The 288,358-nt window shown below is 34.6% G+C and overlaps 3 protein-coding genes and 1 pseudogene across 6 annotated transcripts; 3 read left to right on the top strand and 1 right to left on the bottom strand.

The window, feature by feature from the left end:
- The first annotated feature begins 68,739 nt into the window (after window positions 1-68,739).
- On the top strand, window positions 68,740-70,219 carry LOC100928108 (resistin-like beta). Its single transcript, XM_023498983.2, is given in 4 exon segments — window positions 68,740-68,884; window positions 69,144-69,215; window positions 69,844-69,929; window positions 69,931-70,219. Coding segments are annotated over 4 exon segments (387 nt in total). The 5' UTR covers window positions 68,740-68,748; the 3' UTR covers window positions 70,024-70,219.
- A 19,959-nt stretch (window positions 70,220-90,178) lies between these two features.
- Window positions 90,179-91,770, top strand: LOC116422368 (annotated as a pseudogene).
- Window positions 91,771-93,218: 1,448 nt separating this feature from the next.
- Window positions 93,219-209,350, bottom strand: DZIP3 (DAZ interacting zinc finger protein 3). 4 transcript variants are annotated; one of them, XM_031959638.1, is made up of 31 exons: window positions 209,125-209,350; window positions 199,473-199,564; window positions 191,738-191,884; window positions 179,374-179,493; window positions 177,923-178,003; window positions 175,027-175,151; window positions 163,814-163,928; window positions 162,737-162,856; window positions 159,468-159,569; window positions 157,836-157,928; window positions 153,875-153,909; window positions 152,094-152,167; window positions 143,609-143,641; window positions 142,160-142,332; window positions 141,339-141,392; window positions 138,965-138,990; window positions 129,343-129,511; window positions 127,460-127,645; window positions 126,996-127,123; window positions 119,558-119,626; window positions 118,005-118,101; window positions 114,510-114,613; window positions 112,939-113,026; window positions 111,483-111,584; window positions 106,782-106,907; window positions 105,671-105,810; window positions 103,004-103,124; window positions 102,199-102,342; window positions 100,374-100,466; window positions 96,972-97,023; window positions 96,453-96,538 (listed from the first exon to the last, which is right to left on the bottom strand). In XM_031959638.1, the coding sequence occupies exons 2-30, from the start codon at window positions 199,530-199,532 to the stop codon at window positions 96,994-96,996; spliced, it is 2,955 nt and encodes a 984-aa protein (XP_031815498.1). In that variant the 5' UTR covers window positions 199,533-199,564; window positions 209,125-209,350; the 3' UTR covers window positions 96,453-96,538; window positions 96,972-96,993. The 4 variants fall into 4 exon arrangements, with proteins under 4 accessions (XP_012399960.2, XP_012399963.2, XP_012399962.2 ...); XM_012544506.3 differs by lacking the exon at window positions 96,972-97,023 and having other exon boundaries at window positions 93,219-96,538; window positions 209,125-209,349; XM_012544509.3 differs by lacking the exons at window positions 96,972-97,023; window positions 106,782-106,907 and having other exon boundaries at window positions 93,219-96,538; window positions 209,125-209,349.
- A 27,696-nt stretch (window positions 209,351-237,046) lies between these two features.
- Window positions 237,047-284,765, top strand: CIP2A (cellular inhibitor of PP2A). Its single transcript, XM_003763560.4, has 21 exons — window positions 237,047-237,492; window positions 241,218-241,365; window positions 242,479-242,591; window positions 245,064-245,158; window positions 246,295-246,391; window positions 254,519-254,641; window positions 254,809-254,954; window positions 256,577-256,652; window positions 256,882-257,100; window positions 258,409-258,568; window positions 259,886-260,027; window positions 261,497-261,596; window positions 263,064-263,182; window positions 263,730-263,928; window positions 264,933-265,007; window positions 265,143-265,253; window positions 272,714-272,910; window positions 276,285-276,398; window positions 276,695-276,777; window positions 279,102-279,241; window positions 280,658-284,765. The coding sequence occupies exons 1-21, from the start codon at window positions 237,391-237,393 to the stop codon at window positions 280,826-280,828; spliced, it is 2,730 nt and encodes a 909-aa protein (XP_003763608.1). The 5' UTR covers window positions 237,047-237,390; the 3' UTR covers window positions 280,829-284,765.
- The last annotated feature ends 3,593 nt before the right edge of the window (window positions 284,766-288,358 follow it).

The raw sequence follows: 288,358 nt of genomic DNA, 5'->3' as shown, positions 1-288,358 counted from the left end.
TTTTCCTGTCATTTTAGCCAATCTGAGAGGTGTGTAGTTGTATCTCAGAGTTGCCTTAATTTGCATTTCTCTGATTAGTAGTGATTTAGAGCACCTTCTCATATAATTAGAAATAGTTTTAATTTTTTCATCTGAAAATTGTCTGTTCGTGTCTTTTGACCATTTATCAATTGGAGAATGGCTTGGACTCATAAATTTGAGTCAATTCTCTATATATTTTAGAAATGAGGCCTTTATCAGAACTTTAAATGTAAAAATAATTTCCCAATTTATTGCTTCCCTTCTGGATCTTGTCTGCATTAGTTTTGTTTGTACAAAAACTTTTTAACTTAATATAATCAAAATTATCTATTTGGTATGCAATTATGAGTTCCAGTTCTTCTTTGGACACAAATTCCTTCCTTCTCCACAGATCTGAGAGGTAAACTATCCTTTGTTTCTCCAATTTGGTTACAATATCACTTTTTATGTCTAAATCATGAATCTATTTAGATCTTATCTTGGTATGTGGTGTTAGGTGTGTATTGAGCCCTAATTTCTTCCATACTAGTTTCCAATTTTCCCAGCACTTTTTGTCAAATAGTGAGTTCTTATCCCAAAAGCTAGGGTCTTTGGGTTTGTCAAACACTAAATTGCTATAGTTAATGCCTATTTTGTCCTTTGATCCTAACCTATTCCACTTATCAACTAGTCTGTTTCTTTGCCAGTACCAGATGATTTTGATTACTGCTGCTTTATCAAATAGTTTAGGTTTGGCTCAGCTAGGCTACATTCATTAGTTTTTTTTTTTTTCATTAATTCCCTTGAATTCTTGACCTTTTGTTCTTCCAGATGAACTTTGTTACTATTTTTTGTAAATCTGTAAAATAAGTTCTTGGGAATTTGATTGGTATGGCACTAAATAAGTAGATTAATTTAGGTAGTATTGTCATTTTTATTATATTCACTTGGCCTACCCAGGAGCACTTGATATTTTCCCATCTGATTAGGTCTGACTTTATTTGGGTGGAAAGTTTTTTGGCTTGTGTTTGTATAATTTCTGACTTTCCCTGAGCAGATAGATTCCCAAATATTTTATACTATCAACAGTTATTTTGTATAGAATTTTTTTGTATCTTTTGTTGCTGGACTTTGTTGGTAATATATAAAAAATGCTGATGATTTATGTGGATTTATTTTGTATCCTGCAACTTTGCTAAAGTTGTGAGTTGTATCTAGTAGTTTTTTAGTTGATTCTCTGCAGTTCTCTAAGTATACCATCATATCATCCGCAAAGAGTGATAACTTGGTTTCCTCATTACCCACTCTAATTCCTTTAATTTCTTTTTCTTCTCTTATTGCGAAAGCTAACATTCCTAATACAGTATTGAATAGTAATAGTGATAGTGGGCAGTCTTGTGTCACTCCTGATCTTATTAGGAATGGTTCTACTTTGTCCCCATGACATATGATGCTTGCTGATGGTTTTAAATAGATGCTACTGATCATTTTAAGGAAAAGGTGGCCCTCATTTCTCTTCAAGGTGGACACCTTTGAGTGGTTAAATGATCTACCCAGGGTCCCATGGAACTTAAACAATGATATTCATGACTCCACTATATCATGTATCTTTTCTGTGCCAAAACTATTTTCTAGAGAAAAAAATGGGAATTTACTTTCAAAAGACTCTCATGATACCTTCTTTATAAGTTACAAGAATATTTTTTTCCTTTCCTGAATCTTTAAACATAGTAGAAATTGAACCTGACAAAAGAAAGCCAGTATCTGCCTTTTTTTAAAAAATCAACTTTTTTGTTTGTTTGGGGTTTTGTTTTGTTTTTTGTCACAGTCATTTATGTACATATCTTATCTCCATGCAAGAAAATAATGAAAGCTCTTTGAGTGCACAATCTATATTGTTTTTCATTTCTGTGCATTTGTTGCTCAGTCATTTCAGTCATGTCTGACTCTTCACAATCACACTTGAGGTTTTCTTCTTCTCCAAAGATATTGGAGTGGATTGCCATTTTTTATTCCAACTCATTTTGCAGATGAGGAAACGGAGGCAAATAGGATTAATTAACTTGCCAGGGTCATATAGTGTGTCTGAGGCCAGATTTAAACTCAGAATGATGAGTTTTCCTGACCCAAACCTGCTCTATCCACTGTGCTACCTAACTACCCACAGTGTTGGTATCATGTACATAGTATGAACTTCCTGAATGCTTGCAAAATTAAAAATGAGCAGTAATTATGATTGAGTGCTTAGAAATTTCTACTAAAAGCCAAGTCAATAACTATTTGTTATTCCTACTATGTACAGGCACAGTACTAAGAATTTGGAATAAAAACAAAGACAAAAACACAGTCTCCTTCCTAACAGCACTTATAATCCAATGATTATAAATACAATATAAATTATATATGGAGTAGGCAGGAGACAAACTGAGAGATAAAGGAATTAACATGTGGGAGAACCAGGAAGAGTATTTCAATATAACCCATTATCTTTGTTACATAAATGTGAGACAATGCCCTGCTGCTAAACTTGAAGAATCAAAGAACTTTTTATGGGACTAATCAATTCAGGAGAAGAGTTGTAGCTACATTAGGTTCCTGTTCAATAACCTTACTCTTTATCAGTATTGCTTAACCACAGATGCATCAGGTTCCCATGATGTTTAACTTTTCCAAAGTAATATTTAGTTGTCTAAATTGTTTCTTGTATTTTGTTTTGTTGTTGTTGTTACATCTGAAAGAGATATTTATCTCTTCCTATATTTCATTTAGTTTTTTCTTTTTCTTTCTTCTTAGGGGTGGGGGATGACAAGAAAATTGGTTAAAAATAACAACATTCTCATGATGCCAGACTATGATACACAACTTCAGTGGGGAGAAATGGGAACTCCTCGAAGTACAATTTATGACCAGTAATGGTAGTACTAAGACATTCTCTTCAGAAAAAAGAAACCTTGCAAGACATATACCAAATAGTCTGGAATAGCTTAACTCAAATCTCGGGATCCTTTCAGCGATATTTGAAATTTCTTCTCTTGAATTTTCAAGAATTTCAAGAGCATTATTGTTAAAAAAAAAAAAAGAAAAGAAAAGAAAAGAAAAGAAAAAAAGAAAAGAAAGGAAAAAAGGGGGCATCCCCCTGAAATCTTTCTATCAGTAACCATTTTTCTCCAAACCCATGATTGAAAAGTGTAGACCAAAAATGAATTTTAGATGCATCATTTTATTTTCTAAGAATTTTAAGAACTGTTAAGGTATTTTTAACGTCCAGTATGTTTCTTTTCTCAAATGCATTGGGGGAGAGAGGGAGATTCTCCATTTAATATCTGAATTTTCTATTATTTTTAGAGTACCTCTTCTGCATTCAGAATAAAGCTTTACATTTTTCTATTGTTTTTGCCTCATTAAACTTTTACTGCACATACATTATGGAAAAAAGTGTCTCCACTCAAAAGGTTGCACACTCTGAGTGGCTTGCATTCTTGCCCCCAAATGAGTGGTAGCAGGTATTCATTTTTAAAAGTGACACATTTTCCTTTGCCTCCCACTAATGTTGATGGAGGGAAAGTGTCCATAAGGAAAAGCAGAAATCCCATTTGGCAATAGGGTTGACACTTCAGATGGAATTATTAAGCACATGTGCCCACACCAAACAGCAAATTTCAAATAGTCTTCCTGGAAAAGGTATGTGGTAGGAATTTTAATAGCATCATTTTCCCACTAAATCTGTATAGGATCTCTAAAGGAACAATGATAGAACATGCTATCCATGTCTAAGAGAGAGAGGGGTGACTTGAGGTGCAGAATGAGGCATACATTTTCAGACATCAACAATGTGTGGAATTGTCTCCCTTGACTACTTATCTGTTATAAGCTTGCTGGTTTTGAACAGTTGATGGGGGCTCATCTGGGATCTGTGGCTTCCCAGAGAGATGGCTGGGATCCTGATTCAAGGCAGGGTCCAGGTTGGGTTTTCAGCTGACCATCCTTGAGATAAGACTCTCAGTCTCCCTCTCTGTGAAGATTAGGCCTAGGAGAGGCGCTCAGATAATCCACAGGAGCACTGTCTTTTAATGTGTCCTTGGTCTGTCCTTAGGCAGTGTAGGTCCTGGGATCTTCAAGGCTTGGATGATCCGGGTTAAGGGGTGAGTGCCAGGGAAAAGGTTCTGTTAACAATACAAGGCAAGGGCACTCTGGTGGGCCAGGAAGGTAGGCAACTCCTTCTGAGCCTGGCCTGCCAGTCACCAGTGGGGTTGGCTCTGTGTATTACAGAAGGTCAGGCTGTGAGATTGGATACGCTGAGAAGGGGAAGTCCAACTTAAATCTTCAGAGAAGGAATGGTTTTCTTCCATGTAATTTTTGTCTGTGTTTGTGTCTATGTACAGAATGTCTTTGTCATGCCTGTTCTGTGAGCTAGAATTTGTTTAAAAAAAAAAAAAAAAAAAAAACAATTTTCCTGTAGACTACAACTCAAAGTTAACTGCAGGAAAGTCTGTTGAGAGTAATGATTAGGGAATTTGGCAATCGGTCATTTCAAGATTCAAAAGCAATTCAATTAAATTGCGGCCTCCTGGAGGAGGGTAGTGCAAGGAGTAAAAATGGTCTCTTCCCCTTTAACCTGTTTCATGACTACAGCAGGGACATGTGGGGCCAGAGGGAGAGAAAGAAACTATGTTCAATCAGTTTAATAAAATTTGTTATTTGAGATATGATAGTAAAAGCAGTTTTATATTATTGAAAATTTAAAGCTGTATTTGATTTGATTTTAAATTAAAATATAGCTCATTAAATATTAATAACTGAATGTTTTATTTGTATTTTTCAAGTCTATAGATGCTCTAATAGGTTTGTTGGAACCATAAGTTTTCTAAAAGCGATTTTTCTACTAAGATGTTCATCGGTCTTCAGCAATTACTTAATGTTTATCTAAGTGCATAATGGTCTCCTTGTTTAAGGAATATGATAACAAAAACCTAGAGCAGAATTTTAACCTCATTTGATAAGTTGATAGGGCTATTTCCAAAAAGTTTATAGGGATCCCTCAATTGGAGGAAGTTGAGTTAACATTTTTTTTAAGAATAAAGAAATTGTTAATTCCAATAAAGTTCTTTTGTGTGAAATTAAAACATTTTATATTATATATGAGTTTTAATTGATTGTGTTGAATCATCTTAAAGTTATACTCATTATTTAAAGGGACTCTGAGAATAATAATTTTTGCCTTTGTCTCTTTGAATATGTTTCTGTTATATACAATATGCAGTTTAAAATTTTTCTATGTATTGGGCATTTTAAAAGCAAAATGACCTGTGTAATGTTGCCTTAAAACCATCTACTTAGATATGAAAGATAAGCTGTGAACTTTCTAGGATCAATCTCTTATTGTGATCCTTGAGCTAGATTAATCTGAAGCTTTGATTAATGAGAATTGCTAATGGAGATTAAAAAAAAAAAAATCTCTTGGGGACTGCAGCTGATAACTATTTGATCATCAAGCCAGTGATCTACACATCTGAAGGGAATAGCCACAAGCTACTCAGAAGAAATTGTTACAGGTGGAAGTTAATATTTGGGAATGAATTGGAAAGACAATCTTGGTCTCTGCTTAAGCTAAGATCTTTCTATCTCAGTTTCCCAGTGGTGTTTTTTGGATAAGAATCTACCTGATTATTCCTGAGTCTGGCTTAAAGATTAAAACTTAGGATGGTTATCTGAAGTAAAACTGAGTTAAGGATGCTTTATCCTGTATGGACTCTCAGGTCAAGACCTGAAGGACCAGGTTTGATACTATTTAAATCATGTCCTTGATTTTTCCTCTTATAACAAATTTCTGTAATCAAAGCAAGTGGCCAGTGGAAGACACTGTATGTTGATGTAAGGTGGGGCTAGGTCTTAGGAGTCCTCTAGAACCCTATACCAGACCTGCTTACTTATCAAAGATCTATACTGCATTTTTCATGTTTTGCATTATCATGGGAGCTATATGGAAAAGAAAAGGGATTTTTGACAGCCAAACAATTCCCCATTCAGTACGCAAGGAAAACAATTACTGCTAGCTATCCATAGATCTAAAGAAGTTTCTGTTATTTCCTAAAATAAGGGGAATTCATTTCAGATGAAAGGAAGCAGGCTTACAGATCAGCTGCCTGTTTGCCCCTGACCATGGCACTTTTAATTCCCCAACTTCTGATTCCTGAATTTCCTCATATAGTTCTCAAGCAAGTAAATTCTGAAAGGACTGTTAAAAGGGCCTGCACATGTGCCCCTGGCAGGGGCTTCAAACTGCTTTCGGTTTTGTTAACACCTGTACTAATTGGGTAAAAACCTTTCCCTGTAAGGCTCTAGGGTTTTTGCTGGGAGAGATCATACTCACTAAAGGGCACAATGTTCTACCCAATGCATCTACTCCTTTGAGGGAATAAAAGCGAGAATTTGGGGAAACATCCTAAGAAAAGCTGTTTATTTGAATGAGAGGTATTTATAATAGCCTCTTCTCCCCGCCCCAGCCTTCCTCTGGGTGGGGTTCCTGGTTCCTGTCCCTAGTAACCCCCATATTAACTCCACTTTTGTTTATTCTTTCTCTTTTGCTCATATTTAGTCCTTGTATTTTTAATCTATTTGTGAGAGTTGTTTCTTCCAGACTCCAAGTCATGAAATTCCAACCACTTGGTCAACCTGAAATCACCTGAGACCTGATTCTGACACTCTGCACCGGGCGCTGCTGCCACCTACAAGTCACTTATCTCCCCTCCTCAGTCTGGACCCACTGGGCAGGACCATTGCTACGTCCCTTGTCAGCCTGAAGCAGCTCCAGAAGATGAGACCTTCGTCCCTTTGTCCCAATGAGTCTGGGTCTGGACTGCTTGAGATATAAGCATGTGACATGACCCTGAGGCCCCAGGGCCTCCACAGTGCTGGAGTTCTACAGCTGCCACATGAATCTGTTCTGTGATGACTGGGTTTCCAAGACAAATAGTGGGAGTTGATGGAAGCAGGGTCTGATTCTTGCTCATTGTTTTAGGCAGCAATATCCCATCACCCACCTGCTTATACACTTAATAATTAGAGTAATTCAAGATTTAGCCGAGTTCAGGAGTAGCTAAAGTGGTTCCTGAAAGCTTCCAATGATGTGGGGGCATTGGTTCTAAATGGTAGAGGGTGGTACAGTTAGTACTGAAGAGGGACCCACCTGAGGGCCCAGGTCACAGAGATGCCCTAGTGGGAGATGTATATACCTCAGGACTGGAGTGAGAAATCTTCAAACGGATGAAAGAGGGACTGAATGGGACTGATGGGATGAAGTTTTCTCAGTTTGAGACTAAGTCACATGATCCCCATTCCCAGAGCCAGGTCAGACCCTCAGTCAGTGAAGTTACAAGAAGTGGCGTGACCCACAGAAAGCAGACAACATTGGTGACCATTGGTCAAGGATGATTATATCCTTTTAGTTTATGAAATGAAAAGGCTCAGGTCTTTTGCTTTTAAATCCTGGACGAGCTGGAAGCTGACCAGGTTCCAGGAGCACGTGGCAAGGGGTTGGGATGGCTCCCAAGTGTGTCTGGGCCTCTCCCTGCAGGGACTAAATAATTGCTTTCTCTTTATACCTGAAGATGTCTCTGATTAGTTAATTTGGGAAGGGGGTCTACCACCCATCCCACAAAGGGGAATGGGTTCTTGGGATAAAGAAGGTGGACACAGAAGGGGGAAAGAAGTATCTAGAAGAGGAAGTGAGAAAGGAGAAATTATATAGAGTAGTGATCAATTGTCTATGCAGCATGAGCCTAATAAATTAAAATGTTTAAAAGATCATTATGAAGCTCTTGAATATATTTCCTTTTTTAAAATAGACCTGGCATAAAGTCTAAAGGAAAGGTGTCATATGCTGGTCCACTGTTCTCAGATATGGAAGAATAGGACTAAAATGTAATTAAGAAATATTCAAAATAAATAAAAGATGTTATAGATAACATAGATAATGTTAATGTGGTATTTTTCTAAACACTTCCTAGGGATCCTTAAATATGGTTGGATCATGGGTCCAATGTCTATTTTAACTTGACAACAAAGTCTAGAGGTTTGAAGGAAAAAATGACTGAAGATGCTCTAAGGAGAGACTTGTCTTTCTTAGCCCAGAAAGAAAGTGAAGCTTTAGTTATTGAGTAGGAAGAAGATAATTTGATATATGGAAGAAAAAAATATCATTCTCTTAGGTCTTTTCCAACTCTGAAATTGTGTTCAGTTCTAAAAGAAGGACTCACAATGTTGGTTTTCAGGCATGATGCTAGTAAGGGATGTGAAGTCATCACCACAACTAAATGGTTAGTTTCAGAAACAATCAGTGATCTAAATCCCACTCTTCCTTACATTCTTGTTAGTCTCACCCTCTACAGTGGAGGTAGAAAAGAAGGGAAAGGACCTTGGACAGCCAATAAACTTAGACTCCTTCTCTTCCACATATGCCTTTGGGCTTCTTTTTCTCTATAGATCTGATTTTGAATCCAAGACTGTACAACACAGGTCAAGTCTCCTATTAACTTTGTATTCTGAGCAAGGCTCATGGACAGTGCTTAGCATCTCATAAACATAATAATAACTCATGATTGCTGAAGAGCATGTGTATAGCATCAGTGATGGACATGCTATGGGGAAATGAATCAGGAAAGACTGAATATTGAAACTAGTGGCTGTCAAGATTTCTTTTCCCCAATCACCACAGGTTTCTGTTTAGTTTTTATAATAAATATCAATTACCCAGTAGGAGAGAGAAAAGTCTATATCTATCTCTAGACATCTGGTTTAAAAAGCAGCTTTTACTGAGGAGGACAAAGACTATTAACCAAATCTGTGACAGCCATCCTTCTCTAGTGTCTTTGTATAGTTCTTTATACCAAGAAAAATGATTCAAATTTTATTTTCTGTTGCATTTATGAAAATTTATAATTGGATTTTAGAGACCACGTTGTGAATAGCTAATGAAGCTGCTGAGATGCAGACTATACCTAAATTGATAAATTTGCCCTATCTTCTTGATTTTATGTGGATTTATGGAGTGGACACAGACATCATAATGGAAAACACAGGAAGATCAGGAAAGATGGTAGAATAGTAGGAAGAAGTGCAATTCAGCTCCTCCCCAAATATATGAACAAAGATCTGAGACGAAGTGTCAGACCAAATAATATCCAGAAATTTAAGAAGAAACTACAGTGGTGGTAATCTTTCCAACATAAGATCTAATATTTGACCTATAGGCAAGTGACCATGGCAGGAACTCTGAAACTTGGGTGGGCGAGGATCATGGAGTCAAATTCCAGGAGTAGACCAAGGGAGAGGAATTTCTGATTCAGCACATAATCTCTCAGCCCTGTTGCTGTGATCTCCCGATTCCCTGAAAGATTTGAGAATCAGGATTCAGCCTCCAAGTTTGAGGCATATCTCTGTCGCTCTACTTTGGGAAAGGGTACCTAGCACAGAGCTAAATAACTGGGGAAATAATAATTGCTCATAAGTTGGCCAAGTCAATGTAATAAGAAATGATCATACGTCTAAATTAATAATACTAATCATGGTATTGATGAGATCCTGGATTACTAGGTGACGTTGGCAGAGAAAGTCTGAAGTACTGATAAAATTATTTCCTGAGGCAAATAGAGAAGGGCACTGATGGAGATCAGTTCAATCTTATAGTCCCATCCTCTGTGGATGTCATGGGTAGCCCCACTTACTGTGTTAGGCCAGAAATCCAAGTAATATCAAGCATGAAGTTAAATTCCCCCTATAAATCTGCCCACGGCCCTTTTTTGCTAAATCCCTTTTGGGGTTATAACCTCCCAGGGCACTTTGCCTCTTAGTATCTTTCCCATCACCCTTTCCCCATGCCATATGGTGTCTTTGCCTCATGGTGTCTTTCTTCTTCTTATGGCTAACTCTTTTTGGATACTAAATCTCTCTAAGAATGTATCCTGCTAGTAACAGGCACGCTCCCACCTGTCATGGAGTATTTCCTTTCTCCTGGTTAATTGTGAGTTCCACTAGGGTACCTGCCTTTTCCATTGTTAATTGTTCTAAACCTCAAACACATCATTTGGAACTAAAAACTAAAAATCTCATCAATATGAAATCAAACTACAAACTATTACAGTTAACTAAATTTTGTAAAAGTTAAGTCTTATAACTGACCTTTTAAGTTTGTCATATACTACATAGAAGCAAAACATTATTCTCATGGACTTGGGTTGGAGTCTATAAGGCATTTTTTCTTTTATCTCCCTAGAGCTAAGGGACCCATGCTTTTGCACAGTCGGCCATTATCTATAAAAGCTGAAGTTTTTAGGAGTTTGGACAAGGACTTTCCACTGCCCAGGTACACAAATGTAATAAATAGCAAAAAAGAAAAGAAAAAACCTCAAAGGTATCTCCAAGTCTAAAAAGGTAACATCTTTTAAGAGCAAGCTTCCACATTCTTAAGCCTACTTTTAGCATGTAGTAAACAGATTATTGTTTGATTAATGTTTTAGTTCAGTTCAATGTGTGATTAAAAACCAATTTCTGGGTAATTTAATCATTTTATTAATAATGCCAGCATTTTAACAAAAAGATTGGTCATTGGATGTATCTCTCAAATAGGCTAAATATAATCATGGCAGCAAGCTCACAAATTATATAGTTTTTTGGAAGAAGGTGGTAATCAACTTTGGTTAACAATTAATGAGAGAATAAGGTGCTGGATTTGAACTTTGTGTCATTTACCTCTAAAGTAGTCCCAGTCTTGGGCCATCTATTTATCCCCACCAAACCAGAGTGGAACACAATGGCTGCTCCACTGGATGAGGTTTAGATAGAGGAGAAGGATAACTCAACCTATGGAGACTAAGTTCTTGAAAAAAGGATAAAAGAAAAAGGGAGAAATATGAATCTCTCCAAATCATTAGTTTTTAATAATCTTTTCTCTCAACTTCATATTTTGGGTCTCTCGATTCCATATATCTTGTATCTATGAGATGAATGTAAAGGAAACTTACAAAGGCTCCCATGATAGCTTCTCAAAATAGGTTTCTCAGCCTAGATGAGAATAAGAAAGATTGGGGAAGAGTAGGGGGTGGAAGGCGGGAGATTCCCCAGAGGTGATTCTGATTTAAAGCTCCAAGTGAGTATGCAACAATGTTCCTCTATTTCTCTTCATTTTCTGGATATCTCCCTCTTGCTCCAGAAATCTCTTCATCCTGGAACATCACTTCAATTCTGGTACAACTCAGAAGTACTCTTTGCTCTTCTGGCTTCTCCCAGAACTTCCATTTAAAGACAACAGCCAGACCAGCCATCTTTTCATTTCCCATCAGGTTATATTACTCTCCATTTCTTATGCCATGTGCCTTCTTATTCCCCATCTTTCTCCCCATATTTTTTGTTTCCTTTTATTTGTTGTCTTTTGCATTAGAATATAAGTCTTTGAGAGTAAGGAATGTCTTTTCTTTTTGCTCATATTCCCAGAACTTAGCATAGTGCTTGATATAGTAAACTCTTAATAATGATATCGGTTGTCAGAGAGTTTAATTGACTTCTCTAAATCATCTATCAGACATCTCCAGGTCATGCATTTTAGTCACTGAAGGAGATTGTGGACTAAATTAGAACCAAAAGCCTAGAGTAAAATTCACACAAAAGGCTCATTACCCATTTGCTGACCCATTCAATATTACTACTGCCTCCTCCTCATCACTCATATTGCAAAACATAAACTTTGTTCCAAAGAAGCTTCAGGGTTTACATTTAACCTTCTAAGGAAATCACTGGTGGAGAGATGACAGTTCTCCAGTTATAAGATTGACAGCCATGCTTGGCTACAACACTCCACAGGCAAGGTTCTGACTTTTTAGAGATTCATTTGCTTGGATGCTGAGAGGATCATTTTGACCTAGTAAAGAAGACAGTTTTTTCTGTTCCTCTACAAAGTCATAAAAAATAAAAATCACCTTATGCTTCAGAAAAGCAGGAGTAGGAAATATAAAGGAGATGTAAGTCCTCTCTAGCCCCTGCTCCTTCACCAAGTATGACACATATGCAGTTCGAATAGCACAGCCCATTCTCTCTAATTATAAAAATTATAAAAATCTCTCAGCTTCTTCAAGATAAAATGGGCTGCCTTCACTTTATTATGCCATTAATAAATGTTATTAATTTATAATATCTTAATATCTCCCATTAAGTATTTTTATTCAGAAGGGAAAGTTTTAGATAACAAAAAAAGGACAATTGTAATGAAATTCCTAGAAAATGCAAGAAATTCATGACAACAATATCAATTTAAACATGGTTTTTTCCCTAAAAAAATCCTTTGCAAACTACTTTATTCAATTTAGGATTTAGAGTGCAGGAGGCAGCAGACAGCTGCAGGGAAGGTTTTGGCGGGGAGGGAGAAATGCCTGAAAAGATGAAGCATGTTACAGAAATAAGCACTCCCTTTGGAGTTTGCAAGACCTGGGCTAACACCCTAATTCCATAACTTACTAGTTGTGTGACTTTGAACAAATCATTTCAGAACCTCAGCTCCATGGTGATGATGAGACTTATTTGGCCATGTGGGAATGAGGAAAGGGTTTTATAGAGCTTAAAACATAAGCAATGTACAGTTATTATCATGACCTTGATCACAGGACAGTCAAATGAAACATGCATTATATTCTGGAGGAAAACAGACTTCTTATGGGCCACTTAATGACTTCTTGGATTCTAGAACTAAGCTGAGTAAGTCTAAAACCCTTTCTGTGAGACAGAACTTCAAATACTTCGAGGTAATTACTGTGTCTCTCCTAAATTCTCATTTCCTTAACTTCAGTGTAAAGTGCCCCATTTTTTAAAAGCCCATTTCATAAGAAGTGAATGATGAAAAATCGGGGGGAAAAGTTTTTTTGCAAAGGAAGAGACATTAAATATCAAACATAAGCATTTTTATACAGAATACAAATGGGAGAAAAAAAATCTTTCTTTTAATATAAACTGCTAAAATATGTATATGTAGGTACAGCTTTCAGATGGAGTTTTGGACAATTTTTTTGGGAAGAAAATGTCTGTGATGTAGGTTTGAGTACTTGGATCTCATTATTAACATTGTAGTGATGGTTCACTTGCATTGGAACAGGGAAAGTTTTTTTTATTAAAAATAGAGAAATGTGAGTGTGAAACAATGGTTTCAAAGGCACTAAAGGAACAATGTGCATTGTAAGAAATTTCAAGATCTGGGTACCTCATCTAATTTTCATATACATGTTTTCTCACTAAAGAGAATAAAAATTGAACAGCTGTTACTTATGGGAGTGGGGAAGTGTCAATTCCCTATTAATCATTTGTCTTTCTTTCCAGGATAAATATCATTTTTCTTGGTAGATAAAACATAGTTAAATGAGTTCAAGCCACTAGGCCAAAATGGACCTTATCCCTCGGCACTGCAAATACTTGGAAGTGTCACGTTTGAAAAATTGTGTAAAATGGAAGAGATATTTGCAGGACTAGACATGAGCAAATATCTTAATTTTTAAAAAATGGATTCCTTAACCTACAGGCCAATAAACTTCACTTTGATTCCCAGGAAAATTATAAAGCATATTATTAAAGGAAAGAAAGTAAAGCAGTGATCACTAGGAAACCAGCATCATTTTATCAAGCAAAGGTCATGCTAGATCAAATTCATTTCTTTTTGTGACAGAACTGACAGACTAATAGATTAGAGAAATACCATACAATGACTTAAACAAGACATGGGACTAAAGTCTTCCATGACATTTTTGTGGACAGGATAGAAAGATATCCATTACTATAAATACTATAAATAGATGTCTTGGGAACTGATTGGCCAAATCCATATAGTAAAAATTAAAGGATTCAGTCAACTTGGAGGGAACTCTCTGGTGATATATCCCAGGTTTCCTATAGTTTACAAACTCTTTTTTTTTTTTTTTGATAGTCAGGATAAAATTTCTAGTCCTAAAATGCCTCTGGTACTCATCACAATTTGTTTTCTTTTTATATTATTAAAAACTTGATCATTATCAACAAATATAAACATTTCCTTATGCAAAAAAATAGGGAAAAAAAGGACTATGACTATATACTATGTGGGGCAGTTAGGTGACCCAGGGGATAAAGGGCTGAACCTGAAGTCAAAAAGACTCATCATCCCGAGTTCAAATCTGGCTTCAAATACTTATTAGCTGTGTGATCCTGGGTGAGTCACTTAACCCACTTTGCCTCAGTTTTCTCATCTGTAGGATGAGCTGGAGAAGGAAATGGCAAACCACTGCAGTATCTCTGCCAAGAAAACCCCAATGGGTCGTGAAAAGTTAGACATGACTGAAAAATGACTGAACAACAATATACTATGTGAAAACATGAATCTATATTGCTCACATTTTTAAGGTACATATAAAATTTAATATGACAAATTTCAATATATTCCTTCTGAACTTCCTCCTACTCTTTTACCTATGGTTTTTAAATATCATACTGATACTTTTTTGGTATTTCTATCACTATTCCTTTTACTCTTTCTCTCAAAGAATGTTAAAACTTCCTTTATAGGAGCTACTAGATGGCTGAGTGGATAGAGCACTGATCCTGAAGTCAGGGGGCTCTAATCTGAGCTTAGACACTTAATACTTCCTAAGTGTGTGACCCTGGGCAAGTCACTTAACCCAATTGCCTCAAGGAAAACAATCTTTCCTTTATTTTATATATAAATTGACTTTATATTTATATATTATGTACACATTGACTTTATTTGAAAATGTATTGCATTCTGCATTTCTAGTCTATTTCATCTCTACACAGAGAAGCATGATTAATCATTGGTCTTCTAGAGTCATGAGTTAAGGTATTGATCATTGTTCTTGTCTTTCATAGTTGCTTTTCCATTTTCCTTTATAATGCTGTAATTTTTCTAGAGATTATTCTGTTCATTTTTCTCTGCATCATTTCATAGAAGTACCTTGAAGTTTCTCCGAATTCATCCTTTTCACCATCTTTCAGAGGTCATGGATAGTTACTCAAGCATCACAACTGCCAGTTCTTTGAGTAGAATAGTTCATCCGGGGTAGAGAATTTGGATTCTATTTTTGATATTATTACATTAAATATTTTTATTTTATTTATTACTTGAATGAAGACATAGATGGAATTATTGTTAAATTTTTAGTTTACAAAAAGTGGGGAAAGCTAGCTAATATGTTGTACAGTAGAATTGAAATCCAAAGTGATCTTACTAGGCTAGAAAATTGGGCCAAGTCTAAAAAGATGAAACATAATAAGTGTCAGTTGAGTTAAAAAATTAACCAGGGGCAGCTAAGTGGCACAGTAGATAGAGCACTAACTCTTAAGTCAGGAGGACCTGAGTTCAAATCTGGCCTCAGACACTTAATACTTCCTAGCTATGTGACCCTGGGCAAGTCACTTAGCCCCAATTGCCTCAGGGGAAAAAAAATAACCACATAGCCTTTTTCTTACTTCCTGCATTTAGAAGGTCCAGGATTCTAGTGACTTCCTATGACATCACTACTTATCTGGTTCCAAACTATAATTCTAATTCAGGAATGCTATTTTAATAAATTTATACTAGTCTATAAAAGGATATTTTTCATATAATTGTGGCATTTTAAAAGTTTGAGAGATATAATTTCTGGATAATTTAATCATTTTATTATAAATTCCAATATTTTAATTAAAAGGTGGTCATTTAGCTATCTCTCTCTCTTAAAGAAGCAATTCATGGCAGTGGACTCAGGGCTTATATGCTCATTGGAAGAGCGATGTCCCAAGGATGAGAATCAGCTCTGATTAATTAACAATGAGAAATGAATTCTCATATTTAAATTCTCAATATTTTTAATGAATATTACAATGAGACTTGGAGGAAAAAGAATCCAGACTTAGCAGTTGTTTATGCCCATTTGGTAGACAGTAGCAAGGCTGAAAAAGGAAGAGTATGGATAATAAGTGGAAAGAAGAAGAAAACCGAGATTGAGTTAATAGAAATCAGAAGTAGAAAGAGGAAAATGTATAATTTGGAGATAATATAAAGGTAAGATAGCTGCAGAGAGCTAATTTAGGAAGTTGTTGAAAAAATGAGGACTGATGAAAAGAAGCATTATCAGATGTCTGAAACCTATCCACTAAGTGCAGCCTAAAACATTGCCTCAGAGAACCAAGCACAAAAAGACCTTGTGTCCTGAGTATCCAAGGGAAATATTTAGATAAAGGTTTCATAAAAAGTTCAGAGTCAGGTCCCAAGGTTTTTCAGTTTTAGGACTCTAGTTCATTAGTTTGTTCAAAAGTAAACTGGTTCCCAGGTCAGCTAGATAAAACAGTAGGTAGAGTGCCTAGACTGGAGTCAGAAAGACTCCTCTTCCTGAATTCAAATTCAGCCTAGTTGTGTGGCCCTGGACAAATCATTTACCTCAGTTTCCTCCTCGGTAAAATGAGCTGGAGAAGGAAATAACAAAACACTCCAGTGTCCTTGCCAAGGAAACTTCAAACGGGATCAAGAAAAATCAGAAACGATTGAAAAACAACTAAACAACAACAAAATGTAACTCATACCATCCAAGCTCAAAAAAGCCTGACACAAAAAGAATGCCAATTTACTAATTTACACTGAGAAATATATCTAATAGACCGAGTTATTCATTTCAGCTGGCCAGTGCACTCACTTCCAAAAAAATGTCTTTTAGAAAAATTCAAAAAGTTTTTTGGTGCACACAGAATCTAAGCAAGGCAACTGGTTGACACTTATTAAAGTGAATGCATTACAGCTTGGATTCTCAGAGAATCCCCCAAACACACAATATATGTACATGCTGGCACATTGTACAAAGCCCAACGGCTTCATCCTAGTTACAACTCTGACACCAGCTAATGATTTTCCTGCCTCAGTAGAATTGTAGTTGAGCAAACTGTCGGTAACAGTCATCTGCTACTGAATCTACTGTTATAAAACCAATCAGTTATTACTGCCCCTCAAAGTATTTTTCTTATGTGCCAATCACTTATAGTTATTATAATTTAGTCTACTTAATGATATTTGAGAGACACATTGTCCTTTCAGGTCATTGAAACGTCTTTTGGACGTTGCTCCCAAATCCTGTGGATAGACCCTCTCTGAGGCACATATCTGCTATCCAATAACTATTGTTCCTAGTTATCAGACACTGTATGTAGTATGTGAGAATTCTGACCACCTGATACTGAAATAAAGAGATTATAGCTGACTATAGACCCCCTGAAATTTCACAATTAATTCAAAATTAACAGAAAAAAGGGCTTATGGGGAGGAGGTGAAGATGTCACAAAAAAAGTAATAGGTATTCTGTAAGGTGTGTTTGTGTGACAGCAAGCAAAGAGACTGTTGCTAAGCAACTAGTCCTATTGCCACCTTGACAGTATGCCTGTAAGAATCTCTGGTGATTTTTAGCAACAACTTTTCCCTTTCCCTCTTGCCCCAAGTCACCAAATCATGCCTGCTGTGAAACTCTCCAGTTAATAAATCACAAGATATTCCAAAATGTAAAGAACTGCTATGAATCCTATATCATTTGGGAAGAAGGATGCCTAGCAAACAGTAGCATGTTTTAATATGTTTAAAAGCCCTCTGGAATGAGGCTGCTAGATGGCACAGTGGATAAAATATCTGAGTTCAAATCCAGGTTCAAACACTTAGCACTTACTAGCTGTGTGTCCCTGGGCAGGTCATTTAACCCCAATTGCCTGGCCAAAAAAAAAAAAAGGCTACTTAAGGTGAGGGATGGGGAGAGGATGAATATGCAAGACATGCTTTTAAAATTATTCTACATGATTAACATTTTCAGCATCACTTTCCTAAATCTAAAATAAATTTTTAAACAACAAATCAAGTTCTGATTTGTATAGCATTTCAATTTCTGGGATGTGATAAAAATTTAACAATTAACTCGGAGCTGGTTTAAACTGTTACATAATCATAAAGGCCAGCACGGGGGTCCTAATAGTGAAGAAATGTAAAGGTCTGTGAAGTTGATTCCCAAACTGAAGTAATGGGGAAAGGACTAAGTAACCAAAGAGCAGGAGTTTTGTGTTCTTTCTAAGCCTAGGATAAGAACTGGGGAACATTCAAGCACTGGCTTATGTATTTTCTCCAATGAGAAATAGAAATATACAACCAGACAAGGGTGTATTAGCAGGATTAGGAGTTCCTGGTATGAAACTAGCTTCAGCCTGAAAGTGATAATAATCTGTGAACAAGAGCCACCTTTAATTCTATGGCCAACACTGTGCCTTCTAGCAGAAGGTACTTAGCAAATATTTGTCAGATTGAGTGGTATCCAAGGGAGGTGACAAGGTCTCTTTAGGTCAGAAAAAGTGAAAGGCAAGAATTGAGAAAAAAAAGATGTAAGCCCATCTTCTGGATTCTTATTAAAAACATCTTTGAGACAATTTTAATAACAAAATCTAGTGATGGGATGATGTATCAGCCTGTTTCTAGATAATTTTTATTTTTTTCTGCTAGTTCTCTGTTTTGAAAGTTTTTTGTTGTTTTTTACTATATCTAATTTAGAGATGATATTTTGGTTTAGCAACATCAATTCATATTTTAAATTAAATATTTAGCAATAGCGACCTAATTGCCTCCGAGTAAAGCAAAAAAATGCCTCCCAAAGACCTTTCCCACTTGCACTACAGAGAATGCCATTAGGGGCAGAGAACAAAAAGGAGGCACAATGACCTGGCCTAAAGTTGCCAACATCTGAAACACTGGAACTTCATAGACCGCTGATGATGCAATGGACTAGCATCATGAAGACACTAGTTCAAATCTGAGGCATCCTTTCAATGCTATTATTATTATTATTTCAATATTGCTTACTGGATATCAGATAGAAATAGTGCAAGGAGAAGTCACTAACTTACTATTAATCTTTTGTATTTAATTCTTCTGTTCTGCTACACAGATAAATAAAACAATTGGTTTTTGTAATTCAATCATGAATTAAGATGTAAGCTCATTATCTGAAGGCTTACTGAAAGCATCTTTGGAACAATTCCAGTAACAAAATGTAGTGATGGGGTAGATGTATCAGCCTGTATCTAGATAATTTTGATTATTTCTGCTAGTTCTCTGTTCTGAAAGTTTTTTTGTTTTGTTTTGTTTTGCTGTAACTAATTTGGAGATGATATTTTGATATAGCAGCATCAATTAATATTTTAAATTAAGTTTTTATTGATCAATTTTTTCTAGGTGATTATGGGTAACAATTTAGTCTATGATTAACAATCCTGTTTCAGTACATTTTATTTGTTGAATTCTCAATGGATATTTTGATGCTCATATTTGTGATACAGCAATTTATTGTCCAAAAAATGAAAATCCACATTCAATTCCTGAGTTCCTCAGACTGGGAGGAGAGCCTTCATCTTATCCTGTTGGGATTTCTAGCTATTTATAACCCATCTCATCACCATACTATCTCTACTTTGACCATCAATTTCACCTTTTCTCCACAACCAGGTACTCAATAAACATTTATTAAACATATCTTAGGCATTCTGTCAAGTGCAAAAGCTACAAAGAAAAACAAAAGAAAATTCCTTTCTCTTTTTAAAATAGTATTTTATTTATCCAAATATATGCAAAGATAATTTTCAACATTCACCTTTGCAAAACCTGATATTCCAAATTTTTCTCCACTCCTTTCTCCTCCCCCCTTTCATAGACACCCATCTGATATAGATTAAACGTGTGCATTTCTTCTAAATATATTTCCATATTCATAATTCTGCGCAAGACAAATCAGGGGGAAAACTACGAGAAAGAAAAACAAACAAACAACATCAAAAAATAGTACATTACTCTGATCCACATTCAGGCTCCATAGTTCTCTCTCTGGATGTAGACGGTACTTTTCATTCCTAGTCTAATGGAATTGTCTTGAATCATCTCATTATTGAAAAGAGCCAATCCAATAGATGATCCCATAATCTTGTTATTGTGTACAATGTTCTCTTGGTTCTGCTCACTTCACTCAGTATCAGTTCATGTAAGTCTTTCCAGGCTTAAGAAAATTCTTTTCTGGGAGGAGGATTTTGGGAAGAAGATGAAATAGGTCATAAGCTCTTCAGAGAACAAATTTGTACTTCATGGAGAACAGAGACTGGTGAAAAACAAAGAAATCTTAGGACAGAACAGGAGTCCTGGGAAAACCCAAGAAGACCAGAAGATCCCAGGGCAGGGATTAACCATCCAGGCTACCTCTACAGAAACACCAAGTGGGGACCCCCTGGCTATCTGGGTTTGGCTGGAGCCTCACAGGAAACCACTGGAACTCTCACCTTCAGGACTGACTGTGTGGGGACTTGAGGGTCTGAGTGCCAGAAGACTGAGGTAACTTCTGCTGATTAGGAATGCCAGGCTCAGCTGTGCTGCTGAGACACAGCCCTGGGTGAGAAGGGAGCAGCACACCTGGTGAGTGCAGAAGCCATGGGGCAGAGATGCTGCTGGCTGTGGACATTTGCAGGAGGAGAGAGTTTTTGATTTGAGATTCCATGTCAGAGGAAAGAACTGAAATGAAGCTAGAGGCACAATCCCCACCCACCCACTCCAAGATCAGGGGTCTTTACACTAATAGTTCTTATTTAAAAAAAAAATATTAACAAGCAAAGAAAGAACCCAACCATATGCTGGAGCAACAATTAGAATTGTGCAGGACTTATCAACAGCCACAAAAAATTATCACATATCCTGAAATAATGTATATCAGCAATCAAAAGAACTAGGCCTGCAACCAAAAATATCATATCCAACAAAATTATCCATAATATTGAACCAAAAAAAGGACATTCAATGAACTTGCAGATTTTCAGGTTTTTGTCTCAACCAAACCTGAGCTTAATAGAAAATTTAACACATAAAAACCAAGATCAAAAATTAGTTTTAAGGAATTCAACATGGACAAATAATTTATGTGTTATGCACGGAAATAAATACCATATATTTAGGATTGAAATTAGTAATTAGGTAGCTCAAAAGAAAGATGGGGCAGAATTAAATATGATCTGATTATAAAAAGTAATACTATTTAGAAAAAGGTAAAAAGAATAATTATATTATACAAATGAGTTGCAGAGGCAGAACCGATATAGAGACATTAGAGGGGGAGGAAGGCTCCTAGTTCCTAGTTCATATTGGGATACATACCAAGCTACATACATAGCACCCTCCAAAATCTATAAGGAAATGAGTTGGGGAGAGATGGGCAGAGGGATGAGCAAAGGGTAGGGGAAGAAGACAAGAAAGGGATTCATGGGTGTAGGAAGGTTAAGTAATAGCAAGGTAAATTAAGGAGAAGAATTAAAGTAGAAGAGTTAGCGAGGATAGGAATAAGAGATAACACAAACATTACAACAAGGATCTGCAGCAGAATTTATTAGAAATAAAAAGTAGGGTTAGTAATCATTGATTTTACACAAAGATTCAAAAAAGAGACAAATCTACATTATAAGGTAGCCATATAGGGCAGCTGGGGGGTGCAGTGGATAGAGCACTAGTCCTGAAGTCAGGAGGACTTGAGTTCAAATTTGGTCTCAGACACTTAACACTTCCTAGCTGTGTGACTCTGGGCAAGTCACTTAACCCCAATTGCCTTAGGGGGAAATTTTTTTTAAAAAAGGTATATATAAGTATACACATATTTATATATACATTAGCCATATTAATTTAGATGCATGTTTACATATAAATAAATGTGTGTGTATATATATGTGTATGTGTGTGTGTTTGAATATATATAGGTATGTATGCCTGTAACTATGTTTGTGTATAAATATAAATATATGAGTATGGATCTGTGAATGTATCTATGTGCATGTTTGTATGTGTATATATATATATACACATGTATGTATAAATACATCTGTCCTTAACTATAACATGCTTGGGGAAGTGGGGAGGGAGGGAATGAAAGGGAAAAAAAGAATAATTTAAAAAGTACACATCAGAGAATAAAAGAATAACCTACAAGGAAGGAAGCAGAAAAAAGATGGGCACTCATAAATATAATTTCTTCTATTATTATATATGCTTTCTTGAAATGGAAATTTATTGTTTTATATTTTGAATCCTCCTTGATGTTCTCTGCTGGCCACATGATCATATTGTGTTTTGTTTTGTTGAGGGTTTTTTAATTTTCCTTTTCTATCTTTTTTTCTATTCTGTTTTTTTTATTTTGTATTTAATGAAATAAATTAAAAATAAAAAAAATTTTTAAATGATTGGGAAATCTTGACAATAACCAGACACTCAGGACATTTCCTGGTAATTTGTTCACCTGGCTATTAACCTCATTTCCCAGCCTCCAATATCTCCGTCTCATATGGATCACTTCATCTTGTACTCACCCCTGAATTTCCTGGCTGTAATCACTAAGCTTTTGCCTTCTCTTATATAGAAGCAGAAATCCATATCCATACCTGACAGCCTTTTTACCATGTCACTGTGCACCTATGCTTCTTAATCCAGCTCACCACTTTCAACCTCACTTCTAGAGTTTCCTGTATTAGAATATAAAACTCTTGGAGGACAGAGATCATATTTTATTTGTTTTCTTGTTTATTTGTTTGTGCTTGGTGTAGTGTTTGTCAAATAGTGAGCATTTAATAAATAATTTTTCTTCCTTCCTTCCTCCCCCTCTCCTTCCATTACTTCCTTCCTTTCTTCCTTCCTTCTTTTCCTTTCCTTCCTTCTTTCCTTTCCCCTTCCTTTCTGCCCTTTCATTCCTTCTTCATTTATTCTTTCCCTCCTTCCTTTTTTCCTTCCTCCTCTCCTTCCTCCTCTTCTTCCTCTCTCTATATCTATATTTTAGTATGCAATGTAATCATGTCAGGTCACATCATTCTATTAAGAGAGTCACAAACGAGAGAAAGTAAGATATAAAGGGCTGGATAAACAAAGAACGTGCAGATCTTCTTTCTCTCTGTTTTAGGATATCAGCCTGTAGCTAAGAGCAACCTTTTTTGTATAACTGTGCTCATGGGGGCACATTGGCTTCCTGGACAGAACTTGAGTGACTAGAGTGAAGATACACATCCCAAGCTATTATCTTCCTCCAATGAACTTCCTACAATTTTGCCAGTGAATTGAGTCTGAAGCTTTAGTTTTCCCCCTACTAATAACCTTGAATCCCTTTGTTCTTGCTTCCATTTTCTCTTGAATGGTGCTGGGGGATATCTAGTTTCCATTTGCCCTTTTCCTCTCCTCTTATTCCTCCCTATGCCCATTATTTTCTTTTTCAAATCCTTTCCTGATCATTTCATGTCATTTGTTCATTCCTTTCCTCTAACCTCTCTCTCTCTCTCCCATTCCCTCAGCCATTTGTTTTAGCTCAGCAATCTGGAGAAAAAGGCAAGTGGGGCAATAGGACTGAAGCACAATGGGAGTTCTCTGTCTCCCTGGAATCAAGCTGTTCCTGTGGCTATGGCCGTGGCTCCTGGAATTTTCAAGATGAGAATACATGTCAGTGCAATCCTGTTGGCAGGACCAGTGCCCATGCTGTCTGGTAGACTACTAAATGAACAACTGACCCCAATTACAGAGAATCAGTACTCAAATCACACTGGCATTGACTCCATCCCTGACCTCTGATCTTACCCTAAATTTTCCTTGGCTCGTAATCCTTCTGCTTCTCAGGTTTATAATCACGGTCCCTGTGCATCTCTCTGTGTTCTCAAAAATTGGCATTGTCTAATATATGCCTTCCCCTCACTCCCTGCATATAAAATTACTATCCCTGACCACATGGGCAGGGATTCCAAGGCAGAACTCATGTTGGATGAGAAAGATAGAGCAATTAAGAATAAAGCTCAAGAACTGAAGATTTTTTTTTTATTATAGAAGAGGGAACTATGAGTGTGTATGGGATGGGGATAAGGGTGGAATATACTAAACCACCAAATTTCCTCCTTCCAACTAGAAGATATCTCATACTTGTTTCTAGTAATTTTCATTGCTCACTACTTGAAGAAACCACTAGTGTTTTTTATCTCCTCTTTAAGCTATTATTTTAGGACTATTTGTAACCGAATCATACACACTCTCAAACTCTTTTTAATATACTTCTATTTTGCTACAATGTTAGGAATTTGAATATATAAAGTATAAATATAAATGTATATATGTATATACTAAATATATAATTATATATATAAATAAATATAAATATTCAAACAGAAAAGGGACTAACTCTTGATACCTACCCTATGTGAGACTTCCCCTTTGCTGTCTAAAGCAAACTCCCTTTCCCTTGGAAGCAGAAAACATGTATGAGTTAGAAGTTTGAGCACGGAAAGTTGGATCCTGTCCAATCCACTAATGAAAAATGGTAACTGGCTTTGTAATAAAGAGAAGAAAGAAGCTATCCTAGGAAACTGTATTTTCATCTGTGACCTAAATTAAGATTACTTTAGAGTAGGATTTGAATTCTATGTTTTGTAATTTATCAGTTCTGTATTCTGGAATCATTTTTGTTTTACCTTTGTTCTATTTTCTAATAACGTTGTCTTAAGAAAAGCTTCCTCTCCTTCTAAAGTAAATTAAGGAAAATAAAAGGAGTAAACATTTGAGTTGTGTCCAACATTTTGTGACTCCATTTGGCAAAAAAAAAAGGCAGTTTAATTTTCCTTCTTCAGCTCATTTTATAAATGAGGAAACTGAGACAAATAAGATTGTAACTTGTCCAGAGTCATATGTGTCAGAAGCTAGAGTTAAACTCAAGATGAATCTTGCTGTCTCCAGACTTAGGATTCTATACATTGTGCCACCTAGTTGCCCCTCCAAGCCAACTTCTTTATTCTCATAGCAAAAGTCCTTAGAAAGATTGGGTCCCTTCTAGGGAAAGAATTTCCTTTGGAATCACATTAATTCTAGATCCTATAAACTGGCCTAAGATCTGGCTACAAAAATGGCTCCTCTCCAGGCTCTCAGAAGATTCCTTTCTTAATGTTGTTCCAAGAATTGATTCTTCTTCTTCTTTAACTCTCAAAGTGCCTATTCATAGTCCCTGATTTATCTGTAAGTCACTTGGGGGTCATTATAAATTAGTATTCCAAATCCTACATTTGAATAATGCATTCATAAGATTAAGTTTTGAATACCCCAGAAATGATTATTTTTGACTACTCATATAAAAGGGAAGATAGCATTTCATCTGGGATATAGAATTTGATTCCTAGCTAGGGGCAAAAACAATGGTTGCAATAATGTATTTGAGTAAATATGAGTCAGCCTTGTGTTATCAACGCAGAAAAAGTCCAGGGGGAACTCTTGGGAAAAAAAAAACAGCAATGGGCATTTTACTTGTGACTTTTTCTTTAAACTCAGAAATATTTGCAAAAGGGGCTGAAAAGCTAGAAGATTGGGATCCTCCTTAAGATGCTCTTATCAACCTTTTCTTTAGTTCCTATTCTCTGCAGTTTCTAAGGTTTGAAAGGGTTGAACCACATTTCCATCAAGCCCACATTGTTGTTTCCAGAAGGGTTCTGTGTTCACTGCCAATTATTAGCGGGGCTGCTGGAATACATTCGGAAGGAAAGTAGTTTTGGGATTTATCCAAGATGACTCCCTTCACCAGTATGCATTGACTGCTATAGAATGTTAATACTAATCTGCCTGGTCTCTCTCCTTTTAAGGGAAATGGGGCTGGGATTTCAAATGGCTAGAGAGGCAATTTTCAAAGTCTGTTTCTTTTTTGTTTTATAAGTATCTCTACCTATAATATTTTCCCAATAACCTTCTCAACTTAAACAAAAAAAAAAAAACTAATTCAATCCTCAAATGCAACCAGAGAAGTATAATTTGCAGAATAACAGAAGTGATAGTTCTCCTGAGGTCTGTCCTAGTCAGATTAGTTGAGTACCATGTTCAGTTCTGAACCACTTTTAGGAAAGATATTGATATGCTGAATGAAGCATGTCCAGTGTAGGGTAAACATAATGGTGAGAGTACTGGAGACTATGCCATAGAAATTTCAGTTAGGGAAATTGGGGATATTTGAGAAGTTATGATAGAATAACTGTCTTCAAGTTTCTGTAGTGTTGTTATGTAGAATCTCAACATAAGGAGAATGTCCCTAACAATTAGAATTGTCCATTTGTGGAATGGAGGTCTTCCACTAAATGGTGGATTTCCTTTTTTCAAATACATTGTAGAGATTATTTGTTCAGCTTGAACTCTGAGGTTTCTTACAATTCTCAGATTCTAGAATTATATGATCTGACTTAATGCAAAATATCAACTGTCATCAAGATAATAATAACTCATATTTTAATAGCACTTTAGAGCTTTGAAAAATAAACCTTTCCAAAAAAAAGTTCATATGCTCAAAAAGTTATCAAACTGTGCATACCCTTTGATCCAGCAGTGTTACTACTGGGCTTATATCCCAAAGAGAGCTTAAAGGAGGGAAAGGGACCTGTATGTGCAAGAATGTTTGTGGCAGCCTTCTATGTAGTGGCTAGAAACTGGAAACTGAGTGGATGCCCATCAATTGGAGAATGGCTGAATAAATTGTGGTATATGAATATTATGGAGTATTATTGTTCGGTAAGAAATGACCAACAGGACGATTTCAGAAAGGCCTGGAGAGACTTACATGAACTGATGCTGAGTGAAATGAGCAGGACCGGAGATCATTATATACTTCAACAACAATACTATATGATGATCAATTCTGATTGACCTGGCCATCTTCAGCAATGAGATGAACCGAATCAGTTCCAATAGAGCAGTAATGAACTAAATCAGCTACACCCAACAAAAGAATTCTGGGAGATGACTATGAACCACTACATAGAATTCCCAATCCCTCTATTTTTGTCCGCCTGCATTTTTTATTTCCTTCACAGGCTAATTGTACATTATTTCAAAGTCCAATTCTTTTTGTACGGCAATATAACTGTATGGACTTGTATACATATATTGTATTTAATTTATACTTTAACATATTTAACATGTATTAGTCAACCTGCCTGGGGGAGGGAGCGGGGGAAAGGAGGGGAAAAGTTGGAACAAAAGGTTTTGCAATTGCCAATGCTGAAAAATTACCCCTGCATATATCTTGTAATATATATGCTATAATAATAATATATAATAAAGCTATAATAAGCTATAATTATAATATTATATAATAAATATAGCTATAATAAAAAAAGCTATAATAAAAGCTATAATAAAAAAAATCAGAGAAGGAAGTAAATTGCTTGAGATCACACAGCAAAATCCTGTGCTTGGATGTTCAGTGTTCTTTCAATAGCACCACACACTGTTTGACTAAGCCATCTAATCAGAAATGACACAGGAATTATGGAGAACAAGGAGAACATCCTCCTCTCTTCTCACCCCAATATCTTTTCTGTTCAATCTGAGGATAAAGTCATGATTAGAAATCTACAGACATAAAGTGCACATTGCTTCCCCAGGAATGCTGGAGTAGCCAGGGATGCTGGCTGAAATTTCAGATTGATTCTCTGACTCCCTGTTCATCTTATGGCCTCATTTGAGGCCCTGACCTCATTTCTGTATAGTCATTCCCTCTTAGCCCAGTTGAAATATTCTTTCTACACTCACAATATGTTTGACTCAATAGCTTCCCTTAATTCTGCCCATAGACTTTTCCTGAATTAATTCGTTTCATTCTTGAGCACACTTAGGCATAATTAGACATCTTCCCTTTTAGTCACTGTTAGCAATATTATAGTTAAAAATTGACAGCTACTTTTCCTTTTGAGAAAAAATAAAATTTTATTTTTATCTTTTGTTTTTATCTTACATATATTTCCTCTTTTATCTTTTTCCTTATTCCCACCCTGGAGTCATCCTTATAATAAAGAATCAAGAAAAGAAAGGAAAAACAGTTCAGCAAAACTAAAAAACATATAACAGAACTCTGACATTAAAGAGTGTTCATCATCCAGGATCTCTTACTCTTCTTACTTCTGCAAAGAATTAGGGCAGGGTATGTTCTCATATGTTTTTTTAGAACAAGCTTGGTCATTATAATTTTACAGCATTCATTTTGATTTTTTTGTTTGATTATTGTGATTGATTGATTTTCAAATTATTTGAAATTGTGATTGAGGGGCCTGAATACCTCATAGTACCTTCATCCAGGACTCAAAAAAATGATCCTTAATGAATTATTGATTGAAGGTATGGTTTTCTATTATGAATTGGCTAGGAGCTTCTTGAGTCATATGAACTGGTCTAAGAAAGTGTCCCTCAAGTCAAAATTGACTTCTTCCTTATGAAGTTTCCACACATTTCCTTAAATATTATCATGTTTCTTTCTTTAAAAAGGAAAAACTGCCATCGACTTTCTTATCTAGCAGAGCTTGGAATATAGAAGGTACAATTCAACTTAAATCTCAAGGGAGAAGATGAAGAGCAAGACTGGAAGCAAGAAAGAATAGGATTCATGCTACTTATCAATACTACTTACCAATAAGGTCTTTCCACCTTATTTTGTTTTCTTCTTGTTTCCCTCAGATTGAGCAGATAGCAGAGAAAATGAGTCTGTTTTCATGTTGCGTGTATGATGTGTGTATGTGTTTGTTTGAATCTCTCTCTCTCTCTCTCTCTCTCTCTCTCTCTCTCCCTCTCTCCCTCCTTCCTTCCCCTCCCTCCCTCCCATATCATGATCAGTAGGGTGGAAACTTTTTGTTTTGCCCTTCATTTTGTTTCTCTTTCTTCATTATTGACACAAAATCAGCAGATTCTTGACTCTGCTTCTTCATCTCTGCCTCTATCCTCTCTCACTATTGTCCCAAAACATGCTATGATTTCCTCTAGCCTTAAGAATCTTTGGCTTGACTTCAGCATTTCCTCAAGGTATTCTCTAATATCTTTTGGGCCATTACTGCTCATCCTTTTGCAATTTGGTCTCTGACTTGAACAATGTATTAAAATTGCTCTGTCAGTAGTCACCAGGGAACTCTGAATCGTTCAGTTCAGTGGTCTTTCCTAGCCCCTAACTTCCTTAGTCTTTATGTAGCATTCAACATTGTTGATCATTTTCTCTCCTGGAATATCTGTTCTCCTTTGGCTTTTTTGACAATCTTCTCTTTTAAGTTTTCTCCTACCTCCCTGATCATTCCTTCACGGGGTATACAAAGATACAAAGTTTTGTCTTTACTCTTTATTAATTCATTTGTTTCCTCTCCATGCTATCTCTCTACTGGTAATCTCATCCATTGCCATAGCTTAAATTATTATCTCTAAGTAAATGGTTCTCAGACATACACATTTATCCTTAATCTCTCCTGAACTCCAGGCTTACATTTCCAGTTGTCTGCCATATATCCATTTGGTTTTCTACAAGCTCCTTAAACTCACCATGCCCAAATTAAACTCATTTCCCCCTAAAATCTGGCCTACTATCTACCATCCTGGTACATAGTACATAGTACATAGTACATAGTACATAGTACATAGTAGATAAAACTTACATTTCATTATTCCCTCTCTCTTGTTTTATATCATAAAATCTAAGTTGTCAGATCCAAGAGATATATTGGATAGAATGCTAGACTTGTAGCCAGAAGGACCGGAATTCAAATTTTGTGTATATTATCTGTTTGATCTTGGGAAAGTGACTTCATTTCTCTAGACATCAGATTCCTCATCTGCAATATAAGATCTGCAAATAAGATAAAGTATTCAGTTATCTTTGAGGTCCTTTTTAGATTTAAATTTATGACTCTATGATTGTTTCACACACATACACACACACACACACACACACACACACACACACATATCATTTACACACGTTCCCTTCTTTCCACTCATGAGAGCCTGAAAACGTCTTCACTGAACTATTGGAGTTTCCTACACTTAATAGCTTCCTAACTGATCTTACTTATTAACTTTCCCTCTGCAAGACATCCTTCACATGATAACCAAAAATTACCATAATACTATGGTCAGATCAGCATAACACTATCATGTTCATAAACCTTCAATATCTCCCTATTACCTACAGTATAAGATGACAAGTTCTTAATCCAATATTTTTCTACAGTCTACAAGCACACAGTTATTATTCTCTTTCATACATTCTAATTCTGACTCAAATGGAGATCTAAATGTACCCTGAATTCATCATTCTATTTTCTAACTTCATGATCACTATATAAACTATCCTCTAAATCTGAAATGCAGTCCTTCTCAAAAATCTCCCTTCCCTCAGCTCTACTCGGTTCCACCTTCTCCTTGAAGCCTTTTCTATTCCTCTCCACTGAAAGTGTTCTCTCCTTCCTTAATGTGCCCTATAGCATTTTGTCTGGATCTTCCTTTTGTCCCTATCATATTTTATCCTTCCTTGTATTTTTTGATGTATATGTTATGGTCCAAATGATAGACTATAAGTCCTTTGAGATCAGGAAGTTTTTTACCTAGTTCATCTAACTATCAACACCCTGTTGAGTGTTTGCCTAAAGCACAATGATCACATAATCTTAGCTGAATCAATATTGTATGTAGCAGAAAAGACAATGGAAAGAATTCTGCAGATGAATGTAAATATTTGCTAAATGATTTCTAACAATATCAATGGGAGTAAAATACATAAAAGACATCAAGGACATATATGATTAGAAAAGATTTTGGCCAATTACAAAGCAGAATTGCTAAATTGCTAAAATAGATGACTACCCCCAGTGATGTATTGGTGCCCACAAATATTAATGAAACTAGACTTAGACCTCCAGGATAGAAGATAAATGAAAGGTTATAGGTAGGATCACAAATAATGAGAAAATGTGGATGAGTTTAATCTATATAGTGGAAAGAGTACCAATTTAGATGACATCAATAATTAATCAAAATCCCAAAGTACCACATTTTTTAAAATAATGAAAATTAGTTCTAGAAATGCTGGCATACAGGGTGGCCCCTCCTTTTCCCTAATTAATGGAATAAAATCAATGTAAGGACATAATGAAGCTTTAAATGTATAAATTTGATATTTCATACCCTTTGATGTATTTAATCAAGTGTAAATGTTTCTTACTGGGTGAAAAATGGATAGCTTACTGGGTGACCAGACAATATCCATCTGTGGAGTCTTTAAATAGCTGAAGCAATTACAGGCAAAGTCTAGAAGAAAAGCAGTCAAATTTTAGGAAATTCTAAGCTCATTCAGGATTCTTGAGAAGGAACAAATTTGTGCTTATAGGAAAGGACAGCTTGGAGGGACCCCAGAAAGAGTATTATATTACCCTCATATCACTGATCAAGGTATCAGAGAGAACAGATCCATGTATAGGAGACAACACATAGAACCAGGACCAGATAATGATATGTGAAGACATGAGCATAGATAGGGAAAAGATAGTCACTCAATGGAGGAAGCAACTTCAAGAAGCTTGATTCCTTGAACCAGAAAATAATACCTGCTATGAACTCAAGAAAAGATTTCCAATCTCTAGGAGTTTGCATTTACCTTTTAGCCACACTTGGATTTTTTGTGTGTCTCATGACCATCTTATTCTAAGTTTAAATTTATTCTTCCTTTGAATCCTGTATAAACTGATAGGAGTGTTCCCTAAATTTTGTGGTTTTTGCTTGGGGTTTTTTGTTTGTTTGTTTTAAACAATTATTCTTACTATAATAAATAATTTACTAAAGGCTAACCAAGACTAATAATCAGTGAAAAACACATTAGTGGAGGACCAGTGACCTTGTTATTAGAAAGCCTAGGTAAGAAACTAAACAGTTAACACCATTCCAGGCCGTAGAAGGGAGACTATGAGAAGGCTGGAGACTAGCTAGGTGGCACAGTGGATTGTGATTGTTTGTCCTTCATTTTAAAAAAAAAAAACCCTATTATTATGGGTTATGTCTTGACTTGGGCATAAATTGGAATTAAGTAAAGCAGAGCTTTGCAAATCTCTCTCTCTCTTCCAGAGTCATGGAAATCCAATGGTGGAACAAAAGTCAAGATGACTGGCAATGGCTCAGGAAGCCATGGATAACCTTGACATCTTTGATGTTTAACCAAATTCTAAGCAGTCCTCACCTCCTCCTGGACTGCCAGACCTGAAATCAGGGAGACTATCTTCTGGAATTCAAATCTGGCCTCAAATACTTACTTGCTGTGTGACCTTGTCCAAGTCACTTAACTTAGTTTGCCTCAGTTCCTCTTCTGTAAAATGAACTGGACGAAGAAATGGCAAATCACTTCAGAATCTTTACCAAGAAAACCTCCAATGGGGTCATGAAGAGTCAGACCAACTGAAATGACTGAACAACAATGACAAAAGGACCAGAAAAGCAGGTTAAGCTAGGATTCCTACTTGTGGGACCTAGGTCCTTATTCCCTAAGTCAACATATTGTTGACTCCTTGATATAGGCAGATCAGCAGAAAGAGGTTTACTAGTGGTATTGGTTCCAGCTGCCCCATGCATTATAGGAAGAATGTTCACAGTAGGAGGACAATATAGGGTTTCCTCATAAATCATGTACATCATAGCTAGTCTTACAAGTTCTAATGATTCACAGTGCAGAACATTTCAAAAAATAACTCTATTTCATTTCCTCTCTCTTTGTATCTCATAGCACAATAATAAGTAAAAGAAGAAAGACCTCTCTTGTGGAAACATAAATAGGATTTGTCCCAAGAGTGCTAGAAACTCTAGTGACATCAGAATTCTTAAGAAGTCGTGGGTTATCCTCTGAAGACCCAAACTGCCAGAATAAGAATTGTGTTTATGCATGTGGGGGGAATGGAAAGGGAAGGGGAAATATACTAAAATTATCAGGAAATATAAAAAAAGAGAAAATAATACAAGGCATAAAGATAAACAAAACAGATAGTGTTATCTATATTTGCCAGTAATATGATGGTTTGTTTAGAAAAGCATAGAGAACCAACAAAGAAACTGACAAATAGCAATTTCACTAACGTAGCAGAATAAACAATAAATCTATAAAATAAATGTATTTCTACAAATAATAACAACATCCAAGATGAAATAATAGAAATGACAGTTCATTCACAATAACTACAAAATCCAAAAAAGGCTGAGTCAATTTACAAAGATATACATTCAAAACCTGTATAAATCCAACTACAATATATACCTTAAAAAAAGAGAAAAAGAATAATGAAAATAATTGGTGAAAGATGACAATATAATAAAAAGAAAACATTACTATAATTAATTTACAAATCTATAAAAATATCAATCAAACCACGAAGGGAATATTTTACAGAATGACAAAATAATAACAAAATATACTTGAGCAAGAGTTCTTGGTCTTTTTTATGTTATTGTGCCACAGTTCCCTTTTATTGTCCTGCCTCAGTTTCCCTAATTGTTCTGCCTCAGTTTCCCTAAATTGCCCTATCTCAGTTTCCCTAAATGGTCTGCCTCAGTTTCCCTAAATTGTCCTGTCTCAGTTTCCCTGAATTGTTCTGCCTCAGTTCCTTAAATTGTTCCACCTCAATCTCCCTGGTTGCAACCCCCCCACACCTTTTCTTGACCATTAGGACTGATATAACTTAGAGCTGATTACTCTAAGGCTATAAATTGTAATTGTATAATCTCAAAATAAGGAGGAGTTCCGACTTCCTGGTTCTTAAATCCTTCTAAATTATCAGAATTTATGGTCCTACCCCCAATCTGCCAGAACCAGATTGATGATCCGTTTCTTGAAATTTCTGCTCTCAGTGGACTCCTTGTTTTACCCTGGTTGCTTAGAGCCATGTGTATATATTTCATGGGAAACTCACATTTACTGATGGATTCCTTTGAGACAAAAGTTTGATTCAGCCCTGAAACCAAAAAATGGATCCTTTTGGTCCCAGAAAATCTCTCCCTCTCAGAAATCCAAATAAAATATTAAAAAACTCTGTAATCTCTATCTTGCCTAGTTTCTCCAGCATTACAGTATCAGGATCACTTTTTGGAAATCAGGTAAAGTCTATGGACAAATTGTGGTATACGAATGTAATGGAACACTATTGTGCCATGAAAAATGGAGGAAAAGGATGTTTTCAAGGAAACCTGAGAAGATCTTCATGAACTAGTACAGAAGGAAAGTTAGTAGAACCAGGAGAACAATTTATAAAATAACAACATTAAGGATTCAATTTCAAATTCCGAAACACTTAAACTCTCTGGTCAATGAATGACTGCAGATGATCTACACTACCAATCTTTTAACACAAAAGCAATAGGCTCAAGACGAAAAATTATACACACACACACACACACACACACACACATCCATGTATATATGTGTGTATGTGTATATATATATATATGTATTATTTATGGACAATATGGTAATTTGTTTTATTTAACTTAATATTTTGTACAAGGTTTTTTTTTTTAATTGAGAAAAAGAGAGAAATAAAAAGAAATGTAATGATCAAATAGATGGCCCCAAAGATGGCCATAAAGATGACTTTACACTTCCTAGTTTCCTTTGAATGAATCTGGGAAGACCCTTAATGTTTCTGACCAAAGCAAAAATGATTACTATTTACATTCAATCTGGATCAATTAGGACCCAAATAATGACCAAATGTATCTTGGCCTAGGGCCTGTTGGTGGTCAGTTAAAGTTAGTTTGGTTTTGGTTTAAGGACTGGTTCCTTAGGAAAGAAAACTAAGTGAAAAAGGAGATTATCTGCCTCAGTTGCTATTTATCCTTAATCACCAAATGGACGCCAGCTCAATCAAACTGAGACCAGCTGAGGACTTTAAGCTTAAAAAAGCCATGGTCTCTCATTTCATCCAGGGCCATCTCCTCATCCTGATCTGTATCTTGTCACTGGGCCCAGATACCTCTGGAGGGGAAAGTGAGGCAGGTGACTTTGCCCAGCCCTCCCTCCCTTCAATACAATTCAGTTACATGTCATGGTATCATTTCCCATCATGCTCCTCTTCAAGAAAGGGGGACAAGCAACAACCCTGTGAGTTTTCTTTACAGAGATGAAAGTTATGAATGTTTAAAACTGAATATAAAATCAGACTTTTATGTATTAGTTACTTTAACTGAATTTTTTTCCAAATTTTTATTCTTAATCATACGAGAAGGGTTTAGGGGATGGAAGAGAGAGGAGGACATGTTAGGGTATAAATGGTCCAAACATAAAAGTTACTGCTTAAAATACTTTGTAAAATGGGGGTAATAACACTATCTTTTTCATAAGGTTATTGTGAGTATCAAAAAAGACAGTCTTATAAAAAGTGCTTATTATAGTACCTGGCACATTATAGTCATTATATAAATACTTATTCCTTTTTGTTTTTGTATCAGCTACACCCCCCCCACTACTGCTTTCAGCCATCTCTTATAACAAAGAAAATTATTTTAAAAGATAAAAGAAAAAAGAAATTCAGCAAAGCAGACTTTGCTGCCAGTGGTTTTCAATGGACTTAAATAATAGCTATTACCAAATTCTTAAGAATGAGAAAAATAAGAAAATAGCTTTCAACTTCCCAGATCTTTTCAGTTGAGAGAATGCCTTAAGGTATCTCAGTGTTACTTTTAAGTGACTGACAGAGAAAAAGTTGGAGACATGAATTACCTGGAAGCATCACTGTGCCTTGCTGACTTCATGAGCACCTAGGAAAAATGTGAGCAGACAGTGATAAAGTGTTTTAATTGGCTAGTAGAAAATGATCTGATGATTATTACTAACACATACCAGTTTTGCAAAACTTTTGTCAAATATGAGTCATATACTATCTCAACAAAGATACATATACTCCTGAGTTGGTTATATCCACGGATCATAGTTATTGCTATGAATTGCTGGGTTCTAATGGGCAGAAATGACTCTATTTTTGACCACTGATTCACCTGGAATGGACAGATCACAGACCTTCAAAATCAGCACAACTCCAAAAGATTAAAAGAAGCTTACCATCCTAGCTAGGATATTAGCTTTGAAGAACTCTGATAGAAATGAAATAATGATTGTATTGTCTTGATGTCAAGTTCTTCAATAAGATGACAGAATTTTGTTGAGAAATATTTTTGTTCAGTCAACAGATAACATAAAGTTAGACGAAAAGTCATTTGGAACCTAGTTGTGATGTGACTGGTCAACTTGTTTATTTACAGAATAGTGCCTGAGACTTTTGGGAGCCCTATAAAGGCAATCCACCACATCTTATTGCCTGTGGAAGAATTAGTTAGTTGGACCTCTTGATGAGAAGTTAGAGACCTAAGTAGACCATAAGCAAGCCATCTACTAATTATACATAGACTCTGAATAAGAAAATGAATTCACAAACAGATATCTCTAATCAAGGAAAGACTAACTTGACAAGCAGTTCAAATAGTGGGGAGAAGTTCTGATTCGCAAGAGGTAACAGCTGTCATATCTACAACTTCAGATGCAGAGAAACCCCACAGAATGTCATAACACTGACAGCCAGTGTGAGACCTTTACAAATTCACAACCATAGTCTGATGAGGATTATATTTAGCCAATGTCATCAACTAGCTCAGGTAGAGGAATAGATTGGTCAAAAGGCAGCTAGGTCTATTCAATCTGTGATCAGAATAACTTTTGACATTACAGGGAAAATCAGAGATGTGTTTAAATATGTAGCCAGAAGACAATATTAATATTTAATGTTTACCCATGTAACATATACCTTGTATAAACTTATTGCTGGATATGTTAACCACTGCTTTACATATATTCATGCTTTGTTATTTTGTTGTTCTAATATTATTCTCTTTGCTGTTAAGCTTTTTGCTTATGGTCTATGGGTAGGTATGTATTACTGGGATCTAAATAACATGCTTTTTCATGCATGTGAGTTCTTGTAGTCATTGAAGCAGACTGCAAAGTGATGCTTTATATTGTGCTATATCTATTGCATGGATTATTGATAGTTTTGGCTGTGAATAGTACCCTGAGATTATTATCTGGGATAATGGATTAATAATTCTTCTTTTGTTCACAGTTGAAATTTATTTTGATATGTGTGAGGCATAAACATACTGTGGTTGACTGATAAAAACTGAAAAATTTCTTCCTCCGAGTAGGAATATATTGCTAGCTTAGCCACATCTACTGTTGTTGCTAAGGTTATTGATTAGTCATTTCAGTCAAGTCCATCTCCTTGTGACCCCATTCATGGTTTTCTTGCTTACTGGAATGGTTTGCCTTTTCCTTATCCAGCTTATTTTATAGATGAGGAAACCGAGTTAAGTGATTTGTCCAGTGTCACACAGCTAGTAAATATCTGATACTATATTTCAGCTCAGGAAGGTGAGTCTTCCTGATACCCAGCCTGGCACTCATCTGCTGCACTACCTAGCAGCCTATTGTATATGTCTGCTGTAGACATTCCCAAAGAGATCAGGATGCTAGAAAAAAATTCTGCTGCTTGGGCAGAGATTTCTCAACATCTTCCCTCACCTTTGATTCTCCATCCACGCCCCCAAGGGTTTTTACACGACTTTGAGACTGATTGCAGATAGGTGATATAATGCATAAGTATGCCCTTGACTTTTGTATTGTTGGTAGAGAAGAAGCTACAAGAATTTGGAGAATAAAAGCAATGGAAGATGCAACAGCTAGTAAGTCCTTAATAAGCTTAATATACTTGTTGGTTAATTCATTGATTGTAATGAGCCCAGATTACTGTCCAACTGCAGAAATTATTCAAGAAGTGTGTGTGTGTGTGTGTGTGTGTGTGTGTGTGTGTGTGTGTGTGTGTTAGAAAGAGAGGGAGGGAGGAAGAGAGAGAGAGAGAGAGAGAGAGAGAGAGAGAGACAGAGACAGAGACAGAGACAGAGACAGAGACAGAGACAGACACAGAAGGCTCTGGGTAAGGAACTTCATTTACCAACGTTATGCTGGCACCTTCTCTACAATTTACCAATTCAGAGTTACCTGGGAGGTTAGGAGAGGCACTGAGAGATTAGTGACTTTCCAGGGACACAGCCAATATGAATTAGAGAAAACTCAAATCTCCCTGACTCTGAAGTCTCCTTTTTATTATGCTACTTTCTCAGTTTAACACATAGCCAATTGCTAAGGGACTAAACATTTTCTAATCCCTTGAAAGATAGTAGTGAACCCTCGGGGAAGGGTAAAAATCTAAGCTACCTCCAGCATGGCCAGTGTTACTTAAGTAGATTTGTTTGTAACTGTATATGTAAAGAATTTATAGGAGGAAAAGATTAGATTATCTAAAAGATTAGGCTGGCTCATATTTGATAAATAGTGTAAAGCTTTCAATGATCCTCAGGTGCTTACCATCACACACACAAAAAAAATCCATCTTTTTATGGCCAATATTTTCCTATATAGCTGTGAATCATAGAACACTGTGTTCTCAGAGAAGAAGAAATTGCATATAAACAATGCCCTAAAAAGCCTTACTTAAAAGCTTTATAAAGTTCTTCCAATTTAATGTTATTAAGCTTGAGATATCATAATACATTTTTCTCTAATAGTATCTCTTTAAGCTTAATAGCTTAAAACTGCATTAAAATTTTGGAGCACTCTATGTATATATGTATATGTGTGTGAGTGTTTTTGTGTCCATATATGAATAAATGTGTGTATACCTATGAAAAGAGACACTGAGGAAATGTATTTCAAACTGCCTTATTGTTCACTTAAAATTGACATAAGTCCATAAATTTCTGTTACATTAGTCTGCTTAAAGTAAATGTGTATATTTTTTCCACCTGAAAATGACGAGTTAGCTTGGAATATACTAATGAATGCAGGAATCCATAAGGTAGTTGGTGTAGCTCCATAAGACTATATGTAATAGGTATGTTATGAATCTACTAGAATTGATTTTAACTTCACAAGTTCTATAGGCTTAATATCTTTAAGATTCCCATCAGTATACAACAATCTATAACTGTGTCCCTTTGATATTGCAACAAAATCTGTTGGGTTTCTGAGGAGAAAAGTAGAGTCTTTTCCAAAGGTAAATGGGGATGAATAGGCTGGCTCTTGCCTCCATTCTGCTTTCTCAATGGGCTTAAAAATTCCTGAAGAACACACACATTCTCTTTTTATATTATTATTATAGTTTTTTATTTACAAAACATATGCATGAGTAATTTTTCAATATTGACCCTTGCCAAACCTTCTGTTCCAACTTTTCCCCCCTTCCTCTCATCCCCTCCCTTAGATGGCAAGTAGTCCAATATATGTTAAATATGTTAAAAGTATTTTAAAATCCAATATATGTATACATATTTATACAATTGTCTTGCTGCACAAGAAAAATCGGATCTAGAAAGAAAGAAAAAAACATGAGAAGGAAAACAAAAATACAAGCAAATAATAATAGAAAAAGTAGAAATGCTATGTTGTGGTTGACACTCATTTCCCACAGTTCTCTCTCTGGGTATAATTGATTCTCTTCATCACTGAACAATTGGAATTGGTTGGAAACATCTCATTGCTGAGGAGAGCCATATTCATCAGAGTTGATCAATGTATAATCTTATTGTTGCCCTGTATAATGATCTCCTGGTTCTGCTCATTTCACTCAGCATAAGTTCATGTAAGTCTCTCCAGGCCTCTCTGAAATCATCCTGCTGATCAAGGGAACAATAATATTGCATACATTCATATGCCATAATTTATTACACAATTCTCCAATTGATGGTCATCCATTCAGTTTCCAGTTTCTTGCCACCTCAAAAAGGGCTGCCACAAACATTTTTGCACATGTGGGTCCCCTTTCTCTTTTTTAAGGTCCCTTTGGGATATAAGCCCGGTAGTAACACTGTTGGATCAAAGGGTATGCACAGTCTGATAAACTTTTTGAGCATAGTTCCAAATTGTTCTCCAGAATGGTTGGATCCTTCACAGTTCCACCAACAATGTATTAGTGTCCCAGTTTTCCCACATCCCCCCAAACATTCATCATTATCTTTTCCTGTCATCTTAGCCAATCTTGAGAGGTGTGTAGTGCTATCTCAAAGTTGTCTTAATTTGCATTTCTCTGATCAATACTGATTTGGAGCACCTTTTCATATGATTAGAAATTGTTTCAATTTCTTCATCTGAAAATTGTCTTTTCATATCCTTTGACCATTTCACTGATCAACTAGTCTACTTCTTAGCCAGTATCAAATGGTTTTGATGACCACTATTTTATAATATAGTTATAGATCTGGTACAGCTAGGCCACCTTCACTTGATTTTTTTTTTTCATTAGTTCCCTTGAAATTCTTGACCTTTTGTTCTTCTACCTAAATTTTATTGTTATTTTTTTTAGGTCAGTAAAATAGTTTCTTGGGAGTTTGATTGGTATAGCACTAAATAAATAGATTACTTTATGTAGTATTGTCATCTTTATTATGTTTACTCAATCTACCCAAGAGCACTTAATATTTTTCCAATTGTTTAGATCTGATTTTATTTGTGTGGAAAGTGTTTTATAGTTTTGCTCATATAGTTTCTGACTTTCCCTTGGCAGATAAATTCCCAAATATTTTATACTAACTACAATTATTATAAATGGAATTTCTCTTTATATCTCTTGCTGTTGGATTTTGTTAGTGATGTATTAAAATACTGATGATTTATGTGGATTTATTTTGTTTCCTACAACTTAGCTAAAGTTGTGAATTATTTCTAATAGCTTTATAGTAGATTCTCTGGGATTCTCTAAGTATACCATCATTTCATCTGCAAAGAGTCATAATTTGATTTCCTCATTACTTACTCTAATTACTTTAGTCTCTTTTTCATCTCTTATTGCCAAAGCTATCATTTCTAATACAATATTAAGTAGTAATGGTGATAATGGGCAACCTTGTTTCACTCCTGATATTCTTGGAAATGGTTCCAGTTTATCCCCATTATATGTGATGCTTACTAATGGTTTTAAATAGATGCTACTGACTATTTTATGGAAAAGTTCATTTATTCCTATACTCTCTAGTATTTTAATAGGAATGAGTGTTGTATTTTATCAAATGCTTTTACTACATCTATTGAGATTATCATATGGTTTTTATTAATTTGGTTATTCATATAATCAATTATGCTAATAGTTTTCCTAATATTGAACCAGCCCTGCATTCCTGGTATAAATCCTACTTGGTCATGGTGTATTATACTGGGGGTGATTTTATGTAATCTCTTTGCTAATATTTTATTTAAGATTTTTGCTCAATATCTATTAGGAATATTGGTCTATATTTTCTCTTTGAGCCAAATCTGATGAGAGTAAGATTCACACAATGTTCATCCCCCTCCCTTCTTTCCCTCAGATACAATAGGTTTCCTGTGCCTCTTTGTAAGATATTACAAGTTCCTTTGCTTTTCAGAATATCAGATTCTAGGCCCTTCAATCCTTTAATGTGGAAGTTGCTAGATGCTGAGTAATCCTTATTGTGGCTCCTCGGTATTTGAATTGTTTTTTTCTGGCTACTTGCAATATCTTTTCCTTGGTCCGATAGTTCTGAAATTTAGCCACAATATTCCTGGGAGTTATAATTTTGGTGTCTCTTTCAGGAGGTGTTTGATGAATTCTTTCAATGGCTATTTTACCTTCTGATTCTATGACATCTGGACAGTTCTCGTTGATGATTTCCTGAAAAATTATGTCTATGTTCTTTTTTTTCACCATGATTTTCATGAAGTCCAATAATCCTCAGATTATCTCTCTTAGATCTATTTTCCAGGTCTATTGTTTTCTCAAATAGGTATTTAACATTTTTTTTCTATTTTTTCTTTTCTTTCTTTTTTTTTTTTTTTTTTTTTTTTTTTTTTTTTTTTTTTTTTTTTTTTTTTTTTTTTTTTTTTTTTTTTTTTTTTTTTTTTTGGTTTTGCTTGACTGATTCTTGATGTCTCATCAGTCATTCATTTCCATTTGTTCAATTCTGATTTTTAATGAATTATTTTCTTTATTTACTTTTTTTTAAACTTCTTTTTGTATTTGTCCAATTGTGTTTTTAAATGAATTGTTTTGTTCTATGGAATTTTTTTCTATTTCACAAATTTTTTTAAGGAGTTATTTTCTTTTCCAATTCACAAATTCTGTTTTCCAGGGAGTTCTTTACCTTTTCCAATTCACAAATTCTGTTTTTCAGGGAGTTGTTTTCTTTTTCCACTTCATCAAATCTACCTTTTAATGAGTTATATCCCTTTTCCAAACCCTCTTGCAGAGTTTTCCTTTCCTTTCCCCATTTTTCTTCCAGCTCTCTTTTAAGATCCTTTTTAATTTCTTCTAGAAGAGCCTTGTGTGATGGGGATCAGATTATATCACCTTTTGGGTTTCATCTGTAGACAATCTGCTTTTAGTTTCCTCGGGGTTTGAAATCTGTTCTCTTTCACTATAGAAGCTGTCTCTAGTTAGAGCTCGCTTTGCCTTTTTACTCATTTTTTTTAAATTGGTATCTGCTTTTAGGGCAAGGGGTTCCAAGCTTCATCTACAGACACCCAGAAACAGTAACAGCTGTGCTGGGATCGTGCTGAATCTCTCCAAGTGCTGGGTGGGGGTAACTAGGTCCTATGAGACTTAGGCACTTTGGGGTTCATTCTTTACCTTTTGTGTTTATATTGGAAGTTTTATAACTTCTCTGCTGATCTACTGGCTTGCAACCAGGGCAGAGTGGCCAACACTGTGGTAGATTTATCCCTGTAGATTCTCTGCCGTGTAGAGACCGCACCCTGCCCCTGGTCTGCTCAGCAAGCGCAGGCCTCCTCCTGTGCCCCAAAACAGACCTTTTCTGGCAATCTTCCAGGTTATCTTCTGCTGGTAATTTGCTGCACTTCCAATATTCAGGATTTCTGTCAGTCCAGCACTATTTCATGGGCTGAATTTCATAATTAGTGTGAGGGTAGCAGGAGAGCTCAGAAAGAAGCATGTGTCCTCTCTGCCATCTTGGCTCTGCCCCTGATCATACATATTCTCACATCACATGCTTGATTAGATAAACCTGAGTCCAAATTTACATTTATGCTTATTTTCCTGAACATAGGTGACTAAAGAATAATCCTAAAATGGATGTTTCTAGCTTTTCCAAAAACCTCATAAGCTCCAAAGGCTAAGAGATGCTGGTTCCGGTGCCTATTTGCCAGCAGGAAGTGATATTTACAACAACTTCTCAAAGGAGAAGATAATTATATGCTACAGATGAAATTACACAGAAAGATAAAAATATGTTCTGACTTGCTAAAGAGATCAGAATTTAGGAAATATATAGACACTATAGGTCAGCAGTGCAAATGAAACATCTGCTTAGTAATATCACAGATCTCTTAGGTTATTGGTTGCTATATCATGTTTAAGGTTTTGCCAATGCATACTTACATAAGGGTTATTTTTTTCATGTTTTAAGCATTTCTTTTGTGGTGGAAAAAATAAAAAGCCATTTTATACCTTATCTACTTTGTACACTGAGCAACTTTCTAGAGCTCCTTGAGCTTTTCGCATTAATCCCCTTAGGGAGACCCTAGAAGAGACCCATTCCCAAGTTTTGCTTTAGAGATTTTCATAATAGTTACAGAAAAATCTGATTCAGAGAGTAAAATAAAGCCTTATACTTATCATTAGATAATAGGATCCCCAGGTTTGCACTTGATCTGACTGAGTCCAGAGTGAGGTGCCATTGGAAGGTTTATCCTATGTCCTTTAGCTGTAGGTATTTTATACCTACAAGAAAATTAAATTTCTGAAGAATATTATTCTTGCTCAGTTGTATCCAACTCTTTGTGACCTCATTTGGGGTTTTCTTGTCAAAGATACTAGTTTGTCATTTATTTTCCCAGCCCATTTTCCTGATGAGGAAATGGGGGCAAAAAGGATTAAATGACTTGTCCAGGGTCACATAGTCAGTAGTGTCTGAAGTCAAATTTGAATCCAGGTCTCCCTGATTCTAAGCCCAAAGCTCTATCAGCTAAGCCACCTAGTAGCCCTTTGCCAATCACAGATTTGGAGCTAGAAGGAAACTTACAGGTCATCTAGTAAAATCCCCTCATTTTACAGGTGAGGATTTAAAGAGAGATAAAATATTATCTCCTAAGTATCTTTGTTTTCCTAACCCTTACCTTCCTGCCTAACGTATCATAGAAACATAAATGTTTGTGAGATTTCAGTGTTTGTTTTTCTAATCCTCTAAGACTTCCTGTTTCCTTGCTTTATGTCAGGATAAGCTACAGAGCAACCACGTTAGACAAAATAGACCTCATACTCAAGGGGCTCCAAGAGCTTAATTAAGTAGAACTCTGCTTCAACAAAATGATCCATTAAGGTGATGATAATTGCTGTACCAAATATGATTGGAATACAAAATCCTATTTCTTGATGAATTATCAGTTATTAAACATGTCCTTATTTGTCATAGAATTTCATTGTCAACTTCAAAGTAAAAAAATATTGTTGCATACACACATATAATACATGAAGTTTTATACATTTTCATCCTCTTTTCTCTCCCATAGATGGCAAAATGCCCTTTGTAGTCCTATTAAAAAGTCCTTGTGAAAAAGAGCCTATTTTTTCACAGAAGGGACAGAAAAACATCAGTACATCTGACACAAAATTGACATATTATGTGATAGTGTTTCAAGTAGAATCAAGAACCCCATTCATCAAAAAAAGATATTCCTTGTCTAGGTTCTCATGTTATGTGTTAATGAAACCATCAGACAAGAGACATCGCAGAATGTCAATCCTCATCAGTCCTGCAATCTAAAAAGCATAGGGAAAGAGGAGATTACTTTTTTAAAGTGAATTTCAAGTTCTTAATTGTTTCAATTAATTTTTAGTTGACCCTCTAAGGGTCTTTGAATCAGGGCTTCTTAAACTTTTTCCACTAATAACTCCCTTTCATGCAAGAAACTTTTATGTGACCTTGAGTATATAGGCATATAAAAAGGTTTACAAATCAAACATTTATTGATCATCAATAATAATTTTGTGATCCCAACACTCAGTCACAACCCATAATTTAAGAAGCTGGGCTTTAGGCTATGTCTTTCAGAATTAAGCCCACTGTGAGGTTTCTATCTCTTCCTTATAACATAACACCTTCTCTCTAATGGCATCTTTTTCCTTACTCTGCCTAACTCTGGTTAGTCTAACTATCTGCTCTCTCAACTCTATTTCATATTTGCCACTTCTGGTGCCTATTTTACCTCTTCATTTTGTCTGTAGCCTCTTCTCCTAATTAACTCTATCTTTTACCAAAGAGAAAAAAAAAAAAAAAGAAACTAGGCTTTATGCATTGTTGGCAAAATCTAATAATAATAATACTTTTATTTCCTCTTGGGCTTTATGAAACAAAATATCCTGTGAAACCATATGTATCTGTGGGCAGGGGACAGACAGTAATGAAGCTAATGCCACAGGAATTAAAATTGATTTTTTTGGCTTTTTATGTTAGGTATAAATTTTTCTACTTTTTGTTTTTCTTCTCACCTCTCCATATCTTAGAAGAAGCTAGGATCACAGAACATTAAAACAGGAATACAGAATTTGGGAATTGAAAGATATCTTTAAAATTACCTAGTTGAAAAAATAAAAATAAAATTATCTGGTTGATGATCCTCATTTTACAGATGAAGTTTAAATGATTTCCTTTGGTCATACAACCTGTATATGTCAATATCTCCTGACTAATATTCTCTGTCCATCATAGCATACTTCTAAAACATACCCAGAAGAAAACGCACTCTAAAAAGAGGGAAGGGGAATATCAAGTATTCCACCAAAAATTTGTGATTCTTCTAATTAAACTGACTGTAGCCTAAGAGTGAGATCCAAGATTTAATGGGCCATCAATCAAACGAATCACCTCACCTAATTTCCCTCACCTAATTTCAATATCTAATTAGATTAGTCCACCAAAAATAAGAGTCAGAGGCCAGATTTGAAGACCCTCAGTTTCTTATTTGTTTTTTTAAAAAACATCTGAAGAAGGAAATAGCAAACCACTCCATTATCTTTGCAAACAAAAACCCCAAGTGGTATCACACAACTGAAGAGTCAAAAACAGCTGAAAATTGACTCAACAGCAATCAAAAATAATTGACAAATGACTACTTTGATCTAAGGCCTTGCTTGTTTTATGTTACTAGGTTGAGGTCATATATTTCTCAGAGAGAGCAACATATTGTAGTAGAAAGGACTTATCTGAAGATCAAAGTTCAGATCCACTTATGCTGTGTCCCTTTTCTCATCTATAAAATGAAGATGATGTTTGCACTACCAACCTAACAATTTTCTTTAGTGAAAGCATTTTGTAAATTGTGAAGATCATGTAAACAAAAAAAAAAAGGAAGCTACTATTATTATTACAGCATCCTCATTTCTGTTATTTTTGATGTTGGTTTCTTCTTAAAGGGAGAACTTAGTGAAGTCATAGCTAATGAATGGAGGTTGAATAGTATGAAAAATTAAGCAGGCCCTGAGTGGGACTCCTTACCGCTGGAAAATCAGGATTAACTTTCAATTACAACAGAATGCTGAACATAGAGGTAAAGCACCTACATTTAAATCAGCACCTATGCTACTTATTATCTGTGTGATGACAGGGCCCCTTTCCTAAAAGTGAGAGTTCATCTAGCTGACCCCACTTAAATCTGGAATAATTGACACAACTCAACCTCTAAATGCATTTTCTGTCCTTGAAATTCTGTACCAAATTTTAAATTTTAATTTAATTTTACAGTCAGGTTCTTAATTTTGTTGTTGTTGTTGTTGTTGTTTTGCTGAGGCAATTGGGGATAAGTGACTTGCCCAGGGTCACACAGCTTAGAAGTTCTAAGTGTCTGAGGTCAGATTTGAACTCAGGTCCTCCTGACTTCAGGGCTAGTGCTCTATCCACTGCACCACCTAGCTGCCCCAAAATTGTTTTTGTTCGTTTGTTTGTTTTTAAATTAATTTTAAAAACTTATAAGGGGAATTATTTTTCTATTGCTTTCATATTCCATGATTCCCCAATCGATGGGCACTCCCTCAATTTCTGATAGAAAAGTGATGGATTCAAGAAGCATAATGAGAATTTTTGGATATGGATAGTGTAGTAATTTGTTTTACCTTGTTATGCATGTATTGCCTTTTTTCTTTTATGTTTGAAGGAGGGGTAGATATAAAGATAATGGAGGTTTATTAGTTGAAAAATGAAATTGGGGAAAAAAAGAAGTAGTGGTTACAAAAAGACAACATGATTTCATCAAAACCAAATTATATGTTAGATCAAATTTATTTACCTTTTTCATAATTTTTTAAACTAATGAATATAATACTGTTCATGGAGTTTACTTAAATTTTGACATAGCACTTGATAAAATATCTCAGATTCTTGTAAAGAGGATGGAGAGATCTGAGCTAGATAACTATACATTTAGGTAAATCGAGAATCAGTTGGATGGCTCAGCTGAGAGATTAGTCACTAATGTTTCCAGGGCATTTGGCAAAAAGTCTCAATAGAGTGCTCCAGGAATCTGTACTTCAAGATCTTATTTCATGTAACATTTTTATCAATTACTTAGATAAAGGAATAGAAGGTAAATTCATAAAATTTTCAGATGATGCAAAAATAGGAGCCAACAGTCTGGAAAAGATGGAATGACAGTTAGGAATCAAAAAGATCTTTACCAGGCTATAGCACTGAGCTGAATCTAAGAAGAAGAAATTCATAAAGTCTTACATTTCTGTTCAAATAATCAACTTCCCAAGTTTAAGATGGGTTGGGAATTTTTCAACAACAGTTTATCCTGACTATTTTAGGGGACTTTAAACGCAAAGTGTCAGCAGCATGCTGTACCAGACAGAAGAAGCTAATGTGATCTTAGGACATTATAAGAGAATCATAATTTCCAGGAATAAGGGCAAGATAGATTTCTTGTACTAGAGTACTAGAGTACTGTGTTCACTGCTAGCTGCCACAATATGATGTTGATAAGTTGGAGAGAAGCAGAATGATGAAGGACCTTGAATCAATATCATATAAGAAGCAATTGAAAGAGCTATGAATCTTTGTCCTGAAGAAAAGAGATATCTTGGGGGAATAGGGGAGACAAGATACCTATTTTCAAGTATTTGAAATTCTGTCATATGGGAAATTGTTCTTTTGGGACCAGAGGACAGAACCAAGATAACAGAACAGGTAAAGAGTCTAATTTATGCTTATTGTCAGGACAAAGTTTCAATGGGGAAAGTTGTCAGGTGGTCATTAACTGTAGCATCTAATTCATAAAGGAAAGAAACAACCACATTTAGAATTGGAATTAGTGTCCATCTAGTCCAATCTTTACTTACAAATACACAGAAAGCCATCATCTAACTTCTCCTTGAAGACCTATAATGAGGTCAAACCCAACACTTCTTGAAGAATCTTATTTAACTTTTGGATGACATTAATTATTAGTGAACCTTTTCCTGACAATGAGCATTAAATTAGCATCTTTTTATTTTCTGCTGTCCCGGTGTTATCCTCTGGAACCAAATTCAAAAAGTCACTTAGCAGAGATTCTACAAACCACAAGAAGCAGTTTCAGGACAATATAGGGTACTAGTCAACCCAAATTCACCAAAAAAAAAATATATATATATATATATATGTATATATATACACATATATATGTTGCATTAGCTACATGTGCTCCTTATGTATATTTCTCTCTATTTGTGAACTCCATAAGAGTATAATCTTCCCACTGATACCATATATACATTTGTAGGAAAATACATTTTAGCTTTATGGGGGAAATACTTTGCCAATGCTTTTTTACTATGCCATTTCAGTAAATACCTTTGTTTTGAGTTAATTGTATTTTCTGATTGTTGAAAGATACATCATTAGGTGCTTATGAATTATAGCTTTAGTAGTTTTAATCCACAGATTACTTCAAACTTTTAAAAAATTTTCAATACTACTCATATCAATTCTAGATTCACCTGTACAATCCCTACCTAGATTGTTCTTAATTCTGCCCTCAGGAACTAATTCTAATCCCATGTTCATATGATAGTTTTTGAAATATTTAAAGATAAATTATACGCTTATGAATCATCTTCTCTACATGAAAAACATTCTCAATTCTTTTCACTAATCGCCCAAGGACATGTCTATAACCATTATAATATCTAGATTGCCCTCTTCTGCAGACAGGTCAGTTTCTCAATGTTCTTTCTAAAGTAAGACAAGAAGAATTGGAGACAATATTTACTAATAGATAAAACATTCTGAATTTTCACATTTATAGCAAAGTTCTTCAAAATCAGGTACTAGTGATGTACTAGTGATGATAATGATCTTCACAATTTTTTTAGCCAGTAACCAAGATAATTATTTAGCATTTGTAATCATAGTAGAAAACTCCATTTATGAAATTAAAATGTTACATATATGTATACATATATACAGACATTTGTGGATATGTGTAAAAATACATATCTAAGTATATGTGCATATATAAAATACCAAGTAATTGTATTCACCAGTAGTAAAAGCACAAGATTTTCAGCACCAAATGTATTATCAGAAGACAAATCTATTAACTGTTATTCAGATGGAATCAGATTACAACAATCATTTTTTCCATTGCAAATGGGTTCCCTATATATTCACATTTAGAAATATGTAGGTCAAAAATGAGAATTAATTCCTTAAACTGATCTTTATTAAGCTATGATTAATAACAAATTTTTATTCTATTTCATTCATAGTACATGCATTTCTATATTGGAAAATGCATTAAAATATTGACTTTAAACAATTTATTTATCCACACATCTACTTTTCATAAATGAAGACATATTTCATGTATCAGGATATGACTTTAAGGATTTTACATTAGTTAATTTAGAGTACTCAGGTTTGTTTTTTTTTAATATCCACCAAATACTCAAGGTTCAGGAGAAAATTGTTTTGAAATGAATTTGCTTCTCCTTACCATTATCTTTCAGAAAAAGGGTAGTGTCTTCTCACAGCTTAAATACTCTTTGAAAGTCTCTGGAATAAGAAAGCTGATTTGTTATTAAATAATATAGAGGTATGTTATGTCTAGTTTTATATTACACAATTTTGCAAAGAATTTTCATTTTAATGTACTTTTCCATATTTAATATTGAAACCATTTAATAACTCTGTGGAACCCATCACTTATATTTCTTGATATAAATTTCTGCCTGCTAAGCATGCAATGTGTTGGATAAAACAAGGGGTCATATTTATGACAAGTGCTTGTGGGCTTGTATTTTTTTTTAACATTACATGAACTGCAGCAATAAAGAATTCAAAACAATGCTCCCACATTATATCATTTTCATTATTAAAATGTCAAATAATTGCACATGTTTAGGCTATTGTTTGCTATCAAGAAGAAAGAAAGGGAGAAAAAATTGGAATATAAGGTTTTGCAAGGGTGAATGTTGAAAAGTATCTTTGCATTTATTTGGGAAAAAAAATTTAAATAAAATCTTTCAAATATATTAAATTTTTTCTTGATGTGGCCCTGCCATCAATAGATATTCCAAGTAACAAATTGTCACTGACATTTACTTCAGAAACTATAGAAATGGCATTTTTGTTTGTTTATTAGCTTCATTCTCTTGTAATACAGAACACAAAGATTTTAGTTTCTCAATTATTTGATACAGAAAGTATATAGACATATGGACAGAAAATGGAGAAGCAAGAAAGTTGCTTGAGCTCTTTCCAGATCCCCATCAAGCCCCTAAAAAGATTCTGGAGTTACAGAACATACAAAAAGATGGAGTGAATCATTGTTTCAGCTTAAAATAAGCTTCAGGAAAGATGTCTCACTTGGGTTAAAGGGGAGTGCAGGTCAGCACAAGCAAGGTAAAGGCAAGCACAGGTAAAAGTAAGGTAAAAGCAAGTCAGCACAATTCTCTGGGTTGCAGCACAGAAAAGCAATCAAAGCCCCTCAGTCTTGGTGCAGCACCCCAGTGCCACAGCAGGCAAGATGTGAGACCTCTAGGTCCAGCACAGAAGGCAAATTGCAGGCCCTCAGCACAACAGGTCCACCTAGGCTGAGCCAACCCCAGCATAGCGGGCAAGCTGCCAGATCCTCCAGCCCCAGAGCAGAAAGCTATTGACTAAGCCACTGGTCCCCAGCACAAGAAACGTGGGACAGTGCTCTGTGCCCTAGAAAAAGAGCTCAATTTTTAAAATGGGCAAAAATCAAAAAGAACCCTGACCATAGAAAGCTACTACTACAACAAGAAAGATCAGAATACAAACTCAGAAGACATCACCAGTGCCAAAATGCCCACTTTGTGAAGCCCCAAAGAGAAATAGGAATTGGTCTCAAGCCCAAAAAGTGTCCTTAGAAGAACTCAAAAAGAATTTTAAAGATCAAATAAAAGAAGTAGAAGAAAACTTGGGGAAAGAAATGACAGTTATGCAGGAGAATTATGAGAAAAAAAGTCAATAGCATCAAAAGGAAGTAGAAAAATTGACTGAAGAAGACAACTCCTTTAAAAAATATAATTGGACAAATGGAAAACAAAAGCTAGTTGAAGAAAACAACTGATTAAAAATTAGAATTGGGCTAGGAGAAGCCAATAATTCTATGAGACATCAAGAATTAATCAAACAAAATACAAAAGCTAACTGAAGAAAATAATTGATTAAAAATTAGAATTGGGCAAAGAGAACCCAATAATATTTTATTGTAGAAAAAAATGAGCTTGGATTACAACCAAAAATCAATTACTCTGCAAAATTAAATATAATCTTTCAAGGAAAAAAGATGGCTATTCAATGAAATAGGGGATTTTCAAATTTTCCTGATGAAAAGACCAGAACTGAACAGAAAATTTGATCTTGAAGAGAGTCAAGAGAAGCATAAGAAGGTAAAAAGTCAAGAAAAAATATTTTTAAAAATTAAATTGTTTACATTCATACATGGGAAAATAATACTTATAATTATTAGAGAACTATTTCTATTAGAACAGTTAGAAGTATACATAGACAGAGAATGTGAGTATAAGTTGACTTTGATGTGATGATATAAAAAAAAAATTAGAGTGAAAAAAAAAGAATTGTACTAGGAAAAGAGGAAAGGTTAGGAAGCTGAAAAGGGTAAATTATACCACATGAAGAGTTACCAAAGACCTATTACAATAGAGGGAAAGAAGAGAGTGAGTGAGCATTGTTTGATATATGAGCAATACTTTCATCAGAGTATCTGCAAAGGGAATATCCAAATTGCTACTTTGTATACAATTCCCTAAGCAGTGTTCTTATCATAGTTATCTACCACATGACATGTTTTATTTTTAAAAATTCTATAAGGAGTCTTTCATAATGCAAAAATTTTTGATAACACAGATATTATTTCAAAAATTTGATTTTGCTTATCAAAATCACCTATTTTTTGGGGGGGGAAAAAAAAAACTTGGCTTACCAATCTACTTTTTAAACGTCGGTTGGATTTTTTTGGTTTTGATTTTTCTACAGTTAAAATACAGTCCCTTTCATTATGTACTTCAACATCTCAGTAATGAACAGTGGATTGTGTTTTCTCATTTGGAGCTTTGATTTTTAACTTTGCTTTTCTGTATTTCCCCTATATTGGATTGTGTCTATTGCTTGTACAGTTTCTAGCTGCTTCCCCAAACTTTCTCCTCAAATTGGTTATTTATCCATCACAAAAGAACATCATTTTACTTTAGGGACAATGGAGAGCACATTTAAGGTGACAGCAGACAGCATCAAACATAGTTGTCATCCATCCTGCAAACAGCTCTGGGACAAAGGTTGCTTCTGGGTAGCGCAGGTGTTTCAGGTCTGGATAATTCAGAGCATCCTGCAGAGGGCAGCAATGTCCTGGACAAGACAAAAATGACCTGACCATGGACTAGAACTGCTTATTTTAGCAGGAGATTGCTATTCACAAAAGAGATAACCAAGAATCTCTATGGATAAGCCTTTTCTAATAATCTAACCAAAAGGTTTGAAGTCAGGAGAACTGTCACCTTGTCCAAAAGTCACCAAAAAGCCTAGAAGAGAACTAATGCTAAAAGGAAGAGGAAGGGAAGGGGAAAATAGAAGTGTAAAATGTGGTTAAGAAAGTCAGAAAATCGGAGTCCGATTCTTTTTGTACAGCAAAATAATGGTTTGGACATGTATACTTATTTTGTATTTAATTTATACTCTAATATATTTAACATGTATTGGTCATCCTACTATCTAGGGAGAGGGGTGGAGGGAAGGAGGGGAAAAATTGGAACAAAAGGTTTGGCAATTGTCAATGCTGTAAAATTACCCATACATATAATTTGTAAATAAAAAAAAAAACTTAAAAAAAAAGAAAGTCAGAAAATCTGTCAAAAATTAATTAGAAAACAAGAAAGTAGGAGGCTGGGTATAAATTGCAACTCGCACCAATCCTCGTTTGAAAAGATATAAATAGACATTGAATCCCTCTTTCCCCATCAGAAAGACATACTTGTAATCTTGCATGCAATAGATTAAAGTACAAGAGTCCCAGAAGTCCTAGGACTTAAAAATAATGGCTTCATAAAATGAGATGGAACCATGAGGTTTCCTCTTTAAATTCTATCCTGGTTTTTACTTCCAAATGCACAGAAGAAAGAAAATCTTCCTTTGTTCCTGAGCCCATACAATGCATACTCTCTGCTTCAATAAAGAACCAATCATAGTTATTTGTTGTTGTTGTACAGTGTGGGTAAATCTGAACTGGTCTTGTTTTGTATGGCTATTTCTAGGGTTGACTATATTCACAAATTAAGGTCTTTTCTGGGGTCACAGACAAAAGCTAGGTTGGCCTTCCATATGGTTACCTCCAGTAAAAGCTTTGAAAAGTCTCTAAAGCCTCCATGGTATATCTTTTAAAGTTTCACTTTTGCCCAAGTGGGAGGTATTTTATATGATGCTACAGATCTGGGAGGCTTTGCATTTGTCAGGTGTTTGTCATGGACCCATTTGGCAGTCTGGTGAAAACTATGGACCTCTTCTCAGAATAATATTTTTAAATAATTGAAATAAATATTTGATTTCAGTTAAAAGTTTGTAAAATTTAAAATGTAATTTTCTGATAAGAGTTCAAAAATCCCTTAAAATCTATCAAATGGCTCCACAAAGGTCCATGGACTCCAGATTAAGAATCTCTGCCATAGATGGTGCCCACATGAAAGAGGAAAAAATATATATATCCATACTCTACATGTAACAAGGCTGAATGAGGTTATAAGGACCATTCCAGGGAACATGTTTCAGAGCTACATCCTACTCCCACCCTCACTGAAATTTATTGAGTCTCCAAGGACATATTGATTAATTTATTAGAACTTTAGATACGATGGATTTTTGTTGTATGTTTCTGATCATGCAGTGTCCTGGCTCTAAAAGGATTTGGTGTTTTGGAATAACATGGAGGATGCTGAATGGTGCCTTGATCTTTGCTCCCCTTCCCTCTACTCATGACAGACTGCCGTGTAGACAGGATCCTGTACTGGGAAAGAGAAAGGCACTCCTCAGCAGAGTCTCAACTTGCTAAATAGCCTCAGAAAACTTAATTGAATCCTGTTTCTTCTCCTGTTTAATTCAATCAAAGCACTGACATTTCAATAGTTTGAAGATCTCATTAATAAGAATATACCCTCTATTGATTCAGATTATAATCCATCCATATCTGCCTATCTTAGGCAATTTTTGCCCATCTCTTCCCAATAGTTCTCCATGAGAAAGGCCTTTCTTGAATCCCTTAATATTCTACGGACATGAAGAATAAATCAAGCAAGATGATAAGCCCAGTTTATTTCTTTTTTTTTTATTTATTTAATAGCCTTTTATTTACAGGATATATGCATGGGTAACTTTACAGCATTAACAATTGCCAAACCTCTTGTTCCAATTTTTCACCTCTTACCCCCCACCAGCTCCCCCAGATGGCAGGATGACCAGTAGATGTTAAGTACATTAAAATATAAATTAGATACACAATAAGTATACATGACCAAAACGTTATTTTGCTGTACAAAAAGAATCAGACTCTGAAATATTGTACAATTAGCTTGTGAAGGAAATAAAAAATGCAGGTGGGCATAAATATAGGGATTGGGAATTCAATGTAATGGTTTTTAGTCATCTCCCAGAGTTCTTTTTCTGGACATAGCTGGTTCAGTTCATTACTGCTCCATTGGAAATGATTTGGTTGATCTCGTTGCTGAGGATGGCCAGGTCTCAGAACTATGCCCAGTTTATTTCAAGAAAAAATTTAACTACCCTGAATCTGAACCCTCTGAACTTCTAATTCTCATTTATAATATATGAAGATAACAAAATATCTAGCACATCTTAGGGAACTCTAATATGGAAACTTCTTACACTACCATAAACTAAAATTAATTTATATTTAAGAAAGTCCTGGGGTGTTATTGGAAGCAAGTGGAAGAAATCAGGTGAGTTGACTAATTTCAGACCATTAGTACATCTCAGAGACAGGCTTGAACCTAAGTCTTCCTTGCATCAAGTCCAGCAACTCTGCTATGCAACACCACCTGTGATAGTTCATATTTATGTAATGCTTTTCTTCACCATCTCAGAAGAAGCAATTTCTTCACCACTATACAGAAATGGAAGTTGATAAGGGCTTAGCTGTTATGCTAACGATCCCATTCTGGGGCTCTTGGAAGGCTGAAACTGAGCTGATGCCAAATGGGAAATCCCTTACAGCTCCCCAAGGTCAGGTCACCCCAAACTACATGGGGGTTCCTATTAAGCTGTAGGACCCAGCCAGAACTGGTACCAAGCAGGATGACCTGCTTTTCTACCCAGGCTGCCCCAGAATCTTTCCCTAGCCCTTCCTTCCTGAAAATTCGCCTTTGTCCTCTTCCTTTCTGACTAGATTCTCTCTATTCTTATCTGAGGGAAACCAGAATCCTACTCTATTCCAACCCTTAGCCCTAGTCTCCATTTTCCAGCGGCATTGGTCCACTCTGTTTCCTTCCCTTTGGGCAGCTTCCTCATTGTTTCATAACTCTGCTAGACTTTACTATTTACCCTGTTGCTACACATCAGGTTCCCTGAGCCTTCCCGCTTGCCTTTCAAGTAGGGAGTAGGGATAACGAAAGGGGACTATCGGAAAAACAAATCTATAATATTCATGAAGATTAAAGCATGTTGTTTTCTAAATATAGTACACATTCTACTATTTCACTCAAAATACAGGAAGCAAAAGCTATTAATTCCATTTTTAAAAATTCTTCATAAAAGCAGCAGCAGCAGAGAAGGGGGACAGGAGAGCAGGGAAGAAAGGGATGCTTCTGTCCCGTGGCAGCTCCCTTCCATAACACTGTTGCTCAATGGAGCTGAACCTGAAAGAAGATGGGGATAACCTAGAGGCCTTCAGTACAGAGACCTTCCTGATGGACATGAACTATATTAGTCTTTTGACACTAACATCCCCCTTGTACATGCTAACCAATGCCAGTTTGAAGATGAGCCAGACTGAAGATGTTTCATTATAATCAATGATCCCAAAAGTCATACTACTGCAATCAAAACATGTCTGCTAAAACCTAACAGAATAAATTTGATTCTAGCCAACTTGAGGTTCTTATCAATTCCTTACGGGAATGTTTGATGTTACAGTGCATAGAGTTCTGAGTTCAAATCTAACCTTAAATGACTTGCCTAAGGTTAGATTTGAACTCAGAACTATCAAATCTAACCTTAGGCAAGTCACTTAGCCCTATTTGCTTCAGTTTCTTCATCTGTAAAATGAGCTGGAAAAGGAAATGGCAAACCACTCCAATATCTTTGCAAAGAAAACCCCAAAATAGGGTCACAGTCAGATATGACTGAAAACAACTGAACAAACTTGAAGTTCAATTTTTCAAGATTTCCTTTAATTAAAGGAAAAACTTGAAGAAGCATGTGTCAGTCTCATTATTCCTCCTCCACCGGAAAAGTTCATAATGAAAGGAATGGTAGGCTAAGGAAAAGAAAGGGCTTTTATTTGTTAGCATACAGAATTCTCAGAGGAAGAAACCCTTCTACCAATGCAAATCAGCACCTTCTCTGCAACTTGAAGGTTTAGAGTTGCTTCCAGCACTTAGAGGTTAAATGATTTAACCAGGGCTACACAGCCAGTATGGGTCAGAGATAGGACCTGAACTCAAATATTCCCAGATCTGAGGCTGGTTCTCTATCCTCAACACTACACAACCTTTCAGAGGCATGCAGAAAGAATTTAATAACTACTTCCTTGAGAATGAAACACAGATGCTGCAGAAATTCTTAAGTCAGATTATCACTCCGCTTTAACATTGAATGAAGACTTCAAAGTTTTTTCAAATTGCACAAATCTGATATTTGAAGAAATGAAGGAATAGGGTCTAATTTCCACTATGTCCTCTGCATCAGATGATCTACTTGGCTCCCTAAAATCTGTTGCAAGTTGCTTTGGCAAATGTTATTTGTATAATGAGGGAAGGTATATGTGTATGTGTATGCATACATAAATGTGTGTATGTATGTATACATGTGTATTATTTATATTTGTATTATACTTTATTGTTTATTGTATTATAAATATACATGTGTAAGTGCAGATACATGTATATTGTTTTGTGTGTGTGCATTGCATTGTGAATATGTGTGTGTATGTATGGTATATATGCATGTATAAATGTATTATGTATATATGAGCATACATATGTGTACATGAAATCATGTTCTTGAAAGTAAAACATTAATAACTACATTATATAGTGGATAAGCTGAAGATTTGGAATCTGGAAAACCTGAGTTCAAATCTGGCTTCAGACATTTACTAATTGCTCAGTAATGTAAAATGGGCTGTAAAATCATCTGCAAAATGGGCCTAATAATAGCACCTCCTTTGCAGGATTGTTGTAAAGATAAAAGAAAATAATACATATAAAGTACTTTGAAAACCTTAAAGAGCTATATAAATGTTAGTGATGATGATGGTGGTGGCGATAGTGGAAAGAAGAGATCAACAATTCTGATGGACGTAGCACTTTCCAAAAATGACATGATTCAGATCATTTCCAATGATTTTGTGATGAAGTGAGCCATCTACACCCAGAGAGAGGACTGTAGGGACTGAGTGTGGATCACAACCGAGTATTTTCACTTCTTTTGTTATTGTTTGCTTGCATTTTGTTTTCTTTCTCAATTTTTTTTCCTTCTTGATCTGATTTTTCTTATGCAGCAAGATAACTATAAATATGTATACATATATTGCATTTAACATGTATTTTAACATATTTAACATGTATTGGACTACCTGCCATCTAGGGGAGAAGGTAGGGGAAAATTTGAAACACAATGTTTTCCAAGGGTCAGTGTTGAAAAATTACCCATGTATGTTTTTTAAATAAAAAGGTATACTAAAAAATGAAAAAAATAGATCAAATACAAGCAGAACTAGATTCCAAAGTTAAAACTTTGATCTATTAAAAAAAAAAACTAAAGGGAATTACTTATAGAAGAGATTGAAAATCTTTTCTGAAAGCTAACCAAAAAGATGGAAGCCTTGTTATCTTTCCCATTAGAATGTAATTATCTTGAGAACAAGGGCTGTTTTATTGTTTGTATTTGTGTCCCTGGTATCTGGCAAATAGTAAATGATTGATTAATTTTTGTGCATCAATTAAAAGAAAACAGGAAAAATAATTTCAAGCTAGCATTTACTGACACAGCTAGAAAGCCTACCCTAAATAGCATCTTACCACATGAGAGCCCTTCCTTAAAGCTCAACAGAACCTTCAATTCAGTTGGCTTGAGCTATTCCAGAACCTCTGTTCCCTTCCCCACCATAGGCAAGCAAGGTCAGTCCCTTCTTAGATTGCCTGACTATTAAAGATATGAGCATATGAGCATAAATGATAGAGCAGCATCTACTCAATCCCTTCAGCACAATGAAAAATAGCAAGTTTTATCATATACCTCAGTACTATCTTCTAAAATCTCCATGCAATGTCCTGCAATGCCCTAGCACTGCTATCTTAACTATGTCGGCAACCTAAGGACCGCTGAGTTCTGGCAAAAATCTCCACCACTGTACATTTCCTGCCACTGAAACTTTTTTTCATGTGCTTTCCCCCTTCAGAGTATGAACTCCTCGAGAATAGAGACTATTTTTTTCTATTTATATTCCCAGTATTTAGCACAAGCCTTGGCACACGGTAAACTCTTAATAAATTGCTTTTTTCCTTTATTCATTTAAAATAAGCCAAAATGACTCTTGGATGAGACAGTGACTATCAACCAAAGACCTTCTTTATGAGGTGAATTACATTCAATATAACTGGGTAAAAATGTAATCATTTTATGTGGGACACCAATAATTTGAAAAAGCAGCTGTTCCTGCTGATTGCTTGAATGCAATAACATTTTGATCATAGTATTCATATTGCTTAGTTTTAATTCTACTATTCTGACATTTTTGCCTGTAAGTACTTGCATGTGATGATGGTTTTATTAAACATTATGCAGTTGAAATGTGACATTCTTAAATATGTTGTAAAAGCTTCATTTTAATAAATAGTGCAATAAGAAAAAAAAATTACCTCATTAGGGGAAGCACACTATACTTATATAATCACTCGTTTTGGAGCCAGAAATCCTGGGTTTATCTCCCAGCTCCATAAAGTTACTAGCTATGTGATTCTGGACACATCACCTGAGTTCCCTGAATCTTGATTTCTTCACTTATAAATGAGGATGATAAATTTTCTCCTTCTCTTATAAGGGTGTAATGAGGAAAACATTTTATAAAAATCTGTGAAATTATATTTTTAAAACCTCTTTTTTAATTAAACTTAAATATTAAGAAATAACATTTTTCTCTAGAGCCCTTTCCAAAATCCTTGGGAAAGTCCCTTGAAAATGTAATGATTGATAGATTGGGCAAACAAAAAAAGATATTTTTAAAATTCAATTTTATTTTATTTTCAGTTTCTAATCTTCATTCTCCCCCTTCCCATTCCCCTATCTATTGAATAGGTTAAAAAATATATGTATAGTCATTTAAAACAAATTCTCACATTAGTCAAAAAGAAAAAAAAATGAGGAGGGGTTAAGGGAAGGAAGGAAGAAAGGAGGAAGGAAAGAAGGGCTTCCCAAATTGATGAACATCCCTTGAATCTCCAATTTTTTGTCACCACAGAAACATCTATCATAAACATTGTGTGTGTGTGTGTGTGTGTGTGTGTGTGTGTGTGTTAAGGCTCCTTTTTCTCTTTGATTTCTTTGGGGTACAGTCCTAATGGTAATATTGTGGATCAAATGGTATAATCATATTAATAGCTGTGGTCATAGAGTTCAAAATTTTTTCTAGACTTTTTAAACTAATTTCATAGCTCCACACAGGGCATTAGTGTACCTGTTTTCCCACAAGTCTACCATTTGTGATCTTTGCCAATCTGATGGATATAAGGTAGTATCTCAGAGTTATTTTAATGATTATTTCTCTAATTATCCATAAATTAAAATTTTTTTTCGTGTGGCTATTGATAGTTTGATTTTTTCCTGGCCATTTATCAAATGAGGAAAATAAGGCTTTTTCTTTGGTAAAGGGATTAAAAATAACTCCTACCCTTTTAACAATGAATAATTCTTGTCTTGCTTATACCATCGTGTTTACATAATTGTCTTTTCACTCATTTGATGCTGATTAGTTCCATGATTCAAGTTTCTTCATTGAAAAAGAATACTGATATATATCAATGAGTTTCCTTTATTTATGGAGTCCAGGAGGGAATGGAATAATTGGTCAACCATCCTGGTATATTAGCCAAAGCTGAATATTACATATTATGATCTTTTCTTCATTCAGAATTCCTATAAATACTACCCAAAATTAATTATCTTAAGCCAGACTCGTGTCAGAAGACATGGGGAAACTATGCCAGTTTGAACATCTTTCAGAGAGCAAAAAATATTTAGGTATTAGGTTAACATTAAGTAAAAATGTTTCTGACGGACTCTCCCAAAGATAGAGCTACATAGAAATATTTAAGTTCATGTGTACATACATAAACACACATACATTTTAAAATCAACATTAAAACCCAGCATAGAAACGAGTTATGGTTATGATTTTGTAGATTCTTGAAGAATAATTTCCTGAAGACATCAGTGCTTTTTAAATAATCCTCCATAGTAAAACTTTTGGGGGTTCCAGGATTTGACAGAATAAGTTTTCACATGCTTGGACACTGCCCCCCGCCCCAATTCACCAACATGTTTGAAACTTTTACCTTCAACCTGGTTTAGTCTGTCTGATAACAGACTGATAGCTTATCAAACTATGCTGCTCTGCATGCTCCAGCTTCTTGGAGCCACAGGTGGGAGTTGGGTGAGAGGTGGACGCCAAAGCTGGAGGAGCAGCTCTGAAAAGGGCTTGATAGCTCTCACACCTGAGTTACTAGTCCTCCTGAACACCTCATACATATATAAGGTATACTGAATGAAACACAGAGAGTAAATTCCAGATCTTGATTGAATCTGAGAATATCATGAAAGATATGGTCAAATGCTTTGCTGAAAGATAAAGTAAATTGTTTTTATGTGTTTATGATATTCCATCAGATTAGTAATAATCTGTATAATTATAATTATAATAATTAGTATAAAAGGGGAAATAAGATTAATTGAACAAAACTTATTTTTGATCAAGCCAAACTAGAACTTAGAGATCCTTTGTTAATACTTACAAACTATCCCAATAACATTCTAACTATGACCATAGAGATTATAAATACCTGAGGCAAAATTCAAATTTGAGTTCAAAACTTCATCTACCTCACCATCTTTCCCCAGGTTGAAGTTAAACACAATGGCTAATAGTCTGAAGATTCTACTCTCTTTCTCCAGCTCCCCGTTTTGTTTGACAAATTAGGGGAAATGTGTCCTTCTTGAGTCTGGTTATATCTTAGAGCCTTCTTTCTGTTGTTTATTTCCTATTTATCCTATATATAAAACATATTTTATGTCACCAACAATTAGCATTCAGTATCTGATTTATATAATTTGTTGAATGTTTTTTGACTGTTTTAACAACCATTCAAAAATTTCCTTGCTCTCTGCCAACATTATTTTCCCTTTCCTTGCCCTTACCCAATTATTTTGTGGCCAATGGGGACCATGACCCCATTCCTACTCTGCAGAAGAGATAGAAATAAAAGAGAGAAGAAATGTGTTCTGTCTTGGGTGGTAGCCCTGTAGCAACCTGTGCTGGAGTAGTACTCTGCTAAAAAAGGGAGTAAAGGTAGTATGCTAGTGTGTGGGAGGCTTGAACAAGCCTGAGGGAATGGGGATTGTCATCTAGTTGGGGCCAGCTCTATTCCCACCAGAAGTCATTTGAGGAAGACACCAAGAGTGAAAAATAAATTTGTCAGCATAGCAGAAGTCTGAGTTAGCTTTGAAGTCCAGCCTTTGGGGAAACTTTCAAAAGGGAAGGTGTCAGAAAGTGAACATTGAAAATAAGGAGGGAAAAAACCTGAAATTACCAAAGATCTGAGGAGGAAGAAAATTCACTTAAAAATCTAGAGAACAAGCAAATAAATCAACAAGGATGACTTTACTAAAAAAAGGTAAGGTAGTCCCCAGGTAATCTAAATGATTACAAATTTTTTCTAAATAAATATTTCAAGACAAAGAAAAATGAACCAACATCTGATGAAACAGAGATCCTTTTGGCTTTCCAGTAATGCATGGAACTATATCATGATAACTGTAAATGACTCAAAAGATAAATAAGAATCATGAAGGCAGAATATATGAACAGTCCAACAGAAATAATTGCTCAAAAAGAAACATAAATCCACAATCTTGAGTCTCCAAAGAAACAAAACAAATTATTAGAAATACATAGTCACAGATGTAAAAGACAATATAAAAGATAAACAATAGCTGAAAAGTAACATCTATATGAGGATAAGGTGGTACAGGGGATAGAGTGCTGGTTTTGGAGTTAAGATGAGTCTATCTATGAGTTTAAATTCGGTCTCAGACACTGACTAGCTGTGTGATTCTGGGCAAGTCACTTAACTCTGTCTCAGTTTCCTCACATGTAAAATGAGCTGGAGAAGAAAACTGTAAACCTTTCCAATATCTTTGCCAAGAAAATCCCAAATGAATCACAAAAAGTTGGACACAAGAAGAGGACTGAACAATACAATTCGGTTTCTAATCCTAATCCTAATTCCATTTCTACCTTTCCTTCCTGTAAAATAAGGGCTATTATTATACCAATTTTAAAGTTAAGGAAACTGAGGGGGATAGAATTTAGCTGACTTGCTCAGGGTCACACAGCTGGTCACCATTGTCTGAGGCTGGGTTTGAAATGAAGTCTTTCTGACTCCAGGCCACTCCTACCAAGTACCAAACACAAAAATCTAAATAAGCAAAGTATGTTGAACTTGAAGAGAGATGCATAGAAACAATTTAAAGATTATAGATCTCCCAGTACACTCTAATTCAATAAATATTACAAGAACACTGAACAGAACTGCTAAACACAGAAAACAAAATAAAAGTTGAAAGAATCCATCTGTTGCCTCAAGGAGGGAAAAAAGAACCTATCCTGCAAACTCCAAAACACATAAGTTACAAGAGGCTACATTTAACAATTCCAATGATAAATAGCAAGGCCCTTTAAGCAATCAGCAAAAATATCTTCAAGTATAAAAGAAAAGAAATTAAAAAAAAAACAAATACAAGACACAAGGGAAAGAGGAGGAGAGGGAGGAAAGAACGTAGGCAGGGAGAGAGGAAGACAGAGAGAGAAAGAGAAACTAGAGAGACAAAGACAAAGTGAGGCACAGGCTAGAGAATAAGAGACCCTCCTATTGACATACCTATTTGACCTAGGGAAAGGAGAATAATTTATAAATAAACAAGAGATAGAAAACATGATGAAATATGAAGTGAATAATTTTAAACACATTAAATTAGAAAGGCTTTGTACAAAAAAATGTAGCCAAGATTTGTAGGAAAGCAAAAAAATGAGAAATAAGTTTATAGACAAAGATATAGATAGATAAAAGTCTCAGCTCAAATATATAGAGAACTTTGTCAACTCTATAAAAATGTTAATCACTCTCCAAATAATAAATGGTCAAAAGTTATGAACATGCAGTTCATGGATGAAAAAATCAAGACTACAGCTATATGGGGGGAAATATTCTAAATTATTATTGATTAAAGAAATGCATATCAAAGCAATTTTGAAATATCTCATAACCATCAGACTGGATAGAAGGGTGAAATAACAAATGTTGAAGAGGATGTGAAAAAATTGGGACACTAATACATAATCCGGGTTTAGAGTCAGCAACTCTTATGGGGAATCCTATTTTTGACAACAAATTGTTAGGGCAATTCTCACCCTGGGTCTTGGGGGAAAAAACTCATCTACCAGTGGTTCCACTAGACTGGAAGTCAAATAACATCAGTAGTCACAAAGAAAACAAAAAGATTTATTTGAATGCTAAGAAAAACCATGTGCAAATACAAATTCCTACTTCCTAATATACAGATTAAATTTGCATTCTTTTTTTTTAAACCCAATTTTACAGTCAATGAGAAACATTCTAAACTAGGCAAATGAGGCTAACTAATCAAGGAAGTAAAAGGTTCCCATATTAGAATTTTTGCTGGAATCTATAGTACCTCCCTTATATAGTGGTAACAGGGAGATTGAGGAAGAATGAAAAAATTTCGGATTGCAGACCTGAATTATTTGAGTTGCATGAAAGGCATCATTAATCTATCACAAAATGGAGCTTCTTAGTCAAATAAAACATTTCTAGAATGGCATTATTCTCCCTCCTTAGAGGTGCTCCATGAGTGTGATACTTTGCACATATTTTCAGAAATTTTCAACATATTGATAAATTTTGTTGGTTTTCTTTTTTTACTTCTTTTTTTTCCTTTAAAATATGTTATTTGTTCTATAAAATCATGAATTCTAGATACTGTAGCCTAAGCTCTGAGTTCTCCGTGTTTGACCTACCTCTGTCCTAGAAAGTTCTGCTACAAAAAATATAGCAAGTCCCAATTATTCAATATATGCAAGGATTAACCTCAACTTTTCTAACATAAACATATTTTCTTCATACTCTCCCTATACTATAACCGGTTTAAAGAGTAGATGAGACCCTTTATTTGGAAACAGAAAAATTATAATTGTCCCCCCAATTGTTTATTTGCTATAATTTCCCAATGAAGAATACCCCTTTAGTCTGCTCAGAAACTTCAAGTATAATAATGGCCTTGCCCCAAGATCAGGAACTCTTTATTTTTTCTAAATTCCTAGCTATTTGTTATTATATTAGCAACATTTTTATTACATCATTTAATTTTCAAAACGTATGCATGGATAATTTTTCAACATTGATTCTTGAACAAACCTTGTGTTCTAAATTTTTCCTTCCCTTCCCTCCACCCCCTCCTCTAAATGGCAAGTAATCCAATATATGTTAAACATGTTAAAAATGTAATTAAATCCAATGTTTGTGTACATATTTATATAATTATTATACTGCACAAGAAAAATCAGATCAAAAAGGAAAAAAAAATGAGAAAGAAAACAAAATGCAAGCAAACAACAAAAAGAGTGAAAATGCTGTGAATGTGATCCACACTCAGTTCCCACAATGTTCCCTCTGGGTGTAGATGGTTCTCTTCATCACAAGATCATTGGAATATGTGTCACCATGGATGCTATCTATAGGACTGGGGACAGGAGAACCACATACTTGCGAGTGGTAAAGCTATTAGTCTTGTCGAATATGGAATGCTGTCTCTGTCTCACAGTACTCTTTTCTTTGACAGGTGTCCTACGATCTCAGTGAGATAGTGGGATTCACTTATGTCTCAGTGAAACAAGAAAACAATAAACAAACCCTCCTCAGGTCTTCCCCAATATGTCAAGCACTGACCCTACTCCATCAGCCCTAGTTGGACAATCAGTGAAGGAAGTTCTGTACCCTAATTTGGCCCAGTCTAAGAATTTCTTCTGAACTTCTAAAGGAGTGAAAAAATGGGACGAAAAGGTATGGAAAAGGACTTTGAGAAGGATGTATATATTAGGAGGATGAAGTGAATAGTTAAAGGAGGAACTTTTAGAAGGGTTAGGTTAAAAAAAAAAAGAAGAGGGAAAGGGAGCAAGATAAAGTTACAGGAATAGAGTTAAACTAGCCTGAAAAGGAAAATAGTAAAAATAAGATGGAGGGAAATTTACAAATAGTAATTAATACTTTGAGTGTGAATTAGAAAAAAATAATAACAAAATCCATTTGGAAAAACAAAAAGTTAGGATATCAAAATAAATATTGAAAAAAAGCTTAAAGGAAGAAGATTTAGCATTACCAGATGTTAAACTGTTTTATAAGGCAATAATTATCAAAATTACCTAATATTGACTAATCAATGGAATAGAGTAGACATAAAAATTTAATAGAAGTAAGTAAACATAATGATGCTGTATTTGGCAAGTGTAAGGGGATAGTGTAAGATTGTAAGATAGTATAAGGGATAAGTGTAAGATTTGGGGATAAGAATTCATTATTTGGTTAAAAAAAGTTGGAAAAACTGGAAAGATGTGTGGCAAAAACTGGGCATAAACCAATATCTTACATCATTTACTACAATAAAGTAAAGTTGGGTACATGACCCAGAAATAAAGATTTTACAAAAAAATTAGAACACAAAACATGTTACTTATCAGATTTATGAATGTGGGAACAATTTATGAATAAAGAGATAGAGAACAAAGTTAGGTATAAAATGGATCAATTTAATTACCTTAAATTTAAAAAGTTTTGTACAAATAAAACCTATATAGCCAAGATAAGAAGAAAAATAGAAAATAGAGGAATGGGGGAGATTTAAAGGTCTCATATCTAAAGAACTTTGTCAAATAAATAAGAATAAAAGTCATTTCCCAATTGACAAATGGTAAAAGGATTTGAATAGGCAGTTTTTCGATGAAGAAATAGAAACAATATATAATTATGTGAAAAATGCTCTAAATTATTATTGAATAGAGAAATGCAAACCTGGGTACATATAAAATGATATCTTAAAGTTTTAATTTGCATCTCTCTATTCAGTAATAATTTAGAGCACTGTCTCACCCATTGGATTTAGTACAAAATAAAACTAGCCACAAGCTAAATTATTATTGAATAGAGATATACAAATTAAAACTTTGAGATATCATTTTATATCTACAAAATTGGCTAAAATGATAGAAAGGGAAAGAAGCAAATGTTGAAAGGGGTGTGGAAAAATTGGGGACACTAATTCCTTGTTGCTGAATTTGTGAACTAATCCAACCATTTTGGAGAACAATATAGATTTGTGCCTAAAGAGGTGTTAAATTACCAATCTATGTATGCTCTTTGATCTAGCAATTCCACTATTTGGTCTATTTCTGAAGATAATTAGGGGAAAAGGAAAATAACTTATATGTTCTAAAATGTTTATTACTAACTCTCTTTTCTTTGTGGTGACAAAAAACTGGAAATTGCAGGGATGCCCATCAATTGGGGAATGGCTAAACAAGTTGTGGTATATGATTGTGATGAAATACTACTGTGCAATAAGAAATGATGAGCTCTATGAACTTAAAAAATTAGGGAAAGACTTGTCTGAAAGGAGGATGAGAGAAATCAGCAGAATCAAGAGAGTATTCTATGGTAGCAGCCATATTGTTGCAAGAACAACTTTGAGTAAATAAGTTGTTTTATTATAAATATCCAAATTAATCATAAAATACATATGAAGAAAGATACTATCTGTATCCAGAGAAACAACTGAAAAATAGATGTATGTTTAGACTAATTTACATATATATGTGTTTGTGTTTGTGTGTGTGTAATCTATACATGATAATTTTGTTGTATATATGAAAGTAATAGCAAGTTGTGCATAGCGGATCTTCAGTTTTATGTGCAATCAACTTTTTTAAGGAAATGAAACTCCTGAACTTCTTGGTCATAAGGTATCCCAAAACATGGCAAATTTTTCCAAGACCTAAACCATGAGCTGAATGAACAAACAAAGGTTCTTTGAATCAAAAGTGTTAAGATCTGTGGACCCATTTCTCTTACCTGTGTTAAGAAGGAAAAATTTATGAAGACAAAAGTAAGAGTTTTGTTCCCATTCTTGTCCCCTGTACAGTGATAATGGCTGCTTCCTGTCCTAGAACCAGACACTCCCCATATGATTTCCTGTGTTCTTGCCCCTGAGTGGTTTACCAGAATTGATTGAGTGTTCCTTTGAAATAAGAAGTGAGAAAAGGGAAGGGACCATTATTGATCTGACCTTGAAGCAACATTCTGGACACTCCTTCAATATTTACTCTGGTTTTGTCCCTAGTATGGCATATCACAGCTGCCATAGCAGCTTTTGAAATAACATTTGAGTAAACAGGAGTAAAAGGGGCTATTATTTCCTTGGCCCTGAAACAACATATCCCATTGTACACTTACTTTAGCTAGGATGGACCTAACAGAAAAGTCCCCAGATATATATTAACCCCCTACCCTGAAGACTCTGCCCAACTTTTCTTAGGTGAGTGAGATGATTCTACAATCTTTCTCCATTTGTCTTCTCGGAGGACTGACATTCTGGAATCAAGATCATTTATTCCCCAGCTTACAGTCTTTTCAGGAAATAAGAAGACAATTTCTTTACTTTTAACCAGCTTTTTTTCTCCCTTTAGGATACAACCTTGTAACAAGATGAAACCTGCTCTCCTTTTCCTGCTCATTCTCATGCACCTTCTAGCACAACTATCTCCTGGCCATGCTGAATGCTGCTTAAAAGAAATAGAATTCATTGTGGAGAAGAAAGTACAAGATGCTCTTTCCACATTAGGTAATAGAACTCAAGTATCAAATCTAAATTCTTTATTGTAAACCCCAATCCCATTTCCAAATCTCAAATCCAAATATTTCTCCTTCAGTATAGGACAATCTTACTGTTGGTCCCAAGAAACAATCCAAAACCTTGAGTGTCCATAGGGTTGAGATTCAGTGTCCCACTTGGGGACCAGGAGGGGTGCAGGAGAAGGAAGGACTTTTGTAGAGTTGGGTTAAGCAAGAAATACCCCATCTTCTTGTTTCCTGCCTTTCAGAGATCGGAACTAAGAGACCCCTTTCCTGTACAAGTGTGACAAATCGAGGCACCCTAGCCACTTGTCCTGCAGGTAAGTGATCAAAGATACTCCCTAACCTCACTTCCAAGATATCACCTCCTCCCTACCCCAGTCCTTTCTCTAGTCCAGTTATTCTACTCCATTGGACTCCTGGATTTATTTATTTTTTTTTAATTTAATAGCCTTTTATTTACAGGATATATACATGGGTAACTTTACAGCATTAACAATTGCCAAACCTCTTGTTCCAATTTTTCACCTCTTACCCCCCCCACCCCCTCCCCTAAATGGCAGGATAACCAGTAGATGTTAAATATATTAAAATATAACTTAGATACACTCCTGGATTTATTAACCCACTTCTCCAAGATATCTTTGCTTTCTGACTCCATTTTCTCTTGGAGTTTGATGTTGTATTGTATTGCATTTGCTTTCTCATTCTTTTTTATTTCTCCTCTTATCTCCTTAAGACTTTTTTTTCTTCTCAAACCCTCTCTCCTAGCTTCTTCACTTCCTCTGGCCCAGTCTTCCTACTCTGTCTCCTCTCCTATTTCTTCACCCACTTTTTCAGTTTCAACACTGATAGAGGAGAAGGGTAGGAGAGATCTATCCAAGGATATGAGGGAGTTGTCCCTTTCCCTGGAATCTTGGGGCTCATAATGTTTCTTCCTCCTTGTAGGGTTTATAGTTACTGGCTGTGCCTGTGGCTATGGCTGTGGCTCCTGGGATGTTCGAGGAGACAACACATGTCACTGTCAGTGTCAGGGCATGGATTGGACCAGTGCTCGATGCTGCACGAATTCCTAAGGAGGGGAAGATGGGAACATTGATCTTGCATAAAATCATGATCTTCAATTGAGCTCTGACATTGATTCCACTCCTGACCACATAGCCCCATGCTCTCCTTAGCCAAAGCATTTCTCCTTCCCTAGCTTAGAGTTATAGTTTCTACTTTGATCTACTTCACTTGTGTCATCTCTTCTTCCTTTCAGACCATCATTATTTACTACTCATGTGATCCTGCCTAGGGTAGGATTTATGAATGTAATAAAGAATCTGAAATTGGAACACAGAAATCCATGTTGTCTTATTATGCTAGAGGGAAGCATGTGATGGGGAAAACTGAATGCAAACTGAATAGAAGACAATCCAAATTTCTCTCTGGTTACTTCTAGGGCTATCATCTCAGCAACCCAGTAGTGGTTTCTTACAGCCTTCCTTTCTCTCTTTTGACTATTATCATAGAACTAATCCTACATTCCCATAGTGTAACCAAGGTGATGCAAGACATTTTTGATAGAAGTTCATTTTGCTACAAATGAAGATTTTGGTTATACAAATAAAAAATAAAAAGGAACTAGCTCTTGAAAACCCTCTCCTACTTTGGAACCTTCCCTTTCTCTGCCCCGCTTTTAAGTAAAAAGGATCTTCAAATTGCACTGGAGATTTAAGAGGGAATTGTGCAGTACAGTCTATCCTCTGAGGAAGGAGGAAGCATGGCAGTTGGCCAACTTGTGACCAGATAGCTATATAGTAAGGACAATAGTTAGCCCAGGAAGTTATACCACCCCAGTGACTGGAGTAAGGTTATTTTAGAACGTTTTATTTTACCTCCTCTTTCTTGGTTTCTAATATAAATCATCTTGTGAAAATCTTGCTTTTGTCTCAGGTGAACTAAGGGGAAAATTAAGGAACAAGTGGTTAGAATTTTGGGGGAGAACTGGGGGGATGTCTGGGGATACAGTTATTGGGATTGCCAGAAGCCAGTTATAGAAGAAACAGAGGACAAGAATTAGAAAAATCATCACCTCAATGACTCTGGGCTATGTTGTAAATTAGAAAATGAGAAAAGGAGAAACCCTAAGTGGGATTAAGGATGGCTATAAAAGCTTGAAATGGTTCTGCCCTGGGTGATTTCTTTACACAAAGTATAGACATTTATGAAAAGCTATGAAATACTATAAGATAGGTAAAATAGAGATACTCAGATAAATTAACAGTCCGATTGGCCCAGGTGAACATTTAAATGTGACTTTCAATCCCAACCCATTTTTTTTTCTCAGGCCCCTGATCCTTGGGAATACAGATTCATTTCTTGAGGGAAGGGAGGTGTCCAGCTACAAATCCAAGGTCCTTCTTGGAAGCCACTCAAACCCTAAGCAAATTATTGTGCCATTCAGTCATTTTATTGTGGCCAACTCTTCATGAACCTATGCAATGTTTTCTTGGTGCAGTTTTGCCATTTTCTTTTCCAGCTCATTTTACAAATGAGAAACTGAGACAAACAGGGTTAAGTGACTTGGCCAGGATCATATAGCTAGTAAATATCTGATAAGTCTTTCTGACTTCAGGCTCAGTACTGTCTCCACTTCACCACCTAATTGACCTAAGTAAGTTAGACATTTCTTTAAACTCCATAACTGCATTTCTTTGGACTCCTTTCACAGCCCCCTCTAAAGGACTTCTTTTTTAAAATCCTGTCTCAAAAAATGTTTCTTTGATAGAAGTTAACACTTAAGAAACCAATTAGTTGTCCTATAATCTGTAAATCACTTGAAATCAATATAACTTAATATTCCAAATTTCACACTTGGACGATACATCCATAATATTAAATTTTGCCTAGCTCAGAAATGAATATATAATTATTATATAAAGGAGGGATGATATTTAATACAAGATAAAGATATGGTGTTAGACTATTGGGCAAAGTAGAGGGTCATGGACTAAAATAGCACTTTGAATTTAACATGAATTAATAGTACAATTTACCAACCATCAAAGCTAAAACAAATGTATAAGAATAAAATGAGAGTCTCCTTGGTCAAAATATGAGTTTTGTGTTCATTTATGGGTCACTTTAGGAGAGACATTTACAAGCTGAAGCATGTCTAAAGTGAGATGACCAGGATGGTGAGATGATTGAATACCACATAGAAATTTCTCATAAAAGAATTTTCAGAGAGAAGGGGTCAACCTAAGAGACAACACCTTTCCTGCATAGAAATCATCAATAGAAACTCTGAGACTACAGATAACCCCTAGAGTAAAGTAACCAATCTAGACTCTCCATAAGATTTTGGAAATGAAGAAATCTAATTCTTATGAGGACTTAATTAGCCCATATTATTAACCAATTCAGGAAACAAGGAAGTTAAGTCAGCAGGTCATAAGAGAACTAGGGATATTTGATATGTCATGATATTAATTTTTGAAGTTCCACAGGAAACTGAGAAAGTTACATATTTAGCTAGACAATATTAATGTGTATCTATCATTTATTCCTTAAATTTAATTGCTTATGTCCACAGATGAATGTGTTAAGTACTAGATATTTTATCTATTTTATTATTGTCTTGTCATTCATTATTATTGTTCATGTTTATCAGCTTCTGTGCCTGCATTATTTATGTGGAATCAGGAAGGCCTAAGTTTGAATCCTTCCTCATTTACTTTCAGCATAACATTGAACAAGTAACTTCCTCATTTGTTAAATGGGCATAATAAAAGTCCCAACCTCTCAAAATTGTTATGAAGATCAAATAAGATTAACATATGCAAAGTGTTTTACAAACCATAAAACACTATATTAATTCTAGTTATTATTATTATTATTATTGGTAAAAAAATCTATGAATAGTTTTACCACTTACATACATGTATGTAGCTATTTATTCAGGTTTCATTATTATTATATAGGTCAGTGCTATTTTATTGCTTTTCAGTATATGTTAAGTTTGTTTGTATTCTATGTATATTTATGAATTATCTCAAGATATATGTAATATGTTGTACATGTAGTTCAAACATATAGTTACATTCTGTGGAAGTATTGATTGATTGATTGATTGAGTCAACCTCCACCCTTCCATTGGCATTATTTGCACATGTATTCTGTTCCCATATTATTTACCAAATTATAAAATCAATAAGGGCAAAGATCTTCTCTTGTCTAATATTCATACTTTTTGCAATAAATCAATGAAAAAAATGAATGAATGAAAAAATAGAAGAGAATGTGAAACATAAGAAAAAAGAACAGATCTGGAGAACAAATCAAGAAAATAAAACATAAGAATAGTTTGCCTTTGTGAAAGCTATCACCAAAAAAAAAAAAAAAAAAAAGAATCTTGACAATAATATAAGAAATAATTAAAGAAAATTGCCTTGAAGTTATAAAAACAAGAGGGAAAAGTAGAAATAGAAAAAAAAATCTATCAGTCGCCATCTCAAAGAGATGCTATATGGAAAATACATAGAAATATTGCTAACTTTTGAAACCCCTAGATCAAAGGAAACATTCTGCAAGAAACAAAATAAAATTTATATATGCTAGAACTACAATTAGAATTGTCTAGGATTTATCAGCAGCTACAATAAAAGACCACAGGTTATGGAATAACATCTATATCAACAATCAAAATACCTAAGCCTATAGCCAAAAATATCATATCCAGCCAAACTAACCATAATATTAAATGAAAAAAAGGACATTCTATGAACTTGCAGATTTTCAGGACTTTGTCAACTAAACTGATCAAGATCAAAATCAAGATCAAAGATTATTTACTCCACAAGGACAAATTATTTATGTTTTTCACACAGAAATGGACTGATATCAGTAATTAGTAGCTCAAAAGAAAGATTGGGAGAGCACTGAATATGATCTGACTGAAAAGCAAAACTAGGACAAAAAATAAAATTAGTAATTATGCTATACGAATGAGATGCAGAGGAAGAACCAACACAAAGGCATTAGAGGACTTAGAATGTTCTCCAAATAAAATGAAAGTCACAGAGAGTTGGATATGACTGGAAAATGACTGAACAAAAATAATATATAGGTTTTCATTTAATCATTGCCACTGGCAAGTAAACAGAAGCAGCTGGCTGGTACCACAGGGCTGCCATAATTGCACACTGGCTTCTTGGGCTAGTCAATCCTTGCATTGTTTCATATATATAGGGATTTATATAGGGATTTCCACTTCTCCATTTCTCAGCCAAGAACTTTCCATCTTAGCACTCTGTTTGCTGTTATGCCAATATGAGCATATGGCATCCTTGCCCCTTATAAAAACTCAGAAAAATTTGAGCTAAATGGGACCTTAAAAACTAATTAATTCAATGTCCTCATTTCACAGATGATGGAACTGAGGACCAGGAAAAGGAAGTAACTTCACCAATGTCATCAAACTCTTTCCTGACTTTGGACAAGTATCCAGCCAAGTATGAAACTGGTTGAGAGAGAAATACTGATTTTTTTTTTCTATGACCATATTTATTTTTGGAGCATTTATGACAATGATCATTGTCCAGAAAACAAATCCAAAGGTCATTTAAATAGGTGAACAAAGTTTGTTCATACAATGTTAGATAATAAAAATGAGTAGACAAACATTATTCAAAGAGTTGTAGTTTAAAGGGGCAGAAAGATAAGAAGATAAACTAATAATAATAAAAGCACCAATAATATTACAAGTAAGATTCTAGAATACAGTTCAAAGAAGTCAAACACTCTGAAGCTGCCTCCTGAGTGCATAGAAACCAGATTAAAATATAATTGGCAAATATTTAACAAAATAAATAAAAATGAAATAAAATGGACATTACATTACAGGGATAATTTGTGTAAGAATTAGTCACCCCACCCTATCTATGTGGATTTGTCACCATTGGTGTAAAGAACTAAAGGGCCATTTGGGCCATTCTATGTACTCAACACAATATATACATTATAGTATAAGATAAGAAGCAAAGGACCAATCCAATATCCCCACTGCCTGTCAGACAGTTCATTAGCTGTTGGTGCTTTATAAATCTTAAAGAAGTGATATATTAATTTTTTGAATAGTTACAAATAGACTCATGGTCTTATAACTTCTCCCCCCGGGTCAAATCAATACTATGTAAGCCACAGGCAATAGATTCTGACCATCTTATAAATATTCAGAATATTCAGAATGTTAATGAGCTGAGGCAAACAAAGTAAAGTGACTTGCACTGCTAGTAAGTGTCTGAGGATGGATTTGAACTTAGAAAGATGAGTTTTCCTGACTTCAGGCCTGAAACTCAATCTATTGAGCCACCACCTGTTCAATTTCAATTCCATCTATAAAACTCAGTTTAAAAATTTGTAAGACCCAGTTGAACCTACTCTATTAGAAGTGATTTCTCTTTTATCAGATTCTCATAGCACATTGTCACTCTCATCTGTTCAATTTGATGTCCATCCATAAGCTCTGAGATAGGCATAGAAGCAAAAATTCAGAGCTGAGATTTTAAAGGTTGTCTTAGTCTAACATTTTCACTTTATAGGTGAGTCAAGTGATGGCAAGAAAGGAACAAGATACCGTGTCATAACTGTCTTTGTCAAATTGAATTGAATTAAATGGAACCGAGGTCAGAACGAAATTAGTTATTATGGGCCATACTGGTAACAAAAAGTCTCGTTTTCTTTTGCAGTTTAGCTGGTATCCTAACCTGCATTGCTCACCTTGAATCATCACTTTTCATGCTCTCCTCCATTATCTTCCTCAATAACTCCTGCCCAACATTTCTACTTCCTTTACTACTTATCAGAGCAGCCACGTTGACCACGTATTGAGACATATGCTTAAAGTGTTTCAAGAACTTCATTAAGTAGGTCTCTCATTCAATAGATTGGTCCATTGAGGAGATGATAATTGCTTCACTGGTATTGACTAGAATATTAATTCATATCTATTTCCTGATAAATGGCCGCTCCTTGAACACATACTGCTTTTTCAAAGAATTCCACTGGCAATTTTCAAAGTAAGAAACACTGCTGATTTACATATATGTGTGTGCAATACATGAAGTGAGTTTTATAAGGCACTGTTATCCTTTCCCAGTTCCCCTCCAAAATATCTTCCAACTCTAATTAAAAGTCCTTGTGACAAAGGGCCTATTATTGTGAAGGCAAAGATCATAAAAACATCAGTACTTCTGACACAAAACTGATATATTATCCAATAGTGTCTCACATAGAATTCAGGATCCCATTCATTAAAAAGGATGTTCCTTTGCTAGATTCCATTCTTTGTTAGATTAGAAGGGCAGCTAGATAGTACAGTAGTTAGAGCACTGGCCCTGAATTAAGAGGATATGAATTCAAATCTGGCCTCAGACACCTAATGGTTACTAGCTATGTGACCTTTAACTCCAATTGCTTCACCAAAACAAAATAAAAATCATTAAACTAAAGATATATCACATATCATTACTCCTCATCAGTCCCAGAACTTTAAAACTATAGAACAAATTTTGCTCTTGTTGATCCCAAGAAACCATCTACATCTGTAGGCAGGAGGAAAACAAGTGGTAGAGGAGGGGAACACTGCAAGTAATGGAAATTGAAACTGAATGGTTAACATGTTTTTCATTATTATTTATAAATTATTTGTAAGCTTTTATCTTTTTTATGATCATATCACCTTCTTCTCTTAAAAGAATTTAGCAAAATCAAAGAACGTAAGGGTTATGATAAAATGAAATTGTCATCCCTTGTCAAATGTGGAACTTTAAACCTTTAGGGAAAAATTTGCCATTTGAAAGTGAATTGATTCAACAGTGTCTCTATTGGGCTGTATCCCAAAGAGATCATAAAAAGGGGAAAGGATCCACATGTGCGAAAATGTGGTAGTCTTTTTGTAGAGTCAAGGAACTGGAAACTGAGTGGGTGCCCATCAGTTGGAGAATGGCTGAATAAATTGTGGTATATGAATGTTATGGAATAGTATTGTTCTATAGGAAATGGCCAGCAGGATGATTTCACAGAGGCCTGGAGAGACTTACATGAACTGATACAAAGTGAAGTGGTAAAAACCAAGAGAACACTATACACAGCAACGCCAAGATTATGTGATGATCAACTCTTATGGACTTGGCTCTTTTCAACAATGAGGTGATTCAGGTCAGGTCTGATGAACTTGTGATGGAGAGAGCCATCTACACCCAAAAAATAATTGTGGAAATATGTCTAGAAGAATTGCCCATGTTTAACATATATTGGATTACTTGCTGTCCAGGAAAGAGGGTAGAGGTAAGGGAGAGAGAAAAAAATTGAAACATAAGGTTTTGAAAGGGTGAATGTTGAAAACTATCTTTGCATATGTTTGAAAATAAAAGCTATTATTTTTCAAAAAATGAAAGAGAGGCAAGTTAAACCAAGATGGTAGAGTAGAAGATGGTATACTGGTACAGTCCAGTTTCCCCAAAAATTACTCTGACAATGATTTTTTTTTTTTTGCTGAGGCAATTGGAGTTAAGTAAGTGACTTGCCCAGGGTCACAAGCTAGGAAGTGTTAAGTTTCTGAGACCAGATGTGAACACAGGTCCTCCTGACTTTAGGGATGGTACTCTATCCACTGTGGCACCTGGCTACCCCTCGACAATGATTTAAGAAGATTACAAGATTGAATAGTGATTTTTTTCAGTAATTGAAAGAAATAACGGTCATCTTCCCAGCATAGCATAAGGGTCCAAAACTATACCAAGTAACAGATATGCTAAAAATTAGAGTGTACTATATAGAATTTAATGACTTCATGTGGCAATAAGAAATATTAAAACAAAGTCAGAAGATTTTTAAAAATATATATAAAATGTAAAGTGTCATATCAAAAACAAGTAACCTGGAAAACAGATCAAGAAGAAAAATTCAAGAATTACTGAATAATCTTAAAGACATGGCCAAATGAAAAATACTATATAATTGCATTTCAAGAAATCACAAAAGAAAACTGCCTACATCATTGAAACCAAGATAGAATGTAATGATCACCTCTTAAACCCCAAAATGAAGATTCCCAGGAACATTATAGCCAAAATCCAGTGTTTTCAGGTTAAAAAATATATATTGCAAGGGTGTAGAAAGATTTGAAGTATGTCAGTATCACAGTCAGTATGACACAATATTTGGCTGCCACCATTTCAAAGAAGTGAAGAGGATGAAATTCTATATTCAAAAAGGTAAAAATATATAGGATTAAAGACAAAAATAACTTACCGAACAAAACTAAGTAATTTATGTGTTAAGGGAGAGAAAGAGGAGAAAAGAATGGAAATAGACCTTGAATGAAATAGAAGATTTGAAAAATACATGATGAAAAGTTTGTAGTTGAGTGGAAAGTTTTAAATGCAAATAAGGGAATAAAGAGGAACATAAAAAGGTCAGTATATATGAGCAAGTACTGAGACTTTTTCTTAAACATTTTTATTTAAAGTTTTGAGTTCCAAGTTCTATCCCTCCATCCTCTCCCTTCTCTCTGAGATTATAAGCAATTAGATATAAGTTAAATATTTACAATTGTGTAAAATATTTTCATATTAATAATTTTGCACAAGACAAATAAAAGAAAAGGAAAGAAAGTGAAAATAGCATGCCTTTGTATTCAAACGATATCAGTTCTTTCTCTGAAAATGAGTAATATATGTCATCATTAGTATTTTGGGATTGTCTTGGATCATTGTATTGCTGAAAATAGCTAAGTCCTACACAATTGCTACTGTGTACAACATCCTCTTGGTTCTGTTCTCTTCACTATGTATCATTTTATGTAAGATTTTCCAGATTTTTCTGAACTCATCTTGTTAGTTCTTCAAGCTAATAATATTCCATTACAATATGGCTTGTTTAGCCATCCCCCAATTGATAGAAATCCCCTTCATTTCCAATTCTTTGCCACTACAAAAAGAGCTACTATAAATATTTTTAAACATATAAGTCATTTTCCTTATTTTAAAATCTCTTTGGGAATCAGAAATAGTATTTCTGAATTAAAGGCTATACCCAGTTTTATATCCATTTGCATATAGTGTCAGTCTCCAGTCTCCGGAATGGCTGAATCAATTCACAACTCCATCAATAGTGCAGTAGTGTCTCAGGTTTTCCCCACACACTCCATCATTTTCTTAGCCAGTCTGATACATGTGAGCTATTATATCAAAGTTGTTTTAATTTGCGTTTTTCTAATCATTAGTGACAGAGCATTTTTCATATGATTATAGAGATTTTAATTTCTTCATCTGAAAACTGTTTATATCTTTTGATCAATTAGCCAATTGGGGAATGATTTATATTCTTATAAATTTGACTCAGTTCTCTATATATTTTAGAAATAAGGCTTTGTGCAGAAATTTTTTGATTTAATGTAATCAAAATTATCCATTTTGTATTTCATAATGTTCTCTAATTATTCTTTGGCCACAAATTCCTCACTTCTGCAAAGATCTGATAGGTAAATTATTCTTTGCTCTCCTAATTTACATTCAGTTTCACTATGTCTAAATCATGAACCCATTTCAGCATTATCTTGATATGGGATGTCAAATATTGGTCTATGCCTAGTTTCTGCCATACTATTTTCCATTTTCCCAGCAGTTTCTGTTAAATAGGGAGTTCTTATCTTAGAAGCGGAAGCCTTTGGGTTTATCAAACAGTAGATTACTATAGTCATTGATTATTGTGTTTTGTGTATCTACCCTATTTCACTATTGGGTTTTGTGTACCTAACCTCTTCCACTAATCCACCAATCTATTTCCTAGCCAGTACCAAATGGTTTTGATGATTGCCACTTTTATAATATGATTTTAGATATGGTACCTAAAGTAGCTAGGCTAATTTGCTTTGCATTTTTTCCATTAATTCCCTTGATCTTCTTGACTTTCTTCCTTCCAAATGAATTTTGCTATTATTTTTCTAGCTTTATAAAATAAAAATTTTGGTAGTTTGATTGTTATAGCAATTAACAAGTAGATTAATTTGTGTAGAATTATCATTTTTATTATATTAATTTGGCCTATCCATGAAAATTGATATTTTTTCCAGTTGTTTAGATATATTTCTGTAAAAAAAAAATTGTTTGTAGTTGTATTCATATAGTTCCTGGGTTTGTCTTGGCAGGCAGTTTCCCAAATATTTTATATGTCTGCAGTTATTTTAAATGGAATTTCTCTTTCTATCTCTTGCTGCTGGGCTTTATGAAAATATATAGAAATGCTGATGATTTATATGGAATTATTTTATATCCTACAATTCTGCTAAAGTTGTGGATTGTTTCAAGTAGTTATAATAGGATTCAAATTCCTTTCCAAGAATAAACAAGCAAAAGTGAATGCTGAAAAATTATAAAGAACAAATATGGCTCCACATAAGAGATATATTCCCATGCTACTCCTTTGTAGAGATGAGTAGGCCATGGTAATAATAAATTGTAAATATTTTCAATTTTTCTCATGTTTTGATCATTTAAAATTTTTCCCTTTTTTTTCCTTTAAAATATTCTGAAATGGTTTTTTGATAGGAAGCAGAGAATTATGATGGGAAAAATGATGGTGGTGTAAAAAGAAAATGATATCAAAAAATCTATTTTTTAAAAGAGAGTAGATTTCAAGAGTAGAGGAATGGGAAGAAAATATCTTTAAGTAGGAATTAAGAACATCTGCTAACCTCAAACTTCTCTATTTGGATTCATTTTAAGTTGACCTAATTTTGCAGGAATACAATCTTAACTAACCATAGTAGCTCATATTTTATTAGTAGAAAAGTTCTCAAAAAAGATGGCAGGTCTCCAGCAAGCCTGGATTGACTTTCTTCACATACTATTTGAATAAAATAAAGGTCTTCCTTAAGCTAAAACAACAACAACAAAAGTATCTAGTTTTGGAAAGAAAAAAAAAACCCACAATCTTATATTAATCTTTTTCTTGCTTTATATTCTGTAGTTCAAAGTGAAGTAACCAGGATGTAAACATTTCCTGTGAAGAAACATTTCATTCCATTTCAAACACACAGCCTTGTCAGAAAGATAATATTCACACTATAAAAGGGTGTTATTGCAATGCTGCAATCCTAATGGTGATTGTAAAATTTCATGGTTTTTAAAATGATACAGCCCTAGAGACATATTCTAAATGAACCTGAACAAAATGATGTTTAGAAATGAAAAGCTGTCAACATCTATACTTTGCCCTTTGGAAAATATTGATCAGCTGCCATAAACTTTGATGTAACAGGAGAACACTGCAATTTTGACTGTATTCTGAGTAAATGCCTTCCTATTCCAAATGTTTAGCTTCTACATCTTCCAAGGAACAAACTGGAAATTAGCCAAGTTGCAACCACAGTTTCTCTCAAAAGAAACCAGTCCTAAAGCCGAGCTCCTAGACAATGTAGCCCCTTGTATATTATCCAGCCAATCAAAGCTATGGTAGGATACCATTTGCAACATCCTTTTTAGTTCCTGGGAATCTATTCCAAGCTTATTTTTAATGTATTTATTTATTTAAAACTTCAATGAAAAATAAGAAAAAAATAAAATAAAAAAAGGAATAAAAACAGAAAAAGAAAAAAAAAAATGTAGTGCCTAACAGAACATCAGGGAGGATTCAAAATGTCTAACAATAAATTTCCATTTTAAGAAAGCATATATAATATTATATTCATTATACTCATTACTATCCATCTTTTCTTTGTTCCCTTGTAGACTTTCTTTTGTTCTCTGCTGTGCACTTTTTACTTTATTCTTTTTTTTTCCCTTTCCTCTTCCCCATCTCCCCAAAGCAGGCTGCAGTTAAGCATACACATACATACACATATATACATATACATACATAAATATATCCACATACATACATGCATATACACACATGTGTGTATACACACACACACACACACACACACACACACATATATATATATAAAATATATATATATATATATATATATACATATAGGGAAAACTGGGGTTCATCTTCAGAGGAAGACATTGAAATAAAAAAAAAAAGATTCTTCTATACCAAAGACTAATTTTAAATGGTTACTGCTCAGATATAATTTGTAGAAGTCAAAAGACATTAATATGGCTGACATAATATAGATTTCTCTTTTGACTGAATCTTTGTCTGAGATCAGTAATTACTACCCCTACTTTTTTTTTCTAATAAATTCTACTCCTGATAATTGTTATCTTAGTATATATCTCTTATTTCATATATTTGCTAACTCTTCTAATTTAGTTCTCTTCCTTAATTTGCCTTGCTATTTGCCTCTCTGCTTCCTCTATGGATCTCTTCCTTTTCTTCTCCCACCCTTTCCTTCCCTCTTTATCCCACTGCCATTAATCTAAAGACTTCTCTATACCTCACTTTGTCCTTATTGAGTCCCTTGAAATTAGTCTTTGGTGTTTGATGAAATTTGATTAATTTTTTTTTTATGAAATTAGGTCTTATATATTTTCTACTACTGAGTTCAGGTTTATATGATACAAAATCCTAAAAATCTGAGAGTTAATTGAATATCCTTTTTTTTCCATTAAATATTATATGTAATTTTGCTAGATATACTATTTTCAAAATAGAACCCTAGTTCTTTTGATTGTTGATATATAGTATTGCAGGACCTGTGTTTTATTATTATTATTATTATTATTATTATTATTATTACTTTAGCTGCTGATAAATCCTGTACAATTCTAATTGTAAATACAGCGTATCTGAATTTATTTTTTTGTTTTTCTTGTAAAATGTTCTCTTCGATCTGAGGATTTCAAAATTTAGCATACACACACAGAGTATGTGTGTGTGTGTGTTTTCCTGGGAGGACCTTTTTGTGGTGGTGATAGTGGATTTTTTCTATTTCTACTTTCCCCTTTTGTCTTCAATGTGATGACCGCGTTAGCACCCAGGACACCCCAGAATCAGCAAGAGTCAGGATAAGCAAAAGTTCTTAGTCTTTTTTCTTGGTCTTTAGAGGCAGGATTGAACAGGATGGAAGCAGAATATCCATAATCGCCTTCTCCCTCATCTATGGCCCAAGTGTGACTCTGGTTCGTCTTACTCCACCTCCTAGTCCTTCCTACAATCCTCTGTATACACCAATCATTGAAGCAGCACAGGATAGTGGGAAGGGCCATTTTCCAAGCACATGCCCATAGAGTATTGTCCAATCAGTAATTAGCCCTAAGTCCTCGAACTAACCTCAGTGCCACGACTGAAGAGTTTCAGTCCTCTACACTTCAGGACAATTTTCTTTAACTATTTCTTGTATTATTGTGTCAGATTTCATTTGGTCATAGTTTTTAGGTAGTCCAATTATTCTTAGGTTTTCTCTTCTTCATCTAGTCTGCAGATGTTATTTTTCTTAGAAGATGTTTCACATTCTTTTCTATTTTTCATTCTTTAATATTTTGTTTTGCTATCACTTGGTCTCTCATAACTTCCCTTGCCCAATTCTAATTTACAAAGAGTGACTTTTCATAATCATTTTGTTTTTCTTGATTTTTTGGTAAGTTTTTCTTCAATCTCTCTCATTTGATTTTTTAAAAATCTTTTCAAATTCTTCTATAAACTATCTTTGGGCAGGTAACCATTTAAAGTTATTCTTTGGGGTAAGAGAATCTTTATTTCAATGTCTTCCTCTGAAGATGAACTCCAGTCTTCCCTATTCCCATAGTAACTTTCTGCTTTACGAGCTCATTTAAAAATAAGAACTCATTAGGGTAATCACCTTTACTTGGCAGAAGTGATATCTCTGGCTTCACTTCAGTTGGCCCTGGAACCCAAAACCAAGAATCCCATTCTCCTCTAAGTGCCTGCAGTCAGCAGCATTCCTGCCCACGTTTCTGCACTCCCTTGGTACTCTGGTTCCTTCTTGCCTAAAGCTCTGTCTCAGTAGCATAGTTGGTACTGACATTCCAAATCAGCAGAAGTTCCCTCAGTCTTCCCTTAGACCCAGACTCCCCAATGGAGCTGGGAGGTGATTCCTGTGGTTCCATCTGAGGTTGCCTCCTTTCAGTAGAGCTAGCCTGGAGATTTTTACACTTCACACAGGTTAAACTCAGTCCTGACCTCTTTCTTCCAGTCTTCCAATCCCTATTCTGACCCAAGCCATGTTTTTCATTGCTCTACCTTCATCCTAAGATGCTAACTTGAGGTGCTAATTTGTCCTGTTTGTGGAGAAAATCTGGATTATTTGGAATTTTCTGACCTAATCTGTCATCTTCCTCAAATTCTCCTCCAAGCTTATTTATTCATTTATTCACTCTCCTGGGCCCTTGAAATTTATTTTGTATCACTTCTGTACACTATGTCCTCCCAGTACAATACAAACTTCTTGAAGGAGGGGACCTTTCTGTTTTTGTCTTTGGATCTCCTAGCAAAATGCCCTGCATCTTGTGGATGATGACTTAAAACTTGGTGAATTAAATTGAAAGTTGTTTTGCTGTAAGTTTATGATATCATTTTTAGAAAGAGAAGCACGAGTGATTATATAATACATACCAAAAGAAAGAGGCACTTGGGAGATTAGCATAGATGTCCTAGCAGAATAAATATTAATAAAAATAATAACTTTAATAATCACGACCAGCATTTATATAGCACTTGTGATGTGCCAAGCACCGTGCAAAGTGCTTTACAATTACCTCATTTGACCTTAACCCTGAGAGGGAGGTGCTACTGGCTGTTGGCTGTTGCCCTTGGGCCAGCAGAGGACCAAAATGACATCACTTAGGCCAGTGGGGAGCATCACTGTGGGCTTGGAGTGCTCCACCACTGGTTGGACACACGTAGTCCCTATGAAGCTAAGCCCATGGGCGCCATCATTGGTCCTGAAGCACACAGAAGTCCAATCACTTTCCCACAAGATGAGGGTCTCTACTAAGGATAGAGAGAAATGAGAGGTCGGGGGGCATAATGCTTTAACAAGACATGGGTGAAGGTAAGGGGAAAGGGACTACAGCATAGCACTGGACTGCTCAACTGTGGAGTCGACTTCAAAGGGAGGATTTGTGCTCACCCATCACAAATCATGGTTAGGACAAGGAATATGTTTATGAGGAGCAACGAAGACAGAGAGATGAAACTATAGGTGGTTTTGATCCACTACAAAAATTTCAGATTTGGGGTCATGGAGATGGAGCTCTTATGAGTGATGGTGAGATTCCAACGTGTGGCCAACATAGTGACGGTATTTGTTACTGGAGCTGAAGATGTTTGAGGGGACATCTGTATGTAGATTGAAATTCCCAAGTTGGTTGATCAGCTCATGTCCTTCCTTCATGAAAAAGAACAGAATGAGACCACTACGTCAGGGGCTGAGACACAAGGTAGAGTGTGTGTCTAGCTCAGAAGGCTCCCTCACATGTTGGCCACAAGCAGTCCATAGGGATATCTGAGAGGATTGCTTGATCTATCAGTATGTCTCAGTTCTCACATCTCACGTTTCCTTTGTGCTGCTGCAGCCCTGCTTTGCTCACAGAACCGTGGCTTCTTTGAAGCAGGCACGCCATGTGCAGAGTTCCTTCGCCAGCATCTCCCAAGTCACACAACTGATTCCACAATTCTTGAGAGGGACCTTGAGAGTGTCTGTATTGCTTCTTCTGTCCACCATGTGAACACCTCCCTTGTATGAGTTTGCCACAAAACAGTCTTTTAGGCAAAGCTATGTCCAACTGGCAGCTGGACAACATGCTCCAGAGGCTTCAGTGTCTCAGACCTTATCTTGCTATCTGATGATCTTCAGAATCTTCCCAAGTATGAGAACAGGAAAAGAGAGACAGTGAGCCAGATGCCAAACCCTTTAGCTACTGCTAGATAACTACAATCAACATTTAGATAAAATAATATCTATAGGACAGAATTTCAGAAAAAGAGATGTTCCTGAATGAAGCTTTAAGAGCTTAAAACTGTATTAGAATTTTTAGACTTGATAAAAGGATCTCTAGTGGCCTGAATGATTTAATATTCAATGCCAGTTCCTTGCCTCAAGATGGTAGGGAATGATGCAGTCAGATTTCCTGTTGTGTAACTATGTGCAGGCTTATCCCAGAGATATTGCAGGGTTGGTTCCAGACCACTGCAACAAAGGAAATATAACAAAGTGAGTCGTACAAAGTTTTTGGTTTTCCCATGCATATAAAAATTATGTTCATACTACACTATAATAGTCCATTGTATGTAATAGTTTTATGTCTAAAAATAAAATTCAAGGTATGTATCTTAACTTTAAAATAATTGCATTAAAAACTTGGTTGTTATTAATAGATGCTCCTTTGTCTCATACCCTTCCAGTCTCGTATTTGCTAGAACTTGATTCTCCCCTCTCCCCTACCCTCTAGAAGACATTGCATTTGGGAACACCCTTTTGGTTTTATTTTTTTCTCATGCTTCCCTAGACTAACATACTAACCATCATCTTAACCTTCAGTAAGTCACAATCTTTTTGCTGATGAGGATCTTGCCTCCATGTGGATAGCTGCTGAATGATCAGAGTGGTAGTTTGGTGAAATTTGGGGTAGCTATGGCAATTTCTTAAAATAAAACAATAAGGTTTGCCATGTCAATTGACTCTTCCTTTCACTTGAACATTTAAAGGCAAGTAGGATAATCAAGTGAAATGAGTGGACTCATTTCAACATTATGTCTCATGAAATAAAGACGCCTAAGGAGAGGCAGAGATATGGGATCAGTGAAGCAGCGCGCATTTTGTGGCACCCTCAAACAATTACAATGGTAGCATCAAAGATCACTGATCACAGATCACCATAACAAATATAATAATAATGAAAAATTTTGAAATATGAACAAAAGGTGAAACATAGACATGAGGTGAGCCCATACACTTAGAAAAATGGCACCACTAGACTCGATCAAGAGGATTGCCAAGCCCTCTTTGTAGTGACCAGAAACCGGAAACTGAGTGGATGCCTATCAATTGGAGAATGGCTGAATAGAAATATGAATATTATGGAATATTATTGTTCTGTAAAAAATGACCAGCAGGATGATTTCAATAAGGCCTGGAGAGACTTGCACAAACTAATGCTGAGTGAAACGAGCAAGGCCTGGAGATCATTATATACTTCAACAACAATACTGTATGATGATCAATTCTGATGGACCTGGCCATCCTCAGCAATGAGATGACCCAAATCAGTTCCAATGGAGCAGTAATGAACTGAACCAGCTACGCCCAGCGAAAGAACTCTGGGAGATGACTATGAACCCAATACATTGAATTCCCAATCCCTCTATTTTTGCCTGCCTGCATTTTTTATTTCCTTCACAGGCTAATTGTACAATATTTCAGAGTCTGATTCTTTTTGTACAGCAAAATAACGGTTTGGTCATGTATACTTATTGTGTATTTAATTTATACTTTATTATTTTTAACATGTATTGCTCATCCTGCCATCTAGAGGAGGGGGGGGGAAAGGAGGGTAAAAATTGGAAGAAAAGGTTTGGCAATTGTCAATGCTGTAAAATTATGCATGCATATAACTTTTAAATAAAAAGCTATTAAAAATAAAAATATTAACTGCTTATATTTTGTTTACCTAGTAAAGAGCTATATTCTTGAAACAGACTTTATAAATTCATGTCAAATCTCAATGACTAAGAAGGCAGGAAAAGATAATGATAAATGTTGAAGGTGATAAGGGAACATTGGGAAATTAATGCATTGTTGGTGGAATTGTGAACTGATCCAGCCATTCTGGAGAGCAATTTGGAACTATGCCCAAAGAGCTATCAAACTGCGCATATCCTTTGATCCAGAATTGCCAATATTGGGTTTGTATCCTAAAGAGATAAAAGAACCCCCCCTGTGAAGATCGTGTATTTTTAAATCAACAGGAGTCAGGAATTCAGGTTAGGGGAAAATCGTCAGTCTTTATTCTCAGTGAAGAAGGATGAGGTGGAGAATCCGGGAAGAATGTGTGCAGCTGGGTCAAGAAGTATCAACCAGCACCACACAACCAGAGCTTGAGTCTGAACCCAGCCCAATCTCTCCCCAGCTTGTCTTCCTCCCCCTCTCTGCCTCCACCCACCAAAATTGTTTTTTCCTATACAACACATCAGGATTAGGAGAGTGGAGGGACCATTCTTTTATCCAATCATGTATATTAATAGAGTATAGCCCAAATTATCTAGCCTCATGTACTTGGGACCCCATCAGCTCAAACCTCAGCCCATTACATTTCCCGCTTTTATTTAAACACCGGTGGTCATTATCCCTGACCTCAGGGAGTAGAGCCCCCAAGGGGGGTGATCACAGCCTCCTAACTTCTCAGGGAAGGAGGGAAAGCAAAAGGAGGTACACCCCCTGACTTCTCAGAAAAGGCGGTGAAAGCACTAAAAGGGGAGACACGCCCCTACCAATCTCAGGAAGGGAGAAAAGCACCAAAGGAAATGGGGGTTGTAGCGGGGTTTCTGGGCTAAGGGTCTTATTATGCACAAACCCATCAGCATGGGAGGTATGACACAAGCAAAGCAATAACGCAGAGGTTAAGGGATGACCCCCCTCAGTCAGTGCAGGCTCATGTGGTAACAAACATGAATTGTCCACGCAAGTAGCGGAATAGCAAACAATATAAACAACATGGTGTTGGAAAAGATCAAAAGTCCTAGAAGGTGGGTATGTAAACAACAGTCACACATACACCTTTCTTCAGCAGCCAAGAGATAGTCCAAAACCAATCTATTGTCCATTGCCATGTCAGGGAATCCAAGATCCTGAGTTTTTGAAGTCCTGCAAAAGTCTTTTTATATGTTAGGAATCCAATGATTCCAGCAGATTTTGAAGTCCTGTAACAGTCTTATCATTTCTCGAGAACCAATGATTCCTGAGAGTTTTCTGTCCTATGTCTCAGAGAATCCAATGATTCCTGAGGGGTCCATGGCTCAGAGAATACAATGATTCCAGGGTTTTAAGTCCAACAATCTTTGATGTCCATGAGTCAAAGCCATAACTGCCATGCTCTTCAATGGTGAGACAATCAGCAACAGCACCATGATATTTCTTTTTCTCCTTGTTTCAAAGGTCGCTGCCTTCGATGGAAAGGGTTATGGCCTGTTGGCACCATCTGATTCCTCCACCTGTAGAGAAAGCAAACCCTCTCCCAAAGCAGTTAGCCTATCTGGTCCTTTCCATTCACCCACTTTCTGGATCTCCCATCACCTCGATTATCTAAAGATAGTGGAGTTGTTTGACGGACACTGACCTTCCGTGGGTTATAAAACCTGCCGGAGCCAGTGCATCTTTGTCAAAAATCAAGGTTAATAGAAAAGAGCTAGATTTGAAGTTTTCCCTAGGGTTACCTGGGCCCCTTTCTTTTTGTTTTGGAGTAGTGTCTTAAATTCTGTTTCTCCTTCCACTATTGCCTGTCCTTGAGGATTAAAAGGTATGCCGTGGTGTGTAAATTATACTGTGAAAAAGTGTGCAAAATGTTTCGAAGATAAGAACCATTGTCTGTTTTTATTGCGGGACACCCATAATGCAAATGCTTTATGAGGAATTAGTGACCACTGGCTGTCTTTTTGCTGCTGGCATTGCAAAAGTGAACCTGAAAAGGTTCTAACAACATGGATGAAAGACAGACGACCAAAGGATTTATAATGGGTCAATCCATTTGCCAGATTTCATTGGGTCTCAAACCACGAGGGTTCTTCCCTGAGGCAGTGGGAGGTGGAAAGGAAGGCAAGTCGTACAGGCTTTTACTATGCTCCTAGCTTTCTTTGTTATTCCAATTTAAACGTAAAGCCAAGCAGCCTGAGATATTTAAATGAGATGCCTGAGCCTTGGAACAAAGGGGTATTGACCAAATAGTTGGGAAGGCTTCGCCTTGAATTTTCAAATATGGGACCTGGAAGTCCACTATGAGAATGGACATGTAATATATAGATCTTACCTGGATGCTTTCTGACTTGCTCTTGGGGGGAGGAAAGCAGAGATAGCTGCCTTCAGCTCTTCGGAGACAGAGCCCAGTTAAGTCGAGGTGAGCCTTGCCTTTCAGAGTGTAGATGCATTCCAGAGACTCACGGATCTTGTCCTCTGGGCAGCTTAGTGCCTAGGGCTAAAGGAGTCCAAACAAGAAGGAAGTTCGCCGAGGAAGGAGCAGAAGGCAGAGACTTCTCCTTTAGGAAACGGAGCCACCCCAGAAATCAGGAGCAAAGAGAAAGCCCAGGGAGGGAGAACGGGTTTGGATGAGACTAAGCTAACTTAGTCTCGGTTTTAGTTCCATGGCCCAATCTCAGCTTCCACGTCGAGTGGCCACTCTTGTGACGGGACTACTGGAATGTGTTGCCTTCTCTGGGCTGGTCTTTGGCTGGACCTCGCTGGTGTTCGTGCTCAAAAGTGATCACTACTTTGAGGATCTCTGTGACCAGCCCGTCAATCTGACAAGCAATGCCACTGGGCTTGCAGAATGCAACGCTCAGGATTCAAAATTCTCCCTTATCTTTACCCTGGCTTCTTTCTCCAACAACTTCGTGACATTTGGGACGGGCTACATCTTTGACCGCCTTGGAACCACCGTGGCTCGTCTCATTGCTATATCTCTCTATTGTGGAGCCACACTTCTTGTAGCTATCTCCTCTCCAGGTACGGGATTGTTGCTTTTTGCAGCTTTCCCAATGCTTGCTGTTGGAGGAATTTTGTTTCTGTTTACCAATTTGCAGGTGGGGAACCTATTTGGCAAACACCGATCCACCATAATCACCATGTACAATGGAGCGTTTGACTCTTCCTCGGCCATCTTTCTCATCATTAAGCTTCTCTATGAACGGGGCCTGAAACTCCAAGTCTCCTTCTTCATCCTCTGTGCCTTTAGCATTTGGCACCTCATCCGTACTTTCTTCCTCATGCCCAAGGGGCACATTCCCTTTCCATTGCCATCAAACTACACTTATGGCCTTAGTTGTTCAAGGAGACCCGAGGAATTCCAAGAAACAAAAGATGAAGTCAGCAAGGAAGAAGTAGAACTGAAGCAGGAAGCTAATCCCCCCTCCCAGAAAGCCAAGACTGACCAGAGTGATTCTCGCTCTTTCCGGAGCTGTGTGCTATCTTGGCAATTCTTTTGGCACTTGATCTGGCTCTCTGTGATGCAGCTGTGGCACTACTTCTTCATCAGAACCCTCAACCCCATGCTGAACCAGCTGGCCCAAGGGGACCAGAATCTAGTCAGCTCCTATACAAATGCCTTTGCCATCACTCAGCTTTTTGGGGTGTTCTGTGCCCCTTGGAATGGACTTTTCTTGGACCGCCTTAAGAAAAAATACCAGCAAGAAGCAAGAAAAAAAGGTTTTCCAGAGTCTATGGCAGACCTTCACTCTACTTTCCCATCCTTGACTGTGACATCCCTGTTGTGCCTCGGCTTCTCCATCTGTGCCTCCATTCCCATACTTCACCTTCAGTATTTAACCTTCATCCTACAAGTTATCAGTCGATCTTTTCTGTATGGAGGGAATGCTGCCTTCATCACTCTGGCCTTTCCTGCTGAGCACTTTGGGAAGATTTTCGGGACAGTGATGATGTTGTCAGGAGTGATCTCATTTCTGCAGTTCCCCATCTTCATCCTCATCAAAGGTCCCTTCCAGGGCAATCCTATCTATGTAAATGTCATGCTGATACTGGTCACTCTCCTCTCCCTTAGCCACCCCTTCCTCGTGTCCAGAGTGTGGCGACGCCAGGAAAAACAAGTGTGATGTCCCATGTCTCTTTATTCCCCTTCTTTCCAGCTCAGGGCTTCATAATCACGTAATCTGCTGCCTTCCTCTGCCCCCTCACTCTTCATGTGTTATCGAGCCCCACATTGGGCACCAAATGTGAAGATCGTGTATTTTTAAATCAACAGGAGTCAGGAATTCAGGTTAGGGGAAAATCATCAGTCTTTATTCTCAGTGAAGAAGGATCGGAGGTGGAAGAGAATCGGCGATAGCAATGTGTGCAGCTGAGTCAAGAAGCTAGCTCAACCAGCAGCCACACAACCAGCAGCTTGGAGTCTCGAACCCAGCCCAATCTCTCCCAGCTTGTCTTCCTCCCTCTCTCTCTGCCTCCACCCACCAAAATCGTCATTTCCTATACAACACATCAGGACTTACATGGAGAGTGGGCAGGGACCATTCTTTATCCAATCATGTATATTAATAGAGTATAGCCCAATTATTATCTAGCCTCATGTACTTGGGACCTCAGTGCATCAGCTCAAACCTCAGCCCATTACACCCCCCCCCAAAAAAAAAAATAGAGGATTGCCAAATACTTTCAATTTATAAAGAACACTATCTGTGAAATCCAATAAAGGGATGAGCAATAAACCAAGGTAAGCTTGTATTGTTCCCACTAAGGTTTGATATCAAATGCTCATCTCACATGAGGTCCTAATAGTTAGAGGTCTAGAAGTTGATATTTGGGCCTCAGAAATGATTATTGAAGGTAGTGAAAGATTTCTGGTGTTCGAGCTTCTTATTTTGGGTAAGCAACTAATAGTAACAAGTCTGGCATCTGGATATTTGATGGTTATGTAACATCAATGGATTTTCTCAAATGATCTGGTAAATTAAAGCTGAACAGGCTGTATGTTTCATTTGGCAATGAGGTCCAATTCAGCAATGAGGGAGCTCTGGAATACCACTGCAATGATTTGGGCAGAGCAATATATTGTTAGGTGAAGGAGCCTCCAAACCCAGCTATGCAGCACAGCAGGACCTAGAGCCTTCTTTCTCACTAGTTCTGGGATGAATGTCACAAACTAACAAATATTGGAGCATGGATTTGAATCCCAGTCTTAACATTAACCTTAGGAATAGTTCCTTAGAATATCTAGCTCAGGTTGGCAAACTTCATTTCTCAGGTTGGCAAACTTCATTTCTCACGTTAGCAAACTAAGGACCAGAAGGCTAAGAGACTTTCCAAAGTTACTTAAGTATTAAGTGACCATGCCAGGGCTTGATTCCAGATCCTCTGACTCCAAATTCTGTGCTCTTCCGATACCAAGCTTCCTACTCTCCCACCATGCTTCTTTGCACTCCCAACTCTGTTTTCATCAAGAAAAAGAGGAAAAACCTAGTACTCAAAGGATCATCAATTCCCTCACAGTTATTATTATAATGAAAGTGTTCAATCATGGAAGCACTACAAAAATGTCCGTTCATGTTATTATTACTTTGAAAGACCAGATGACTGTTCCTGTTTGAAACACTTTCTGGTTGCAAACACAATTATACCAGGGCTCTTAAAAGAAAGACTCAGAAATGATTTAAAAGTTTAATGACACATTTAGTCTAATGCATACAAGAAAAAATGTTAACTTAAGGTCTATAGCTAAGTGAAAACAAGACCATGACCATGGTCTGACAAACATTCATTTTATAGAGGAACTGAATTCTTACAATTCTGGAGCAAAGGAACAGTACTTATATAACACCATCTGTACTTTAATAATAACAGAGCTCTCATGTTACAATTGTTGCAGTTACAATTATAACAGTTCTTGGTGTTATGTGGGTGATAGGGCTTAACCTAAGCACTGTTATTTAAGTGTAACCATACAACACAAAAAATACACACAATCAATAAGTTCTTTAGATAGTGTCAAATGGGTAAAACTGGAGATTTTTTTAAGGGAGGAAAAAAAAGTACTTGGGTGAGACTCAGGTCTACAAGCGAACACATCAATTATTCAACAGTTCTCTATTTTATGGATCAAGCCCTGCTCCCATTTACTCTCCCTTCTCTGCCTCTTTCAACAGTCCATACCTATTTGTGAAGCTCTTAATTTTATGAAAGGTCCTCTTTTAGGTACTATAATTGATAACAAAGTGAAAAAAATATGTTGGCTGTTGTCAAAAACTAGACTTGCAAGATAATTTAATTGGAGAGCAGAATGGTTTAGAAATGGACCATTCCTGACTGCAGTTGAACAGAGGTCATGGGAGTTGAGGAAGTAAAGGAACTGAAAAGCTGTGATCTGGAGAAGGGAAAGTTATAAACCATGTACATAGTGAAAGAAGGATAGTGACCTGGAATGACAACAAACAAGCAGCAACAGGAATAACAACATCCACGACCTAGAGAGCTTAAGTTAAAGAGGAGTTAGATCCTGCATGAGATGGCCAAGAGAGGGTTCCGAAAGTGGCAGTGGAAAGCAAGAAATATACCAATTTCTCCTGGCCCAATGCATCAGGGAGTATTGGAAAAGAAGCCAACATTGGAGAAGGTGTCAAGAGAACTGAGGTCTTCAGAAGATAAGAAATTTAAGAAGATGAGATTGGAATGAAGGAATTTCATTGGACTGAGAAAAGGGCCTAGAGAGAGTTAGGGCTGACCTAGATAGGGGATGCTAAAGAGGAAAAGAATCTCAAAGAGAAGGAAAATGGGTCCAGTAGAAAGTGCCCTCCTCCCTTGAGTAGCCATGGGAGAAAAATGGGGCCATAATCTCCTTCGGTTTCAGTATTCCCTATTCCCTCATCCTTGGGGTCCCAGACTCTATGGACAAGTCAGTAGATGACTGAGAATAAGGGATGGAAAATTTCGTTTCCCTACTCCAGCAGAGAGGTATGCATACTCCCATGAAGGAAACATTGCCTGTCCCAGGGCTCTGTCAAAGAATTAAGAATTAAGTAGGCATAGAAGTTTATAAATATAATACAAAGTAGGCGCAACCATAATAAAGTAATAAAAAATACATTATAGGGTTTCAAACATGGAAGAAATCAAAATTGACTGGGAAGAGGACGAGAGAGGGCTTCATGAAGGGCATGGCTAGAACTGGGATTTGAAGAAAAAGAAAAATTTTGACAAGGTAGATAATGTGCCTAGTAGTAGGGCATTTCAGGTGAATGGGGTAACGTGAGCAGAAGTCTAGGTAGTGAGAAGCAAAAGGAATGATCAATGAACAGGGAAAGAGCAGAACAGTCTTACCAGAAAAATCAAGTAGCTTTGGTAGTAATCCAAGCAAGGGACAACAGGGACATGAACTGGGAGGTGGCAGTGGCAACATTAAGAGGATGGGGGGAAAGAGATATTGTGAAAATAAGATTGACAGGCAATTATGGTAATAGTAACTGATTGGATGTGGGGAAAGAAAAAGAGAAGATGGAAGACCAGGGATAATGGTAGACTCATTAACAGGAAAGTGATCTGCACTGGGGTAGAAAATGCATTTTTAATGTGGAGTTTGAAGAGCTAATGGGACAAACTAATAACCTGTCAATGACAGTTGTCAATATGGAAATGGGGTTTAGGAGAAAGATGCCGATTGGAGAAAGCCACAGATTTCAGTCATGCACACAGAATTAATTTTTGTGAGAGTGGATTAGGTTAAGCAAAGGTGAGAGTGTAGCATCATAAGTGTAAGATAAAAAACTTAAAACAAACACTGATAGGGAAGGAGGGAGGAGAGGAGAAAAAAAGATCATTTTATTCTACAACTCTATAGTCTACTTTTATAGTATTTTATATAATGATCTGTGCTTGTGTCATCCCCCTACTAAACTGTAAGTACTATGAAAGAAGGGGTAATGTCTTACCTAAACCATTTTTTAAAATCTCCACTAGAATCTGGCAAAGTGGCAGACAAATTATGGCACACAGCAGGAGCAAAAAAATTTTTTTTTTTTTTTGTAAAATGAAAAGTTAATGAATAGATGGAGAAAGGTTAAAGAACTAGATGGAAATCAAAGGGAGAAGAGTTTGGTGAATAGCGTCAAATGCTGGAGCAAGTTCAAAGATTATTGAGAGGAATTTGATAATAAGGAGAATATTGGTGGCCTTTGAGAGAGCAGTGTAGGATGAATAAAGCAGGTTACTAAGGCTTAAGGAATTAGAGGGTGATGAAGTGGCAGAATCTTTAAAAATAGTCTTACTTTTTACTTTGATCTTTAATGCCACTTAATTTAGAACTTAAGAGTATCTTCCTCAGAAGATAAAGCAAGGAAGGAAAGCAAAAACTCAATTAAATTATGTTTCTTGTTTATGTACTAATGACATAAGAGATCAAAGATAATGGAAGAGTAGAAATTTTTGGATAATGTGGGTTTCCTTCATTCACAGCTTGTGAATATGCCCACTTCTTCACTGCTCATCTTTACCTCTTGGACATATTTCTCTCCTCCATTTAAGTAGAAGATGGGTGTAACAGGAAGGAAGCCAGTGGAAAACTAAAAACAGGACTTTGAAAAGCTAGCACATTACTAGTTATTGTATTTGGAGTGTATGCCTATTGAGGAAAGGGAAAGTGGAAAGACATCAATTTTTCAAATCAAATTCTGTCTACATATTACAAATGCAGACTGCAAACCTTGAAGATTTATCATACCCTCACTTTGGTTAGCTAGTTTCTCAGTTATAGTAGAGTTAGGTGCATTACTTCACACTACCTCCCAATATTAGACAATAAGGCAAAACAGAATTCTCAAGTACAGAAAATGATCTCATTTGACACCATTCATCCCTCTTGCATCAGATTTTAGGGATGTGACGGGTGGGAAGACCTGGGAATTCTTCTGGCAGCACAACATAGAGTCTGCACGTAGGACACGTCCCCTGTTGTTTCAGCCACGGTTTAATGCACTAGAGATGAAAAAGAAGACAAGCCAATCAATGATATTCAAATACTTGCTGTTACCCTTTATACTAGCATTTTCCAAGTCTTACTTGACAAATCTCCCAGACAGTTGCCCCTTCACATCCCACTCTCTACTGCCGTGTGCCCCACTTCTGCAGCCACAGACCCCTCTAAGTAATAATTCCTCAGGAGAAAAGAATGTAGCTGGCACCAGAGGCCCTGCTCAGGAAAACATTTTCACAAACAGCGTGTTCCTACTTCTCCCCTGCCTCTAACTGCCAAGGTGATCTCAAAGCTACAACATGTTATTCCTCTCAAATCCAGTTCCCATTCTTTTAACCACTCTATTAGGTAGGAGCAGCTAGGTAGTGTCGTGGATAAAAGTGCTGTACCTAGAATCAGGAAGACCTGACTTCAAATCCAGTCTCAGACACTTACTAGCTTTGTGACAACAGGAGAGTCACTTAATTTTGTTTGCCCGTTTCCTCATCTGTAAAATAGGGAAAGGATAACAGAATCTACCTTTCAGGAATGTTATGAAGATCAAATGAAATAATATTTGTGAAGTGCTTTACCCAGTGCCCAATACATGCTACACATTATATACATATTATTTATCATCACCCATCTGTATTCATCACTTTGAAAACTTTTACATATACACCATCGGAACACAGGCACATATCTTCCCTGTGTTTTGTCTAAAAGATGCCTTGTAGACTTGTATAAAAGAAAAGAGCTCAATACCAGTCAACAAAAAGGGCTAATGTTCTCATTTAAAATCCCCCTCATGATGGAAGTGCTTCTGAGCCTGGTTTCCCATTGGCAACTATGATAGGATAGACAAATAGCTAAAAGCCTTAATTTCTGATGTCCCAGACACAAACTGATTATTTGTCAAGTCATCTTAATGGAATTACTGGCTATCCATCTTACAGTGTCAACAAGAGACAGAGAGAGAAGTAATGAATCAAATGACAAAGAAGAAAGGGGAGAATGGGAGAATCCAAAGTGGAAAATACAGGATCATTCACTCCATCTCTAAAAGGCAAACTGAATGAATGACCCATACTGTACTCACTAAGACAATGGCAACTAATAAACTAAGTTTGTATGAAAACTTATTTCCTAAGTTTTAAGTCTCTTTTAAAAATTCAAATGGGGAAGAAGAAATATCTTTCTCACTGATCTTTCAGGATTAGGCATGCTGTGTATCTCTCTTTATAGCAGTGTAGAGATGCAAAATGTAATTCCAGACTGTATCATATATCTTTGAAATAGTTTTCTATGGCTAGGGCTTGAAGGGACTGGCTATTGTTTACTTCCCCGAGAAACCTTCCTCATATAAGATTATCTTTTTCTGTGTCAAATTACATCTCTGCAACTGAAGGTCCAGATCACAAATAGTATATCGATATTACTTGTACAGCAGCAGAGTCGAGTTAGATTAATCTATATAAATGCCAAGAATCCACAAAAGACCTGCCTGCCTCATATTATTCTAACATCAAACACTCAGGTTCTGAACATCTTAAAAGACAAAAACAAGAAGCCTAGACAACATGCTTAGTTGCCTCTTGTGCTATGTAATCACAGGAGGCTGTCATTAAGCAAGGGATGTGATGCTCAGGATAAAGGATGATATGTAATATTTACAGCACATCTATTTTACCTTCTGCCACTGAAATGCTGCTTCAACATACTTTCAGGAGCTTGCCTACTCTGATTCTTATTATTGTAGCCTTCTTCATCATAATCTTAGTTTTTCCTCAAGATAAAGCATATGGGAATATGAAGAGAATGGTTGACAACTAGGACCTGAGAATAAGGAATAGGATGCTATCGTCAGAAAAGTTAATGAGTGGTACCACATGGCGCAGTACTATAAAACCAATGGAAATCAGAAGAATATTGATAGATAACAAGAAATAATCAAAAGGATTGTTAGGAAAAATAGAAGTGTGACAGAATGAGAACAAATCAAAAGGACTTCTGCCTCTAATACTAACTAGCTGTGTAACTAAGAGCAAGCCAGTTAACCTGAGGCTGTTTTCTTATCTGTAGCATGGAGACAATAGGGGCCGTTCATATGAGATAACATATATAAAGCATTTTGCAAAGTTTAAATCTCTATACAGATGTTTGCCACAATAATACCTATCTTTCTCCATCTATAATATAATTTAGGAGACCTAAAAGCAAATCTCTAGTCACCCATATTTTAGGAGCCAGGTAAAATCCAGCTGCCCATGGAATTGAGCCCTGAGAGCAGTTGTTGCCACAGAGAGTCCAAGATGATATGACTAGTCTTGTCCAAAGCTTCATGAAAATGATGTGAGGAAATGGTCATCTTAGTTGATGGTGCTGAACATTGAGAGTCTCTCAAGAAAGGCTTTTACAACCCTGCTGCAGAGATGTATAAAGGACAAGAAGATAATATAAGATCCAAGGTGGTGCTTCAAATGAACACGTGGATGTATCTATCTATAAAGAGACATAACATCTCAGAGTTGCAAAGGCTCTCAAAGATTATTTAACATGCCCTGCTTAAAATGAAAACTCTCTTTAGTTCATATCTGGCATGATTTTCTTGAATCTCTTAAAGACCTCCAATGCATGAGAACTCACTACCTCTAGAAGCAATGCATTATACTTTTGGATAATTCTAATTTTCAAAAGCTTTTTTACTTTTAAATATGTTTTTTTTGAAAAATCTTCCCTCTCCTTTCTTATGTCAGTCATATTTTTTCCCTTGTAGCAACTTAAAATTTGTCTCCAATTATTTAAGTCACCCTCAAAAAAGTGATAGTTGAAATGAGAAACTTGGACAAGATTACAAAGAGAGAAGGTATAGAAAGAGAAGGGTAAAAGACAACCTTAAGGGACACTGTGACATCTGAAATAAGTGAGAAGCTTCCAAGCATGTGCATTTATTAAGCAATGCCTGCCAATTAAGTAATAAATTGGGACCAGACTGCTCAGGTTAGCACTAAACTCCCAATACAGGGGAAACAGGCTTTTATGCATTTAAATAAAAAACAATTAATAGGATATAATCTACAATACAGGATTAGGTAATCTGATTTATAAGAAAAATTGAGGGCTTTCTGAGTTGAGAGATAGGAAAATGAGCAGGCTGAATTTTCCAAATGTGAAATGGAATGTCACTCAGTGCTCATAATTAGGAAGCACAAGACAGCAATGTCATGGAAGCCAAAGGAGAAGAGAATATCAAGGAGAGGGTGGCCAACAGTAATAAATGCTGCAGAGAGGCCAATTAAAATGGATATACAAGCTTCAAGAAGAGAGAATGTCTGCTTTATACTTTAATATTAGAGTTTTGGTCCACTAGAAGAACTGTAATCACTAGTTAATTTAAGAGTAAACCTCCCATATGCTTGTTATTATATAGGGGTCCTACAGAAGAGAAACGAGAACTGGTATAGGGAACTCTAGTGAAACAATTCCCTCTACCAATATGACTTGCCCAGGATCACCCAGTCAATAAATGTTAGAAATACTACTTGAACTCAGATCTTTCTGGTTATGAGGCCTGCTCTCTACATATACATATACCTATACTTTAACATAACTATATATACATTTGTGTTTCTAAAGAGATCTATATGTGTGTGGGTATATATATGAACAAGCACATTCTATATATACAAATACATAAACACACACACACACACACACACACACACACACACACACCCCTATATATACTTCTCTCTGTGTGTAGTTGGTTTTTCTTTTCTGGAAATTTCCTTGTGGCACACTGCAAACTACAGAGCTAATGGCAGCCTACCAGAAAACTGGAGAACATAAACAATTTACCTGAGAATGAAATTTATGAGCACAAGCCAGCACAGATAGGTTTTCTAGAGTGAGGTTATCATGGCAGATCACACAAGGCTCCTCTTCATCTCCCTATATGAAATACAAATCAGCACATCTTATCCTTGTCGAGTTATATATTACCCGGAACAATGTGTTCATTATCAATGGCTCTAGATACTATCCTTCTGTCTTTTCTGTGGACCTTGCTCCATTATCTCTTTCCTATTTCTCATCATGTTCAAATTCTTTTCTGCTGGTCCTTCCTCTCCACTGGACTACAAACAAACTTAGATCTCCGCTATACTAAGGTATTTTGTCCTGACCCTATCATCCTCTTAAGTTACATTCTCTTCTCTTTCGATGACACTTTTAGTAGAATATTATTATTATCTCAGCTTGCCCTCTGCCTGCTCTCTCCCGAATCCCTTGCAATCTAGTTTCCAGCTCTAACAAGATCAACAGTGACTTCATCACCAAAATCAATGACATTTTTTGATACTTATTCTCCTTGATCTCTTGAATCTAAGACTGCTGCCCATTCCCTCTCTGTTATGCTTTTGTTCCTTAACTTTTATGACACTGTACTCTCAATTTCTCCGCCAACCACTCTAACCATTTCTTTTCTGTCTTTCACTTTCTTCATTTTCCAATGATCTTGGCTCAATGGTATTCCCCAAGGCTTGGGTCTTATCTTTTCTCTCCCTAAATTTCTTTTCTCATATTCTATTTTCATTATTCCCTCTAAAATAATAACTTCTATGAGAACAACTTCTAAATCTTAACCTCTATTCTCAACCTTTACCTTTACTTTATAAATCTATCAATCAATCAACAATTCTTTATTAATTACATTCTCTGTTAGGCATGATCCCATAATAATTGCCTGCTAAATTAAATTCAGTTGGCTCATTGGCTCCTTATATTCACATATTTCAAAATTGTTTCAATGATGTTACCATCTGATAATTTATCCATTTTTTGTTAATGATACCAACATCCTCATATCACCATATTTAGAATAATCTTTGATTCTTTCATATTCCTCTCAAAATAACTGAGGCATGGATAGGTGCAATCCAATCAGGTGCCAAATCCTGTCAATCTTCCATCTCATTCTCTTCCCAGTAGTAGTACTCTAATTCAGGACCTCAACACTTCTTACCTGAAATAGCTTCAAGCTACTCCAAATTTTTCACATTGATACCTCTGAAATCTTCTTGCTCCCCCCCTTCTCTGATTATATCACTCCTATAATTTAAAAAAAAAAAAGCCTTCCCACCTTCTAATTAATATATAAACTCTTCAGTTTAGCATTCAGGGCCTGGCATGATTTGATCCCATCTTACTTTTCCAGTTTTAGCTCACATTGGTCTATATTCTGACTTAATTGGATTTGTCATGTTTATTCTTCCTGTCACTTGCTCTTATTCCTAAGCCTTTGCTCCTCTCAGCCTCCTTTCCCTCCCTCACTTCCTATCTCTGTGGATGCCAAGCTTTAAGTAGATCCTCTCTTCATGATGAATTCCCTTCCTTCCTTCAAAGTTTAAATCAGATTCTATCTCCCTGATGAAGTCTTTGCTTCTTCCTCTAGCTGAAAGTAATCCTTCTCACACCATATTTCACATGATACTTTAACTGAATGTCTTCTTTGAACTTATGGCACCTCACTTTGTTTTTACAATTATTTCTGTATTATCTTTAACCTTGCCTTTATACTGTAAGCCCCTGGAAGTTAGGAGCAGTCTTGTTTCATCTTTGAATTCCTAATGCCCAATGCAGAGTTAGTACTTTAATTAAAATCTGTGGAATTAAACTAAGTTACCAAATTTTTGGTCCCTTCCCATGCCACAGGGATCTGTGGATTGAGGGGTCTCCAGGCAGAACGTGGAGGTTGATCAATGCTAGATTTAGGTTGAGAATGGCTAGGAAGAATAGAATCAGCACTCTGCACTCCTTGTACTTGGTTCTGAAAATGAAAATATTACAATAAACATTCTGTGTTTAAGGCCCTAAAACATTTAGAACTTCTAGGGTAGAAAAAAGTTATACAACAGTATATAGAAAGTTAAGAAAAGAGGTATTTTCATTTTGGCCCACAGATTCCTGATAAATCTTTCCACAGCATAGGGTGCCTTTTACATCTTTAATGACAAGTTCCAAAGGACAGTAGAGAAAGCAGGAGAAAAAAAAAAATGAAATTGCAGCTACATATCTTATTCAAAACAAGTCTTCCAAGAAAATCAGCAATTTTTCCTTTTGAATAACATAAATTAAACTGAGGATGAACTGTTTTGACTTTTACCATGACCAATTGCCTGGATTTCTCAAGAATAATGCTAAACTTGCTGCTTTGTTGTTGTTGTTGTTATTGTTTTGCTGAGGCAATTGGGGTTAAGTGACTTGCCCAGGGTCACACAGCTAGGACATATTAAGTGTTTGAGGCCAGATTTGAACTCAGGTCCTCTTGACTTCAGGGCTGGTACTTTATCCACTGTGCCACCTAGCTGGCCCAACTTGCAAAATTTCTAAAACAAATGACTGATTTCCTAAATTTCTGAAGTTGACGTGATTAAGTTAGTTAATATTCCTAGAAGACATGCAAAAGGTCATAGTCAGGAGTTTCTTACCTGGGATCTTTTAGGTTCAATCATTTGGGAAACTCTGCGAACTATTTCATCAAATGTCAGCCCAGTCAAGGATCTACCATTGGCATCCTTTAATTTTCGTAAAAGGTCTGTGAGCTCCTTCCTGAAAGAGATCAAATATAACAAGCTCCAGGAATTCTTATTATCCTGTAAGCATGTGTCCTCTAATCTAGACATGAAAACATCTCACAGGCTTCAAATCCAGTGTCCTTGTTCGAAGAAATGATGATCACATAGATCTATGTGCAATCACTTGATACTCAGACCTCAAATGTCTCAAGGCTCCCTTGAGACTGCTGAGACTGCTAATATGTCAAGTATGCCTTCCCCAACCAAAGAGACTTTAATATTAAGTCATAGAAAGGATGGCAAAAGGGCACTGTGTGTAAAATCAATTTACCATTCACTTATTTATGTGATAAATTTATGCTTCTCAACTTGTTTCTCCCTAGGGCTGACATTTTCCTACTTAATCCTGCTGTTACTAGGCCCTCAGCTCCTCTGCAAGTAGAGTTTTCATCAGAAATACTGAAACATCCAAAAAGAACTAAGGAATCTGATCAAATGAAATCATAATTGTAAAGTAAACATAAGCCCTACATAAATGTTAGGTAATGGTAGTAAGTGGTGGTGGTAAAGTAGTAGTAGTAGTGTATGAAACATTCCTTTAATGATCTTACTCTCTCACATTTTTCAGTATCCTCCAGGACTAGATAAGACAAAGTATTTTCTCCATGTATTGAGATGCAGTGTAAATATCATGGAGAGCACCTGTAGAAAACAGTTAACACTGGATTTGGTAGCTGACAAACTTGGGTTCAAATTCTGGTTCTGCCAATTATTAATCTGCATAACCTTGGGAAAGATGTTTAACTTTTCTGAGTCTCGTTTTTCTCTATACAAACTGTGGGGGTTGGATTAGATTAGTCTGAAGGTTCCTATCAATTCTAAAATCCTACTAAAACAAATTTTGTTTTACTATTACTGAAATTAGCATTTTATACCAGGCCTCAGTGCTTTACTTTCATCATCAATTTTATTATTGTGAATTTATTAGATCTTAATTTAAACCTGAAACATGGCACAATGTATATTATATTTTATAGGTATATAAAATACAGGACTTCCCATGAAGAGATTCTCAAAGACGAGAATTGTGTAAAAAAGTAAGGGTAAAGGAAACTTCAGAGCCCTAGAGTGGAGGAATTAAAGAGCCTGTCACTGATGGGTCATAATGATGAAGGTCCAATTGAGAATGCCATTATTTCTTGCTCTCTGTCATATTCCTTAAGAAGAAACTAAGGTCCCTAAATAACATTTAAAATGTAACAAACTTAAACCGAAGAAAAAGAAGAAAAAGAATCACTGTCTATACAACAACCAATCAGAACATTTCAAGGAAATTGCTACAGCTAGATTCTAACAACTGGATAAGTTTAGATTCACAGGATCATAGAATTAGAGGTGGAAGGAACTTTACTGGTCATTAGGTACATTATGGTTAAGGGATTTGACCAGTTTCACAAAACTAATAAGTAATAGATGTAGGATTTGAATCCAAGGCTTCCTGACTTTGTTCAATTCCCTATCCCCTATATTTTGATGCATCTCAAAATATGTGAGCCCCAGAAAGGGGAAGTTCTCCAGAGTTATGCAGCTAGTAATTACCCGGGCCAGGATCTTGTCCTAGGATTTAGAGCTATAAAGGATCTTAGAGACCACCAAATCCAATCTCCTTCCTTTATAGATGCAGAAACTTAGACTGAGAAGGGTTTGGTTTCTTGCTCAGGGTCACACACCTAGTGTCTGAGGTAGGATGTACACTCAAGCCCTCCTGCATCCAGCACTCTTTCCACTCTCATTAGCTAGATGTCCACTTCATAGCTAGTCATTTCAAGATGGGCAGAGCTAATCTAGAATCGAAGTTTAGGATTAACACTTAAAAAAGCAAGAAAGGAAATGAAAGAAAATCGAGATTTCCAATTGGGTCCATGATACTACTTGACATTTCTATAGTGTTGCAGAGTTTTCAGATTCTTACAGCAGCCCCAGCATCAGGCAGGAGACTTATTCCCCTGCTCTTTTTAAAAAAGAAAGATCCTAAACTTCACAACAGAGACTCGCTGAAGTCACTGGCTCTGTAGGTACACAACTGGACCAGAACCCAGATCACTGTTGCTCCCACTATGCCACGCTGCTTCTCTTCTATCAATTTCTTAGCAAAACCTTTTCTTCTTCCTCTAATAGAAGCAGCTAGGAGGTGTGGTGGAAAGTGCTGGGCCTAGAATTATGCAGACCTTCGTTCAAATCTGGCCTCAGACACTTACTAGCTGTGCCCTCAGCAAGTTACTTAACCAGCATTTGCCTAAGTTTTCTTAATTGTTTTAAAGTCAGGAAAATAATAGAACCTACTTCCCAAGGCTATTATGATTAAATAAAATCATATTGGTAAAGCTCTTAGCACAGTATGTATCACATACTAGACATTTAATAAATGCTTTTCCCCCCCTTCTTTCCTTCTGAGAATATGATAAAATAATGGCCAGATTTGTGTAATAATAAAATAAACATTTTAAAACATGTCAGCAAAATAACTCTAACTGCAGTAGTAATCCATTTAACTTGTATCTATCATTAAAGCAATACTACCTGCTATATTCTGGAAAGGCAGTTTTCAGTTTATCCATAATTCTCTCCCAGCTGATTTTGATGCGCTCATTTCCAATGACTGAGTCAGAAATTCTGGTTTCCAAAACTGGCACTTGTGTAGGCTGGGCCATACCTGTCACCTGAAAGTGTGATAATATCACTCTCATAAGAAATCTTCTAATTCAACACAACAAACATTGTTTAAATACTCAAATATGTACATATGGGAAAAACTCAATGCCAAGGGTTGAGAGTTCAAAGAAAAATAGTCCCTACCCTTAAAATCTGACATTCTATTGGGGATGGAGAGGAAGAGAGCACATGATGCCACCTGGACTGAAGGAAGCAAAAGACTCTAAGGTATGGAGGCAGACATAAGAAAACCTGTGCAAAGGTGAGGGGATGGGAGATGAGTTGTTAAGTTGGGGAAAAGAAAATAAATGAGAAGTCAACTTAATATCAGAAAACAAATGATAATTAGCCTTTAGAGGGCTTCAATCAGAGGACGCAATTGGAGGAACTGTCAGGAAGTACTTTGTAAAGAATTTCTGTTCAGAACTAGGAGAGGCTGGATCAAAACAGGGATTCTTATCTTGGGGTCTATGGGTAAATTTAAGAGGATCTGTGAACTTAGAAAAGAAAAAAAATTACCTTTATTTCAATACATTGGTTTCCTTTTTATTTGTAGGTTAGTTCCTATATAGCTTTAAAAACATTTTTTTGAGAAGGGACTTAGAAGGTTTACTAAGACCACCAACAGGGTCTATGACACAAGAAAAAGTTAAGAACTCCTGGATCTCTGATCTCTGAGATCTTAAGATCTCTGAGATCCCTTTCACACTCTGCAATTCTGTGACTGAACTTTTCAACTGTCTTTTAGAATTGTATGGGGTCAATTGGTGAAAATAACAAATGGTTTCATGCTCTGGTGCAACCCTTATATCTACTCCTCCATCTCCCAATAGCTGAGAGATTAAAAAAGAAGGGGAAACAAAATGTGAGACCTAAAAATACCACTATAACAACCACTATCAAGGATTTCCCCAAAGCCCACCCTCAGCTACAAGAAAAAAGAAAATGTTCTATATCTTAAACAAATAATTTTATTTACCAAAGGTGGTCTAGACTGGCTACTAGTAGAGCCAACTCCAGAGTATGATGAAGCAAGTTGAGGAGAATTGGGAATAGTTCTCAAGGAATTTTCTTTCATGATATGCTTTCCCAAGAAATGCTGCATCTGTAATGAGAAAGAGAGTGTGGGGGAAGGGGCTTAAAGTGGCTATGTAGAGAATATTTGGGGCTGAATCTATTTGGCAGATTCAAAACATGAAGAATACTAGAAATATAATCTAAGTGTTTAAGTGCATAAGTAACACGAAAAGGCAGAAATATTCAATTCAATAATTTAAATACCTACTGTGTACTAAACAGTAGGCACTGTGCCAAGGGTTTAAGAATACCAAGACATCTGTAAAAGGTGTGTGCTTGTATATGTGTTGGGAATTAGACTAATCAATTTCTAAGATTTCTTCAGCTCTAACATCCTTTATGTAAAAAGGAAAACCTGATTGAATTATTATTTGTCCATGCTGAGTACAAATATTGACACTTTGGCAGTATATCTTAATTCCATTAAATAGTCATAGAATCACAGAATTTTAGAGCTGGAAGAGATTTGAGAGATAGTTTGGTCCAACTCTTTGGTTTCATAGTTGAATGCTGAGAATATGAGAAGGTACCCTTTTCTCTCCTATATTTTAGGGAGAAGTCACAAATACATGCTATCCCCAGTAGTATATGCTGACCTTTCAAAGTTGGAATGGGAGTGTCAAAGGCAGAGAGAGCATGGGAAAGAACACTTCTGAAACCTTCCTGCAGTGACTTCAAATGAAGAATATTCACTGATTTCACTGTTCTTCCCAGAGGTTAAATAAACTTTGAGGATACAAAATGAACTCTTTTGAGGCCCTGAGACTGGCTATACTCTAAAGAACAAAGAAGGGGCCTAAAAAAGGAAGTAAAACAAATACTTTGGCATTCAGGATGGTTAAATCTAGGTGGCTGCTAAATTAAGACAACTTTGAGGCTCTACCTCACATTTTTCAGACTGGCTAAGATGGCAGGAAAAGATAATGATAAATGTTGGAGGGGATGGGAGAAAACTGGGACACTAAGCCATTGTTGGTAGAATCATGAATTGATCCAACCATTCTGGAAAGCAAATTGGAACTATGCTTAAAGGGCTACCAAACTGTATACCCTTTGATCCAGCAATATCTCTACTGGGTCTGAATCCCAAAGAGATCATCAAAAATGGAAAAGGACCGACATGTGCAAAAAGGTTTGTAGTAGCCCTTTTTGTAGTGGCAAGGACCTAGAAATTGAATGGATGCCTATCAGTTGGAGAATGGCTGAAGAAGTTATGGTATATGAATGTTATAGAATATTATTGTTTTATAAGAAATCATCAGCAGGATGATTTCAGAGAGGCCTGGAGAGAGTTACACGAACTGACGCTAAGTGAAGTGATAAGAACCAAGAGAACATTGTACATAGCAACACCAAGATTATGTGATGATCAACTTTTATGGACTTGGCTCTTTTCAACAATGAGGTAATTCGGGTCAGGTCCAATGAACTTATAATGGAAAGAATCATCTGCATCCAGAAAGAGAATTATGGGAACTGAATGTGGATCACAACTTAGTATTTTCATCCTTTTTGTTGTTTACTTTTTTCTTGTTTTTTTCCTTTTTGATCTGATTTTTCTTGTGTAGAACAATAAATGTGGAAATACATTTAGAAGAGTAGTATGTGTTTAATCTAGAATGGATTACTTGCTGTGGGGAAGAGCAAAGAAGGAAAAAATGTGGAACACAAGGTTTTGCAAAGGCAAATGTTGAAAACTATCTCTGCATGTAGTTTGAAAATAAACAAGTATTATTTTTTAAAATTTAAAGTTCACTTTAAACTGCTGTAGAGGGAATTCCATCATTATATGAAGTTGGATTAGATGACTAAGAAGTTGTTATAGTTAAAAGATCCCCAAATATTAGACAGATAACATGTATTGAAAAAATACAATGAGATTAGATAACTTTAGGTGATTATGGGGTTAGAACTACCCCTATACATTATAGACTTTCCAGGTGCATTACAGTCTGCAATCTGGGCATTATTCACTGACAGTGCTGATCAACTACTCATCTATAATACAGAATCTTAAAAAATGTTTACAAGACAGAAAAATGAAGTATCTTAGCCCCAGTCACAGTGACAATGAGTATGGAAGTTAGAAGCAGGAATCAAAACTCTGGTCTTTTCAGTTCCAAAGTGCACCACACCACACTGCCCTGCAACAACAGCAATAACTCTTTATATTTGTCTAGTACTTTGTCACTTAGAAAGCATTTTCCACTAAATTAATTCAGTTGATCTTTACAACAGTCCTGTGAAGTGGATACAGCTGTTATCTGCATTGCTTTACAGATAATCAGAGGCACTAAGTGCTTTGCCTTTGTGATTCAAGGAGCAAATCTGTAATAGGACCAGACCTTGAACCCTAATCTTCTAACTCCTTCCACTCTGCCTTCCTCTGATGCCAGCACTGGCACTGATCTTTGTTACAGAGCACAGCTGTTAATTAGCAAGAACATCCTGAGCCTCAACGGAAGCACACAGTATCCCCTTTTTCAGATAACTGGCCTGTTAAGGATTCTCATTCCACTTGACTTTGCTCAGCTGTTTTGTTTTTTTTTTCCCTTATTCTCCATGGTTTGGTTTGGTTTTGCAACAGTCTGATCAGAGTTAGAAAGTTTTCTTGGAGTGGCTGCAGTAAAAGCTTTATCTGCACAGCTGTGAAATGATCACTGGCTTCAGATTTTGGGATCATGTGGCTAATGTCAAGAAACTCTAAGAGCAATTTTAAATCAGGGATATCCTGGAATCAGATTGAGTTGGACCGGAAGGTAACTCCTCTTCGGCCATCTTAAAACCAGAGAGTGGAATATCAAATTATCGCAGTACGCTTTGGGGTTACAAGTAACCAACTGGTCTACTCTAATGTTCAGCATCTGCTTGTCTTCTGTGACTCTGAGATCATATTAACAGTGTCATGGAAGAAGGTTAAGACAGTACACCTAAGGGCACATGGCTTAGGTTCCTCAGTAGTTTGAGGATATATCTCACTTTAAGTATAGAATTCTTTGTGAGTTTGAGCAGTCATATCAGAAAAGCTGTAATATTCAAACCTAGAATAGCACTGATGGGCTTACAATGTACATATATAAGATCTAAATTTATACAATTCTAAACAAGAAAGAGGGCTTGCATCAGCTTCTCTCTTGATCAACTCCAGATTCTGTGATTTCAGCACAGATTCTAGTTTATCTCTGTCTTGAAGTCTGCTTCCAGACAAACTATTCTAATTGTACTAGATAGTCTCCCTCTATATAAGAATAGAGAAAAAACTTGCAGGATTCTACTGGAGGTAGAGTAGACCTGACCCACAATACCTCTCTTCAGCACCCATATTTCTAGTCTGTCAATGAACGTGAATTCTAAATATAAGTTTCACTCTTTTAAGAACATTTTAGCAACATATACATTTGACTCAGTTAAGAAATTATGTAACCAGGAGAGCTAGCTCATGAGCTAAATTCAACATTAGTGAAGGTACTGCTCAGAAGAGAGGTTCATGGATGAGCCTTCAAGGACTTTGCAGGATAAGTATGACAAGTCTACACCTAGCTACACATATGCTATCTGGGGGCATAGTTTGGCTAAATCTAGAGAGGGTAGTTTCCAGGTTGACCATAGGGAAACGGCTTGAACATAGCTCTCCAAGGCCATCTTTTGTGCTCTAACGGACCTGCAATCAGCATTGGTAGAGGGATGATTCATTTCAGTGGAATCATGATGAACTAAAATATTGAAGTAAAAATAAAGTTTAAAAAGAAAAAAGGACTTCAGCTTGACATCATCCCCTAACAGAAAGTAAAACTACAATGGTAAGTGGCAAAAGGATAAGTAAGTGTTGATTAGAGTAATAGTGGTACAGGATTAAGGAATATAGATTAGAATTAATAAAGTGGGGAGTACAAGTTAATATCCAACCTTGTATTGGTAGGGCATCAAAAAGAGAGTGTTTGACAACTAAGAAACAAACACAAAAAATCTAGGTGGGCCTATTATCTTATTAGATATCTCAAGGTAGGTATCTAAGGAAAATTGATGGGGTTAAATCAATGATTAAATGAAAAAAGGATTTATTAAGTGCCTACTGTGTTCCAGTCACTATGATGAGTGCTTAGATTATAAATCCAAAACTGAGACGGTCTCTACCTTTAAAGAGTTTACACTCTAATGGGGAAACATCACATACAGAACAAGGAATGACCAGGGAAAGAAACTATGTTCTGGGAAACCTCAGGTATTGTGAATGGAGTCAAAAGGCAATCAATTTATTAATCTTTCTAGTATCAACAGTCTGACTATTATTCCAACAATAAAAGGTAGAAAGTTAGATAAGAGAGTAAGCAGCAGAATCTTTTGAGATTTTCTAAAAGATGAAGCTATCTTATACAGCTATTATGTTCTAATGTATTAGGATTAATTTAGTAACATAAGCTTACAGTCTTTGAGAGTAGAGACTTTTTAGCACGTGTATGAATGTAATTCTTACTAGTCACAATATGTTCATCTTTAATTCTGAAGTACACATTTCATATAGATTAGAAATTCCATATTTTATATTATAGCATTACTGTTTTATTAAGATAAAGATGACTTTCAAAAATTCAGTATTTTTTACCAATATGTCAGGACTGGGTGGTGGTGGAGGAATCTGTACTGGAGGCAAGCAGTTCAGAGGATAACCATTCTTCACCAGAGCAATTTGTTCATTGTATTGTGTCTAGTGAAAGAAAAAGTGTATAGTTTAGAATATAGTCTATTTTGAACAAAGAGAATTTGAAATTCATTTCAATTTAGTTTGCATCCTTTAATGTGGTGTAAGACTATAAATATTATATAGAGTGTGGCAGTCTATTTAAGAAACTGATTTCTGAAAGTAAATTCATGTATTTGTTAGTGAAAGAAAAAAAGATGTAATATTAATGCAAATATCTTTACTAATATAACACTCAAATCCATAGCTCTCACAATCTCTTTACCTCTAGATATTTATACTATAAGTCATTAATTCTTAGATATGACTCCAAGAGTCTAACATATTTTTGACTTCTTAGTGATCTTTCCACTGTCTTTGTTTACTCTGTATTATTCCTCATGTAACTGGGAAAATGTGATTTCTTAAAAGAAAACATGAGATTATTGATTCTGTCACATTGAAAAACCCATATAATATCTTACAATTATATAATACATTTGGATTTACAAAGAACATGGCTCACAAGAAAGGTTCACAGTAGAAAAAGGCAAAACAGTAATGAAAACCACTTGCCTATTGGTAACATAGATGTGAACTTGAAAGATATCAAGTTTGGGGAACAATTGAGGCAATCTTGCTTTGTTTGGTGCTTTGCATTATGTTAATATGATAATGTTGTCCATTCCCAGGATGGAATGAATAGGTTGCCAAATCATAAATGGATTGGGGGTGGGGTGGGTAGAAGAAAATACAACATGGGAAAACTGGACAAGTTCCTAACTCTTCCTAAGTCAATTCTTCAAACAAAATCACAAAATTTTACTATAAAGTATGATAAATTTCTACATGAGATGCATCTACCATTTCCTGGCCAAAATATATTTCAATCAACCATACCACAACTTTTCCCCTCTCTTAATCTCAATGATAAAGTTTTCTTTGAATTTTTACAAAATAAGAGTTTTATGATGTCATTCTATAACTGATGAACTTATTACTTGCTTTCACTTTATTCTCCCACCCCCATTCATACTAATTCACACTAAAAATTAAGTCAGATGTTTACTTTTACTTTATTATTTTGGAGTTATATTTTAAATTCTAAGAAACTGGATGTTAAACATGGTACATTACTCCATCATTTCCCAGAAGTTAGGAAAAGAGTGAAAATTTACGAAAATCTGACATAGCATTACTTTCACATATCAACTCCAAGTCCAAAAATAAAAAACTCACTTTTTCATTAAATGAAATATAAATATAATTTAACAATATACAATATCATTTGTATATATCCAGTAATTACTTCTAAAGAAACCAAGTTTTATTTTAAGACTATCAAGTATAAGTTTGATAATTTTCTTGAAAATGTCCTTACTCTGCTGAATGCAATTTTGTTCCTGACGTCTGTCACAATGGTATCCCAACTTTCTACAGCTGCTTTTAGCTGAGGCGATTCTGGATGACTGGTACAGAAAAAAAGTGACACATGATAAACCGCTGTCATTTCAAATACTATTTAAGTTTCCCTAAAACTCTCTAAAAGTTCTTAAGTGCAAATATCACCAAGTAAACCTAAGATCTTCTGATGATGATGATATGCAGGTAAGAATGCAAGACACTGAACTACATTGTACAGACTGCCAATCTTTTCATGTATTGCCCCTTTTAAACACTTCATCCTGAGCTCACAGGTGAAATGTCCTAGAGTAAGAAACTGTAAACCAGCAGTGAAAACAACCAGTCAAAAACTCTTTTCAAGCAGACAGAAAGTTACTCAGAAAGGGTTTTTGGTTTTTTTACATTTTAAGACTCTAAAATGTAATGCCTTTCCATCAGAAAAAAAAAATCTGCTAAATCAAGGGCTTTTTGTTTGTTTTTTTAATTCAGAAAGAATTTATTTAAGACAAATTAACCTAGTTACTTTCCCAACCAACAGTATTTCAACATGGTAGAATGGAAGAGATGGAGTGGGGTACAGTTTGGGGGAATAAGAAGAAGGGATATGGGGGGTGGGGTGGGAGAAGCCTGTCATAGAGGGAAAAATCCTTGCCAAATAGTGAATGAGCTGAGCAGATTGGAGGCACTGACTGATGGATGATGTGAGCAACAGGTTAAGTAAGAGTCCACTTCCATTGCATAGCCCAGGCCTCACAAGTATTAAAGCAGGAAGTGATTCAAATCTATCACTTCCCTTACAGATGTAAAAGCAGCCTTGGTGCCTGTGATCACCTGAGGAGAGCTTTCTTCTTATCTTTCAAAAGATTCCCAGGGATTAGTCAGATAACAATCCTCCTTCAAAACCACCCAGCTCCCAGGAGGCAGTGCAGAAGCCTGCTTCTCTCTTTGAGATGTGAGTCATTAATAAGAGCATCCACATAATGGAAACCAGCATGATCTCAATTTCAATAGTTTCTTTTTTCTTTCTATCCTATCTCAACTTTAGAGATTCCCCTTGAAGGGGAAGGAAACCATTCTCTACCCACCAAGGATGAAACTATCATATTTGAACCTGCCTTCCAAATATGACCTTAGGTATTGGAGTTACCCTCTAAATGACAAGAAGGGGGACAGAAGGCTTTCAAGCACAGGCTTAAAAGTGAGAATCTTTAGAAGAAAGATTTTCAATTAGCATGCATCCTATTCTGAAAATATGTAGTCGGCATGCACATCCAGTGCCTCTATCACAAGCTCTTGATTTATTTTGCTGTGGGAAAAGGAAGAGAACTCCTGGTCATCCTAAGTGAATCCCTATTGTTTCTGTCCATATCTCCATTTCCTGGCTGTCAGCTATCACTGCCCACCATCAGCCTGTGATTAAATGCCTTGCTGGCAAAAATCACTTCCTCAGAACAATTTCATCTACATAAAAATACATATATTAGACCTTACCCTCATTTTTTAGACATTGTCAGAACTTAAGATGCCCTGAAGGGAGGAAAGGGTTACCTTGATGCCAAAGTGGTTGCACGGATAAGCTGAAGCAGGCACTCCCTCTCAGTCTGTTCCAGCTGATGGAGGCCAAAATCTCTTCGGCTCTGTAGGAACCACACCTAAAATTTTTAACATTCAAAACAGCTGAAAAGAGCTTTTCAAATCTGACATGATATTTCCAATTCACCTGGAATGAAATGCTAATAATTTTTCTATCTCTGCTTCCAATACTCTAATATTGTAAATGAAGGGGGGGGGAACCTTCAAACTGTACTGATTTTGGGGTAAACACTTCGAGAAACTCTCCTGTGAGAGGCCTATCTCAGGAAATCAAGATAAAGTGGTTTCATTTTGTTATTTTGATGGGACTAGTTAAGTCCAGGACCATTCATTCCCTACGTAGCTCATATTTAAGTAATCTCATTTGCTGAAGATCTAGATTTCTATCAACCCCTATTGAGCTGAAGATTAGCTCAGGACCACTGCCAGTAAATGGTCCCATTTTACTAAAAATCTAGGTCAGGGGGCAGTAACCTCATTCAATTAAAACTTCAGTCTCAAATCTCTTTTAAAAGAGCAACTTTGGGGCTCATTTCTTTGCAGAGGACCTAAAAGCAGGACTATGCCATGCCAAGGAATCTCTCTCTCAGGCAGTCAGGCCTGTCAGGATCCTCTGCCTACTGAGAAGATATTCTCTTTTCAGCATTAATCCCTCTTTATGTCTCTCATTTATTTCTCTGTCAGGACCTGGCAGAAAGTCCAAAGCAACTTGCTCTGCTGCAAGGACGCTGCCTGCTGAGAAGGCAATTCTCTCTTCTCAGTGTCAGCCTCCATTTCCCTAATAGGACTTGGCAGAGGGCTAAAGCAGGAACATGCCAGGCCAAGGGACCTCTCCTTGGCATATCTGCCTGTGAGGAACCCCTGCCCGCTGAGAAGAAATGTCTTCTTTTGTCTTCTTTTTGTCTATTTTCAGCGTTAACCCCTCTTTATCTTTCTGCCAGTATTCTTTTACAACTCTTGTTTATCTCTCTGCCAGGACTTTGCAGAGGGTCCAAAGCAGCTTACTCTGCTTCTAGGACCCTGCCTGCTGAGAAGGAAGAGGCCCAAAGCAGGAACATGCAGGCCAAGGGATATCTCCTTGGCATAGCTGCCTTCGAGGGCCTCCTGCCCACTGAGAAGACACCCTCATCTCAACATTAACCCCTCTTTATCTTTCTGCCAGAATTTCTCTATACCCCTTGTTTATCTTTCTGCCAGGACTCCTCTACTAGACCTTTACTTCTCTGTCGGGACCTTACCACTGAGGAAGTCAGCCTCTTAGCAAAGGCTGACTTCTCAGTGACAATAACCTTCTTTTTGCCAGACTAACTTTTCAGGTTCATAATTTCTTTTATTAAGTGTTGGAATCCTTATAAGCTGTTAAGTCATTAGAGTTGATAGAGACAATAATTATCTAATTTAGCATGGTTCAGTATGATTGATTTGACCCTAGAAGAGATGTTATGGGCCAGAACTTGAAACAAGGTACTAAGTAGAACTGATAGAATCAATGCTTGTGTTCACACCTTTAGAGAGCTCATATAAGCAAGAAGCTCTTAGGGCCAGAGAGCACTCTGGGAGGAAACCCATAATCCCACTCTCGGATCCCACAATCCCACTCTCGGAGGAGCATAAATAGAGCGTCAGTGAGCCAGTCAAGTCAGTTCAGAAGAAGCCCACTCTCGGAGGCGCAGCCAGATTCATTCCAACTTTCACCATGGTGGCTGGGCTCCTGCACTTCCCCTACTGAGATCAAGGCTGGTCTGAAAGGCTCTCCAGAAAGCTGCCCAGCCCCAGGCAAAGAGACAAGAGATTCATTCCATTTTCCACCTTTGTGCAGGCTGGAGGCTGAAGGATAAATCTTTGGATTTGGAGACATTCAGAAGGAGCTCTTGGAACCAAGCAGAGAGAGAGGCCTCAAAGAAAACTAATTGGGGTATTATGGAGAATAAAAGATCTGAACTTTTAACTCCTGGCTGCATTTGGAGTGATTATTACTTTAACTGAAACTAAGGCTGCTTCCAGAAAACCTCCCCAAGAAACCTGCTCCCAGAGAAAACCATCATATATTAAAGAAGAAGAAAACACCACAATGAAGGACCTGAGAGGGTTCCCACAACTCTCTGCTCTGTGCCAAACCTCATCATTTGGTTCCCTGACTGGGAATCAAGGGGATCCGAACCTCATCATAAACACGAAGCAAACCATGGTTTCTTGTCCATCATGCACATCTGCCAGACACTCCATGATGGAATAAAACCATGCAGTTCTCTGGTAAAAGAAACTGGGCATAGTGGATAGAGTGGCCTTCAAAATCAGGAAGACCCCAGAGCTCAAGTCCTGCTTCTAATAAACACCATAAATATTAGTTACAGGACTCTGGGAATCATTTAAGTATTGTGCTCTTAGTACTCAGAGTTTTCAACTCTCGAAGACTAGCAGCTGCAGAGAAGATGAAGAACTACATTAGTAGAATGGATTTCTGCATCTGGGAGTTCTACCCATGAAATCAAAAGTCTAATCTCTGTTTCAAATCCTCTAACACGCTAGGTAATCTATAATAAAAATAATTAAATGAAAACTGGCCTAAGTGGAGAAATTTAACCTAGAAAAGAGTCAGAAAAGAAAATGAAACTTGTTTTTAAGTAAGATGCTTTCATAAGGAATAGGAAATAGATCTGTTTAGCCCGCAAAGTCACAAGAACAATTATGATATGTGTTGCAAAGAGGCAAACTTAGTTTGAGGTTAGGGAAAAATTCTCTAACAGAGCTGTCCAAAAGGGCTGCCTTGGGAGATGGCAAATAAATCTTATTGAAGTTATTCAAGTAGAAGACTCATTGGGTATGTTGTAGTAAGAATACCTTTTTTTGAATAAATATAGGACTAGACAGCTCTTGAGTCTTTCTCCAGTTCTGAAATTCTGTGATTCTGCAATATGTTTCCATTAAGAGTACTCTATTCTAGTACTATTATTAATAGCTCTTCTGCAAGATCAAGCTACCCCATGCCTTGTTCATTTCGGTGTGAAAAGCACTCTGGAAGATACAGCAGCTGGAAGTTAGCATTCAGGGAGGCATTGTCTAGTTGCTTGACATGGAAATATAAGACTACAGATACAAACAGGGAACACGTTGCATTACAGCAAGGATCAAGTGATGACAGAGAAATAACTTGGATTAATTTTAAAAGACATTTGTCAGGAGCATCACTACTAGGGATTTCTGCTTCATTTTTTGATAAAGAATAGGTCCTCAATAGCATTTACTAAAAAGGCAAAGAGCCTGCAACCACCCAGATCCATGAGCTGGAGTTATGATCCTCAAGTGGCTTTTTTTAAATTGTATTAAGGGCATTATGTATTGTATTACTGTATTTAATTGTATTAAGGGCAATATGAGTTTCATATTAAAGGTGTGGCAATAAGCAAAGCTCAGTTAAGCCTTTTATTTCCTTTCTATTTTTTTTTTTACCTCTGCTGTTATAGCTCTATTAGTTTCTCCATTCAGCTTGCTCAAGCACTTCTTTGCTTTAGCTTCCAGCTTATTTTTCTCCCTTTCCCATTGAGATCTAAAATTTGAAAAAACAAGAGTTTAAACCATAAGGAGAGTTTTCAGCACAGACTGCATGCCAACCATGGAATGGCCTCACAGAGGTAAAGGCAGAAGCTGTATAATGTCACTCCCCCATCTCCCCACTTCTGTGAAGCAGCAGCAACACCCAATTTTGTCAAGATTTTGGGAATTGTTTTCAAATAGCTTAATATCTTACTGAATTCCACAGGCTGTTTTCCCAGAAAGCAAACGATCTTCCACACAACCTAATTTCTAAAAGTATTTTTAATCTCAATGACAAGAGAAACAAAAGATTATCCCTCTTCTCAATTCCTTTAAGCCATAACTTAAAAGCCTATATTGATTATTTCAGTGATAGTAGGCCCTTATATGTGTGTATACATGTATAGACATGCATTGTGGAACTTAGTGGAACTGAATATCAGTCAGTTTAACTCATTCCACTGTATTTTCCCAAAAGAAGTCCAGCATTCTTTATCTAGTAAACCAAGCATGTCCCTATTGAAGACCTTAAGTGAAAAATGCTATAATTTTATCTCCTTTATCTTAAGATAAATCATTATTCCATATGATGGGTAAGAGTCCAATGCAATCAAATGAGTTCAATTTATCTTCTCTCTCTAGTTCTTTTTTATAATGATAGACTGAGATAGTTAAAGTTCTTATCACACAGTACAAATATTTTACATTTTATTTAACAAGCATCTAAAAATCATCTCCATGTTTTTTTAAGATTAACACATGAACTCAGGATGGCTCTCAATGAAAATCAAGATACAATCTGGAGTAAAGTGTGAAATAGTCATATATACCAAATACAGGCTAGAGGAATTAATTCATTATTGAATTAATTCATCTTGGGACACATACCAGTTGTGTGATGTTGGATAAATCACTTAACACCTCACTACTCCAGGCAATTCTAAGATTTTAAGTTGCCTGAAAGTTGCTACACTACACTGTTAAAGAATCTTCCCTCACCTAGAGTTCTCTACATTGCTGAAATCATAGCATATATCAAAACAAAAAGTAAAGATGTGTATGTGTACGTATACACACATAAATATATGCATATACACACATACAGGTGTGTGTTCATATTAACATATCATATACATACATATATAACACACACATATGTAAATATAAATGGCATGTTCAGTTGATGAAATTCCCCCAGGGACTTTAGAGCATGAGCATTCATTATGACCAGAAAACTAGAACCCAGTTACAGAATGTATGTACATCCTCCAAAGTCCATGTGGGGACATCAGTAGGGACTGCACATGCTCATAAGAGCTGGGCTCTCAATGGACAATCTTGGTCACCTCCCTTATAATGACTTCATCTATCTGTGTATCCGTGTTCTAATACAAGTCCTTGAGAGCTTGAATGAAATCTCAAATAATTTTATAATTATTTAAAGCAAAAAGTGAAGTAATAAAATATACCTTTCTGAAGCAAGTTTCTCTTTAAGCTTCCTGATTTCAGAATCTTTAGCTTGAATTTCCTGCTGTAATCTAGGGAAATGAAAGATAATATCACCAAAGTAAAAATGATCACTCATTATCAAAGTTGGAATGGCTTTGTATTTCATAAAAAAAATAAAAATAAAAAGTACATACACTTGAAACATCATTCTTAGTTTGAAATTTAAATGGATATGGTTTCTACCTGAAATAGTCCTTCTTACAAGGTTTTTTTACCCTTCCATTTTTCAAAACTCCCCAGGGGGAAAAAAAAAAGTAGTGTAAAAGCCAACAAGGTAGAAAAGTGTAGACTTGCTTTGTATTCCCAAATTAACAAATGGCTACCAGAGGGACCATGGGAGAATGACTGTCACCTTTCTGGGCTTCAGCTTGGGCATTAGTAAAATGGAAATAGCATCTTCAGATGCTCCAAAACTCCTTATGAAGATTGAGGATTTTAAGTCCCTCAGGAGAAAGACACTATGTCAAGCCATGTAAATTAGCCAAGATCTAGGATGTAGAGAAAATCAGGTTGGGCCTGCAAGGAAGTGCTGTAAACAAGTAAGAATTTTAATTAAAACTTAAAATACAACCGCAGGCACTGGTGTTGTACTAAGTCAATTCAATTGAGTAAATGTAAGAATGCTGGGTGAACATGCTGAAAAATCTGGCCAAACATAAATATGCTGGTAAGTTTTTTAAAGTTTATTTGCAAGAACAGAACATAAAACTATAGAGTGATTGTTGCCTGATACAAATCCCATCATCCATCCCACATGCTCTTCTCTCTTTACACTCTCTTATTTGGTGATCTCATCAACTCCCATAGGCTAACATCACTATGCAGCTTCCTCAATGCTATTGATCCAAGCCTTGTCTCTCTCCTTTCTCCTAGTCCCATATCACTCCCTATCTGCTGGATATTTCAAACTTGATATGCTACAACATATCAAGTTCTAGCTACAGCTAGAACTCAAAACACATGCAAAACAGGTAACTTTCTCCCAAACCAACTTAATTCCAAACTTCCCCATTTTGATAGATGGGACCACCATTTTTACAATCTCTTGTCACAACTTCAACTTTATCCTCAATTATTCTCTCTCCCTTACCTATATAACTAATCAGTTGCCAAACCTTACTGTTTCTACCTCCACAACATCTCCAGTATCCATTCCCTTTACATGGACACCACTCTGGTTCAGACCCTTATCATCTCTACTCCCTTCTCCAATATGATCTCCACAAAGCTGCAAACTCACAAAGTGAGTTTCTTAAAATGCAGGTCTGACCATGTCATCCCCCTACTGAATAAACTCTTATGGATCACTATTGCCTCCAGGATCAAATATAAAATTCTCTGACCTTTAAAGTCCTTCACAACACAGTCCCAACCTACCTTTCCAGATTTATTATTCATTGCTTCCTTTCTTCCACTCTACAGTCCAGCTAAGTTGGCCTTCTTACTCTCTCACACCAGATAATTATTTTCAGTCCTCATGCTACTGGGCATCCACAAAGCTTAAACACAGTTTGGTCTTGCCTTTTCCTCTAAAAAAATTTTTTATTTCCTTCAAAATTCAGCCCCAAATCACCTTCTACATGAAGACTTTTCCCCACAAGCATTAGTGCCTCCCTCCTCCAAAAAAATAACCTAGTATTTATTGTGTATGCACATCTTGCCTACTCTGGTTAAAATGTAAGCTTCTTTAGAGCAATGTATGATGGTTTCAATTTTTGTCTTTGTATCACCAGTGCCTAGCACTGTGCCAGGCACATAGTAAGTACTTAATATATATCTATTGTTTGATTCTTAAATTCCTTTTCCTTCTGCTACAATTCTATCCCTATTCATAAGTGTGTTTTTATCTTTGTCCTATTAAATTGACTAATAGGGAAATATAAAGACTATTTTTTCCTGAAAATCTGATACATGTGGGGCATCAAGATGCACAGAGTTTTGGTTAATAGAAATTATTGGAACTATAAAGTATGCTCTCAGAGCCTTATAACAAGAAACTCTAAATATCAGCAGGTTTGCCTCATCCTACATTTATGAATCTGTCAATCCACCTTTTCTTTAAGCTTTTCAGAAATGAAAAAGGAGGCTGTGATGGACTGAGATTGCAGAGAGGAAGAAAAGGGTCTCAGTAAGAATATCTTAATTAGAGAATTATAATGTTTTACCATTTTAAAGAGCTAAATAAATAGTAGGAAAGTAGAAAAGTCTCAAAAGTTATATTTATTTACCCTCTCTCTGGGGTGTTTCCATTATTTCACTATTGTATTTAATGGATTTTGGATTAGAGTAGGTAAATATATAGTACATAGCTGGAGTCTGAGAGTCAGAAGACTTGTGTTCCATGACTGTCTCTAATTAAACGAGTGACCTTTGACAAGTGACTTCACTCCCTCAGAGCTTCAACCTGTGATTTCCTTGTCTTGATAATTAGATTGTAAACTCCTTGAAGGAAGGAAATTTGTATTCTACTTCCTTTGCAGAGTCGTAATATGGGCATACATTATGAGTAGATGCTTAATAGATTATAAAAATTAAGAGAAAAAAAAACTTTACAAAAATCACCTAGTCCAATTTTTTTATTTTGCAGACAAGGAAACTGAGGCCCAAAAATATCAACTAATTTGTCAGAAAATAACCAGGCCAAAACTTTAGAGCTAGAATTTAAACCTAGATTCTTTGGTTCCAAATCTAGGGCTCTTTCCAGGGGAAAAAAAAAAAAGTAAAGCTATATCCCTATGTGGGATGGATGTATTCTTCTCAGAGAACTCATCCCTGACATAGTATGGGACTACAGTTCCAGGAAACCCCCTCCCTTGCTTGTACCCTTGCTTAATTTCACACAAACTGCTTTGTAATCTATAGTCCCCTTGTTCTTGTACCTTGAGAATGGAGTACTAAATCAGCGACATCTGAGGCACAAGATGATAAAGTTGTTTAAGGGTATAAAAAACCCTACTCCATTGTCTGTCCTTTGCCCTACTTCCCCAGATCAGGGGTGAAGTTAACATCCCTTTCCTGTAGGAATTGAATTAATTGCTTTCTACTCTGGTTCTGAAAAACTTCTATTTGAATTATTTTGGGTTAGTGGTCGTTGTCCCATACATCCCTAAGACTGTTTTGCCTTTCCTTTGGTTAAAATCCATTATTAGTCTTTGGGAAGTTTATTCTGATTCAGTGTACCTAACCTTATGTTTTACTAATATCTACATATAAATCTTCTATTCCAGACATTCCTAGAATTCAACTTCTATTTTCCTATAGTTGAAGTGTGAGAAATGAGGGTTGAGAGATCCCCTGGCTGGTTGCAGATTTTGCAAAAGAATTTGCAATCCCAAATGAACACAGGAGAGGTTTGTGGCAAAAAAAAAATAGGTTTATTACACTGAGAAAATTTTCTCAGCAGACCAAATCCTGAAAGAATTTGTAGCAAAGGTAGGTTTTTAGCAAAGATAGTTTTACACTGAGAAATAACTTCCTCAGTGGGCTTTCCTGATTAGGAATTTGTGAAGGTTTAAGGTTCAGCCTTTCATTATATTGGGTTGTAAGCCTTCTCTTGCTGTTGTCTATTCTATAGCTGGGACACCCAAATACTCAGGAAGGTTTGGATTGTTGGGAGCTCTACGCTAAAGCAGAATTCCTTGGTTGGGGATGCCCAGACTGGGAATTCCTACATTTTTAACAGAAACACCCCTTAATCAGGGAACTGATCACCTCTCTCCCTCTCCAGGGACACCTGGGAGGACAGGGCACTATGGAATCTGGGAAAAATCTAAGACTTGTGGCAAAAAAAAAAAAAAAATGGGTTTATTACACTGAGAAAATAACTCAGTGGACTTTTCCAAAAGGAATTTAGCAAAGCTAGGTTTTAGCAAAGGTGGTTTACACTGAGAAAATAATTTTCTCAGCAGGCCAAATCCTGAAAGGATTTGTAGCAAAGGTTTCAGGGTTTCAGACTTTGATTATATTGGTTTTTGTAGCCTGAAGCTAGGGAGCTATCTCCAGATGAGTTTGAGGGACTAATTTTCAATTCAGTAAAGGGTAGTGATGATGCCCCAGGCCAAGATCTCCAGTTGAATCATAGGTGAAGATGACTATGGGAGTTTCCCTTATGAAGAGGAGGGTGGGGACCTCCCAGAGGTCAGGAGGGGTTTGAGATTTTTAGGGTTTCTCTAACCCAGGTCTATCCTCCCTAAAAGATCAAGGGGGACACAGTTTACATCACTATCTTTTCCACTTTGTCTGTTCCTCTCTGCCTTCCAAAATTCATCCTCTAAGGCCTCACTCAAGACCCACCTCTTCCATGGATCTTTCCCTGAGCAGTCCAGCTCTAGATGGTCTCTCAGGCCTCCTCCATCTTTCTGCACACACTCATAATCAGGAGGATACCCTATGGGTTAGTACCTTGTTTTGCAATGATTTGTGTACCCTCTGAACCTGAATTGCAACTCTGTAAAACTGCACAAGCATTAAATCTGATTCATCTTTTTATCCCCTAGGAGCCTAGCATAGTGCCTCAATTATGAAAAGCAAAATAGAAATTTTTTAAATGAATCTGTTGGGTAAATGAGATACAATATATCCTCATACTGGATTCTGATGAATATTCCAACAGGGCTATATTATTAAGCTATCCTCTAGATCAGGATTCTTTAATCTAGATTTGTGAACTTGATTTTTTAATATTTTGGTCATTGTATTTCAATGTAATTGGTTTCCTTTCCAATCCTACATATTTCATTTTATGCATTAAAATACTGAGAAAGGATCTACAACTTTCATTAACTGCCAAAGGGGTCCATGAGACAAAAAAGTTTAAGAACTTCTGCTTTGAAGGATTTGACAGAATAAGGAATCATCCAGGTAGTAACCAACACATAAGAGCATCTCTCTCTCTCATGACTACAATTTCTAAGACCTTTAATGACCTTTCTAGATTTCTAAGATTTAAATAAGGATTCAGACTAAAAGATCAAGCCCCGAATTTTGGCCACTAGAACTTAACCTACCTAAAATACTAAGAATTTAACCAAATTAATGCTATCAATTCAGAGAATCCAAAATGAATTCTGCTATGTTCAACACTCCTCTCTTTTTAGCCTTGACTGGCATGGTCTACAGCATCTCTCTGGACTCAGAGAAGTAAACATTTCATTTAAGAGCTTACAACTATGACAAATTCCTTCTCTTCAAAACCCACCGTAACATTAATATGAAAGAAAAAATTTACAATTCAGATCCCTTTCCCAAGCTCTCTCCCAATAGCATAGAAGTTATGGAGATTTATATATATATATATATATATATATATATATATATATATATATATATATATATATATAGCATTACCTTATAAAGATGCAAAAAGGAGAAAAAATCAATGTTTGGAGTGCTGTCTTAAGACAAAAACACTAAATTCTATTGTTGGAGCTACAAATTATTCCAACTCTTTTGCAAAAAGATTTGGATTTCAGTAAGAAAACTCACTAAATATTTATGTTTACATCTTTTAATCCAGAGTTCCTATATAGCCCAAGCAGGTGGGCTACATTCATGGCAGTATTTTGCGTGAGAGCAAAAAGTTGGGAACAAAGTGAGTGCCTATCTATTAGAGAATGCTGAAAAGATATAAGCTGTGATGGAACATTATTGTAACATAAGAATATCAAAAAATATGAAAAAATCAGAGAAGCATGGAAAGAATTGTATGAATGAATACTGACTGAAATAAGAAAAACCAGGAAAACAATAAACATAAAGACTACACTGAGATAAATGAACAAAAAATAAATAACGCATAACTAATTGTAACAATCAGTATTAGTCCAGAGAAAAAATGAGAAAATGCATCTTTTTTGTTTTCCTGGGAGAGACCTTTGGATGCAAAACCTTACATACATTTCAGATATACTGAGTGGTTTGGTTTTGCTTTACTGGTTTGGTTTGATTTAAATTACAAAGAAGAGCTCACTTACATAACTCATCAAAGAAGCAGAGGTAGATCCAGAAATAATTATAATGGAAAAAACAAAAGGTATCCAATAAAAAGCTAATTTTTCTAAAGGTCTTGCTCCAGTTCTTTACTATATATACTGATGTAGCTCTAGAAGGGCAACTGTTCTCAAATTAACACCTATATACTAATATTTTGTGGTATTCTGTGGGCTGTAATTTAATTTGGGTGAAGTTCTTTGTTTCTAGATTTGTAAGTATGAAAGGATAATTCATTTTGCTTGCTGTAAAAAGCCACAGGTCTATTGCTGGAGAAATAAGACTGAGAAGAGTACGAATTCAAGGTAGGGCAAGGAAATGGGAAGTAACTGCTCTTCCTGGATTCAATTTTGATTCAATCTCTCAATCCAAGCCTTGTGAATCACAATGATGGATAAGATAGTGCTCAATTGACTCTTATCATATCTGTGAGGAAAGCATCCACCAAGAAAGACATGTACAGTGATTTTTATTATTCAGTTGTATATGACTCTGTGGAACACAGCACACTAGTACTGTCCAAAGGTTTTTCTCGGCAAAGATACCTGAAATAGTTTTATCATTTCCTTCTCCAGTGTATTAAGTGTAATGGGCTGAAGTTTGAATTGATGCACTGAGGTCCCAAGTGCGTGAGGCTAAATAGTAATTGACCATACTCTATTAATATACATGCTTGGAGAAAGAATGGCCCCCACCGACTCTTTGTGCATGTCCTGATGTGTTGTATAGGAAATGACGATTTTGGTGGGTGGAGGCAGAGGGGCAGGAAGAGAAGCGGAGAGATGGCTGGGTTCTTGTCGTGGCTGCACACATTACTATCACGATCCCCCTTCACCTCCAATCCCCCTTCATCTCTACTAAGAATAAAGATTGAAGATTTTAGCTTAACCTGAATTCCTGACTCCGACTGGAGTCAGGATATGCGGTCTTCACATTAAGGCAAACAGAGTTTTATGCTTCTTGCACAGGGCAAAGCAGCTGAGGCTGAATTTGAACTCAAGGCCCTGACTCCAAACCTAATGTTCTATTTACACTGAGCCACCTAACTGCCTCCATGTAAAATGATATAATCAATCTACAATCAGTCACATATAAGACAAAGAAGAGCCACGACTTGAAAACTAATTAACCCCCATAAATAAAACAATTATCGCTAGGCTTGCCCTGCACATAAAAAACCAGATGCACAGAGCAATCAGTGACTATGAGCTCCTCATCCAGCTGGCAAAGCAAATTCTGTGATTATTTTTGCTTTGAAGAGATCCCAAGTCTGGTGTAGAATAACGAACATGTGGAGCCACAGCGCCACCTACAGGGTACATGTGGTCTTCCTGTTTTAGAGCCTGTCTTGCATTGAACTATTAGAGCCAAGGCTTCCCTTCAGTTATTAGATCAAAGCTCTGAACTTACTTGCAAACCTTGTGGTTTCCAGAAGAAACTTGTTGGTTAAGACCAGAAATGATTTTATCTTTGTCTTTAATCTGTACTTGCTTCTGTTGCCACTGGAGAATCATGGCTTCCAACTGTTTTTTGAAGTCCTGTTAAAGGAAAAATAGCATATTTTAGATAATATTATTCAGGTCACCAAGAAAAGTAAGAAATGCCAAATGCTGTTGAAATACTAATAATCATAACTAATAAAAATATAATAACATATAATCAACTATAAATTATAACATATAATGAATAACAACTACCTTTGTTTATAAGAAAAGTTAACACACTTTATAGGCATTATCACATTTGAACCTCATATTAGGTCTTGTAAGCATTAGATACATTTTACAGAGAAGAAAAGGTTAAGTGACTTGATAGTGAAACACTCTGATTCTTCTCAGTATTAATGTGAATGGAGCAAAAGAAATTATGCTCACTGCACACTGCCTCCGTGCTTCCCAGAGTTGCTGTTGCTGCTGCTGCTGCTGCTGCTGCTGCTGTTGCTGTTGTTGCTGCTGCTGCTGCTGCTGCTGCTGTTGCTGTTGTTGTTGCTGCTGCTGCTGCTGCTCCCTGATTTCTTCTTGACTTTTTACAAGTTTTATGCTTGGTTTGTTCCTTGTGCCCTGAGAGGAGAAAGAAATGTATCTCTGAACTTTAGTTCACTGAAATGATGCTTTCTCCCCCTAGAAAAGGATTTTTACTTAAGGAAAATTTAAAGATGCAGTGAGACAATGCTGAGTCAACCAAAGGTGTTCTAATGCACCAATTTCCTTTTATGGTTGTTGTGACTGTTGAATGGGAAAGCATATCAATTTCATAGTGTTACTGAGAAAAGACAGTCACAATTTAATCCTCCAAGTGATAGCCAAGGCTGGCAATGATACTCTACTTTCAAGAGGTTTGTTCTGTTATCAAAACTGAAAAGGAAAGAAAAGAATGACCATTAGGTCAATGTACCACTATCAGTCGGGGAATCACTGTAGTTGTATCTACTAACTATAATCTTCTCAAAAATGTATTAATGTATCCACGTCTACAAATACCATTCCATTAATAACCAGTATTCTGGCTACTAACAGAATATCTTAAGTATATTCAATTCTCAATATACCGATTCCACAATTACCCATGGAAGGGATTCCAACATTGCCTTTGAGAAAAAAAATACCTACAATTATTTATTAATGTTGTCATTTACTCTACTTAATTAAGACATTTGTTAACATAAATCTTCTTCCCTGCTGAAGTGCCAAAAATACACCATCAGGTAATATCCTTAAATGCATAAACTGCTGCCAAGCCAGAGAAAGCATCTGTTGTATACTATACAAGATGTAGATTCCAAGCTGAAAAGGACCTCTGAGACTATCTAGTCCAACCCCTTCATTTTAGAGATGACAAAATCGAGCCCTTCTAGGTTACATGCCTTGCTTAGGTTACACAGGTAAGGTAGCCCACCTAGGAACTAAGCCAAGGACTTCCAACTCTGTCTAACTTTATTTATACTGCCCCTCCACATTTCTCTACAATGTGTTGTCTTTAGAGAATTTTTCTTAATCAAATCAAAAAGCACCATTACATTGGGTTACACCAAGGGAAATGGCCTCTTTCTTATAGCATCCTTTCTTTTAATGATATCTGCACTGATGGGATTTCACTTGTTTTTCCTTTTAATGAGCAAAAATCCTTTTATTTTTTAGCAATTAATTTCTAATTAATTCTTCCCAATAGTAATTTACAACCATTTGAAATAAAGAAATAATTTGTTTCTAAAATCCAAAAGGTTTGTTCCTTGTCTCTTCTATTGACACAGTATAGGTTTTTTGAGCTCAATGTTTCCCAGTGTACTTAGAATAACTAAGGATTGAGAAGTGAAGGTGTGGGAGAAAAGTAGAGGTTTCAATGTAGAATACATCCGTGTATGGCATGTAAATAAATACTTATTGAAATGGATTGGCCTGGATCACCCCAGGCCAGGATTAAAAATTGCAGTCCTCTGCAATTGTATCCCTTGTTTTATCATCTACCAGAAACTTTGAACCTTCATTAGAATACATGTGACTGACAATTCAAAATAAACATCTGTAAATCACAAAGGCTGGAATTTCCTGGCATCCAAAATATAATTTGTGGATTTTGAAAAGTAATATTAAGAAGTACGCCTCATAGGGTCCCCTGATAATGTCCCAGGGTTTATCTTCTAGCTTAAAGGGAGAAGTAACACAACTATTATAGACAGTGTTTTGAAACTGTCTTTTCAAGGAGAGAGGCAGAATCATGTCCTCCCATTAGCAAACATCCCTGGTCTAGCCAAGCTCACCTGATCAGGGAAGTCTAGAACTTCTGAATGAGCTGGATTATAGAGCTCTTTGTCAGCTACAGGATCATGCAGGAGATCACATGGGTTCTGTTTCTCTTGTCCATTACTCGACTGTTGATTTAGTTCTTGAATTTTTTCCAACTGTTCTTCCTTTCTGAGGATATTTGGACTATGGAAAAATAATTAAGATGATTTAAAAAATTGCATCAATACTTTTCATCCAAACATTCCTGCTCATATTACCATCCCACTATCTCTGATCAATGGGCTGGACAAGATAGGCACACCACTACTCTGCTGGGGAGCTGTGCATTGCTTTAGCTATTCTGAAAAATGAGACACAAGCACCTTCTAAAACATCAATACCCAAATTCTGTTTCAAAAACCATTTGTAGGTAATTGTGTACAAATCCTCTAACATCTAAAATCTAATCATAGCACAAAATCTACCTCCCAATACAGTAATTACCAGTTGGTAACTTTTTAACTGTCCTCTCACCTTAACTGAAACTTGGCTCTTTCTTTTAACCCTCTCCAGTGGAGGCTGCATTTCTTTCCTGATTCAATTCATAAAGCCAGGAGGAAGAACATCCATATATATTCCTCACTCCCCATTATTTATACTCTATCATCAATAAGTTTTCTTTTTAAGTATAGGTAATGAGCCTCTAGCACAAACACACCCCCATCCTTAGGGTTGTCATCTACCATCTTCCTTTAAGCAGCTTTCTAAATTTCTAAAATTGAATGTGAAACAGAAATTCAAAAGTAGAAGTTTGATTTTGATTATGACAAGATATTACACCAAGAGAAAAAGCTAAGAAATATACCTAGAATGGAATCCATTCAATGATCAAAAAATTATATCTACAATGATGGCATTATCAGAAGCATCTTCTAAATATGTGATATAAACCTTGTTGGCTTAAATAATGTTTGAAAATACTAAAACTGCTTCTTAGAATTCTTTCTACTCTAAATTTAAAATGTTATATAATGTAAGGGATTTTACAGATGTGATCATATAATTAATAATTTTTTAAAACTAAATAAGATGTTTGCTATCTTTTTAATTAAAGTACCACAGTAGAGGACAGAACTAAGAAGCAACACTACCTTTATTTGGGAATTTCTGGTAAATTCAAATATATTTTAGTCTTATATGAGTCTCTCTTTCTCCAGTTCAGTGTCTGCTATCATTCTAGGGGTTTTGATGTAGAACCCCTCCAACAACCTGACCATTGTCACTAAACTTCCTCAATTCCAAAAAAGGATTTTATGTCTTCCCAACTTCAGCCATTTACTGTCATAGTTATCTCCTTAAACTTCATTATCTTTCTGATCCAGAATACTGAAATTTGGATGTATCTTCTTAACAATATTCCCTCTGCTACCACTTTTGTACAAGTCCTTATTACTAAACCATATGTTGTGTCACTGCTATCTTGCTTAAGTTTTAATAGCAAGATCTGCTTTTGCATACCAAGTCAAAAGAAATGTTCTTGGAAAAAAAAAGTTCGTCATTCCCTTAAGAATATTTTTACTGTTCTATAATGAAAAGGAAGAAATAGTTTCTTGAAAGGTCTTACATTTTCTCTGCTCTCTCCCCATACTAATCCACCCTTGATACTCCTGTGAGAATAATTTTCTTTTTTCACAGATCTGATCACCCATATACCCACTAAAGATATCTGCAGTGGTTTCCTACTACCTATTAAGTAAAATTTAAACTCCCTTGTCTAGTATTTAAGACCATTTACAATCCCAAACTACCCTATTCATTTCTATGCACTCTATACATTTGTACCAACTGGACTAATTTCTGTCCTCCTGACATACTTAATTCTTTTCAGCTTTTCCATTTTTGCTGAAACTATTTCCAGGGCCTGGAATGTTCTCTCCCTTCCTATTTTTAGTGGCTAAATTCCTACTCATTCTTTAAAATCCATCTCAAATGCCACTTTCTCCATGAAAACTTCCTTGATGCCCCTGTCATTAATTTCCTTTTTTCTCATATATCAAATAGAACTTTATTTTGTAACTCCAATACACTTCTAGGTAAAATTGTTGATTATAGTTATCTGTGTTAGTTGCCAAAGCCTGTTCTCAATACTCATCTTTCCAGATCTCTCTGCAGCCTTTGGCAATCACCATCTCCTATTCTCTTCTCTCTAGATGTTTGTGACATTACTCTCTCCTGATTCTCTTCTTATGTACCTGACCAATATTTGTCAGCCTCTTTTGCTGTAACTTCATCCAGCACATATCCTTTAACAGTGGGTGTCCTCCCACATTGTCCTGAGCCCTCTTCTTTTCTACTATCTAACCCAGGAGTCCTCAAACTTTTTAAAAAGGGGGCCAGTTCACTGTCCCTCAGACTGTTGGAGGGGCGGACTATAGTAAAAACAAAAACTTTGTTTTGTGGATCTTTAAATAAAGAAACTTCATAGCCCTGGGTGAGGGGGATAAATGTCCTCAGCTGCTGCATCTGGCCCACGGCCATATTTTGAGGACCCCTGAAGCCAGTTGGAGATCCAGCCAGTTATCCTTCTGTTAATAATAACTGTCAAATCTGCTGGTATTGCCCCAACTTCTGCTATTTCCAACTTCTTAATGGACATCTTCAACTGGATGTCTCACAGACATCTTAAACTCAATATGTTTAAAACCAAATTCATTATCTTTCCCCCAAGTTCCCACATTTTCCTAAATTCCCTGTTATTGAAAAGGGCCCCACCACCCTTCCAGTCACCCAGACTCAAAATCTAGATATCATCTTTGACTTTTCACTCTCTTACTTTCCCACATCCAATCAGTCAATAAGTTCTGTTATATCTGCATGTTAACATCCTTCTGACAGCCCCCTCCCATTCCTCTGACACTTCCACTACCTTGGGCCAAGCCCTCATTACCTCATAACTGGACTACTGCATTAATTTTTTGGTTGGTGTCCCTACCCTAAGTCTCTCCCCATTTTAGAATATTCTCCAACTCAAAAGTCAAACTGAGCTGCTTAAATTTCATGTCTGATTATTTTACCGCCAGCTCTCTCACACCTTTCTACTCTTCTTATATTTTACTCATGCCCACATAGTCTGAAATCCAGGGACACTGACTTCCTTCCTGTTCTTTTTACAAGATAAACCATTTCCCAACTCCAGGCATTTTTCACTGGCTGCACCCCATGCCTGAAATGCTCTCTCTCCTGATGCCCTTCAATAACCAGCTAAATCTCACCTACAAGAAGTATTTCCCAAACTTCCTTAATGTTAGTAACTTCCCTATTGTTGATTATCTTCAATTTATTCCATATCTATATTCTTTGTACCTAATTATTTGCATGTACTCTTCTCCATTCGACTGTGAATTCCTTGAATATAGGGATTATCTTTCTTTGGATCCTTAGTGTTTACTTCTGTGCCTGGCACATAATAGGTGCTTAATACATGCTTGTTGACTGGCTGTATTTTGTCTTATTCCCTATATTGCTACATGTTTCAATGAGATCAGGAAATGTTTTAACTAAACTTGTTATGTTCCCCCACAACCTAATAATGCTTAATAAATGCTTAATGAAAGACATAGAAAGAAGGAAGGGAGAGAGAAAACTCAAAGGAGGGAAAAGGGGAGAAAAAGAAGGACAAAGAAAATGTAAAAGAAAAGTAAGGGAGGAAAAAAGAAAGGAATAGAAAGAAAAGAGGAAGAAGAGAAGGCGGCACGAAGAAAATAAGTCAGGTAGGGAGGGAAAGTAATTTTACTTCCTACATAGCTAGTTAATAGAAGAGCTAAGAGTTGAAAGCACAATTCCTAATTATTAATTTCAGTGGTCTACACACTATATCACACTGAATCCTATTATTATTTTTAAATGAATTATTAATTTAATTGTGCCTCTACTAGTCATCAAAATAAGATTTTGCTTACATTTAAAATTAAAGGCAACTTCATTAGGAATAACATAAATTTTTAAATGAATAAATTTTAAAGTTATCCCTTAGAATAAAAAAATACAAAAATAGAAACTGCATCTTATTGCTACAATTTCACTATTAGGGTCCTAGTTAACGTTACTGAGAATTCAAAACAGTTATAAGATAGGTCTTTTTAGATAAGACCTTTAAAAATTCTTGATAACATCTAAAATTCCAGTGATAGAAATCACTGAGAAACCAATGAAATATGACTATAGTTACAATAATAACAAACCAAACAGGAATTCCCAATTCAACATTAAAGGAAAAAAACTACAAACCTAATATCTCAAGCATAAATGTTTTATTACTTTTCTTTCAGTCTAAGTGACATCAGTTCTCTTATTTCTCTACAACATTCAGTAGTTTGGTTTGAGGGTTTTTTTTTAAAGCTACAATATGGGAGATTCCCCTACTATTAATTAACGTGATCCTGCTAACAAACAGGAAGAAAAGCTAAGAGAAAGGAACATGCACAAACTCACATGATCTCAAGAGTGAAAAGGATCTCAAGGAGTGAAAAGGACATGATAAAAGTCCAACCCATATCTGATATACTCATTAGAGAATTCTCATGTTAAATTACATTTTAAGGTAAACTGCTTACTGATTGAGGGAGGAAGGAGGGAGAAAATTTTAGAACTCAAAATTTTATAAAAAAGAGTCTTACCAGAAAAATAGGATACAGAAGATGAGAAATAGCTGCATCTTTAGTGACCAGAAGAACAGGAAGCATGAAGCAGAAATGAGGGGAACAACAGTGACAAGAGTCCAAAGCAGTGCTAAGACATAGTAAGAAATCATACCTCCAGAAACAGCCCAGTGATAATGTACTATGTCACAGACTTGCCTGCCACCAAATACCTTGATTGGCCTGCCTAAGTTGGTCTCCACAGCTTCTACACACAAATTCTATTTCTGCTTCCAAGACCAACCAGAGTAAGTCTGACTTTTCTTCCACAGAACATAACAACACTTCATATATTTGAAGACAGTAAATCATATTCTCCCTAAATCTTCTCTCTTCTAGTCTCTCAGGCAACAGAGAACTAATATAATCATGCTATTTACTTGTATGGTATTTTATAATTTTAAGCATGTTCCCCAATTTGCTCATTTGAGATTTCTGAGGCTATCTACAATGAAATATTTCTATAGCCATTTCAAAAAATTCAACAATAAAACCAGTATAACTCACAATTTGTTGTTATTTATATAAGGCAAAATAACTAGGTGAATGACCACATTTAAATCTATCAGACATCTGTTCAGCTGGTGTATAGACAAAACCTGAATAAAATATTGCCACCATGTCAAAACTGGTATTTTCAATTTCTTTTTTCCTCTATTTTTATTTATTATCTTTTTTTAAAAAGTTATCTTTTTTCAACTAAAAATAAAATAAGAAAAAAGAAAAATAGAAAAAGATAGAAAAGGAAAATAAAATATGATTGTCATATGTCCATCAAAATATCAGGGACAAGTTTCCATTTCAAGAAAGGATATATAAGAATAGAAGAAATTATATCCATGAGTGTCCATCTTTTCTTCTTCCTTGTAGGTTATTCTTTTATTCTTTGCTATGCACTTTTATTCTTTTCCCCCCTTTCTTTCCCACCCCCACCCCCAAGCAGACTACTATTAAGTGGATACATTGAGATATATATATATATATATATATATATATATATATATATACACACACACACACACACATTTTCACTCCCCCAATCCCAAGCAGGCTACAGTTATGTTTATTTATTTATTTACACACACACACACACACACACACAGAGAGAGAGAGAACTCTCTCTATATATATATATATACACACATATAATATATATTCACTCACACACACACATATATATACACACATGCATGCATATGTACATGCATATGTACACATATTACATAGACACACATGCATTTACACATATGTGAACATCTATCTAAAACAATATTAATATGGCTGACACAATGTAGATTTCTCTTGATTTAATCTTTAAGTTAGGCATTGATTGAGATCAATGATTGTTAGCCCTACTTTTTGTTTTTCCTAATAAATTCTACTCCTGATTTTTTTTGTAGTATGTATATGAATATCTCTTATTCCCTATCTCTGATAACATTCTACTCTTTCACTTGCCATGCTATTACCTCGTCCCACTCATGGATTCTTCCCTTATTTTCTCTCCCCACCCTTTTCTTCCCTCTGTATCCCATTCACAGCAATCTACGCCATAAATCTACATACCCTTCTATACCCCATGTTATCTTATTCTCTCCCCTTCATTTCTTTATAGATTTGCTATAATTTTTAAGGTGTGTGTGTGTGTTGTTCCCTATTTAACCTATTCTCGACGTGAGTAGATTTTAGAACTACCAACCCTTCTCCCGTCTAATGCCTCTGGGTTGATTATTCCTTTATACCTCATTTGTATAACATAATTATTATTTTTATTTTCTCCTAGACAATTTTACTTTTTAGAATCAGATCATACTTACCTCTGTCCCTGTAATGGGCTGAAGTTTGAGTTGATGCACTGAGGTCCCAAGTACATGAGGCTAAATAGTAATTGGACTATACTCTATACATGATTGGATAAAGAATGGTCCCTGCCCACTCTCTGTGCAAGTCCTGATGTGTTGTACAGGAAATGACGATTTTGGTGGGTGGAGGCAGAGAGAGGAACAGGAAGAAAAGCTGGGAGAGATTGGGCCTGGGTTCTTATTTTCCTGGCTGCTGGTCATGTGGCTGGTGATCTAGCTAGGTTCTTGACTCAGGTGCACACATTGCTATCGCCGATTCTCTTCCGCCTCCGATCCTTCTTCACTGAGAATAGACTGACGATTTTCCCCTAACCTGAACTCTTGACTCCTGCTGATTTTAAAATACGCGATCTTCACATGTCCCAATCTTTTTTTTTTGAGCTACCCAATTACTGATGTCAATCTTAAACATATGGTATACATTTCCATGTAAAAAATAAACAATTTGTTCACATTGAGTTCCTTGAAATTAATTTTTGATCTTGACTCTTACATGTTAAATTTTCTATTAGGTTCAAATTTGGTTGAGACAAAATCCTGAAGATCTGCAAGTTCGTTGAATGTTCATTTTTATTTCTGCTCCCTATTATGCTTAGTTTGGCTGGATATTCTATTTTTGGCTGCAGGTCTAGTTCTTTTATTATTGATATATATAATTCCCAGACCTGTGGTCTTTTATTGTAACTGCTGATAAACCCTATATAATTCTAATTATAGCTCCAGCATATTTGAATTGTTTTTTTCTTTTTGTTCCTTATAAAATTTTCTCTGATCTGAGATTTTTGAAATTTGACAATAATATTCCTATGTATTTTCCATATAGTACCTCTGAGGTAATGATCAGTGAATTTTTTCTATTTTTACTTTCCCTTCATGTTCTATCACTTCAGGACAATTTTAATTATTTCTTGCATTATTGTGTCAGGATTCTTTTTTTGGTCACAATTTTCAGGAAATCCAATTATTCTTATGTTTCTCTTTTTGATCTGTTCTCCAGATCTGTTGTTTTTCTTATAATATGTTTCACATTTTCTTCTATTTTTTTCCATTCTTTATATTTTGTTTTGTTATTTCTTGGTCTCTTATAGTTTTTTTAGCTTCCTCTTGCCTAATTCTTATTTTCAAAGAACTATTTTTTCCTTTAAGACGCTGGATTTCCTTTTCTAGTTTGTTAACTTTTTTTTCCCATAATCTTCACATTTTTCTTAGATGATTTTTTAAAAGTTTTTCCTCAATCTCTCTCATGTGATATTTGAAGTCTTTGAGTTCTTTTATAAACTTTTTTTAGGCTGCTAGACATTTAATGTTACTTTCTGGGAGTAGGAGAAACTTTTTTTACCTACTGTCCTCCCCAGTATGAATATGAACCCCAGTCTTCCCTAATCCCTAAATTTCTATGATTGGGTTCTTCTTTGCCTGTTTAATTTTTTTTTAATTTGAAGTATTAGTGTAAGACTTCTAATCCTTGGATGGGAGAAATGATGCCTCTATCTTCACTTTTCCCCATAGAGCTCTAAACCAAAAGCTCCATCCTCCTGCCAGTGTCGATAGCTACCCTGTCCCACTGTTTCTGCATTTACCCGCTATGCTGGTTCCTTCTCACCCAAGGCCAGTCCCCAGGTGAAAGTTCCTGTAGTTCAGGCAGAGGCTCCCACTGAACCCAGCTTGTCCCAGGGCTCCCCACTAATTGTTTCTGCAAAACTAAAAAGAAAGTGTTTGAGAAGGTTTAAACTTTAGTCTCTGGGGCCTTTTTTCAGTTCTTCTCCAGAAGTCCCAAGAAGACCCTTGTTCTGCCCCACGTTTTATTTTTTTCTCCTGGTTTATGGTCATCCTGAGGCACAGTTGTTTTGAGGGAAAATCTGGACAGTTTAGAATTTTCTGACATATTCCACTATCTCTCCAGAATCTTCCTTTCATTTTTTCTAAGAATCAACGTCTCTTGTGAAGATGGACCATTTATTTCCTATTCATCATAGTGGCTCAGATCCACTATGGTGAAAATACAACTACTTACACATTAAGTATTTTCAGTTTGCAAAAATTTCAGCTGTCAAAAGTTCATCACTACTACATTTTAACTATGCTGTATATATCATGTCTTTACAAGGAATTCTAAGGCCACTTAAGCCTAGATATAATATTTCTAGTGAGAAGATGTGGAAAGGATGATTTTTAATATGGTAATTACCATTATAGTCATTTCTTCACTAAGTTATTATTCTCCTACAAATGATATTCTAACAAATGAAATGCAAAAATGTAATCCAGTTTTTATATAACCAATTATCCCTCAATATTAAAATTATTAATAAAATAAAAATAATGACATTTTACATTTCTACAATTTTTATACCAATTTCACATCCATTTTTTTCATTTAATTCTTACAATTACCCTATTAGGTAAATAGATGATACATTTATTTTACAGCTGGGGAAATTAAGTCTCAGGGATATTACATAACTAACAAGTAGTGAAGCCAGAACTAGAATCCAGATTTCCTGATTTCTATTTCAAGTGCTCTATTCTCTAAATCATACTGCTTCTCCAGCCAAAACAAAAAATTCTTTGTCTATCATAGGAATAAAGTTCTCTCTATTGCAAAGGAGTTAGGGATAGATATAGAAGAGAAAAGCATTTGGGATCGTTAATGAAAACTGGCATGCTATATCTCAATACTAGGTTCCATTCTTTAAGAACAAGGGCCATGTCTTCTTGTTCCTGACCCCCATATCCACCTAGTGGTAGTCCCAAAGTCAGCTGTTCACTAAACAAACACTGGGTCGTAGTGAACTAAATTGTTCTGAACTAGATTCAAACTGAACTAAAGTTAGTGCTTGAATGTAAGCAATTAGGATTAGACTACTCTTTAGTAGCTACAAAAAATGGGGTTACCAATTCCATTCTTCTATAAGAAATGATTATCTATCTTCTTGTCAGCCCTCATGAAAAAGTTATAAAAAACAAAAAAGAATAACAAAGACTGAGCCACTCTCTCTTCAACCCCCAGTGAAAACATTTTCTAACTCAAGGGCTGTGGTACATTGGCTAGGAATTCTTCACATGCATTTAAAAACAATGAAGAAACTGACACTTACCTATGCTCTTTATTCAATTCTTTATTCTGAAACAGAATACAAAAAAATATTAGCAGAAGACCATCATTATATCTGAATAGCGTAATGGCCTGTCTATATTTAAAACTTGGAAGGCTGATTTGGGGAGTGTATTTCTAACACCTTTGGCAAGAGAATTAATTCCAAAGGACAACCTTATTGTTCTCAGCTGATACTGGTAGGTTATGTGTTAAGACTGACTTTTCAAAACTGCTAATACTGTTCCCATGTATGTAAAACTAGCCTACATCAGCAATATGAATAACTGAGGGTATGAATGAATTAGCATCTGTGTCCCTGGAATTTTATTATACATTAGGACTGCAAATATAAAGCAAGCCAGTCCCTGCCCTCAAAAAGCTTCCATCCATAAAATACCTAAAGAAGTGAGAGCCAGTGAAGAGGGTTTTACTTTGAGGAATCACACTGATTTCTACTAAAATCAAAGAATGAAAATAGTTGAAATGGGTCTACATAAGGTAGTCATAATAACCATTTACAGGCATTTTGATATCATACACTTCCTCCATTTAGATACGCACAGTCATATACCAAATAACTTCTAGACTATAATCAACTCTAACAAATTTCCAATCTGATCCTCTCACAGGGTTAAGACACTAGTTTCTAAAAACACTGATCTTTATTAGTATTCCTTTAAAATAGAAAATCTTAAAATTCTGGAAAAAGTAAAATTTTTAAAAGAAGTAAATTTTGATATCATTTATATTTATAAATAATTTTATTTTTTTCTCCTTTTGTATTGCATTTAATTTGGCAGTATGACAATCTGGGCTTTTGTACTAGTAGTGATTAAGTATAATCTTTTTTTCCAAATGATAGAAAAGAAACAACAGTAATCCATGGGAAACTGCTTAATAGTATTGCTTCCTAGGCCTACTTTTTGGAGGTAAAAAATGACAAGTTTACATGTCCAAGTAGGATGTGTCCAAGTAGGACCACCAGTTTAACTGTAATCTATGTAGCCCATCTGCTTTGCAGAAGGGAACTTTCCAAAAAAATACTTTAATTCAAGGCTTTAAAATCAATGAATTTTAAAAGAATTATTAAGTGAAACAGTAAGCTGTAGTATACTAAATAATGATATAAAAAGTATATCTAGTACCAAAAAAAAACCCAACACCGCAAAACTTTGTTTTTTACCAAACTAGTCTCAACAATTTTGCTTAAAACTTACAATTTAATTTAACTCAATAAAAGCAGCTGTTTTGTTTTAAAACTGGCTTCACTTTTTCTTAATCTTTATCAATATTAATGTTCAGGGCTGTTCTATTTGAGTTTTACAGGAATCTGGCCATTGAACAATTAAAGAGATACTTTATTCATACTGTATTTTGACACATAAGTGAATTTTAACAAGATCTCAGTTTCCTTCTCATACAACCGGATAGGAAAAAGGATTTTTTTCAACACAAAGGCAATGAGACACAGATGGCTATATTCGTCCAAATGGTTCAAGAAACCTAGGTGTAACTACAGGCTCCAATATCAAATCAGGTCCCTACAAAGGAATAAGGCACTCTAGAAAACAGGCATAGTTCAGGAGACTAGATAAAGGAAAATTGTTTTTCCTTTCCTACAGATAAGAGTGATTTCTTTGCACCCTCTCAGATGTGAAAAAGAAAATCAAGATTCCCTAAAGGTTTGCAAGCAGACTAAACACACCTGAAGGATAAAAAAAATTGTGCTACTGTAATACTGAGTTCTAATATATATTTTTTAAAATGAATTAGGATTTTTAACTATCTCCAGATAAAAAAGGATAAAACTTTCCAAGTGACTTTTATCTAGACACTATTACACATAAAAATATATAAGTTGAATATAACCAAAAAATCCAGATTACACATTCAGATCTCAGAATGCCAAGACTACTCAATAAATATTCACAAGACTTCGTAAGTTGTTTTAGCTACCTCTCTACCTGGATTGATTTTCAGTTCAAAGAGTGAATAAATGTATTACATTCAAGTGTTCAGTATAGATATAGAAAAAATAAATTAGTTGTTTCAAATTCTCTTGGTTTTTATAATCTCACTTGTTAAAAGTGACAGTCAAGGATTGGTTTTCTGATGACTAATGGTTATCTTGATAGAGTATCTTTAACTTGACAAATCTGACTTAGTAAATAATGTTTTATTTTAACCATGTATTATTCAAGCCAAAGGGTTTAGCATTTTTTATAGGTCAACTTATCATTTGAAGAAACTGTGAGATCTTGACATATATAAAATACTCAATAAATCATTTCTTTATTAAGAATTACCCGTGCTAGTAGTTTCTTTATATAGCATTTCCTAGGTATTATTTGTAATATGGCTACTACTGCTCTTACCTTCTTAGTCTTATTCTTTTTCTTCTTCTTCGATTTATTGTTAACTTGAGCATTCTGTAATGAACATGTCATTATAAATAATTTACCACCGCAAACATATATGTATATATATAGTTATGAATAAATACAATTCTATTCCACATCCCAGGTTTTACACATGAAATCAGTAATTGTAACCATATTTCTTTTCTAGATTAGGTGAGAGCTATTATCACTTACATTGGAAATTCCACAATCTCACCTGGAGAACACAATTAAGAAAAAAAAAAGGGGCATTACTAACTATATATACAGTAAGATTCCAAATGTTCTAAATTATCACCTACAATATCAACATTTACATGTACCACAAATGGGAGAGGCCCTTTGAGAAATGGGATTTAACCATTTCAGGAGCAATTTAAAAATTTATGGCAGTATTTGTGGAAAGTAAAGAGTATTATCAAGTCTTTGGGGGTGCAGGGGGGGGAGAATAACCCTCTGATTACTCTTTCAGCAGTTTCCCAATACTGATTATAAAAATTGTGAAGAAGCATCCCTCATACCTAGGCTTTCTCACCCATTTCTCTTCTCCTATGCCCACTTTGGCCTCTTCATCTCTCCTTTCTAGCTCCAAACAGTGAGTGAGGAATTAGGACTGACTGCAGAGACAGAGTGGAGTAGACAGGGGTACTGGAAATGGAAATCTTCTAATGTCTTTGCATCCCTACCTTCCTTAAGATTTTGAAAACAGGAATGCTTTGGGTGGTGGCAAAAATGGTAGGCGAAATGATCTAAGTCTTATCTAATTCCATGTTTCTATGATTAATAAGAACTTATACCTCCTGGACATCTTTAATGGATTCTATCGAAGATTCACTGGGTGCCGATTTTTCATCCTTAGGAATTTCCACTGGTAGTTCTTCTGAGTCTGATTTCATATCTTTAGCAGAATCTACTGGAGATACATACTGTTCTAGTATCTCATCTTGAAAGATCTCTTCTGGATTATAATCTAAATATTAGAGACAAAGAATTAAAAATCCGACATAAATAATTTAGGCTAATTATTATCATAATGGAATAGAAAGAGCACAGGACTCAGAATCAGAAGACATAGGTTTTAGCATCACCTTAACTACTTAATAGATGAGAGACCAAGGATAAATCACTAACTTTGGGGACCCTGGTCCCTCCCCTTTAAAATGGAGATCATAAAATATACTCTGCCACTCTCACATCATTATTGTGAGGATTACAAAAGAGTGCTTTATAAACTCTAAAGCACAGCCTGGCACATAGTAGGTGCTTAATAAATGTTTAACAAATTGAATTGAATAACACAAGCAAATGTAGATTAGGCAAGCCCTATATTATAGAATGTGGATGCAAGGACACAAACAAAACAGACCCTCATCTTAAGAAGCTTACTACTAGGAGGACATAATATATAGGATAAAGAAAACTGAGACAGGCAACAGTAGAGATAGCTGGGAAGTAGAGAGAATGTAGACTGAAGAAAGATTTATAGAAAAGGTAGCAACTGAAGTGGGCCGTAGAAACAAGGATTTTCAAGGTAGAAATAAGGAAGAATTTCATTCTTGCACTGAGGATAGCTAATCCAGAGTAAGAAAATGGAGTATTGAATTTGAGTAGTAAATAGATAAAACTAGTTTGGGGGAAAAACTCTAAAGGGGAATGGCATCAAACATGGTAGGAGGCTCAAATTATTTAGTGTCTTAAATAACTTTGAAGTTATATTTAGTGTCTTAAATAACTTTGAAGTTATTTAAGCTTAGGAAGCTTATATTGGTATTAGAAAGACACTGAAAGTTTTCTCAGCTGGAGGGGCTGTGGTTAGATGTATGTCCTTTGAAGAAGGATGAAGAAGGAAGAAGTAGAGTAGGTGAGAGAACAGGTAGATGGCCCAATAGATAAGAGAGCTAGAACAAGACACTTACCATGGAACCCTGGTTAAGTCACTTAATTGTATTTGCCTCAATTTCCTCATCTGTAAAATGAGCAGGAGAAGGAAATGGCAAACCACTCCAGTAGCTTTACCAAGAAAACTCCAAATGGGGTTGCAAAGAATTGGACATGACCAGAAAAGGATGAACAAAGTAGGTAAGAGGCAAAGGGGTCTGAACTAGGATAGCAAGAAAGGAATGAATACAAAGGATCAAGAATTAGCTATGAAGAAGGAAGAGGTATTAAAAATACTATGAGTACATATCAAATAAATGAGCACTAAGTACAGGTTTGTTCAGTGAATAAATGAATGATAAACTTACTATGAGAATTTTGTCTTGATTTCACAGGCACTCCTATAGTATGATAAAAGAAAAAAAAATTCAGATGTATATACATGAAAAACACTTTATCACATTAAAACTAGATTGAGACAAAACACCAAAGATTTTCACATCTGCTTCACTCTGCAACAGATAACAGAAATGGGGATCTTGGGTCTTTCTATTCCCCAAATTTTTCTAATTTTCTCTTTAGAATTAATGTTTGACCATTACATTGAATTCCCAATCCCCATATTTATGCCCAGCTGCATTTTGGATTTCCTTCACAAGCTAATTGTACAATATTTCAGAGTCTGATTCTTTTTGTGCAGCAAAATAACGTTTTGGTCATGTATACTTATTGTGTATCTAATTTATATTTTAATGTATGTAACATCTACTGGTCATCCTGCCATCTGGGGGAGGGGGTGGGGGGTAAGAGGTGAAAAATTGGAACAAGAGGTTTGGCAGTTGTTAATGCTGTAAAGTTACCCATGCATATATCCTGTAAATAAAAGGCTATTAAATAAAAAAAAAAAAAAATAGAATGTTTGAAACATAATTAGAAGAGACGACATGCAAGAGTTTTGGCTACTTCATACGAAATAACGCCTAAGGACCTGAGGAGAGAGTTGATGGTTAGGAGATTAGTTTCTTGCCAAGTTACTTGTTTTTTGTTGTAATATTGGGGGAGGGGGGCGGCCATAATGGAGAGACCGGGCTGTGACTGTGGGGGAGGGGAGGAGGTAAGGGAGGGAGAGAAGGGAGTGGATTAGAGGCAGGAGGAAGCAGGTCAGAGGTCAAGGTCACTGGCCCTGCTCTTAAAAAAAGTGAGATGGGGTGAGGTATGGGGCGGGCGGGCGGAGGGGGGGGGGGGGGGGTTCCCTCATTCTGGTGTCACTCAGCCTCCTCGCCACTTTTTGTTCTATTTTATAAGAATTCTGGGGAATACTTGCCACAGCCACTGAGGTAGCTCAAGAATTACGTAGAAAAATGGGTTTCTGCTGATTAAATTGGAGGAGGAGGAGGTGAGAACTCAGGAGGTGAGAAAAGTGCAGCGCTCCAAACCAAGGGCCGCAGGGATCCCAACCTGGCCACCTCCTGGGGACCTGCTGGCAAAGGATGGCCCCGCGGAAGGGAAGTGCTCCCCGGCCATTGGCTGAGAGCGCCACGAGCCCGCCCCCTTCCAGGGCGGGGCTTACGCACCGGGGCGCCTCTGATTGGTCGGGCGTGGCAGGTGCCTCTAAGGACTTCCCCAGCGAGAAATGAAACCATTGTGCAAATACCACCAAAATGAGGCTCTTCCCTTTCCCCCTCTCTCTTGCATTGTGGTCCCTCTTCTCAAAATGATCTTTTAATGCATAAAATAATGCAAAAAAAAAAAAATGCATAAAATAAAAAATGCATAATTGCAAAGGAAACCCCTTATATTAAAGTTATCTTGATGAAAAATGTTTTCCGCCTTCAGAAGGAGTTAGTGAACCTGAGTGCAGATACTGAAGCATACTTTTTTCCACTTCATTTTTCTTGCTTTTTTGTTGTTGCGGCCACATGGCTAATAAGAAAATAGGGTTTATTATATGCTTTTACAGTATAATTGGTAACTTTCACAAAAAATGGGAAGGAGAGAATTTGGAACTCAATTTTTTAAAATAAAGTAATTTTTTAAACATGTTATTGGGAAATATTTAATGAAATAAAATGTACTAAAAGAAATAACAGAAAAAAATTAACAAAAAGAAATTGTTTTGAAACATGTAACTCCAGATTAAGAATCCTACAAGTAAAAGGAAGCCAAATTCTGAGTAATTGCAAAACCAAGAAAAGTCTCTAGAGGACAAATAATGATACTTTATCTCTAGGGTTGTAGCGGTAAATGTTTAACAACTTATTTTTTTCTTTTAATATATGAGAACATATTCTTAAGTGTGATTTACATTATTAATGCTTTCTTAAGGGAAAAGGACTCCCATGTGCAGAAATTTTGTAGCAGCTCTTTCTGCAGTGGCAAGGAGCTGGAAATTAAGTGGATGCTCATTGAAATTAAGTGGATGGCTGAATAAGTTATGGTATAGGAAAGTAATGCAATATTATTATTCTGTAAGAAATGATAAGCAGACTGATTTCAGAAAAGCCTTGGAAAGACTTTCATGAACTGATGCTGAATGAAGTGAGCAGAACCAGGAAAATATACATGTAATCTTTCAGAAGAAAAATAGATTTTTAATGAAATAGAAGACTTTCAAGCATTCCTGATAAAAAGATCAAAGCTGAATAGAAAACTTTACATTCAAATACAACTCAAGAAAAACATAAAAAGGCAAACATGGAAAAAAATAATAATAGATTCCATGAGTTAAACTGTTTACATTCCTTTATAGGAAAATGATACATGTAACTTCTAAGACTATATACATATACATACATATATGTATATGTATATATATACATGCATATATGTATGTACGTATATAAACACATATACATATGTAAACAGTGTTTGTATACACACACACATACACATATACATGCATATATGTATGTATGTATATAAACACATATACATATGTAAACAGTGTTTATATATACACACACATACACATACACACACACAGTTGGTATAGAAATTTAACTTAACCTAACAAGGAAGCAGGAGGGGAAAAAGATAGAAATGAAGAGGGGTGATAAAAGATAGGTTTGGATTAAGAAAGGCAGTGATCAAAAGCAAAACAGATTTTTGAGAAAAGTTAGGATAAAAAGAGAAAGAGAAATGGAAGAAAATAGTATGGAGGAGAATACAATTAAAGATCATATCTGTGAAATGTAAATGAGATGAGCTCACCCAGAAAATGAAAGCCCATAGCAGAATGGATAAGAAACTAGAATTCAACAATGTTTTTGTTTGTTTGTTTGTTTACAAAAAACATACTTGAAACAGAAAGATACACACACACACATACACACACACATACTGAAAATATGGACTAAAATAATCTATTATGCTTCAGCTGAAGTAAAAAAAAAAAAAAAGGCAGGAGTAACATTCATGATCTCAGGCAAAGAAAAATAGATCTGATTAAAAAAGATAATCAAGAAAACTATATTCTACAGCAAGTTTCTCTGATAAAAGCTCCATTTATCAAATACGTAATTAGCTGAATTTATAAAAACAAAGACACTTCTTAATTAATTTAAAACAACTTTGATAAACCATCTCATACCTACCAGAAATGACAAACCTTAGTGGCGATGTTAGAAAATAAATGCATACATAGAATTATTGGTGGGGTTGTGAATGAGTCCAATTGGAAAAAAATTTGGAACCATATCCAAAGAGCTATAAAACTGTACATACCCTTTGATCCAGTAACACTGGATTTGTACCCAAAAATATCAAAGAAAAATAGAACGGACTAATAGGTACAAAAGTATTTATAGCAGCTCTTTTTGCAGTGGCAAAGAATCAGAAATTCAGAGGATGGCCATCAGTTGGGGAATGACTAAAGAGTTATATGATAGGAATACTATTGTTCTATAAGAAATTATTATGAAGATAGTTTCAGAAAAATATGAGAAGACCATATGAACTGATGAAAAGTGAAGTGAGAAGAATGAGGAGATTATTGTACATAGTAACAACAGTATTATGATGATGATAATCCTTGAAGACTTAGCTACTCTAATCAATACAATGATCCAAAACAATTCCAAAGGGCTCTTGATGAAAAATTCCTTCCATGTCTAGAGAAAAGATCTGGTGAATTCAGTGCAAACTGAAATATAATTTCCTCACTTTATTTTTCTTTCTTTTTACAACATGACAAATATTGATATGTTTTGTATAATTTCACATATATAATTGACACCATGTTGTTTGCTTTCTCAATGGGAGTAAAAAAGCATGGGAGAGGGAGATAATTTTGAACTCAAAATTTTAAAAAGAAAAAAGTGAGCATAGGGAAAGACAACAAAAGATAAATTGGAAAACATGATTCAGTTTCAAGCAAAAGAAGTCAAAGGCTTGTAGATTAGTCTGATATTTTATACATTTTAGTATCATACATATTTTTTTTTAAGAAGGAAAGAGGTTAACACAGTCTGATTATCTGATAACACCATTACCAGCTATAATATCTACATGAAGCAAATGGGGGGAAAATGAGTTCTTGAGGGTGACATTTCATTAAAAAGGAATTTTGAGAAAACAAGTTTGCACCTAATAAAAGAGAAATATATTTTGCATTGATACCATTTTATATGTGTGGTTTCCCCTTTAGAGTTACCAATTTTGGTCATGACAGCTCAAGAAATAGATAAAAATCTATAATAGTCATCATTCATGTGTAGGCCTCTTTCATTTCCACAAAAAGATGGTAGGATGACTCAAAATATTGACAGGTGATCTTAAAACATTGTGTCTTTTAATTTCAAGACCAATACCAATATTAAGTACTTTCAGTGTTCAACATCCAACATCCAGCTTGTTGGTACCTTATCAGAGAAACTAAAATTAAAACATATCCATTATGACATTTTCATTATTGGGATATAAAGCTTTGACTAAACAGAAAGACAATTTAGAGACCTAACTCAGAAGAAGAAAAGAATTGGGAAATTGATTCCATCACATACCCAAAGAAAGCAATATATATTATTTTGGGGGAATTTAACCAACTGATTTTGCAGTGGTCAAAAGCATAAGTAATTTGAGGCAATTACAGCTTTCACCTTAGTGGAGAATAAAGGGGTACAGAAGTTTCAATAAGGATTTGTAGACAATATAAATCTATATTTTGATGCTTAACAACTTCAATTCAAAAGCAGACAAAGGGAAAGACACCAAAAGCTATGCTGGAATATATGGTTCAGTTTCAAAAAATGAAAGAAGTCAAAGGATAATAGATCATTCTGAAGATTTACATGTCATAGTATGAATATTTCCCTCAAGGAAGGAATCAGAAGGCACTAGATGTGATTAGTATTAAACACAGTAATTTTTAAATAAAATTTACTAAAACTTAGTGGAAAACAAATGAGCATTTATAGATATACAAGTTATTTCAGAAGTAGCTATGTGTCATCAGACTACCCATCAGTTGACCAAAGCAAAGTTTAAAATAAACACCAAATAAAAGTGAGAAAATACTGCATAAATTTATGGCAGGTCATACCCTGATTTGTTTCAATAAGCAGCCAACTTAAAATCATGGAAAATGGATAAAAGTGAAGATATTAATTCTGAAAATGGAATTTTTAAGAAACGTTAAACCATTGCAAAAAGTTACTAAGAATTCTTGATGAAACACATTACCTACCTCCTAATAGAGAAATGATCCTCTCAAGACTGCAGATGAGATCACACACACAGAAAACAGATGATAGTATATGGGCATAATATATATAATATATAAAAATATAATCCTGTAATAAACATGTGTAGTCAAGAAAAACAAATTTCCACTTTGACCATATCCATATGCATGCACATATGTGTATACTCTATTGTTGTTTGGCAATTTTAGTCATGTCTGACTCTTTGTGACCCCATCTGGGATTTTCTTAGTAAAGATCCTGGCATGGTTTGCCATTTCATTCTCTACATTATTTTTCAAATGAGGAAACTGAGGTTTAAGTAACTTGCTCAGAGTTACATAGCCAGTAAGTGGTCAGATTTGAACTCAGAAAGATGAATCTTCCTGAATCCAATCTTAGCACTCTATCCACTGTGTCACCTAGAGACCCCATGTGTGTATTATATATAGTCAAAGTGGTTAATGCACTTTGCTTGACTATACCTGTTTATTATAGGGTTTTTTTTTAAACTTTCTTTTTCATTGGGATTAAGGGAGGGAGGTAGTGGAAAGAGAAGAAAGTAACTCTGCTTTCAGAGTTCACTGGTTCACTGCTAAAAAAAAAAATCTTTTTTAATTCTAAAAAAGAAAAATGTTTTAAAGTTGCAGAAGTTGAATAGTGCAAGGGAGAAATGAATTAACTTTTCTGATGTTATGGAATGAAAAATAAATTTCAGAAACAAATTAAAAATTGCCAAAATGAAGAATTAAGAGTGGTATTATTAATGGTATTAAAACTGTAATCTACCTTACATCTTACATATATATATATATATATATCTTACATCTAGTTTGATACCTCCATTTCACAGATTTGAAAAATAAGGCCTAGAGACACCTAGGTGGTAAAATAGATTAGAGCACTGGTCCTGGAGTCTGAAGGAACTGAATTCAAATCTGGCCCCAAACACTTTGACATTTACAAGCTGTATGATCTTGGGTAAATCACTTGCTTTATGGGGAGGTGGGGAAATGAGGCCTTGAAAAATTAAGCTAATTGTTCAAAGGCACATGACAATTTTCTAGTAAGACTTTAAGCCTTCTCAGTGCAAATCCTGTGGCTTTTCTACTATAAAAACCTAATTATCATTTTAAAAGCACTAGAGAAAAACATGACAGAAGATTATGAATAAAATCACCTCTCAAAACAGTGGGGGAGGGTAGGAAGGTCACTGAAGACAAAACAAGCTTGATGAGAAATTGGAATGAGATCCAACTAGCCTAAATTATTCCAAGAAGATTTACAGATAAACTGGAAATAAGATCCCTAAGGGTAGAGACTGTTGTACTCTTGATATGTGTGTCCTAACACCTAGCACATGGTGGGCACTTAATGAATGCTTCATGATTGATTGGGGATAAAGAATTAATCAAAACCTGAGTCCAAATGTTACATAAAACTTTTATTAGCTGTGATCCTCAACAATTCATTTAACCTTCCTTGGCTTCAATTTCTTCATTCATAAAATGAAATGGAACTCAGTGGTCCTTTCCAGTTCTAAATATATCTCATAATAAACTTTTCAAAAATGGATGTATTGGCAAGTTTGTATTTCAGTGACTTTCATTAGTAATGATAGTGTAACTGGTACATTGGCCCCATCCCTTCAGCATCCAATGTATATTGTAAAGAAGTGAAAATGGTATTAGCAAAGATGGAATTTGGGTGTCTATTAAACCTGACCAAATACATACAAAAGAACTCCACACAGAAGGTGACATTAAAGGAAAGAAGAACAAGAACAAGAATCCAAGGATCATTTAAAAATATATCTCTAAGAACACAAAATTCCCGAAGAGTGGAAAAGATCATGAACAATATTTTTACTGCAAAAAAGGACGATCAACAAGATGATGGTCACCACACTTTATGGTTTCTCATCTGTATTAAATTATGATCAATGTAAATAAAGAGCACTGAGGAATCACATATTACACATACATTGCAGGCTTTAACAAGCTACTTACAACTACCTGCACATGCATAATAACATATAAAGCATCACTGAAGATAGGTCTGATCAAAAAAAAATGTGAATCAGTCAAGTATTCAAAATGAGACAGAAAATATAGCACACTGAAACCTTAGAGATACTACATAAAAGAAAGATTTGGAATAATTCAGGCAGAACATAGGTGATGAATTTCTATGAAAATACAGACCGATCCTGATATAAAGGGAAAATCTTTCAAAGCATCAAATCCTTTTAAAGAGGTCTCCATAATTCTTAAGAATAGAGAATATCCAAACATAGTCAAGTACAGTGCTTTGTACACAAAAAAAGTATTCAATAAATGATGCTGACTGTCATATAGTTAAAACATCATAGTGATCCATGCGTCAGTGACTTTACAATGAAAATGATGATGATGATGATAGCTAAAATTTATGTAGTGCTTATTATGTTCCAGGCACTTTGCTAAGCACTACAGAAATATTAACTCATTCAATCCTCACAACAGCCCTAAAATTATCTACTTCTATTATTATCTTCATTTTACAGAGGAGGCACCTGAGGCAAACAAAGTTTTAATGACTTGTCCAGCATTACACAGCTATCAAGTGTCAGAGGCTGGATTTCAATACAAGTTTTCCTGACTTCAGACTTAGCACTCTGTCTAATGAACCACCTAGAACATAAAACAATACACAAATCTTTCAGCCAATCAGGCAGAATTTTTGTCCCACTGGGTAGTAACCAGCAATGGTTACAAGGCATTACAGTTTATTTGGATCTAGAAATGCAATCTGAACTGATGCGCTCTGTATTGATCATCAAGGCAAAGATCTGCATCTCCATAGTAAATAAATTGAATATTAGCTTTCTCTTCAGAGATGCTTGAGAGATTAATGCAACTCTTGTTTTATTCCTTGTTTAGTAGCCTTTCCAAAGAAGAAGAATGAAAATAACATTTAAATGCATGGAAAATCAATGAAGATTTTGTCTATGAACACTTTTTATGTGAAATTTCAAGATCTGTTCCCTATTACAAAAATGGAGTTTTATTTATTTCATCCTTTGGGATTACATACTACAACAGATTTGCTAAATCAATATTTTTGCTTTATCTATATATAGCACAAGAAGAGGACAACTTTCCAGGAAAAAAAAAGATAGAAAATAAAATGAAACCTTTTCCTTTTAAGTTTAATTTCCATATTTCTGTAGCTTCAGTGCCTGGTAGAGTCTTGAGTTTTTTGAAATGGCTGCAAGTAGGAAAAAAAATCATTTAATTTGCTGTAGGTAAAAAGGGATCCCAAAGTTTCTCCCTAGAATAGAATAGGCAAAGGAAAAGAAACATCAAATTCTAGAATTTGTCCCTCCCTATTCTTCACACCAAGGCCACAGCAGAGTTAGAAATTAAACTGCCTGCTCATTTCCTACCCAAAAAGGAAACTTCAATTTTTATTATAGTCAGTGAAGCCAGAGACTTTAAAGCTATCGTTATAGCCTACCTAAGGGATTTCTTAAAGGCCTATAATGCACTGTAAATGAAAATAAAAACCTCTTCCTAGGATACACATATGGTTTATGGTTAAACAATGCTATTAAACTATTTTTTCGAGATACTATTCTCATGATACATCACTACAAATAGCAAAAATTTCTTGATATTTGGAAGGTACTGTGATATAGTCAATCCTCAAAGCCAAAAAGAACAGGATTCAATCTCTGCCTTTAATATTTACTGGCTGTGTAACCCTAGACAAGTAACTTAACTTCTCAGTGTTCTAGACAACTCAATCAATCTATAAGTTGCAGAGAAGGGATCGGACTTGCCTTAGAAGAGAGAGTTTCTTCATTTTGTAATTCTCTTTACAGATGCAATTACAGGCTCACCTCCATTCCCATTTCATATAGATACCAAAATCAACACTATTGAATTAGGGGATCTCAGAGATGGAAGGGACGTTGGAAATTTCTTCCATCCCCTTCAATTTAGAGATGATAAAATGAATCTTGTTCATTGATTTTTCCAGTATCACAAAGCCAGGACCAAAGTTTAGACACTATAAAAACTGGGGATTCTGGCATGCAAGGCAAATGCAATAGTAAGGAAGGGAACCATTTAAGGAAAATATGTCTTGGGAGATTGATAGATAAGACAGGTTCCACTCTATGGACATCTCTAAGATAATGGCATTTAGGGGCTGAGCCCCTATATTATCTTGTGTAGATGCCAATAAAGTGCTCTTTTCTTTATATATACACTGTCTCTTTCAATTTATTTTTCATGTATTAATAGAAATAATAGTGATGTACTTTATGTCACTTCATATGCATGTAAAATGCTTTCCAAACTTTAAGGTACTATATAAATAGCAATTATGATGATGATGATAATGATGCAATTTTCTCCAACACAATTTTTTTCACTCAAGTACCATTTAAGACCAGCAAAGCACTTTGCTCATATTAGCTCATTTTATCCTCACAGCAACCAGGTTCTATTATTAACCCCACTTTGCAGATAAGGAAATTGAGGCAAAGGAATGTGATCTGCCCTGGATCATACAGCTGCTGTTGTGATTGGTCATCCTTCCTTCTTGAAGAGGACAGTTATTAAATATCTGAGGTAGAATTTGAACTCAGATCTTCCTGACTCAAGATCCAGTACTTTACTACTACACTAAAGCTTTTTTAAATGTGGGTGGCAACCTCATATGGGGTCGCAAAAGCATTATCAGTAAATGTTTGATTTGTGTACCTATTTTATATGCCTATATATTCAGGGTCACATAAAAATTTCTCAATACAAAAGGGATTACTAGTGGAAAAAGTTTAAGAAGCTCTGAGCTAGATGAGCTCTTCTGGCTCTAAATCTTACTTTTCTATAGTAAGGGAAAAAGTAACTAAGATACAAATTCAAACTACAAATGGCTACAGAGATTCAGGGGATTATGAATGCTTACCTTTGTATATATTCATCTTCTTTCAAAATGTCCAACTACCAAGAGAGGCAAAAAAAAAAAAAAAGGTTACATTAACACTAATAAACATTAAAGGAAAAAAAAACCTCTCCTGTTGTTTCCTCACAATTAAATGAATAAACTGAAAGCACTGGAAAAGAATATCAAATGAAAGGGGGGAAAAAAACTATACATAAATGGTCTATATATTGAGCTCTAGTCTTTCTCCAGAACTAAATTCCCATATCACCTACTGAACATTTCCTACCAGGTAAGATATCTTATAAGCATTTTACTTTCTACAAGACAGACATTCTCTCTTACATTCTCTCTTACACCCTTCTTCCTAACTTTCTTATTTGTACTGCCAGCACTACCATTCTTTCAGCTTTTCTGATGTACAATGTCAGCATTATCTTCAACTCTTTACTCCTCTTCATTCCCCAAGGCCAATGTGCAATTACTAAGTCTTACTGATTCTACTTTGACAACATTTCTTACAACCAGCTCCTCACTACTCACTGGGTTACTATTCTAATTTTATCTTTCATCATTTTTCACTTGGACTACTGCAAACAGTTCATTTTTACCCCTCCCCCTTATTATTTCCTTTTGTGTATTGTCTTCCTCCATTGGATTTTAAGTCCATAAAGGACAGATAGTCTTTCTTTTTCTTATCTGTTTTCCCAGAACCTGGCACATGATGGGAAAACAAGGATGGAGGAAAGGGAAAGAAAGAGAAAAAAGGAGAGAAGAGGAGATGGAAAGAGAGGAAGAAAAGTGAAGAGAAGACAAAGGAGAGAAAGAAGACAGAGGAGAAAGAGAGAAGAGACAGATATAAATATATATACATACATATAATACACATATTGTGAGATAAACACACAAATACATATACATTTATATTTATAGTGACTTCTCTGGGGCTACTACCTATCTCAGAGCTTATAGGTTGTTCTTTGTGAAACCAAAGGAGCAACCACGATCATAGGTACAAGGTTCTCTCGAGGGTCCATACTCCTAAAGTAAAACTACAGTTCATAAGCCACTATCAATGTGCTTACTTTTAATAGTCAGCCAATAAACATAATTAGTTCAAGTCAAAGGCATTTACTTTTAATAGTCAGCCAATAAACATAATTAGTTCAAGTCAAAGGCATTTACTAAAATAGAATATTAAGAACAGTAGCCAAAAAATATTCCCCATTAATCTGATGCACACTCTCACAAATATAAATAACTTCTATGAAACCAGTGAGCATATACTGATCGGTATCAGTACAAAAGCAATATGGAGCTTACATAGGAAACACATGACAAAGGAAAGTCATACCTTCAATACTGCAAGGACATAATGTCCTCTTTTTTTTTTTTTCATGGACTTAAAATACTTCTGCTGGATGCATTATATCTGCTGGACAATTCTCTCATTTGGATTTTTCTCTTTTACTTCATAATTGGCTCTCTTCTTTAACAACAGAAGTTACTCCTTAGAGTTCCCCAACTGACTGTTTTTGATTCCCTGTGCTTCTTCTCGAAAAGGTGTAGTGTCACCTACTAGGGATATAACTCCACTCAAGGGGGTAGAGGAACAAGAAACTTTCCCCTCTGTCCCCTCATAAAAACAAAAGGGGTAAAACAAAGATTCCCCTTTAAGAATTCCTACCTGTATACTCTCCTCTAGAGTGCCAGAGGTCACTTTCCTCAGAGTTCTCCTACCTAAAATCATTTTTAGAATGATCAAGCTTATTTTTCAAAGGTCACCAGAAACAAGACAACTGCACACTTCCATTAAAGAGAACATCATAATTTGTAAAGAGGTAAGAAAGTAGAGATATATCTTTGTTGTCCCTTTGTTGTCTTCCTTATGATTTCATTAGCTGGACTAGGGCTAGAAAACAAAATGATCAAAGATGTCCTGACAAACTATCCTCCCTTTTCCCTCCTATTCAATAGTTATTTATAAGTTAAAATAATGGCAGGCTAAGGATGATGCTGTCACATAGTAAATGTATAATAAATGCTTGTCAAATGAATAGTCAATTGACTGAGCCCTTACGGATTAAAAAAATAAAGACAAACCAGTTCATCTAAAAAATTAAGTCTACTTTGCATATTGAAATTTTATGCAGGATAAAAAGTAAAATGATATAGGAGAAAACAATTAGATTTAGAATCTGGGACATGAGTTCTTATTCTGCTGCTGCTAGTTACGACCTTTGTCATCTTGGGCTACTCATTTAACATCTTTGGTCCTTTGTTTTGTCATTTGTAAAATGAAAGATGCTAAAGTGACTTCCAATTCTAAATCTATTATTACCCTGTTTCAGTTTGTGAAATATAATAGGAACATGGTAAAGAGATCAGGAGCAAACCAGCTATCTTTTTCTTGAGCCCATTCTAATTTCATGTCCTCTGTAGTGGTGTCCAAATACTTGAGAAAATTGTAAAAAGATTAAAACAATGCCATGATTTTATTAGTTTAATCCCCAGCTCCTTAAACTATGGGTTTATGTCATGTCTCCCATATAGGGTGTCTCATAACTGAACATGGGGGTTGCAAAATTATGATTTATCTTCAGTAAATGTTTGATTTCTATATCTATTTTATATACCTATATACCTGTGGTCACATAAAAATTTCTCAGGCAAAAAGGGGTTATAAGTGGAAAAAATTTTAAAATCTCTGGTTTAATCCATGGTAAAATTGTAAAGTTTCTACTTAGAGTTTGGTAATATTGTCCTTATAAATCAACCAAAAAGCATTTATTTGATGCCTAATAAGTGACAGGCACTGAGCTAAGCACTATGAAACTGACTTCCAAATAGAAAATTACTACAATTCTTGCTATTATTATTCCAAATCATCCCACAAAAAATTCTATTCTGATGTCTTACTCTGGCACGTAAGCATGTAGCCTTGAATTCCTAAAGATGACATTCATGGAATATAAATTTGGGAGTGTTTTTCCAAGTTAGAAAGGGCTTGGGATCCAGTAATAGGCCATGTGTTTCTTGTATGAGGACTAGTCTTCTTAGAACTTATACTGATAAAATCTTCTGGCTCAGCAAGTTCTGAGGTGATCTACTAAAGCACAGAGAAAACTGTCTTTTGCGTGAGTAGAGGAACATTTGCACCAATGACAAATCCTTAAAGTTTTGAAATAAGCATGATTCAAAATTAAACTTCATTTATATCTCACCTTATAGGTAATATAATACTTCCTCCACAATAACCAGGTGAGTTTTATGGCACAAATATTATCCCCATCTTACAGATTGGGAAAGTGAAGTTCAGAGAGACCAAATGACTTCTCTGTAGGACATAATCATCATCAGTACAGGATCTTTGAGGATAACAATGGCAATGGGAATACTCTTTTCATTTTTATTTTACAATTAATTATTGCTTTGAAATCTATTTCAGGGAGAAAAATACCAAATTTGTAGATGGAAATGCTTCTAAAAATCATACAATATGAAATGCTTCCAATAGAAAATATAGCAAGTCTTTGCAGAGTGGCAACAAGGCCGTACAGATGCCGAACTTCCAATGCAAACAGAGATTGAGTTATTAGATGTCTGATGAAAGAACTGAGTCAGTATTATTTGGGGAACCAGAAAAATGGGAACACATTATGCCATGGTGAAAAAGAGTCAATGATTTCTCACTATCTGTTTTCCAGAGCCTGCTTTAGAAAATCAGTTGATAATCCTTGCTATGCCATTTAACTACATTCTATGAAGTTAGATAAATCGCTTCCTTCTCTGAGCCCCATTTTCTGCATGTATGAAATATATACTAAATGACCTCTAAGATTCTATCCAGTTCCAAATCTGATGATCCTATAAAATTTCCCATTCAATCACCAAACCATAGAACTGTGACTAAAATCCTGCTTTCCTCACTAACAGTATCAATTAAATCTAAGAGTTGAAAGAAAAACAATGTTTCAGGACTTACCAGATTTTTAAAGACTCCAAGTCCTTCACATTTTCGCATCTTAACAATGTTACCAATACATCCTTTTCTCAAACACGTTTTTTCACTAAAATTCTAAAAATATTTTTTAAAAAATGAAAAAATAATCAATGAGTGCCTGCATGTTTCCAAGGATAAGCAAATTTAGTCTACAAATTTCTTGAGAGCAAGCATGTTTTATGTCTTTATGCCTACCCTCATCACTCAGCTTAGTATATTGTATGTAGTAAATATGTAATATTTATTGAGTGATGAATGAATGTCAGCAATTATCAGAAAGTTGACTTGTAGATATAGGCAGGCTTTAGCTGATGTCCCAAAGATATTTATGTCAATTGTTTAGACTCTGGAAAATTTCTCTCTATCTTCTCTATTTCAGTCAAGAAAACTATCATTCTTCCAGTCCCTCGGGTTTACAACCATAGAGAATCATCCTTGACTCTTTATTCCAATTCCAATCTATCATCTCTCAGATTCATCCCCTTCTTCCTCCTGATACAAGCAACCACCTTACTTCAGATCCTTGATTACCTCTCTCCAGGAAATATTCTGTGATTTTATTTACCTCTTAGTGTCCCAGGCTGCCTTCAAGGCTCAGCTAGAGTACTTCTCCTCCATGAGGCCTTTTCCCTTTCCTTTCATTGTTAATATTCTTGCCAAAATCAGTCTATTTATTATATATGTGCATGCACATGCACACACATAAATATATCCTGCATTTCTGTAACTGTGAACATGTTGTATTACCCCAGAAGAACATAATCTCTGTGGGGACAAGGACCATTTTGTTTCTGTATTAATATTCCTAGAACCTAGCACAATTGTCTAGAGGCTAAAATAGGGATTTAATAAGCACTTGTAAATTGATACATCCACAATGACTTAGGTAATTTGCATTTCAGAAATCAGTGTAATTTTTCATAAGAAGGAAAAGTTTAGTGAACAAGAATTCTGTAACCATAACTTGTTTCCAACCTAACTTTTTTGAGTAAAGCTGTTTTTTTCTTTCTGGATTTCCCTCTCTCCATTGGGAAAATAGCAGGTCCTTCCATCTGTGAGATATGTTAAGTACTTTGAATTTTAAAGAAAAAAGTTCCACAAATCCAAAGCATTTTGTTGAAAGTCTCTAGAGCTTAGAATGTATTTTTCTTCTTCTTGAACAACACAAATATCACAAGTTCCAAATTATGTTAAATAGCTCACTTAGGAGGATAACTGCTATGGGCTTGGGCTTTAGACTTCTAAATTAATTCCAATGGTAGAGAACTAATTTCAGGGTTGTATGATTTTCAATATGTGATTATGGATTTGCTTTTAAAGAATATGTTAATCAGAATTTATCACTGTGCTCCACCCATAGAGAATGTTAATATAGTTTTATTGTCTATGTATTTATCCAGAGACAAATGACTGTTGTTGGTGTGCCCTTGATATATTTGGCAAAGAAGTCATAGTGTATCTCTTAAACTATAACTTTCAATAAACCAAGATAGAGTCACTGAATCCCTATGCCAAACAATAGCAAAATAGCACACCCAAGGAGGTATGGGATGAAGAGATATAAATGGAAGTAAACTTTATTCAAGTTTTAACAATAACAACCAAATGCAATACCTCATCACTTTTTCCAGAATGATTCTTACTCTTGAGCTTTTCCCAACAAATTTTATGAAAGTAGACGCTGCAGTTTTTACTACAAATGAGATGAACAAAACCCTAGAAAGAATAAAATATGTCAAAAGAATAAAAATATGTCAATATGAAAGTTTTAAACTATGAAGAGGATACCAACCTTGGTGACAAATCTGGGTTACTTTTGCTTAGAGCTCAATATTAAGCAAAAAGGCATTGTTGAGCATATGATAATAAAGCACTACAAGGAAATGTTCAAAGTCATAAATGAGTATGTATAGCTACATTTGAATAAAACGTTCTACAAATTAGTACAGACAAAAGAAAGGTAGCCATTTATCAAAAATTCTCTAAACGAGTTGATATGTAGTAATGTTATCAACAAAAAGAAAGCAGAAAAATACTTATATATTGAACTTAGAATAGGGAAATTATACCAATGATTTGCCATAGCTAGGTGATATACTTTGAGATTTTATTTATTTTATTCCAGAAGTAATTTAGTAGTTTTCCCCTTCCTTTTTTCTCTTTTATTCCCACTCCTTTTTCCTCCCTCCCTTTCCCTCTCCTTCTTCCTCTCTCTCTCTCCGCAACTGTCTGACACTCTCCCTTCCCCTGTTCTTTCTTTTTCATCTCTCCCTCCCTTTTTCCCATCCCCTCTCTCCTCATGGCTTGAGGATACAGACTCAAGGTTAACTGACTCATTTTTATCTTAGTAGACTGATACTCCATCTAAATAAAATAAGTTAAATACTCACAGATTTACTTTAAGAGTATCTACCAGTATATTTTATATAATGGCAATGTTTTTGTTAAAATCAGAAAGAGCAAACTTTCTCAGTATCAAGAGTTCTTAATCTTTTTTGTACCATAGACCCCTATGGCAGTCTAGCCTAAAGATCTGTTCTCAGAATTATCTTTTCAATACATAAATATATGGGATTATACTGAAATAGCTATCAAAATATGATTTTGAAAAACAGGTTCAGAAACTTTAGATTAAGAACCTCTGCTATATAAGAAACTATTATTTAACTTATCCAAGGAAGCTAGGGAATGGAATTTTATTAAGCAATTCCAGAGGTGTTTCCTAATATGTAAAAAGAAATAATCCATATATAAAGATGCTAAAGGAATATCTGTCACACCTCTTCTTGAATATCCTGAGATAATGACAACACCCTTAAGCAAGTAGTCAATAGAGATATACAATATTTTAAAATATCTATCTCCGTCTTTTTTAGCTGACATAAAGGATTGAATCTGCAGAATACTGATTCTGTCTATAGAAAATTCCATATCTTGCCAATGTGTGAGAGGAATAGAGCTCAAATTTTAAAATCTCATGTCCATTTTTTGGTCTTTCAAGTTATCTCACTTAGGCCTGCTTCTCTTGTGTACTGAACTCACTTAGCAGCTAATCTCTCATCCCTAGGCTTGCTGCTACTGTGTTTCTTTCCTTTTTCTCTACTGTTCTATACCTCTTACAGTATCTAACTCAATCTGACTGTTTAGATGATAGTTATCTAAGCTGATAAATCCACTAAACTTGTCATAATGCAAAAAAAGATTAAAGATTTGGAGGCTCTCACTCTAGTTCTGCATTCTAAGATATTTCCACAGATAATAATAATTATTTAAACTCTCACATTCAATATGTATATGAAATAATAAAATGAATAAACCATTCTAAATTTAGATATAATCTAGGCAGAAAAACTAGTCTGTGCCAAGAATCAGAAAAACATTAGGCTTTTAGATGTTTGACTTAAGGTTTTAAAAAATTAGTCTTTTAAAAGGACTTTTTTTCATGAACTGAGAAAGTGGGAATTTGTACCTATTTGGAATATAGTTTCAGATAATAGTTTGACAATATTATATAACTCTATAATTTCATATATGTGTGTGTGTACAGAATACATATATATAATGAATGTGTGCATACATTATATATATATATATAGCATACTTACCTTTTTAATAATTTTATAAGTTATTCTTATGTTTTCATGGATTTCACAGACAACTGGATTTTGATCAGGAAATATGCTTGCATCAGTGAATAGAACTCTTAGCATGAAAAAACTTTCCACCAAAGCAGATCAGCAATTCAACCCTAACTTGTGGTCTTAGAGAGCTTCCTGAGGGACTGAAAGCTTAAATGAATTCCCAGAATCAAACTTAACTCTGAGCAAAGTCTTAAACCAAATGTCTTCTTGATCCTGATACCAACCCTCTAGTGTAGTACCATATTTCCTATTGCTTCCTTGGCACTTTGTAACTGAAACTGCAAAAATTCTAGCAGGCCCAAATCTTGAACACTTTAACCACAGAGATTCAAGCTTCAATCTGGTAGGACAATGAAAAAGTAAAACCCAATAGCATTAGATTTCAACTAGACTTTCCTCTGTACTTGGCTGTTAATAGATTATAATGATTCCTAATGTTCATTTGAAATTTTTTTTTAATTCAATATTTTAACATCTGAATTTCATCCAAGTTTTACCAACTCAGATAAAAGGTTCATGCCTCAATAATGAGAATTTATGTTTTGTTATAGCCAAAAACATTTTTACCAGTTAGTAGACAACCCCTAAACTTTGTGGTGACAAAATTCTTCAAATTTAGCTAGACTGGATAACCTAAGATACCTAAGCAATACAAACATGCAGAATTGCAAAAAGAAAAAATATACATTGCCCTAATTTTTATTTTTCTCAGGCACTTAATATATTCAAAGTTCTTATAAGAGTTTTCCCTCTATTTACAAATTAGTGAAGATTGTTAGGCTTTGAACTGCAAGTTCCTCAGAGCTTTCTGTCCACTGATTCTTACAATAATTGTCTTGTTCCATTCAGGATAATTATCTAAGTTTCTTTTGATAACATATATGCTTTCTTACTGATTAAAAAAAATCAAATGTATTATAATTTATTGTTTAAAAGTAATAGACTGGGCATCTAGGTGGCACAGTAGGTAGAGCACCAGCCCTGAAATTAGGAGGACCTGAGTTCAAACCTGATCTCAGACACTTAACACTTCCTAACCTTGTGAGCTTGGGCAAATCACTTAACCCCAATTGCCTCAGGAAAAAAGAAAAGTAATAGATAGCTAATTTGAATTATGATGAAATGAAAGATTTTTAAAGTAATCTTTTAATCATTTGGATACTTTTTAAATCTACTATACTTAATGTTAAATTTTAATATATTCCAAATTTCTCCAGTTTTATGAAAATTATATGTATTTACCTTATACTTAGATTTTTTTAAAATATCATCCTCACAAGACCGCTCACAGTCTGGAAAACTGCAAATAGTCTCTTTTTCCATGTGGTTTTCATATTTTTTAATATAGCCATCAAGAAGATCCTGTTGAAAAAAACAAGAAAAATTCATGATCTAACTATTATTTTTCTAAAAAAGGAGATGAAATTGGAAAGAGGAGAGAAAAAAGTGAAGAAAAGGAAAGAGAGGAGGAAGAAAAGAAGGAACAAGAGGGAAAAGAAGGAAGAGGACAGAAAGATAAAGGAGAAAAGGAAAGCAGGAAGTAGAGGCCAGAAAATATTTCTTAATTTTATACTTCACTGACTCACAAAATCGCAGAGTTGTAAAGGATCTCAGAGATTTGTGTTTTCAAAACTAGTGTCTTTGAGTCTCCTTTCTATATCTTTTATAAATAGCTAAATCATTCTAAAGTTTTTCATCCCGTTCCTAATCCAATGTAAAATGCCTGTTCATTGATTCTTTTCATTTAGGAAATGTTTTATTTCTTCCTTCCTATTACAGAATTTTTTTCTGAGCTGAAGGCAAATTATTTTACCTTCATAAATCTTAGCATTCATTTTCTGTGTGAGCTAATTGACTGGTGTTAGTCTCCACTTCAAGAGGTCTATATTTTGTTAAAAGATCCATAGTAAGAACAAAGCTTTAGAAGTAACTTTTATCATAGCAAGATGAATAAAAATTACTTAAGCTCAAAAAACAACTTAATGTTACCCAGTATTATCAACATCTATCTCTGAAGAAAACCTTTTGAACTGACTTTGAACTAATTTGTAACCTAATGACTTATAACTTAGGAATTTTAGTACATACATTCTACCCTTCTACTTTCTACAACACTTTTATAGACAGCCCTGTGTTACTCAATAGAGATTCTGAACTCTGAGTTTCAGATATCTATTTAAATAGCTCACATCTTACATAGATTATTTTCTGTAAAAGAATTTTACAGAACACAAAGTTTGTGTGTCCCAATTTCATTTTTGGCAGTTGGCTCTAAGAATTATAACATCATAGATTTCTTAGACTTAAATGTTTTCTTACTTGAAATGTTTCAGGTAAATCTTCATCTTTAATATGGTCTATACCATACCAGTTGTCATTATTATCTTTTATTTCTTCCTTGCTTTTTTGAAATTCCAGTAATCCTCCATTATATCTATAAAATAATTTTAAAGATCATTAATTCAAATATATATATATATATATATATGTATACACATAAACATATGCACACATGGAAAGAATGTAATCTTCTGGTAATTGATTTTATAGCTTTAAGTGCTATAAAATAAAATGTTAAAAAAAATTTTGATCAAATAAGTAGTTTAATAGTATCTGGCTTTTATTAACAGGTTCAAACTTAATACTATGCAGTCTTTTTCATTTACTCTAAATAAATTCATTGATTAATTCAGTAGTATCATTCTACTGAAAAGTACAGTGACATAGTAGAAAGAATAGAGAGAAAATACAGGAGGAGGTAAAAGTGGTTCAGCCTCTGCCTCTGACACTTCCCAGCTATCACAATCTTTCTGAGACTCTGTAAAATAGGGATCCTAATACCTGTTTTTTTTATCTACCTCACAAATGTTGTGAGAAATGTGCTTTATAAACCTTAAACTACAAATAAATGTGAACTATAATGACTTGTATCTTTGGGCTGAAAGTTTCAAATAAGAATGAACCATACTGCACTAACAAGCAGGTAAACAACAATATCTCTCCCTATAAAATACTATCAGTATTTTCTCCCACATCTCTCATTCATGCAATAAGTAGTTGTAAGGGTATACAGAAGCCAGAAGAGATGGGAGTCTTTCAAATTTTTCTTTTCTTTTTTGCACAAAGAATAAGAGATAAGCAGATGGAAAAGGAGAAGGATAAAGCAAAAACTCTCTTTCCCATAATGCTATGAACTCACGATATATACCCAAAAATTACCAAGTAATGATTGGTGTAAGATAGACCCATGAGAAATATAGGAGGACTTTTTGGTAGATGGCAGTAATAAAGGGAAGAACCGCAAAGAGAAATTTTTCAGAGATAGCAATGACAAAATTTAGCCTGTAGCAGTGGGCAAAGTCTGCCAGGTTATTTACTAGAAAGAAGTCCCTAAGGTAAGTCAGGAGCTGCAAAAAATTTCTAAAAAAGATAGCAGCAAACAGGATTGCTTTAAGACAAAAATTACTGATTAGGGTGATAACATCAGGAACAAAACTGAACTAACCCTATGATCCATAACAAGATTATAATCATGATATTAGGACTCCATTGATTAGCAACATGATTCTTTTACAGAAGCTACAGAAAAAGGAATTGTGAAAGTTCAGCTTGAGCTTTACTTGCAATAATTCCATTTTTTTATTCCTTATATTTCTGGCAATACATTTGTTTTAAGTATTAACATTTTGAAATTGTCAGGGGGAAGAAATTCAAGCTATCTATAACCATATAAAAAAAAGTTTCAAATAACTAATAACTGTGAAATGCAAATCAAAGTAACTCTGAGGTTCCATAAATTCCCATTAAATTGGTAAAATTGATAAAAAAAGGAAAATGATAAATATGAATATGTCTGTGGGAAAATACATAGAATTATGTGCAGATGTTGGTGAAACTGGGAACTGATAAAGTCATTCTGGGGAAAAATTAAGAACTACATCCCAAAGTCATTAATCTGTGTTGCTTGGCCTGTGATACAAAAGTTCAAAGATCAAAGGAAAATTCATGTGTATAAAAATATTTGTGGCAATCCTTTTATGGGGAATAAAGAACTAGAAACTAAGGTTTCACCCAAAGACCATGGAATGGCTGAACAAATTTTGGTATATGAATGTATTATTTTGCCACAGGAAAGAATGAAAGAAGTGTGTTCAATGAAGCCTAGAAAAGCTTGCACAAACTCTGCAAAGTGAAACAAGAAGGACCAGGGGAACAATTTATATGAAATCAATATTATGGCATATCAAAGCATTTCAAAATGTAAGTTATGATTCCATGGGGTCATATAACTGAATGTAGGGTGGTCACAAAATTATTATTTTTCATCAGAAAATGTGTGATTTGAATACCTATTTCATATACCTATATGCGTGCTGTCACATAAAAATTTCTTGAGTTAAAAGGGGTCACAAGTGAAAAAAGTTTAAGAAGCGATTTTACAGATAAAAAACTTTGGAAGAATTTAAATCTTCTGATTTAATCTTCTGATTAATATGATGACTTACAATATTTTCAAAAGATAGATAATGATCGATACTACCTAAATTTTGACAAAGAGTTGATAGATTCAAGATGCAGAACAAGATATACATTTTCAAATATGGCCAAACAGTGAATTTGTTTTGCCTGATTACATATTTATTACAAGGGTTTGCTTGTCTTTTTCTTTTCTTTTTTTCTATTGGGAGAGATAAGAGGGAGATAAAATAAATGCTTATTAACTAAATAATATCTTAAAATATACTATAGCATTCCACGGTTTATTGCTTAGTAATTTTTAAGTATTGTCTGATTTTTGTGACCCCATTTGGTTTTTTAAGCAAAGATAATGGAGTATTTTGTCATTTTCTTCTCAAACTCATTTTACAGCTGAAAAAACTAAGGCAAACAGGAATAAGTGACTTGCCTGGGGTCTAATAAATGTCTAAGATCAGATTTGAACTCAGGACTTCCTGACTCCAGGACCAATATTCTATTCATTCTGCTATCTTGCCGTTCTTCATGGATTGTAGCAGATAGCTATAATGAAAGAATGCTGGTATTAACTATACATGATATTGTTTTCAAGAGAATGACTCATTGAAAGTATAACACAATTTCTTATATTAAAACAAGTTCGCTCTCTTCTTCCTTTTTAGTTCAGTTCAGTTTAGTTTATTATCTATTTGCAATATATCTCTTTAAGATACTATGTCCTGATACACTAATCCTATATACTAGTCTATCAGTCTAACCACATAGGATAATATTGTAAAGAATAATTAACAAGATGCTCTATTTTGGTATAATTTTTATGTCTTGGAATAAAAATAATAGGCTAAAACATTGTGACATGTATGCCAAAAAGTTTCTTATCTTATCATCAAAAATCAAACTTTAGATTCTAATGCTAAGCCAGCATCTGAAACTGACATCTCTGACACTTTAGGAAGATTATTTCAGAATTATCATTAGAAACTGCACATCCCAAAGCTTAGCTAATGTTTTTCAAATTTGTAATACCCAATTGAATTAAGTCTGCATCAGTAGTTTTATACAAGATTGACTCTTAAATTCAGTGAACCCATTTGGGTTATTAAATGAAATCATTGCTTTTCAAAATGGAAGTTGTTTTACATATGAACTTCTTGAATGCAAAAAGCTAATACTGAACCACTATACAACTTCATAACAGAAAATTCAAAAGAGAATTAGCATCACATTGATGTGAAATATGTAATAACCTTTGGCCTCTAGAGTATTTGTGGTATGATTTACCTTTATGCTAAATATAATGTCATATTTAAAACTTCATTAGATAATGCTATTTGCGAAAAATAATTTGAAAATAAACTTGCCTGTCTGTGTGGTAAATCATTTCACTTTCCCTGCCACCTACAATGTGGTATGACTTTTAAGCTTCAGTTTTTAATGAGGATATTTTACATTGCTCAATCTGAAAAAACAGATTCTGTAATGTTTCCTAATTCTCAGTTCAAAACCACACTGGTTTACATGGGTTTAAAGAGGGCTAAAAGGGAAGGCCTCCACCTTCTCTAGCAGTAGGCAGAAATGAGGTTTGATGATAATGTCCACAGGAACATCTCATACACTATTGGACTCCCCAGAGAGCACTTGAAATAATTAAACTCAGACAAAGACCATAAGAAAAGTCAAAACATAGGAAAAATCCTTTAAAATGTAATCATCAGAAAAGGTGGAAAAGTATGCAAAGTGAATGGTAATTAGATTCAGCTAGAAACCCCCTCCTCTACTTCAGCTGTGGTCAGCTTCTATTAGCAATGGGCCTCAGGAAGCTACCTGCTAATTACTAATCAAAATGAATTGAACAAGCTAGCTGAGTAAGGCTCTCCTAAAACTATTATAAAATTCTCAGAAACTAAATGATAAGCAGGATGCTCTCAGGAAAAAAAAACCTGTAAAGTTTTCCATGAACAAAGTGAAATATACTGTGTACAAAATAATAGAAATGTTATGGAATGACTAGCTATAAACGAATATTATTCTCAGTAGCACAATCATCCATAACTACACAGAAGGACTTATGATCCTATCCATTATCAGAAAAGGAATTGATTGTGTCTGAATATAGATTGAAGCATTCATATTCTCATATTCTCTCTCTCTCTCTCTCTGTCTCTGTCTCTGTCTCTCTCTCTTTCTCTCTCTCTCTCTCTTTCTCTTTTTCCTCAAGGGTTTTTATTTTCATTAGAGTGGAAGATCTATGTTTTCTTTTACAACTTGACTTTTTATAAAAATGTTTTGCATAACCTCACATGCAGTTTCTTAATTATGAGTGGGGATAAGGGACAGAATCTAGAACTCAAAAATCTTAAAATTTCCAGAAACTAAACCTCTCAGCTAGGCAAGCATACAGCAACAAAGAATTTTGCCTCAGCAAGTTGTCATAAGAATTACCAACAGGAATAACAAGAAGCTGAGGACTAAGTATTCTAGGTTCATCTAGCAGAAGGCAAAGTAGATTCTGCATAGACACAAAATGTTTCAACCATGGATAAATAACTCTTACTGTTGTTCAGTCATTTCAGACTCTGACTTTATATGGGGTTTTCTTTACACAGATACTGGAGTGGTTTGCCATTTCCTTCTCCAGGTCATTTTACAGAGAAGGAAACTGAGGCAAACAGGGTTAAGTGATTTGCCCAGGGTTATGCAACTAGTTAGTGTCTGAGGTCAAATCTAAACATAAGATCTTGACTTTAGGTCTGGCGCTCTATCAACTGTACCATCTAGCTGCCAAGTAACTGCTACAAATTCACAAAAATATAATTTATCCTTGCTTTTGGGAGCATAGAAGGTGTGGAAGGTTCTAAAGGATAAATTCTTAATTCAGGATCCATAGTCCCTCCCCCTCCAAAAAAGTGTTTGTGGATAGATTTCAGGAGTTATGTGAACTTAGGTGGGGAAAAAGTTACATCTTTTGTTTTATTAACCCCTCCTAAAAATTAAAATTTAAAACAATTAAGTAATATTCTGTGAAGAGATCCACAAGCTTAACTAGACTGCCAAAGAAGACAAAGACAAGAGAATCTCAAGTCTAAAGGAATGTCTCTATTTTACAGGTTAATAGGGAGAATTAAATGTTTCTTGAAAAAATAGAAGAGCTTCAAGATTTCATTTAAAGAAAGAAAAAAAGTGTGTGGGAGGGAAGAATCTCAAAAGGCAGAAATGAATCCTGACTGAAGTTGTGAAGCTGGGGGGTGTTTGAAGTTGATATGGAGAAGACAGTAAAAAGGGAGGACCTTTGAACACTTGGAGTAAGGAAAAGGTATAAGGATCTTCCCACATAGGAGTGAATTGACTCCTCTGAAGTGGAAGTAACTTTCCTACACTTCAAGGAAGGATGATGTAAATCCATGGATGACATGGGGGAAGAAGGCATCCACGTAAGATCAGAGAAAAAAGAAATGAGTATTTGTGATTCCTGACTCCTAGCAAGCAAAGGAGTCATAGTTGACGTGAACAAGAGCTCTGTCTATCCCAGGTATACATCTGAAATATGATAGAGAACTTTCTAAGATTATTAAACATGATGACCCTGTGAGGGAAAATGATTCTGCCACAGATAGTTATTAGTAAGGATTATAAAGTCTGAGGACTTAACAGTTTACATTTTCACCATTGTAACCAAGAGGCAAATGGGGAACATTTAATTAAGAAAACGTCTTAAAACAGATTTTGCATTTCTGGACTGTAGCTTAAAATAGAGGAACCTTGAGCACCTAATATGGTATATAGCTGCCTGAGGTCTTGCTTGTTCTCTGGGAAAATTCCCTGGACCCTACCCAATTTAATATTATTATCAACAATTTGGATAAAGGCACAGATTAAATGCTTGCTAATTTGAACATAAAACAAAATTTGGAGGTATTACTAACTTGGTAGATGATAGTCTATATTCAAATAGATCACCTCAGGATAGAATAAAGAAACAAATACATTTCAGATAAAAGTAAACAGAGACAAATAAAAATAATGAAAATCAACTTGATAAGGAAGATGTAGCTAGATAACACTTTCTATGGAAAAATAAATCTGGAGATTTTCATGGACTTCAAATGCTATGAGTCAGTGGTAATATATGGCAGCTAATTAAAAGCTAATGCTACCTAAATTTCTCAAAGTAAAAAAAAAAAAAAAACCCACAATATTTTTAGAATAATCTCCATAGAAATACAATGCACTGGACTCAAAGTAAAAAGAATCAAGTTGGTTGACAAGCTCTACAGCTTACTTACTAGATTTATGAACTTGGGCAAATTTCAAATTATCCTATGAAATACTATGTTGAAAGGCATAGTCTACAGAATGAGAAAACAATGGCTCTAAAGTCCCCTGCTCTGCTCAAACAAGTCTGAGGTGTTGCATTCAACTCTGGATGTTGCACATTAGGTACAACATAGACAAGTCAACATGCTCATTAAAGGTTGAACAAGATGGTAAGACAAATAAAGAATATACTACTAATACTGATTGAGGGAACTGGGAAGGTTTAATGTGGAAGGATACTTAAGGAAAAAAATGAAAATGATAGCTGTCTCCAAGTAAAAAAGAGATTGGATTTGTTCTCCTTAGCTACAGAGAACAAACTTAGAAGCAATGGGTAAAAAATACAGAGTTTTAAATCTGATACAAGGAAACAAGTCCTAACAAATATTGTTATTGTTGAGTCATTTTTCAGTGTTATCTGATTCTGTGACCCCATTTGGGGTTTTCTTGGTAAAGATAACTGGAGTGATTAGCCATTTCCTTCTCCAGTCCATTTTACAAATGAGAAAAACCAAGGGTTAAATGACTTGCCCAGAGTCACTCAGCTAGTAAGTGTCTGAGACTGGATTTGAACTCAGGAAGATAAGTCTTCCTTAGTCTAGGTCTGGCATTCTATACACTGTCCCATATGGCCCCACCTAACAATTAGAATTGTCCAAAGTAGAATAGTTGCTTTAAACATAGTTGACTTGTTTTCATTGGAGATTTTCAAGAAAAGGCTGAATAGCTACTTGTTGCTTAAACCTTAAGGTGAAGTATGAGTCAGACTAAATGACTTTTATGATCCTTCACACTCAGAAATTCTCTTATTCTCTAAAATCAAAGCAAGATCTTAAATTGAAGGGAGGGAAGGAAGGAGAACAACAATTGTTTGCCAAAGTAGAAATCAGGGAGAGAAAGGGGCTAAGATTTACATAAAAAGAAAAACTGTCCTAGAAATGCTCAAAAATTTGCAGGAGAATTCAAGAAACAATCCAGCCATGAAACCCTTTGGTCTCCAGTTATTTAGAAATAACTGCACAAAGCATAGGAAATATGTTAAACTACAATTCATCACACAAGGAACAAATTAAACTCCACAGTAATCAATAAGATGAGGAAAGATGTGGTGCAGGCTGGAATATAAATCTGGAAGATTGTGCCTTAATGAAAATGAAGAGAATAGGTAAGTAGAAGAGCAGTATTTTCTATTAAGAAGATCTATTCATGAGGAAATTCAAGAACTGCAACAAAGAATCATGGTACAGAATATTTGAGTAAAGATCAATAGAATGAAAAACAGAGCGGATATTGTCATGAGAGTATAGTACAAAACACCTGTATGTAAGTTTAAAAAATAAAACTATACCCACATTATGTGAAAAAATTGGAAAACTGTTCATAAGCCTAGAACAGAGGTGTTATTCAATAGGGACAGGGAATTTCGATTATTTTATAATAAAGAAGCATTCCATTCAATTCTAAAACGGAGCCGCTAATAAATTCTTGGCTTGGCTTGTAATATTTTCTTCAAAAAGTAAAGGAAGTGACAAGGAATATAGCCACACTAACACCAATTCTTACCAACAAGAAAGAATTGGTTGCTGAATAATATTTATAATAATATATATATAATATATAATATATATATAATATATATTATAATAATAATATTTCCATCTGGGGGCAAGTGACCTACAGCTTACAATTCATGATATAAAAGAAAATATTCAAAACAAATCTGAACATGCACTCAAATTATGCAAAAAATAGAATTCAAAGATTTAGAAAAATGTCTCATATGATCATATGACCAAAAATCTTATGGGTAAATCAACCTAAATAAGTGTAAGATGAGAAAGGCAAAGCTGATAATAATTCCTATTTTTAAAAAGTGAAGAAGTCTTTAAGGACTGCAGTCTAATTCTGCAATATGACAACAAAAAGAAGAAAGGGTTTGAAGGATTTCAAGATTATGTCATATAAGGATCTACTGAAAGAACTGGAGATGTTTATCCTAGAAAACAGAAGATATAACAGTGATAAGAAGAGTGAATGACTCACAATTTCATCCAAAACTTAAGCATTTAATGAAAAGGATGCCACCTGGAAGGATTAGAGTTTTTCTTTTTGTCCCCAAAAGGACTCTGACAACAATAGATGAAAGTTGTGGAGAGGTAGATTCTGACTGGAAGTAGTGAAAAAAAAATTAAAAATTTGAGCTTGATTTCAAATGTAGAATGACTCACCATGGAAGACAATAGGTTAATCCTCAAAAGAGGTCATCACACAAAGTCAAGATGACTATTTATAAAAGTTATTGAAAGGATTTAGTTTATTAGAAGATCCCTTAAAATAGGTTTAGAAGAATTGAATGTGTTTCATGATTGCTTACTGTCTTGGGGAGGGAGAAAAGGGGAAAATGGGGGAAAAATTTGGAACACAAAGTTTTGCAAAGGTCACTGCTGAAAGCTATCTGCATGTATTTAGAAAACATAAAATGTTATGAACTAGAAAAACGGTAAAACGATCCCTAAGGTTCCCTCCAACTCAGAATTCTCTGATTCTGAATCTGGCTCAACTATTTGTCATCTGTGGAACCTGGGTCAAAACCATTTCCCTGACTCTGGACCTCAATTTACTCATTTGTCAAATGAGAGGGTTGTAATGATTTCCTATCTTCCTTTCACATTTAAATCCCATGATCCTATTAAATAATAATATTTGAATTCCCAGCGTTCTGATGGTGAAATAAGAAACAAATCTAAGTTCTTTAGAAATAACTGCAGCATTTATACACGCACTGAAATGTGATTTTAGCATATAGGATAGAGTATCCTATCGTATTAAAGCATTTTGATAAATCTTTCAGTACAAAGTACATTTTTACATTATGAGTCATTCCTCAGTGAAACATATTTGGAAAACAGTAAATGATGGCAAGTTGCTTTAAAAATAGTATGAGATTTAATAGTTTAAAAAAAAAGGCCTTTACTCTTTGTCACTCTTTATTCCCTCCCAGTACTTATCATTCCACAATGAATTATGGTCCCTGGTGACAGCATATACTGAACCATTTTTAAACATAAAATGTAGGAAGAAAAAAAAATGTAAAAATAGCACCAGGACTCTCAGGGGCTCACTTTAATGGGAGCATTTAATATACACCTCAGGCAATTGAAGCCCCAGGTTCAAAGCACTCCAGAGACATGCATTAACAAATCCATAAAATATGCTCTGTTGTGTTTGACGGATTGTATAAGGATAAAATGCTTCCATTTGGATTATCTATTTATGGTATAGTTCAAAGCTTCATGAGTAGAACTAATATTACTACTGTCATCTAACATAATTCTAAAGTTTATTGTCTAAAGTCAATGCAAAAAAAAATGCTAAAAAGATGATTTTGCTATTAAAGTGGAAGAGAGCCTAAGGAAAAGATAGAGAACTACAATTTCTCAAAATAAAAAAATAATATTTTCAGAATACTCTCCACAGAAATACAGTATATTAGACTCAAAGTCAAAAGAGTCAAGTTGGTAGACCAGCTCTAAAACTTAGAAACTTGGGGAAATTATCCAAATTCTGAGTCTCAGTTTCTCCAACTGTCAAATGGGGAAATCAAATTAGATCACCTTTGCCAAGAGGTATTATGTGAATCAAATGAGAAATGTCTGAAAATATTGTAAAATTATAAATATAGGCTATTAATTGTTATACTGCTCATTAGTCCCTAGTATTGGGTTTTTTCTATCTTATGAAATCATATCTCTAGAACTATGACATATCTCAAAGATCATCTAATTCAACTCTCTCATATTATGAATGAATCACAATCCCCTCAAACTTAACATGTCAGGAAGGCAGAATAAAAGCAATGAAAGAATGGAATTTAGCATCAAATACCTTGAGTTCAAAAACTTTATCACATTCCTGAGTAAGAATTTTAGCCAAGTGATTTAATTTTCCTTGGCTTTAGAGACAGTTGATACTAGATAGAACTTTGAACTGAATGTCAGGAAGATCTGAATTTAAATCCAGGAAGCTATTTAGTAACTGTGTTACTGTCTGCCTCAGTTTCTTCATCTTAGTTCTAGAATCTTGAAACTCGAAATCATAAAATTTTAAGCTGGCAAGGATTTTAGAAAATATAAATGCAATGGTAGTACTATAAATCTGACTCAGGCCCCATTGTAAGTAGTAAAATAGAACCATTCTTCTACCAAGAGAAAAAGCTCCCTTGTCTGGTTTTATTTTATTTAAGCTTTGTAAGTAAAAAGAGTTCTATCAATCCAGAACAGGGATTGCTTTAGTGTGTGAATGAAATCCGTTTACACATATAATACCTATTCCCCTCTAGCTCTTCACTGACTGCATTTAATCTTTCTGAATAAACTTTAAAAAATAGATTTCTGACAAAAAAAAAAAAAAGAATGGGATTCTCTCAGGTCAGTTGATCAATTCTTTGAGGAGAAGGGCATAGGATGGGGAAGAGGAGACCGAGAGATAACATCACAGGACTGGCAGTAAATAACTGTGTTTGGACAACCTGTTGGTCTTCAGAATCCTCTCTGATAATAAATGATTTTTAAGGTCCCTTGATCTCCACAGATTCTATATTTTTCAAAAGAAAAGAGGAGACTAATGAAGCATAACTGTCATATTAAAAGCCTGGCATTCTGCATATAATCTACCATACCTGCACTATTTCCACCATATGGATGGTATTTCGACAAAAAGTACTTATTAATTAAAATTCTTACCTTTTTTGAGTAACTAATAGTAAACCACATCCAAAATAAACTAAAGATAAAAATTTTCTACAATCTTCTTTCTTCTGAATTTCCATTTTCATTGTCATGAATTTATTTTTAGCTTCAGAATAATCCTGGAAGAATAAAAAGTCTTATCTCATTGATATGAAAGTCTAGAGAAAATATGATAATTTAGAATAATTTTATTTATTCATACATTGATTCTTCTAATTCAAGAGTCTCGTGCTTTTACCGATTTATAATCAGTCACTTCCAGTGAAATCCCTACTCATCACTAACCAATGTTGCAAAATATAATACAGTATTTTAAAGTGAAAAACTACAATAGAAAAAATACAATCCTCAAAGTACACCTGTGGAGCAAGTCATTTCATTCAGCAGAGTTAGTTAGGCTTTGGGATGGGGAATTGGGAGGGAAATACAACACTGTTCTTTGTAATGTTCACCACCTTAACAAGTAGCAATCCTAATAAAACCTGAAGTTACTATAAAATTTAAGTATGATTAGGAGAAACATAAAATTACAATTTTTAGACCTCTTTGGTCATCCAGTTTAAAGTCCTTGCTTTATAGATAAGGAAACTGAAATCTGGAGAGATTAAGAGACTTTCTTGTCTATCTTACCCTACAGGAAAGTAAGTGGGAAAAGGGATCAGAGAAATGGTGGGTTGTTCATAGAAGGATGGATTGGGGAAGACAGAAGTCAGAAGCTTTTGAGCAAGAACAGGTTAAAAGGAGAAAGAGAATAGAATAAATGGGGAAAATAGGAAGGAAGGAAATAGAGATAGCAATCATAATCGTGAAAAAAATTTTGAAGCAAATTTCTCTAATAAAAGATCTCATCTCTCAAATACATAAAGAAATAATTCAAATTTATATAAAAAGAGCCACCCAATTGACAAATGATTTTTAAAAATGAACAGTCAGGTTTCAGATAAAGTACTTAAAGCTACCTATAGCCATATGAAAAAAAAATGCTTTAAATCATTATGGATTGGAGAAATGCAAATTAAAACAATACCAAAGTACTACATTTCATACCATTGGCTAAAAAGAGAGAAAAGATTGACAAATGGTCCAGTGGATAAAGGAAAACTGAGACCCTAATTCATTGTTGGTAGAGTTCTGAGCTATTCAACTATAAGAGCAATTTGGAACTATACCCAATATTTATAGCAGCTCTTTTTTAGTGGCAAAAATAGGAAATTCAGGGATTGCCCATCAATTGAGGGAATGACTGAATAATTTGTGATACATGATTGTGATAGATTATTGTGATATAAAAAATGATGAGCTAGATGCTCTCAGAAAAATCTGGACTTGAATGAAGTGACAGTGAAATGAGTAGGACCAGGAGAACATTGTACATAGCACCAACAGTGCTAAATGATCAAGTGTGAATGACTTAGCTATTTTGAGCAATACATTGATCAAGATAACTCTGAAGAAATTATGATGAAAAATGTTATCTATTCCCAGAAAAAAAATTAATGGAGTCGAAACAGAAGCATATTTTTAAAAAACTTTTTAAACATTTTTCTTGGCTTTTTATTTTCGTCTGCATTTTCTTTTACATGAATAAAATGGGAATATGTTTTGCATGACTGAACATGTATAACCTATATCAAAACTGCTTGCCTTCTCAGTGAAAGGAATGGAGAGGGAGAGAGAGAATTTGGAACTCGATATCAAAAACAAATGTTGAAAATTGTTTGTAGGAAATAAAATACTAAATTTAAAGAAGAGAGATTTTTTCTGAATTTGAACCTAAGTCCTCTGACTTTCAAATCTAGCATCCTTTTTACAACACAGTTTTTCTACATAATTTCAAAATTTGGCCTTGACATTAAGGAAAAGTAAATAAAAATCACACAGTATAATCTTGAGTTTAAGAACGTATACACTTGCAAATTTACATGTATGCCATTTCAAATACAAATTAGTATTATGTAGAGAAAATGTAATAGAATATATAAAGAATTATGTTCAGAGTCAGAAAAAAACTGAGTTCAAATCTGTTACTTTTCTTGGGCAAGGTCCTTAACCTTTATGTTCTTGGGATAACTCCCTTGAGTTAATCTACTAAGTGATAAGCAAATTATAGGCCTGCATTAGTAGAGGGAGCCCTCAAACAATATTTCAGAAAGCACATGTCTCTTTTGCATATTGGCACATTAAAAATTTTTATACAGGAAAAAATATGTCAATTTAGGCACATTAAATTCTACCATAGGTCATTAATAAGTCAGATTTATATTAGCACAGTGTAAGATAAATACTAATACTTTTTTAGTCCAGAATGAATTTATAAATTTTTATTATGACAGCAAGAAAACAGAAGAATATGAAAGTTACATATATTTTAAAACTATGATAGCAAAGTAACTGAGGAAATTTAGGAGAAGATAATAGAGAATCAGAAAGAGAATCACAGAAGTCTAAAATGAGATATTGCAATGGTCAGGAAGCCATATCCCCTTATTTAAAAAATAAAGAAACTGAGTCTCAGCAAAATTAAACTTCAATATAAAAACATCAAGCTATAATTTGAAAATGTGATCTATAAGTATGACTTTCAGTTTCACTTAAAATTAGATATTTAAGCATTTAAAATGTCACATTTGAACGTAAACACAAGCCAAACTTAGAATAAGTGAGATAATTAGCCAATGTAAATTGCTTCCCATTATTTGATTTCACTTTCATAATCAGTTATTGGTTCTGAGTGTTCAGATTTAGAAGCATATGATAGAAGAGTCATCGAATAGCTTCAGTTTTTAAAAAACATTTTAAAAATCAGCAGTTCCACTTTCTAAAGCAGCTAAATGAAAGTGAATAAAAGGAAAAGAATGTTTGTAGTTTCTATAAGCCATATGATACATACCTGCTTTGTCCCCCTTTCAATGAGTGCTAATCCATATATAAATAGTAATGTCAGATAATAATCCATATTTAACTGATGTTCCTAAAAATAAAAAAGGTACTTTAAAAGATCATTTCCTGATATTTATGAGATTTGTTCAAGCTCTCTAGACTGAGAAATAACTAAGACCTGTCAACTAACAATTTATGCAGTAAAAATGATTGTCAACCATTAATTACTTCACAGAATTAATAAAATACTACTTGAGATGCATTTGACAACTTGACCTGGGGGTGGAGAGAAAGATATTTATGCAAAGTAGAAGAGTCAAAAGTCTTGAAACAAAACATTGTCTAGGATTAGAAGAAAAATTAAAAAGGAATACCAATGAGATTTATTCGTTATAATTCTAAACACATCAATAGTTTCTATTTTTCATTTAAATCATTCCCCTTCTTAAAAGTCCTAGCTTTGCATAGGGCTTTGTAGCTTTCTAGCAATAAACTCCATGATTCATAAAGGTTCTTAGCTCATCCTATTATGTAGAAAGCTTCTTTCATTTAGGACAAGAAATGGAACCATGTATATTTTGTAATTAAGGAGCTTTAAAATTTCAATGTATAAGAGATATTACGACTTAAAAATCATCCCACGTTCCTAGCAGGTATTAGATTGAGAAATTCTGTGATTCCTTCCAATTTAAAAAATAATAATTATATCTTTATTATACATTAAAATCATCTACATTTTCCAATGTATTTCTATTGAGTGGACTATGAAGACCATGAAGATAAAAGCATTTGGAGTGATCTACCTTAATAATCATATGACCCTAAAAAAATGACTTAATTCGGTGTGTCTCAAGCAACTCCTTTGGACTTATCTATTCAATCACTAATATTATAATATTGTATTGATAGAAAAAATTACCAAATGATATAATTATAGAACATACTTCACATATTTAAATATGCTTATTTTATTCTCTTACTAAACTATAAGTTTCAAAAGGGAAGGAATGGAGTCTATCAAAACTTGTATCTCTTTCAGTATGTAGAACACTATTCTATATACCATAGGTATTTAATAAAATGTCTGGTGGATAAAGATATAGTGGTAATATAACTTCTATCCTATAACTACATTAGAAGGAAAAAATCAGTTTAAAAAAAAACCAAGGAAGAAGGTAAATAAGAAAACAGTAAGAAAATCCCTACCAATAGTGTGGACCTCTCATTACTTCAGAAAAAGACCTTGATAGAGAAGGTGAGCAGAGAGGGCCTGCTTTAGACTTCAGTCACATAATCAGGCAGGGTACCAGATGGTGGAAAAAGACAGTTGTCTACGTGCTCTACTCTTTGAAGTAAGAAAGAGATCACCCATAAGCTCAGAGCAAGCAGATACTGGATTTGGTCTGATGAAAAGTGTAGTACAAGTTAATTGCTTCATAGTTCCAAAAAAGAAAGACTTACATTACAATTAGCAGCTTGCATTTTCTCAAGCATCCTATCCAGCTGTGTGATCAATACCTCTAAAGATAGACTGGGAACTGCTTGCACCCTTTTGAGACTGTCAGCTGCACCATCATCACTCTGTGGAAAAAATTGAATTGAAATATTTTTAAATTAGCATCAATTTCTATGTATTTTATTTTTAAATGCTTCCAATAAAGTTTCTTTGTATAAAGTGTCCAAATATATAAGGGATACTTCCAGTAGTTACAGCAAGGATAGGGTTACCCATTCCAATTCTAACTAGAAGGCCACTGCCTACCCAGGATGAAAATCTCAGTCTTTCGGGGTTTACTTGTAATAGGCAGCCTGTCAGTGTGCATTTATTGCATGTTTATGGGCAGCAAGGTAGCTCAGTGGATAAAGTGTTGGACCCGGAAACAGGCAGACTCCCTACTGAATTCAAAGTTGGTCTCTAGATATGTCCTAGTCACACAACTAGAACAAGTCAACACCATTTTCTTCATTTTCCTTGTCTGTAAAGTGAACTGGAGAAGGAAATGGCAAACCAAAATGAATGAACAACAACATTAAGCATTTACTATATGCTAGGGACTGTGCTAAGTACTGAAGAAGACAAGAAGGGGGAAAAAATTAAAATGCCTACCTTTAAGAAGCTCCCATTCTAATGAGGGAGATGTCCTGCAAACCACTAAGTACATCCGAGATATATACAATATAAATGAAGGCAGTGGTCAGGAGGTGGCAGTAGTCAGTCAACCAGCATTTATGTAGTGATTGAGATAGATAGAGATCATGTATACACACTCACATATATGTATGTATATATGCCAGGCATTGGGCAAAGCCCTAGAAATACAAAGAAACAGACAGCTCTGAAGGAGCTCACAGTCCAGCAAGAGAAACAGACACACAAGATGTATTCAAGACATATTGGATGAGGAGAAAGGCACTTATCATTTAGAAGAATCAAGAAAATAAAGTCTTCTTATAAACAGTGGGATTTTAGAGAACCTAAAGGGAACTGGAGAGATCAAGAGGTGGAAAGGAAGAGGAAGAAAAGCCCAAGCATGGGAAACAGAGAATGAAAATGCTTGGAGGAGGGACACAGAAGGTCTTGGGTGAGAAACAAGGAGGCAGCCAATGTTACAGGGTCATTATAGCCAGGATGGGTGAGTGTTGAGGACCACACTTAAGTTTGGAACCCAGAAAGTCTGTAAAGGGTTCAAGGGGACTGTACCTTTAAAGGGCAGGGCGGTTCTCCAAAGACCCCCACAGCGGTGAATCACAGCACACTTGAGAGACTAAAAGAATGTTTGGTTCTTACAGAATTAAGGAGGTGCAAATGAGCCTTTACTGTTACCTTACTCTCTAAGCAAAATGGACTGACTCAAGGAACACATGACCCAGCAATCTGAGATATCTGTCTGGAGATCACAAATCACATTTACTGGTACAGATGTTGCTTGCAAAAGAATTTATGCTTTTATTTTAATAACCTTGCTGAACTTAAAAAAACATTTATGTATATTCTGTATTGGGAATAAAATAAATGAGAGAAATTCAGAGGTTTTCACTGTAACTGCCTCAGTATCCTTGTATCATTATCATCCTCTCACATGATACGATCTATTCTGCTGGTCAGAATTTAATCCCCAGCTGCCATTAACAGGTGGTTCCCATAACAGGTAGGGATAAGGGAGGCATAAGAAAAGTGGAAAGGAACCGGCATCAAGCAAACCTGAGCTAGCAGAACTTCAGCCTGAACCTCAGAACTAACTAACCGTCATATCATTCTCTTAAGGAACTTGGTAATGCTTCACAGTTAAGGAACAATGGAGTTGTGTGGGACTATCACCTTTACTGGAAGTAATAGTACTTATTCAAGATTTTTGTCAACCTACAACTATGTCTATGCATCCTTTATCCATAAAAGCATAACATTAATAGAAGGATTAATAGAATTAATAGTAGTCTCCAGGATACAAGGTGTTCAGACAGTCTGAAAAAAAGATAGACTTCCTTCTCTTAACCCAACCAAAGAAGGGATCTTTCCATAAACTTGAGAAGCACCTGTCCTCTGTCTCCAGTATCCTATTTACATTATGGAGAAGGGACCTTTCTATAAACATGAGAGACATCTGTCCCCATGACAGTCTCTCTGCCAATAACAATGAACTTTGATTCACATAGTACACTGATGCTTTTCAAATATGAATTTTGTATATATCAAATAAGCATTTCTTGAACACCTACTATGTGTCAAGTTCTGTGACATATAGAAGTTTATATAAATATATATATATATATATATATATATATATATATATCACAAATACAAGGAAACATTGAGAGGAAGGGTACTAGGAACCAGAGACAATCAAGAATCGCTTCATGTAAGGAACAGCCAGATGGCACTGTGGATCAAGAATCAGACCCAGAATCAGGACAACCCAAGCTTAAATCTGGCCTCAGACACTCAAAGCTAACTTACTGTGTGCTCCTGACCAAGTCACTTAACTCCAATTGCCTCCCCTCCCAAAAAAAGAATTTCTTCATGTAGAAAATGTGATTTCAGAGTCCTTAACCCTCAAAACAGCAATTCTATACAGATCATGTCTTCTTGAGAACATACATAATTTAATTGGCATGATGGCATTGACTATTAATTAGCCTATTTGGCTAATTTTTGGTCACTGTGAAATCTGTATACATCAATAATGATCAACCATTACCTTTATAAGAGAATAAAGTTGGAGAAGAAGAGGAAGAGAAGCCCAAGCATGAGGTACAGTCAGTGAAAATGCTTGGAGTAAATAGATGGAAGGTCTTATCTGAGGGAAAAAAAAGAAAAAAGGAAGCTTTGAAATCCCCACTCTAAGTCTTTGTGTGAACCTCAGAAAGTCATTTAACTTCCTTATGCTTCAGTTCCCTTAACTGAAAAATGAGAGCCTTGGACTAGAGACCTTTGATGTCCCTTCAAACCATAAAACTGTATAATCCTATGGTCCTATGATTTCCAAAAGACAGAGATGAGCAAAAATACTGCCATGGAAGACAGCGAACAGTCACTGATACAGATGAAGTGTCAAGTGAGATAACTAACTAGGATAATTGGATAGTTAGATAATCCAACTAACCACATGGTACTATGGAAAGAGCAACAGATCTGAAGTCAGAAAACCTGATCTAAACAACTTCTATCATTTAGTATCTGTATGATTTAGATAAGTCACTAAACTTCTTTGGTCCAACTTCCTCAAATATAAAATGAAAGGATTAAATGATTCCAAAGTTCCTTTTCAGCTTTAAAGCTATGATTCTATGACTAAGGTACACACAAGGGAAGCTTAATTTTTTCATTATATAAAAATATGAAAAAAATGTATAAAAGCTAGTGATTATTTACAAAAGATCGTTGTTTGCCCTTTGTTCTCAAAGAAGACCATGACATGCAGGGAGATGATGCCATGGCATTCCAGTAAATTGGATTTAACTGAGGAAGAGCTATCTATGCAAGGTCACCAGCCTCACTTTCCCCCCTAAAGCCATGTAGGTCCAATGGCCAGATATAAATCAGGATGACAGAAATGGCCCTGGATGCAGTGGGAGACCTTGGCCTTTTAAAGGTAAAGTCTTTAACAAAAGATAGTAAGCAAAAACCACATGGTTTTTTAAATATTCAAATACAATCTAACAATTATTAAGGTAATAGTTGATCATTATTGGTGTATACAGATTTCACAGTGACCAAAATTAGCCAAACAGGCTAATTAAGTCAGTGTCTTTATGCCAATTAAATTATGTGTTTTCAAGAAGAAATGACCTAAACAAAGTTGCTCTTAGGAGAAGTAAGGAATCTCGAGGCAGCTAAGCAGCACAATAAATAGAATGCTGGGCCTGAAGTAAAAAAGATTCATCTCTCTGAGTTCAAATCCAGTCACAGACACTATTTGTGTGATTGTGGACAAGTCACTTAATTCTGTTTGCCTCAGATTCTTTATTTTAAAATGAACTGGGGAAGGAAGTGACCGACTATTCCAATGACTTTGCCAAGAGAACTCCAAATGGGGTCACAAAGAGCCAGAAATGAATCAACAACAAATGGATTTTATAAGTGACTATACTGAATTCTCATTTCTTTGAAATAAATTTTATTTTCCTTTGAAAAGTACAAGCATTGCAATGTAGAAAGAAAACCACAAATCAGTACTTCAACAGAGCTGTGGTCTCATAGATGTGGATGTTCTGGGGTTTGTTTTTAATATTTAGATCACTGATCCATTTAGATTTTTATTATATTGAACAGCATATTGCTGGTTTGCCACCATGCCAGTCTTTGCCAAAGTACTATCAAGTTTTCAGAACAGATGTTATTGAATAAAGAATACTTTCCCTAGAGTTCCAGGATGCAAAGTTTGTCAAACCTCAGATTACTTTTATGTATCTAGTTCTAGCTCATTATGATTTAATCTATTTCCCTGATATTTTATCTATTTTCTAGACAGTACCAGAATTTGACAAGTGTAGCTCTTTCTCCTATCTTATTTTTAGTTTTGTTCCCACATATAAAACACTTTAATCAAATTCCATATTTGAAAGCTAATATATTTTTATACATTTATGTAATTTTAAAAAGCAGAATGGCATATTATTAATATTTATTTTAAGCCATGTCTCTTACACAAGAACACTAATTAAAAGGCCCACATGCAGTCAATGTAAAAACCTTCCCATTAGCAATATTTATCATACTGTAGATGTCTCGGTTGAAGAAGCATCGGGTCGGAAGTCAGAAAGACTTGAGTGCAAATCCAGCCTAATCCAGGTTTATGAATTTTGTGATCCTAGACAAGTCACTTAATCTCTGCCTCAGTTTCTTCAACTATAAAATGGGATCACAATAACACCTATCTCACAATATTGTTGTAAGGATCAAATGAAATAATATCTGTAAAGCACTTCACACAGTACTTGGCACAAAATCAATCTTTAATAAATGCTTGTCCCCCATTTACCTATCCTTAGCAAATGAAAATATTTATATAGAATCAAAGTGCAATTTCATAGCATCAAGTGTAAGAATCAATGTCAACAATTATTAAAGGTAGAAGAGTTGGAAAACAAATCTTATTTTTAAAAAATATATTGTATTTCTTCCTTATGTTGTTAATTTTAATACTACTGTTAACTAAGACAAAGTCCAGTTTCCTGAGTGGACCCAAAACCCAAGACTATCCAACCTAAGAATCAAATACCACACTCCTTTCTAGTACCAGAGTCGTTCACCTCAACAAGTCCACTGAGACTCTACTGTCAGGACTTCATTTTCACTAAAGATAAGTTTCCTCATTAACACTTGAAAGACATGATACACCTTCAATATTCACTGAAAGCTAAAAAGTGTGACCCTGGGCAAGTCACATAATCCTATTTGCCTCAATTTCCTCATCTATAAAATGAGCTGGAGAAAGAAATTGCAAATCACTCCAGTATCTTTATTAAGAAAATTTCAAATTGGGTAAGAGTTAGGCACAATTGAAAAACCAACTGAAAAACAAGAAAGTGTAAGCCCTAGGAAAAAAGATGCTAACGTCCCTAAAACTAGAAAAATTCTACTCTTAACTCTTCCAAACCCCTCAATGAAGAATCCATCAGTTTTAAGAGGAAAACAGCACCCTCTCTTACAATTGCTTCCCACTGTTTCATAGCAATCAATCTGTCTTACTATTCCCCAGTGCTCATCTTCCCTCAAGTCTACTGTTTCCAGGTTCCCATTCACGTCTGCCAGCCCCACACATTGTACTATCTGAAATTCCTTATCTACCATTAAAAAACTTCCCTTCATCTTAGAATCTTTTTTTCTCATGCTGTTTTTCATTTCCTTGCTCTCAATAAACAGCTAGTTTTTCTCAGAAAATACTGTATTCCTGCCCATCATCTCCAATACAGTTATACTGTCACTCATTTCCTCCTCCTTTCCCTGAAACTAGTGCTGGAAGACAACCTAGTTCTTTGCTTCCTTTTGTCATTTGTTACCATTCCTTCTGCCTTACTCACTCTTGTGTCATTCTGTGGGGTTCACTATGAACAGATGTATCATCTGATTCAGTTTGTAAGTGCAGTTATCTGCCAGACTTGGGTCATTCTCCCTCCTTCACAAGGAATTTAGCACTTGGTTTCAAAGTCTAATTCTCCACCCTAACTCTTGCCCTTATACTTAGGGATTTCTATACACTTGTTGTTCCCTCAAAGAACATTGTAGTTCCTCAGTCTCCTTACCGATGACCAACACCTTCACTCATAATCTTTTATTATTCCATTTTTCCTTATGCCTTACTACCTGTTGTTTGTGGTTGTTGCTGCTGCTGCTACTGTCATTTCAATCCTAAATCATTTCAGTGTCTGACTCTTTGTGACCCTATTTGGGGTTTTCTTGGCAAAGATACCAGAGTAGTTTGCTTCTCTAGTTCATTTACAGATAAGGAAACTGAGGCAAACAGTCTTGAGTAACTCGCCTAGGGTGATATCTGAGGCTTGATATGAACTCAAAAACAAGAGACTTCCCACCTTCAGGACTCTATCCATTATGCTATCTAACTACCCCTTTAGTACCCTTAACCCTGTCCTTTATCTTCATCTCCACTTACTCTACTTCCCAATCCTTTTCAAGACTATTAAAACTGCACTAGCTACACTCTTAAACCTTTGATGAAGCAACTCAATTCTACTCTATCCTCTACCCTTAATTCCCTTCTTCCAGTAAAACAGAGCTGATCAGGGCTTGCCAAAACCTCCACCCACCCTGGATTACTATCACCATCTGTTTCCTTCATTGCTATTCATGTGTTACTGAATAAAGATAGAGAAAATCACAATCTGGGCTTACTATATCCATTAAAAATGTATGTTACCTAAACTCAACTGAGTTCTTGCTGAAGCAAGACAAGCATTCTATTCTTCTCTCCCCATATGTGTGTATTGTGTGTGTACACAATATATGTAAATATATAGACACATGTTCCTTCCTTGCTATCTACAAACGTGCCTATTTATCTCTGTATGTTTAAAAAAAAAAAAAGAAAAAGAAAAACATTTAATCCTACCATCTTCAATAGCTACTGTACCATATTTCTCCTTCCTTCAGGTTAAACCCTTGGGAAATCAGTCTATACTTGGTACTTCCCTTTACTCTTCTCTTATTCCATTCAAAACCCTCTGTAATTTGACTTCCCATCTCATTCACCCAAAACTATGCTCTTCAAAGTTATCGATGAGCTCTTAATTTTAAAAAATCTAATGGCCTTTTCTCAATCATCAGTCTCACTGACACTTCAGATCACCTTCTCTCACTAAAGATTTTCTCCATTCTGGATTTTTGTCATCCTATCTTGTTTTCATTGACATTTCTTTCTCCTTTGCTGATTCTTTCATCCAGGACATGCTGACTAAGCATGGATGTCCCAAAGGTTTTGTTCTGGTCCCTTATCTCTTTTCATGGTATTACTCATTTGGTGATCTCATCAATTCTCATGGGTTTGGTTATCATCCCTATGCTAATAATAACTAGATCTATACATCAATTCCTATTTTCTCTTCTGAGTCACAGTCCTATACCACCAATTGCCTCTTAGATGTCCTACAGGCATCTCAGACTCATTAAGTCCAAAAGAACTCATTACCTTGCCTCTAAAACTTCCTTTTTCTTGACTTACCTAAATCTTAATTTAAAAATGCACAACCATCCTCCTAGAAATCCAGGCTCACAACCTAAGTATCACCTTCTGCCCTTTCTAAACTACACATACCCAATCTATTACTATGTCTTATCACTTCTAGCTACACAGTCCTAGTTGCCCTCTATAACTCCTATTTCTATTGGTTCTTCAAGGTCATTTTTCCTACAGTGTAAGGTTGACCCTGTTCTGGTGCCCTTCCCCTTTGTTCATTGAGCTTCAGTGTGTTCTTATTATTTCCAGGATCCAATCCAAATTTCCCATTTTGACATTTAAAGCTCTTCATTCCCTCCCCTTCCCCCTCTCTCCTTGTCCTTCTTCTAACTGCGGTAAAGTGATTTGCCTAAGGTCATCCCACTATTAAGTGTAATTCCTTGACATGAGGATTCACATCTCTAGGAACTGTTGAAATCATTCTCAAAATCCTTCTCAAATCCAATAGTCCCTTACTGGGACTACTATAAGATTTCATGTATGTAATTTTTTCCTGTTCAACACAAAATAAAATAAATAGCAAATCCTCCTGACTCCAGGGCTGGTGCTCTCTCCACTGTGCTGCCTCCTTCCTATCTCCTTCTATTCTTCTTTGACCCTAGTTGTCTCCACATATTCTACAATCCAACCACACTGACATACTGTTCTTATTGCTGTTGTTGCAAAACACGTTATGTATTTCATTTGATCCTCAAAAGAGCTACCCACAGTAAAACCTATAGGTAATATTATGGTCATTTTACTGATGGGGTGGGGCAACATAAGTATTTTCAAGTGCCTCTCTGTGCCAGATACTGTAATATTATGTCTTTTGATCCTCACAAAAATTTTGGAAAGTATTATCCTCATTTTACAGTTGAAAAAACTGAAACAGAGATTAAATGACTTGCCCAGGACCACACAACTAGTAAATATCTAAAGCAGGATTTGACTGGTCTCCCTGACCTCAAATTCTACACTCTATCCACTGATAGATAACTTACAGATATTCATTAATGGCAGTGAGGTTAGGTAAAGTGTCCATGTTTTGGAGGCAACATAACTACATTATAGAAACAAATAAGAGCTGTAAAGGATGTTTCATCCTGTAATTTTTTTTTTGGGGGGGGGGGGACAGGGGGGACAGGAAGCATTGAAGTTAAGTAATTTGCCCAGGGTCACACATGTAGAAAGTATCTCAAAATGGAGATGAACTCAGGTCCTTCTGATTTTAGGGCTGGTGTTCTAACCACTGTGCATCTGGTTGCCCCTCTTCCTCCAATTTTTAAAAAGTCGATTTGAACAAGAAAAGAGAAACTATTTGAAATAGTAAATATTTTCTTCCCACTACCCCCCAGCACTGATTTTTAGAATATTGATGCTACTCCATCTTTACTGAATTTCTCTTGAAGGACCACCTGAAACGGGACAGAGATCAGCATTCTCAGAAAAAGTTATGTTAATTTTTTTTAAAACAAAGAAAAAGGTTTTATTTAATAAATTAAGAAAGATTAGTAATCGTACTCACAGGTGTTCTAAGAGTCATATTGAAAACAAGTGAACGATTAACAAAAGGAAAAAACAAAAAACAAAACCATGGCTGCTGCATGGCATGCCTGTAATCCCAGCTTCCACCTATCTGTCTCTTGATTTCAGATGTTCTGAGCAATAGTGGTGTAAACCAATCAGGTGCACACATTGAGTTCAGTATTAACATGTTAAACCTCTAGCATGGAGGGTTAGGGAACACCAGGTTGTGGCAAGGAAGAGTGAACTGGCCCATGTTGAAAATGAAACATGTCAAAACATCTATGCTTTCAGTAAAGGTCTCAAACTCACTTCTAGCCTGATTGTAAGACAGAAAGATTCAATCTTAAAATAAAAACCCACTGCTTCTAAGAAAGCAAAACACAAATTTGGAAAAAGTTAAATGTATTTAAAACAAAATAAATCAAAAATACAAAGTACAAAATGCAAAACAGAACAGAGTATATATCCACTTCAATAACATGAAAAGAAAATTATACAGAGGATAGATAAAACAGAAAAGTCTTGAAGAAGACACAGAGGGCGTGGATGACAATTTGCTAGAGAAATTTTAGGTGCTGGTTTTGATAATTCAAATAGCTACAAAGTTTAATTGTTTTAGTTCCATTTAATGTTAAGGTTGTAACAAATCAGTTATTTAAAAAGGGGGTAGATAGCCTATAACGCTGTTGGTTCACAAATTCATTCCATCCAAGCATAATATAGGCAAAATATTAAATTCTAGGAGAAGGAAAAACATGGGACTATATTTACTTTTCAACGTCTGCTATTCTTGTAATTAACAGTCATAATTGCAGACATCCATAATTGCTGGACCACAACATTATAGGATCAGAGAAGCTGGCTTCCAGCAAGAAAATTTTAAAACTAGGCAGTTTAAATTAAAACTTTCCACTAGTGCAACAGTATCTGAGGAGCATTAAAGCAGATATCATGGGGAAAGACCAAAGTAAACACCAGGAAGGCATATCTGCTGTGCCTGGTTTCTGCTCCGGGAAACAGATGCCCTTCCCACTCCTAAACTCATCATCCTGATGCTAACTTGAGGTCAGACTATGTTCATCAGCATCCCTTCCTTCCCAGAGTAGAGGGCTGGAGGGTGGTGTACCAAACCCCTCCCAATGCCTTCCTTTATCCAGGGAAGAAACTTAGATTCACTCCCATCTACATTCATCTCCACCTAATAAGATCACGGTACTTCTTCCCCCATTGGATGGAAGCGGCCTCAGGGCAAGGACTGCCTTACTTATCTATTTATTTAATCTATCCCCAGTGTTTAGCACACTATCTAGCAAATAGCAAGTGCTTAATAAATGTTTTTGCATTAGATTGGAAAGAGAAAGTTTATGATTTCATTGTCATCCAACATTGTTTGTGTGAAACTCCAGATTTGTAGTCTTTCTTTAAATGATGATGCCATGATTTTGTTCCTGTGGGCAATTCTTTCTAGAAGCAAAAGACTTAATGAACCGAGTTAAACCACCACCATTTGATTTCACAAATCAGGGTGCTTAGAAGCATGAGCAGAGAAACATATACTAAGTCATTCTTCACTGTACCTTCGCTGTTTTTTTTTTCTCTTCATTTCCAGGTGTTTTTAACTGTGTTTCATAAAAACAATATGTTGGTTCCAGCAAACACATATGTGCTATTTCTAAGACAAGTTTAGTGGTAGTGACTTTACCTCTCTAAATCAAAGAAAGTGACTGACACAAAAGACAAAATGGCACATTTCCTTTAAATTGGGGAAAAACACATTCAATTTAACTATGGCACTCTTCTTGCATAATTTGTGGCTGTTCAGGCATGTCCAACTCCTCTTCATGACTCCATATCGAAGTTGTCTGCCATTTCCTTTTCCAGTTCATTGTCCAGATGAGAAAAACTGAGGCAAACAGAGAGTTAAATGGCTTGCCCACAGTCACACAGTCAGTAAGTATATGAAACCACATTTGAATCCAGGTTCTCCTGAGTCCAAGGCTGACACACTCTGCACTATTTCATTTAGTTTCCTAACCCTCTGGGGTGAAGTAAAATGAAGTGAGGTGAAGTGAGTTAAGTATTTATTTCTCTATTCATCCCCTTGTATGTCCACCTATTATCTCACTTAGATTGAATCTATTGTTGCCCTTTCTAAAGTCTATTATAATTATTTGTGAATATGCTGTATACTCTTGGTAGAATATAAACACATTGAAGGCAGAGAAATCTAATGAAGAAAGGTGATAGTACAATGCACTGCACATAATAGATGCTTCCTAAATATTTGAATGAAAGGCTTTTAAAGTGAGAGATGGCCCTCATTTTAAAATTAGATTGTTCATTTGTTTCAGTTGTGTCTTCCCTGTGACTCCATTTTGAAGTTTACTTGCAAAGATATGGAGTGATTTGCCATTTCCTTTTCCAGCTCATTTTATAGATGAGGAAACTAAGACAAACAGGGTTCAGTAACTTGCCCAGGTTACATAGCTAGTAAGTGGCCAAAGCTAGATTTGAATTTTTCTTATTCCTCCAACCACAAAATGGAAAACTAGTATTTTCTTATTACTATTAATTTAAACAAAAATCTAATTTCTGAAAGAAATTTCAGCTATTATTCTTATAAATTTTTTTGGATTTATAATCACTTTCTTCTATGTGAAGAAACAAACCAGGAAAATTAAAATAACTGGTATGTGTTAAAAAATAAAGTGACTACTTGCAGAGCTGGAATTAGAACTCTAGATCTTCCGGTTTACTTTTTATTTGTCAATATACCATGCTCAAGACAAGAAAAAAAAACAGCCACTCAAACCTATTTTCTAAATAACAAATGCCCAATTATTTAAAAGGTCTCTCAGGACAGAAAAGACTATGATCTTTCCTGATTTAATAATACTATGTATTAATACTGTGCCTACTACATGTCAGACACTATACTGAGCATTTTACATATATTTTCTCATTTGACCTTCACAACAATCCTGGGAGATAGGTTCTGTTATTATCCCTTTTTACTGCTGAAAAAAAACTGCAACAAAATTTATAGAGAAGGAAGAGAATAATAAAACATAACGAAAGAATTATACTCCTAAACACTCCCATAACCAAACAAATTATGCTTTTACCTGTACCATTTGCAAGGACAAAACTGTATGAACAAATTCCTTGATGTGAGGATTCAAACCTCTGGGGACTGCTGAAATCACTTTCAAAATCCTTCTCAATTCCAAAAGACCCTTACTGGTTATGAGATCTTCGTGTTTGTTTTCTTCCTGTATAGCATAAAAGAAATGTGAATCAGTTATTTCATTGCACGTATTCTAATTTTCCTCACTACCAATTATTCTTAAGTTAGATAACAACCTGAACATACTACACTTGCCTGACACAGTTGAATACTTCCAGTTTATCCTATGTGTGTGTGTGTAGCTTCTTTGTACATTATTGCTTATACATTGCCGCCCCTATTAGACTGTGGCCTTCTTAAGAATCGGGGCTGCCTTTTACCTTTCTTTTACTCTCTAGGACTAAGCACAGTACCTGGCACAAAGAAGATGCTTTATAAATATTTATCAAAATAATAATAATAATAAATAAAAATAAAAATATTTATTGACTGACACAGTAGGCACTTAATGCTTACTGACCAATACATGTTCATGTTCTAGCCTTACTGAAAACACATCCAAAAAATGCCAGTTCTTTAACATTTATATTTTATGTACTGAGTACAAAGCAACAGCAATGTAGTGGAATGGTCAGCTGTGAATGACTTTACTATTCTCAGAAGTGCCTACTCTGAGGGACTTATGATGAAAACTTCTAACCATACTCAAAGAAATGATTGTATTTGAATATATACTGAAGTATATTCTCTGTCTGTCTCTCTGTCTCTGTCTCCTTTTTCTTTTTTACTTTATTTTTCTTGAGGATTTTTTTAGGGGAGGAGATCTAGGTTTTCTTTCACAACATAACTCATGGAGATGTTTTGTATAACTTCACAGGTGTTTTCCTAATAGGGGCTGAGAGTGGAGAAAGGAGAGAGAATCTGAAACTGAAAGTTTTAAAAACAAATATAAGAAAAATTGTTTTAAATGTAACTGGGGAAAATAAAAATATTTTTTTATTTATTTATTTTTATTTTTACAAGGGAAAAATACTATAGTTTACCTTTGTTATTCTTCAGTTGTTTCCAACTCTTTGTAACCCCATTTGGAGTTTTCTTGCCATTTTCTTCTTATTTTAAAGATAAGATCTTTCTCAGAGTCACATAGTAAGGAAATCTGAGGCTAGATTTGAACTCAGGAAAAGTGAGTTTTCCTTACTCTAAGTCACATACTCTTTCCACTGCATGACCTACCTCTCCTATATTTTGCCTATGGACACAAAGCTTGAGTGCAGAGGAACTATGGGATTCTTGCCACAGATATATGACATATATAGATTTAGATATATCCCTAACTCATAGCATAGAGATTGAGTGCTAGAAGGGACTTTAGAGACCATGGAGTCTGACCCCCTCCCTCATTTTAAACATGAAAAAACTAAGACACAGGGAACCCAGCTAGTGTCCCCAGTAGGCAAATGCAGTAGGATTTGAACCCTGGTCTTCCTGAATATAAATTCAATGTCCAATCACCACACTGTGCTATCTCTATTCTTAAAGAATTTTTTGAGGTTCAAAGAAATTAAATGACTTGTCCGTGGTTATAGAACTAATAAATATAAGATATAGGGATTTGAACCCAGGTGTGCCTAATTCCACTAAGCCAAGCTGAGTCATGAATATTAACATTTGCAAAAATGGAGCTATTGCTTAAGTCACTAAATACAGAACCATTTAAAAATCAGCTGAACAATAACCAAAGTGCAAAATAAGTCATGTATAACAGATTTTTCTTTGTAGAAAACAAAGCCCTATTCAATTAAAAATGATGGCAAAGACAATTCTAAGGGCCCACTGTCAGAAGGACATGCTCTTCAAGTTGCTGTTAAAAACCTCCTTTGGATATTGCTGTGGAACCATCTGATAGTCCCCAGATGAATATTTATTAGTGACAAGTCTGAACTGCAGTTAAAAAGGAAGCTAAGTTCAAACAAAAAAATATCCTGCAGGCATCTTGCTGTGTACACTAAACCATTATTCATTTTAATGACAGGGAACAATGAATATTATGCAAATCAAGTATAACTTAAGTTTTCCAATAACACTTTATTTTCTTTTGTTATAGAATTAAAACATTTCACCTTTTTGACCCATCTGTACAATAACTAACTTGTAAGACCTCAGAACCTCTAATTCTATTATCTGTATAGGCAACTGCAAATAAAACCCAAATGTCAGTATATAACCATTTGGGAGATTGGGGTTTTAGTTTCTGTTTTTTTCTGAATTATTCAATGATATGAATTCAATGATATGAAAAAGTGGCCCTCTTAGCTCAGAAGACTATTGTCCTTCCTCTACCAATACTCTGAACCTCCTGCCTGTTTCCCCAATTTATGGCCTTCGCTTTTTCCTCTCTCACTTATGAGTCACTACTAACATCTTTCCTCACAAAAAATCCTTCCTCATTACCTAGAAGAATGTTCTCTCTCCGCAACATAAATATCCTTTAAGAAATTCAATACATATTGAAGTGTTTCCTGTGTACAAAGCATAGTCCAAGGTGGTGGGGCTACAAAGACAAAAAAGGTAATCAACCCTGCACTCAAGGAGGTTATATTTTGCTATCCCCACACTTGAAATATCTCAACTTCTCAATTTTTTGATAGCTAGAACCAGACAACTGCTTAGCAACCATAGCAACTACATTTTGGAAAATTTCTCCAGAGAAACATTCCGCTAAAAAGAGGCATGATAAGTTCAAAACAATAAAAGTGGAGCTGTCAGTTGACCTGATATCATCATTTTGTCCCTTGCCCTGCCACAGGCCACTCCCCATTTGGTTCCAAAATGTATTTATGTAAGTAACCTACTTGAAACTGGAGATGGAAAAATCTATAATATGAACCAACAAAAGACTGATGATTCACTTTTACACAGAAGAATTTAGGACTATGTCAGGCTGACAGCAACTTGTTCATTTTTGTAAAGAATGTTACATTGATTTGAATGAAAATTGTGTTAAAAGAATTAATTTGTTATTTTTAAATCTGAAGCCCTTGGTATAGAAACTCCCTTCAGAAACATATACTACAATCTATCTATGACATTTAGATTAGACCTAAAATATTGATTGTAACACACAGAAATTAAGTGACTTGGTTACACCACTAAGAAGTATCAAAAAGGAAAAGAGAAGGAAAAACCTTGGAATACAAGGTTTTGTAAGGGTAAATGTTGAAAAATATTCATATATATATATTTTGAAAATAAAATCTTTAGCTAAAAAAATAAAAATTAAAAAAAAAAAGAAAAATATGGATGGTACTGGTCCTTCCTCATGACTTCAGCACAGGGACCCAAATCCCACTGAGAAAAAATCAGGGAGCAGACACTGGCACAAATACAGCCAGAGGGTTTACATCATTTACTCCACCCACTGTTTTTCAGCCTGAATAAATTCTCTTGGCCTGAGTCAAACTCCTCCCATAAGTCCCTTTACTCCCCTCTTCCCTCCCCCAGTTACTTTAGCTCTTTTAGTTGATCATTAAATAATCAAAATTTCTTTGAATGTCTCTTCAGAATTCTCGACTAAGAATAAATGGTTTCTATCAAAAGTCCTCTTTTCATATTTACTCTTATGAGTCTTAAACAGATCATCTATACAGAAAGACAAATATATTTCAAATTTCAACCACTCTTCTGAGTTCCAGAAATGCAATTCTGACTACTTGCCATCAACACCTGTATGTCTCATCAGTGACGGTCTCAATTTCTGTTAAAACTACTTCTCAACTGTTATCTTGACCTTTCATCATAATGCCCCCCAACTAGCTTTTTTTCACTTCTCTGTTTCTACTAATAGTACAATTTTTCTCCTGGTCACTTGGGTTCAATAGCCCTAGAATTAATGTTAATTTTCCTTCTTCCTCCCACATCACCACTACAGACTTACCTAAGTCTTGAAGTTCCACTGACTGTAACTTTAAAGTATCTTTTTTAATTCAATTGTGTTTTATTGTTGATTTCTAATTAGATAAATTGAACCACAAAATAAACAAGAAAAAAGTTAAAGAGGTAAATAGAATTTTAGAAAAGTTAGATATGATAGACCTTTGGAGAAAATTAAATGGGGACAGAAAGGAATATACTTTTTTCTCAACAGTACATGGAACCTATACAAAAATTGGCCATGTATTAGGACACAAAAAACTCAATCAAACACAGAAAGGCAGAAATAGTAAATGTGTTCTTTTCAGATCATGATGCAATAAAACTTACATGTAATAAAGGAATGTGGAAAAATAGACCAAAAATTAATTGGAAATTAAATAATCTAATCCTAAAGAATGAATGGGTGAAACAACAAACCATAGAAACAATCGATAATTTCATCTAAGAGAATGACAATAATGAAACAAAATGCCAAAATTTATGGGATGCATCAAAAGCAGTTCTTAGGGGGAAATTTTATATCTCTAGATGCTTACATAAATAAAATAGAGAACAAGAAGATCAATGAATTGAACATGCAACTAAAGAAGCTGGTTGTTTCCTAATTCTCTCCTTTCCTCTTTCATCTCTCCTACTCATTGAAAAATCAAGAAAAACAAACCCTATTACAAATATTTATAGTCATACAAAACATGGAAGGGGAGTGGGGGAAAGATACTTCAGTCTGAATTCTGAATCCATCAGCTCTCTTTATATGGTAGTAGGTAGCATGTTTCATCATGAGTACTTTGGAATCCTGCTATCATTATTATGATTAGAGTTTCCAGGACTTTCAAAGTTGATTTCTCTTTACAATATTGTTATTGTATAAATTATTCTCCTGGGTCTGCTTATTTCACTTTGCATCAGTCTATACAAGATTTAATATGTTACCAATATTCAAATCTAATTATGTCAACTACTCTTCTCTAATAAATTCCACACACATCAAATTTCTAAAGTACAATTCTGATCATATCAATGTCCCAACAGAAAAACCTCCCTAGTATCTAATGAAAAAGCTAAAATATTTAATCTGGTATTCAATGCCCACCAAAAATCTAGCTCCTAAATCTATTTTTCAAGACTTATCATTAGTGTGATAAAGTGGGGGAAAAAAGAAAAATTCTTTAATTTTTAAAAAATTTAAAAATGTTAAAAAAAAAAAAAAAAGTGGAATGGGCACTCAGTTTGGAAACAAAGGATGAGGATTCAAATCCCTGTGCAGCTTCCCATAATCATCTGACCTTGGAAATTTAACCAGTCTGAGTCTCAGTTTCTTCATAAAAGTGTTAAGGTAGACAACCTCTGAATCTAAACTTATAATCCTATTCACAAACTTCCAATTCCCCCAATGTGTATTTTCTACGCCAGCTAAATCAGAATACTTGCTCCTTTACTGAACATTTACCATTCTTTCCCTGTTCTAAACTTTTGTTCATGTTGATCCTTTCTCTAATGCCCCCCTTCACCATTTTTGCCTGTAGAAATCCTACTCATCCCTCAAGACCCAATGCAAATAGCACCCCTTTAATAAAATGTTTCCAGATTCTTTTCAGTCCGAAATGACATCTTCTCCTTCCAAACTTCCATTGCACTATTACTGTTTTCCTTAACAACCACTACATTTTACCTTGTAGTTATATATGTCCATATCTTATCTTGAAGGCACATAATAAGCATTCAACTAGTAGCTGGTGAATAAATATGTTAAGAAACTTCATCTAATGATTTTAACCTTTTTGTGGCATGGGTTGCTTTGGCAGTCCAGTGAAATCTACTGAATTCTACAGAATCATATTTTTTAAAACAAAGAATTACAAAAGAAACCCAAGCTAGAAAAAATATAAACTTTTTTTTTCCATCCAAACTCACAGCCTCCCTCAAATTCTAATCCTAGGTTAAGAAGAACCTTATTCACATGGGTTGGACTAGAGAGCTGCTAAGGTTCATTCCAATTCTTAAATTCTGTGGTTCTTTTCATCAAATATTTTATAAAATTATCTTAATATAGTAATGCTTTATAGTAATGTTGTAATGATTTGTCCTTGGACGAATATAGAAGAACTTATTCATCTTTATTGATTGCTCAAACAAAATTTTTTTAAACCCCTGTAACCGTACAATATTTCATTCTCTCAACTACAGCCAAGGACAAATGATAAACTAGAACACTGCTTTAACTGCTACATTGTAATTCTCTTAATAATCATTATTCAAAGAAGAATTTATACTGTAACTTACTTTCTTCCATGGCATAGCTAATACATGTATTGCTAATATACTTGTTTGAAAGAAAACACATATGCCTTCATATTATATCTTCAGTCCATCTTTAGAAAATTGATGCCACAATGCAACAGGTTTAATGTCGATAATTCATCCTTCTGACCCACATAGTGGTTTGTAAAAGTTTTTCTTTTCTAATCTGATTCCCATAATTCTTGCTTTAGCTCATTTTGCTTATGCTTATTTCAAGTATGACATATTCTTTTTAATTGTCATATAGCTAGAACAGCTGAATCAGAAAGACCTAAATTTAAATCCAGCCTCAAAGACTAATTTTCTAGCTGTGTGCTCTTGGGCAAGTCATTTAACCCTAACTGCCTCAAAAAAATAGTCATGTAAGTAATGAATGTTGGACTCGTTACTTCATATTTAATAACTGTATATATCCCCCCCAATAATAAACATTGCTTCAGTTTTGTAATTCATTTATTGAAAATTAGGATCAATCTTCATAACAAGACTATATATAAATATAATTAAAATACATAAGATCCACCAATTATTATATTCCCACTAATTATGGGAATTGGTGAGTTACAGGTTAAGAGACTAGTTTTCAAGGCTCATCTTTCTCCTCTGGAAATGGAAATCATATTAAAGTTGAAGGAAAGCAAAGGGAAACCATTCATTTAAATTTTTAGCATCCAACTATTCATTCATTCATTCATTCATTCATTCAATAAATACTTAAAGAACACCTACTTTGCTAAATGTTGTCAAAAACTATAAATTCTGAGAGTACCATACAGGGCAGGAACAACTAAATGGAACTCAATTTATGTTGCACTGAACATTTAGACAAAAGATACAACAGAATAATTCACATAGCTTTAGAAATTTTTTTTAATATCTCTTGTAAAGGTATGCTCCAAGATAAGATTTAGCCAGTATCCTAAAATGTCTACCTTTCAATCTATGGAGCTAAACAGTGAGAATTAATATTCATATAATAACTCACACTTCTATTGTACATTAGGATTTACAAAATATTTTCCTCATAGCAATCCTATAAAGAGTCCAAGAAAATTTTCATTTTCTACATGACGAAATTGAAGCTTAAAGAGAGTTAACTGCCTCGATTTACCATTGTCCAAATGGCCAAATTCAATTAATTCCTGACTCCACTCTCCTTTTAATTTTTATTTTCAGTTCCAGTTTTTTTCCTCTCTACAGCTTCCCACACACTCACATACACACACACACATCATGGAGAAAGCAAATAGCACTCTTTTATTGACCTTGATACAGTAACAAGTTTCTCAACCATAAAGAAGCATTCAATTGATTCACTATGTAATATTCTATTTACTGAAGCAGGAAAAGAGCTTCATATAAAAAGTGAAAGATTAAAGATCATATAACAGATGTTTAAATAGAAAGTTCAACTGATTTTTCATCATTCCAATCAAAGTTTTTACTATTTTCTAAAAAGTCCTTTAACAACTGGCTAAAATAATTAGGTTTACTCTTACCATTTGATTAGCTGACATCTTCATTTGTCTCCCAGTTTTTCTCTTAGTGTGATTCTTCATAGTTGAACTCCTAGTATTAGGTTCAATGGAAGCTAAAAGAGAAAAACTTATTCAATACACAGAACACAATCATCTTGGTCAACTTCACAGCTCTTGACTTGTTGAAACCTTGTATGAAAGTCTCAAAGACTGTCCAAAAGTTTCATGCTGTTCAAAAAGTAGTTGATGTCAGATGCCATATCTTTTTTGGGAAATTGGGATAAAGCAAAGAAATCTTTGCCTTTCCATTACCGGGTGTTAGAACATACCACAAAGACTCAATACTAAAAACACTCTGAATCCTTAGCAGTTATATAATAGCAAACTAAAATAAAAGAAAGAAAGAAAAGATTATTCCAAGGCATGAGTCCAAGTTAATCTGAATGAAATAGTCCCCTGAAATTACTTTTTTTCCCCCAGTAGATGATGCACTCTGAGCAATATATATTTTAAACAACATGGCCTGTTTAAAAAAAAAAAAAAGAAAGAAAGAAAAAGTTGATCACTTGGGGTTTTTTAAGTCTTTTTGTCAACCTCCAGGTTCTCATCCTTTTTTTAAGTAATCAGGTTTTCAGAAATAATTAGTGTTCAAGAATATTCTATGGTCAACATCTAAGGTGAATGGATGCTGAAAAACAATTAACTATTATAAGAAAGGCAATGACCTGCTGTTTATTAATTTCCTCATCTGGACAATGATTCAAATTATAATCCAATGTATTAATGACCTATACCATAGCAGAAAAAATACACATACTGCCATGTTCAATTCAACAAATATTTATTAAGTGCTACACACCAGGCACACAGGAGGAAGCAGAATAACAACCTAAAGAGAGCTGGCCACAGAGCCAGAAAGATCTTGCTTCCAACACTGAAACATATTAGTAATATGAAAACACTCTAAATCTACAAATTGAAGCTCTGCATTGATAAGGAGATGTTTCCTCACCAGTAAAATTCCTTACAGTGATGAAATCACAGCCTCAGATTAAATGTATATTCATACATATATTTTAACACACACTAGGCACTAGAAGTGTAAAGACAAATACAAAATCGGACTTCAAGGAGTTGATATTCTATTAACCAAATGTTTCACTTAATTAATATATCTCTTCAGGCATTATTGGTACTTTATTCTATTGAGCCAAGTAATAGCAAAAATACCACTTATTCATTGAGCATTTTAAAGTTTGCAAAGTGTTTATTTGTGTTCTCTTTTGTTCCTCACAACAACCCTGTAAAATAGGTAATATTATTCCCATTTACAGATGAGGAAACTGAAATTAAAAGATTAAAAAACTTATTCTGGGTCACACAGCCACTAAGTAGGTAACTAAGGTAAAATTTGAATTCATTTATTTCCCTTTCTAGTTACCTAGTATCTGGCATGTTTTTCAATTTGCTCAGATATTTCTGTTTCTGTTACTAAAATTTTAAAGAACTATATTTTGTTTGTATAGATCATATAGACCTTTGTGGGTTAATGCAGATATTTGATTTTTTTATAATTTTATTATTTCTCAGAATTTATTAGTGGCATATAAAATACAAATAATTGAGAGTTTTATATCTCTGTTCACTATCTTGCTGAAAACTTTTTTGTTTTCCTCCTCCCACTAAATTCTCTGTATATACCATTAAACCATCTGTAAATAATATTTTAACCTTTGTTCCATATGTTCATACTTTAATTTACTTTTCTCATCTCAATTTGATTCTTTTAATAACCGAGCCATCTTCTGCATTTATTTAATTTTTAAAAATTTTCAAAAGTATTTTATTTTTCCAAATATGTAAAGATAGTTTTTAACATTCGTTTTTGTAACATTTTGTGTTCCAAATTTTTCTCCCTCCCTCTTTTAACTCCCTCTTCCCCTAGATAGCAAGCAATCTGATAAAGGTTAAATATGTGTAATTCTTTTAAACATTTCCAGATGTGTCACATTGTGCAAGAAAAATCAGACCAAAAGAAAATGAAGTCACGACAAAGAAAAAAAAAAAAACATTAAAGGTGAAATTACTATGTTTTGATCCACATTCAGTCTCCATAGTTCTCTCTCTGGATGTGGATGACAGTTTCCATTCCAAGTCTATTGGAATTTCTTTGAATCACTGCATTGTTGAGAAGAGTCAAATCCATCATAGTTGATCACATAATCTTGCTCTTACCATGTGCAATGTTCATGCAAGTCTCTCCAGGCTTTTTTGAAATCAAGCTAGCTAAGCCATTTTCATAAACATTTAGCAGATTACATAGCTGCAAATCCTCCCTCCCCTACATTCTCATATCATTTTTGCTTTTGATTTCTGTTCCCCTATCTGTTCACTCCTAATTCTGATCATCATGACTCATCTATTATCAAAGAGATTTCCCTCAAAATATCTTTTGGTTGTCCCTCTTCCTAAGGATAGAAATAAATCTAATGAAGTTGCTTTCTAACTACAGAATAGAAAAAAATATATCAAACATTCTTTTCAGATATCACTGTTTCTTGATGTGAAAAGACAATTTATTCAATAACTACAACCAAAACTAGTCTGAATGGCTAAAGCCAATCAATCAAAAAACATTTATTAAGTACCAGGTCAGGCCTTGTTCTAAATGCTGATATAAAAAGTCCAAAAGATTCCCTTGTCTTCAAGAAGCTTACAATCTTACACACCTTTTGCAGGAGCATAAACTAGGACATTTTTCCACCAGGTACCTTACCAAGACCCATTTGCTCCCATCCCAAAAGTAGGAAGTTGTGTTGCATTTCCGCTGTCCTAGATGGCACTCCTATCTACATATCTTGAGCTTTGTTATAATTAGAATCTTGTAATGTTCTTGTTGGTTTTCTGGAGATCTCTGGACCAGCCTTTGTTTCAGTACAGTAATCACCACGAGAATAGCCAAGTGTTAAAGTCCAAAAGACTTTATTGTCTCCTTCACCTGGTGCTCAGCTAACTTTCTTGTGGCCCTCAGACTAGCCTTGGTCTCAGTGGGGGAAGCGCAGAAGGCTAGGCCAGCCACTGGGAGCCTAACTGAAGATGAAATTAATCTCTCTCCTTGGCTCCAAGAACTTGAGATCCCGCCTCCACTCCTCTGTCTTCTCTGGCTCTGTCTCCAAGTCTCTTGGTCCCCGAGGAGAGCCACCAAGATCCTGACAGAAGATGTCTCTGGGCCCTTTCTGAGTCTGTGTCTGGCCCTTCTGAATCTGTCTCTGGCTCTGAGTCCCGCTTATATGCTCTACACTGAGTATAAACCAATCATTATATCACTAGGAAACCATTATTTGTTGTAAGAATAAATCAATCATACTGAACTTAGAGAACTATATTAAGTACTTAGTACATGTACTGAACTAGAGAACTATTAATCATCATGCTAAAGTAGATAACCACATTGTCTTTATCAATTCCACTAACTTAACACCTTGTAAGAATCCTTATTTCATAGTTCTGGCTCATTAACAGAGTCTAGGATTCTGCATACTTATATAGAGCTTCAAGTTTTACTATATTATTGCAAATAGAGGAAGATGTAGTTCATATTTTGGAATAAATCAGTTCCTAAAGAACTGGCTACAAAGTAAATTTCTTTAATTCAAACACCAATTGTTATTTTTTTTTAAATTGGTGAAGAAAATGAGACTCAGAGATAATTGCTTAAGATCACCTTCTCTTCCATTTATTTATTACCTGGGTATTAGAATTTAGGTCCTGTGACACCAATAATTAATTCTATTTCCACTGTCCCATGCTGCCTCACTTTATATTAATTCAATAAACATGTATGTACTAAATATCCATTTTGCATACATACTAAGTTAGCTTTTGTGAGAAAAGAAGGAAGGAAAACTGAGTTGGAATTTTTAACAATTTGCCTAAGGCCTCACATTTTCTGACTCCCAGTGAAAGCTCAGTCATTGCACCAGTGGTTTATTTACCAATTTCATGAAAATCAGGGTCTTCTTAAGAATGTAATGGATTCTCCAATTCTTCCTGTGTAACAAGAGAACTGTTCGGTTCTGCACACACATATATTGTATCTAGGATATACTTGACATATTTAACTTGTATAGGACTGCTTGCCATCTGGGGGAGGGGGTAGAGGGAGGGAAGAGAAAAGTTGAAACAGAAGTGAATGCCAGGGATAATATTGTAAAAAAATTACCCAGGCACGGGTTCTGTCAATAAAAAGTTAAAGTTATGAAAAAAAAAAAAAAGAATGTAATGCATTCTTTAAAAAGAAAATGAAATCAATGCCCCCCCCCAAAAAAATCTATTTACTTCTATCTACTGTCATTTCCATATTACAATGCAATATTTTTTAAAAGGCTAAATTCCCAACGGATGAACAATATGGCATAGGAATTTTGATACCTCCAAAATTTTAGAAAATAACACAATATTAAATATACAGCTTATATACTTCATGGATAGCATTGTGGAACCAAAAAAGAGCTATATAATCCCATATTCAATCTTTTTTGGACATTTGGTCATCAATAATCAATCAACAACTATTAATTGAATGCCACCAAGTTGTCAAGTACTTTGCTAAGTGATGGGGATACAAATAAAATGAAATAATCCTTACTCAGAGAGCATATAATAGATACAGTACTGGACTTGGAATTAGGAAGATCTGAATTCAATTTCTGCCTCAGACACTTATTAGTTGCCAACCCTGGATAAGACACTTAATCTCTTTTTGCCTCAGTTTCCTCATCTACAAAAATGGAAAGAGTACCTACCTAAAAAGGCTGTAAAGACTAAATAAGAAACACACACAAAAAACGTATATGTGTGTGTACATATATTACAAATCTCAAAGTATGTACAGCAAAATAACGTTTTGGTCATGTATACTTATTGTGTATCTAATTTATATTTTAATGTATTTAACATCTACTGGTCATCCTGCCATCTAGGGGAGGGGGTGGGGGGGGGTAAGAGGTAAAAAATTGGAACAAGAGGTTTGGCAATTGTTAATGCTGTAAAGTTACCCATGCATATAACCTGCAAATAAAAGGCTATTAAATTAAAAAAAAAATCTCAAAGTATCTGTGAATGCCAAGATATTCTAATGGGAAATTAGTACCTATATAAATACAGCTTCAATGTCAAGAAAATAAAATTAAAGAAATACCATGTCCCTAAAAAAAAGAAAGAAAACATAAGAAGGTAAATGATAATTTATATCACTATTACATATATAAAAAACCATTACATACAGACTATGCCTGGCCAAAGTGAAATGGACATTCAGCCTAATAATTCTAATACTACAGTAGAAGAATTGAGCCCCAGACCTCACTTTTCTTTTAAATTAGCTGGTAAGCTCTTGACTATTTATATGTACACTGAGTTTGTGAAGATATAGAGGGAGGTAGATGCTCACCCAGAAGGAGCTAAAAGGAGTTTTTCTGAAGATACCCAGATGTGAGAAGGACCTTTTGAATTCCACTTGTTAAAATGAAACTTGTAAAGAACTCCATTCGGTGACTTTAGAAGTAACACAGAAATGACTCCCAATGACAGAGCTAACAGTAAGGAGGAAATTTCATCTCCCTAAAAATCAGTCACCCAAACAAACTACACATAACCATTATGTCACTGGGAGAGGCCCAAATAGAGCATTTCCCAGCAACTTGGCTTTGATGAATTGTTCCAAGTCATTCTCCAGTTTCCCTAAAGATATGGTGGGAAAGAACTAATGCTGTGTTCTCCAAGACCACCAAATTCTGATCTTTTATGCCACCATCTTTTTTCATTCTCCACAAACTGGCAGATTTCTAAGTCAAAGGATCATAGAATTTAGCGTTAGAAAAGATAGTGCAGATAATCTAGTTCCACTTCTCATTTTTTACATAAAAATTTTAAATCTTATTTTTAATACCAAACAATCAACATTTATTAAGCACCAACAATGGGTCAGGCACTGCTCTAAGTGCTTAAGATGCAAATAGAGGAAAAAGATAGCCCCTGCCCTCAAGGATCTTACAATCTCAAGGGGGAAATGACATGCAAATATTTACAAAGATATCTATAGGATAAATGGGAAACAACAGGAGAAAGACACTAGAATTAAGAGGATTCCAGTAAAGAAGAGATTTTAGTTGAGAGTTAAAATGAAGTTCCAAAACCACTTGTTGCTTTTTAAGCATCAGCACAGTATAATTAAGAAAACATTCATCCTGAGAAGACCATCATTTCCTATCTATCTATTCATATCATACCTATGTGACCATAGGAAAGTCATTTGTAAAATAAGAGGACTGAACTAGATGATCCCTTCTATGATCTATGATCCAATGAATTCAGTTTAAGTCTTTTTTTTAAGGAAGCAAAATAGTCAAAGATTATGACACCCTTTATGAAATTAGAAAGATGGTAGACCAATCAAAATTTTCATTGTCAAGTGGTGTAACAAGAACTGTATAGGTAGCAACTAAGATAATGGGAAAGGAGAGCATATGCATGAATATAAGGTATAACTTTTCCTAGAATGACATAGATATCATTATCTTTTTATTATCTGCTCTAATCAACAGTCAATCACAGCAAATAAGTGATTCATAAGTGAACTGTTTCAAACTCTGAAAAGTATTATTCTCTTGTAAACAATATTAAACACTCTCAAACCCACAAAGTGAGTACTTCTAGGCCTAGAATCACCTGTACTCAAGTCAGGTTACCTGTCCCTATGCTAATTTCTGTCACAGTACCTTCTCTGTCTATCCAAAGGCAGCATTAACTTCCATTCCTCCCTCTTGATATACAGAATAGTATATATGGTATATAGTATACTAGGGAAGATAAAATGGTAAAAAGAGAAGTAGCAAGAAGGCACAACTTGGTGGTGAAGTGAATATAGCACCAGTCCTAGAGTCAAGACAGACCTGAGTTCGAGTCCAGACTGACTAGCCGTATGACTTTTAGGAAAGTGACTTAATTCTGTTTGCCTCAATTTTCTCACTTATAAAATGAGTTGGAGAAGGAAATGGCAAAACCATTCCAGTATCTTTGCCAAAAAAAATCCCAAATGGGGTCAAAAAAAGGGAAAAACAACTGAATACCTGTCCTAGCAAGCCTGGATATCAAGAGGGAAGAATTCTTTATTATTTCCAGATTCTGCCAATGAAGCTAGATTCTTTACTTTGTCAAGACTCAATTTCCAATTGAAACTGTGATATAAATGTTATACCTGCAGAGTCTTTTATAAGTTTTGTCTACCACCTATCCAATTTCATAAAGGGTATCATAATCAATCTTTGGCTATTTTGCCTCCTTAAAAAAAAAAATTTGGTACACAAAATCCTTAATTTATAAAGTTGTGTTTCAGAACAAAGGTTGATTTATAAATCAACTGTTTGGAACAATGAAAACTATTTTTTTCATGTAAATATTAAACACAGTGGTCTTTGGAAAGGCCTGGACAGACTTACACAAACTGATGCTGAGTGAAATGAGCAGGACCAGGAGATCATTATATACTTCAACAACAATACTATATGATGATCAATTCTGATGAACCTGGCCATCCTCAGCAATGAGATCAACCAAATCAGTTCCAATGGAGCAGTAATGAACTGAACCAGCTACACACAGCAAAAGAACTCTGGGAGATGACTATGAACCATTACATTGAATTCCTAATCCCTATATTTTTGCCCACCTACATTTTTGATTTCTTTCACAGGCTAACTGTACAAAATTTTGGAGTCTGATTCTTTTTCTACAGCAAATAATGGTTTGGACATGTATACTTATTTTGTATTTAATTTATACTCTAATATATTTAACATGTATTGATCATCCTGCCATCTAGGGGAGAGGGTGGGGGGAAGGAGGGGAAAAATTGGAACAAAAGGTTTGGCAATTGTCAATGCTGTAAAATTACCCGTGCATATAACTTGTAAATTAAAAGCTATTAAAATTTTTAAAAAATTATCCAAAAAGAATAAATAAATAAACATGGTGGTCTTACTCTCTTATAACCCTATAGTTATTTATTCCCCTCCCAGGAACAGGGAGAGAGTGTTAGGTAGGACCTATGATTTCATTTTCATTTCCCAATGAGGATATCCCTTCAGTAAGCGATTATCTGTAATTATCCCGCCTCAGAGTTGTCCCTGAAGTAGTGTACAAATGGTAACACTAAGGACTGAAGCCAAATCTTCTGCATCTACCAAGTTTGTTGGGGTGGTGGGAAAAACGTGAAAGAAAGAACTCCATTGGCATGAAGTTCTGAATTACTTTGGGGACCACATTTTCACAAACCAAAGCAGAGACACAAAGCACAAAAGATGATATTCTTTTTACAAAGTCACTTTAAAAAGTAATGTTCTTTTCTTGAATTCAGATTTTTCTAGGAGATAGGCTTTACTGTATGTATAGATAGTAATGAATGCATAAGCAAAGCCTATCTTTTGGAGTTCCTGTAGGGACTATATTTGACTTTACACCTCTTCTGTGTCCCATGCTGAAATATGAAGCTCTGGCTAATTCTCAGGCAGCGACATATCATCAGCCAATCCCTCTTTTCCTTCCACCACTCCCCACCCCCAAGAAAGTTTCCTTGCCTGTGTCCTGTCTGTTTAAAACTTAAAAGTCTTCCAATTGCTCACACCCTCCTCCCGCCCAGACTGAAATACTTCTTGTTCTTATCACTTATCCATTTAGAATCTGTGGAGAATCGTGAGTGTGCATGTGTTTGAAACAAGTTTGCAGGGCTTCCCCCTGCCTTTATTTCTGGGTGCAGGCAGAAAGCCAAAAGGTTAAGGAGGTGCATGAACTTATTCTCTCTACTTCAGGTAAGTCACAGGCACACAAAGCCCTAAGGATTAATCATGATCATGTGATGAAAATGTTTTCCTTGAGACTTATTACTGTACCCTTGGATTTCTCAAACAACTTTAAGTAGAGTAACTGCTGTGCTGAGGGACCCACTCATTGATCTATTGCTGACCGGGACAAGTAGGGTTTCAATACGCAAAAAAAAAAGCATGTAGCTCATTTCCTAAAATTTTTTAAGTGTAGGTTAAAACTTTCCCCTCTTAAAGCGTTCTCTCAATCTGCAGTTATTCGTCACAAGCCTTAACAAGTTGTAAAAGTGATGAGGCATATTCAGGAAATATTGGGGTGGAGGTGCAAGTCTCTTCGAAAAAAAGGCACTTTCCAAACTATAGTAGATAATAGAGGCTACTCCCAACCATAAGATAATAGAGGTTATCCCCACCTATATCTCCCAATCACCTCTTCCCTTACCCCCACATACCCAATCTTGGGCGAATTTTAGAAGGATAGAGAAATGAATGAATGCACGAAATAAACCAAGCTGTGAAATGATTGAATGAGGAATTAAGAGAAACACAGGAGTATTTTTAAAAAGATACTTAAATTATCTCGAGGTAAAACTATCCATTCCTCTACAAATCCCCATTTGTCTCATTCGCTACATAATACAGACTGGCTACAGTTTCAGAAGCCCAGAATTAAGACCAGAATTGTTTGGCAGCAGTAGGAGCAGCCGCATTGGGGTTGGGTTCCTAAAAACTCCCAGGAATTAATTAGATAAATATTTTAACAGGGTTCAGTTAAAATAATAAAACGTTCTTACCGTCCTAAGGATAAAATGAGAAGTCTTTAAAATTCTTAGGTAGGGACAAGATGTGGGTGAATCTGGGCTTCGTTGCTGTGGTCACACCAGCAGAGACAAACTTTTTCAGCTAGTATGAAACTGAAACCAACTCATTTGGTCTTATTAACTGAGCCCTCCTTCCTGGAACTTGATGGACCCGCCCCTTCCCAGCAACCTGTGTTCTCAGGCTTGTTATGAACGTGTCATCTAAGGGCAGCCTAAAGTCTCCCCCCTTTTTTCCCCCTTAAATATAGAACCTACAAATAGCTTTACCTACCTGGCCACCTAGCATAGTAAACAACATTAAGTTGATTTTATCTGCAGCACCTGTGGACATTACCATCCCTATTCTCAGAATGGGTTCCACCAGACAAGATTACCCCAGTTTCAAGATATTGTGATTTCAAAGCCATTCAACATGAGAGCTCATAAAACGGTGCTTTCAAATGGCTCATCTTTACTAGTTAACAAGAAAATACAGTTAATTCAAATCAAAGGTATTTTGTGAAAGAGCAAAGTAAGAAAAACAAAAAACAAAAACAAAACCTATTAATATAGGGTCCACTCTCATTTAAATACAGACTATATTAATGGAAAGAGTAAATACACAAAGATGCCACATGTGTAGAGTCCTATAGAGGACCATGCAATTCAAATCCTACAATGGTGAAAAGTCGCTGTTTGGTTTTGGTGGGTTTTTTTTTTTCATTTATTTTTAATACACATTGCTTTATGAATCATGTTGGGAGAGAAAAATCAGAACAAAAGGGAAAAACTATGGAAGAGGGGGAAAAGAAAATAAGTGAATATAGCATTTGTTGAATCGCATTCAATCTCCATAGTTCTTTCTGTGAATGCAGTAGGTGTTTTCTAACCAAAGTCTATTGAGATTGTCTTAGAGGGGTCATGGTTAATAACAATAAAAATAATAACAATAGCAAGAATTTATAAAAACACTGATTTCATCACTGACAGGCCTGCTGCTAATTGACCTTAAGGAAGGAAGTGTCTTCTGTAGACCACTAAAAATCCCCCTGCATTATGTAGTCTCTTGGTACCAATTTGTGCAACTCCTCTATGCTTTTAGCTTTTGACTTCAGCTAACAGTTACCTTTTGCTCATTACTCTCCCCCCTCCCCACCATGAGTATATGGGGTTTTTGAGGAGGTCTAGAACTTCTGGTGCAAGGGGCTTGCCCTTTTTAGGACTGCTTATCCACCTTTGGTGTCTACTCAACTCTCACCTGAGACTCTAAGAAGCTATAACGTGCCCACTATCCCTAATCCTGTAAACCATCTCAGCAGATGGGCTAAACCAAGTTGAGGGTAACAAACTGGCCTCAAACCTGTCAGTGAGTTGGGGAGGGGGTGTCCACCCCCAATCATGTGAAGTCTTCCCTCACTGGAATGAGTGGATGAGAACAATCTGTTCAGTTGGAAGCAACTGAAGCAAAAGCTGTGAAGTATTTATCATGGGTAGACACTGAAGATGTCATGCTCACACTGCATTCTGGGCCATTGCTGACTCTTGTCTTGCCACTGGACATCAATGGCTCTGGAAGATACAGTGAAGCTGATATGCTATGCAGTTCTGCCTCACTTAAATCCAATTTACTCACGAGTCAAGACGTTACTTCATGATATCAATGATCCTCTTTGAAAATGAAAGACAAACCTCTTTTACTTATAGGAGTCATAGTGGATTATTTCCTAATATCTTAGTTTACAACCCTGAAGTTCTCTGCTAGAGCTCTTTTAGGGAAAAAGAAATGTTAACAGATCAAGTCATAAGACTAAGGGGAAAAAAATTTCTGGAGGCATAGAAGGTTGACTCTGTTTTTCCTCAAGGGAAAAAAAAAAAAAAAAAAAAAAACCTTGAGGGGTTTTCCTCTCTAAAACTACTTGTACCAGGCTCTGAATTCTTTGAAATATAGATATGAGGAGAACACCCAGAAGAGAGGATTAGGAAAAAGCAGTACCACTTAGTTTCTGCCCAAAACTATCCCAACAGTTTATCAATTAATAAATATTTGTTAAATACCTTCTATGTGACAGGCACAGTGCCAGTGATACAAAAAGAAGCAAAAGACAATCTCTGCCTTCAAAGATTTATAATGCAATGGGGAGAAAACTTGCAAACAAATACATACAAAGCAAGCTATACAAAGGGAAGGTTCTAAAAGAGAAGTTGAAGAAGACTTCTGAAAATAAAAGGATTTTAATTGGCACTTAAGAGAATCTACCAGCAGCTAGATGAATAGAGCACTAACTTTGAAGTCAGGAAGATCTGAGTTGAAATCCAGCTCCAAATTCTTACTAACTATGTGACTCTGGGCAAGTCACTTAATCCTGTTTGCCTCAGTTTCCTTACCTATAAAATAAGCTGGAGAAGGAAATGGCAAACCACTCTAGTAATCTTTGCCATTAAAACCCCAAATGGGTTTATGAAGAATCAGACACAACTAAACAATATAAAAAAGCTAAGAAAATAAGTAGGCCCAGTGGAGAAAGGAGAGCATTCCAGGCTTGGGAGAGAACCAGACAAAATGCCCAGAGACCAGAAATGGAATGTCTTGTTCACTGAATAGTCAGGAGGCTGGTGTTATTGGATCAAAGAGTATATAAGCACCAAAGTAAAGACCAGGAAACCCAAGGGGGATAAAAACAGTGCATTTCCCCCCCCCCCCCCAGCTTAGGTAGTAGGAATAGGATTTAAGCATGGTGGGGAGGAAGACCCTGCAGCTGGGCATGAAGTTGACCTGAACCTGTATTTCAAGGCAAGAAGTCACAGATCCACCATTCAAGAAGATTCATTGGAGTCAATCTATAGCTATAATCATTTAAAAGGGGATGTACAGATGGAACGGATTTCAGGATATGATCCAGGGCAATGAGATCCAGAGCAAGCCGATCAGCTTAAACTTGATTTCCTGAGAAAAAGCAGGAACCAAAGTTAGTACCAACTGTTGGCTCCAACCTGAGAGAATGGCCTCAGAATCAGCCTCCAAACCAACCTAAGGCTTGAAACTGAATAATAAATGACAGGAAGCTTAGATCAAAGAGGAGACTGAAATACTGTCTCTCTGAATCTGTAGAGTTATGAATAATAGGAACTAGGGATAATAGTAGTCTACTGAAGGTACAAGAGGCAAATCTAGAGCTAAAATGGCTTAAAATCTTGAAGAATATATTTATTTTTTAAGGATAGAAGTAGTAGGATCCCAGAGAATACAAAATAGCCAAACAAGATTCCAACACTCCTTCCAGAAGTATATAGAGGCTAGTTTTAATGCAAAGTCCCAATATGGGAAATAAGAAAGGAAGAATGAATAAACAAATAAAAAATGACTCTTGCTTAAAAAGATGTGCTGTGGTATCAGGAACACTGAACCTAACCCAAAAGAAGATGATGAATCCAAAATATTTACAGGCAAAATCTCAAAGAAAATCAGTTTGGCCACAAGATCAACTAGATTTGCTGGAAGAAATAAAGCAAAGGTTGGGGGAAGGGGAATTAAGTTTAAATGATCATATAAAGTAAGCATGTGAAAGGAAAGTATTTGAAAAGAAGTAAGAATTATGAAGGAAATCTGGGAGTGGTTTTGTTGTGTTTTGATTATCTTAAAGAAAAAGAAATGGAAAAAGTTACATACCAAGGAAGAGTTTGCTGTAGAAATACATTCAATACAACATGGAAACAGGGAATGAGGAGAAGGAATGGGAATGAGGATAATAAGGGGAAGAATAGATGTTTTATGAAATTTATTAGCAAAACATACTAACCTCAAGGAAGAGAGGTCAAGAAAAGTTTAAATTTAAAAATATATATAATAGTTTATCATTGAGATCTGGTCAAGGAGACTAGAAAGGGAAACAGAAGAGTGAAAGTAGACTGTGTCAAGGAGAGAGTATTGGTGCTAAGCACAATTTCTCTCCTTTACTACCTTCTTTGTAAGGGTATAGAAAGTAAAGAATGGAAAAATTATAAGAGAATAGAATAGACAAAACACAACTATTGTAACTATGAATGTGAATGGAATAGAGTCACCCATAAAAGAAAAGAGGGAAACAAAATGAATTAGAAAATGGAATTTAATAATATATTATTTTCAAGAAATATACTGGAATCATAACTATTCATAAGGAATTAATATAAGGGGATAGAATATAACTTCTTGCTTCATTTGAACTAAAATAAGCATGGGTAGCAATTATGATATGTAAATGTAAATGTAAAAATTGATTTGACTAAAAATATAACAAATATAAAAATTTATTTGACTAAAAATAGATAAATAGGAAAAGCATATTATACTTAAAGCTACCATGGGCTATTAATTAATTTCAATACTTAATATATATGCACTGAATAACATTTCATTTACATATTTAAATGAAAAGCTAACCACGTTATGGGGAGATATATATAGTAAAAGAGTGGAAGACCTCAACTTTCAAAACTATTTTAAAAAATAAAACAAGAAAAAAGAAATTAAGGCCTTCAATAAAATTTTAGGAAAATTAGATTTAATTAGACACTAATCTACAGTAGCCTGAACCAACCAAATAAGGCCTGATATTGAAACTCAATCACTATTCTTTAATGAAGTACAAATGGATCATCAAGTACTAAGGCCCACATTATTCTTCACACCAATTAAGAAAATGTCTTCAATCATTTCAATAAGCTATCAGTGGATATACCAAGGCCTTCCATAAGGAGATGCTAACAAAGTTCTTCATATCTGCTCAATCCAAGAAGACATTGAGCACAAAGAGACTTAATAACTCCTTAGGGATGTTCAAACATATGTAAGAATTGCAACCAGACTCTTTCAGTACATAATCAAAATCTCCAACAAAGGTTTTATCCCTTTAATCTTAATCGCCAGTGGCCCTTTGATCAACTCTCTATTCTAAAATAAGGCAGCCAAAAAAGAACACAATACAAATTATCTACCAAAGCAGAGTGCATTGGGTCTATCTCTTCTTTATTACTCTATTCTATGCAACATAAAAAAATATAATTGACTTTTTTGATTGGCATATCACACAAATGACTTAAATTACTGAGTATGAAATCTTCCAAAACCCCTAGATGTTTTTTGAAACGAAGAACTGTTCTCTATATTTGTCTCCCCCATCTTGTACATGCCACAGTGATTTTTTTAACTAGTGTAAGAAAGATTTAATTATTTATTCCTGTTATATTTCATCTGATTCCATCTGGCCTAATCCTGAATTTATCTTTTACTCTATGGTTCCTAGCTATCATTCTCCTGACTATGTATTTTTAAATCCTCTTTCAATTAGCTTTGTAATCCTTTGAAGGCTATTATTCAAATTTTCTTTTTTGTTTAACTATCTTTTAGTTTGAATATGACTAGCTGCTTGGCATTTATTTATAATATATTTAAAAGATATATTGACATGCTACAAATTTATGTTGGAAATCTATTAACTTGGAACACTTCCAATAAAAAGTCAGGAATCATAAAGGAGTTTACCATCTCTATAAGCCCTGACAGAAGAGATTTAGAAATGCTTCAAAAGAGAAGTTTTTCAGAAAAAGAAAAAGAACACAAGGAAATGAGCAAATAGGAAAACAAAAACTCCAATATGATATACATTATGAATTGAAGAAACCAGAGTGAAAACAGTCTATGGAAAAACAGACAAGGTGTAAGTATTAAAAAATGGATTCAAAAACAAATCTGAATATATCACAAGATGTGTCACAATACGTAAAAACTTCTCTAAAGCAACAATTCTTACCTCTTTTCTGTCATAATCTCATTTAGCCATTTGGTGAAGTCTCTTGGCCACTTTTAAAAATATTAAAAAAAAAAAAAAAAAAAAAAAAGAAAGTCAAAGATTAGTGAAGAAGTAATTTTTTTCCCCAACCAAATTCATGGATCCACAGACCCAGGATAAGAACCTATTTTCCAAAAGAAAAAAAAACTTTTCTGGCATAATTCCAAATTGTTTTTAATACTTTCTCATTTTTTAAATTTTAGCTAACATAATTATCTGTGGTTTCTATGATTTGTTCTTCGACCCACTCATTATTTTTAGATTATATTATTTAGTAATTATTTTAAATTATATAGTATGTTCACATTTTCTTGATTGATTTTTTTTGGAGCTGTGGTTTCATTGATATAAGGGAATTTCCTGTAAGGAAATTCTAGTACCAGTGTAGAAATTCCCTGACACTAAAGTTTGCCATCTTAGAGAGTTGCCTGGGATAATGAGAATCCCCAGAAGCAACACTTGATCCCTCATCTTCTTTGCTTTAAGACCAGTTCTTCATCCAGTGTGCCACAACTGCCTCTTCCTCATCAATGTTGACTGATTGGACCCTAATTTTTTTATTTTTGATAGATCACTAAGCAAGTTATTTGGCCTGAGTCTGTTCCTCTTCATAGTTCAACCCCCAAAGGTCTGGACTATCTTCCAAAATGACCAAAGTCACATATCTCAGAGCTGTCTTCTGCATTGATTCTCAGCACTGCTTCCTGATAAATGCAATGTCTTCTATTGGGTAAGTAATTTCCACTAAAGATGTTGTGGTCAAAGAACATAGGAGAGAGAAAACTCCCTTAAGCATTGAGGTGTACTGGGTTTTTTTTTTTTTTCTAATAATAGCATTTTATTTTCAAAATATATGCAAGGATTGTTTTCAACATTCACCCTTGCAAAACCTTGTGTGTTCCAAATTTTTCTCCCTCCCTTCCTTCCACCCCCTCTCCTAGAAACAAGTAATCCAATATAGGTTAAATATGTGCAATACTGAGATGTGTAGTTATTTGTCCAAGATCTCTTAGCCAGTATCTTAAGCAAGGAACACCTTCATGACTGGTTCTCTTCTATCCTGTCAGAGATCACACTCCGTGGAGATTTCTCTTGTTTCAATTTATTTCTTAGTTTTGTAACATATTTTTTAGTAATCAGAATTAACTGACTTGCTCAGGGCAACACAGCTAATAAGTGTTTGAGGTCAGATTTGAGCTCAAATATTTCTGATTCCAGGACTGATGTTCTATGCACAACATCTAGTTGCCTCATTTAATTTAATTTTTAAAGCATCATCAGGACTGTGGTTAATCTCTGGCTACCTGACAGCTCTCATAGGAATAGAGATTGCCCTTCATTTCACTACTATAAGAATCTACCTCTACCAATGCAGGTGAGCACCTTCTTTGCACTTCCGAGTGGTAGAAAACTGAAATTGAGAAATTGAGTGGCAGCTAGATGGTGCAATGGAGAGAGTAATGCCCCTGTAGTCAGGAGGACCTCAGTTCAGATATGGCCTCTGACATTTAACATTTCTTAGGCATGTGACCCCGAGCAAATCTGCTTCACACATACATAAAAATTAATTTTGAAAAAGTTGAGCATTAAGATGTACTGGTTTTTTTTTTTTAATAATAGCATTTTATTTTCAAAATACATGCAAGGATTGTTTTCAACATTCATCCTTGCAAAACCTTGTGTGTTCCAAATTTTTCTCCCTCCCTTCCTTCCACCCCCTCTCCTAGAAACAAGTAATCCAACATAGGTTAAATATGTGCAATACTGAGATGTATAGTTATTTGTCCAAGGTCTCATAGCCAGTATCTTCAAATCAAATTCTCTAGCCAGTGACTTCCTTAGCTTCCTTTATATCCCCCCTAAAATTCACTCCTTATTCCCCTTAATTCCAATACCTTCACTCTGTTCATATATATATATATTTTTTTTTCATATATATAATTTTCCCTCCATAAGATGTTGATAAGTTCCTTCAGGGCATTGTCTGTTTTGTTTTTTGTTTTTTTGTCTCTTTTTATGCATACCCCAGTGCTTAGTACAGTACCTGGCACAGAGTTATGTTTAACAAATGTTTATGTAATAATTGATTGATACTAATCAGGCCTAGTCTTATTTAGCTTCTAAAATTATGAAAGATTGAGCACTTTCAGGTGATATCTAGCTAGCTGCCCTCAAATTCCATCAGTTTTATAGAAATTATCTTTACATCTGAAAAAAAAATGAATTAGTTTTCCTCTAACATTGACATCTTATTTTTTCTGCTACCTGCCTTTATATTCAGAATCACATCAACTTGGCTGGGGAGAAGTCAATTGATCAATAGTATTTTCCTAATATGCTTACATTGTATGTTCCACTGGCTCCCTTTTCTGTTTTTTAGCCAATAACATAAAATTTTTATAATTACTATTTTAATAGCTAAAAATTTAAAGCACCATGCCCATGCATTCCCACTTTTAAAAAATATATCTTAATTTTTAATAAGTGATTAAATTTTTGCTTAATTTTATGTATCTTTTTAATAATTTGATTTGTGTAGCACTAAGTCTATAGAATAATTTGGGCATTGACATTTTTTACTATGTTAGTCCAACTATAAACACTATCTCTGCAACTGCTTAGTTCTCTCATTTTCATAAAAATTTTGTTATAGTTGTACTTATGTTAGTTATTGGTAGAGGAGATTAAATTCCAATTGTTTAATGCATCTGTTGCATTAAGTACAATTTCTTCCTCCTGGATTTTATTATTAGTGTAGAGAAAAACAAAAGATTTTTTGTAGACTTTTCCCCTCCTACTTTACTGAATAATTGATTAGTTATATTGATTATCTTGATTGATATTTTTTTATCCTGTATAATTCTCTAAATCATCATAGTTTCAAATTTCCTTTCTTTTTTCAGTGTTTATTCTCTCAATTTATTTTTCTTGTCTTATTATTACAGTTAGCATTTTAAGTACGATATAAAATAATTTCAGATACAGTGGGAATCCTTGCTTTACCCATCCCATTTTTTATTACTACAAATAAGTAACTTTTGATTTTACATAAGTACTCTTGATCATATTAAGTAAAAGTGCTTTTATTTTAGTATTTTCTTAATATAAGCAAGACCTGAATTCCATCTAAGACTTTTTCTGCATTTATTGATAGAGAATCGATACAGTGTGTCATAATAGGCTCTATGTTAGATCCAGAATCAGGAAGATCTGGATTCGAATTCTATCTTTTATTTATTAGCTGTGTGACTATGAAGGTCATTTAATCACTTTGTGTCTCAGGAAACTCTAAAATGATATGACGAGTATAAATTATACATAGATTGTAACCTATACAACTTATCAAAAAAAATTCCCATTCACAAAGTCATAAGTCCTTAATATATTCATCTGATTGTATTATTTAACATTATTTTGTCATGAACATAATTATGTCTATAATTTCCTAATATTGAACCAGCCAAATTATAGGAAATGATTTCTGAATATATTTATTATATCATCTTTCTTTATATGTCATTCATATTTTTACATCAGTCCTTCTTAGCATCACTATTCACTAATCTATAGCTTTCTTTTTCTGTTTTATATTTCCCTTGTTTAGGTGTGAAGGCTATATTTGTCTCAAAGGAGTTTAGTTATCTAGAAATTATTTTGTCTTCTCGTGTAAATCCATTTGCATCAGTTTGATTTTGGCTTGGTTTGGTTTTGGCTTTTTAGGAATTAATTTCCTAAAGAGCTGATTTCTCTTTCCTATATCAGGTTGTTTAGATTTCCTATTTTGATAATGTGGATGGTTTATACTTTGTAAAGATATACCTATTTCCTTTACAATTCCATTTTTACTCATGCATAATTGTGGGTAATTGTTGCAGATAATTTTTCTTCATTTCCTTTTTATTTTATTTACCTGCTAGGCAATTTATAAGTTAGAAAGTTTCCTAGGATACCAAGAATTTGTGACTTACTAAAGATCAAATCCATGTCTTTTTTTAGCCCAAGTCTTTTTAAGCCAAAATTTTCTTTACTTTGGGACAAGTTTATTATCCACTAAGCCACAGATATCTCTTTCTTATTGATCATTTTTAATGCTTAATACATTATAAGTATGAAAAGATAAATTTAATATTTCTGCCTTCATGCTCTTATTTATGAATTTAGTATGCCTTTTCCCAAGTGATCTGCCATATCTGGAATATGCTCCCAAATGCCCTTTCTCCTCAAAAACCCCCTATCCTACTTTAAAGCACAATACTCACAATTATTAATATTTCTTCCCTCTTGAATTTGTTTTATATTGATATATATTTGCTATGTATTTAGTTGTGTACATGTGCAATACCACTACTCTCCTCAAAAAAGCTCTGTGAAGGGATTATTGTGAGCTTTTTCCTCCTTTGTATTCATAGCATAGAACCTTATAATATTTAAGCATTTAGTAAATGCAATGATGAATTTTTAAAATTTTTTGGGGGGAATTACATTTTAAGTTCTGAATTATCTCATCCTGCCTATACTAATGAAGGCCACCATTTGACACAGATTTATAAAATGATACTATGCATACTTCTCTTCAAAAAGTTCTTTGCCAATAACGGTTTGGTCATGTATACTTATTGTGTATCTAATTTATATTTTAATATATTTAACATCTACTGGTCATCTTGCCATCTGGGGGAGGGGGTGGGGGGAAAGAGGTGAAAAATTGGAACAAGAGGTTTGGCAATTGTTAATAGTGTAAAGTTACCCATGCATATATCCTGTAAATAAAAGGCTATTAAATAAATAAATTTAAAAAAAACCAATTAAAAAGTTCTTTGCCTATGGATGCCCATGAGTTAGAGAATGTTTAAATAAGTTATGGTATATGAATGTTATGGAATATTATTATTCTATAAGAAACAATAAGCAAGATGATTTCAAAGAGGATTGGAGAAACTTACATGAACTGATGTTGAGTGAAATGAGCAGGACCAGGAGATCATTATATACTTCAACAACAATACTATATGATGATCAATTCTGATGGACTTGGCCATCTTCAACAATGAGATGATTCAGACCAGTTCCAATGGTCTTGTGATCAAAAGAGCCATCTACACCCAGAGAGAGGACTGTGGGAACTGAGTGTGGTTCACAACATGGCATTCTCACTCTTTTTGTTGTTTGCTTGCATTTTATTTTCTTCATCATTTTCTTTTCTGGTTTGATTTGATTTTTTTGTACAGCAAGATAATTGTATAAATATGTATGCATATATTAGATTTAACATTTATTTCTACCATGTTTAACATATATTGGACTACTTGCCATCTAGGGGAGGAGAGTGGAAGAAGTGGGGGGGGGGACTAGAATACAAGGTTTTGCAAAGGCTAATATTGCAGAATTATCTATGCATATGTTTTGAAAAATAAAAAAAGTTCTTTGCCTGGAAGTGGATACCCTTCCTAAGTCCTTTAGAGTTGATTTACTGAATAATTTTTTTTACTGAATAATTGTACAGAATTTACTGAATAATTGTACAGTATTCAGGATAACTTGGTTTGTTTGTTTATTTATTTATTTAAAACTTAAATACCAAATAGAAAAAAAAAACAGAAAAGAAAAATAGGTATTACCACATGCATACTAGAATATAAAAGAGGATTCAAAATATGAGAGAATGAATTTACATTCAAAGCCCATATAATAAATACTACACATTGTGTTCAGAGCTGTCCATCTTTTCTTTGCTTTTTCCTTTTGTTCTCTGCTGGGTACTTTTTACTTTATTCTTTTTTCCTTTTTCCTCCATACCCCAGCCTCTTCCAAAAAGGTTACAATTAAGTCAGATGTGTATAGATATATACACACACACACACACACACACACACAGATATATACATAGCTATCTCTAATTATAACATATATACATATACATTTATAAACATCTATATAAGTCTGTACTATACTTGTTTGTCCTCTGTTTCTCTGAAGATGGATAATATCCTTCATAAGTCCAAATCTTTCCATATTTTTCTAAATCTACCAATTCATCATTTTCTATCACAGCAATATTCTAATCTTATACTATCTAGTTATTTTTAGTGTGTGGTTTCCCTATTTCTCTTTTTTGATTAATTTTATTTTAGCTTTAACTTTATCCAAGATCGGTGATTATTATCCCTGCCTTTTTCCCAATAAATTCTAGTCTTAATCATTGTTATTGTTTATGTGTATCTTATTTCCTATCCCTGCAGACCTCTCTGCTTTACTTCCACCCGCTACCTTGCTCTGCTATTACTTAACCTACTCACCCACCCAGTCTGAAGGATTCCTTCTTTATGGTCTCCTCCTCCTCATTTCCCTCCTTTTATCTTCTTCTCTTTAATCTATACACTTTCTCTCATTCCTGTCAGTCTACATATCCTTCTTATTCTTTTTCCTTCCCTCTTATTTCTTAATAAATTTAAAAGACTTTTTTTTACACTTCTAGATATTTATATATTGTTTTTCCTTTGATTCATTCCCAACAAGAGTAGGATTCCAGAACTACCAGCTCTCCTCCCCCAGTGATTCTTCGGTGTCAGTTTCTGCTCTTATAACTCATTCAAATCTCCTAATTATTATTATTTTTTTTTTTGCTTTTAAGAATCACATCATATTCAGCTCTCCTCCAGTATTTCTTTCAAACTAATGACAATCTTAGACATATGTTTTACCTTTCCACGAATAAAACATAAACTATTTATCCTCATTGAGTCCTTTGAAATTAATCTTTGATGTTTACCTTTTATTTTATTTATACCTCACATTCTCTTCTATTTTTTTCATTCTTTATATTTTGTTTTATTATTTCTTGGTCTCATAACTTCACGGGCTTCCCTTTGCTCAATGATTAGTTTTCAAGGAGCCATTTTCTTCCTTAAGATTCTAAGTTAGAGGCAGCTAGATGGCACTGGGGATAGAGCACCAGTCCTGGAGTCAGGAGAACCTGAGTTAAAATCTGGTTTCAGATACTTAACACTTACTATCTGTGTGACCCTACTTAATTCCAGTTGCCTGTTTTTTTTCCCCCTAGTTCACTTGCTTTATGTAATCTTCTCATTTTTCTTGGATGGTTTTTGTTTTTTGGTTTTTGTATTTAGTTTTTCCCCAATCTCATTGATTTTTAAAATTCTTCTATGAATTCTTTTGGGGCTGGTGGGTTACTCTTTGAGGGTAGGACAGGTTTTTTTATTTCAATATTCTCCTCTGAAGATGAACCCCAGTCTTCCCTATTCCCACAGTAAATTACCATGATGAATGGATTCTTTCTTGTTTGAGCATTTTGTAGCAGATTATTGATGTAATCACCTTTAGTTTTAGAACATGAAGAATGGTGCCTCCCCGGCTTCAGGTCTCCTTCAGTTCTCCTCTCTGGCCTACAAAGCAAAACCAAGAACTCCACCCTTTCATAAATTCAGCATTCCTGCCCCATAGCTTCTGCACTCACTCAGCATGTGCTGGTTCTTTCTTGTTCAGGGTGGTGTTTTAGCAGCCTAGCTGGGAAACACAATTCCTTATCAGCAAAGGTTCCCTTAATCTTCCCCAGCTCAGATGCCTGATTCCCTATATTGTCTCAGAGGTAAAGATTCCTATGACTGGGGTCAAGGCTATCTCTCAACCCAGTTAAGTCCAGGGCTTTTTGCTAGCTATTTCAGTGGAATTAGCTTTGTAGGTTTTTACACTTCATGATAGTAGCAGGGTAACTTTCTTCAGATTTTTTACTTTTCTCCTAAGAGAGCCACTATTCTGCCCCAACTCTCATTTTTTTTTTTTTTGGGGGGGGGAGGGTTGAGTTTGTTTTTTTTATTTTTTCTCTCTTTTTAAAAAAACTTCTCTATATTTACTTTGAGGTAAAATTTTGTTTTGTTTGTCAGCAAATCTAGAGAGCTTGAAATTTTCTGACTTACTCCAGCATCTTCTCAGAATCCTGAACTTGGTTGTTCACAATTTTCTTATAATAATATTGCTGTTGCTGTATACAACATTCTCACGATCATATAGCACAACTTGTTTAGCCATTAAAATAATGATCATTTCTTGAATTTCCAGTTCTTTGCCACCACAAAGAGAACTGCTCTAAATATTTTTGTACAAATATTATCGTTGATCTCTTTGGGGATACAGACCTGCAGTAGTGATCCTGGATCAAAAGAGTATAGATAGTTTTATATCTCTTTGGGTATAATTCCAGATTGCTCTACAGAATGGTTCTATTAGTTCACACTTCACCATAGGTCCAATTTTTCCACATTCCCTTCAATACTTTTCATTTCCACCTTCTATAATTTTAGCCAATCTGATAGGTCTGATAGTGATATCTCAGTTGTTTTAATTTGTATTTTTCTAATCAATAATGATTTTGAACATTTTTTTTCTTTTTGTTATATGTAATTTTGATTTCTTCATTGAAAAACCATCTATTCATATCCTCTGACCATTTATCAGTTGAGGAATGACATATTCTTTTTTTTTTTTTAATAGTAACTTTTTATTGACAGAACCCATGCCAGGGTAATTTTTTTACAACATTATCCCTTGCACTCACTTCTGTTCTGATTTTTCCCTCCCACCCTCCACCCCCTCCCCTAGATGGCAAGCAGTCCTATATATGTTGAATATGTCATAGTATAGGAATGACATATTCTTATAAGTTCTCTCTCTCTCTCTCTCTCTCTCTCTCTCTCTCTATATATATATATATATATATATATATATAAAGGTTTTCTATAAAAATCCCCCACACACAATTTTCTGTTTTTCTTCTAATTTTGGCTACATTGGTTTTAGCTGCATAAAACATTTTTAATTTAATGTAATCAAAACTATCCATTTTACATCTTACAATATTTTCTATCTTGTTTATTCATAAATCTTTCACCTGTTCATAAGTCGGATGCATATGTTCCATGTTCTTCTAGTTTTTTTTATGATATCTCTCTTTATATCTATGTCATGTATCTATTTTGATTTTATCTTGGTAAGTAGTATGAGATATTTATTTATACCCAATTTCTACCAGTGTTTTCTAGTTTTCCAATAATTTTTTAAAAATTAAATAATATATTCTTATCCCCAAAGCTTGGTTCTTTACATTTGTCAGGCACATGATTACTATAACAATTTATTACGATGTATTATATTTCCACTCCATTCCACTGATCCACCTTTCTATTACTTAGCCAGTACCAGAAAGTTTTGATAATTATTTCTTTATAATACAGCTTAAGATCTGGAACTGCTAATGTTCCTTACTTTACATTTTTTTTCATTAATTCTTTTGATATTCTTGACTTTTTGTCTTCCAAATAAGTTTTGTTATTATTTTTTAAGCTCCATTGATATTTTTGACTTTTTGTCTTCCAAATAAGTTTTGTTATTATTTTTTAAGCTCCATAAGATTTTGGGGGGGGGCATAATTTAATTGGGCTGATATCAAATAAGTAGATTAGTTTACACAGAATTGTCATTTTTATTATATTGGTTTTGTCCATCCATGAACAATTAATATTTCTCCAATTATTTAAATCTGACTTATTTATATAAAAAGTGTCTTATAATGATGATCATGTAGCTTCTGGGTTTGTCTTGGCAGGTATACTTACAAGTATTTTATACAGTCTACATTAGTGGGGTATCTCTTACTATCTCTTTCAAAGTTGTTGTGTTTATTTGTTTGTTTTTTAGACAACATATAGAAATATTGATTTATTTTATATTCTACTATTTTGCTAAAAAAATATTATTTCAACTAATTGAACCTCTAGAGTTTTCCAAGTATATCATTATATTATCTGTAAAGAGAGATTACCTCACTGCCCATTTTAATTTCTTCAATTTCTTTTTCTTTTTTGCTATTGCAATAATATTTAATATTATTGATAATGGGCATCTTTTTATGTTCGGATCTTATGAGTTAGGATCCTACCTTATCTCTATTACAAATAATGTTTGCTCATGATTTTAGATAAAGGCTTTCTATCATTTTAAGGAAAAAAATTAATTTGTAACTATGTATTCAAGCATTTTTAATACGAATGAGTGTTTCATTTTACCAAAAGCTTTTGTTCTTCATCTATTGATATCATTTTGTTATTGATATAATCAATTATGTTAATAGTTTTCCTTATGTTATACCATCCCTGCATTCCTGATATAAATCCCACTTGTTATAGTCATCTAGATAATATTTTATTTAAGATTTTTGCATCTATATTCATTAGTGAAAATGGCCTAAAATTTTCTCTATTTTTGCTTTTCCTAATATGTATATCAGCATAATATTTATTTCATTAAAGGAGTTTTGTAGTTCTCCTTCTTTACCTATTATTCCAAATAATTTATTTAATGTTAAAATTAGTCAATCGTTAAATATTTGAGAGAATTCACTTGTGAATCTATCTGATCCTGATGCCTTTTTCTTAGGAAGTTCATTAATGGCCTATTCAATTTTTTTTTCTAAATTAAGTTTATATATTTTATTTCCTTTTCTGTTAATCTATGCAGTTTAGTTAACATTTTTATAAATATTCTTCCATTTCACTTATATGTTAAATATACTGGTGTATAATTGAACAAAATATTATTAATTGTTTTGATTTCATCTTTATTATACATTAACCCTTTTTATTTTTGATACTAGTAATTTGATTTTCTTCTTTCTTTTTCTAAAAAAAAAATCATATTAGCCAATGGTTTATCTACTTCTTGTTTTTCCCCCATAAAGTCATCTTCTAGTTTTATTAATTCAGTGATTTTCTTACATTGAATTTTGTTAATCTCACTTTAGGATTTTCAATTTAGTGTTTAATTGAAAATTTTTAATTTGTTCTTTAATGTATTGAAGAATTGAATTCTTTGTATCCTCTCAAAAAAAATCATAGTCTCACTCTGTAATAACTAAAGATTGATTATATCTGATTTCCCTAACATTCTGTTCAGATTCCTAATTCCTTTTGTTTATCATTGTTAAATTTGACTAAGCCTGATAGATGCATGTTGGAATTACCTATGGCCATAGAATAAAGGTGGAAACCCCACCCTTAAGTCAACCCCAATTAATGTAATCAAAGAAAGTGCAGTCAGCTAAACTGAAATAATCAATCTAAAAGATAAACTAAGTAGAACAGGGCCTTAATACATTTGAGAGGATTAAAGTGCTTTGATAAAAGATGTACTTTACTAGAAATGTTTTCTGATGATCTGGAAGAATCAGGTTCAACTCTATGTTTACATATAACAAAACAAGGCAGTTTGGAATGCTTTGGTCTTGGAACAGGCCAGGCATGTGGTAGTCAATTCTAATAGTGAAGGGTTCCAAAGATATAATTGCTCTTAAGGAAAGAGATAGAAGTAAAATTTTCTCCTCCCCTCTCCCTCACTGAGCAGATGAACTTCTTAAAGAAATTCTAAAGATTAGATTTTAGATTTTCCAGAGGTATCTATAGCAACATTCTCACAGAACTAGCAGTTCTGCATCATGAACTAAGAGACACGCTGAAGAAAAAGTAACTATGGGGAAGAATGACAGCTTTAGGAATTTAACTGGGCACTAAAGCTTGGAGCCTACTAGAGAGCAATATCTAAAGATAAATTCATTAAAACTCCACAAAGAAAAGAAAATACTTCCAGTTACTATAAATTAGAAATTCATCCATGTGTATTTTTTTTCCAATCTGAGCCTACTTCCCTCAGGAATCTTGTATGTATGAGGGGAGAGTACATTCCCATATTGAGGGGATGTTACTCTAACAACTGTCTTTTGTTTGCACTTGCTACTAGTAAATATATTTTCTGAAAGTAATTATGTCTAGATGATAATAAATAGGAAGTATATATGTGGAAATGTCTAAGTTACAATACTAGAGACGCCAATCCCTCAACCTAGAACCATCAGGAAAGAAGTGTTTAGTTGTATTCTAGACATTCAGTCTGCCAATATAAGTAGAGGTAGGGGAATAAGGTTGGAAAGGAATGATTTAATTATATTAGTAAGTGGTTTTTTTTTTTTTTTAATTATTTAGCTTTTACTTTAAATACTTAGGTGTTATATTATTTGTAAATGTCTATTTAACAATGATATTGTTTTATTATCTATGACACCTTTAGGAATGAGGTTATTTTTCCATTTAGTTCTTTTGTCCATGTTTTCTTTTACCATCGTTTTGTCTGAGCTTGTGATTGCCATGTCTACTTCTTAAAAAAACATCAGGTGAGATATAATAAGTGCTATTAAACCCCTCATTTTAGGATTACAAACTTCTTTATACTTTAACTGTGATTTTTGTATGTAGTAAATTTATTTTTTTTTTTACTTCAAATTTAGTCTGTCATCCTCTTCTATTTAATGGAACAGTTTATATTCTAACATTCACAATAGTGAATTTGTTGTTTCTTTTTTATTGCTACATAGAACTATCATAATTATTTTATTTGGGGGAGAAGGGAAGAAAGAAAGGAGGAAGGAAAGAAGGGAGGAAAAGGAAGGAAGGAGGAAGGAAAGAAAGAAAGAAAGAAAAAGAAAGGTAGGAAGGAAGGAAGGAAAGAAGGAAGGAAGGAAGAAAAGGAAAGGAAAGAAGAAAGGAAGAAAGGAAGAAAGGAAGAAAGGAAGAAAGAAAGAAAGAAAGAAAGAAAGAAAGAAAGAAAGAAAGAAAGAAAGAAAGAAAGAAAGGAAGAAAGGAAGAAAGGAAGAAAGGAAGAAAGGAAGAAAGGAAGAAAGGAAGAAAGGAAGAAAGGAAGAAAGGAAGAAAGAACATGTTTCACATACATAGGTCAAAATGATAGGATTTCTTTAAAAGATCCAACAATAGAGATAGCACTGTTAGATGGTCATCAGCGTTCAAGGTATAAAACAGGGAGTATAGGCTCACTAAAGATGCTTGTCACCAATATGAAAAATATCTTATGCAGAGATCAAATGAAAAAGGGGGATTCTGTTGCAATATTGTTCTGATTCTATCAATTCCTCGAATATTTCAGAGCCTCCTAAAGGAGATATATAATTACTGAAAATAATTTAATTTATATCCTATATTTATTATCCAGACCATTTTACTCATATGGATAACTTAAGATCGGTTCATCAGTTCATTTTTTGAACAAACTCTCAAGAGGAATAATGAATTTGGACCCAAATTGAATAAGAAGAAAATGGGTATTTTGTAAATTGCCCAGTGCTTTTAATTATCCAGAGCTTTTTTTTCTGAACGAAAGGCTCATTCTTTAACAATAATATATCATAAATGATATTGAACATTAAAACAATGAATTACATTTAAATTGCAACCATTTACTTTTAAATAAATTTAATTCATTCTATGTTGTATCATCACTTTTCTTTCATTCCCTCTAAAGCTCTCTCAGGATTCTTTGTACATTCATTCCTATTTATTTCTCCTTTTATTTTTTTAAAGGGGGAGGCTGGAGCTATGGTAGAGAATTTCTGATGAAAAATCTCCCACTAATGCATATTAGCCTCTCAATTTCTCTTTAATGTAATCTTAGGAAAGTATGTATGAAAGACAGGCCAGGTCCTGAGATAAATAAAGGGTAAGTAACTTGCCCAGGATCACAGAATTGATGAGTATCTGAGACTAGATTTGAACTCTTGTCTTCTTGACTCTAGGCCTAGTGCTGTGACACCCATCTAAATATATTGACTCTTCTGATCCTCAGACATCCACCAAGCTGAAGGGACTGTTCTGATCTTTTGAAAAGTACAATCCTTAAAAACTTAAACAGAATGTATCTGTATCAGTTCCTACAATTCCCCACATGGAAGAATTTTAAGCAAAGAAATTAACAGTAGACTATAACCTTATGAGTTTCTAAAAAACCCTGTACAGTGTGTGGTCTTGGAATCTGGACATGTGGGAACCTGGGATTCCAGCAGAGGTGTCTGTGTTGGGTTCTGAAGCTAATGCAGCATCAATGCCCGTAAGAGGGAGAAGAATCTTCAAAGGAAGGACTTATAAATTGTGATGATGCATAATGAAAGTCTCATGGAGGGATTTAAAAATATGCATGTACAAAGAAAAGATTTATGAATTGTAATGATGTATAATCAAAGTTCCACGGGGGACTTTAAAATATGCACGTACAGGTATTCTGTAACTGATTCCAATTTGCTAACCATGTGATGAATAACAGCCTCTTTAATTGGCTACTGTTGCAGAACCAGAACTGTAGGCTTGCTCAGAAGGCTTACTCAGTCTCGGGTTTTGTCTTGTTTGGACTTCTGTTCTGGCTTTGACAGCGGCCATCGGGAGACAATGCTTTAGGTCTTGACCCCTCTTCCTAGGATGCCAACATGTGCTATTATGAAAACAAGTCACATCTTTTTGCAATGGCATTTGTTCTTTCATTTTAAATGAAAAAAATTCATCTGGAGTCTACAACCTTGTGAGCTTCAAAAGATCAGAACAATACCGTTAGCTTGGTGGATATCTCAGGACCAGAGGAGTCACTACTTAGATGGGTGTCACAGCGCTAGACCTGGAGTTCAATCTAGTCTCAGATACTCACTAGTTCTGTAATTCTGGGCAAGTTACTTAACATCTGTTTGTCTCAGTTTTCTCAACTGTGCAATGGAAACAATAATAGCACCTACCTCATAGCATTGTTTTGAAGAATAAATGAGATAACTGTGAAGCACTTAGCAATGTCTGGGACATTGTAAGCACTATTATAAATGCTTATTTGCTTCCTTTCCTTTCTGACCAGCTGTATTTTCAAATAGTGGTAAAACTAAATGCTACTGTATCCTTGTTGCAAATTGTTCTGGTGTCAGAACAAAGTAAATGTCTTTATTTTAATTGCTCAATGCCTTTTGAAAAATCTCATTTCCTTTAAAAAATGTACCCAAATTGACAAGTACTAGCATTAGACTTGTCTCTAACAAAAATGGAAGTGAGATCATGGTAGAGAAAAGTTCATGATTGATTAAGGGATAGGAGAGCAGGATGCTATAAATCTTTTGACCTTTTCACTAGTTAATCACACATCCTATGGAACCATTCCGTGGTCACCTTGGAGTCATTCTATGGAACCCCTAGAATTATGGACCTAATTTTGGTGAACACTGCCTTTTCTATTCATGCTGTCTACTATTATGTGGTTGTACTTAGTGGGTACACTATTCTGGTTCTGCTTTTTCATTTTGCATTACTTCATTATTTAGTTTTTTATATTTCTATGCTTATCTATTTAATTACATCAGGGTACAGCATTACATTGGGTTATTGTGTTAATGGATTTTATTTTTTGATCAAATCTGTAATTCTTTTTAATGGAAAAATTTATCACAAGTAATATATTTGATTTGTTTTTTTTACATTTTCCTCTCATTCTCAATAGTGCCTAGGGAGAATGAACTCGATCTTCATAGTTTATATTTATTTTAAATAATAAAAAATAAATGCCATATTACTAAAAATAAATATCATAGTTTATTAGGTTATTAATTCTTATTCTTTCCTAAGATTCCACACATTATTTTATTAGAGATTTTGCAACTCCTTTCCTTTCCCCCATTTTTATTTGATTTACTTAATTTTTATTTAATTTCTCACTTGAACTAAACAAATCTTTGGTAAATCAATTGCCTTCTTTGTATTCTTTACTTTTTTGTGTCATTCATAATATATATTTTTGCCCAAACTATTATTATTTTCATTATAGTTTTAAAAGGTGACATAACTTATTTAATATGCATATATGATTACATGGTATACACATTATCTTAACTACAATTAGTAATATACAAATTATATTACTATCTTAAAAATGTCCTTTAGCCAGTTTGAATTTCCTTGTCTACTGCTTCTAGGGATCTTTTTAGTTGTATTGATAAATTTTTCTAGCTTTTGTCTCTTTGATGCCAATTTTTCTATTTTCCAACATGGAGTTTAATCATGAGAGACAATATGCCATAATGGTTAGAGAACGAACCTTAGTATCCGGAAGATGTAGGTTCAAGAAATGTCTCTGGCAAATGCTTGCTACTTTACTTCTGACAAAACATTTATCCTTTCAACACTTCCTGGCAAGTCTTTAAATTGCAAAGCAGGATAGAACTGCAAAGGTAGAGGGATGGTCAGAAAGTTTGAATGTGAATTTCCTAGGCTAATAAAATCATAGATATGGTTCAGATTGAAATAAACAAAAAAACCAATAAAAAACTATTGATGAATTTGCAAAATTCTGTGCCTTGGGGTCCAATTCTACTTTTAAAAGACTTTTGTATATTCTTCACTTTTGATCTTTTTTTCTTCATTTCCATGGTCTGATGCTGCTCTAATTGCTAATTGCAATGTATTTTTTTTGAAAATTGGAGAAGTCCCATCTCTTAAAATTCAGTATTTTGATGATGTTGTCTGGATGAAGATCCTGGAATAATAGTCTTTGAAGAATTTAAGTTGAAGGTTACCCAGTGGGCAAAGAAGCAAATTATTATGGGTACACAGAATTATATTTACAATAACAATTTATATAAAAGAAATCATGAAAAGATAAAAAACATGGTTGACTTAGAAAAGGAGGAGAGCCAGAAAGTTGATGAAGACACAGGGAGAGTTACAAGTTATGAGTATTTTATGTGTAATAATTTATTTCATTATATGTAATTACACAGCAAGATTAACTTATGTTATTGATTTCAAATTTCCACAACCATTTTTTAAAATTAATGAGCAGAGAAGAGGCAAAATGTACTATGTCTCAGAATGGGGAATTGTGAGGAGAGTATACAGCTGTGGAGAATAGACATGGAGTAGAAAGAGTGGCTATAATATAAACTTCATCTGTAAGGCGCAAAGAAAGGTTGAGCCTACATAGTTTGGTCTAGAACCCAGTTTCTTAATTTGTGTGTCATGCTCCTCTATGGAGTCTTGTAATTGAATGTGGGAATCATGAAATTATAATTTATTATCAGTTTGATTTGTATATATGTTATATACCATGTAAGATTTTCTCCACTTAAAAGGGTTGAAAGTGGAAAAAATTTAAGAAGCCCTAATCTAGAAAAATATCAGATTCAACAAAGAAACCAGTAGAGATAGTCTGAGTACTGAGGGTCATGAGGGCTGAGGGGTGAGGCAGGTCATGAGAGAGTAGAGTTGAAAAGAAGGCTAACACTGGAGAGGGAATTTTTAATTTTTTTCTGGGTAATTAAATAAATAGGCTGACAATTAATAAATTGATGGTCAGTGGTTGCTCTCAGTAACCAAGAACATGGAGAGGGAATAGTCACAAATAAAAGTAACTTCCTTATCCTGCAATGGGTGAAAGGGGAAGAAAAGTAAAGGGGAATCTCAGGACTTGTTTTGCCTGCAAATTGTGCTATGTGAATATAATGGGTTAAGAAATGGTCAAAGAGATGATTTCAGAGAATCCTGAGAAGGGTGAACTGATGCAGGATGAAGTGAGCAAAACAATTAATACAAGAATAAAAACAATGTAGACAAACAACTTAGAAAGACTTTAGAGTTGTCCTTTATGTAATGATATATGTTGATGCAATATGTCCATCTGTAGAATCTGAAAGCATTTTCTTCTTCCTCCTCCTGTGCCTCCTCCTTTTCCTTTCTCCTGCTCCTCCTCCTCCTCCTCTCTTGCCTCCTCCTCCTCTTCCTTCTTTCCAAAACAAAGATAATCTTAGCCCACTATAACCTCTGGGTAACCCTTCACATCACATCCAGCCTACCACACATACTTACCTATCATTATATCATTCCTATCATTTCTTGTCTCCACTACCCTATATATGTTGTCTTTGTTAAAATGTAAGCTTCTTAAGGGGAGCTTTTTGTTCAAAAAACAAAAAACACCCAAAATATTTCCAGAGCTTAACACAATGCTTGGACCATAAAAAGAGTTTAATTTTTTTCTTCTTTCTTTCCTTGACTCAAATATACAATTATATATAGGAGCTAGAATTATTTTAATATATGGGTTTGAGACCCAGAGGTTCATGTCACTAACATGAGTAGAAAGTTGTTGTATTAAGATAAGTTTGAATTCCTTTAAAATTAACAGTTCTATGTTGGTCTCTCTGGAGGTTATGAAATCTTCATCCTTTCTTCAGATATCATTAGACAACATTTGTATTGAATACAAATTTCAGGATAGAAGAATTTTGCCATTTTGGTAACACTGGCATACTTCCCATATTTACTTTTAGTGAATGTAGTACAGGTTAAACACTGGATTAATTCCTTTACAATTAAATTATCATACCATTCACATTCGTTTTTATTATAAATCAAATTGTTGAAAAAATGTTGGGAGGATTTATGTCCACATTGGTTTTAGGTCTACTTTCATGAAATCTATTTTCTTTATAATTTGTAGAGATTACCTTCTCTTACATTTGTCAATGTCCCAAATCCTCCAGATTTATATTGGGTAAAAAGACAACCTTTGAAACTACCACATGGACAGCAAAATAACGGTTTGGTCATGTATACTTATTGTGTATCTAATTTATATTTTAATATATTTAACATCTACTGGTCATCCTGCCATCTTGGGGAGGTGGTGGGGGGAAGGAGGGGAAAAATTGGAACAAGAGGTTTGGCAATTGTCAATGCTGTAAAGTTACCCATACATATGACCTGTAAATAAAAGGGTATTAAATAAAAATAAAAAATAAAAAAAAAAAAGAACCTACCACATGGAACAGTCTTTTCAAATGGCATTTTTCCAGTTGTCTTATTTTTTGTGGTCTCCTTTTGGAGTTTGGCAAAGAATATGGAGTGGTTTGCCATTTCGGTCTCAGGCTCATTTTACAGATGAGGAAACTGGGACAAACAAGGTTAAGTGACTTGCCTTGGGGTCACAAACTGAGGCCAAAATTAAATTCAGGAACGTGAATCTTTCTGACTCCATGTCTGGCACTCTATGACTTCACCAACTACAAACAATGTCAAAATAATAGATCCAGTTTTCTGTTAAGTTTTTAGAACAACAAATCTTATTGTAGTGTGACATTGAAATGCTTTCCATTTACATGCAAGTATGTTCTCTGTATCACATCCATTTTACATTTTTCTTGATAAAACTTTATGAAATCCTAAATTAATCATTTCTTGAATAAATTCTTTGATGCACTGCCATTAGCAGCATATTATACAAGATTTTTTTTTGGATGGCATTATAAAATATTATTTGAAATTTACATAATGAATCACTGGGAAATACGCATTAAGCACTTTCTAGGTACTAAGCATTTGAGAATGGAAAAAAAAAAAGAAAACCTGCTCTCAAGGAACTCCCAGTCTAATTGGAGAGGATAATGCGTGTAGAATAGTTCATCTCTAGGTGCAAGGAAAGGACTGAACCTCCAAGAAATCAAGTCATCCAAGAACCTTCTAGGTGTCCCAAAGAATTTGTTCTATATTACTCTGCCCTTGGTGGGAAGAGGGAAGTTAACAAAATATGATCTTACTTTGTTAATTACAGTGCCGAGTATATAGGCGCTTAATAAATGTTTATTTAATTGAATTTAATGTACCCATGAGTGTATAATACCCGAGCCTAAGGATTGGAACAGAAGAAACTCCTTTCATCAATACAAGTCAGCAATTTCTCTGCAATTTACCGACTTAAGCTACCCAGAGTACCACTTGATAAAACTATGAAATCCTAAATTAATCATTTCTTGAATAAATTCTTTGATACACTGCCATTAGCAGCATATTATACAAGATTTTTTTTTGGATGGCATTATAAAATTGAAATTTACATAATGACTCACTGGGAAATATGCACTAAGCACTTTCTAGGTACTAAGCTGTATACCAAGCATTTGAGAATGCAAAAAAGAAAAAGAAAACCTGCTCTCAAGGAACTCCCAGTCTAATTGGAGAGGACAATGTGTGTAGAATAGTTCATCTCTAGGTGCAAGGAAAGGACTGAACCTCCAAGAAATCAAGTCATCCAAGAACCTTCTAGGTGTCCCAAAGAATTTGTTCCATCTATATTACTCTGCCCTTGGTGGGAAGAGGGAAGTTAACAAATATTATCTTACTTAGTAATTACAGTGCCGAGTACATAGGCGCTTAATAAATGTTTATTTAATTGAATTTAATGCACCCATGTGTGCATAATACCCGAGCCTAAGGATTGGTACAGTGGTACTCTCAGATGAAGAAACTCCTTTCAATACAAGTCAGCAATTTCTCTGCAATTTACCGACTTAAGCTACCCAGAGTACCACTTGATAAAACTTTATGAAATCCTAAATTAATCATTTCTTGAATAAATTCTTTGATACACTGCCATTAGCAGCATATTATACAAGATTTTTTTTTGGATGGCATTATAAAATTGAAATTTACATAATGACTCACTGGGAAATATGCACTAAGCACTTTCTAGGTACTAAGCTGTATACCAAGCATTTGAGAATGCAAAAAAGAAAAAGAAAACCTGCTCTCTAGGAACTCCCAGTCTTAATGTGTGTAGAATAGTTCATCTCTGGGTGCAAGGAAAGGACTGAACCTCCAAGAAATCAAGTCACCCTGTATGTCCCTTCCATCCAGAACCTTCTAGGTGTCCCAAAGAATTTGTTCTATCTATATTACTCTGCCCTTGGTGGGAAGAGGGAAGTTAACAAATATTATCTTACTTAGTAATTACAGCGCCGAGTACATAGGCGCTTAATAAATGTTTATTTAATTGAATTTAATGCACCCATGTGTGCATAATACCCGAGCCTAAGGATTGGTACAGTGGTACTCTCAGGTGAAGAAACTCCCTTCATCAATACAAGTCAGCAATTTCTCTGCATTGTACCGACTTAAACTACCCAGAATACAAGCTTTCTTGCCCCCACGTCTTCCTGGTACACGCGCAGTTCTTTACCTTTAGATCAGGGAACTTTTTCCAATTTGGGGTGTCCCCTCATCTCCAACTTCCTACTCCTTGGATTGTTTGCCCCTTATAGAATGTAGACTCAGAACAAATATTTTTGGAATACTTGTCAAATTGTCAAGGGCTCCTCCCCCAGGGAGTTAAATGCATCCGCACTTTTTGATGACTGGAGGAAACAGTGGATCGCAGGTAGGAAGCCGGAGTTTCAAGACGCTTAAAAACTGAGCAAATCATGTAACTTTTCGTTTCTTTCGATTAAAATGGAAATAATAGCACCGACTTCTCAAGAGTTGTTGTGAGGGTTCAATCAAATAATACAGGTCAAGTGCTTTTGCAAACCCTAAATTGTCAATAACTTAGGGTCTTCTTCCTATGGGCAAGTCACAACCTCTGAGCCTCCATTCCTAACGGGATAAAATAGTGAAAAGGTACCTCAAGTAACCCCCTAGATCCGATGACGTCTAGGGCATTAGAGATTATCTACAATTTATCGTGTATTTTGTTTGTTTTTATTGAAATGTTTTCTATTTAAAAGCGTGCCTCCGGTGGTTTTGTGTGTCACACCCATCTTTTATTAAATAGCTAATGAAACTTTTATGATAACCTCGTCTTTGTGGCATTAATGCAAAAAAAAAAAAATATTGTACGTCCTCCTCTCCGTCCTCCTTTCGCCCTCTCGCCGTTGACTTGAGAGCAGAGAGTGAGGGTGTTTGCCTGGCTTTGTATTCCCAGCATTTGGTACAGTACCAGTCACGCAGTAGATGTTAGTAAATGCTTACTGATGGGGGGAGGGGGAAAGAGAACAAACTTAGAAGAACGGTGGAAGCAAGAGATCGTTTTTGCCTTAAGAATCGAGTGAGGATTTACCCCTGAGCCTGAGGAGAGGAACTCGGGGCCGTTACACTTTGGGAGGCGGTACTCCCGGGTTTTAGGGAATAATGGGAGGAGGAGGAAGGGAAACGCTAGCGGGATAGTGACAGAGCTGAATAAAGGGACCTAGTTGGGTCTGTCACCGCTTCCAAACTACACTTCAAGAAGTTCCGGCACCCACTCCGACAGAGCGAGTGAGAAATCCCGGTACGCAGATCTAGGGATGGGAGTGGCGACTCCTACTGAGGCCGATGCCGGCAGATCTTTAGACATAATAGCGTTTACTATTCCAAACTCCAGCTTTTACTCGCACCGCCCCGGTTCTCGCGAGAATTCTCACGTGCCGAGAGGGAACTTCGTGAGGTCGTAGCCCAGTCAGAAGGATAGCGGAGAATAGGGCGGAGGTCTTGGGAGGGGTGTCCCCTCATTAGAGGGCAACTCCACCCCCTCTCCTGCTGCTCAAGGGAATTTCCGGACTCCAGACCGGAACCGGAAGGTCTCGAAGAGTAGAAGGGCGGGGCTGAGCAAATCCAAAAAAAAAAGCGCGGCCCGAGCTTTTGGGGGAACGACTCTCCGAGCCTCCGCAGTCAGCCTTACTTCTCGGCTTCGCGGCTCCTGACCCCCTACCTCTGCCCGGGTCTTCTCAGAGGTCCAGGCCTCGGCCTCGATGGACGTCACGGCTCACCTGAAGTCTTTGCTGCTGGCCATCAGCCAGTACAAGGCGGTCAAGTCTGAGGCGAACACTAACCAACTCCTGCGGCATTTGGAGGTGAGACCCCCCCTCCCCCCCGGGCTCCCCAAACCTCTCGTCCCGGGATCCTCGCAGCGCCGGGGCCGGGGAATGGGGACCAAAAGCCCTCTCTCTCTTGCATCCCCACTCCCTCTCCGCGGAGCCCTCAGTTTCCCTATTTGTAAAATGGAGAAGGTGAGAACTTGCACCGCTTGCCTCGGTTGTCAGGAAAGCCTTTTGCGCTCAGGAAAATGTTTTGCTTTGTTTTCACTCCTTTTGCACGATTTCCCATTTATGATGGATGTTTTGTTTTGCTTCTCCGTGGGTGTGGGAAGTCCTGGAGGGAGGGGGAAACTTCAGAACTCAAAATAGAAAAAAAGTATTTAAAAAATGAATAATGTTTACTATTTTTAATAGTGTTAAATTATTAAAATTAATTAGTGCGAATTAAATTAAAAACAATTATTAAATTTAATTAGTGCTAATTAAATTAAAAACAATTATTAAATTTAATTAGTGTTAATTAAATTAAATAGTGTTAAATTATTAAATTAAATAATAGAATTATTTTTAAAGTGTTTTTTTAAATGCCATATTATTATGTCACAGTAACTTTTTATTAAAATAAAACAAACAAATGTCAAGTTCATGGACTCTATAGAAGTGGAGGACCCTTAGTCTAGTCAACATCCCTCTTTTAGCCCCTCCTTTCCCCGCTCCCGTGTTTTATAGTGTAGAAACTAAGACCCAATGAGGTGAACGAATTTTGTGAAAAATCGCCCAAATAAAACTAGATTTGTCAAATCTCGGTGGGAGGGACCTTGGAGGCTCTGCTCCCCTTTGTTGTTAGAACTCCTCTCATTCCTCCGGTAATCAAGTACACATACATACCTCCCCCTGTTTTATTCCCAGGCTCACAGTGACAATAATAGAATGTTTTATGGTTTGCAATCCACTGTACATGAAAGACAAGTGCCTCCGTTTCCCTTCAGAAGGAGAAAAATTGCAGAGGAGCTCTAACTTGTTCAGTATCATATAACCTTATAAGTGAAAGGAAATTTGAATTCCTTTTCTAATTTTAATTCTTAGGAAGAAATCCTAATTCTTCCTGACTTCCTATCCAGCACAATATCCATGAGACCAGACTGCTTTACAAGAATATAAAGTTCTTGAGAGTGCAGATTGTTTTTATTATTATTTTTTAAATTTCTCTTTTAGCGTCTGTACCTACCAGCTGACAAATACTTTTAAAAATGAAACTTGTAAGACATCCTTCTGTGAAAAAGACAAGTGGTTAAAAATGAAACTTGTAAGACATCCTTCTGTGAAAAAGACAAGTGGTTAAAAATGAAACTTGTAAGACATCCTTCTGTGAAAAAGACAAGTGGTCGAGCTCTAGATGCGAAGCTTAGTACTATTCAAGGCAGCCTCGTTGTTTATTTCAAGATTTACACCAACAGAAAACTTAAGGTTGTCCACTACTTATTTTGGATAGCGCCAATTGTTTGACTAATGTTAAGGAGTAAACCTGTTAGGAACTTTCTTTTGCATCTTAGAGACTTGGAAAATTATCTAGAGCCTTGAAAGTTTGTGTCTTGCTTCCTGGTCTTTCTGGCTAGGGAGCTGCTGCTCAGTCTTTTATTTTTAGTCTCTTCCCGTTGTTTGGCACATTCATATTACCACCTTTTAAACTTGAATCTCTTTTTTAAATGAATGTTTTTCAAATATTTATAGACTATTTGCTATTGAATGTTGTAGTTAGGTAGTTGTTGTTATTGTTGTTGTTACTATTATTGCCGAAATTGCATTGACTTAGAATACATTATTAGCTTTTCCAGTACACAGTTACTTTGAAATCCTGAAGAATCACTTTATTGGTTGGATTTTATACTTTTTTTTTTTTACCATGCTTATTATTGTTTTTGTATCTCTTTATTCTTATCTTTTCCTTCCAGATCGAACAATTCTGGAAGGACTAGACTTAACTTTTGATTTCTTTGCTCAACAAATATTGACTGAGGCTATATTATGTGTATTAGGTGATGAAGGGGATAACCCTGATGGAAAATAACTGGCATTTGTATGGTTCTTTACAGTCTGAAAATCCCTTCACTTATATTAGTTTACTTGAACTTCTCACCAGTCCTTCGAGGTAGGTATTTTGTAGGTGAGGAAATGAGACTGAAAGAGACTAATATGTTTTGTGTTGAGTTAGAAAGCTTGTAAAGTTTTCAAAGTACAGTTTGAACTCGGCCATGTTACCCCCTTTAAAATGGGATATAAATGAGTGTCAGTTTCTTCATCCGTGAATTGAGCATTCAGTTTATGATTCTAAGACTTGGTAAAACATAGATCTAAATATTATATGTAAGTTTTTATTGGGCAGGTTGGTGCCAGACCTGAGAAAGGAAAACTCATCTCCCTGAGTTTAAAAATAGCTTCAGACATTAGTTATATGACCCTGGTAAGTCACTTAACCCTGTTTGCCCCTTTTTCCTCATTTGTCAAATGAGTTGGAGAAGGAAATGGCAAACTACTCTAGTATCTTTATGAACAAAACTTCAAATAGAGCCACAAAGAGCTAGGCATGACTGAAATGATTAAACAACAACAAATGCCATATAATAATAGCACCTAGTATTTATATATAGCACTTACTATGTGCCAGGCATTGTGTTAAGTGCTTTAGAATTATCTTATCTGATCCTCATTACAACCCTGGGAGATAAATGCTTTCATTATCCCCATTTTACAGATGACTATATTGAGGCAAACGGATTAAGTGACTTGTTCAATGTCACACAGCTAGTAAATATTTGATAGTGGATTTGAACTTGGTTCTTCCCGACTCCAGGCCCAGTGTTCTATCTACTGTGCCATCTACTTGCCTCTAATTTGATATGTGTTCAGGTAATTCAAACTTATTTTTGTATTCATCTAAGTAAAATATAATTTTAAAGTTAAATCTAGGCTGACCATTGAGAAAACTGTTGTTTTAATTAGTATTAACCCAATCTGACATCATACATTATTCCACATTTTTAGTCCCTTTACTTTTGCAAAGAAGATATGTTTAACTGATCTCTTTTTTGGAGCCAAGCTCTTGTTCATTATAATCCCACAGCAGTCATTTTTGTGGTTTTGATTTTATTGGATTTTTTCCACTTAGATTGTAATAGTCCTCTGATATGTTATTTTTCTTTTCTGGCTGTGTATCACTTGGCATATCTTCCTATATTTCTGTGTATTCACATTTTATATTTTATAATGGCACAATAATATTCCTTTGTGTTTGTATACCACAGTTTGTTTGACTATCTTTCAAACTATAGGGACCTTTGTTTTTAGTCTTTTGCTATCACAAAAAAATGTTGCTATAAATATTTCGGCCTATGTAGTACCTTTTTTTATTTGACTTCTTTGGATTATTTGCTTAGTAAAAGGATCTCTAAGTCAAAGAGTATGTACATTTAAATCACTTTCTTAGGATAATTCCAGATTGTTTCTAGGATCGTAGATTAGTATTTTGGTCTTCCTGTCTTTCTATAATCCTTCCAATATTGACTTATCAACAATTGACTTTTTTATCTTTCTCAATTTGGTATGTATGAGACAAAACATGAGTTGTTTAGTTTGCATATCTATTTTTTATGATATAGAACAATCTTTTGTGTTAAGAGTTTGCAATTCTTTTGAGAACTATTTGTTCATATCCTTTGAACATTTATTCACAGTTCATTGCTTTTCAATTAATTGTTTTCCAGGTCATTTCTGGTCAGAAACTTACTCGATGGTTTGCACCAAACCAGGTATTACCTAGTGAATGCCTGAGCTGCCTTGTAGAGCTCCTTGAAGACCCAAATTTAAATACTTCATTAACTTTAAACATCATCAATCTGTTATCTCAACTAGGTAAGGTTATCCATTTCACTTTTTTGTTCTAGAAGGGAGACTAAAGTAAAAGAAAACAAACATTGCTGATTTAGATACTTCTGGTGTAGACTTTCATTTGAAGAATATGGTTCAATTTCAGAATCAAATTACCAGAAACCAGATGAACATATACAGATAATAATACTGTTATGTAGATATCAGACTTAGAAATACATTGAAAAAATATGAAAATGTCTCAAAATCATTATAGTTTGTGATCTTAAGGTACAAATTCCAATTTAGAGATGATTACTTCTAATTAATACTTGATAAAATATATTAAAGTAACATTTAAAGAAAGAATGTGTAAGAGACCACTCATTGTCATTGGTGCATTTTCATGCTTTACTTAGAGACAGATAGGAAGACCTGGGCACAAATAAAGACTCTTTCTAGCTGTGTGACCCTGGGCAAGTCACTTCACCTCTGTTGGCCTCAGTTAAGAAAACCCAACTCTCAGGTTGATGTGAGGATCAAATGAAAATATTCCATAAAGTTATTTGTAAACCTTAAAGTACTGTGTAAATACTAGTTGTGGTGGTGGTGGTACTGTTTTAATAGTATTAGAACTAGCTGAAAAAAGTTGCCAATAATATGCACAGACAGCAGTCAAGCAGCATTACTTGAGCTTTCCTTAGATTTCTCAGGTATTATAAGTATAGAACTGAAAGGGACTTCATAGCCATTTCTTCCAACCCTTTATTGTATTATATATAAGGAAACAGACTTGGAGATGTTCAGGGATTTGCTGAGCCCTGATTCTAACAGCTCTCACTGTGTCTTGTTGTCCTAGCAAAGTGAACTAGCCTAGAAAATGGAAAGTTTACTGAATGACCTATATTTTTGCCTGACTGAATAATCTGCTTCTTATAATCTTAAGTGTTGCTTGTCTTTGCCAGTGTTAGTTTTTTGAAATATAATTGGGATAAATATACTCATTTTAAGGTTTAGAGAAATTATGATCTGAACTATTGGAAGAAACGCCCACACCAATGAAATTATACTCTTAAAATATCATTAGGTAAATCTTACAGTAATCACAAGTTTGATATTTTAAACATACTTACTGAGCCATTTTATTTTACATTACAGCTCTAGACAGTGATACCAGAGAGTGGCTCCAGAACACTTATAATCTGAATAGTATCCTGGGAGGAGTGGTGTATCGGAACAGTACTGTCCATAGTGACTCAGTATCATTGCAGGTACAAAAAAGGCATTATTTTTAACTACTTAATTTTCTTCTCCTTATTCATCAAGTTATTAGACTTGAATTAAAATAATAAATTACCTGTAATTATCAGCACTGAAGTATTTGCTGATTAGACATAATCCTTGTCTTTGAGAAATTTGAAGTTTGGTTGAATATATTATCATATAAAAGCTTTTAATATAACAAATATAATGAACAAATTAATTTCAAGTCACACAATAATGTGAGATAAGTATTGCAAGTGTGAGCCATATTTTTACAAGTAAAATTGAGGCTCATAGGGGATGGATATAGCTTATTTATTGACATAGCTAATAACTGATAAAGTCAAGATCCATGCATATCATTTCTGATTCCAGATCCATTAATCTTTCCACCATATAGCTCTGTTTCAAAGAATATTATTTGGCAAATTAGAAGATATAAACATTTCTCTGAGAGAAATAGTGATGAAATCAAGAGGGATAGAGACAAGATGTCCCACTTGGAGTAGGCTACAAATTATAAATTGGAAGGGTGAATTAGAAGATGGGCAATTAGATGGGGTCATTATATAAAATAATAAAATATTTTATAAAATACAGTGTGCCAAGATTTATGGTCCTTCAACATAATAGCTGCTAAGTCTTGTGTAATCCCTTACCGCTCTTATATTATTAAAAAAAATTTTTTTTATTGTTGATTCTGATAATTCTCCTTACCTTGAGAGTTTTGAAACTTGGTATGATATTACTATAAGTTTTCCTTCTGAAGCCTCTTTTAGGAAATGATCAGTGAGTTTTTTTTCTGTTTTTGTTTTGCTTTCTTGATAGAGAATTTCAAGGCAATTTTCCTTGATAATTTCTTGTAATATTTTATCAAGATTCTTTTTTTATTTTGTCATAATTTTCAGGTAGTCTGATTATCCTTATTTTTTTCTTTGATCTGTACTCTAGATCAATTTCTTCTCTGATAAGATGTTTTACATTTTCTTCTATTTTTTTCATTCTTTTGATTTTGTTTTATTATTTTTTCACATTTTAGAATGTTATCAGTTTTCCTTTGCTCAAGTCTAGTTGTCAAGGAATTATTCCTTAAGTTTTTGATTTGTTTCAAGTTGGTAGACTTTCTTTTCATATTTTTCTTAATTTTTTCAGGTTGCTTATTTTTTCTCCTTGATCTCTTATTTTATTTTTAAAATCTTTTTTAAGTTCTTCTGAGAAAACTTTTTGGGTTAACTACCATTTGATGTTTTTCGTTGATAAAGGAATGGACTTTTTGGGCTCTATTGTCTTAAGTTTGAACTTCTCTATCCCCATAGTAACTATCTATGATTGGGTTCTTTTTTCTTTACTTGCTCATTTTTATTTTTTGTTTTGTTTTATCTTTAGTAGCTATTGGTATGATCAGGTTCTAATCTTGAGGTCTGGGGAATTAGGCACCAGGACTCGGGTCCTTTTTAATTCTGAGGTCTGTTCTGGGGCTACACCATGGCCTCCCCTCTTCTCTCCTAAGCCATAGCTAGGACTCCTTTCACTCTCAACTCCCCTGCATTTCACACTGGTCCCTCATCCCTCTGGTGGCTGCAAACTCTAGTTGTCCTTGAACTAATACCAGAGATTCTGCTGTCTTGCAGGTGCTCACAACCAGCAAGAGTCCTGCCTCTCTGTCCAGTCTTGGTTGTGTCTGATGGGCATAGTGGTGCTTGGCATCCCTGGACATGGCAGGTCCTTCAGTCTTCTCTACTCTGTCACATCCTTATGTTATCACTGGAATGAAAGTTTCTAAGGCTGAGGCCACCTCTCCAACCCAACTGCCCCCAGTACTTGCTGCTTGTTGATTCAGTAGAGTTGGCCTGGAGATGTTTGCACTTCATTCAAGTGAAACCTCTGGGTTAGTTTTTTTTGTGGTCTTTTTAGGTTGTTTTTAGGAGAACAGCTGCTTTATCCTGACTTTTGCTTATTTCCACTGCTCTGCATCTTCTCTGAGGCAATGTTCTGCCTTTTTTGGAGAAAATTTGGAGAACGAAGAGTTTTCTGACTTATTGTGCCATCTTTTCAGAGTCCTCTCTTCTCAATTTAGTCTTAAGGTGCAACCTTGAGCAAATCCAGTCTGAACTAGATTACATTGTAAATGGGAAACATTTGATCAGGTAAATTAAGCATATAGTAAAATATAGATAATGTAAATATGTGAGTTTTCTAAGTTGATATGTAGTCTGCAGGGAACTTTTATTTTGTTTATTGGTCGTATTTTTATTTGAATTTGATGCTAGATACTAGATTTGAATGATATCTAGAGTACCAAAAGAGTAATGAACTTGCCTAGGGTCACATAACTAGGATATTTCAGAGGCAGGATTTGAACCTAGGATTGAAAATTTTTTAATCTTAACCTTAGTCTTCCTCTTTCAATGTAGCATATTTCTATGAACAGTAACTATATTTTTATATTTATATGTTAATAACCATTTTATTACCTACAGTGCCTTCAACTCCTACAGAAGCTGACCTACAATGTTAAAGTTTTCCATTCTGGTGCCAATTTTGATGAATTAATTACATTCCTGATAGGTCATATGTAAGTAGTGTGTGTGTGTGTGTGTTTGTGTGTGTGTGTGTGTGTGTGTGTAAACTAATATACTTTTATTCATCCTTATTCCTGAAGATTAACCTGTAGGCCATCTACATTTTTTGACACAAAATCTTGTTAAGTAGTTTTTAGTCAAGTCACTTTTCTCTTGGGCCACATTGTGGCATAGGTTATGATCCTGAGTTCTTGAAGGGTATACTAATAAACTCTAAAAGGCCTAACCTAGACATAAGTAGTTGGTTACAGACTTGGGAATGGATTACGTATCTGTTGTCCTGCTGAAATTGGAAGATGTTTATCACCAAAAAGTTGGTAATACCATCAGATGGTGATTTTTGACATTGTTATTGTTCCAGCATCATTACAGACTAAGGATTATGATTTGCTTTGGTGGAGCAAGTATCTTCTTTGAGCATTGAAGAAAAAAAAAAACTATTTTTATGGGAGGAAAATTTGAAAGTTACTTTTTCCTTTCTTCCAGGATAAAAATCTTAGTATTATAAAATATCTCTTTATGTTATAAATAAGTTGAATTTGAGAAGTCTTATAGTTTAACATTTTTACAAAAAGGTTATAAAGAAAGATATAAAATCATAGTAAAAATTTCTGTATGGATTTATTCTAACAACAAATGAATGGATGAAAAAAGAATTTATTAAGCACTTACTATGTGCTAAATTCTGGGGTTACAAATAGAAAAGTAAGACAGTCCCTGCTCTCAGGAAGTTCACTTTCTAATGGGGGAAGATTTAATATTCAAGTCAGTTGGAAAGGTCCCGTGCTGGTACAGCAGCAAAGCAGATGGTTATGTCTCTTTTTTTATGTCATTTCCTCAGATAAAATCATCGGTTTTCAGTGTATAAGACGATGTACAGTTCAGAGCCTTATAGATTTTTTTATGTTGAGGCAGAATAAAAAAAATTGGTTTCAAAACACATATGGTAGTACTGTTGACTTTTAAGAGTAAAAAAAAAAAAATGTTCACATTAACTGCTCTATAGTTTTTAGAAATCAAATGTTTAAAATGTGACTTAACATGTATTATGTTAAGTAGATTGGAATTCAATATAATGCAGTCTTTTTGTTTATTTGTTTGTTTGTTTGTTCTCTTGAAACAAAAATAGTCAGTCTCCTGAAGATGAATTAACAATGTCTTGTCTAGGACTTTTGGCAAATCTTTGTCGGCACAACCTATCTGTTCAAACTCATATAAAGTCTTTGGTAAGAATTCTTTTTATAATTTTTTTTTAATCTTCCAGATTTTGTGTGGGTTCTTTGCTTTAAGATTTGTATGTCCATCTGGTGCTTATAAAAGGATTGAAAATTAAATTAAACAATCTAAAGTGTTCTCATACTTAAGTTATATTTTGAAAGACTCTAATACAAGTGCAAAATCCTGACTATTTTCAGCATGGTATGATGTTGGAATTGCAGGGAAAACCTGGTTTATATATGAGAAATGCTGGATTATTTTGTTAAAGGTTTAAAATTATATTGGGTTCCTTTTAATCTGAGTCAGCCCATTATTTTATGACTCTTAAAGAACTGACTTATTAATATTTACTTAAAATCATGGAACCTTTCATTGAAAAGATATTAGAGAAGTTATTTAGGCCTATCCTTATAAGAATGAAAAAATTGTGGTCCAGAGTTTGTGACATGTTTCAGGTTAAAGGCAGAGCCAGGGCTGGAACCCAGATTTCCTTTGTCTGCTTCATAATTCATCAAGCATTTATTAAGTACTAGCTTTGTGCTAAGAGCTGGAGATAAAAAAGACAAAACTAAAATATGTTCTTTCCTTAAGGTGCATGCTTGCTGTTGTGTGTATGGAGGATAGAATGGGGAGGAGGTAAATAAAAAAAAAATATTTCTTGAGTGAGGACACTGGCAGTGGGGATGGTGTATCAAGATAGGATTTTATAAGTCTTATCTTGTAAGTAAGTAGCACTTGAGCTGAATCTAGGAATTGTAGGAAACAAATACATCAGGGACAGCTTTTACAAAAGCTTGATGATTAGAGATGAGTGTCCTGTCTGTGAAGTAAGTAGACTTAATTGGAATCCTAATTTGTGATAGGGAGTAATATGGCAAGTTTAGTGAAGTTACTTCACACTAATACTAAATGATAAAACTCAAGTCTTTTCACTTTGTCATGAAATTGACATTATTCTAGCTCTCACTTAAGAACTTAGTTCCCCTAAGCTTTTATTAGATTTAACTAGATCAGCTTGAAACAAAATTAGCTAGTTTCCCTTCCTCATCCCCAGCTATATTTGTGTGAACACAAAAGTAAATGTATAGTCAATGGAAAGATAGGAAGAAAAGAAAGGGAAGTCAGTAATGCGTCATTGGATAATTAGTTTCATCAGGTAACTAGGCATTTGTTTTATATATAAATAACAATTTTTTAAGCTGGGAAATGATAAAATTTATGCAAGTAATCTTTTTAGAAATTGGATTATACCACACTAAATTTCAGAAGGAAATTTCTCAAAAACACTTCTTCCTCTCAAAAAACCCAAAACTATAGGACTTAGAAAATGACACAGCCACAAAATTGTAAAAGACACTGTCCATGGTTTCAAGGGTTTACAGTTTAGTAAATGCAACTGAATATTTGTATAGGTATTTGCTACACAAAGCAAATGTTAGAATTGCTATGTGAATAGTGTTACCTTGAGTGCCAAGTGAAAGAGGGGATTGTTTCTGACCAAAATTATTAAAAAAGAAAGTAAGGGAGAGCTGGCATCTGAGCTGATGCTTTTAAGGTTAGGTTATTTTGTTTTTTTTTTTTGATAGCTACAGATGAGAGAAATAAGCATTTCAGATGAATTTAATTAAATATCCCATATTTTTGCAAGTACTTGGAATACAAAGACAAATACTGAATGATCCTTTTCTCAAGGAACTTATATTATGATATGTGGATGGTAAGCATACATAAATGAGTTTGATAGAATATGGAGAATAAAGGAGCCATCAAAGAGAGATCTTGCCCACAAGTATTTGAGAAGTGAGTGCTTTCATCTCTTAGGAACAGGGTAATTGTAGGGGATCAAGGAAGGATATGCAGAGTTAGTGGTATCTGAGTAGAGTCTTTAAAAGACTATAAAGATTGTTAAAAGCAAACATGTAGTTGGAGGGCATTTTAGGCCTCTGAAAAGCAATGGAAGAGGGGAATAGAATTGGAGATTCAAAGAATAATTTGGCCGGATGATAGAACTTGAAAAGGGTAGTAATGGGAAAGTAAAGTTGGATCCAGATTTGAAGGATCTGAAGTATTAGGTTAAAATTTTTTTTTATCTGAAAAGCAATAGGGAACTACTCAGGGATATCAAGCAGGAGAGTGACAGATCTGTGCCTTGGTGAATTTTGGCAGCTTCAAGAAATATTTAAAAAATCAATTAGGAGGTGATTGTATTATTCTATATGGTGGATGATAAGACAGGGTGATGACCCAGTGAATAAAGAAAAAGGAATTTGATACTTGTTTAAACAACAAGATAATTAATGAAACAGACTAGATATACAACATACATAAAAAACGGGGCAGCTAGATGGTGCAGTGGTTAGAGTTCCAGCCCTGAAGACAGGAGAACCTGAGTTCAAATCTGGTCTCAGACACTTAACACTTCCTAGCTGTGTGACTCTGGGCAAGTCACTTAATAACCCCAATTGCCTCAGCAAAAAAAAAAAAAAAAAGCAACAAACCTAATTTTTTTTTTAAATTTTCAAAACACAGGCGCAGTTTTCAACATTCACTCTTGCAAAACCTTGTGTCTCGATTTTTTTTCCCTTCCTTACATGTTAAACATGTGCAATTCTTCTGTACATGTTTCCACAATTATGCTGCACAAGAAAAATTAGCTCGAAAAGAAAACAAAATGAAAGCAAACAAAAACCAAAAAAAAAATGTGAAAATATTATGTTGTGATCTACACACAGTCCTCTTAGTCCTCTCTGGATATAAATGGCTTTTTCCATCACAAGACCATTGGACTTGGTCCAAATCACCTCGCTGTTGAAAATAGTCACAGAATTGATCATTGTATAATCTTCTTGTTACTGTGTACAAAATTCTCTTAGTTTCCATTTCTTTGCCACTACAAAAAGGGTCGAATAGCTTAGTTGTTTTGTTTTTTTTTTTAAATAAAAATGTCAGATGTCAGCTACCAGCATTGATTATTGCTATTTATTGCTAAAAGTTTTTCATAAATCTGATAAAGTAAAGATTAAAGGGAAATATTTAACTTGGAAAAATGATGTTTGTGCAAATTTCTCTGATAAAGGTCTCATTTCTAATATAAAATGTATTAATTCTCTAAGAATATAAACAGTTTTTCAAAGGAAGAAACTCAAGATTATCTGTAACCAAATGCTCCAAATCCCTAATATTGAAATAATGCAAATTAAAATATTTCAAGTTTCTACCTCACATATATCAGATTGGAAAAAATGACAAAAAGAAAACCACAGATGTTGGAGGGGCCATGGGACACAGGCTCATTGATTAATAATTGGTGGACCTGTGAATAGCTATGACCATTATTGAAAATAATTTGGAGAGAGGCAAAGAGAAAAGCTTTATGTTTACAAAAAGCAATCCTTTTTGTGGTGGCCCCAAAGTGGAAACTAAAGGAATACTCATCAGGAAAAGTCTGAGTAAATTGGAATATACGAATGGGATAAAATACTATTGTGCTATCCAGCTTCTTAAATTGTGGTTTCTGACTCCATATTGGATTTTATAACTGAATGAGGGGAGGCCACAAAATTATGATTTATCAATAAGTGTTTGATTTGTATACCTATTTTATATGTAAATACTTAGGTTCACATTAAAATTTCCTGGGTAGAAAGGGGTTGCAAGTAAAAAAAGTTTAAGAAGTCAATAGTGTGGGACAGTAGTGACCATATAAACTATCAGAGAATCTCGAGGTAAGAAAAAGCAAAAAGGGATTTACTACAATCTCATGAGAAAGGGTAACTCCTAACAGGGTGTCCTCAGTAAAGGAGTGCAAAGCACAAATTGCAAAACACAAAATTGAATAGACCAGAAGCCTCCAACCTGTTGAACACTCTAAACAGGGAAGTCTATCCTAGAACTTAAATTTCCCTAGAAAGCTGCTATACAAGCAGATATTCTCTTATCTGAATTTCCAAAGTCATCATTGCCTTTAAAAGAAATATTTAAATGCTAATTGAGAGAAACAGGAGGGGAAGTGTTCATCTAATTCAAGCAAACACCTGTAGCTTTTTAGCTATAGTACAACTTGTTAATTGCAGTTTCAAGTCATAATTGGAGCATAGTTGAAAGCCACATTCCCATGAGAGGTTCACACAGTTTATCCCATACATCATTGTAGATGCCTTCAAGGAGACATAGAAAAAACACTTATGAATTATTAGAGTGATATGTAGATTTTACATTATTATGTCAATAATATAGAAACAATTTTGAAGTCTTTTATAACTGATGAATGAAATATGCAGAACCATAATAACAATTTATATAATTGTAAAGACAAATGACATTCAAAGATATAAGAACTTTGTTCAGCACCATGACCATCTGTGGGTCATGATGGTGACCACATCATGATGGTCAATGATTAAGGGGGCCAATGATTAAGCCTCCAGACAGATAGAGGATGGATTCAGTATGAAGAATGAGACTTATCTCTTTTTAAGTACAACCTATACTGGGATTTGTTTTGGTTTACATATTTGTTATAAGAAAAAAATTTCCCTTAAATTGATTGGGTATGGGAGAAGAAATTGGATTTCTGTTTATGAAAAAAAACTGGGATGATGATACATTATTGGTGGAACTGTGAACAGATCCAAACATTCTGGAGAACAGTTTAGAACTATGCTCAAAGGGCTCTCAAACTACATACCCTTTGATCCAGCAGTGTTTCTACTGGGCTTATATCCCAAAGAGATCTTAAAAGAAGGAAAAGGGACCCACATGTGCAAAAATGTTTGTCAGCCTTTTCCATAGTAACAAAAAACTGGAAATTGAGGATGCCCTTCATTTGGAGAATGGCTGAATAAATTATGGTATTAGAATGTTACGGAATATATTATTGTTCAGTAAGAAACGATCAGCAGTCTATTGGGCTTATAACCCAGAGAGATACTAAAGAAGGGAAAGGGACCTGTATGTGCCAAAAGTGTTTGTGGCAGCCTTCTTTGTAGTGGCTAGAAACTGGAAAATAAATGGATGCCCAAGAATTGGAGAATGGTTGGGTAAATTGTGGTATATGAATGTCATGGAATATTATTCTGTAAGAAATGACCAGCAGGATGAATACAGAGAGACTTACACGAACTTATGTTGAGTGAAATGAGCAGAATCAAGAGATCATTATATACTTCAACAACAATACTATATGAGGATGTATTCTGATGGAAGTGGATTTCTTTGACAAAGAGAAGATCTAACTCGGTTTCAAGTGATCAATGATGGACAGAAGCAGCTACATCCAAAGAAAGAACACTGGGAAATGAATGTAAACTGTTTGCATTTTTGTTTTTCTTCCTGGATTATTTTTACCTTCTGAATCCAATTCTTCCTGTGCAACAAGAGAACTGTTCGGTTCTGCACACATATATTGTACCTAGGATATACTTTAACATATTTAACATGTATCAGACTGCTTGCCATCTGGGGGAGGGAGTGGAGGGAAGGGAAAAATCGGAACAGAAGTGAGTGCAAGGGATAATGTAAAAAATTACCCTGGCATGGGTTCTGTCAATAAAAAGTTATTAATTTAATAGTAATATTAAAAGAAAATTAAAAGAGAACTAAAAGTAATATTAAAAGAAAAAAGAAAGAAACGATCAGCAGGATGATTTTAGAGAAACTTGGAGAGATTTACATGAACTAGTGCTAAGTGAAATGAGCAGAACTAGAAGATCATTGTACACAGCAACAACAAGATTATCGTGATGATCAATTTTGATGCATGTGGCTCTTCTTAACAATGAGATGATTTAGACCCATTCTAATAGTCTTGTGATAATGAGAGAAAGGACTGTGAGAACTGAGTATGGATCACAACATAGCACTCTCGCTCTTTTTGTTGTTTGCTTGAATTTTATTTTCTTAATCATTTTTCTTCTTTTTTGATCAGATTTTTTTTATAGCAAGATAATTGTATAAATATGTATGCCCATTTTCGATTTACATATATTTTTGCCATGTTTAACATATATTGTATTACTTGCCATTAGGGGAGGGAGTAGGAGGAAGAGGGGGGAAATTGGAATACAAGGTTTTGTAAGCTTTAATGTTGAAAAATTATCCTTGCACATATTTTGAAAATAAAAAGCTTAAGTTAAAAAAAAAAATATTGTAACGCTATTAGCATAGTTTTAAGTGCTCTGAGCTAAGACATATTTATCCCTATGGATTGCTGAGGGGAAGATGTAAATCATGAGTTAAAAGGGTGATTTTAAAGTCATGTGTTAAAAAGATTGGAGATTGGAGTGACATCAGTCTAAATATTGGAGATTGTACTTCATAGTCACTAGAGTTGTAATTAAAAACACCACCTCAGATACTTACTAGATTTGTGACCCGAACGAGTTATGTAACCTCTTCCAACTTTAGTTGCCTCATCTGTAAAGGAAGTGATATTTGCAGAGATCAGGCTTTTTAGGTGGATTATCAGTATGGGAGATGAAATTATTAAGCAAGTTGCCTACAGAAAAATGGGTCTATAGAAAAAGTTAGTCAACTTTTGAAGTCATCAAGGAAGGTAGAACTGTTTGCTAGAGGTTGAGAGATAAGGATGATAAGAATAGAAAGGAATGGTATAGTAGGAGGTAGGTTAGAAAGAGGAGAAAATTAAAACATTTTATGGAATACTTATTAGATGAAGGCATAAATAATGATGGTTGGTAACTGCCAAAGGGGACTGATCACAAGAGTACAAAATTTTTAAGTCTTTCAATACTTCTTATCCAAGAAATGTTGACCTTTATTTTAATTTTAAGCTTTTCTTCCCCCCCCCCAGTTAATATTATTTTATTTTTTCCAATTATAAGTGGATTTCAGCGTTCATTTTTATAAGATTTTGAATTTCAGTTTTTTTCCTTCTCTTCAAGAGAGCAATCTGAGATAGATTACATGTACAGTAAAATTAAACTTATTTCCATATAAGTCATGTTGTGAAAGAAGAATCAGAACAAAAAGAGAAAACCACAGGGGGGAAAAACGTAAAAATACTATTCTTCTATGTGCATTCAGATCCATGGTTCTTTCTCTGTATGAGTAAAACAATTTCCATTTAGTCTTTAGAAATTTTACTGTATCATTGTATTGCTGAGATGAACTAAGTCTTATCGTAGTTGATCTTTCTGCACATTGTTACTATTACTTTGTACAATATTCTCCTGGTTCTGCTCACTGGACTCAGCTTCAGTTCATATAAATCTTTACAGTTTTTTCTGAAATTAGCCCACTCAAAATTTCTTATAGCACAACAGTATCCATTACATTCATATATTATAATTCCTTCAGCCCCCAATTGATAGACAACCTCTCATTTTTCAATTTTTTGAAATTGAAATACTGCTATAAATATTTTTGTACAAGTGAGTCCTTTTTCCTTTTTATGATCTCTTTGGAATTTGCCTAGTAGTGACATTGCTGTATCAAAGGATGTGCACAGTTCCAAATTGCTCTTTAGAACGATTGGATCAATTCACAGCTCCACGAAACAATGCAGTATTGTTCCAATTTTCCCATATCTTCAACTTTTTAAATTTTCCTTTTTTGTCATATTAGCTGATCTTATAGTGGTACCTCAGAGTGGTACCTCAGAGTAAATTTAATTTCTCTAATCAGTAGTGATTTAGAATTTTTTTCATGTGATTATATATACCTTTAATGTTTTCAAAATGATAACTGTTTGAATGTGGCCATATAGGAGAAGAATTAAAACATATTTGATAGCATTTTTTTACCCATATGGCTATACTGAAAACTATGGCAAACTTTTTTTTGCTGTCTTTGGGCCTGAGTTTCATGTTTTGCAGAGTTGTTTATTTTTATTAACAAAATGTCTTGTCTATGGAGAGTTTCTAAGTGAGCATTCCTCATGAAGGATTGTCTCTAAGAGTTATTCCAAATCTGATCCTATTAACTAGGGAAAAAAAGCTTCTCATTTTTCAAAATAAAGGTATCATGCTGCATTTAAGCTCACAGGAGCATTTTCTTGGGTAAATACTTGAGTAACTTCTGCACTTTGTTCAATGGATAAATATTTGTTGAGCACTCAGAAGTGAAATGTAATTTTAGACTAAAGTTAATTTATGTTAAATATTTTTCTTCTCCAGAGTAATGTGAAAGCCTTGTATCGTACTCTCATAAGCTTTTTGGCTCACAGTAGTTTAACTGTGGTTGTGTTTGCACTCTCAGTATTATCAAGTCTTACATTAAATGAAGAAGTTGGAGAAAAGGTAAATATTGAATGAGTTTTTAAAAAATTATAAACATAGCATCATTAAAGCTTACATTGGTTTTTTTTTACATAAATAACACTGATATCTGAATTAATAATTGAACACGATTATCTGCTTCAGTTTTGTCTGCATTATATCTTGTATTTTATTTCTTTGTTTTTAAGCTATTCCATTCTCAAAACATTCATCAAACTTTTCAGTTAATATTTAATATTCTTGTGAATGGTGATGGTACATTAACCAGAAAGTATTCAGTTGACCTACTTATGGATCTTCTCAAGAACCCTAAAATTGCGGATTGTCTCACCAGGTACATCTATGTTATCTCTACAGAGGTATATTGAGAATAATTCACATTATTGTTAGAAACATAACTTATCTTTATCAGACTCAGTAAAATTAATTCTGATGAATTACTGAAGATACAATAAGAATGTTTTCATATTTTTCTTTCCACTTATATTACATATTTGGCTTGAAATAACAAAAAGGCAATACATGATTCATGTATTAAGTCAGAGATGTCAAATATGGTTTACAGAATTTTTGAGTGAAGCCAAACCAGATTAATATGTAAAAATATGTGGTTTTCTAAGTAAATATGCATTTATAAGGATATTTTGTTTTAAGTTTGGTACCCCTTAAATGATTGTACCTGTCTTTTATCTTCTGAAATGTGGCTGTCTGCATTCAACTTTATTTAAAAAGTAATTCAAGAACAAACAATTGGTTTTGAATATCAAATCAGAATGGCATTTTATAATAATGAATAACATTATTTAAAGTTCTGTTAAAATTATTTATTTTAACTAAAATTCATTACTGGCATAAGTAGGCAGCACCTCTTTCTATGCTTTTCTTCTACCTCCTATTTCCTTTGTTTCTCTGCTATATGTTTCATTATACACTTAGTTGATGTAATTTGATAAGTTCTTCTAGAAATGTCTTAACTAGAGGTGTCAAACTACTGAAGGGGAGGAACCAGATTAAAATGTTATTGGGAAATGTTTAACAAAAATACAATATTACATAGATAATGTTAATTTGTGCTTTTCTAAGTCAATATTGTGGCCTTCTCTATTTCTTTTTGAGTTTGAAAACACTGAGCTAAACCATTCTCTATACTAGAGCCTTTTTGATAAGAACATAGGGAATAATTTTAAGAATAGAAAATATACCTCAGACCTTTGGACAAAATTGTCCCTTTAGTATATGCCCAACTAATATTCTTTGCAGTAAAGTGGACTTTTTGACTTTTCTAGCACTTACTAGTGCCCTCCACATGCTGTTCTTCTTCCATTTTAGCATCATACCTCTTTCCACAATTACCCTCTGATTATCAATTCATATCTCCCTTGATGAGTTAGCAGATGGTATGCAATCTACTTTATTATGAATACCAAAATCCTATTGTCATCACACCAATGAAAGAATCATACTCAGTATTACAATAATTATGGAGAACATCTTTGTGATGGTAAGCATGAAGTTAAATGTTATGATTTGAATATAAAGGAAATGAAGTTTAAAAAATCAATGACTTGTTCATGAATACATAATAAGTGTTGATTTCTAGGATTATAGGATTTAGGGCTCAAAGGGATCTTAAACATAAACCCTGTTATTATATAGTTAGAGAAACCAAGAACTACAAGATTAAAGTGATTTGCCCAAGGTCACAGAAGTATAAGTAAAAGTTAGCTAGCATTCTAAGTCAGGTGCTGACTCTAAATTAAGTTCTCCTTTCACTGCTATTTTATTCAGTAGATTATACAGCCTGTAGATTTTTAGATTCATGATGTTTGATATTTGAACTTAAAATCCATATTATAAAAAGCATTTTCCTTTTATTTTGGGAGCAGTTTTTCTAAATATCATAATTTTCTTATGACTTTTATAATAGTGATATTATTTATCTTGGTTTATACTTAGATATGAGCACTTCAATTCATGCCTTAATCAAGTATTAGGTCTTCTTCATGGGAAGGATCCTGATTCTTCTTCAAAGGTATATTGAAGCTTGATCTTTTGAGAATGTCACTTGTGATTCTTGTAAACTACTTCAAATACTTCAAATTCTTAATTTTTATAGCTAATTTTAAAGAGCTGTTTTCATGTTAATTTTGGTGTATTCAAGTAAATATGACTAACTTTTAACTAACTTCAGCATTTAATTTCACATGTTAATGTCCAATCACATTGCTATTGAATAAGATCTCTATGTTTATATTACACAGGTTTTAGAATTACTTCTTGCTTTTTGTTCAGTGACACAACTACGCCATGTCCTTAGTCAGGCAGTTTTTGAATCATCTACTTCCGCTAACACAAGACTGGGAAACCATCCTAAATCTTTAGAACCAGCAGTTGCTCTGTTACGTTGGTCAAACCAGCCGTTGGAAGGATCAGAAAACTGTTCTATTCTAGCATTAGAATTGTTCAAGGAGATATTTGAGGTAATGTGATAGTGATAATATTTTAATGTTACTCTTATTTTTGTGATAATGTATGATGGTAACCCTTTTTGAAGAAATATATCTAGGAAATGTTTAAAAATTGATAGTTCTTAGTGCCAAAGTACCTCTCCATTAGCTTTTTTTTTTTTTTTAATCTTCCTTTAAACGTGGGGATATTTACTGATTTAATACTCCTTTTTGTAACCAGTAACTAATATATTTGGTAGCCAGCTTTCAGTAGTATTGCCTTCTAGTATTATAAGTCTGTAGCTAGCTTAATCTCATCAAGTATTGATGATTACATAGTTTAGCGTTTTTTCACCTTTATGGCCTATTCCCCCAGCTATTGTTTACTCCGAGGACTTCCCTTGGTATTACAAGAGAGTGGTTTGCATATTTGGACAATAATCCTTAGTAATACCTTTATTTTGAATGATTCATATTGCTATTCTTTTGTCTTGTTCTTTAGCCAGTGTGTTTTATAAAGCATTTTAATTATATTGAAAGCTACATACTTAATTGTAAATTTATTTGCAAAATATTAGATCAGCCTCCTGAACTTCTTACTGTTCTTGACATTTGGCATTTTATTTCTCCTTATGCTTAGTGCAGGCTGGTCCCTGTGCTAAAAATGCTTTGCCTCTTAAAATCCCTAATGTCTTTCAAAGTTCAGCTCAAACAACACTTTACAAATGAAACTTTTGCAAATTTTGCCCTCTCCCAGATGCTAGACCTCTTGTCATCCAAGTTAATATGTATGTGCTGTGTATATATTTTATATTTACCAATATGCATATATATTATTTCCCCCAATAGAATGGGGAAGGAACTATTTCACTTTTGTCTTTCACCTAATAAAATTTGATTCATTACATCTAGTTCCTAGCTTAATTTTGTTGTGTTTGTTTGTTTTTTTTTTTCTCTCATAACTAAGGGAGACAATTAATTTAATCTCCCAATACCTTGGGCAGTTCTGTAAGATTATAAATTGCAAAGAAAGTACTTACTATATTGGTAACGTTAGTTCCTTTTATCACTGAGAGCTCCCTGTATCAATGAAAATAGAAGTATAGTCTTGATTATAATCAAGACATCCTGAGTTTTAAATAAAATGCTAAGTTTGGAATAACTACTATACCAGAACACAAAAACTAAATAAAGGAGAACCCAATTAAAGGAACTTCATGGGCATACGAGGAAAGAGATTTCAATAGATGTCACAAGAATAATAATGACTATTTCTTCTGTGTACCTTATCATAGCTAACATTTTTGTTTTTAATCCATGGTGTCTGTATAACCTCTACAGGATGCCATAGATTCTGCCAACTGTTCTTCTACTGATCGTTTTCTAGTCCTACTGTTGCCCAGTGTTCTTGACCAGCTTCAGTTCACAGAACAGAATCTTGATGATCTATTGACAAGGAAAAAATGTGAAAGAATAGCTAAGGTTATTGACATTTTGCTGAATATCCTTTTCAAATGATACAGAATATATGTGATGTTTACTTCCTTAATTTTCCTAGTAATGTATTGAATTTGAATTTTCAGTCATGTTTTGTCACTCTTGATGCTATTATCTGTTCAGAATTACTAGGCTGGAATCTTAAAATCCCAGAATGATACATTTTAGTGAAAATATTCTAGTAAGTTATCCTTTATTTTACTTTTTTTAAACTGAAAAGTAAAATGAAAACTTTTATGTAAATATGCACTTTAGTAAGTACTTTTCATTATGTCTTAGAGCAGGTTCTAAAGAGGCTGTTCATTTTCTTCTCTAGGCTATACTTCTGGTTGCTACCATGAAGTAAATCTTTTTCAAGTAAATTTTTTTCAAGCTTTTATAGGAAGCAAAAACAGTTGATACATGAGAAAACAAGTAAGCTGTGCTTAGCATGTGCATGTTTAATAGGTACATAAGGTTTAATAAATCTATAACTTCTTTAAAGCTGAATTCAACTTGCTTCCTCCTACCTGAAGCTTTTCCTTTTTCCCCAATTGTGATTTCTGTCTCTGATTAAATTTTTTTGCAGTGGAGTCATATCATCTATACATTTAATTTACATTCTATCTACTTGACAGAAAAAGAGAAGAAAAAAAATATTTTAGAATAGTGCAGGTAGTTTTGTTCCACTCAATGAGCATACTAAAGTGAGAGATGAAAGATGTGAATTTACTATTCCTACAGATAAGTTTTAGTTTCCTCAGGTCTCTTGTAGTGAGGGCATCTTATATGAATATGTTTACTGAATCTTCATCTTTTTGTTGTTGAATTGTTTCAGTTATATCTAATTCTCCTTGACCCAATTTGGAATAAAGATAAAGACTGGTTTGCCATTTCCTTCTTCAGTTCATTTAACATTTCCTACCCAACTTTTATCCAACCTGACCTCATCCTTTTAGAACAACTTGCTTTCCTCATTTGTCTTATTCGTTGAACACTTTTCTCTTGTTAGTTTCTAGTACTTTTTTCTAAATTGTTGGGACATATGGTTTTATTCTGTGTTCCTATTTAATATACTCAGATTTGATATGGGTTAATTATTTATCATGACTCAGAAATATGACTTAATAAACAAGTAGAAGAGCCTGGCAAGATAAACAAAATGTTTAAAAAAAAAAATTAGGACATCTTGTATCATAGCTAAGATAAATATATTTATTAACACTACCTTTCTGTCATCCTTAATAGCTTTGTTAATAAGGTAATAAATTAGTAATAAGCTATTATTAAAAGAAATTTTAAAATTCTCTGTCATGATTTATTGTTCCTTAACTAAATCTACCTTTGTGTGGAGATGATACATTAAAAATACATGTTGCTAAACTATTGACTACCCTTAGATGTACAACTTTAATAGAACAGCAGTTTTCATGTAGCAAGATTGACATTGAGTTTGGTACGAAGGTAGCAGATTCTGAACTTTGGTAAGTATACTAAATATTTTAGGAATTATACACGTAGGAAAAAAATCTAAGCTAAATTTAGACATGTTTTCTAAAGATCTAATAAATATTTCAAAAAGTAACAGAAAACCTATCAAGAAACTTTCAAATTAAATTTACTTTTTAATTTAAAAAATTAATATTTGTCATTAAATCCTTCTATAATGGGAGGGGGGAAAAGAAGGGATAGAGAGTATGAAAATAAAATGGTAGTTTCAATTAACAATTGCTGAAAAAATTGGGCATAATAACTTTGTTTAGATGAGCCTATCAGATGTATGTATATTTGTTTACATAAATACAAACAAATGAAAGTACACCTGCATTATCAAAAATAATGTTTTCATAATTAAGTTATACTTTTGAAAATATTTTGAATTATCTTCTTTTGTTCAAATGTGAATAATTCTTATGAATTGAGAGTGTAAATGTTGATTTTGTCGTCTTCTCCTCCTCCCCCCGTATCCTTGAATCAAGACAAGATCATTGAAAACAGTAAAAGCTTTTTATTAAAAGTTTTGTGATTCTTAAAGCATATCTTTCCAAAATTCCGACTGTACAATTTTGAGATATTATATAACATGAATTTTGAAATAGAAAGGAAAAGCATAAAACATCAGTTTGGAGCTAGCAAGGGTGATTTTGACTTTGATTAGAGGATTATTACTAATATGTCTACTATATAATTCTTGGCTCCAAGAATTTGGTGTAGAAATGTGTTAAAATTTGGGAGACTTTGGCAACTTTTTCTTTTTTCTCTGAAACTTCTTTTATATTTTGTCAGTGCAAAAAAATGGAATCTTATTGTAAGAAAATTCATCACCAATAACAATTCTATGCTACAACTAAGGTGTACCTTTCTTGCATTGGAACATCAAGAAATAAACTTTGGCTGGAATTTGGGATTTTCATTTAGCATTTATATACCAATTTGATAGTAAAGTGTTCTTAAAATAGTTTTAGAAATAGTATAGATTCATTGTAGTGCAATACAAAATTTTTCAACAGGTGTTTATCAATGTTGATAAACTGTCTTTTGTATCTTCTAAGTACAAACAGTGTAATACAGAGTGAAATAGAAAGTAGAATACTTGTTGAAAGACTTTGTATTGACAGATCATTTCCAACCGTTTCTATCCTGTTGATATTGAATCACATTGACAATATTACTGACTTTGGTCTTGGAAGTTGGAGTATATTTGGGATAAAAGGGCAGGAAAGAAAAAGATTTTTAAACAAACTTTTACTGCTATTACTATTTGAATTGTGATTTGTAAAGATTTCAATTTTATAAATATTGATACCTCATATTAGTGATGACCCTCAACTTTTCAGTGGTTTAAGAGGAAATAAGTATGATTTATCAGGTTCTTTAGAGACATAGTATGAGAAAACAAACTTATTGCAACTGTAAATACTCTAATTTATATATACTTTGCCATTTTTTGAAGTAAACTTGCTGCAGATGTCATTTTGAAAACACTTGATCTTATGAATAGACTTAAAGAGTTGATTCCTGGTATGGAAGTCACTTTCTACAAAATCCTTCAGGTAAGTTTTATTTTTAAAGTTCACATACAAGCATTTGATCCTAATTGAATAAGTGCTCCACAATTTTTTCATTTCTCTTTTATATACTTATGTCTAGGTGTGAAGCAATGAGGGTCTGCCGTGCTAGGGTGACAACAGTGTTAGAGATAAGGGTGCATATGTGAGAGATGTTATAAAGGTGAAAAATGACAATTTGCCAGCAAGTTGATGTGGGGAGTAAGAATGGAACTAAAGGTGACATCTAAATTGTGAATTTGGATGACTGGGAGAATTGTTCTACTCTTCAGAGTACTAGAGGAACTTTAGGGAAAGTTTAAAGATTTTGGTGGAAAATCATGAGTTTTTGGACATCTTGAATTTAAGATGTATGAAACATTCAATTTAAGATCTCTAGCAGACAGTTGGGAGATATGAAAGTAAGAGAGAGTGAAGAAAATAGAATGGGATGCAATCACTTGTAAAAGGTTTTGCTTTATCAAGGAGATGGATTACCTCTTCATGTGAAATAGGGGTGAAGATGGAGAAAATGTCAGAAGGCATCTTAGAGATGGATGAGAAAATGAGGAGCTTTTCAGCAAACAGCCTGTTTTTTCAGTGAAATAGTGAAGCATGAGAGAGGGTTCTTATCTGAAAATTGGTCTAGGGGGGAAGGAGGAATGGGTTGAGTAGGATAGATTTGAGGAGGAATGAAAAGATTTGGAAAACCCACTGTTTGAGTAGAATAGTGTATCATTTAGAGAGTTGGGAAAGGATTGTTATGTCACAGTGAGAGTTCAATTGAGATTATATAACATAAATTTGTGTTGGACCCATTCAGCTTGTGATTTTGTTGAACTTTATTTCCAGAGTGTGTGAGCAAGAGCAAAGGCATGAATTTAAAAAGATCTTAAATAAGGGGATAGTGAACTCAAGATTGAAGAGGACAGTACAGAATTGAACTAGTTCACCGGGGGTCAGGAAGAAGGAAAGAGATGTAGCTATGGTTGGGGTCAAAGTGAGGGTTAGAAGGATTAGAAGTAAAAATGAGGACAAAGAATAGCTTTTAGGATTGTGCAAGGCTGAGGGAGAACTAGAAAAACAATAAGATTGTGATTAGATAAAGGAATTAGAGTTAATGAACATGGAAATTATGCATTTGTGGAAGATACCCATCTTTGTTTAGTTGAGGTGGGACTGAGGATTTGATCATAGGAAGTAAGGAACTTGAGGAGCTAGGAATTTATTGAGGTATATTGGTATATTTGTTCAAAGTTCCCTAGTGTGAAAGTAAAAGAATAATATACAACTTGAAAATCAGAGTTTTAAAAATATTTCATGGCCCTCCTTTAAAGTCTTGTGTCATCATTCAATTCTCTCTCCCTCTCCCTCCTTTCTCTCTTTCCATCTCTTTTTCCTTTTCAGGGGAGTATGTTTCCTTTCCTCCAGATTAACTTTGACTTTTATCCTGTGCCTTTTAATTTTGTTTAGGATCAACGTTTGGTTACTCCTTTAGCTTTTGCCTTGACATCAGAGAACAGGGAACAAGTACAATGTGGACTTGGACTTTTACTGGAAGCTGCACCATTACCAGACTTCCCTGCAATTGTGTAAATAAATTATGATTATTTGTATTACCAACAAAAAATTCTTTAATAATTTCTTATATATAATAAATAAAATTACATAAATATATAAGGGAAATAATGTAATACTTCATTAATCTAGAATGATCAAGGCGAAAATTAATCAATTTAAAAATATGTAGAGGGAAATCTTGAAGTTTTTATGATTTTTAAGACCTTTAAATAGTTAATTAGTGCTTACATAAAAGTCTGGATGGATCTCTTTTAGTAAAGATAAAATTATAATTTGTATTTATATGTAAGTAGTTACAGAGTGGTTGAAAAAGTGACTTTTGGAAAGCAGTTTGATTTCTTAAGCAGATAGACTCATTCTGAATTTTAAACATTATTAATTTGCTTTTGTTAGCAAAGATATTGTTAATATAAGTCAACTTTAGCTCACCAATAGAAAGAAAATGTATGTGAACTTATACAAGAACTAGCAAATAGTCTGGACTATTTCCTGCGTGTATATGATTAAATTATCCTGCTTTTTGACTTATTTTTTTACATTTATTTGTTTTCCATTTAGCCTTGGTGAAAGTATTGCAGCAAACAATGCATATAGACACCAGGAAGGAGGAGAGCATATGTACAAAAGAATCCATGTGCAGTCAGTAACTCCAGCGCTTTCATCATCTCTAAAGGGCTCAGCTTCTCATCTTTCAAATGATAGCATCCCTGGTTTAAACATTCAAGAGCTAATACAGAAACTTCAGACAGGAATGGAGGTGAATGGTATCATTCATGCCTAATTATTGTGTGTTAAAAATAGAATAACTTCATTTTGAAATCTCTGTTGCCAGAATTTGTTGTTAAAAATCTATACTAAGTATATATAATGTGGTGTTCTCTTCTCTAAAATATAATGGTTCTCTCTGAACAGGTTTCTTGGGGAGTTTTTCTGGAGGCAGCCATAATTTCGGTTCAGAGTAATAATCACTCCAAATACAGCCAGGTGTTAAAAGTTCAGCTCTTTTATTGCTTCCTCCAAAATAGCCTGGTTAGTTTTCTTGGTGGCCTATCTCTCTGCTTGGTTCCAAGAGCTCTTGCCACTAATCTTTTGCCACTGCCAGCTTTGGCTTCTATTCTTCTAAATATCTCCGGCCAGCACAAAGGTGAAAGTTGGAATGAATCTGACTGCCTTGGAGAGTGGGCTTGTGGGCTTTTGTATCTCCCAGAGTGCTTCCCTCTCTGTCAATCTTCCGAACTAACTTCTGACCGAGTCTGTCAGCTTCTTATATATGATCTGTTAAAGGTTGACTCCTCCTCTGAGAGAGGGATTAAGGAAGGTGTGAATTCAAAAAGTTACAAAGTTAACTTTGTGAATCTCCCATACTTGAGAACTCCAGTGAGTACTTAAATACATTTGTGAGTTAGAGAATTTGCTAAGTACCATGCTAAATTGGGCAATTGACTTATCACTTTGTAAGGATTTGCTGTAATGTGTGAACCAATAAGCATTGTATCTATTCCATTGAGTTAACACTAGGATTCTAACATCTCCCTTGAGTTATCACCTTGTTTCAAGTTCTGGCTCATAACAATATAATAAAAGTTATTGATTTCATACAAAGTAGTCTCTTGTAGCAGTCAGGGTAGTGGGTATCTACTAGTTGTGATCCCCACATAAAAACAACAACTGGTTGACTTATTCTACATTATTTTGTGTTACATTTACAACTAAGTTTAAATGATGTTTCTTGGGGGTTTTTTTATGTTAATGTTTATATAGATGAAGGATCGAATGCCTGATGTGAGAATATCTGACATAATGGATGTTTATGAAATGAAATTGTCTACATTGGCAGTGAGTACTTATATCTTGAATACTTTTATCTTTTTTTTGAGTACTTTTATCTTGAATAAGGACAGCATTTTATTTTTGTACAGCTACTCTTCTTTACAAATAAATACTATTCATACCTGTTTTTATCTTTCATAGTCCAAGGAAAGTAGGTTACAGGATCTTTTGGAAGCAAAAGCCTTAGCCCTTGCACAGGCTGACAGATTGATTGCTCAGTACCGTTGTCAAAGAACCCAAGCTGAATCAGAAGTGAGTATTTTGTAGATGTCTGTCAATCTGATGTTGATATGAGAACAATAAGGTTAAACAGAAATTTTGTTTTCTTAAGTGTATGGCAATTGTTTAAAGATAGAAATAAAACTTATGTGCATGAACTCTTTGAATAAACCATGGAAGTCATAGAATATTCAAACAAATAAAAATCGTATGTAAGTAATTTGGAGTCATTCTTTTTAAAGCATCTAAGAGATTTACTGATTTTATGAGATGCCATTTTGATATTTTGATATACTGTAGTTTGACCTAAAGTTAACAGTACTTTCCTTTTCAGGTTTTGATGAATTCCATTATGGAATTTTGTAGAAAAATATATTTACAATGTCCTGTTAATATATCAGTCAGTTGCTTAGGGAAAACAAATAATCATTTTTGTTCAGTATTTATGCTTTTATCTGTAATAGAAAATGAAAACTGTTTGCTAAGCACATAGTCTAAGAGAAATGTCTGTCTCTGTATCCCCAGAGTTTTTTACCTTGTTGACTCTAAGCAAATCTTTTCATTGAATTAAGATAACAAGGGGTGGGGAATGACAGAATGGAGATCTAAAACAGTCAGTAATATTTATCTTATGCTGATAATGTTCTCATGGTGTGTTATGTTAGGTGTCAGGAAGATAGACTGGATGAAGTGGGCTAGAATTGAAGTTAGTAGAATCCTGTAGGGAAAGAAGGTTTGAGTACTTAGTGATTCTGTTATCTCATCAATGTGAGTATTCTTTCTGCAAATGCAATTCATCTATACTTTCCCATCTTTTGTGACTTTTGTCTATGTCTTCCCCTTCAATATTATTCAATATTATTCAGGCCTTCTGTGTCTTCTGAAATAGTTTGGATAACTTTGGAGCAGAAGACTGTTGTTTGGTTTTCCTTTCTTATTGTCTCATGATTTCCCTATTATCTTTTCTAATCATACATCTATGCAACACTTCAATTCATGAACTTCTCTATTGACTTTGGATTGACCTAAAATTATTCCTTGAAGATTGTACTATTTTAAAACTTGCAGCTCAAATTTTTATTCATATTCAGTATCTGTTTTAGAGAAAAATTCTGGCTGACCAGTTCTATGGATTATCTGGCCAAGCCATATAGTAATCCTGAACAAAAAGCATTCTTTTTTTCAGTTGATTTTTTTTTTCTGTGTAGATAATTGTCGTATTCTTTTGAATGAGGATATATTTCATTTAAAAGGCTCTGCGGTGTTGTGGAATTTGATGTAATTAATCAATATATTGTCCATCAGTAATAAAGAACATCTGGAGGACTTCATCCAAATGGATTCCCTTTTATATTTCGACCCTACTGGATGCCTTCCATGACCATAGCAGCATTTTCAGTGAGCATACGTTTCCCACTTTTAAGCCATGTTTGATATTCATCACAGGGTTAATAAACAAATTTTTCAGTTTATTAGTGGATTTTTATATAATTTTAGTATATGTTCAAGAAATAGGGTCACACAGCTAGGAAATGTTAAGTGTCTGAGGTCAAATTTGAACTCGGGTTCTCCTGATTTCAGGGCTGGTGCTCTATTCACTGCACCACTTAACTGCCCTACACTGCTTTATTTCTTAGCTTGTACAAGATTGTTTTGATGATTACTGTTTTGTAATATAATGTGAAATCATACTGTTTTTCATTACATTTTTTCATTGATTTCTCTTAATATGCTTGACCTTTTGTTCTTCCAAATAAATTTTGTTATAATTTTTTCTGGATTTATAAAATTCTTTGGTAGTTAATTGGTATGGCACTGAATAAGTCAATTAATTTATGGAGAATTGTCATTTTTATTGAGTTGGCCTACACATAAACAATATTTTTCCATTTGCTTAGATCTAACTATTATGAAAAGAATTTTGTAATTGTGTTTATGTAATTTCTGGATTTTTCTTGGCAGTAAATTCCCAAGTACTTTATGTTGTCAGAAATTATTTTAATTGGAATTTCTATCTCTTACTGTTGATGGTAATATCCTCTTAACAAAGGATATAAGCATTTTATTATGAGCCAACTGTGTTCTATGCATTATGCTAAGTGTTTAATGAATATTATCTCATTTGATTCTCACAGTAATCCTGGGGACTGTTACTATTTCCTTTTTGTAATTGAGGAAACTGAGGCAAACAGAAGTTAAGTAACTTGCCTAGAGTCATACAAGCTAGTAGGTTACTCGGACCAGATTTGAATTCAGGTCTTCCTAATCTTACAGGCCTAATTCTCTCAACATGCCTGTTGGTAGCAACTACTTAAAACTTAACTATTCTTTTGTTAAAGCGTTTTGAAACAAGTTTTATATTATATATCTTAAATTATAAATGTCCTTGGCTGCTGTTTTTGTCCAACTGGAAAAATTGAGCTCTCTAACTGAAGTATTTCCTTATAGTCTTTTGGTCTTGCACCAGTTGATTCACATTAAACTATTAAAAATAGGGATATTCTTCTAATTTGGTACAATTTTTATAGTGGCTCTAATAAATTATTGGTTGTCCTGACTGTGCCTAGACAATTGTCTTAGAGCAGATTTCTAGATCCGTGACTAGTAATTTCCTCATTGTTATTATATGATTAATTTCATTTTGGGAAGTAGTGAGGACAATATCATTTGATAATTTTCATGTCCATTTCCTTATGACTTTATTCTTGAAGAAAACATTCATGATATATAAATAGGGAGCTTCCCTATATTTTACAAAATTTTTACTTTCATGTCTTACCCCCTAAATGGTTTCCAAGATAGTCTTTTGCCAAACCAACTCTTCCAAATTCTCCTATTTATTGGGAAGGCACTAATGGCTGGCTTACATGCTTGGAATTTAGTATCTCTTTACTTCTGCCTCATGGAAATCCTTTCTTTTCCAAGATCAGCTCAAACTACAGCTCTCCAGAGACCTGGTCCTCCAAACTGCTAGTATCTTCGCTCTCCTGCCCATAACCTCTTTGTGTTTAAATAAATATATTTATTTGGTACATATTTAATTTGTGTGCAGTTAGATATGTGCACATTATCTTTCCTAAAAAAAAAAAAGTAAGCTCTTTTAGAATATGAAGTGTTTCATTTTTCTTTTGTTTTATTTCCAGTATCTTACTTAATAAATTCTGCTGATTGATTAATGTTTTTATTGAACTCACTGGGTGTTAAAAGATATGTTTATCTAATTTGGAAGTGCTTATAAAATTCTTCATAGATATTCTCAGCTTCTTTATACTCTACATTAATAAAAACTCTTATGACTTTGTAATGTTAGCAATGTGAATATTCATTTAGGTGATTTAGATCACAGCCTATATACATGCCTAGCTATCCTCTGTGACCTTTGTCCACATCCTGCCATTGTTTACTCCAGGGTATCCTTTGACTGCTTTTATCCCTTGAACCTAATCTATTCCACTGATCAACTAATCTATTCCTTAGCCAATACCAAATAGTTTTGGTAACTGCTGCTCTATAGTATAGTTTTAGATCTGGTACAGCTAAGCCACCATCATTTGATTTTTTTTTCATTAATTCCCTTGAAATTCTACCTTTTGTTTTTCCATATGAACTTTGTTGTTATTTTTTCTAGGTCATTAAAATAGTTTTTTGGGAGTCTGATTGGTATAGCGCTAAATAAATAGATTAGTTTAGGTAATATTGTCATCTTTATTATATTTGCTCGCCCTATCCAAGAGCATTTAATATTTTTCCAATTGGTTAGATCAGACTTAATTTGTGTGAAAAGTGGTCTGTAATTTTGCTCATAAAGTTTCTGATTTTCCCTTGGCAGATAGATTCCTAAATATTTTATATTATCAGTAGTTACTTTAAATGGAATTTCTCTTTGTAACTCTGACTGTTGGATTTTGTTAGTGATATATAAGAATGCTGATGACTTATGTGGGTTTATTTTATAACCAGCAACTTTGCTAAAGTTGTGGATTATTTCTAATAACTTTTTAGCAGAATCTCTGGGGTTCTCTAAGTATACCATCATGTCATCGGCAAAGAGTGATAATTTGGCTTCCTCATTGCCTATTCTTATTCCTTTAATCTCTTTCTCAGCTCTTATTCTAAGCAGACTATAGTTAAGAAAGGGTATGTTTATATATACATATGTAGATATATACATATACATACATATATACCTCACATACATACACACATAGATGCATATATATCTTTCCTATCCCTGCAATAGCACCCCTAACCCTAACCCTAACCCCTGCCCCCTCCCCCCAGCATGGATTCCCTCCCTTGTCTTCATTTATCCTTTACTTTCCTATCTGTCCATCCCTTATTTTTTTTTATAGATTTTGGAGGGTGCTATATCCTTCGTGGTGTGTGTGTGTGTGTGCGCGCGCATGTGCGTGGAGTGTGTGGAGTGTGTGGGGTGTTGGCTATTGAACTCATTTCTGATGTGAGTAGGGTTTCAGAACTACGGATTCTCCTTCTCCCTCTAATTCCTCTGTGTCTTCCTCTGCTTCTCATTTGTATGATTTAATTACTATTTTTACCTTAACTCTGCTTCAGTTTTTTTTTGAGCTGTTCTATTATTGATTCACTCTTAACCATATAGTATACATTTCCATGTAAAAACATAAAATAATTTGTCCATGTTATGTTCCTTGAAATTGATCTTTAATATTGGCTCTTATGGTTAATTTTCTATTAAATTCATTTGGTTGATAGAAAGCCCTGAAAATCTGCAGTTCATTGGCTGTCCATTTTTTTCTTGTTCAGTTATAGATAATTTTTCTGGATATATTTTTGACTGCAGCCCTAATTCTTTTGCTTGTCAGTAAATATAATTCCAGGACCTGCGGTCTTTTGTTGTGGTTGCTGATAAGTCCTGTACAATTCTAATTGTAGTTTCAGTGTATTTGAATTGTTTTTTGCAAAATGTTCTTTTTGATCTGGGGATTTCGAGATTTGGCAATAACGTCCCTGTTTTCTACAAAGGATCTCATTGAGGTGATGATCAATGGATTTTTTCTATTTTTACTTTCCCTTCATGTTCTATCACTTTAGGACAACTTTCTTGCATTATTTCTTGCATAATTGTATCACGGTCCTTTTTTGGTCACAATTTTCATTTTAAATTCCCTCAAGATGGCTTTAAGTAGTCTCTTTCCAAACTTTCTTTAACCTACTTCTTTTTTCTCTTTGTTTTTAATGAGATAGTATTGCTCATAATTTTACCATTTTATGGGAAGCAAATCATATTACAACAAATGCTTATAAACTTTGTAGAGCAAAAATATTTCCTATCTTTAGCTGATAATCAACTTATTCCATGTAAATAAATATGCCATTGTAAAATATTTGGAATTCTCTATAATAGTACTTGGCCTGATAAATCAGAGTGTTGTACTATAGTAGGTATAATGAATCTTTGTTGTAATTGCTCTTTTGATTTATCTATTGCTGTTTGCAAAACAATATTTCAACTTTGTTTTTGTTTACTTTAGTGTTGAACTAAGTGATTCACTAATGAATGAGATTTGAAATTGGCTTTTATTTCCTAATTCAGATAGCATAGTTTTTAAAATCTCTCTTAATGTTTTCATAACAAAGGTGTTCTACAAAGTACAAATTACCATGTACTTCCCTATTTTCTTCTGGTAAAATCAAGACTTTATTTTATTTAGATTCACCTTTGGCTCTAATGGTATATTAAACTTATAACATTGAAAAATATTGAAGCTGTGCTGAACTTGAAAACTTGTCCTTTTAAAAAATAAGAACTTGTTGATTGACATTTTTCCTATTCAGATAATTTTTGTAGTCTTGTATCAGGCATACAAATTCATCTGGCCTGGATTAATCTTGCTTGTTATCAACAATCTCCTTTTTCACCCATCTTACAAGCAAAGCAACTCCTAAAAAGATTATATAAAATATTAGGTCGGTGAAATAAAATTGTAGCAATCTGAGTCCATAAACTTTGTGGAAAAAAAATTGAGAAATATATTTAAATATAATTGATTTTCTTTATAGTCTTATGTGTATATTAATTTATGCATTTAAAGTCATTGAAAGGGGATCTAAGAGACAACAGAGGTTAAGAACCTCTTAAACAAAAGCATAAGGGTTTTTATTTTGTTGTGTTTTTGTTGATTTGTTTTTGGAATCTGGGAATAATAATTATTGGCACATCTAAAAACAATCATACCTACTATACTTTAAAAGTGTCAGATACTTTTAATTTTAAAATGAAAAATTATTTTCTCCTCTTATCATTATGCTAACTTAACTTTATAAATGTCTGGCCCTCGTGTTGAATATAGACATTTCAGGTCATATTCATGTTGAATGCTTTGGTGGGAAATGACTTCTTTAAGTATAAGATTTATGTAAAGTAATTTTTTTTTTTCTTTCAATGTGTAGTTTTAGAGATTAAGTTCAGTCTCTGCTTTGTTTAAAATGTGAAAACCAACTACTGTCTTTGCTATTCACTCTCTCGGTCAAAAGGTATTTTTAGAAAGTAAAGTCAGAGAGACCAGCAAAGCAGACTTACGCAAAAAGAAATTTGAGTGAGTCAGAATTGTATATCATTTTCTGCATATCAATTGGAATTGACGAGCCTCAATTTTTGTAGTCCTTAGTTGGTACTTATTTTGAGAAATGTCAGCAGAATTATGCTCTCAGCCCATCATCCCTCCCTCCAAAAAAAAAAAAAAAAGCCCAACAAAAAACCAAAAATAGACATGGACACCTATTAGTGATGGAAAATAAAAGTTTTGAGTACCATTTTTAGAAAATATTCCACCTTTTCTTACACCCAGAACCTTTATGCTAGGAAATTCTTATGTAGCTTTTTTAATGAAGGAATTCTGAATTGCCAAATCTAGGAATCAAAATTGTTAAATGGAAGACTAAATCTGTACAGAATGAATGAGGTATAAATAAAGTGCAGTTTATTAAATAAATGTAGCTGTTTCCAAATAGAAACTGATTATCTTAGTTTTTTATTGTGTTACACAATAGGTATCATAACATTCAGGTATTTTTGCAAATAATTATCTGATGGTCTTCTGCTTTAACTTGCTTATGGATATACTGTTAAGAAAATTATAAAACACCAATATAAATAATTTTAGATCAACTATTTAATTATCCTCTCCCCTGTAAGTTTTGTAAGCAGTATAGTTTATATAGAAATTTTATTTATGTGTGAAAATTTTTGAAAAGTTCATTCTGATAATTGTGACAAAAACTATGGAGAAATTTTCTAAAGTGCTTAATTTAAGATGTCTAGTTGCATTTTAGGAAAAAAAAATCAGATTTAACATAAATCACTAAACATATGTGACAATCTTGTTTTAGCATATAATTCTATGAAATAGATTACCAAAAAAAATCACAAAAACATGCTTGTTTTGAATCAGTGGGGGTGAATCACATTAACACATGGAAATATAATAGTTTGAATTCTTGTGTTTTGATTCAAGGCAAGGACCCTTGCTTCTATGTTGAGAGAAGTTGAACGAAAAAATGAAGAGCTTGGATTGTTACTGAAATCGCAGCAGGTTGAATCAGAACGGGTCCAGAGTGATATTGAGCATCTTTTCCAACATAATAGGAAGTTGCAAACTGTGGCTGAAGAACATGAAGTGCTGAAAAAATCCTATGTGGAACTTGTTCAGAGGTTTAACAAAATATTTATGTATAGCATCAGTATCTTATATATAAAAAGTAGGCAGCTCCTAATTTACAAATGGACTGTGTTTCTAACATTCATTTTTAAGTCAGTTAATTGAAACTCAATTCATTTACCCAAAGAAACATTGTTATTAATGGTAGCCTATAAAGACCTTTTTAGTTTGTATTCTATCTGGTACTCTGTAATACTTTCAAAGATGTTCAAGGAGTTATTGGCTGATGATTTGGGATGTTTAAGAGGGAATCGTCCATTAGACAGAGTAGTAACATGTGTAACTACTATGTATAACCAATGTTACTATGGGAAAATTAATTTTGAAATCCAAACTGAATTGCCAGGAACAACTTGCAATTCCTGACGTGGAATTAGGAATTAGGAATTGCTTCTAGGCAATTTGAGCAAGTAATGTTGCCAAATGAACCTGGGATGAAACTTAGAGGAATCCCTGAAAATCCCCCTGGACTAGCCTTGGGGTAAAGTCAGAAGAGTAACATGGGAACTGATCTTATAATACAATAACCAGAGAAGGTGGGGAGTCCCAAAATATCAATCAGACCACTTGATTTGATTAGCTATTCCCAACTGGGATAATTTTTCGTATTAAACATATATGTAAGTTGAATCTACATAGCATTTGTTTTCTAAAAAGTTCAACTCATTTCTCTGTGTTATAGACATGGTATCCATTTACAGCATTCCATAATTTCTATGGCATAGAAGATAAGTGATTACAGAGGTAATATAAGAAACTAAGACCCTCAACTCTTCATCTTTGAGATGCTTTGTGGCCTGCATCAGCCTGTTAAATCCAGAAGACTTGAGTTGGGCAGCATAGTTCATGATCATAAATAAAAGTCTGTTAAGACATTTTATAAAAGCATAGCATTTCTTTCCTATTATACATAAACATTATCTTGACACACAAAGCAACCCACTTTAAACACAAGCAAGCTCTTTTATAACCTTTGAAAGAAGCTCCATTTAATTCAACTTTCACATAGATCATCTTATTTATGTGATATTGTCAAATAGTTAGGTGATGAGCTGTTTGCCTAAAGCATTGACAAAGCTAAGGCCAAAATACAGAACTCATTTCCAGTTCTTCCTCTTGTCACTTTTCTCCATTGCTTGCTATTATTATTTGTCACAATAATAAATGTAATTTATATTTATATAAATAATACTATTTCATGTAGTATCTGCTATATGCCAGACATGTGCTAAGCACTTTACATTATTTTCCCAGAAAATATTTTATAGATATTTAAATAGCATTTTCTTCAGAAAACCCTGGGGCTTAAGTGCTATTATTATCCTCATTTTACAATGAGAAAACTGAAACAAACAAGTTAAGTGACTTGTCCAAGGTGTCACAGCTAGTGGGTACCTGAGGCTGAATTTAAACTTGCGTCTTTAGCACTCTGCTCTGCTATCAATTGCTTCTTATTTTATGGCCATTACTTTTCACAGTGAAAATTTTGGATCGTAACTTTAGAACTTTAAGGATCTTTAGAGTCTTTATTTTACAGATGAGGACACTTACGTGGACAGGTTAAGTGACTTGTCCTGGTAGTTTTTGATATGATTACGAGTTGAATCTGGGTCCTTACTTTAAGTCCAGTGCTTGTTGTACTGAGACATTCTGCCTCCAAGTTGAGTAATTCTAAATTACTTTGGAAATTGAGGTAGAAGGTAAATAGGAAAGAATCTCATGAATTATCTTTTCCTTCTATACACATTAATTTTTGAACTTAATAGTATTTAGCTGTTTTTGTCCAGGGAGAGAGATTAGGTCTCCAACTATAGGTAGTAAATTTGTTTGTTTTTGTGAGAAAAAGGTCTCAGATTTTTATTTTAGACAGAGTCACAAAAGAGAAAAGAGATAGCATCTCTTCTGGGATGCCGCTAGATACTTTGCCTTTTATTTCTGAACCATATTCAGCCACCTGTTCCTTTGGTCAGAAATCTCTGATGTTCCTTTAAGGGTGACTATAAGTTATCCCCATCGGTTCTCACTAGTTGATTAGGTTAATAACTAAGCAGCTCCCTCCATCCTTATCATTGCCACTGCCCTAGCTATCCCAACTGTATTTTAATCTCAAGTTTCTGTAAAACCTGATTTTAGTCTTTTATAGTCTAAATTTTGTCCGAAGCTCCCTGATCCCTCTAACACTTACGTTGGATTCTTGATGATTAGCCAAGATTAAATAAGAGAGCGTTTGTATTATATCTTTTTTCATAATTTTGAATAAACTAAAAAAAAAAAAAAAACTTTATTTTGGATATGAGAGGATTCCAACCCATGATTTCATTGGGAAGATTAACTTGCTGCTTAAGGTTGTATTTCTCAGTTTATAGCAGGGGAATTTGAACCTCATTTTTCTTGACTTCTAGATGGCCTCTTTGTGACAACATGGTTTTTCTCTTTAAAAATTTAATTTGCTAACAATCTAAATATACGTTTGGGTTGGCATTTTTAATCAGCAAGGACTGATATTTTGAAACTTGAAATTTTTTTTAATTTTAAATATGTATATAAATTATAACAATGAAGAATTTATGTATTCTATGAATAATGAAATTTGCAGCAAAATAAGAAACAAAAAATGTATGATGCAAATGTGATATTTCTGGAAAGATTGTTTTTCCTCCTTCCCTGTAATCCAAAAGATGAGCATTAAGTATGTCTTCCATTTTTAGTTTAAGGTTCAAAAATTTGTCTTGTAGAGCTGTCATTGTTTCCTCCTAAATGCTGATGGTGAAAAAAAAAAATAGTTAAAGTGAAAAAGTCTACAGGAGAAAAATTAGTATCTTGCATTAATCCATGCAAGGCAAAGCTTTTGGTCCCTTAAGTAGTTTTCTGTTTGCTGCCTGGAAAATTAAAAAAAAAAAAATGTAGGAAAAAAAAAAACATGTAGAAAAATTGGAATAGGGGTCAAATAACTTTTTAATCTTGAATTTTACTAGTAACTAAAAGCAGTAGTGCAGTGTTATTTTATAATGATTTTAATTTTTTTAAAGCTTCATCTTGCAGGAAAAACAAAATCAACTCGTAGATATGTGACATGGATATTTTTTCCCTCTCCTTGAAAATTTTCACATATCCTCGAGGTAAAAGAGTTTCTATAATGAGTAGGCCAATACCTACCAGGTTTCATTACAAATTCCTTGCAGTTTTATAAAAGGATCCAAAGTTTATACATTTTGCTGTCACTAAAATTGAAGTTACTGTGAATATGGCACATGTTCAATCAAAGCTTTCCCACTTGTGTCTCTGTACTTTGGCTAGAAAACTATGAGTTGAAGAAATGCAATGCTTTATGTTCTGTTTTATTTCAGCCCATCTTTTCTCTTCTCAGGAGTGAAACTTTTGAAAGGAAGAGTAAAGATTTACAGGTCACATGTGATTCTTTAAACAAACAAATTGAAACAGTGAAAAAATTGAATGAGTCACTCAAGCAACAAAATGACAAGTAAATTTTATGTTGTTTTTTTTTTTAAACTTAACTGATCTACTTTCTTCTAAAAGGTTATTTGCTTTTAAAGAAACAATGTGATTTTTCTTATTTTAATTATTTATTTCTAATCACCAAAATTGCTAGATAAATTGCTGGCTACTTGTTGACTCTTACTTTATACAGTTATGATTTCAGGTAAATGTTCTTTCTATAAGACTTTATCTTAAATAGATCATTGAAAAGAAGTGCCATAAATAGGAAACCATTGACTATTTGAGAACTTTTTGCAATACTTTTTTTTTTAATTTCAGAACAATTGCTCAATTAATGGAAACAGAAGAGCAAAGAAAAGAAATACAGAATCAGCTAGTGGAGAGAGAATGTATAATAGCAAGTAAGTAAAATTTTACTATATAAACACTGTAGTATTAAAATTCAGAAAGAATTCATAAGTCAATATATTTTCCTAATTTGCAATCAAGTCAAAAAATTTAACCATTGCCTATATTGAGTTTTATTTTTTCCCCCAAATTAAGTCAGAAATAATTTTATTTTACTTTTTTCTTTTAGTCATTGCCTTTACGTTAACCTTAAATTAAATTCCACATGGTTTCTTCAGTGTGTCTTTGTGCCAGTATGATAGCATGTCCAACAGTTGATTGAGGTCTGCCAGTACAAATGTTAGATTTTTGAATGTAGAGAAAAATAGTACTCTGCATAGATATTTACATACACATACACATACAAAAAAGCTGTTTTGAACAAATTTGAAATAAGAAAGAGGGATATATATATATATATATATACATACATATTGCACATATATACATATTCAGGTACAATTATTTCTATAAGCATTATTGGTTGGAAGGAGATTCAAACTGCTAATTGAAATTCTTCATACAAAATTTTCATATGCTTTATAGTTAGTTGCTGAATACATAAAAAAAAGTGAATGGGATTTAAAGGAGGGAGGGCTATGCAGTCACTTGCCTCACTTTGCCCTCCAGAGCCATCTGGGTCCAGTGGAAAGATAGATCAGGACAACTGAAGATGGCAATGGATGCAGTAAGAGACTTTGTCCTTTTTAAGCTTAATTTCTTTAACAAGTTTCACTTTAACTGAGGCAATGTCAATCAGTGTAAGGCTGGGCAAGAAATGAGTCAGAGAATGACCTCTTTTTTTTATTTTCATACTTTATATTACTCAGAGGCAAAGACAAAATTCCAGACTCAAGATTAAGCAGGAGTTCAGAGGATAGGTAGCAATCTTTGATTTGTGATTTGTCAAATAGAACAATAGTGACTTTAAGTATATGTCTCCCTTAAGAATCATTTTTTTAAAAGTCACTAAATCTGATCTAGGGAAGGAAAAAAAAGGACTGATCTTAAGTATTAATGAAAGAGATTTTACCTGTATCTGCTCAGAACCCTAATTGTCTCTTTTTGGATGTGAAGGTTTTTCTCTCAACTAGTGTTTAATTTGAAACTTGAAATGTACACATTGACCTTTCTTTTAAAAAATAGACAAGACTTTAAAAACGGTATTTTAAAAGATTTTAGGCTATAATAGTCTTCTTGATATGTGATAAAGTACAATCAGATGAGGCAAAAGGGTCACAATAGAACAATAAAAAAATGTGATTGCTTCCTTAAAAAATGTGAAGTTTTGATGTGGACTTTGTATGCTTTCACAAGGATTATGTGGGGAAAATTCTTACATTATGATCCTTACCATAAAATAACAGCAGGTGGCAGTAATAGGTAACTTTTAGTTACAACTACATAATAGTTTGTAAATCTGTGACTTTGAAAGAACAATCAATAATTATTGAGCAACATTGGATCTAAGAACTGAAAAGGGACTTTAGAAAAATCATCTATTCACATTTTCCAACTTAAGAGACGAAACCTCACCTAAACAGGTTAAGTGACCTGTCAAAGCTGGTACAGATAATAAGTAGCAATATATATTCAGACTTGAGTTGTCTGAGTATAGATCTACTGCTTGCACGTTGGTCACCCAAAACTCTTTTCTGAAACTTTTTCTTCTCTCTTCCTAAAGTCCCCTCAACCTCACTCTTCTACATCAGAATTTTCTAGGAATTGCCTTACATCACATAAGGTACTTTATGTCAAGGAAGGTAAAGGGAGGAGATGTGACATTAACAATGAAGTTCAGATATGGGAAACTAGAAGGATTGGGTGGGATTTAAGTGGCGACTCCAGCCTCAAAGAGAAAGTCCAGAACTAAGTTTGGTCCCAGCAGTCAAATGTCAAAAGACTAAAATTAAAATGTAGGATATTTTAAAATTGCAAATGGCATGTCCATCAGTTAATCATGGATGTTGAATTTCAACCCCATATTATAACAATTAATAGATTTAAGTAAAGCTGTTTTTTAGATTGAAGTCAGTAGTTGAAAGGTCCATATTTATGACTGGGAATGATGGATATACTAGTTGTTTTTGCTTCCACACTCCAAAACCAACTCTAAACCTTTTTCATAGGATCACATTTGATTATTCTCATTTTATAGTACTAACCTTTTTAAGCCAGGCTTATACATCTAGCTGTCTCTTCTTAAACATTTATAACAGGTAACATATACTTGCATATTTGATAAGTCTGTAATCTCTTTTAATCTCCATTATGATGCTATCATTGTTGAGATGTTTGGAAATAAAGTATTCCATGTTTTCTCCAAATTTTTCTAAAGACTTGCAACAAAAAACAAAAACACAAGAGGACAAAATGAGAATTATGCAAAAAGAAAGAGAAGACAGGGAAGAAACTATTGAAATTCTGAGAAAAGAATTAAATAGAACGGAACAAACAAGAAAAGAATTAAGCATTAAGGTAAGACTTAATTAGAGATCATTTGCAGTCACTAGAGAAAAACAAGTGTGAAGTAAGAGAACTTAGTTGAGTTATTAATCAGATTTCTTTAGTAATTTGATTCTAGAAAGTGAAAAAATCTTGAAATAGTTTAAATTTACAAAGAAGATTTCAAATAAGAAAATCTTTATAATATTAAATCAAATATTAAAGGTGTTGATTTCAATAAAGCACCATATTTGAATTATATATTTTTGTTGTACTATTTGCTTGAAAAAGTTGGCTCTCTGAATCACATCATTAGAGAAAATAATATGAAGGAAGAAAAGGTAAGAATTAGGAAAGCTCAGATGTTATTTTGTCTTCATCTATCACTTTCATTCTTGAATGAGTAAGGAACATATTGCTGTGTTTACCTTGAGAGGTAGCATATAATGAAGAGGCTAAAAATTAAATTCAGATACAAGTGAAATTGTGTTTTGGTTCTCTTATTCCAATTGTGGGTACATTAAAAAAAATACTAAGTTGTTGAATGATTAAAAACATTTCACTTATTTTAAAAAGAAGAGGTGATACCTGCAGCTTGAAGCTCTCTAACATCATTTCCCCACAAAAGAGTACTGCTTTCTGGCCAGCCCACTGCCCTAGGCCTAGCTAGGTCAGAACCCTATTTCAGCTTATTTAAATATTGGAAAGCAGTGAAGATACAAATTTAAAGTATGTTTGTGGTCATAAGTTTTTGGTTAATGCTTCAGTACTGTATTCAATAGTAATTTACGTAATGTGTATTCATATATACTTTTCAATAAAATTTTGTTTAGCATTGCCAATGTATGAAAAGTTTAAATTTTCATGCCAATATAATTAAAAAGGTTGGTTGTACATTACAATTGAAATTATATACTCAAATACATAACCAGTTTCAATTGGCACTTCAAGATTAGCAAAACACTTTACAAATATTATCTCATTTGGTCTTTATAACAATCTTAGGAAGTAGGTATAATTATTGTTTGCATTGCATAGATGAGAAAACTGAAGCAGGTTAATTTAAATGACTTAAGTGCCCAGGGTCACACAGCTAGTAAGTTTCTGAAACTGGATTTGAACTCAGGTATTCTTGACTCTATACTAAGTGCTCTATTCATTTTACTATGTAGTTATCCTCTTTTTTTTTTTTTTTTTTTTTTTTTGGCTGAGGCAATTGGTGTTAAGTGACTTGCCCAAGGTCATACAGCTAGGAATTGTTAAGTGTCTGAGGTCATATTTGAACTCGGGTCCTCCCAACCTCAGGGCTGGTGCTCTATCCACTAGCTGCCCTAGAGCTGTCCTTCTCTTATGGAACCTGTCATTCTACTGTGTTTAAGTAAGCAAGAGTATATTAACATATCTATTTGGGTAAAAGTTTGATAAACTGTTTTTCTATTAATCTCATAGGCTTCCTCCCTGGAGGTTCAAAAGGCACAACTGGAAAGTCGTTTGGAAGAGAGAGAGACACTGGTAAAACAGCAACAAGAGGAGCTGAATAAGCATTCTCACATGATAGCAATGATCCACAGCTTGAGTGGTGGAAAATTGAGTCCAGAGACAGTGAACCTCAGTCTTTAGAACTCAGACTAATGGCTTATGGTCGTGTGTGTATATGTGTGTGTGTGTGTGTGTGTGTGTGTGTGTGTGTGTATGTATGTATATGTAATTTATCTTGTCTTCCTTGACCCCTCCCAAAAGAGTCAGTAATGACTTTAAAATGACAAGGAAAATTATTAACTCTTTTCAGTCTAGTAAAGAACCTGATATAATCCATGTGTATAATGTTTGACATTTTGAATGGAGCAAATGAAAACATTTCTCAGATGATTTTTATCCTGACCAAATTGAGAGGTATCATGGCATAGTAGAGGACTGGACTTGGAAAGACCTGAGTTCAGGTCCTACTTTTGACATACATGAGCTATGTGATCTCAGGCAAGTTACCTAACCTCTCAAATGCTTTCCTATTCATAGAATATGAATTATAAGCAAATTGCCAATCTTTTGATATGAATTATAAGCAAATTACCAGCTTTCCACTGATGAAATTATGGGTCTGGAGCAAAAAAAAAAAAAAAATTGACTGGATACAGTAAATGCTATTTTGATTCAGAGTACTTTTCTTACTATAGTTGTAAATACATTGCTCTAAATCCAATTTAAACACATATCTTTAATTCAAGTCAAGGTATATAAAGTCAAAATATCTTAGAATTTTAGCCAAATTAGGTGCATTTGAGCAATTTGTAAATTATACTTTAGCTTAATATTAAAGATATAATGAACATATATGTGTATACACATACATATATGTATGTTAACATACATATATGTATACTTTAAACATATAGCATCATTGATATTAACAATAAGTTACTTTGAAAAATATCCTATATATGTATGCTGTGTTGTTCTTGGTGAATATACATAGAATTTGCATTTTAAATATATATGTGTATATATGTGTGTGTATATCTATATTTTTTTTATTTATTACATGCAAAAAATAGAATCATTTTTGACCAGGATTTTTTGCCCAAGACCTAGGGGGAAAAGAAGTCCAAAGTATTGGGAAGAATCAATCATTGAGCTTTAGCAGAATTTAAAGGATTAACTAGCCCAATATCCTCTACTACTCTGGGTTTAATTCTTACACTATCATACTTTTAACTCCAATATTTCTGATCAGTTTCCCTGAGTTTTTCCCATTTCAGAGTTATATCTGAACCTTATGACAGTTGATATCTGAACCTTATGACAGTTGCCTATTTCTGTAGATTTTCATGAACAGGTGCTACATATTTTTTAGGTAGACTATACAGGTTTTCCATGTGCCATAATTTAACCGCATTCCTTCTGGTTGTCTTTTAATTAGGTGAATGTAAACTTTTAATATGTATAATATTAGTCATTCCTTATTGTCCCCTCCTCACGTCTTTCTGATTGTTTATTCCTTGTTAAGTTTTTCACTTTTTTTAAGATGCCAAGAAAAGCGCCTCAAAGTTATGTTGGTTTTGAGTTATGACCTGATGTAACATCAACTAAATAAGACATTGGTTTTAGCCAAAAACACTTTTGTTTTGCATTTCTTAATGCACAGGCTTCAGTTTTACAAATATTTTCTTAACAGTAATATTTTTAAACAATTAGCTAAATTTTTTTTTAACTCTAAACTTTCCTCTTTTATTCCTGTACTAATAGCTACAGATATTCTTCCATGTTTTCAGTGATTACATGATGAAAACATTTGCAAAAAATATTAGTAGATTGGCAATACCCAAATAGTTTGAAAATGTTTCCTGTTTAGAAAACAAACAAACAAACCTTAGTAATGACTTTCTTGTCAATATTTGAACTAATAACAACAAAATTTCTTTACCTTCTCATAATTTTTTTCACTGTAAAGCAACCTTATTTTAGTCTTTAAAAGATAAGATTTTCTTTTTCCAATGTGACATTTCTCTTTGGCACTTCTGACCCTCATTCTTTTGGTTTATATATATTAGAATTTAAGAAACACTCAATAAAAACATCATAGCAGCAAAAAATAATGATTCAATTTATGCTTTATGATTCTATTTGCATGAAATATTGTGAAGACTCATATTTTTAGAAGAGATTCTGTCTTAGAAACCCTAGTAAATGAAAAATGTCTTTTAATTTTCTCTTGTCTTGCTTTAGATATCGAGACTAATCCTTGACTTTATTCACCTGCCAATAATCAAGGTTAATCATAATTATTAATTGTTCGTTCCTGTTGTACATAGAGGGTGGTATTTAAGTTGTTTTTTTTTTTTTTAAAGAACAGACTCAAATCACATACAACCTTATTAGCATTTTTCTTAAATCCTTTCTTACTCTAGAGATATGAAAATTTAATTAATCCTTAATTTGAGGTAGTTATTTTTAGAGTGGTATATTTATTCCTTTTAGCTCCTTTTTGATGTCTTGGAACTCCAGTTCCTGATCTGAAATGGGAACCCAGCAGACACTGAAAACATGTATCTGACCAGTTTATTTCAGGGAACCCTTCTCATTTCCTTGTGGTAACCCTGAAGTTCCATGAAATAATGTGAAAAGCAATTGATTAGTTGGCAAATAGGAATACATACAAGGAAAAGTTTCTTAGCCTATACCTCTTGACTAGATTGTGACACTATGGCTGAATTGATGGAAAAATCATTTTGTTGCTTTAAACAAGCTCCATATGTTTCAGGCTCTCTATCCTTGCTATTCTGTAGTTGGAATTCCAGGCATAAAAAGCATTGTAGAAGAGTTCCAAAACATCAGAATTTTAAAACCTCTGACGTGGATCGCAGTCTTTCTCTTTTCCTATAGTTAGAGAAGTACAGTAATAAATTTTTAATCAAGATGTTGAGGAATTGATGCCAGGGAATTGCAGCGTTTAGAAGTTTCTTTCAAAAAGTCAGTTGGGATGCAATTCAGTGATAACAAGACTCCATTATATCTTTCAGATGTATGTTTATTTTCATGGGCTATATGCTGTTCTAAATATCAGCTTCACTTCATACAAGCTGAAATTTGCTCCCATTGGGGATGGCTTTTTGGTGCTCAAATCAATAGACTTTAATCATATCGCTTCACAAGAATTTCATTATGTTTTGGCAATATTTGTATGTCTCCATTAAATCTGTGATTGAAATTGTGTTTCCATCAGGCATTTTGTAGTAGTGGTGTTTATAAAAACTGCTGACTTGAAGGTAGATGTTAAGTTTATAGATAATATGCCAGATAAATGATACTGAAATGTTGAAGAGAAAATTAAATGTTTTATAGAAAGAGAACATTTCAGAAGTTCATATCAAGTTTAATGTTCTCTTTTCAGGAAAAGTTTTATACAACAGATTGACTTGATCTAGCTATTCAATCACTGACTAGGATTTTTCCTTTTTTAAATGTTTTTTACCCAACTGAATAACATTTAATTCATTCTGCATTATTCTCTGACCTCTTCCTGAAATGCTGTATCTTAGGGAGAGAAGAAGAGCATGACAGTTTAATCAGCTCACCTTTAAGCCTTAAAGCTTTGTTTGAATTTGAAAACTATAACTTACAAAATTAGAGGTGTTTGGGTTTCTTTTTTTTTTTTTTTTTTGTTTTGTTTTGTTTTTTTTGTATCCCTGAGGTCACTGACTTTTAGTATAGTATCTGTCACACCAATGTACATGCTAGGATGTTTCTATCTCTATTACTTATCCATGCACAGTAAGTAAGTCTGCAGATTCACATAACTATTAATTTGTAGGTAAACAAATATGGTTGAGACTAGAAAATTTTTAAAAGATTTAAAACCAGAATTAAGAGCATAACTTTAGTTCACTTTGTTGGGATGTGTACTAGCTAACCAATTGTAACAGTAGTCCTTTAACACTAAGTAGAGGGAAAAAATTGGGATTAGTATTTCGCTCATTGCTCTCCATACTTATATAGAAAACTTCTGTACTAGCACTGTGTAATAATAGCCTGTTTCAATAAACATGCTCTTCAAATGTTTCATCAGTTCATATGAATGATTTTTATGCTTATGATATTTTGTAAACTATTTCACTATATTTAAATGTAGCTACAAGATAACTTTTTAGAATAGCAGACCTTAATCATTTTCTCTATATGATTGTGTTTCTTAAAGTTACATAAATTCTTCTTGTTAGGATTGGTGATTGCAGAAACAATAATTCTTCATTGAAGAATTTTATTTTTAAAAAACAAATTTGGACTGTTATTGGCATTATAAAGATGGATCAGAAAAACAGTATTTTACCCTGTGTAGTTTTTTTTTTTTAAGTAAAAGCCTCTGAGGATAAAACCAATTATGACTCTTCTTTTTAATGATTGGAACCCCATTTTGAAGTAGCTTGATGGATTGGGGAAGCTAATCTGGTGTCTTTAACTTAATGTTATATTGGATATTTTATTCACTATTTTATAGCCAAATACAATTATCAAAGTAAAATATTTTGTACTGGTTGGCAATCATTCAAACATTAATTAGGCTCAAAGTTGAAGAGTGCAGGAATTTAACATACTTAATGGTATCCAAAGTATCTTCAATAACTGTTGACATCCAACTCAATTTGACCCCTCAACAAAGCTGCTATTTTATGTCAAGACTCCTGCCTGCACATTAAAATTAATGAGTATTATTTCTTGAGATCTTAAAAAAATCTATTTGTACTTCATATAAATTTCCTCAAAAAGATTAAGGACAAATGACTTTTTTTTTTTTTTGTCCAGAAGACAGCAAAACAGGTTATACAAAAGCAGTGTTCAAATAGAAAAGTCTGAGACAGAGCAATATTCAATCTAATCATTGTACCTAGGAGAATCAGGGTTTAAAATTCATGTATTCCAGGTGGCTAGTAAGCAGCATTCTTTTTTTAACTATGCAAAAGATTGTGAAAGATAACTTATGTGTAATTTTTAAAAAGCTCAACTAGAGATGAAGCTTGGAAGAAAATGCTACAAAGATAATAGCTTTATATTAAAATTTTGCTCATAATCTTATTCTTCCATATTGATCAGTAGATTTCCATGTTGAGAGCAGAACTACTCATCTTGCAGCTTTCCTCCAGAAGCCTATGCCATTCCAGTACCCTCTACTTTGGATTATCCTTTCCAAATCTCCCCTTTATTAGCTTAAATAATGCAACTGAATTATGCAAAATATAGTTTTAAGGATTAGAAAGTCATCTGCTGTAGTTTCCTATTCTCAGTAAAGGTATACTTTCAACATCTAACATCTTACTACGCTACTATCCTCCATGAATACATTCTTTAGGTTAACCAGTCTTTCAAAGAACTTAAATATGTGCACTTTGAGAGATCTTCAGCTAAGAGAAATGGCATGCTGATAGATATACATAACACAAGTACTTTTTGTGAGGTCCATTATTGCATACAAGAGTGACATTTTCAAAGTATTTTGAGTTTACAAAGTAATTTAGGTTGTAGCATCTCATGTTATTAAAAGATTTTCTAATAAATAGTTGAACTCGTGGTTGCATTTAACAGAATGTGGATTCCTTTCATCACTTCATCTAAGTTTTGATATTGTAATAGTTGTATTTCATTTGTTATTTCTGGAATAGCCAAGAAATCCAATGGTCTTTGAAGAAAGCATAAGGCTATTCTTTTTAAAATACAAAGACTCATGGGAAGTTTAGGAAAAAGAAAACATTTGATTTTCACTTAAACTAGATTTTGAATTAACTAGCTGGGGCTCCTCCTGCATACTTATTTATAAGAAGTTCATAGTTATAATAGAACATTGAGCTGTAAGGGAATCTTTGAGATTAGTAGGTTAACCCCTCATTTTGCAAGTTTAGCTGCTTTAAAAAAAAAATTCTGTGTTAGTAATTGATTTGCTAGTACATTTCCCTATATATTCTTTTCCATGGGGGTGAGTAAGGTAGAACTATTTAATGATTCTTTTATGTTTAAATTATTTTGAAAACCTCTAGATTCTAATGTTGCCATTTTTAATACTTTTCATTATTATAAAGTTTTTGGTTTGGTTTTTTTTTTTTTTTTTGGTCATTTCCTCATCTAGTTCTTTTGTTCTTGTTTCCTCTGACAAACGAAATCAGTACTTTTTTGGAGTGGAAAGTAAATGTTAAGGAATTACTCTTCAAGGCAAGAAATTTATTCGGGCTTCCTGCAGTGAGAAAATTTGCATGAAGAATATTAATAGAGGTTGAATTTTTTTTTTAATTTGCTAAACATTTAATCCCATATGAAACCCCCCAAATGTAGAAAAAGAAAAATTTTAGTGGATAAGGCTAATCTAAATTTCCTGTGCTGTTGAATACTATTGTAATAAAGATGTTAATATAATATTGTTTAAGTTTATGTTTATCTCTTTAAAAAAAAATTCTAATCTTCCCTCTCTTATGTATCAGACTTTCTGATTTCTGAGCTTGTCTTCAAACTCACTGAGATGTACTCCATCATTCCTTTAGCTATTCTGGAGAGATTATGAGAGAAAGGAATAGCAGAGGAAAGTGATAATTTTTAATAATGAAGCAACTCGTGTCTAGAATTAAGGTCTAATTTGGAGAATAGGCCTATATTTCTGGCACTTCATTAGACTTTGGGACAAACAGCTTAGAGCAGACATTGTTAGAGGCTTCATTACCAACAGTGTGTTTATTTAAAAATTGCTTTGTTGAATTTAAATTTGATCTAAATAACTCTTGAGAATCCTAGTGTTTGATATAAATACTTCAGTTTAGGCATGTCATTATCCTCTTTTTAAAAGCCCAGGAATTTTGGTGTCATTTATCCCAAAGGAAAGATTATGTATTGTGTTTATAGAGATAATGAAAATGCAAGGAAACTTTATTTGTAATACTAAGGAGGTTTAACAGAAATGTTACCAAGTTTATATAAGCTCAAGCAGAAAGATAAGTCGGTAATAGATGTCTGTGTCTGGCTCGAGAAAACACTTTCAGAGAACAAATAGGCAAGGTCAGTGTGTACCATTTATTCAGAGTGGCAGGGCTGTGAACCTATTTCATACAAATAGTTATTCTGATGATTAGAATAATTGAAGTCACAACTTGAATTGTCTCTTTTTCTTCAGTAACTAATCTAAATAAGAGAATCTAGATATTGGCATTATAAATCAATCCAAACAGAACCATAGCCACATTAGAATGTGAGGGCATTGCCTTGCCTGAAAAACTGAAGCCAAGGATGCAAATCTCTGCCCAACTCTTAGAGCAACCAATGAGCTGAATAAGGTATTGTTGCTACCATATTTTCTGAGCAGAAGAAATTGCTGCCTTCCTACACTAGAAGCTCTTCTTGGGAGAGGACTGTTGAAAAGGTTGTTGGAGGATAAGGACTTCAGGCTTCCTTTATGTTGTCATAGGCAAAACTGTCTAAATCAACATGAAATCAGTCACTGTAGAATCCTGGATTTTAAGAACAAGAAACCTTAGAGATTATCTCCTTGACACTGGTGAACAGCTTTGACCATATTTCTCACTTAATGATACTTAGCTGATAATTGAACTGTTATCTCCTTGCTTCTGTCTTAATGTGGTCTACTGCTTATAATATATGCATGGAAAACCATTTCTTGGA

The sequence above is a fragment of the Sarcophilus harrisii genome, chromosome 3 (genome assembly GCF_902635505.1).
Source record: "Sarcophilus harrisii chromosome 3, mSarHar1.11, whole genome shotgun sequence".
NCBI lineage: Eukaryota > Metazoa > Chordata > Mammalia > Dasyuromorphia > Dasyuridae > Sarcophilus > Sarcophilus harrisii.
Note: the sequence above shows the minus strand (reverse complement) of the source record. Positions and strands in the feature narration are given on the sequence as shown.

Coding starts and splice junctions, on each gene's coding strand:
- CIP2A (XM_003763560.4), top strand. CDS start 237,391: ATGGACGTCACGGCTCACCTGAAGTCTTTGCTGCTGGCCATCAGCCAG. Junction 254,642..254,808: donor ATGAAGAAGTTGGAGAAAAG/GTAAATATTGAA, acceptor TTTGTTTTTAAG/CTATTCCATTCTCAAAACAT. Junction 261,597..263,063: donor CTTTCTACAAAATCCTTCAG/GTAAGTTTTATT, acceptor AATTTTGTTTAG/GATCAACGTTTGGTTACTCC.
- DZIP3 (XM_012544506.3), bottom strand. CDS start 199,532: ATGAAGAATCACACTAAGAGAAAAACTGGGAGACAAATGAAGATGTCA. Junction 111,585..112,938: donor ACAAAATTGCATTCAGCAGA/GTAAGGACATTT, acceptor TTCTTTCACTAG/ACACAATACAATGAACAAAT. Junction 102,343..103,003: donor TTGAACCTAAAAGATCCCAG/GTAAGAAACTCC, acceptor TTTCATTTTCAG/AACCAAGTACAAGGAGTGCA.